The 288,358-nt window shown below is 33.2% G+C and overlaps 3 protein-coding genes across 6 annotated transcripts in view; 1 reads left to right on the top strand and 2 right to left on the bottom strand.

The window, feature by feature from the left end:
- Positions 1–4,973, top strand: part of LOC118186124 (uncharacterized) — a 111,662-nt gene extending 106,689 nt beyond the window's left edge. For both annotated transcript variants that reach the window (XM_085809351.1, XM_085809350.1), the window contains one exon: positions 4,276–4,973. In XM_085809351.1, coding sequence (XP_085665477.1) covers positions 4,276–4,560 — 285 coding nt within the window. In that variant the 3' untranslated portion in view covers positions 4,561–4,973. The remainder of the gene's footprint in view (positions 1–4,275) is intronic.
- Positions 4,974–13,028: 8,055 nt separating this feature from the next.
- On the bottom strand, positions 13,029–84,802 carry LOC118186125 (cyclin-Q-like). 2 transcript variants are annotated; one of them, XM_085809353.1, is made up of 7 exons: positions 84,522–84,802; positions 48,220–48,317; positions 43,209–43,294; positions 42,821–42,953; positions 37,109–37,219; positions 31,248–31,328; positions 13,029–13,214 (listed from the first exon to the last, which is right to left on the bottom strand). In XM_085809353.1, exons 1-6 carry the CDS (start codon positions 84,670–84,672, stop codon positions 31,251–31,253), a joined length of 657 nt encoding a protein of 218 aa, XP_085665479.1. In that variant the 5' UTR covers positions 84,673–84,802; the 3' UTR covers positions 13,029–13,214; positions 31,248–31,250. The 2 variants fall into 2 exon arrangements, with proteins under 2 accessions (XP_085665479.1, XP_085665478.1); XM_085809352.1 differs by having other exon boundaries at positions 37,007–37,219; positions 84,522–84,799.
- A 59,285-nt stretch (positions 84,803–144,087) lies between these two features.
- beta'COP (coatomer subunit beta') lies at positions 144,088–258,764 on the bottom strand. Of its 2 annotated transcripts, none has more exons than XM_085809085.1 (23): positions 258,607–258,764; positions 250,997–251,134; positions 247,662–247,748; positions 245,396–245,522; positions 241,977–242,125; positions 241,431–241,577; positions 221,720–221,819; positions 221,382–221,524; positions 221,076–221,275; positions 220,786–220,985; positions 205,429–205,535; positions 197,809–197,952; positions 193,452–193,582; positions 185,002–185,209; positions 184,676–184,786; positions 182,591–182,805; positions 176,556–176,648; positions 175,034–175,211; positions 171,584–171,694; positions 163,528–163,656; positions 159,475–159,594; positions 144,604–144,705; positions 144,088–144,530 (listed from the first exon to the last, which is right to left on the bottom strand). In XM_085809085.1, the coding sequence occupies exons 1-23, from the start codon at positions 258,607–258,609 to the stop codon at positions 144,492–144,494; spliced, it is 2,982 nt and encodes a 993-aa protein (XP_085665211.1). In that variant the 5' UTR covers positions 258,610–258,764; the 3' UTR covers positions 144,088–144,491. The 2 variants fall into 2 exon arrangements, with proteins under 2 accessions (XP_085665211.1, XP_035223725.1); XM_035367834.1 differs by lacking the exon at positions 258,607–258,764 and adding an exon at positions 258,446–258,481.
- Between the last annotated feature and the right edge of the window lie 29,594 nt (positions 258,765–288,358).

Below are 288,358 nucleotides of genomic sequence, written 5' to 3'. Positions count from 1 at the left end.
TTGAAAAGAAATTTCTGTGTTATTTTTTTGGCTGTATGCTAATCTCCTTATTCTATATTAGTTTTAAATTTTTACCTTGAAATCTTGCTTAAAATCAAACAGCGAACCCTAGGTGTGCCCAGACCGGGCTCACCGATAATCTAGGACAACTGAGAGTCTGTATTCTTTGTTTCTCCGCATCTCATCGGTCAGTTCATTGACAACAATGCTCGTTTCAGCACTCTTTTCGTAGCTCTATTCAATCAGTGTGCCCTCTTCGAGCACACCCACAGAAATAAACGATACGTGCTATCTTCACAAAATTTTACTTGTGTACTCCTCTAGGCCTAATTAGACTGCCCACTTTTTTTTTTTTTCTTTCTTTTCTTTTCTTTTTTTTTTTTTAATCAAAACTCCGACTTTAAAAGGTAGCGTGCCGGAAAGGGTTAAGGGTTGGAAGACGATGTGCATCTGAACCGGTCTCGAAGGCGAAACTGCTTCATATCCCCGTTTCTCCCTAATATAAACGGTGGCTGTGCCAAAGAGGGTTGCATGTGAACGGGGCTTTAGTCGTTGAATACTGATAGTTCGACCGGAGAACGAACGAGCAGGCTGCATGGGGAGGTTTCGTGATTTTCCCCGTCTGTAACGTTGAGACAAGCCAGAAAGTCCTCTATGATATTATCCCTCGCCTTGGGCAATTAACCTTCGCGTGCTTTGCTGTAATCAAACCAACACGCTTATAATTATATATGTCTCATGGGTCAATCGAATATCATCGTAACTCTCGAGATAACGTTACCTTTTTTTTTTCTTGCATATAAATTAATAACATAATTTATAATTTTAATTTTCTTCTTATCTACGTAAGTAATATAAAATATTGCATAATAACTCAAAGGAGATTTGATAATCATTTATTATTCCTCTCATATTATGCAATTACTTCATTCTTTAAGATTTTGTAACACCATTATTTAACAGTTATCCTTTACTGGTTAGACTATGGATGTCGTTTCACTTACTTCTTTCCAAATGATACGATTAACAAATGTTACGCACACGAGATCTGGCTCAAACTTTTAGATACTAGCCAGCTTTTATATCTTTTGACATGTTATTGCATTTTAGATGGGTTTTTTTCCCCTAACAAACTTAAACTCATAATTTTAACGAGAGAAGAGTTTGGTTTGGTTTGGTTTATTAGATTACGGCAAAGCACACGAGGGCTATCTGCCTTAAGGGACGATGCCTTCGTGGAGGAGTTTTTAAGGGAAACTGGCTCGTATACACGTTACACATGGGGAAAACCACGAAAACACCCATGCAGCCAGCCCGTTTGCGGGATTCGAACCTCGGACCGAACTACCAGTGTTCAGCGACGTTAGCACTCGGCCGCTGGTGGGCTAACGAGAGAAGAGAAACATACAAAAGTAAAGCATACATTTTAGGCAAAGCAACAATCCTGTGTTTGGTGTAGATCTTAACCAAAATCGGTTTCGGAGGCGAACGATTTTTTTTAAGCAAAAGAAAAGAAGTAAATTTCTATCTAAAATTTACTAAGCCACAGTTTAAAAGCTGCAATAATATAAAAAAAATAACTGCTAATTTGCAGACGAAGAGTAACAGAAACAGCTTAATTTAAATAGAAAAAAAATTAGATAGTTTATGGTGCATCAATATGGCTGTTCAAACAAACTATCAATATCCTTATTTCAGACTCACAGTTCATCGATTGCCGATAAACTCCTTGTTGTTGTTATTATTATTATTTTATTAATTTTAACTTGTTTCTTAAGAGTGTTTATCTAGCTTATTTGTTAAGGTATTTCTAATTTTACTAATTAAGTTTAAATAACTTGACTATGAGCAATGTAGGAGCAATTAACAAAAAATCTTAACTAATTTTTAACTATAATTTTTTAAATTGGTTTTGGTTTGGTTTATGTGATTATGGCAAAGTCTCGTGGACTATCTGCCTAAGAGGAGGGATGCCTTCGTGGAGGACTTTCTAAGGGAAATTAGCTCATATACACGTTACACATGGGGAAAACGCCCATGCAGCCAGCCCGTTCGCGGAATTCGAGCCTCGGACCGAACTACCAATGTTCAGCGACTTTACCGCTCGGCCGCTGGTGAGCCTTTTAAAATTGTAACTAACGAAAATAAATCATTTAACTTTGCAGCCAATCGTTATATAAAATACAGTAGCTGTTTCCTAATTCGGCTCCCGGCGAACTACTGACTGCACAAGATTTTCATGGTTTTCTTCATGTGTAACCAAAGTTTGCCACAGAAAGTCATCTGTGAACGCCTCCTCTTTAGATACCTAGCTCTTGCATGCTTGACTAATTTATATATTTATTTAAACAATCACTTATATATTTAAATAAAAACACAGCCTTAGAATTGGCTTAGATTTTATAAAACACTTTCATATCGAATTCTAGAGATAGCCAGACCTTAAATTGTACAGGAGCCCCAAATAAAGGGCTAGGGCACTTTTTGTATATAAATGAACTACAATTTCAATAGAAAATTTTTATTTTAATGATAAATAAGCCTTAAAAATCAAGTCCCTACTCACATATCAAAGGCTTATTTTGCAGAGTACAATGAATTTATGACAGCAGGTAAATTTTTTGTAAGCATCTTGCTTACTACCTAGTACTAAAGATGATCACCCTCCTCATGTCGACCCAACGCTCGTGACAGAACACTTTCAGAATTTTTAGAACAATATAACCAGATACATGAAATTGGCACTTGTATAGAGTCCTAAGTTTGTTCTCATGGTGTTATCAGATAGGACTAGGGAGAAATTTTTTTCCTGTCGCATTCCCTCGACAGCTAGAATTAGATAGACACGACACCGTGGTCAGAAAGTTTTAATTCTTTGTCTTCGAAGCTACACACTCCCTTAATTATTTCCTTCCATACTCTCATGCGGTTTCTAGCATTCTCTCTATTCTCATCAGTGACGCTTTAACTATGTTACTTTTTTTCACGGGTGTGTTGAAAAAAGGTTTTTGCGATTCCTCGGCATATCACTATAACGTATATTCAAGGCTTAAATTCAGCTAGAGGCCATCTGAGTTACTTCTTAGTTTTTTAGTAAAACTGTAATTCCTGCCAATGCTCCAAATATGAAGAGGTTCAGTATTTTAATTTATTATTTCATTATTTATCATTAATTTGAAAATTAATTAAATTCTAGTGTATCTCTCTTTTTCCTGACGGCCTTCCCTAAGGCTCGAGCATTTCTAATTTTAGAAATTTACTCTCGACATAGGGTCTTTCAAGGACAAAAAAAGGCTACAAATGGCAATCTTCGAAATCAAGCTTTATGGAAAAGCTATGCTGATCCAGTTTCTTTTCCCCTCTCCCCCTTCTTCCTAATTTTATACTTTGCATTGATGTGTCTCGGTTATAATCACTACTTACTCTTAACCTCAAGTCGATCAGTGGCCAGGTATTAAAAAAGCTATAGCTGAGAAACACGTCAAATGATGCAGAAATTGAGAAACACTAATATTTTCCCAATTTATGAAATTCATATCTATGTGAGTAGGGACTTTTCATAGTCTCATGGAACAAAGTGGTGTATTTAATTATGGCACTAGGGCTATCTGCCTAAGGGGAGGGATGCTTTCGTGGAGGACTTTCTAAGGGAAACTGGCTCGTATACACGTTACACACGGGGAAAACCACGAAAACGCCCATGCAGCCAGCCCATTCGCGGGATTCGAACCTCGGACCGAAGAACCTCGGCCACTCTAGTCTCATGGAAAAAGAAGGCGAACAGTCTAGTTGCCTGAGATTTCCGTAATTTTGTTTATGGATAGCGTATATGGGCTGATTTTTCTTAGAACCGTCCAAGAAGGTGGATAACTGTACCCTTCCCACCCTGTACTTTGCTATACCAATAATACAATCCATTTCTATAGCAGGGTAACTTATACAATAAAATAGCTTAGCTTATACAATAAAATGTGGAGCATAAGACAGATTGTATTGTATCGATACTCAAACTTGAGAAATAGCTAAATTTCGCCTAAGCAGTCTACAGTCTAAACAATCATTTCAGGCACCATCCCATTTTCACCTCTTTTACATTTAGTTTTGCCTTCGCATCATTCTTTGATTTGAGTGAATGTAAAGGTAAAATTGCAGTAAAACCATAAAAATAACCTCACCCATATTATTTATGTTAGATTGTATGTTCCTAAAACAGTTGAATCATGTTGTCTATTATAATGAAGAGACTGATTTTTTTTTTTTTTTTTTCATTTCCAGGAAGTTCTTTCTCAAATTTTTGCAACATTATACGATTACCCAGCGCTAAAGAACTGCGAAGGACTCAAGCATTATGTGAAAGACTGTGTTCGATTAGCATGGAGCTTGTCCAATCAGTACCCATCATTCATCATTGAGTATGATGCCAGAACTTTCCGTAGGGACCTTCATGTTCGTTTCCATTCATCCAATCAAGAATCTGATCATATCAAGACATACTTATGGCCCACTCTCTTAGAAGGAAGAAATGGGCCTTGTGTTCATAAAGGTGTTGTGATTACATGATCCTATACCTTCTGAAGGAAATGAAGATTCCGTTCGTTTACACACGCTATTTATTTTACACATATATATGTACATATATTTGGAATGATACATATTTCTCTCTAGTAAGATTTTGATATACAATGAATTTATATATTCATTATAGAAGCAGGTTAAGGAAAAGACATTTCTAGTATCTTTAAATATAAAAAATTTCCGGAATAAGCTGTTTGGAATGCTGCATATCATCTATAAGAAAGTAAAATGTTAGCCTTTTTGTACAACAATTCACAAATATGAAATCTGTGTTGACATTTTTATACATTATCACTTTACCTCTGAGCATCGTTGCAATGAATTTTTATACATCATTGAATGATTAGACAGAATAATAGCATTTTTTATACACGGGAAATAAAATAATTTTCTCAAAACTTCTCTTGTTCCTTCATTTTCTTGAAGTGAAACATCTAAATTAGTTTACTGAAATTCAAGCAGGATGTAAATATTAAACCACTCCTTAAATATCTATGATAGTCCACAAGTGTTCCCTTTAACGATGATCAATATGTATTTGAAAGCTGCATTTAAAAAATGGTCAAAGCGTATACATCTGTGAACCGGAATATATAATTTAAGATCTTTTAAACCAACTGCGCCGTTCTTTACATATTTAATATAGAACAATAAATAACTTTAAGAATAAATGGAAGTAAAGAAAATACATTTATTGCCGCAGAACAATACTGTTCTTTTACGTAATTAAAATTTTAGCAACATAACAGTAAATAACATTATTCAAAAATAAGTGACATTGGACATAAACAGCAGAATTGTGCACGCCCATATGCAAATTAGCAGTAATTTTATAACACTTCAGTTGTAGGGTTCAATAAAAAATATGAAGATTTTGAAAGCACTCATTTATTCCACCGTACCTGCATACGAAAAGTAACGATACACCTACAATTTTTAGTGGTTCTTTCAAAAGTTTTAACACACGATTCAGATATTATTTTAGGCTGCTTCCTATATCGATGAGGCTTGATTCCATTCATGAGGCTAATGTTCACACAGACAAATCATGTTTACATACTGGTCTACGAGCAACACACATGACGTACATAAAATCCCTTTATATGACTAGAAGATCGTGGTGTGGATTGCAAATATACAGAATGGGCTCAATAGTCTACGCAAAAAGAATAATTTTGGATCGTTACTGTGAAATCACGAAACATGAGAACTAACTGGGACCGAAATTAATTAATAAGCTTGCATTAAAAAAAATGGCAAGACCATCCTCTGTAAACAACACATATTAAAAGAAGCTATTGCTGAAAATGCAAGTCATTCAGTTCAGGAACTATCAGACAAAACGCAGTACATGATCATTTGAAGTAGACTGGATATGTAAGCCGCTACGATATAGGGTACTCTATACTTTTAACAGAGCAGAATATGCTCGTTTGTGTTCTGGCACGTGATTCCTTGCTAGAAAAATTAAAGCTTTTCTTTGAAATGGCGAATTACCGGAAATGAGAAGTGCATAAATAATAATGTTGCAAGAAAAATATCTAATAAATATTTTCCAGACCTTTCAATGAGGTGTGAATGAACATCCCACTACATCCCCAAAAGTAATGCTTTGTGTATAGTGGGATTGCAAAGGAGCAGTACACTATGAACTGTTGCCACCAAAATCAGACAGTAAATTATAAAAAATGCTGGTTCCAAATGGCAGATTAAAAAAGAAAAATCGAAAATAGTATGTTCCTAAAACAGTTGAATTATGTTGTCTATTATAATGAAGAGACTGATTTTTTTTTTTTTCATTTCCAGGAAGTTCTTTCTCAAATTTTTGCAACATTATACGATTACCCAGCGCTAAAGAACTGCGAAGGACTCAAGCATTATGTGAAAGACTGTGTTCGATTAGCATGGAGCTTGTCCAATCAGTACCCATCATTCATCATTGAGTATGATGCCAGAACTTTCCGTAGGGACCTTCATGTTCGTTTCCATTCATCCAATCAAGAATCTGATCATATCAAGACATACTTATGGCCCACTCTCTTAGAAGGAAGAAATGGGCCTTGTGTTCATAAAGGTGTTGTGATTACATGATCCTATACCTTCTTAAGGAAATGAAGATTCCGTTCGCTTACACACGCTATTTATTTTACACATATATATGTACATATATTTGGAATGATACATATTTCTCTCTAGTAAGATTTTGATATACAATGAATTTATATATTCATTATAGAAGCAGGTTAAGGAAAAGTGGCCAGAGCTGACTAATCTTGGACGCGTTGTTATCCATCGTAATCATATCATCCTCGGCTCCCCATTTCGAAGAATGTCAGACAAAAACTTATTAAGTACGGCTTAGATGTTTTGAGTCGTCCGGGTCCCCTTATTTTCCAGACCTTTCAATACACCTCAGATTTTCATATCTACGAGTCCTTTCAAAATTCTGTGAATGGCCTGGAGTTCATTTCCTTGGAGACTATCATCAATAACAAACAATAAACCAAATGAATTTTTTTTTTAAGTTTCCCAGCTGCCTGCGAAATGACAAAATGTCATAGCATAAAATGGTGCTTATGAGATTCAATGAAAGTTTTTTTTTTTTTTTTTTTTTTTTTGCATCTTAATTTATTAATCATCCAAAAAAAATAAAAACTGTAGAACTTTTTGGTTGACCTTATACTTGAAACTAAGACCTAATTTAAATTTTATTTTTAGTCTCCTAAGATTTTAATAAAACGATTTCCTTTCTCTAACAAAAAATATTAATTTTTAAGCTCAGATTAAGTATTAATTGAAATTAGTAAAATACTAGTTTTAATTTTATCAATTTAAATATTTTTACATTGTTTCTGGAAACTAAAAGTGTATGATAACGTTTGTAGGACATCATACACACAACAATTTCAGACTTTCATTTCTAAAATTTGCTGAGATTTCATGCATTAACTAAGAAGCATTTTTTTTTTTTTTTTTTTTGATTTAGAGAGGTCTGCAAAATTTTAATTTAGACAACAAACCACTTTTGCCTGCTGCTCAATTTCATTTTTAATTCTCAATGAACATATATTAACTATTTGATACAGTCTATTAAATTCAAGTTTATAGCATCTGACAAAAACTTTACTGTCAAAATAATTTTTTTTTATTGACAGGCATCTGGCTTATTCAAAAATGTGATATACACTACATAAATCATGTCAAAATTATTTAAATTCCTCAGTTGATGAATTAGATTTCCTACACTTTTCATTTATGTTAGTTACTGCCTTGAATTCTAATCATAGTGGGTGCTGTAGTCAGATACTTACCTGCAATTAAGGTGATCCCAGAGATGATTCTGACGAGAAACTCAATGGATTTGCTAAAAATAAAGTGGGGATAATCAGTGTCACACAGATACATTGGTTTATTTCCTGCCTGATGATGTTCTCATTCTTTAAATGATATATGGCATGGAGGCAACCACAACACATGCAAAACAAACTGGTACACGATCAAAAAAAAAAAAAAAAAAAAAAAAAGAAATCAATATTTTACACTCAATAAGTAAAGAAATAATGTTACCGTGTATATAGCATAAGGACAAATCTTAGACACATTCTTTTCTACCCTAAAATGGGAATCACACTTTCCTGCCATGCTTCCAACTACTGCTTCAAGACTGGTGGGTGGGCTGTAGCACGTTCAATATATTCAATTTCTTCTTATGTTTGTAACATTATCTTTCATAGAGTTACAGCTGAAGAAAACACTTCTACTAATAATATGTACACAAACTATCATTACTTTTCTTAGAACAAATTTATAATGTCTTTTATCCTTCCAAATATTGAGCTTCAAAATCTGGACCTTATTTATAAAAACATGCATTGATTTTAGTTTTAGTTTTAAAGCTTGATGTAATAGCATTTCTTAGTTGAAGTAAAATATCATTTCCAACCTTTCTACATTTTTCTACCTATAGTTGCCTTCAGAATGCATAAAGTGTTCAATAAAAAATTTAATAAATTCCTTTGTTCTTACATTAAGCAGTAGGTCTTCATCCCATTGCAACACTTCCATTTGACATTCTTTAATAATCAAATTTACTGTGCATGTTTCCTATAAAATATGGCTTAATACTTCTTGTAAGATGACACTTAACATGATTCAAGTCACTTTATTTGTGAATTTTAATATCACACTAGAATCTGAACCAAGGATCATGATTTACCAAATTACTTTCCAAGACACTGAAGCAGCTGCATTCCAGTTGGCAACTGAACTCAACTGCCCAACCAAACATTACTGGAATTTTTTATAGCCCAAAGTGCTCCACAATTCCATTCCATGACTAATCATCCTACAGTCCTACTCAAACCAAAAACTTCCATTTGAAACATTATTAAGAATCTAAAGGTGGCACAAGACTCTTTTTAATATATTTTACCATTTTGTCTAAGTTATGTTTCTATCAACCACAAGTGATAAACTATCTAACAGAAAGGCAAAAATTGAAAACATTTTCAAACACAAACTTAGAAAACCAAACAGAAATAAAATGAAAAAAATAAAAGAATAATCTCATAGCCTTACTTACACACACACATACCACATAACATACGTGTCCACAAAAATCCTCCTTTATTTTTGCAACTGTTAGTCCTAAACTATTGAAAAATGTTTTAAATGATGCAAATATTCATGTTTTGGTTTTTTTCAGGCTTAAAAAATTTCTATAAAATACAAAATCAAACTTTTTACCTATTCCTCTGGTCAGCATATTTATGTTTAGGAAAATTTTGTAATCCTTATAAAAATATAACACAAAACGTTTGACTCCCATACCACAAATATTGGCTGTGATATCTAATATTGAAATCAAAGATCACATTTAGGGGCCATTCACAAATTCAAAAGGGAAATGTTTGAATTTGTATGTATCTAAAAATAAAATATCACTTAAAAAAAGTTTTCTGATGTTAAGAAATTGTGCAACTAGCATTTTTAAGCAGAATATGAAAAATATTGATCAATATAATTTTTCCAAAATGAAATCTTATTCACAAATTCTCACAGAATCTGTATTCTACAGGCTTTGGTGCTGGCACATAGCCAACTCATATTATTTGCATTAACCGAAGATGAAAAATATTTGTACTTGTTTTTTTTATTGCCAAAATATGATTCTAGAATAATAAAACTTGAGACTATTAATAGCATATTTTTAGACTTTGAGAACTTGTAAATTACTTGCACTAAAATTACTTTAGGCATACTAAATATATCAAAATTCTATAGACATTAATCAGTAAATCACAAAATGGCATGTAAAGTGAAAAAAAATCAACCTTTAATTAATTTATTTATTAACCCATTCCTCAACTCAAATTCAAAAATTATGCCAAATATCCCAGATTTTGAAATTAAGTATGAGGGCAGTCCGATAAGTACTTAGCCTCATCGCTCGATGGCGCCACTATCGTAAGAGAAATTTATTATCGTGTAGTACATCTTTGTAGACGGCTCCTGTCAAAATTTCAGCCATATTGGATTTGTAGTGCGAAATCAAAGAGTGCTTGGATGCTGTGTACGGTGACTCTTCTCCTTCAATGGCGACCGTCAAAAATTGGTTTAACAAGTTTCAACGTGGTCGCACATCAGTTTTTGATGAGCCTTGCCCAGGTGCCTCAAAAACTGCTACCACGGAGGATAACGTGACAAAAGCCCACGATCTCGTATTGGCAGACCGCCAATTTAAGGTTCGCAAGATAGCTGAGACAGTAGGCATCTCAAAAGACCGCGTGGGTCATATTCTGCATGAAATATTGGGCATGAGAAAGCTGTCAGCTCGATGGGTGCTGCGTTTGCTTACTCCAGACAACAAGCGCATCCATGAGACCACTTCAGAGCAGTGTTTGACACTGTTTAAGCGCAATCCGAAGGAGTTTCTGCGTCGTTTCACGATCGTTGACGAAACATGGATTCACTGGTACACACCAGAGACCAAGGATCAGTCGAAACAGTGGACTTTACCCGGCGAATGTGCTCCGAAGAAGGCGAAGACTGTCCCATCGGCCGCAAAGGTGATGGCCACCGTTTTCTGGGTTCACAAGGTGTGATCTACATCGACTACCTGGAGAAAGGCAAAACGGTAACAGGGCTCTACTATGCCGAACTATTGGGCCGATTCGATCTCGAATTGCAGAAAAAACGGCCCCATTTGGCGAAGAAAAAAGTGCTCTTCCACCATGACAACCCACCGGCTGAAACCTTCGCCGTCGCCACAGCCAAATTGGTCGCATTAGGCTACGAACAGCTGCCCCATCCACCGTATTCTCCAGATTTGGCCCTGGGTGACTTCTTTTTGTTTCCAAACTTGGAAAAGTCACTCGTCGGGCAGGGATTTGAGTCGAATGAGGAGGTTATCGCCGCCACGGAGACCTACTTTGCAGACCTCTAGAAAACGTATTTTTCAGACGGGTTAAAGAAGTCGGAGCATCGCTGGGTCAAATGCATCGAATTGAAAGGAGACTATGTTGAGAAATAAATCGCAATTTTTCCAAAATTTTCGTTTTTCTTTTGTAGGCTAAGTACTTATCGGACTGCCCTCGTATATTGGCCAATTTTTGCTGTAGGAGAATCAAACCTTTTATTTTATTTTTAATAAAAAGTACAAAATTTTCCTAAACATAAATATAGGGACCAGAGTAAAGTGTAAAAAGTTAGATTTCATATTTTATACAAAATTAATTTTAATTTAAAAATACAAAAATGTGAAAATGCAACATTTAAAATATTTTTGTAATTGGAAGTATATATTCCCCTGGTTACAAAAAATAAACGTTAATTAAGGACATTTGTAAACATAACTGTACATATATAGTATATTCTTTATATACATATATTGGGTTGTTCAGAAAGTAATTTCGTTTTTTCCCGTCAGAGGACTTAATTACATTTTTTCGATACCAACTTCACACTTAAGCCGCATAACCATTATATGTCTTGAGAGCTGATATTACAAGGCTTGTGTGTGAAAACGTTCTATTAATTCTACGCAGTAGTTTTTGGTTGGTGCCCTTTTAAATATGGAGAGCAATAAGCAGCATTTTCGTCATATTTTACTTTTTTACTTCAGAAAAGGTAAAAATGCTGTCCAAGCGAGAAAAAAATTGATGGATGTGTATGGAGAAGGCATGTTAACAGTATGCCAGTGCCAGAACTGATTTGCAAAGTTTCGATCTGGCAATTTTGATGTCGAAGATGCACCACGGTCTGGAAGGCCGGTCGAAGCTGACAAAGATGCGATAAAGGCATTAGTTGATGCAAATCGGCGAACAACCACACGAGAGATCAGTGAGAGGTTAAATTTGTCGAATTCGACTGTTTATGGCTACTTGAAAGGCCTGGGCTTAACCTTGAAGCTCGATGTGTGGGTGCCCCATGTTCTTACGGAGCGAAATTTGTGTCGGCGCGTTTACGTGTGTGATTCGCTCCTCAAACGTCAGGAAAAGGATCCAATTTTGAAGCGGATTATTACTGGGGACGAAAAATGGGTCGTATACAACAATGTGAAATGCAAGAGGCCATGGAGCAGAAAAGATGAACCGGCTCAAAGCGTTTCAAAAGCCAACATTCACCAAAAAAAAAAAAAAGGTGCTGCTGTCCATTTGGTGGTATTTCAAAGGAATCTTTTTTTTTTTTTTTTTTTTTTTAGCTTTTACCGGACAATACAACTATTAATTTGGAAGTCTATTGTCATCAGCTGGACAAATTGAATGATGCACTTAAACAGAAGAGGCCAGAATTAACCAACAGGAAGGGTGTAGTGTTCCACCAGGATAATGCGAGACCTCATACAAGTTTGGTCACTCGCCAAAAGCTTTCACAGCTTGAATGGGACATACTGCAACACCCACCATATTCTCCAGATCTGGCGCCTTCCGATTATTATTTGTTCCGGTCTCTGCAAAATTTTTTGGATGGTAAAACCTTTACCTCAAATGAAGATGTCAAAAACCACCTGAATCAGTTTTTTGCCAGCAAGGACCAAAACTTTTATGAGCGGGGAATCATGCTACTGCCAGAAAGATGGCAAAAGGTATTGGACCAGAATGGCCAATATATAATTTAATAAAATATTTATTCATTATACGAAAATTGTCTTTCATGTTCCCCCCAAAAAAAGGAAATTACTTTCCGAACAACCCAATACTTACATATAAAGAAACTTATTTTTAAATGCTATAAGATTTTGGTTTAGAGATAAGATACAGTACATCATAAAGTTTTCACTAGAACTTAACTACTTCATGCAACAGCAGAAAAGAATGACTAAAAGTTTTTTTTTTTTTTTTTTTTTTTTAACTTTGTTGACTTTTATTTATTATTTATACTTTTTTATTTAACAGAAAACTTTGCTCAAAAACAAACAATAAACACATAAACTTTGAAAGAAGTGAAACTACTCACATTCAAAAACTTTATTACTTAAAACATAACAAATACAAAGCAGTCATTGCGAACACTAATCACATGATTTTAAAACAGTTATACATATATCAATTGAAATAGAAGGGAGAATCAGAGAAAACGCCATGGAATATGAAGATTAAGCTCAGTGTTCCACAATCTGTTCTGTACTTGACACCATTCTAACAAAGTAAAAGAAATATTAATTTTCAATTTCAAAAATATTCAACACAACAAGTAGTTTTTTTTTATATACCTAATTCTCAATGCTTCAGCTATAAATTTCTAAGCAGCCAATAAAAGGTATCAATACTAAGCCAATAAAATATATTCTTAGTCCAGACAGTTACACTAAGTAGAAATACTTCCCTGTCCACTGACAGTTAAACTTAGTGGCGAGAGTCCACCACAGAGAAGCTGAAATATTTTTAAGACTTCTTGGAAAAATATGTAAGGAAAAAGAGCAGATTTGCACTTTAAAAGCTATACTACATTGAACTGTGGTTCATAAATTTATTTTCTGAGCAGAGCAATCAAAAATTGTGATACTGGCCAAGTTGACCTCAAATTATATTTAGAAACCGAATAACAGTGCTGTTGCATTGCAATTTCAACATATGCATTATTTCAGAATTAAAATATGCCACAAGCACACAGTATGTAAACAACTTGCGCCACACAAGCATATAATGTCAATACTGCTGTGACTACAATGTTACTTTAAAATAGAAACTTCAAGGTTACTTTCTGCTGCATAATATGACTCATAACCATGGAAAACCAAGTTGTGGGGGGGAAGGCAACTTGCTTAATTTTTTCCCCACTTCATTTCCATTTAGAACGTTTCGCTTAATAAAAAGCACACAAATGAAGGCTGGCTTGGTCTCAAATGATGTGGCAAACATAAATGCTATGCAGAGATACACGGATTAGGGTCACAAATTTGGGGGGGGGGGAATGGCACAGAAGTGCCTGCTTTAAAGTAACATACTATAGTGTCAGATGATAATGCTTTTCCAATATAGTCAGTTGTTTGTTTCATTGCAACAAATGTGTACATAGCAAGAACAACAATATTACATTTTACTGCTTTATTCAACTACAGTTGACATTTATTTGAATAAGTATTGAGAAATAAGTCATTTTATTTGTATTTTAGAATACAAATATCTTTGACCCATGGATAAATTACTGAAATGGAGTTAAAAAAAAGTATTGATGCAGACAGCAATGCTCAAAGTTTCTTCAAATAGGATCTAGTAACTAGAAAGAGGCTTTCAAAAATACGAAAAGAAAATATGATTAGTCGTAGACATTTCCCAAATTTGGCTTTTAGTTGCAACAACTGTGATGGTAATGAATAAACTCTTTGTTTAATTTGCAAGTAATGCCTATGGAGTGTTAAAAATAAAATGATCATGTGATCAGACGACCGTTAAATCATGCTGAATGTTAAAAATAAAATAATCATGTGATCAGATGTCTTGATTAATGGTTATCTGAATTCTTTCCCGGCAGGCCTTACAGCAAATGTATGAAAATAAAACTTCAGAATTTTGGTGTAAAGTATTTCTTGGCTTACTACGTTTAGTTTATTCTTTCTCTAGGATTACCTGATTAATTATACTTGGTTTATAATTCAGTCTAATATGTTATGTACGAGATGCGTTATGAATTAAAATTACAAGAACTTGAACCACATGGTCTTTCAAGAATCTTGTTTAATTTTCTAGTGATGATGTCATAGTTGTTATTATTATTATTATTATTATTTATGTTGCCGAAACCAGGAAAGGCTGTTCAGATTATTTCTTTCAGATTGCACTAGGCTGAAATTTGAACACTTGGATTGCAGATACTGTAACTTTGTAATTTAATAGTTTACTTATCGCTTGAATTGTTATTTTCAATTTTGTTTTGTGTATAAAATGGAAACTCTTGACAAGCTGAAATCCAAGAGGAAAGTTATTAGTAGTGCTTGCATGAAATTGATTAATAGAATTGATTCTTCTTTTGATAGTCTGGATATTCATAAAGATGAAAGCGTTCAGGAGAATTTGTCGGAGTTTTTGTTAAGTTTTGAAAAAAAAAAAATGAACTTCTAACTTTAAACTTGAAAATCGAACAACTAATTCATGATAGTACAGTGTTGGAAACGGAAGTACTTTTTTTTCAATATTTAAAATTTACTTTTTTTTTAAAGATTAAAGATTTTCTTTGCAGATTTTAAAAAAAGAAATTGAAATTACTGTTTAAAATATTAATTTAAATTCTGATTAAATTTTTTTTTCGTTCAGGGTTTTAAATTGAATGTGTGATCCTTGGAGATAGTATATGGAAACGTTTCATATTATAAGTAATTATGAATTATTAATTACATTAATATATATATATTGATACAATCGACTGCATGGGTGTTTTCGTGATTTTCCGAATGTGCAACGCTTATTGAGGATCTTGTGGATGCAGCCCGCACAGACCAGGTAAAATCGCCGAACACAGGTAGTTGAGTCAAACTTTCAAATCCCGGGAAACGGGCTGGTTGTATGGGTGTTTCAGTGATTTTACACATGTGTATCGTGTATGGAGTACCTTCTGGATGAATACATGAATAAAGCGGCCGTAGCCCACGCAAAACCGCTAAAACCTGGTGGTTCGATCCAACTTTCAAATCCTGGGCGTGCGAGCCGGCTGTATGGGTGTTTTCGTGGTTTTCCGCATGTGTATTGTGTATGCAGTATCTTCTGGATGCATGCGTGAATAAAGCGGGTGCAGCCCACATATAACCGCTGAACACTGGTAGTTCGGTCTAACTTTCGAATCCCGGCGAGCGGGCTGGCTGCATGGGTGTTTTCGTGATTTTCCACATGTGTATCATGTTTGCAGTATCTTCTGGATGCATACGTGAATAAATGCAGCATCTTCTGCATGCATACGTTAATAAATTGGGCACACTGCAGGTAAAATCGCTGTACACTGGTCCAACTTTCGAATCCCACAAAGGCATCCCTTCCCTTACATAGCTGGCTTCAGCCCACTAGTGAATTTATAAGTAATGTTAAATTCAAAATAAAAATAAACTTAAAAAGGTATGAAACTGAACATTTTAAATTTTCTCAAAATGTTAACGTTTGTAATTTGAATATTCGCATTATATCATCTTCTATAAATTTCCCAAAATTACGTATTCCCACTTTTAATGACGATCTTAAATCGAGAATTCTTTAATAGTTTCTCAAGTGCAATTGACTCTAATTAATGTTAAATAATGTTGACAAGTTCATATATCTAAAATCTTTTCTTTCAGGTGAAGCTTACAAAATTGTTTCGGGATTCACGCTCACAGATGAAAATTATAAATCCTATTTGGATTTGCTAAAGGAGCAATACAGTATAAAAGAACACTTGATTAGTTGTTTCATGAATAAATTATTAGAAATTAAGCCAGTTAAGTTTTCTTCAAATCTCCTCGCACTTTGAAAATTGTATGAGGAAAGTGAAATTAGTATAAGAAATTTAAATTCTATGGGAGTTGCATCTGGAAATTACGCTCATCTGCTAATACCAATTTTATTAAAACAAATACCTCAGGATTTAGTAATAGAATTTTATCGCTAGAAAGATCCTAAAAATTCTATAGTGATATAAATCAGCTAATGAATTTTATCAAACTTGAAACTGAATATAGGGAAGCTGCAAGAACTGTTTCTGGGCTTTCTTTAAAGACATGAGAACCTTTAAAAGAAAAGGATCACTTTCAACCTCAGGCTAGATTTAAAACCAATATTCCAACATCAGCTGCATTAAATACGGTAGTGAAGATGTGCAACTTTTGTAATTCTAGTTTTCATTCCGGATTAAAGTGTCAAACATTCACCGATGAACAAAAGCAATACAAACTAAAAAAAGAGGGACGTTCCTATAGATGTTTGGTAAACAAACATTTAATTTTGCAATGTAAGGTAAAAATAGAACCTTGTGAAATTTGTCAGTGTTTACAGCATAATTTATTATTCCGCCCCACAACAAGGAATATACATCGGAAATTAAATCGTCAGTAAAGGCCGAACTTATTCAAAGTTCTGATAAATAAGCTGTGATGTCTTCTGTATTTAAGTCACAAAACTATGTACAAAATTACACTACTTTACTTCAGACTGCTTGCGTACAAGTCGAAAATAATTTTAAATGGTTAAGTGCATTGATGTTATTTGATTCGGGCTCACAGAAATCATTTATTCGAAAAGATTTAGTAAGGGCTTTAAATGTGCAACCTTTAAAGAAAGGCTTTTAGTTTATACTTTCGCAAAACGTAACCCTTATGAGAAGGATTTTGAAGTCGTTAATATAACTCTTAGAAGCAAATATCCTTCTTATTCTAGCATATATATTCAAGCTTTAGTAATTGATGAAATCAGCAGAGTTCATATGTATTCTAATATCAAACCTGAATTATTAAAAGATTTAACTCACACGGCTATGAAATTTCTGATGCATTATGAGATAACAGACCAGTCCAGGTACTCTTAAGCAACGATTTTATGTATTCGATGCTAGTCGGGGAAGTTAAAACTTACATTCAACAGACATTATTTGGTGATACTATCACATGGCAGATTCCGGAAAATCGTCTGCATAATTCTACTTCCTGTTTGAAGATTGGATGTACTTCGGTAGAAAATGATTTGAAACTTCTGAGGACTTCTGAATCCTATTTTCTTGAGAATGGAAAAGAGAAAATCTCAGATAATATTACAGAATTCAAAACGCAGTTACGGTATATAAATGGAAGGTACGAGTCACTACTTTTATGGAAGTCTGAGACTTTACGAGAAAATTTGTCTAGTAATTTAGAAATTGCGACAAAATGATTTGCTGCATTAGAAAGGAAGTTTAAGGCTGATGATTTATTATTTGAGATATAATGAGTTATGAAGGAACAACTAAATGACAGGGTTACTGAAATACGCAACAACAGTTGTTTCAATGGATATGTGCCTCACAGAGAAGTTTTCAGGGAAAATTCTTCTAGTACTAAAACTAGGGTAGTTTATGATACCAGTAGTAAATAAGGAAGTGGTAATAGCCCTAATGAACGTCTTCTTCCCAGAAAGAATTCAAATGCTAATCTTTTGGATATTATTTTGAAATTTAGAGAATATAAAATTGGATTTTGTGGAAATATTGCACGGGCATTCCTTCAAATTCAAGTCACAAGAGATGACCATAATTATTTATGTTTACTTTTTTATAAAAACTGCAACAAAACCCAACCCATAACCATGTATCATTTTAATACAGATTGTTCTTGCGTCACTTGTTCTCCTTACATTTTGGCTGCAACAATTACAACTCATATTAATACTTGCAAGCACACACCCTCTTGCATATGAAATGTTGAATAGTTCTATTTATGTGGATGATCTTTTCACGGAAGTTCCATTCTTTAAGAAGCTTACGAGTTATCTTGTGATGCTGTTTTGATTTTAAAAGTAGCAAACATGAATATGAGAAAATTTGATACTAACTCTAAAGAACTGAAAGATTTATGGAAGAATTTTAATACATTAATCAAAACAAATGAATATTCTGATTCACATTTAAAAGCATTACGACTCAGTTGAAATAATATTGAAGACACATCTAGACTTACGGTCATTGTTATCCACGTTGAATATTAATGAATGTACTAAACGAAACGTACTACACACAGCCACAAAAATATTTCATTCACTTTGACTTATCTCTCCATTGCTAGTTCAAGTGAAGTGTATGTTACAAGAGATGTGGCAGTTAGGTGTAGAATAGGATGAGATGTTTTCCGGAGAAATTAAAGAAAAATGGCAAGAATGGTGTAATGAAATTAAAGAACTTCAAAATTTGAAAATTCTTCGACCTTTTTTTCCTGCCACAAATCTGAAGGGGGGAGAAGATTTACAGATCTATATATTCTCTGATGCTTCATTAAAAGCTTTTGGAGCAGTTGCATACTTTAGGTACAAGACATCACATGGCATTTTTAAAACTAGCTTCACAGCTTCCAATTCATGAGTTGCGCCAATTAAAAAGGTGACGTTGCCCCAACTAAAATTAATGGGTGCAGTAACTGCAGCAAGATTAGCCAAATATTGTAAAAATCTTTTTAAAAATTTAGAAAAGATTATTCTATGGAGTGATTCAAAAATTGTGCTACACTGGATTGAAATTGAAGGTATGATTAATTCTCGGACAATTTCCTATGTTGGAAGAGACTTAGATGACCACATGCTTTAACTCCAGCGCATTTCCTTTTAGGAAAAAGAATACCATCGTTGCCTTCAGGTAGACTTCACCTTGATTCAAATTTTTCTTCCAGGAAGTCTTTGATAAAGGCCTATAATTATAGCGAAAAATTAATGAATTCTTTTTGGTCCAGGTGGAAAAAAGCACATTTGTTGAATTTAAGATCTGCCCATTCAAGTTTGATTAAGAATAATGTTCCCGAATTTAAAGTTAATGATATAGTTTTAGTTAAGGATGATCATTTACCCCAAAATTTCTGTAGATCAGGTAGAATCCTTGACAACTTTTGTACAATTTAAAACTTCAGAACTAAAGTGTTAATTTACAAATATGTATTGTGAGTATATCTTTTTATGGCTGTTTATTATTTTTTGAATTATTCAGTTACAATTTGTAATTCTAGTAACTTCCATGCACAAATTTGATAATTTCAAATGCACTTAAGTTAACACAATCATGGTATGCTCTCTTAGGGGGCCATTGAATTTTTTTTTTTTAATTTGGATAATGTTCTATTTAAATTGCTTAATGTTTCATTTTAATTTTCAGTTATTTAGATGATACATGTTTTTCTTGTGTCTGGAACTTGAGTGTTTTTGCAATATGAATGTATATTGTTTATAAACAAGTTGGATGAACCCCCTGAGGTTCATGGGGGGCAAGTTGTTAAAAATAAAATAATCATGTGATCAGACGGCTTGATTAATGGTCATCTGAATCCTTTCGCAGCAGGCCTTGCGGCAAATGTATGAAAACAAAACTTTAGAATTTTGGTGTAATATAGTTCTTGGCTTACTAGGTTTGGTTTATTCTTTCTCTAGGATTACCTGATTAATTATACTTGTTTTTAATTCAGTATAATGTTATGTATGACATGTGTTATGAATTGAAATTACAAAAACTAGAACAACACAGTCTTGCGAGAACTTCGTTTAATTTTCTAGTGATGATTTTTTTTTTTTTTTTTTTTTTTTTTTTTTTTTTTTTATGGAGAGCATGGAACCCTCAAAATTAAAATGGCATCTTGAATGGAGCATTTTTCGAAAGCCAATAAACTCAAAGAATATTTCAAATGACTGTTAAAATCTTCAAATAAAGGAAAACAATATCTTAAAAAAAATCTGACTGTCAGTAAAAATATTTACTCACATCGTACAAAGTCTCATATCAGATTGCTATAAATAAAAAGCCTTGTATCACGGGAGAAAATCTTCTATAACCTGCTGCTATGAAAAAATACTTCACAGGTATGGTAGAAATACTTCACAGAAGTAAATAAGGTGATGAAATTCGGAAAGTTCCTTTATTAAGTGACACTGACACTACTAGAATTTCTGAAGTTTTTATTACCAATTCGAACACTTTATTACTACACTTAAAGAAATCTCAAAATTTATAATTCCGTTGGATGGAAGACCTAATATTTCAAAAATCACTCACTTATATACATCAGATACATTTATAAAAAAACATAGATGAAGAATTGTTAATTTATTGTTCTTTGGAAGAACACACAAGACAGGAAGATGTTGATGCAATGCATTTTGTAAAACTGATTGTTTCAAATGAAAAAAAAAATTGCACAGATGATGACGGAGCAAAATACTGGTTTCAAATCACTGGTTTATTAATGGTAATAATTATATAACTTATACATCATTCTTGATCCGTCAATAGGCTACTGGAGCAAGAAATTAGTAACTGAATTAAACGAGGTGTTTCAGTATGCTGCCAAAATTATAAACTTTATTCAATACTCTACCCTTAATAACCATTTATTTTGAAATCTCAGGAAACACATAGACTACAAATACAAAAATTTATTATTACATGCAGAAGTAAGATGGATGTCAAGAGGGTTGGGTTAGTTTAAGATTATTATTTTATTAAATGACAAAACTATCAAATTTTTAATCATTAAACAAATCTCTGATCTTACTGCTCTTTTTCAAAATGACGTAAGCTAATCAAAGCTGTGTTATTCATTGGCTATTACAGTACAAAGTCTGAGATCTGGACATCCAATATCTGGAAAGATCTAAAATACAGACCTCAAAACCACCACCATTTTCTTCTTTGTATGCTTCACAGATGCGCATTTCATTTTTTTCCTACCTTAATAAAACATGTGGAGAGCACTGATTCTTAATTTGGCTCCGTAGCTGCATATCTGTTTCACCTAAATCTCAAACCAGAACATTCTACATAGAAACATCATTGGTTTTACACCTACTAAAATTTTACATCCCCAATGCCAAACTGCCGAATCTGTTTATTTTGCTTTCATCACCGCATGTTTATCAACACATGACCACTTGAGTAATGACTCCTACAATGATGACCAATTTTTTTTTTATATTGGTAATTTAATAAAAAAAATGTATGGTAACCTTTTATGTTGACATTACACTTGGCAATGATTACAGATTAAAGTTAAATGTTCTAAAAAATACTGATAAAGAAAAATTTTACAAATATTTCTTTCCATATGCTAAAAATAGGTTTTGTTAATGATACTCATTGGCCAAAAGATTAAATTTATTGCTATTTGAATTAAGAATAACCGATTTGTTTTTATATAAACCTATAGAACCGGCGCCAGAGTTCGCATGGACACACCGCAGAATTTAAAAAATTTATGTTTAAGTTCTTGAATAATGGCAAGCCTATTCAAGAATTTTTGAAATAATTTAGCATAAAATCTGCTTTGTAGAGCATCACAAGATTGTGGGAGGATTTGTCTCCAGTACTTTAAAAAATGCTTAGCTTAATTTATGGCCAGCTGCCATATTTCATTGTGAGAATGATGAAGGTGATAGTCACGAATGTGAAGGTTTTCGGATATCCAAACCACAAGTGAAATTTTCCAATTAATGGACCTTGTAAGGAAATGTAGAGAAGTAATAATAAATGAATATGATAGAACAGAAGTTTTTCATTGCGATAACAATGTCCCAATTATCAATAAATTAACAAACAGCGAAATCCGTAGTACATTTCTAAATCCAGAAAATCCCGCTACGGATAGTGAAGGAAAGTGACAGTCTGAATTCTCGACTCAACAGCTACAGGACTTAAACAATGGAGCTTTGTAACTGAATAAGAAATTCTGCCTCTTTACAGAATTAAAGAGAAAATATTAGTACAAAAAAATTTCTACATACCATCTCACTAGTTTTACTGGCTGATGATATAATATCTGGAAAAATCCCAAATCTGGAATCGCCGAAGTCCTGACGAGTCCAGATCTTGGTAGTTTACACTGTTTTTAGAAATTAAATGATCTGAACTTGTCTCTTCCCCCAAAAAAGCATCATTATATTTATTTCGAATGTTTAATTAAAAAGACAACCGACTATTGACAATTTTATAATTTTAAAAACGCAACTAAAATTTAAAATGCAAAATTTATTACAGATGATTTAAAAACTCAAGAAATACAGTTTTGCAAATACTTTGTATTCAGTTTCAATTTCAAAAAGTTATCTTGTATTAAAAATTTATTTTTCATTGACATTAATGAGATCAATAACTAGCCATATAAGACCAAGAGGATTTTATCTATTGAGTGATTCAAAATTTACATTTCCACAAAAATAATTGACGAAATTCTCCTTAAACTTCCAAAATGGCAGTAAATGTTTTTATGCCATTCAGCATCTTATACACAAATGAAACAAATTTTTCAGCTGTAATGCTTATTATATCCAAATGCTGTCTAATGCAGAAAAACTTTCAAAATACATTCAGCAGTGACTAACATTGTACCAAGATGTAATTTGTTATGTAGGGAAAAAACTAGCACAGAGCAGTAACGTTGCTTAACACTGGTAATTTGGTTTGAGGTTTGAATTCCACAAACAGGCTGGCTGCATGGGGATTTCCATGTTTCTCCCCATGTGCAACATGAATACGAGCCAGTTTCCTTCCGAAAGTCCTCCATGAAGGCATCTCTCCCCTTAGGCAGATAGCACTTGAGGCTTTGCTATGACTACATAAACCAAAACAAACCAACAATCTCATTAGAACATGATCTTCTTTCCTTAATTTGCAAATGTAAAATTTAGCAGAGATAAAATTAAATATTCATCCTTTTGCAGTACTCCTTGTTGAAGTAACTAGCCATGTTAAATAAAAAGATCTATGCACTGTCTTATAAATATTCCCTATTCTGCCAATTTATGTTTCCTGAAGAGACAAATGTAGCATTTCCATTTGCATACTACGTATCATCCATTCATCCATCCATCACTGCTTTGGAAGCAAATTTCATTTAAAGACTTTGTGATACCATTAGTGATGAATTGTTGCAAGAGATCTGCCTTCACAGCTTCTGCTCAAGTTCTTTATGAATGTAGGATGGCCCTTTATACTAAATCAGTGATGCTGTACACACTTAGTAATAATTTTTTCACCACATCTCGCAGCTTTCACGATTGGATTCCAAACTTCCAGAATTTGCCTTTAGGTACCACAATAGAAGACACAGAATAGTCACTTCATTGTATGCAGACACAACTACCACATTTTGTTTCAGGTGTTCAAAAGTTATGCCAGCAGTTAAGGACTTCAGTATATCACTATATATCTATATCATACCCATAAAAGTCCTTACTGGCCTTTGTTTTCCCAACTGTTGATTGTAGACTTGTATTTCCAATTATAAAAATGTTTTAGATGATGCAGATATTCATGTTTTGGTTTCTTAAATTTATAGAAATAAGTTTTATAAAAATTACTTTTACTTTTTATTTATACAGTTTATTACAATTACTTAACTATCTATATGCTTTTAAAGTCTAAAAATACATTTATTCTCATGAAGTTTTATTACTTTAGAATTAACCTAGTAATCATATAAAATATTCATTAAACTGCAAATACATTTTTTACTAATACAAACAATATAATGAGTTGGTCGTATGTCAGTACTAAAAGCCTGCCAATATTTGGTTGCCCACTGGGTATGCTGGATTAAATTTTAAAATGAAATGCAGTAAATTATTTAGTTGGACAACTTTTATTGATTTATGAAGTACATATGCTGAGATTAATTATGGAATATGATGTCAGCCAAATGGCTGCCACAGCTGTACTGATATACTCTGACACTTTTGACCAAATATTTTAAGTCATTTTCCAAGTCCATTACAGCAATAATGCATTACATTGCATTTTCAGTTCAAGTATTGTTTGTGTTTTGTTAGCATAGAACTTGACTTTACATAAGCTCATTGGGGGGGGGAATTGCATGGCATTAAGTTGCAAGATCTGAACAGCCAATTAACAACAGCCTTTCCAGAAATCACGACCAGGAAAATTGTCTTAGTAAATTGATGTTTGATCCTGCTGTATGACAATCTAAACTTGCATATATACTTGCTGTATGTAAAACATCCAACTCATCTCCCAAAAGGTTCGATATCATACTCTTTTAAAGTTTGGCCAGACTCGTCTCAATTAAGAATTATCCAATTGTGATTAATTTTATTCACTTCAATGACTTCAAATAACAAATGTCTGCCAACTTAAATATATATATTAAAAAAAAGTGGGAAATTTAAATCTGGCATACTCAATGTGCAACCCTTTATAAGATTCTGTCAATAGGACCTCAACTTTGAAAAACATTACACTGATCAATGCTTTTCCCAATAATCTGCAGACAAATGCTCGTTGCTTAAACTCCTTAACATGAGAAACTTTTTTCTAAACTGATTACTGTACACATGCATTATGTTCTCTTCAAGCATGTGCTCTATGCTCTTCAAGTTACATATGGCTCCTAAATAGGATTCCTGATGAATATCTTGGTGAATTTTTGTTGCACGAGAGCCAAACTTTTTGCTCTTTTACTTTTCATGAGTATAAAGTTTTCCTAAATGTAAGTATTGAGACTGAAGGAACATATAAAAAGTTAGATTTTGTAATTTTCACAAAACTGATTTTTTAAAAATGCTAAAACATGAATACTTTAATATTCAAAACATTTTTGTAACTGGAAGTACATGTCTATGACCAATGGTTCAAGATATAAAGACTGGGCAAAGATTTTTGTGAACACGGCGTTATGTACTGTCCGACCACGTATTCCAGATTTATGTAAACATCCGGTTTGGGGCAGAAGTGGGCATATCTATCAGTGATGTAAGGGTGAGTGCGGCAGCCATGTGGATTTAAAATGTTCTACCATTACATGCTCTTATCTTTTTAAAAGCTTAGACTTTGGGAGCATTTTGTTTCACTAAATCCAGCAGCTCCACTTTTCGCAAATTCAGACAAAAAAAAAATATTGTTTTTGGTCAGCCACTGCATTATATCTTCCCCCCTTTTTTTAAAGCACTGGGAGCTTTACTGAGCTGCACCGAATGATAAGATGCATTATCAATAATTATAATGAAATTTGGCAGTAGGTTTGAAATTAACTTTTCGTTTGCCCATTTTTCATATATTGAACAATTCATTTGTCCATGATAATCAGCAGCTGTAGATTTCACTTTATAAATAAAGGAATGAAACCCATCTCATCACTAGCACATAAAATTATTATACGGCGAGAGGCATTCCCCGTTTCTAAAATCCCACTGATTTCATTTGATTGCAGGCATTTTACAAATGTTCATTTGCTGTCCACCCATGTTTCATCTACGTACATTAGGGGACAGGATTGTTCTCTGTAACGTTTAATATTCCTCAAATACATTGTTCTTGGGAAAACCATGTCCGGTCTTTCTAGTAAAATGCTTCTTTTTTATTCTGGGACTTTTTTCAGATGAAACCAATTTATCGGAAAATCTTTCTTAGCGTTTCTCTTAGCCAAGGAAAATTGCCTCCTGCATTGGAGGCATTTTGACTATAGTTTCCTTGACATAAATGTCTTGAGCTGCTCGTCTTAAAATATCCAAATCAAAATTATCTAAGCCTGTACTTACAAGTCTCTCTCTCTCTCTCGTTTTTTTTAAAGGGAGAAGAGAATTCAAAATTTTCTTTACTTTTACATTGTTTACAAATTCTATTTATGCTGGCAATAAAACTGCAAGTCTATTTTACTTGCTCTACATGTTGGCTATGTAATTGGGGTGGTCAGCCTTCCTAATTCTGATTCTTCATCACAAACTTTAATCACATTGTACACCAATTGCTGCAGAAAGGCTTACTGCTAGAGCTTCCTGGAACACTACAATTGATAGTAAAAATGAAGATTTGAAAGTAAAAAAAAGGCCAGCATTGGCGATGCTCAACATTTGTAAAAAACACTTAAAGACCTCAGACCTCCAAGAGGAAAAAATACCTGCACTTTTCACCCACACCCTTCAATTAAATTAACCTATCTTGGTCCTCAGCCAAACTGCTCTCGCTAGTGTGGTTAGACAGTACATACTGTACATATATATATATATGTAAGAAAAATAAAGAATATGTTAAAGATTAAATTAGCAACATAAATTTCCCTTCTCTTTTCTAAAAATAGTAACCCCTCTCTGCACTGCGTCATTTCAAGAAAAATCTATGCCATATGACTCTTACATAATTATGATAATGTAAGCGGAACTAAAACTCTTAACAGCCAATAATAATTTTACAGCAATATTAACCATCCAATCAGAATGCTTGGAGAACAAAAACTAACTCAATCTGACTTAAGATTTCATCCTGAACATTATGCACTTTTTTCCCACGCTTTGGCCTAGTTACACTGCTGTCTGTCTGCTCTGCTTTCTTGCTACAAAATTATCAAAAATGTAAGCTTTTTGGAACAGGCATATTTAATGTGCCGACTTGTGTGTAGCCGCAACATTTTGCCGAAAATAAAACTGGAGATCTCCAAATTCTGCTCGTCATTACTTCTAAGTTTGTTCCTGCTTTTGAAAATATTACAACTGAGTCGACAAGATACATGTCCTGTGCATTGGAATTCCAGTGGAAATGTCATTGCAGTGTCTGCAATAACCAACCATCTGTTTAAACTTCCATGTGTAACGGAAATTAATAATGGATATCCATTAATATCTGCAAGTCCAAAAGTGCTAACGTCAGTGAAAATGAAGTGTAATGCCATCTCTTAAATGTTTAGGAAAAAAAAAAGTGTTTTAAATCATCAAAGTGTGCCTGTTTTCACAGAAGTGTTATCATTGAAATTGTGGCTACGATTGTGAAAGGGAATTAGTTAATTAATGCCTTCATGTTATATCTTCGGCTCCGTATCATCAAGTCATCTACATCTAATCATTCCAAAACAAGTGTATTTAAAGTCAAAATCAATTCTTTGAAATTTAATCTAGGATATAAGGTGATTTAAGAAGTGCAGCGTCGTAATTCAACAGCGATATGAAAATGTGGAAAAAAAATTCAAATCATAGATTTGCTGAGAGTGCTTAAAAATGAAATCTAGTGCCAGCCTTTCAAAATTAATCCAGCGTTTGTTTATAGTAAAATGACAAATGTTTCCGAGTCTTTACGTTTCAAATCATTCCAGTGCTTTAAAAGTCATCAAACTGCGTATCTTAATATGGCTCTTATGCGAATAAATTAGGTTGTTCTTTCACAGCTATAGAATTAAATTTACAATTGAAGTAGGTGGCAGAAAATTATTTTCACTTCTGCTTTTGCGTAATTAAATCTCCATTGGGAACTCATATTTTTTTCTTAATAAACTGGACATTAAAAATGTAACACAATGATATGAAAAAATATAATTTAATGATATTAGAAATTTGAATTCTAATAATTTAGTAAAGAATTCTTAGATTTTTAATTATTTTTAGAGAAGGCTGTTAAGTTTTTATATTTTTTAAATTTTGTTGAAATTTTTTAAATACGAATTTTATAATTATTCTAAAAATGAAGTATGACGAGGGAATACTGGGTTCCTAAATCAGAGACCTGTAATTACCTCTGTAAAGTTGTTCCTTTTACCCTATTCATGCAAGATAATGTTGGAGGCTCCTCTTTTATAAGCATGTGTAATATTTTCTAATATTATTATTTATTTTTATTGTGGAATGTGTAAGTGCAGTTCTCAAAGGCCAGTTACCTTATGCAAGGAATGGAGGCCTTTTCAAGTAACTGCCTAGGCACCCTGGAGCACCAGAGCACAGAACATACTGGTTAGCTCAAGAGGACAGCCTTATTTATGGATATGTTTGTTTAGAAGTATTGCGAGGCCTTCCAGTATGGTAAAATAAAGGAATTGTAAAAGAAAGATAATAACGGTGAAACCATAATTTCTGAAACTGTTACTCCTATTATACTTGTGGTGTTACAATATAAATTATCAGATGGCAATTAATATCATAAATATTTATGTGCGCTACATTTAATTATAAGTAATGATAATGTAAAAGTTTATCTTGAGATATTCTGTGATAACAAGAACCTTCCTTGAAAAATTATGATTATGTGAACTCTAAAAAAAATAAGACTTTTGGACTGAAATGCTGATAAATTCAATAGGACTCTAAAAACTATAATTTATTTTAAAAAATTGATATTTATAAATTGTACTTTGCAGGATCAAAATTTTATGATTTATATTTTTCTTTTTCATATGCTAGTACTTTAACGCTTTCTCTTTAAAAAGGCTTCTCTGTCGCTATGCCTTTTTCTTCTTGAGGGGGGGGGGATCTGCACTGCATCATTTCGAGAAACATCTATGTCATATGACTCTTACATAATTATGATGATTAAGCGGAACTAAAACTCTTAACAGCCAATAATAATTTTACAGCAATATTAACCATCCAATCAGAATGCTTGGAGAACAAAAACTAACTCAATCTGACTTAAGATTTCATCCTGAACATTATGCACTTTTTTCCCACGCTTTGGCCTAGTTACACTGCTGTCTGTCTGCTCTGCTTTCTTGCTACAAAATTATCAAAAATGTAAGCTTTTTGGAACAGGCACATTCAACGTGCTGACTTGTGCGTAGCCGCAACAAATTGCCGAAAATGAAACTGGAGATCTCCAAATTCTGCTCGTCATTACTTCTAAGTTTGTTCCTGCTTTTGAATATATTACATATACATTTATATATTCAAAAAGATATTTCACATATCTAATTTAGTTATATAGGTTTGATATGTTTCAGCACAATACAAAATCTCTGACTATCAAATGTTACCAAAAAATTTTAAATAAGAAAATGGAATGTATGAGCCAGAACTGCCTTATATTGTTAAGAAAATGATGACCGATAGTCCTTTAAAAATTTCCTTTCTTGAGTTAGAATATCTAGAAGCAAGACACGTCTTAGTGCATATTTTACTGCTCAATACATCACCCAAGTCTTTCAGTAAAATTCTATTAATGAAATTGCTTAACTGGCCTTCTTGTACCTACTAATTTATGCTGAAGTATGCATTACATTTACTGAAGGTTTTATATTACCTACATGTTTATAAGTTTCTTCAACGATGACATTCTACATACTGTACTGAAATTTCTCGTATTAGTGTACATTATAAAATTGCACAAAGTAATTTTGTGGGAGAAAAGTTACGCAGTATACTTGGTTTAATAGCAATATCCTACAATCACATATTAGTCACAAAACTACATAAAACTTTATGAGCACAATCCATTCTATACTATACAACATATATTGTATGTTGTATAACTGAAAGCAAAATATTTTGTATTCTGAATTATTAATTAATATTCAAATTAGAATTACACATCTTGAAAGATTTTTATGAAACAAGAGAAAAAATAGGAACTCTCATAGACATTTACTTGATATTTCTATATTACAGAAATCTTGGGGGGGGGGGAAACAGAAACTGGCGTGTTTTAGCCTTGATGAGAGAAAAAGATTATTACCAATACCATAACTTCTGATCTTCAAATATGAAAAACCACACATTTACTGGAGGTTATTGTGCTGCACACTGCTGCCATTTAAGGAACTTACTTTATAATGCATGATTCAGGATAATAAACAATTTACATGATTGATATAAAATATACTAATATTTATTTAAATATTTTAAATTTTATGTTTTATAGCTTATTTCATTTTGTAATTTTCTTACACTTTTATACCGAGAAAATCTTGAATGAAATATGAAAGATTTTGTCAAATTTATTTTAAATACCATGAAAATAAAATTTATAATGAATGTGCAAACTACTGTGTGGATAAACGTAATAATGTAACATACTGATATAAAACGGTACTTAATACAAATACTAACTGAATAAATATTACTTGAAGGTTTATAAAAAATCTATGAATATCTACAGAAAATTGAAACAATTCAGATGGTATAAATTGTAATAACAAAAATTATGCTGAAAATCATTAAAACTGGAGAAGAGAATTTGTACAATATAAGTTCTAACAATAAATTTCTTTTATTACTCAGAAATATTTTCCCAAGTGGTTCTCCTTACTCAGAACTAAAAATTAAATACACTGACAGCCTAGGTGACTCCCCTTTAAACTAGGAGAATTGGCAGCTATACAATATATAGAATTAACGTCTCTTCAGCAAGTGAAAATTTTCTCAATTTCTTACTGTTAAATATTTAATATGCTTTCTATTTTCAATCTTCCATCAATGGAAGAAGATACAATAGCTTATGTTTGGACATTATATCAACCATAGTAATGTATCTGATGCACCACAAGCAGCAATTACTGAAGACTGGCCAACAGTGTCTATTTAAAATGAATTTTTGACATGTTTTTATGTGTTTAATTTAAATAAGTGGCTTAAAAACTATATTAAATAGGAAATACATACTTGTATTAACCTGTTTCTGTATGTATAATATGATAGTTCTGTACTATAAACATTGAGTAAATTGTTCACGTAGAATAGTAAATGTTTCTCACAATCATGACAATTTCCATTTCTAGTCAGGGTCACTACAGCACAGAAATATACCTTATTTTTTTTTATTTTAAAACAATTATTAATAATACTTACAACTCATTTCTGAGAACAAATATCTATCATCACTCGTGCTAAGCGGTTTTTTATTTCCATTGTTAAATCAGGACTGAAAAGCTACAAGGAATAGAAAAAAAAAAAAAAATCAAGCTGTATTTTTCAATACTAAATTAATCTTTTTAACACTGCAGACAGCATTTACAAGATGTGGTATATTTAAACAGTGGCAAAATTTACGACCATTTTCTAAATCAAGTTCCTGTATATTATTCCTATATATACCTTGTATATTATTTTCCTGCACACTACAAAATAAAGCCTTGATCCCTAACATATATAAAATTAGTATGTCTATTGTGAAAATTTTAGTAATATAACTTTACTGTTGCTAGAGATCAATTATTTTATAACTAACTTTCAGACTTAAAATATGCACTTCATGCCTTCTCCAAGTATTGTGACTGCTCTGCTACACATATGAGAGTATACAATTTTAACAGTAAAAGTATAATTTAACATTTGTTTTTCCATTAAAGTGTAAAATTTTAAAACTCTGTGAAATTTTTTCATCCCTGGACAGAATATGGCTTTTTATTTACTAATACTGAATATACAGAGAGAACTCAATTTATATGTTTAGGTATAACAAAGTTCCTTCAATACCAAGCTCAGAACAAGACTGAAGAAATTTGAGACTAGTGTATTTAATTGATATGCATTAATACATCATCAATAATTTATTTTCACTTTTTGATAATGAAATATATTTTAAGTATCACCAACTGAGGGAATAGGTTGATTTTCAGTATATACTGTATGGCAATCACATCAACCTGTTACTCCCCGCAGCTGTCTCTGCCTACATATCAACTCCGTTGAATAAGAAAACCAGCGAGTTGTCTCAAACCACATCCCAGTTCTCATTCTAAAATTCTGTCAATTTGTTGGCTGTTGTTGACCTCACATTTTCAAACATCTTCCATGAGACCTGGAAGACATGAATTTTACGGCTTAATCCTGTAAATGCCGCAGAAAATGTACAAGATTCATTTCCCAGTGCCACGGTTTTTCACACAGGCACGCGTAGTTATGCGATGTATTAGGGGGAAAATAAGTGCAAGTTTTACTTTATAAAAACTGTTTACTTTCACAAAATAAAGAATAAAAGAAAAAAATGAATGCACAAATGTTTTGAGTACAAGCATAATAAAAATGATGTTTTTATAATAAAAAAGATCCCTAAAATGGAGTTTCGATGAATTCATTTTTAGACTAGTAAAGTGTAATACAGTCAAAAGTCATTAATTCGGACACCCATAATTCGGAATGATCTATAATCCGGACCTCAAAACTAAAAAACTTTCTGCGCATGCGCCGTGTTAACACATGCGCATGGGCGTTTACACGTGCGCGTAAGACCTTTTACGACTGCGCAGAGTGTGCGCAAGTGTAGAATACGTTTTCGCGTGCGCGTTTTATGTATAATGGACGTATAAGCTAAAATTATCTAATTATCTATTTCAGTTAATGTTGATGATTGCGTTGTTCCTTAATTTTCGAATTGGATCCGGCTTATTATTTTTTGCAGACTGTAAGAGCAATTTTATAAAAGTAAGTTTAAACTTTCGATTATATTAAATAGAATTTCCGATATATATTTGCTAATATGTAAAGGATCTAAAGCGAAAGTATGTTTTGAAATCCGAAATCTGTTTATCAATTTCACGCTGCTCGGCGGGGGGAACGCCGCGCGGGCGCATCATGAATTGGAAGTTGATCTGTCAGCACTATCCTTATCTTCAGCGCAGATGTTTTTATTTTATTTGGCTTATAATTCCTTACCAAATGTAGTATTTCATCTCGATATGCTCCGTCTTTGATATGATTTAAACAAGTTCCTCGTCATTATAATTCGCTTCCGATAGCGAAGAAAAGTGACAGAGGTTATTGAAAACGAAAAAATTTCGATTGACAAATTAGTCAGTGTTCTCGACACAGCAATTATAGGACTTAAACAGCGGAACTTTGTAACTGAACAAGAAATTACGTCTGTTTAATAGAATTAAAGAAGAAAGTATTATCACATGAAACGAAGCAAAACTTAAACAACTTACATTGAAAGAAATGTTTAATAAAGTAAACTAATAAATATTAAGCTTTTTCTTTTTGCAAATTTTGATACCCTTTAGATCATAATTGTTCTTTATTTCATAAATTACGGTTTCATATTTTTAATTTTAGAATTTCTGCATGCCATCTTACGAGATTTAAATTGATGATCTATAATCCGGAAAAATCGATAATCCGGAATCGCCGAAGTCCTGACGAGTCCGGATTAACGACTTTTGACTGTATCAAGTTTCAGTGTTATACCTTGTGAAACCAATATGCGTAAATAAACATATATTTCTTCTGAACTGGTTGAATGCCATGATTTTGTTCTTGATTTTTCGTTTGCATGGTGTTGGTTCATATACTCGTCTACATAACAGTTAGTTTCAGTAACAATATGAAGCATGAGCAGTTCATCAAAAAAATAATTCAAAAAAGATAAATGGGTTTGAAACATCCATTATATCTTTCTTATTCCTGGAACCTACTACAAAAAGTAAATAAGAATACAAAAAAAAAGAAAAATTACTCAAACACCAGCCAATACTGCGCAGTCGTTACTTTCATCGCTTTAAACACACCCCTCTCTCCAATTTCTCCCCACACTTCTTTGAAATAGTATCCTCCTTCGCATACTTTGTCAAGGTCATCGTGGTGCCGCATTCCAAAGCTTTGCAAATAATAGTACTTTGGAAGGGTGCATATATACAGCCGTGGCAGTTAACGCATCGGCTGAGCAAGGCGTATATATACGCCCGCAGCAGTTAAGGGGTTAAAAAAACTACAAGCCTGGAAATGCTTCACCTTTATTTCTTGATAATAAACTTAATATAATAATTTATAAAAAATAAAAAATATAATGAACACAATGAAAAATGCAGATGAACAAACATGGTCCAAAGAGTTTTCTGCAGGAAAGCAATTAACAAAAAACTTATGCAATGCAAATACATGCATGCTGTAAGAATAAAGCTGACATCAAAATAAAGAAAGTAGTAATTCCCTCACACCCTCTGCTCACTCTTTCTTTAAAAAAAAAATACTTCTAGAAGAATACAGAACCGCTTCTAGGATTACCAAACACTTGCACGAATAGGAAGTGATATTTTTGGTGATGGACTGCCAAATGCTAGATAATGCACATCTAACTGAATATAGTTACAGAACTCTGATCGTGCTTGAGTATAATAAATTTCGCCCTTTTAAAATCAGCCCAGAGAAAATGACAGAAGCAAGAAAAAAATTATTATGTAGCAATATTTTGAATGTTATTTCTTAAAAACTTAAAACGTACCTGCAAGATTATTTAACAATGACTTTTACTAACAATGACCTTGTACTGTCAATTCAAATATACAGAATGATTAAAAAGACAATACCAGGTTTATTTTTTCATCTTGATATATACTGAGCCTACACAAACCATTCAAATTATAAGATTTCTCATTTATATAATTCAGAATTTTATAAAGGCACTCTCAAAATTTGTAAACGTAGTTTTTAAAATAAAATCTTAATGTTCATGGTTCCTCCTCCCCAAAAAATTCATTCCTATCAATAATATATTTGTTATATTTAAGTTAAAAGGTTGGGTACTTTTATGCACATATTTCACATAGATACATATGAACAAATTATTAATGCTTATTACTAACTTACTTAAGAAATTCATAAAACAGTAACAAAACGGTAACTGTATTTTGGTTATTGATAGACTCATCTTGGGTGAAAAATCTGTTAAATTTATCCTTGGTCCCTTTATTTTAGCACATAAAAACATGTTTTAATTAAATTTTATCCAACAATTATCCAACAATTTTAGTAACTCAATTTTTTACTCTACGGCAATCATATCGAAAATTTATCCCCTTCAGAACATTCCCAAATATTGTCTGTAGAAAGTTTTCATAAGATTATATACACCCTTTTAAGAAATTTTGCAATCTGAAATTAACCAGTAGAGGGTTAATATTAAGGAACTAAGGTCTTTACTTACCTTTTTAGAACACAATGTAAGCAACACAGTGAGAGGATAATTTAGTTGATTACTTTTCTAATATTTTTATAATTCACTGAAAGTTTAGGTAGAAGTGCTTGTTTAGTTCTTCAATACTCGCCAAAATCAAAAAATTATTTTTAGTTTTATGTGCTCTGTTGGATGACCTAAAATATAAACTTGAAATTTCACCCTCAGCATCCCTTTCTAAAATTAATGTTCGTGAATAAATCACAAGAAAACTGATATAGAGTAAAATTTCAGCATTGAAATAAACAAAATGCTCAAACAATCAGGGTATTTTAAAATTTTAGAAATTTTTTAATGAATAATGAAGTAAAAGAGAGACTCATAATCATACTTTCATAGCACATATACAGCTAATACTCAGTACCCAAATATCATATAATATGTGAATACAATTACATGGCTCTCATTCAGAAAATGCGGATTACCTCCCTTTCCCACTGCTATGTTCATCATATTATTCCAAGCATTTGCCCTTTAAGCTGCATACTCCTCAAAGAAAAAGAACTGGAAACATATGAGAAACTGAGTTTACAAAAAAGTGTTCAGACTACATACTGCAAGAACTACTATCACCAGTATACTTAACATCAACCATTTTTTGATAAAGAAAAACTGTTGTGAAACAGAGTGATAAATAAGAGAAGTGTCAGATCACAACAAATCATAAGATCATGGTTTTATGTACACCTTTTTTATCTCAACAATATGGTTTAACTTATATAAAGTTAACTGCTATTTATCTACCTTTTCATTCCATTTAGAAAAAAATTAAAATTTGGAACTTGTCTTCAGCAGAATAGCATGCAGCAGAGGTATTTTCAAAATTACGAGATATTGGCATCAAGAAACGGTGAGTGTTAATGAGCACACAATATACAATTCTATTTAAAATGGATCAAAACTAGGGATGAAGAAATATGAAAAACTATGACAAGCAATTTAAATTTTTCATATGCTAGCCATAATTTGTATCCTTTGATTATGTAAGCAATCTATTCCTTTAAACTTCTGCTGGAATTACTTGCACAAGTTTTTTGGAATCTCCGTCAAACTATTAGGTTCAACAGGATTTTATTGTTGGAAAAGATGTTTCACTTGTATATGAATATGTTAGCTATGAAAATACAGTGGCTTTCAAGTGTAAAATATATTTTTCTGCGAAATCGCACATAATTTCTCATAATCACGCTTTCGATATTCAAACTGTTAACAAATAAGATGACTTTTTTAATTTTAGACCACAAATTTTGTCATCCATTCATTTCACTTTCTTATCGTGATTGCATTTTTTATATGTTCATTTATCCAAAATTTTCAAAACTTTCGCTGTATATGTCCAGTTATGTTCCATTCAAATGAAGTATTTCACTGCTAACACAAGTAGAAGGGAAATAGGGCATGGATGAAATAATGTATAAATGTGAAAAATACAACTTCACTGTACTTCATAAGGATTTCATTATATGTTTTATAAATTTATTTCAAATCCCCATTCAAAAGAAAATTGGATACACAAGGTCTCTTTCAGCATATTACTTTTGAAACATTTCTTTCGTCATTTGATTTTTATAATTAATGTGATTAGAGATGACATCATTTCTTATATAAATGGAGTGAGGATAAATGTGTCATATTATTACACTAAAAAAATTCTTACCTGATGCCAATCAGATGGCAAATAAGACTTCACTTTGCAAGTCATAAGAGCAACATGCATAGCAACAACAGCAATTTGAGAGGCTGTAAATTCAACACACACCTCTAACATATAGAAATCCGAAATGATTTTCCACACAGTGGTATTAAAAGTTTGCCAGCAGGATCCTACTTCAGTTACAGGAATCAGATTTCGAGTAAAGAATAGAACATACTGAAACAAAAAAAAGTACTTATTATTATAATTGAATAAATACAAAATTTTTGTCTTACTTTTTATATACAGTCAAAACCAATTAACTGCGCTTTATCTAAAATGCTTTGCACTCCAGACACTGGAATACATGAGAGAAATTCACATTTGAAACTGTTGTAAGCAACAGGCAATTTCCAACTGAGCCCTATCTAAAATATTTAAGTGGTTTATTGCAGAATGATGAATAAATTACTGAACGATCAGTGTAAAGCAAAACAGTCACCAAATGATCCAAATTAAAATATTTGAAAATGTATGCAAATTGCTAATATTTTCCTGTTAATTAAAATATGGGCTGATTCTTCTTTTCTGTGGCTTTTTAACTGCCTCTTTTCTGTGGAGTTTGACTGCCTCAATTATGATTTTGAGTTAATCATAGATATTGTGCCATATTAACATCTTATATCAAGAGCCAATTCTTAAGCAACATTTTTAAGCATGGCAAAGCTAAGTCACATTAGTCCCTTTGAATAAGTATAGAAGACACCGCTTGTTAGGATTGCAGTCAAAGTTATCATGCAGATGTTATTATTGAATTACCAAAATAACACCCATTTCTACAAGAAAACATGGAAAACACACCGCTTACAGTGATCAAGTCAGTTAATGTTATCAAAATAGTATAGTATGTATTAATATTTTAAACTGAAAGAAAGTCGCCAAATAAAAGATAAAATTACCAAATAAGATCAAAATAGAAATTTAGAAATGACAGAAATATTGGCAAGTAAGAGACTGGTGCGAGAGAACTCAGTTGCTTGTGCTGCAGCACCAGAGTTCTACGTGCCCTTGAAGATGGTAATTACCTTGGGTTTCAATCCTGGGTCCGTTTAATGGGAGTCAAATTCTCTACCACCAGCACAAGAGCTCCTGTGCGATAGGCTCAAGAATTTCAACTCTTTTGAATTTGCGAGAGGCGAGCTGTTCTCAAGATTGCTTCTCACTCCCCTCCCAGGCATTTTTGATGTGATATGAGGTTGTGAGCCCAGTGCATTGATGGGCGATTGCTGAGGGTCCAGTGTGTGTGCATACTCAGTTGGATCTGTTGATGCATGATGGAGCATGTTTGAGAAGGCCCACTCTGTTGGCCTTTCTGTCGCTGTTAGGTTGAGGTGGAGCATGTTGTGCAGTTAAGTCCTCAGTGGAGGGAAGTTTTTTATAGTTCTCCGGGTCGCCAACATAGCGATCACAGGGAGCAAGAGACCTCGGTGGCTTCCAGTACATAGTCACTTGCTAGTGTTGCCACCTACTAACATCAGTGAGAAGTGCTGCAAGTTTCACATGCCCTTGAAGATTGTAATAAGCTTGGGACTCGATCCTGGGTTTGTTTAATGCGATTTCAATTCTCTATCACTAGCGCTAAAGAGCTCCGGTGCAAAAGGTTCAAGAATTCCCTTTCAAATTTGGGAACATTGAGTTGCTCTTGAGATCACTAGAAGATCATCTTGCCAAGCTGAGTGATTTTAAATTATGGCAACTATATACAAAGAATCTGGACTGACCGACCAAACTGCTTAAAAGAGAACTCTAGATGACCTTGCTCTTTCATGAAAAAGTGTCTCTTTGCTTGTATTGAGGTTTACACTTTAAAAAACAGTTTGTTTAAAAAACACTAATTCCTTTATTCTGTTTAGTCATTATCAGGGAATCTTGTAAAAGACATACAATTTGTAATTCATATTTCACACTGACATTTCAAATAATTCTATATATTTAATTAATAATTAAATAACTTACTTCAAATTGAAAATAAATTATGAACACTTTTGAAGTTTTTGAGAAAATTTCTTAAGTGTGACAAAAACAACCTAGCCTCCCTTATTTATTACATTTTTTTATACATAAATTAAAATACTTATGTAAATACAAATTTTGTTTCATAATATCTGTGCACTGGAAACAATTACTAGAAATTATCTTCAACACAGATTGTAGATTATGACTGGTTAACGGGGTTCTTTCTTGCTAATTTTCAATTGAGAAGAAAAGCTGTTCACATAAAAGGTGCACCCATAAAGTAACTGGACAAATTAAAAGAGCAAACGGTAAAATAAAAAAGTGAAAGAATAAATGTATGCTCAGAAAGAGTGACATCTCAACTTTGTTAAAACCAATTTAAACTGGTTAGTTCGTCAATTGCATATTAAAATGCCATTTGATGTCAATGGAGTCATTTTCTTTTACGGAAAGACATAGCACAAAAAAAAATTTGCTTAGAAAGAGAATAACATTAGAACATTAAATTTTATTACAAATTAGGTAATTGGGCTAGTGAAATATTAGAGATAATTCAAACGGTATATAGTGATGCATCGTTATCAAGAATTATAGTCAGCTACCGCATTTCATGGTTGGGATGATGAAGATGATAGCTGCGAATCTGAAGGTTTTCGGATACTGGAAACCAAAGGTGAAATTTTCCACTTACTGCATTTTGTAAAGAAATGTGGAGAAGTGGTAGGTAATAAGTGAAGATGACAGATTTTCATTACGATGATGATGCCCAATCATCAATGCATTAATGGACAGCTAAATCTGTAGTATGATTATAGATCCAGAAAATACCGCTACCGATAGTGAAGAAAGTGACAGAGAGGTTACTGAAAACGAAAAACAAGTTAGTTTTGACAAGTTAGTCGAAATTGTTGACACAGCAATTATAGGATTTGAACAGTGGAACTTCTGTAAATGAACAAAAACTTATATCTATAGAATTAAAGAGAAAGTATCAGCACAAAAATGAAGTAACTTAACTCCTTCACATCCAGTCTGCCCGACACCCCCTACATTGAAATGACCAGAACCACCCGAAAACGGCCGAGATTGTAATCTTCTTTTCTTCCCTCCCCCTAAGGTATGTAGTAGCAGGTGCACTTTCCCCAAATGCATTGTATCAGTTTACTGCAGACAGTTTGTCCTTACATACCTTAGAGTTTTTTTTTTTATCTTTTGGTTGATCGTGACATTTTGTTGTTGATTCTTTTGTGGTACAGTGTGCTTTTAAGCTTTAAACAGCAATAAAAGAGCAGTTTAAAAATTTAAGGATTATATTTATTTTTAAACAATTTATTCCATCCTATAAAAATAACAGAAATAAACAAAATCTCAGTCGTGATCATAGCAAAGCCAGAAAGGCTTGATGATCTGACCTTTAGAATAGTTTTATAAAGAAAAGGGTCAAAGGCTAATGGAATCTTTGTTCAAAAGTTCAAAGGATGTCAATGGACATCTTCACACCTATTTTCTGCGTTAATGGATGGGGAGGGAATGAAATTGCTGTGAAACTGGAAAAGTATTTCGGGCGGTTCAGGTATTTTGAGGATACAGCTTAGCGAAGAGTTTGGATTTCAAAGAGTTAAAACAACTTACAATGAAAGAAATTTTTAATAAATATATATTAATCTCTTTTGTAAATTTTGATATCATTTAGATCATAAGGTACTGCATTATTTCATAAATCACAATTTCATATTTTTAATTTTATAATTTTTACATGCCATCTTACTAGATTTTAACTGATGATCTAACATCAAGAAAAATCCCAAATCTGGGATCGCCGAAGTCCCAATGAGTCTGTATATCAGCCTTTAACCCCTTTATGGAATATTAAGCCAATGGAAGGGAAGAGAAAACACTGCTTACAAAGCCATTCACGATGAATAAAATATGTTGACTAAGCTGCTGCATGAATATGGTTGTCAAGTGAATGGCCTAAATTGTCTATGAAGTTGTATATTGTCTAACTGTTCTGAAAACATTTCTAATGCCAGCAAAATGGATCTATAACTATTGCACACTGCCTATGTAAGATCAAGCCAATGGAAAGAAAGAGAAAACATTGCTTACAAAGGCATTCACGGTGAACAAAAGATGTTGGCTAAGCTGCTGTGAGAACTCGGTTGTCCTGAAAACATTTCTAATGCCAGCAAAATGGATCTGTACTATTGCACAATGCCTCCTCATATCTATTTATTTTAAATTAGAAGTTCAAAAGAATATAAAATAGCAAAAGATTGTGTAATTGTTTTATACTGCTTTAATATGTGTGGTAAAAAAGAAAACTATGAGTAACTGGAATTTAAAAAAATTCCTCGGTGGTTTAACCCTCTCAGCGTTATGGCTGGAAAATTCCATATCGAAGGCTGCCTTCTACATTCATTATGCATGAAAATTTCTGCTAGCCTTTAATGTATCCGATTTTGGTTTGGATGTATATTGGAAGAAAAGGAATCAAGGTACAAAATGAGAGAGTCAATTTCAATTGAAATCAAGAAAACTCCACTTATTCATGACATTTTGAGGAACTTTGAAATTTCAGGGCTAAGAGGATTAAAGGAGTAAAGAGTTTACCTGTGGCACTATAATTCAAATGCATGATTGATGTCAGTAATTTTTAAGGAATGGCTTTTGAAATGAGGTAACAAAATGAAGAATAATATCCTTCTTGTTACTGGTAAGTAACTGCACAGCACATAATGTAAATACTAATATTAAGCATACTGAAGTTGCACATCTGCCAGCAACTACCACAGCCATAATTCAGAAACGGTTGTTAGGACAGTTTAGCTATAAAATTACTGCATGTTTTCTCTTCATTTGCCTAAAAAGCTATCATCATGCATCTTTCAGTGCAAATGAAGAGAAAACATGAAGTAATTTCAGAGCTAATTTGGCCTAATAACAGAACAATGATCAAGGGATTATAAGAGCAATGAAAGAACATTATTGCCACAATATGAGTTAGTCCTTTATAACATACATGATACAGAAGGATATCAATGCAACTGAATTAGCACAGAAAACTACCCTTCTTGATGCTTTGCAGCATGTCTTGAAGCCACATCTCAGAAAAGACAAAAATAATTAACTCTCCCCTCCTCTATTTTTATCATGAAAATGGGAAAAAAAATAAATAAGAAATAGAAATAGTAAAAGGCTATTATGGCTTTCAACTCCTTAAATATTACTCCAGTTACATACTTAACCATTCTATTTCATTAATATCCATCATCACATTAAATTAACATGTTAAATCTATGACAGAACAAGTTACTTTCGGAAGCAAATCCATGCACATCTTGTGATAAACTTTCTGAAGAACATGATGACGAAATAGGTGATTTCCTACAAATGCTGAGAGGAGGTATGCCCTACAAGTATTACGATTAGTGGTGCAGCATCACTCAATTTTTAGAAACATAGCAATTGCAAACAGTCAGTTGTTAATGACATTTTCCTTAATTGAACATGTTGTAAAATGAAGCATTTATATGTTTCTAGTCATCATAATATTAACTTCCACTGATATTTTGAAAGCCATATTCACCATATGTTACCTAAATAGCCATGGACAAACTTGATCACATTAAGCGGCACCTACTGTACAATTTTTTAACTAAAATTGCAAAAATGTTTCAGATAACTACCATAAAATATTTACTGTTTAATTATTTACACAATAATTTTTTAGAGAAATAAAAGAAAATCATAATTTTAGGTATAAATTTCAATACATTTCATTCACTTAATTTTTATTTTTTTTTAATTTTAATTCTTTACCTCATGTGCTATTTTCTGAGAAGTGTTGCCACCCAGCACTCTGAACAACATATGTTCAGTTTTCTCCAGATACTTGTCAAGGTTGAATTTTTTTTCACTCAATAAGTTCAAGAGATATTCCTTTTTTATCATACTGAAAATATATATATATATATATATATATATTAAATGGTTCACACATGCTTTTGATACATACATTCAAGTAAGTAGTTTTAAGTCTAAAGTTTTCCAATAAAGTTATAATATTTGTACAAAAACTGCAATGCAAATAATTTTTTCTAAGAAATAAAAACAACCAATCTTATAATATTTGTAAAAAAATTGCAATGCAAATCATTTTTTATAAGAAATAAAAACAACCAATCTTTAGATATATAACATCACTTACTGATGAAACGTAAGTACCACCATAGTTTTGCTAAGAGTTTCATCATAGGATTTACAGCTCAAAGTGAGAGTAGCTGCAGCAAGCATCTATAATTCAGAAACATAAAGAACTAATAACTATATAAAGTAAAATTTCCTGTATTGCAATATAATACATAAATGAATATTATGGAACTTGATACGAGCAATTAGAGGATAAATACATAGAAGTGATTAAAATTGTAAAGTAATCAATCCATTTATTGAGTTCATAGAGGTTCAAAATCAATGCATATTATTACGGGGATATATAGTCATTGCTGGCAGCCGCACAGCAACATTCAATTGCCATGGACTCGTGTAAAAACTGAAAGCGATCCTGCCGAATTTCCTGGCAGATATTCTATAACCTTTACGCAAGTTCATGCATGCTATGTAATAAGAGTGACAGTCTAACATATTCTATAAACTTTTGACTGGAAAAAGATGTGAAGATCTGCCAGGCTAATGCAAGTTTTAATGACACGATTTCCTAAAGATGTTTATCATGTATAAATACATAACTTGCAGAATGATGGTTCTGGGCACACACACAATTGCACTGGCAATACAGCAGGTTGCATGATACTATCGATACCTTAATCTTCTGAGCGGCCTGGGTTTTTGGACTGTCATGAAGACCTGTATTTAAAGAGCCTTTATTTGCTAAATATGTATATTTACCTATTTTAGTCTCATTTTCATAAACTTACATTCATCAAGATGGCATTTATATTATTAATGAAAGTAAGAAAGCAAAATATCTTAAATCATAAGCTAATATATAACAAGTGACACAAAAATCACATGGCCGGATAAAGTCAGTAATGGCATTCAAAGTGTTAGAGTAGTGTAAAGGATCATTTAAAGTGACTGATTATCAAAAAGAAAATTAACTCCTAAATAAAAACACCAGGTGTTGTGAAAATATTTCACACAATAAAAATGAAAAGCGTTGTTTAGATCTCCTCCTTGTTACCTGCTTAGTTTTTTAAGTTAGTGAAAACAGTGACCCATAGCTGAAACTTGCTACTATTGCACCAGCAAGTAGGCATTAATATTGATGGTCAGAATTTAGTGGCAGACATTGCAGTAAAAAAAAGATAACAGAGTCTAGCCTCTGTTAATGTGGTTAAATAATCATGAATAACACATAATGAAGCTGTCCGTTTAGGGCTGCTCTCATTATTGCAGATCCTTCTCAGTTCTCATCCTAGACTTGCCTAATGATTTATTAGCATGACCAACCTACTTTCTTGAAAGTGATGACGCAGCACTGTTAAAATCAATTATGTTGGTTGTACTGTCATCAAATGGAGCTCGGAGTCATTATCATTTGCTGATGAGACACCATTTTTGCAAAACAAAGTAACATAACGACAAAGTAACATACTGTATGTATATTTCCAGCTGTGCGCTTCCAATGTGTTTTAGACCTATTTTGTGCATTTTCTTTGATCTGCATCTCTATCTAAAAGGTATTTATATTCTAAGGTTCGAAAACACATGATTTTTTTTTAATATACATGGAACTTTTTGGACATGGAGTATATTTTAATAAAGTGAAATAATTTGAAATTATTTCATTAACAAAAGTTACTTGCATATGACATTTTTAACCTACTTGGCTGTATCAATGATAACAGGTGACCTACCCAGTATTTTCCTTTGACTAAGAAAATGTTAATCGTGATTTGGCCTTGAGTGGTTCTTTCTTCGGTCTCGCTCACATCAAGGCAACTCACTGCATTTTCGTTAATATCCCCACCCCTCTGGCAAAGGAAATCACCAAAGTGAATTAATCAGTGCTTAAATAAAAACAAGTAATAACAGGCAACAAAGAATATAGGAGGCTGAAATGCAAAAATATGTTATACCAAACATATCAATCATTGCAGATCAGTTTTTCACATTTGTGGATCTCAATGGCAGATATAACAGATGTCTATTCATACAAGAAATTTCGGTTTATTAAAGGCCTCTCAACAAAGCCAGATTAGAATGACATGATACACAGGTAAGGACAGCTGCATGGTATGCAACTTGTTTACTTTATGTAAAAATATGTGCATTTCAATATTTCATCATCACCTTCAAGTAAGTGGTGTAGGAGAATGCATAGAGATTGATGGGGGCAATTTTTGTAAGAAATGTAAGACCAATCATGAATAGCTGCTTCAAGATGATAATACCAGCACAACTATTATTCTCCTCTGATTCAGATGCAGAGGACATACAAAACTCTAAAATCATGTACATTGCACAGAAGGGACTAGGGTTTATTCATGTTGCTAATGGTAATGATGCTGTAGAGAGATGACACTTTATATTTTATTTTAATGGCGAGATAGCCAGATGCTACTTTCAATCACACAAACATAAGTGCACAAAAAACAATTTGCAGTGATCAGTAGCAAGCTTACAGGACTCCAGAAAAGGGGTTTTCAGCCTTTTGTGCACTCTTTTCGTGCACTATTGCACTCTTTTCGACATTGCGAAAAGATCATTTCCCCTCCTTTTCAAAATTAAAAAAATATATCCATTTATCTAGATAGATGATTTTTTAATGTGTTTTATAAATTAAACAACAAAAAAGTGCAGAATATCTTGATAAATTAAATTTGAATAAAAGTAGTTTTTTACATTCATAAATAAAAAATAAATACTTAACAGCTAAAAGGTTGCACCACATTCCTCCCTGAATCTCAAAAAGAATATAGGTGTTAATATTTATTCCAACTAATAACGTGCAAAGTTAAAGTCTAAACTCAGATTATCACATGCAATATTACCAAATTCTTTGTTTAGTATGTTTACATTATCTTTAACCAAGACTGTTTTCAAAATTGACACTGCCAAGTATTAGCAGAGAAGAATAAATTATTTTATTTCACTTTATGTCCAGTTGTAAGAACGTCTACCACATTTTTAAAACAATTTTTCTTAAAACAGTAGTCTTGCAGGCAGCATGCTATTGCTTGTGTTATTGCTTGTATATCCCAGGTGAAAGGTTAAAAGAAATTTTCATGTCATGTCCATTAAAACACACCTAAGCATTATGAATTATACTTTTAACTCAGCAAAATAAGCAACTGCTTTTTCTTTACCATAATACATAACAAAGGCGTAAATTTCACATTTTGCCGTATGTATGCTGACTCTGGTGACTGAACCTCAGTTGAAATGATTTAATGATGGAACCATCAGTTCATCTCAACTGAAATTTCTTATTCTTGAGTATCAGATGGTACACATATTTTTTATAGAAAATTATCCAAATAAATTTCAATGTGTATGCAAAAAAAAAATAAATAAATAAAAAATAAAAACAACAATAATAACAAGTAAAAAATACAAAAAATATTTTAAATTAAAAATTTTAGTACTTATATATTAACGCCATTGCACTTACGTATTAACGCCACAGCAGCAGAAGTTGTACTGATGCACCAATAAAGAGCAATCCTATTGTTCGCGCGCAGTTAATTGTTTGGATTCCTTTTTGCCTTGTTGTTTGCTGATTTTTGATGCCATAGTGTTACGAAAATGAGTCTTTGGGATTTGCCAAACACAGAAGAAGATGCAATTTTATTCTTTCAGGAGCGAAATATTAAAAAAAAAAAAAAAATGTACCAATTCGTATGATATGAAACTTTATTTTGGTAAACGTACGTTTTGGAAATGTAATTTAATACAGTATGTATGATCCACAAGGGGGACTTGGAAAAGAGAACTGGTTTGAAGGAAGCAGAATCCCATTTCGTTCAGCTCTGATATTCATATACTGCTGGTGCGAGGAGTTGACGTTGATTAAATTTTGGAAAAGCAACTTGATTCATCAGATAAAACTGTTACAGATGGGAGCAATTACATGTGTGAGTTATGTGTCTTGGATATGGAGAATAAACCAAACAAGAAGGTAGGTGGACAGGATTGCATTGTGGAAATTGATGAAAGTTTGTTTACTCAGCGTAAAAATAATTGTGGTTGAGTATTACCCAAACAGTGGGTGTTTGGTGGTATATGTAGAGAAACAAAAGATTCGTTTGTTGTCACTGTTCCTAATAGAACTGGCTCTACTCTTCTTAATAAAATTATTGAAAATATTGCAGATGGTATCACAATTTATTCTGACGGTTGGAAAGGTTACCAGAATAGAAAAAGGATTCCTACATGCTAAAATTAACCATAAATACAATTCTATTGATCCTGATATAGGAGTTCATACACAAACAGTTGAGAGAATGTGGGGCAGTGCTAAATGGAGGAACAAGAGACATAGGGGGACAGCAATACATCATTTAAAATCTTATTTAGCAGAGTTCATATATAGCAACAGCATAAGGTTAAAAAAATAGAGACTGTTTTGAATCTATGTTAAACTCTATATCGGCCCATTTTCTACCGAAATCCGAATAACTACTTTGATTTTAAATAAAGTGTTTATGATTTGTCGCAAAAATTTTAGGTGTAGATTGACGGCACTTAAAAACCGCCAAATCTGCAGCTGCGGTGACGTTAATACGAAAGTACTAAAATTTTTAATATGTGAAAAAAACTGTATTAACATCCAAGTGTCATCCACTACAAGTTTATAAAAAATGTATTTGAACTTGCATGGATGAATAAAAAGTATTTCATTAACAACTAATTAATTAATTAAAATCTTAAATAAAAAAATTTAAATCAATTCCTACTTAGGTCAACAAAGAAAAATTTTTAAAATACAAAATAAAAATTTTAAATTTTAATATGTGAAAAAACTGTATTAACAAAGTGTCATCCACTAAAAGTTTAAAAAAATTTATTTGAACTTGAGTGGATGAATAAAAAGTATTTCATTAACAATTGAAAATTTGAACAAAATATAGGGAGAGTGTGAGCTAATAGTACAAATTTAATAATAATAATAATAATAAATAAAATAGTGAAATTCTTTTAAAGAAAGGAAATGCTATTAAAATATAAACAAACTCAAGCAATTTTCTACTCACAGCTGGATCATATTTTGCAACTTCCTTTGATCTCTGCGCCATATGTGCAAAAAGCATCGCCTTGCTAATTACCATTGAGATACATTTTAATTTCAGACCTGTGAAAAAATAATAACAATTAAATACACAGAAATAAATAAATGAATGTTATATGATTTACAATTTTGTGGTTGGAAATCAATTTCAATAAAAATGTGTCTAAAATATTATTTATTTAATAAAAAGCACTAACAAAACTAATATTAAACTTGTACATAATATTAATGTATACAATGCAGGGCTGTATACGGCCCACCAAATTATTTTTATGGCCCGTGAGTACATTTTACTATGAATAAATTTATGTTACTAAATTATTATTATTAATATTAAAATTATTTTACTATGTGAAAATTTAAATCTAATTTGAATTTAAAGTAGGTACTACAGTCAAAAGTCGTTAATCCAGACTAATATGTATTTTTTGGGGTGCGGGAGAAGCCCCTACCTAACCATAAAAATTATTAAATATCGTTTATTAAATTTCTTATAATAAAATATTTGAAATATGCAATAGTGTCCCCAATATTGAAGCTCGTAAAAATTGGTAGCACCTAGCTCACTTATCGGCAAAAGACACAGGGAAGAGCCAGTGCCGATAGGCGTATACAATACGCTACGAAAAGGCATGAAACGCTACAAATGAACACGAACAGGCAGCTAGGTTACGGAGAAAAGAAAAAAACTTTGTGGGAATACAAGCGGAGAACGTTATCCCAACTTGCGCCGAGTTCAACATGTGCTACTCCAATGGAATCTACGGATTCACAGATTTGTATCTGCATCTACTGCACCTGTGTGTTAACCTCTTGAGACTAATACATTCCTAATTGCCCGTTCAAGTCAAATAGGATTCAGTGATATTACAAACGTAACAGCATTATATATATTATATTACATTATTTCTAAATAATTAAATCGATTATAGTGAACCCCACTATGTAAAAAAAAAAAAAAAAAAAAAAACGACAATGGAACGATAAGTATGCCGGTTATGGATTTAACTGCACAACCGAAAAAGATGGTACACAACAACTGCAATGCATCTTGTGTTCCAAGATATTTTCAAAGAGCAATCTCAAACCATCAAAGTTAGAGCATTTCAACAATCTGCATGGTGCCGAAAAAGCGCATAGCATGAACAGCTTGAAGTCAAAGAAGGCTTGGTTTGATACCAGTGGAACTATCCTAAAATTGTGCAGACCAGCAATTCAAAAACCTGTATTAGAAGCGTCATATCAAGTGGCATATTTATGTGCAAAAAATAAGAAATTCTTCTGCTTTAATTATTGCTAAAACAGTTTTAGATTCGGAAGCACATAAAAAAATCCAACAGATTCCATTATTGAATGATATTATACGATCGCGAATACAAGATCTCAGTGAAGATATTTTAATGCAAGTAATTGAAGACATAAAAATCAGTCCACTAAAAATAAGCATGCAACTGGATGAGTCAGTCAACTGATGTTGATAATTGTAGCCAACTTTTGGTATTTGTCAGATATGTGAAGGAAAAAGAGGTGATAGAAGAATTTCTATTTTGTGAGCCACTGGAGGTGAATACGAGAGGAATTGATGTTTTCAATCTCATCAAAGATTTTTTTACTAAATATCAATTACCAATGAATGTGATTGGCTCAATATGCACTGATGGAGCCCCAACAATGTTAGTCAAAAATTCAGGATTTTTTTCATACATGAAAAGAGAATTACCGGAAGTTATAATAACGCATTGCATGTTGCATCGTCATGCATCGAAAGCATTGCCAGAAAGTTTAAAACAACATCTAACTACAGCAGTAAATGTAGTAAAATACATCCGAGGGCGAGCGCTTAATCATCGCATTTTCCGTGCATTTTGCGAAGAAATCGGTGCTGATCATACCGTGCTCTTATATCACACCGAAATATGATGCTTATCAGAGTTTTTTAATTGCGTGAGGAAATTATTCAATTACTGACTAGTCAAAACTGTTATTTAGTAAAAGATTTTGAGAGTGATGATGCAATGCTGAGGCTGGCCTACTTAGCAGACATATTTAGCCATTTAAATGAATTGAATCTATCAATGCAAGGATTTGGTATAAATATATCTAGTGAAAAATTATCTTCATTTATCGCAAAATTAGAAATTTGGATACGTCGAGTAGAAAAGGGGAATTTTGCAAACATTCCCTTGCTTGATTCTGTTATTGCGAAAAATGAAAAGAATACAATTATACCCGACATTGTAATACATTTGAGACAATTGAGCGAATCATCAAGGGATATTTTTCTACCCGAAATCTTAAAAAAACTCAGAGATGGATACTGGATCCATTTCTATTTGACTTAAATTTGATGGATGATAGCGATCTCAAAAAAAGATCAACTTATTGAAATGCGAGGAAGTGGACATGTTCATAAGGAATTTGAACAATTAGAATTGCAACAATTCTGGTGTTCACAGCTACAACGTTATCCAGAGTTGGCGAACGGAGCACTGCAGTTACTCTCACACTTTGTTACCACCTACTTGTGCGAAATGGGATTTTCATCGCTTTTGCATATAAAAACTAAAGCGAGAAATAGCTTAAATGTAAGTGAACACTTACACGTATGTCTTTCAAAAAAAGAACCTTGCTTCGCCAGTATAATAATGAACAAACAACAACAGACTAGTCATTAATAAAAATAATATTGTTTCGTATTTATATCTCTGCACAATGCACTACCTATGAGGGTTTACTTGATCTGGTAAAAGTTAAATAGTCCGAACCTCCCCCCCCCCCCGACAGACGTGAAACAAATTATCACTATGTCTGAAAGTAATTATAAATCAGATAATAAATTTCAATAAAGGTTTAAATAATCTTCTTATTCAAAAAGAAATTGGAACATATAGGCCTGTTCTTATGCTAACAAAATCAATTACAGTTTGTAGTGATATAATTAAACAAGTCAAAGTCAAACTAAAAATATGGATTAGTGGTTAAAGACTATACAATTTAATTTCAATTTAATCTGTTTCAGTAACTCTATTGTCATAATAAACTCAAATGTTAGCAGCAGTAATGGAAAGACTAATAATTACAAATTATCAGAGCTGGCAGAACTAATGCAGGGAGCAAGTGGAGATCAGAAACACACTTGTCTTCCACTACAAAAACCTCAGTTTAAAAACTGTCTGATTTGCATTCTGGTGAGGAAATAGAAATGGGAAATTATAGTAAAGGCTGAAACTGTAAATAACTAGGTAATTTACATAATAATAACTGTACATATCTTTGAAGAATAATTTTTTTTCTCTTTACATGTTTAGTTTTTTTTTTTTTTTTTTTTCCAACACGTTTCCTTTTCACTTTAAATTTTTGGGATTTAATTAAAGACTTCTGTTATTCTAAAAGACTAAATGAATTTAGAATGTATGGAAAAAGCTGCTAATTTTATTTCTTTAGTAATATGAACATTCAGAAGAAATATGAAATACATATGGTAAAGTCTGGTCACAGAGTTGGTGTGGCATAATTTTTAGAATTTAGAAGACACACTGAGCAACAAAATCTAGAAATGGCAAAACTTTTAGAATTTAGAGCAGGCACTGAGAGCAGAATTTAGAAAGGCACCAAGCAGCAGAATTTAGGATCCACAGAGACTGCATCAGGTGGCAAAATGCCTAGCGCCAGTTCTGTGTATGATGCATTAAGACATATTAGATGCATCTTTTGAATTGTCAGTTTTCAATTTCTTTATTAATAAAAAAATTCTTTTCTATAATACCTGTCCATATGATAAGATTAGAAGTACTTTTGATATTTTCCATGCTTGTGTCTAGTGAAACGTAGAGAAAATAAAGGAAAGATAAAAATGTTAATAAAGCGATTCTAGAATCAGAAGTAAAACATTCAACTACAGTCAAAAGTCTTTAATCCAGACTTGTCGGGACTTCGGCGATTCCAGATTATCGATTTTTCCGGATTATAGATCATCAGTTTAAATCTGGTAGGATGGCATGCAGAAATTATAAAATTAAAAATATGAAACCGTAATTTATAAAATAATGAGCAATTATGATCTAAAGGGTATCAAAATTTACAAAAAAAGAAGCTTAATATTTATTTGTTTACTTTATTAAACATTTCTTTCAACACGCGCTTACGTAAAGCATACCTTACGCATAGCCGAAATTAGAAAATTGCAACCAGAAAACTATTTGATTTGTATTCGTGATATTTATAATGACGAGGAATTTGATTTAAATCATATCAAAGACGGAGTACATCGAGATTAAATACTACATTTAGTAAGGAATTATAAACCGAATAAAATCAGATCAACTTCCAGTTCATTGCGCACCGCGACTTCCCCCCCCCCTCGCAGAGCAGCGTGAAATTGATAAACAGATTTCGGAACGGTTAGATAAACAAAGGATATGCATTTTTTGTAGCAATTCGTTTTTTGTTTAATGGATATAGAAACATACTTTCGTTTTCTAGATCCTTTGGGAGCTCCAGCATCGGAAATTCTATTTGACATAATCGAAAGTTCAAGCTTACTTTTATAAAATTGCTCTGACAGTCTGCAAAAAATAATAAGCCGGATCCAATTCGAAGATTAAGGAACAACGCAATCATCAACATTAACTGAAATAGATAATTAGAGCTTATACCGTCCGTTATACATTAAACATGCACGCGAAAACGTATTCTGCGCTTGCGCAGATGCATATGCGCAGTCGTAAATGTCTTGCGCGCACGCGTAAAACGCCTATGTGCATGCGTCAACGCGCCGCATGCGCAGAAAGATTTTAGCTTTGAGGTCTGGATTATGGGTATCCGAATTAACGAATTTGACTGTATTATATTTTCATTGTTCTTCCAGATGTTCTCCAAAATGTAAGAAACAGCGTGTTACTACCATGAAGATATTTTTCATTTTATCACATTTTTCTGGAATCTTTTAGAATCATGGATCTATAAATTTGCCTTAAAATCTTTCTAAACTTTCCAAGTTTCTATGTCTAAAATCCTAAGGAAAAATTACTCCTACCAATTCTGTAATAGCAAAAAGCCAGAAATGTTTTTTAAAAAAATTGGAGGAAAAATGTGTGAAATTAATTTTATACAGAAAACTGATGCATTTCTGAGAATTCTGATCATTCTGAGAAATGGAAAAAATTCTTACCATGAAAAAATTAAAATGACATTTTTAATTAATTACACAACTATTTTGCTTTTGCTAAAAATTGTTTTGTAAACTGTGCTTTATAGCATTATTCCTTGCTTTATTTTAATGTCTAATATTTTAATTAATATATTAATTAAGACACAATAACACGCCGAATAAATACTAATTCAGAAGTCAAACAACAAAAATCAGTGTTATATTTGCAAAATTTTTCACAGGACTAGTTTCGATGGTTTTACCGAACCACCATCCTCTGCTGCAAAACCGCAAATGAACAAGATAGGAAATAATGATTAGATAAGATAAGAAAGCCTGGACAAGAATAAGCAAGTGGCACCATCTGTTGGTGAAACCAGAACTAAAACATAATTTCTTTAAAGGCCGAAGGTTTGAACTTGAGACTTGCAATTCTCTTCTGTTTCTCGACATTCTGGTCACACGTAACACATCCAACTTCAGTACTACGGTTTACAGTAAACCTTCATCGGTTTGCCTTCCACCACACTTTAAATCATGTCATCCGACTAAACAAAAGTTAGCTTTATTTTATTCCTATGTTTTCCGTGCTCTTCAAGTTTGCTCCTCCAAACTAGCCCTTGATGAAGAACTAAATTATTTAAAAGCAATAGCTATTGACAGGGGCTTTTCACCCAACATTATTAATCAAGCAGTTAAAAAATTCTCATCTCAACACACTAAAAGCCACACTCTTATTTTAGGAGATTATAAAAATTCTGTTGTCATTCCCTTCTTTCCATCAGTTAGCTACAAAGTTGCACATATTTTGCAGAAATTTAACTTTCGGGTTGTTTATTCTCCCATCAATAAAATTCCGAGTTCCATACTCAAGGACCCCATTCCAGATATGAATTCCTGGGGTATTTATAGGATTCCTTGCCAGTGTGGTTTAATTTACATTGGCCAAATTAAGAGAGCCATAAAATTTTGCGTCAAGGAACATGAGGCATATGTTAGAAAAAAGGAAACCCAGAAGTCTTCTGTTGCTCAACATTGTTGGTCCGAAAATCACACTTTCAATTTTTCTGCTGCCAAAATTATTCAAAAAACATCTTCTATTAGAGAACTGGATTTTCTAGAGGCATTTCACATTCATAAAAATCTTTCTGTTCTAGTTAACGATCCTAATTCCAATCCAAATTTGCCTTCGACCTTTAAAGAAATTATGTTTTAGGTCTTGTTCACCAACAGATGGCGCCACTTGCTTATTCTTGTCCAGGCTTTCTTATCTTATCTAATCATTATTTCCTATCTTGTTCATTTGTGGTTTTGCAGCTGAGGATGGTGGTTCAGTAAAACCATCGAAACTAGTCCTGTGAAAAATTTTGTAAATATAACGCTGATTTTTGTTGTTTGACTTCTGAATTAGTAATATATTAATATTTTAATTCCTTGCTTTATTTTAATGTTATTTCTTAAATATAATCCCAATATATTACCATTACTTTAATGAAATTTATCAATGTTAGAATGTTCTAAAAAAATCGTCAAAAAATTCCCAGATCTCGGAATTAAAAATTTTCTATAGAAACCGATCTTAAAATCGCCAAAATGTTGATAATCACCAAATTTAGAATCGTTTAATAAAAGAATTCACATCCCCAAAAGTGGAAAGTTGTTTGAGAGCTCTTCATTACAAAAACTGAATTAATTTTGAAATGCTTAAGTTTCACTTCTTGCTTAGAAACTCGAGTATCCCACCATAATTTATATTACAAATAGGAACAAATTAGAACTCATGAACCCATTCAAAAAAAAAAAAGCCATATTTGTCAGTGAATCGCCAAAAATATTCCTGCAAAATGCTAATTCACACTCAAAATGGCAGTCGTAAAAACAGACAAAAATTTCTGATGATTAAAATTAAGGACCTTCTGCCTATTTTGACCAAAATTAAGGACTTTTAAGGACCAAAAAGCAATTCTAAAAAAACTTAAGGACTTTTAAGGACTCTTAGGGACTGTACGAACCCTGTGCAGGTAAGACCACTGAAAACAGGTAGTTAGAACTGGTATCCTGCATGCAAGTTTTTATGGTTTTCCTCAAGTGTACAGTAAATACCACTCAATTTTCCCTAAAACATCTCCTACAAAGGTATCCTTCCCTTTAGGCAAACAGTTGTCAAGTGCTTTGCCATAATTCTATCGATCTGAAGTTTAGAAATTTTGGAGATGTCTGTTAGTTCTTTTCCTACACATATAATGTAGCATCTAAGCCTGCCAGCAACCGAGAGGTAAAGTCGCTGAGCACTGACAGTTAGACACAGATTCAAATCCTGGCAAACATATTAGCTGCATGGAAGTGCAAGGGAAAAAACAGATAAATAACAATTAATTTATATCCTCAAAGTTAATTGTTATTTATCTTTTTCCTTGCACTTTGAAAAAAACCATTAGAATTTTGAACATAAACAGTACAGCATGCAGTGGAGTTTTACAAATTATCCAGAAAAGTGTATGTTAATGAGTACGATATGCAACTTTATTTGAAAAGATATAAATAATGGATAATTTGAAAAATTATGACAAGCGATTTAGACTTTTATATGCTATATCCCTAACCTTTATCTCTTGTTCATTGAAATAAATGGTAATTAGTTCTTTTAAATTTTTTCCTGAATGATTAGTGCAAATTTGGCTGGATTTCTGCTAACTTTAACGGTTGACAGGATTTTATAATCAGATATGATGTTTAATAACTTTAAAGCCTATGAAAATGTGTTGGCTTATATGTAAAAAACTTTTCTCCAAAATTTTACATAATTTGAAATGCAGACTTTTGATATTTAAGCTGATGACAAATAGGATGACGGTTTTTATAATTTTAGGCCAGAAATTTCTTCTTTGTTTCACTTCTCTACGATAAAGCTTATTCTTTGTATGCTCAACTATCAATAATTTTCTCATATCTGGCAATTCCTGAGCTTTCTGGATAGTTGAAGATTTAACACTTTTTTTTTTTTTTTTTTTTTTTCAGTCTGCTTTGATGATGATGAATTACTATTTTGATGTCAAAAGATATAAAAGTTATCCAATAATTTCCCTGTAGTACACTATGACTTTAATTCTTGACCTTAGTGACTACTCTAAAAACAATTTGTAGAACACTACTGTAATTTTATGTTTATAGCTTTGTTTACTGTCAACAGCTAAATTAAATGATTTCAATATTGTGAAAATGTCTACTTGCATTTATTATACTGTAAGAAGGAATAGTCATCACTAAATTATTCAACTGCATTCTGACATTTCCTTATGAAAAAGCAAGGATATCAAGTTCATAAATTTATATCATGAGTTTACACATTATAAAGTCTGAAATAGAGATATCCAGTTGTAGAAATGACCTATTAGCCAGAGCACCACTAAAACTTCTTTCAGACAAATTTTCTTTTTTCTCACAGAATGTACGAACGAAGTATATGAGACTAAGAAAAAGGGTACTTTCCAACTAACGTGATGACATTAACCAAATGTACGACGATGTACCAAATGTCGAAGTCTGTTTGCATCACATCATGAACAGTTTTGTACTGACGTCGCTGCAAATAAGTAGGAAGAATAAACACAAATCCAAGAATTTTCTCTCCTAGATTTTCAGTTTCATATGGGATACCATGTGCAAAAATGGAAAAATAAACATAAGCATGACACTAGCCATCACCACCTCATCAAATTCATGTCACAGTGATCACATGAAAGGGGGATACTCAGATAACAGGCATTTGGCGAGATTTCTGAAATCGCGTTCGCCAACTTGGGCGATAGGTGCCAAACAGTGGGAAGAGTGTTTAGGTTGCTAGCCCAGATGTTAACTAAGATAGGGAAATGGAAAGGGATATTTTCTATCTATATGGTTGATAGTTCGGCGTTGGGTATCGTGACTTTGCACATTAATCTTTGTGCTGATGATAACATGACTGTCAGTAGACATTTTGAATTGGCTGTTTAACCCTCTCAGCGTTATGGACGGATTTTTCCATATTGAAAGATGGCTTTCCAAATCGTCACACACGGATTATTTTGCCAGCTTTTGATGAATCCGAAAGCATTTCAAACGATTTTTTCTGCCTTACACTTTCTGCCTCGAAATCGTTGAGGACAGAATATTCCGTAGTGTCGTTCACTCCGACCTCCTGTCGCGCTTAATTGATAGTGGGGAAACAGCGATCGTTAGAGAAAGATGTTACAATGGAAGGGTCATAAATAAAAACATCAAATCCAGCCGTCCCATCTGCCGACCTGAGGGCGATTTTCGTGCCGAAACTGGAAAATACTGGAAAGCCTTCAACACAAACCTTTCTGTATGTGCGAAACAAAACTTCTTCTGCAAAAGTAAATGTAATTTGCACGGAACCCACGAGTAACTTTCAAAGAATTCAGCATCACCTAATTTACAAATAATTTCTTTTAGCATAGAATAAATACTTAAACAGGTATCTCACAATGACTGTAGAAACAGAGAAATTTGATAAAATTTCTGTTTTAGCTGTGCACATTGATTAAAAATATTGTATTTTTTTAAATTATTATAACCATTCACAAAAAGAGTTACTTCAATACATATTTTGAATAACTATTCTGAAATAAAAATGAGATTTTTGAAAGAGTTCAAATCTTGTAATTCCATTTCAAACTAATGTGTCATTTATATGTTTGTATCGAAATTCATTTAGTTGTGTGAATGTGAAGTACGTACATTTTGTTATTGAAATATGAGGACAAGGTGCGTTTTCTTAAAGAAAAATTCGTTTTACTTTTCTGATTTCTTATCTAAAACGAACTACTGAGAAATTTCCTTGCATGATATGAAAAATCATTCGCAAATAATATCGTATTTGGTTAAATCGCTTTTTGGCATTGATAATATAAAGTACTGAAAGTACATGAAATCGTATAATGCATTTTTTACCCTAAGCAAAATACTTCCATTTTACTGAAAGTGTTATCGAATAAAAAGGTATGAAAGACATTTGATTATGAATATTTTACTGTTATGAAGATGCGTTTATTTCCAAATTTCGAAACGGTTGAGACATAAAATTCTCAGCATGTAAGAGTAAATATTTATGAAAAATAGCTGTTACTAGAAAAAGAAATGTAAATAGCTTTTTATAATATCATCACGAGCATTATACAAAGGTGGAAAAAATATGATGGTGATCTGGGTGATGCAAAAAATTTCGAAAAAGGAAATAAGAATTTCCAATTTTTTGTATATATCAAGATTTGAAATGATACAATTAGATGCTCAGATAAAGATAGACAACTTTGACTTTCATGGAGGACTTTGGATGGGAAAACAATTTGTTATTTACGACTACAGTTAATTAAAACAAAGGAGGGCTGTCTCTGTATGGGAAGGGATGCCTTCTTGAAAGACTTTTTATAGAAAACTGGCTCGTATTCACGTTACAAGTGGGAAAACTCAATTACAGGTCAAACTACTAGTGTTCAGTGACGTTACTACTCAGCCGCTAGTGGACATTATTTATGACTAAGGACTAATGAGCTGTTAAGTTAGGTGCTGATTACCATTTATTTTTAAACTCATTAGTTAATACTTACGATTGGAGTTTTACTAAAAAGGCCAATATATATATGCATGTATTTCTTGAAATCAGTTTTCACATCTTATTAACATTTTATGTGCAGTTTTTATGCCATCCTTCCTTCATGTCCACTCAAATAATTTCACAGCCTAAGAACAAAATAGAACTATTTAAAATTTAATATCTATGTTTCGTTTGAAATATTTTTCTTTGGTTTGGTTTACTTGAAAAAGCACTCGAAGGCTATCTGCCAAAGGAGGGATGCCTTTATGAAGAACTGTCTTAAGAGAAAATGGCTTCTATACATGTTATACAATGGAAAAATCCCCAAAACGTCCATGCAGCCAGCTCGTTCGCTGGGATTCGAACCGAACTACCCATGTTCAGCAATTTTACTGCTTGGCTGTTGGTGGGCGCATCACCTTTTGAGATAATTATCATAACATTATATGTTTTAATAGGCATCAATAACAATCAATGCTTACTATTGTGATTTACATTTCCAGTGGTATTAATCTCATAATTAATATTCTTTGCTCTGTGCCTAAGAGCAGTAAAGCTTCAACTGAGTACTTTTTAAGCGGAATTGGCTCATATTTCCGTAATTAATACAAACATGCTATTGTTTTTCTTGTCGCTGTCAATGATACCAATCGTACGATTTGGTATTCACTTTCGGAGCAAAAATACATTGAGAAATAAATCAATTTGAGGACAAATAAAAAAGAATTGATGAAATAAATATTATAAAAAAGCAAAATTCTTTTATATCTGGGTCATTTGTTACCATTTACTTTGCGTTTTAATATCTTTTCAGAATTTATTTCAGTATTGCTTCAATAATTCTTAAATATTTTGTAAAATGCGAAAAATTTGTGAAATTCATATTTTCTTTCAATTCTAAATATAATTTTCTTTCGCAGTTCTAAAAATGTATTCTTGGTATTATAGAGTAACAAAAAGACATAGTATTCACTAAATTAATATGCAATTATCGTTAATTAAAGTGCATTTTGGTAGTAGATTCATGATAGTTGTAATGTGCATATGCTTCAAAAAGATTGCACGACTAAACAATTTTTTCACTTTTCTGGGCAGAACCATGGTTCCAATTTATAATAAATATATAAATAAATAAAAATAAAATAGGCTTTCGCACAACGACAGTTTTTGACTCATTTTATTACAAATGTATGAAGCAAATTTCTTTCCGTTCTGCAAAAGAAGTTAATATGTCAATGAATAATATGTTTCTCAATGTGCTATTAGAATAAGAAATCCATACTCGTCTGATGCAAATTAACTGATATATATTTTTAATCAAAAATTTGCAGGAGAGATTTCAAATATTACTTTCAAGCATTAACTACACAGAAGTTGCATTTTTAAGTTTTTAAACGCAGTTTTCAATCGTTTCAGCATCTTTTATAAGTGCTATGAACCGTCTTATTTCTCTAAATTTTCTTTAGCAAGGTAAGGAACAACATATTCAGTGGCACTTTTTTCACACAATCGCTTTGTAGACACTTAAATTTCAAACATGTTTCTCATGCATTCGTAGATGAAATAGTCCATAACTGAAAGCCTAATTTTATTCAGTTAATTTCTTATATTAAAATCATAACCATTTGTACTCTTTTTAAGATGTTCCCAGATAAATAGGCATTATTCTAAAATAGAAATGATAAAATCATTTGAGATATAATTTTTCGTTCTGAAAACAAACTATTTATTTTGCCAAAATATAATCAAAAATAATTTTAGAGCTATGAAATAAATTCAAGAAGATGAATAAATATTTAAAAATTCATTCAGTTGTATAAGAAAGTAAATAACAGTAGCACAACATATTATAATGTATCATCATAATATCAGCTGAGAGCTGTAAAAAAGTTTCATTCCTACTAAATGGTTTATATATAGAGAGAGAGCTTTTTAATATATATATATATATATCATGCGCATTTGGTGAGTTGATGTATTAAAGGCATTGTTGTATATAATATAAATATTTCCTTGTTATTTTATGAAATAGAGCGTCTGAAGCCCATTCAAATACCCTGTAGAATTTTAATAAATTATTTTATAGGATACAAATATGCACATGCTTTTTATGAAATATGCAAACCTCATGCAAATATAATTCTGTTTTATTAAAATTAAGGATTAAGAAATTTATTTTAATATAAATATATTACTCTACATAAAGAAATCTGAAGGCTTCTTTATTCCCATTATTTTTCTATTATCATCATCGCAAAAAAATAAGTCTTTATCGTATAATAAGCTAATTAGATTAGTTTAAAAATTACAGCCTGTGAAGCATTTTATCCTCCTTGCTTCAGTTTTTATTATGACAGTTACACACTAACTTGATATAAGATCCGTTTATTTTAAATACTTTTCTAAAACGTTTTATAAAAAATAAGAAAAAAAATGCTAGCGCAAAATATTTGGTTGAAAAGTTATGTAAAACTGGGTTCAGTACCCAAAAAATTTGTTTTAAAATTAAGACATATTTTATATTAGGTCCAAACGGGCAATTTGTTTCATTTACAGACACGTACATGTTTCGAGAGCATTTGGGTTAATGCCACTTTGGGCTGAAAATATTTTGAAACAGCATATCATTAGAATTTCCGATACACAGGCTCGCACACTGGAGATAAAAATGTTTTATTCCTTACAGTGTTGCCACTCCTCGCTTTGAAACTGTTGAGTTTTTTAATAAAAAATCCGTTAAAGTTTTACAGAATATGAAATAGACAATAAAAACAAATTCCAGATTTCAAATTTGGACTTCCAAGTGCCCTTGTTCGGGTGGAGGACTATGTGATTCAAAATAGATAACATTTCCACAATACAAAAAACATACATACGTTCATGTAGATTATCATTATTTAAGTTCTTTAAATAAATACAGGACGATAATATTCGGTGGCAACAGTTCAGAAAAATGATTCAGGCATTTAAAGTGATTTGATGCAAAATGGCATTTCGAAACTAAAAGCCATTTTGTGCTAACGCTCATTTGGGCTTTGAAAAGGAATTATAAAATTAAACACATTGAAATAAAATCCGAAAGCTTTCAGATTTTATATTACGCCCAAAAGGACATTTTTTGACGTTTTGTGTGTTATCTTTATTTATTAAATATTATGTTCTTCGCACATAAAGCGCATTAATTCCACAGCAATATCATAAAATATTTAAAAACAGTATATCTTTAGAATTTTCGTTATACAGTCTCAGACGCTGGAGATAAAAATGTTTTATTCCTTACAGTGTTGATACTTTTGCTTTGAAATTCTTGAATTTTCTAATCAAAAATCCCTTTAAGTTTTACAAAATATGAAAGAGATAATAAATTAAATTTGAAATTAAAAATCCGGGTTTCTAGGTTCCCATGCTCGGGTGGAGGATTACGTTATTCAAAATTTGATGGCTCTAGTACTGTCTTTTTTTCACAATGCGAGAAATATACATATAGTCATGCAGATTCTTCATTATTTAATTTCTTTAAATATAATACAGGGTGGCAACAATTTAAAAGTTGATTCACCGTTTATAGTGAAATTACCAATGTCCCATGGTACATTCGAAATCAGACTGCATACTGAACTGAAAATTGACCATATTAGGACCTTTTACTATCACCTTGCTAAGAAATTCCATAAAGACCTGGAGTCCATTAATAACCCTGCAATTAAAATCTATGATTATGACGTAAATGATCAATGTAACATCAAAAGACCTATGGCCATTCTTAGTGACACTCTGGATTAAGGTGAATTGCACCTTGGCTACCTTCTGTATGGCATGTTTTTGTATTGTATATTACTGTTAGTTTTAAATTGTACTATTTAATTATGTTATTCTATGATTGTAATCTCATTTTTTTTCATTTTGTAATCCCCCATGTTTCGAAACTTTCACCATTTACACCCTTTAACAATAGCTGCATATTATTATACTGAAAAATAAAATTTAAGAATGTAGTAAATTCTGGGAATTAATCTTGATTCAATGCATCGAAAACCAAATTATAAATATAAATATAAATATTTAAAAACTTACATTTCTGTATTAGATAGTTACCTTGAAAGTAATACTGATAGAAAATGTTTAGTAAAACTATGCATTACCTCTATTTAACTATAATATTTTGAAAAAAATATTTTCAATTTTCTGAATGCACATACAAAAACTCAGGTTGCATAGAATGCACTAAAAGCATTGGCCCATGAGGCAGACTAGCAATAAATTCTCTGAATACTGGTAATTCAGCCCAGGATTCGAGTCCCACAAACAAGTTCACTGCGTAGGCATTTTCTTTGTTTTCCCCACGTGCAACGTGTATACGAGCCAACTTCCCTTAGAAATTCCTCCACGAAGATATCCCTATCCTTAGGTAAATAACTTTTGAGTGCTTTACTTAAATAAAATTTAAAAAATAAGTAAGTAACGAGAGCATTAAGACTAGTGTCTCTGTTTGATTCTGTCTATACATAGAGAGAGAGAAAATAAAGGTATGGAGACTAATAAAAACCATAAGATTCAATCAAAATCCAATTTAATCATTCATCAAAATCCGATTTCTTATAATTTTTTAACACGCGGATTTCTAAGGGCAACTGTTTATTTGCTCTTAGCCCCCCCCCAAAATAATAAGTAGTGGAATAGTAAAATATAATGATATTTTTTTAGATTTTAAAGAAAACAATATCATTAGGTACAATTAATAAATTCACGGCTTTCCTTACTTATTGCTGTACACAAAAGCGGAAAATTGCATGACAGAAATTTAGATGTCTATGATTATGACTAGAATATAAACAAGTTTTTTACTTCATGTTCAGTTAATTAGTTCTGTCATTATATCAAGTAAGTTGTGAAATAGTATTTATATCCATAGTGTCAAATAAACTCTAGATGAAAAATACCCAAAGCTGCAAATAAAATAAGAAATTTTCTAAGTTACGAAGATATTTTACTTTTTACTTTATTAAAAAAATAAGGAAAACATATTGAATATCATATTGTTTCAGTGAGAAAATATTGCTTCTATCATAGGCAAGCAATCATATATAAGAGGTAAATTAAGTAATTAAAGTGAAGTTACTAAAAATACAAAAATATTTTGATATTATGCTCATGTACATATAGATTGCTCATAAAGAGTTAAATAAATAAATATATATATAAACACATGCACACACATATACATGCAGGTTTATGAACGAAAAAAAATTAAAAATTTATAATTCTTTTCTTTTAATGTCTTGATTTGCAGTTTTTCGCAAAATTTAGATTTGGTAACATAAACCTCAACTTACTGTTACAAGTCGGATCACAAACGCTAATGTATACAGTCTTGGAAACTACCAAAGGGCAAAGTTTTGACAGTGATTGATATTTTTACAGCCGACACTAATCTTGATCACTTGATGATTCTCCACAGGTGTGGGGGGATAAAAAAAACTAATTAACGCTTTTGGTGCATTCTGTGAAAGAAAGGTTCCGCGCTTTTCAAAAGTTTTTCTTGGCAAAGCTGGTAATTCTTTAGAAAACAATACCTTATCTTTCTCAAAACCTCCAGACGGTTAATTATTTTCTAAAGAAATTAATTACAGCTGTAATTAGAATAAGATAATTTTATTTTTATACAAGAAAATTACAAAATATGCTCCTTTTCTGTACTTATGGCTCACATTATCCCATGTGTATTTACATGTAATTAATTTCTAAATAAATTAAGTACACTTCTAATGAGAATAAAATATGCTCTTTTTCTAACTTTTTGCTCGTATTTGCAGATAATTTCTAATTAGAATGAATTTTTTAAAAAATTATATACTAAATATTTAAATATATGGGAGTCTGGCCATAACAAAAAGGAATTAATTTCCAAATAAATTAATTGTACTTCTAATACGAATATATATATTTTTTTAATTTATGGAAGTCATTTGTTTAATCTAACCAAAGGCCTTTTTTCTAATTATGTTCATGTATAAATACGATTAGGATTATTTAGAATGCCAAAAGCACTCCCGGGCTATTTGCAAGGAGAGGGAAGTCTGTTAGCTATGCTTGACTTAGAAGAGCTACCAGTGTGCAACAGTTTTGCCCTTCAGCCACTGAAAAACACCCTGTATCATAAAAGCAGTTTTTTAACCCCTCATAATTAAATTTATATTCAAATACAATTATTAAAAATGCAATAAAATTATGATCAGACTTTGAAATGCTAATAAGTTATATAAAATATTAAACAAACATTATTCTGCTGTTTTTCTACGTCAAGCATATTTCACCGATTTCTTTATATAGAGGATTCTGTGATTTAAAAGTTGGGTATATCAGTAAAAAATCTAAATCAATAAGCATTTCTTTATTTTTTCACAAAAAATGAACAAAAGTTAATGAAATTTGTATCTTCAAATCATTGACTAAGATTTATATTTATATTTTTCTGACGAGTTACTCATGCTCATGTTTAATAGTAATGAATGCAAAATAAACTGAAACTTTAAAAAAGTAAAACATAGAAATCTCTGCATCACTATATTTGCAACAAATGCATAACTGAAATACATTCACCGACCACATAAAACTGCTTCGGGTGCCACCAGTTTGAAACCACTGTTACAGACAACGTTTAGATTGCACAAAAATAATATTTTAGGATTTAACTTTTCATGGAATAAATACAGACAAATTCAAATAACCTTATCCTATTCTATTTGATTCGTCTCTTTCTGAAATTTAAACAACTGCATAACATCGTGAAAAGCCATAGAAGCGCTTATTACAAATCTTGTTTCCCTGCAGTTATGCAAAATTCAAGATTATATTTCTTTGGTTACCTACATGAAAACTATTTTCGTACTTAAACAAGAAAAAAAAAAAAAAAAAGAATAAAAATAACACTCTTAGCCTTATTAATCAAATTATGTGCATAAAAGAATCCAGGGCTAATCTTTGGAATATGGTAACAGGGAGTTTGGCCACATTTTGGTAAGGCGATAAAGGTTACTAGTTAGGACTTTAGCAGTGTACATGGATAAAGTCAAGAGTGTGCGCAATGCCATTTTTTGTGCAATTCTGGGATGTTTTTTTAGGTAAAAATAGGTCGATGTGTACGTGGATGATACCGTGTATGCGCAATTCTTAAAAACGTGGCAAGCAGTGGGCGATTCTGCACTTTCTCCCAATTTCGCACCTAATCTTCGTCATGATTAAGCACTTTTGTTCCATAGAAGTTCTACCATAAGAGTAATTCGGCTAGCAGATTGTTGGAAAAAAAATTTTGAATGTAAAAAAAAAAAAAAAAAAAAAAGCCTTTACTTCGTGAAAACAAAATGGCGTCCAAAAAAAAAAAAAAACTAGCAGGTTGCTGTAGCAGGGTTGGTCGCCAAATTTTCGCCAAGTTACCATAATCCGAAGATTAACTGAATCCATAATGTAAAATATAAACCTGAATGAATGACTGAATAGCCTGGAATATATTGCGAGGATGCAATATTATTGTGGAAATACATGCATATTTTTTTATTTTAATCTTTCATCATTTTCGTGATCATTACTGCATTTATATAAAGAGCATGTTTTCAGACATATACAGTCAAAAGTCGTTAATTCAAACACCCATAATCCGGAATGATCTATAATCCGGACCTCAAAGCTAAAATCTTTCTGCGCATGCGCCGCGTTGACGCATGCGCATAGGCGTTTTACGCGTGCGCGCAAGACATTTACGACTGCGCATATGCATCTGCGCAAGCGCAGAATACGTTTTCGCGTGCGCGTTTAATGTATAACGGATGGTGTAAGCTCTAATTATCTATTTCAGTTAATGTTGATGATTGCGTTGTTCCTTAATCTTCGAATTGGATCCGGCTTATTATTTTTTGCAGACTGTAAGAGCAATTTTATAAAAGTAAGCTTGAACTTTCGATTATGTCAAATAGAATTTCCGATGCTGGAGCTCCTATAGGATGTAGAAAACGAAATTATGTTTCGATGTCCATCAAACAAAAAACGAATTGCTACAAAAAATGGATAAAAGCCATATCCTTTGTTTATCTAACCGTTCCGAAACCTGTTTATCAATTTCACGCTGCTCTGCGCGGGGGGGGGGGGATGTCGCGGCGTACAATGAATTGGAAGTTGATCTGTCAGCACTATCGTTATCTACAGGGCAGATGTTTTTATTTTATTCGGCTTATAATTCCTTACTAAATGTAGTATTTAATCTCGATGTACTCTGTCTTTGATATGATTTAAATCAAATTCCTCATCATTATAAATATCACGAATACAAATCAAATAGTTTTCTGGTTGCAATTTTCTAATTTCGGCTATGCTTAAGGTATGCTTTACGCATGCGCGCGTTGAAAGAAATGTTTAATAAAGTAAACAAATAAATATTAAGCTTCTTTTTTTGTAAATTTTGATACCCTTTAGATCATAATTGCTCATTATTTTATAAATTACGGTTTTATATTTTTAATTTTATAATTTCTGCATGTTACCAGATTTAAACTGATGATCTATAATCCGGAAAAATCGATAATCCGGAATCACCAAAGTCTCGACGAGTCCGGATTAAAGACTTTTGACTGTATAACCATTACTACAGATAATTGTTCAAATTAATGGTAAGAATTAAAAAAGAGAAGTATAAAAGTTACTAATGCTGGAGTTAATATATAATTAATAATATAAAATACTAAGATGAAAAAAGTACATAGATTTACTTAATCACAACAATAACTAATCGTTTACAATTTGTTCTATGTAAATGGTTTATCATCTCAATGCAAACGCTACACTTAGCCTTACGCGATTTTCGCCCAGCAGAGCTTTTCCCCCGATATTGGGCTGAAGAGCGAATTTTCGGAAAGCACCTTTAGATGACATTTCCCTCTTGGCGTCAAAAAATTCCTCCCGAGGACCCGATTTTCACGATTCAAGATGGCGGAAAAAATTGCGCCAAGTGCCGCTTATCTGAGTTTTCCCCATGAAAGCATGTAAACATTTTTGGCAATTTTAATCAAGCTAGCAAAATATGGTTACAAAATAAGTTAAGCCTGAAGACTCATGTTTTACTTCATGAAAACCTTGGAAGCACTACTGCAAAAAAAACCTAGTAAATGTAAATACTGCCAAAAATGACGATAATGGTTCAAAGCAGTAACTCAACAGATTCATTTTTTCAGAGGTTAGCAACCATTCTTCTTAAGTTCTCTTCGGTTCCTTTCACTGCTGTTAAGAATTTTGTATGCTGTAGCATCACACTCATCAATTGTCTTTGCATGTGTAATTTATTCATCAATTATTTATTGTTAATTTGTCCGATTTCTACAATATCTTTTCTGATTTTTTTAATAATGAATAGATGGAATTATTTTCATTTAATTAAGGAAGTTGTGCAAGATGCTCATCTGCAGTGGGGTAGAGTATACCTTAAGGTACCCCTTGTATTATGGCGAAGTTGTTGTTTCATTTATGGTAGCCTGAGTAGTTGAATTTTACGGAAACCCTATTGTGATGTAATCGGGTGCATGATTCTGGGAGAATCATGGGATATTTTGTAAGCGTTTTTGTGGTGTGTGTTGGTTTGATTCTTTAGACGGTAGAATGACCTAATGTAGTAAGATTAATTTGAAGTTTCTGTACAATTTGGAGCGAAAGGAAAAAAAGAGCTTTAATTGACTGGTGTGTAAATGAAGGTTTACTTAGTAGCCAAACATAATCATAAGTGTCCTGTATGTAGGAAGGATATGCGTCTAGTCGAACATAAAAACCGTTTAGATGGATTTGAATGGGTTTGTAGAAAGAAAGGTTCAGATGGTCACTATGTGAAGCGTTCGATCAGAAAGAGTACCAGGTTTGAAAAAAGTCATTTGAATATTATTGATATTTTGAGTTTTACATGGCTCTGGCGAACTCGAAAATCATGGTAAGTGAATATTTGCTTTTGGTAGTGCTTAAATGTATAACATATTTTTCCTTTTTTATGTTATTTTATTGTTTGGTTTAAAATTTATTTTATTGAGATTATGTATTTTTTTGTTTGCCTATATTGTAGAATTTGGTGATCCTTTGACTTTTTAAGTGAAAATATAGCCATGTGTACATGGACAAAGTAAAGAGGATGTATACATGGATAAAGTTAAAAGAGGTAGCAATGCCATTTTTGTGCAATTCTGGGATTGTTTTTTAAGTGAATATAAGTCGACTTGTACACGGATAAAGTCAAAGCAGTACACAATGCCATTTTTGTGCAATTCAGGGATTTTTTTTTTTTAAGTGAAAATAAGTCGATGTGTACACGGATACCGAGTTTGTGCAATTGTTTGTCTTGTTATTTTGGCTTTGTGTAGCGGCGATTTTTGGGCAAAAATCACCGCAAAAATAACGAGTCAAAGAATTGCACAAAATTGGTATCCATGTACTGCCAAATTTCGCCAAGGGGTACTCTAAAGTATACTTTTACCTCTGCAGTGTTTGTCTCAGAAGAATTATTGCCTTCACTGAAAATATGTTCACAGCAAACAACAGACTGGCAGAGATTCCGATACTGCTGATAAAGAAACGTGGCAGAGGAAGCAACTATGATGAATGGCGGAAATACTCATCCTTGTGCAGGCATGGGTATTATATACATCAAACTGCTAATCATTCCACAAATTTCGCTAACCTGGCAAATGGCACACATGCTCAGTCTAACAGGTGGCCTCTGAAAGTAAAATTACAAAAAAGTGATCTTAAGAAGTGTGTGTGTGTGTGTGTGTGATTATGGCAAAGCAGACTAGGGCTATCTGCCTAAGGGAAGGGATGCCTTCATGGAGGACTTTCTAAGGGAAACTGGCTCGTATACACGTTACACATGGGGAAAACCACGAAAACGCCCATGCAGCCAGCCCGTTCACAGGATTCGAACCTCGGACCGAACAACCAGTGTTCAGCGACTTTACCGCTCGGCCGCTGGTGGGCTTGATCTTAAGAAGAAAATCTAGTTAATAATCCACTTGAATAACTATTTTGGCATGATGTTAAACATAATGATAAGATCAATTCATAGAAATTTTAAACAAAGCAAAAATTATATTCCCTTTACAGTAATATGTATCCAGCATTTCCCAAGGTTCGTACACATTTCTGCACATGGAAATTAAGTACTTTTAAGGACCATTAATGAAAAAATTAAGGACCTATGAGCAAATAGCAAATTAATAAGTTCAATTAAAAATACTATCTATGCCTGAACTTCACTTTTGTAATACCATCCAAAAAATAAAATAGATCCCTACGTAGGATGCATTATTATTAAACATAATTAACATAATTATTAGTAAGTTTGAGTATAAAATATACTTTATGAAACTTATCAAACAGCATTAAATATTTTACATTTATAATAGTCCAGCATATTTGAAAGAAGATAAGTGACATTTTATTTATGTTTTACTAATAGTTATGTTTAGTTATGTTTCATGTTGGATTTTTTTTTTTTTTTTTTTTAATGTCTTATTACTTGCTCAATCTAGAGGTTTAGTGAATAGCCAGGTAGATTTTATGTCAAGCGTCGTAGGTTAAAATGAGAAGTAAAATCATAATAAGAATGATTTATAACAAAAGACTGGCTGTTGTCACCGCTGTTCCTTGCCTAAAGACAGACCTGCAGACCAGAAAAAAACTGAAAGGCCTAATGTGGGCATGGTTAGCTAGTTTTTAAAGTTAGTTGGGCTCTGTCTGTTGGAGTTAGTATCGTAGCTATGTGTAGAGTTCCAAGGATTAAAACCCAGTTAATATACTTTAAGGTGTCGTAGCTCTGTGTAGAGTTCCAGGGGATGTAATCCAGTTAATATACTTTAAGGTTCCAATAAGCCACTAAAGCACCAGAGGTGACACTAAGCTGGTTTGTATTATTTTAGGTCTCACTAGATACGAAGAATAAGTTTTACATGAATTTTTACATTTTTGTGTTTTACCTTGTACCACGCTAAGAAATAATGAAAGGCAATAACTCACTTTAATATGCACAGATAATTTTTAAGGGTAAGCAGTTAGTTATAAATTAAATTACATAGTTAGATAACCTTAGTCATTATGGATTTACATGACCACTATTAAATTTTACCTATTTTTTAACAATACTGTTAAAAGTACCTATTAAAATTACAATATAATAAAATTTCACATTTTAAAATAAATGCAATTTATGTCATTGATTCTTCAACGATATTTGGATAATTATGCATTAAAAGCTACAAAACATTTATGTTTTATAGCAACAACACTCAACAAAATATTTATGCTTCTTTTTAATTTGAAGCCTGGCCAGACATTTTGGCTAATTTATATCGATTTCCTTCTCTTTAAAGCATCTTTAAAACGAATTAGAAATTTCTCTCAATATGCAAACCAATGTTCTCATTAGTTTCTGTGTGCTTTATCTGCTAAATTGTCAACCTCTCCATAATGCACCTATGAGGGTTTACTTGATCTGGTAAAAGTTAAATAATCCCAAAACTCCCGAAAGACGAGAAGCAAATTATCGCTATGTCTCAAAGTAACTACAAAGTCAGACAAAGGTTTAAATAAGCATCTCATTTAAAAAGAACTTAAAGGTATGTTCTTATGCTAGCCAAATCAATTAAAGTTTGGGGTGATGTAGATTAAACAAGAACAATCAAATTCAAACAAAAAAATGTGGACTAGTGGTCAAAGACTATACAAATTAATTTAATTTTAAGCTAGCTAAGTAACTCTACTGTCATAACAAATTCAAATGTCGGCAGCAGTAATGCAAAGAGGAATAATTACAAATTATCAGAGCCGGCTGGAACTAATGCAAGGAGCAAGTGGAGGTCAGACACACACTTGTCTTACACCCCAAACACCTTAGTTTAAAAAATGTCTACGTGATTCCCATTTTGGGAAAAAAATACATATGGGAAATTATAGTAAAAGCTGAAATTGCAAACAACTGGATAATTTACATAATAATAACTGTACATATCTTTGAAGAATAATTTTATATATTCAGTTTCTTTTGTCTACATTTTCTTTTCATTTTAGAATTTTTGGATTTAATTAAATATTTCTGTTATTCTAAAAAAAACTGAATACATTTCAAATGTATAGAAAAAGCTGCTAATTTTACTTCTTTAGTAATATTAGTTAGTTATTCACAAGATATATGAAATATATATGGTAAGGTCCGGTTACAGAGCTGGTGTGGCAGAATTTAATGACACACCCAGCAACAAAATGTAGAAATGGCAAAACTTTTAGAATTTAAAGCAGGCACTGGAAACAGAATTTAAAAAGGCACTAGTCAGCAAAATTTAGGATCTACACAGAGAGGTTTAATATTCCACGTGATTGCACTAGGTGGGAAAATGCCTAGAGTCAAACCAGTGTATGATGCATTAAGACATATTAGATGAATTTTTTTAATTGCCAGTTTTCAATTTCTTTATTAATCAAAAAATTCCTTTCTATGATAAGATTAGAAGCATTTTTAAAATTTTCTATACTTGTGTATAGTGAAAAGTAGAGAAAATAAAAGGAAGACAAGCATGTTATGAAAAAGATTCTACTATCAGAAGTAAAACATTCAAGCATTATGTTTTCGTTGTTCTTCCAGATGCTATCCAAAAAGTAAGAAATTCATTGCAAACGTTCTGTAAAATACATCCATTACGTGTTAATATAGTGACATTTTTCATTTTGTCACATTTTTCTAAAATCTTATGGAATCGTGGGTCTATAAATCTCGCCTTCAAATCTTTCTAAACTTTCCAAGATGCAATGTCTATCGTCCCGAAGAAAAAATACCCCTACCAGTTTTGTAACAGCAAACAGCCAGAAATATTTTGAAAAAAAAATCAGACGAAAAAAGTGTGAAATTAATTCATTCGCTCTACTCTTATATGCGCCCTAGTATGTTAACATTGGAGGAAGTTTTTATCGTTACTTTTAAAATTTGAATCTCAGAAAGACATGTGTTTATCGTGGCACTTTTGTTCAGAGACGTGTGACTGGCGAAATTTTATTCAGGAATGTATTATGGCAAGTGCATTTTATTTTACTGCTTTTATTTTGTAGAATGTTATGTTCATTGTTTTTTTACTATGAATTTCTGTTGTTATTGTTGTTTTTTGAACAACAGTTTAAATTTAGTTTAGTTTATTTGGTTGATTTGTGCGCAATGCCTAGATTGTGCAATTCGCAGACGATTTTTTTTTTTTTTAGTTTAAACAGAATGCTGCGTGCATGGTATTATTTGAAATTTAGGCAGATCTTTTGAATATGGTAACAGGTAGTTTGGCGACATTTTGGAGGCGATAAAGACTACCTAGGACTTTGGTAATAATGTGAGAAGCACTCAGTTTCGATTACGCAGTATTTTGTGTGAGGGAAATGAGAGATCACGAGATATGTCATGTGACATTAATGGACGAATTACAGTTCTTTAATCGGAAAAGGGGGTAAATTTGGAAAAATTATTTTGTATTAAGCTTCATTGTGTGTTGTGTGAAATAGTATTGATTAATTTTCGGATTGCATGGCACTATGTAAAGTGAATTCTAAATTTTTAATACATAATAATTAATAATAAGTTGACTACTGGATTTCGGATTTAGAAATTAACAGCAGTACTGCAGCCGATTGGAACTCTTTCTGTAGAGAAGTGTACGTGCCACGTAATGAAGATTCTGAAGAAGATTAGGTAAGTTAGTATTTTTAATCATTTGAGGATATTATTTTTATGCATTGTTCTAAATGTAAGGAGTAAATAAATTAAAATGGTATTATTGGAAAATTGTTATTAGCAATGATTTAGTTTAAAGTAATTAGGATTGAAATCTAATTTTTATTAATTTAATGTATGTGCTTATTTATATTTTAAGTAGTGTTTTTTAATTTAATTATATTTTAATTTAATGATCATGATTTTGTGACTTATATGTTTGTAGTATTTTGGAATACGTTTGAGTAGCATACGTTGAGTATTTTCATGCATTTTCGTGAAATTTTTCTAATTTATGAGAAAAAAGCAGTGTACATGGATATAGTGAAGAGTGTGCGCAATGCCATTTTTGTGCAATTCTGGGATGTTTTTTTAAGTAAAAATAAGTCGACGTGTACATGGTTTAGTGATATTTTAATTAAATGATAGTTATCTTGTGAATTTTATGTTTGTAGGAATTTCGTATACATTTCAGTTGAAGTAAACGTGTATGGAAATAATTTAAATATTTGACACTAAGTATTTGTAACTATTTTTAATGTTTGCGTATAAATTCGTTGCTGACGTTTACAATATAATAGAAAATTTAGAGGTAAAAGTTTTTGGATATTTTATTTATTTTTTACTTGGAAAGGGTATATACTTTTTTGCGATCAGGTAATTTCATATATGTTCTTTTTACCGGATTTAAAGATTCACAAAATTTTCATGCATTTTCGTGAAATTTTTCTAATTTATGACAAAAAAGCAGTGTACATGGATATAGTGAAGAGTGTGCGCAATGTCATTTTTGTGCAATTCTGGGATGATTTTTTTAAAGTAAAAATAAGTCGATGTGTACATAGTTTAGTGATATTTTAATTAAATGATAGTTATTTTGTGAATTTTATGTTTGTAGGAATTTGGTATACGTTTCAGTTGAAATAAACGTGTACATACTTGCCAACCTATGACACTCAAAAATCAGGAGATTTTTTTAAGAAATCAGGAGATTTTTCACAATGTTAAAAAGACTTTTTAAATGATAAAAATATAGTTTTTAATAATGAATTAACTTTAAATAGTTACTAAGTCTTAAATGCAAGCAAAACAAAAATACCTTAGACATAAAAAACATTTTTATTACTTTCATCGTTTTAAAAAAAAATAAATTAAAAAAAAAGGCACTTTAATCAGTTTTCATACAAATGTTATGGACAGTGGCAGATTTTGCTCTCGTTAAGAAAGAAACTTCATAATTTTGTTCATAGCAATTACCACGTAGGCCTGCTTTCGCTAATAAAAGTTTTTCTAATGTGTCATCACTAATATTAGATCTAAATTTAGTTCTCGTTTTCGCAACAACACTGAAAATCCTCTCACACTCCGCATTACTATGGGGAACTGTCAAGATGGCCAACATAATTCTAGAGAGTTCACTATATTTTAAAATTCCATCAGCACCTTTCAATTTTCCAATTAACCTCCACTGGGTGTCAATCCTAGCTGATTTTATAACTTCATCCAAGTTTTCTAATTGTAAACTGCAAAATTGTGACTGAAGTATATCAGTAGCAACATCAATATCATCATCTTTCATGACTAAACGAAGTAACACAGGAAATCTGTTCAAAAAGTACCTTATATCAGAAAAAGATGCATTTGCTAGAGCAGAAATATCAGCAACTTTAGCATGCAAAATCACTTCATCGTTGACTGGAAATTTATGTAGTGTGTAATCACGTACTCGACAGAAGTAACTTCTAACATGAAGATAAAACTTACTTTTATTTTCTTCTGAAAGTTCTTCCACTACTTTTGTAGTTGCAGCTCCTATTACCAAATCTTCATCTTTCTTCTAATTTTCTGTTTCACCATAAATCACATCATATATAGAATTACAAGACAAAACACAGACTGGTTTTACAAACTTTGATAAAATGTCTTTAAACAGATCATAAATCATTGATTGCAAAACATGAATTAATGGAATTCTGCTTTGTAGAATTGTGTTCAGAACATCGAATGCTGGCAAAATGAATTGTAAAAAAAAGCAAAAAGCTTTGTTAAGGTCCGGAAAAAAAAAAACATAAATATTCGTTCTTCACAAGATAAACTTACAGTAATCGGAAAATGTTTCGTGTGTTGAGCAATTTTTTTTTTTTTTTATTTTGAGAGAAATTTGTATCAGCTTTACGCTTATATTTTGCAGTATTATTTTGAGAACTGCCAGTTGAATTGCTGAATGATGCAGAAATTACTTTATTTTTCTCAAACCCATTTTTAACAATAGAAGTAGTAACTACATCTTCATTTACTTTAGGTACTTATAACTTTCAATAGAGCCTTTTATCTTAACTCTCGAAGCATTTACTTCTTCTTTAAAAAATGCAAGAAGTGGGTTCCATTGATCGAGGATTCTAGATAAGCATTTCTTTAAAGACAACCAGCGTGTACACACGTTTCAAAATTTTTCTCATTTCAGTATTATGCAGCTGTTGGAACTGTTTCAATTTTTCCTTTCTTTTAGAACTCCTTTCAAGATAATAATAAATATCAACAATGTGTTCATCCACATTTAATGGTAAAGAAGCTGCTAAATTTAAGAGATGACAGGTGCACCTCATAATCTGCAAATCTGAATTTGCCTTTCTTAAAATGCCTGCAACACCAGTCATCAAGCCTACCGGTGCATTATCGGCACCAAGTGCTAAGCAATTATTGAGAGGGACTGCAATTTCTTTTAAATTTTAATAATTAGCTGTGCTATATTAAAGCCTGTCAAATGTCCTTCTAAAGTGGGGACAGAAAGTAAACTGCACTCAATTTCTGAAGACTCTGGATTAAAAAAAGAAACAACAATTGGATACAGTTTTGAATTGGTATTATTGCTTCCATCCGTAGAGAGGCAGAACGGAGCTGTTTTAATGCAATCAATAACTGAAGATTTATTTTTCAAATCCATTTCTTTAACAATTGCACCTGTTTTGGTCCTTGCACTTGAGTATTTCTTAGCGATTTCACTATCGGGAAACATTTTTCTAAATAAAGCTGCAGCGTGATCCGATGCATTCAGTGGCAGGTTGTGCTCCAGTAAAAAGGCAGAGAACAGACATTCTGCATTAATCACTTTTTGGTCTTTTGTTTCCGAAGAAAAATTTAATTTTTCGTTTTTTCAAAACAACTCATGTTGTCCTTGTGTTTATGTGTACGCACATGTTTGAGAACATCTGCCCTTCCACCAAGCGAAATCGAAAAATCGCAACGACAGATGGTACACATCGCAAATTTATTACACTTCCTTGAAGAAATAATGGAAGGAAAGTCAACTGTGTACGATTTTTGAAACGTGCACGAGTATTTCACCTTTCTCGCAGACATATGAAAAGACGATAATTTCTAAAACTATTTCCTAAAAGCACGTGTACTCACACAACTCAGGACAAAATGAACGAAATAGCGAAAGAACGGCCAACTGCCTTGAGCTTGCTTTATGCTCATTGGCTAATATATGCCAGATGACACGCAGTGGAGCTCGATGCCCATTGGAGAACTGGAGAACGACGTTTCTGGATAAGTATGCTGTCAATCACAACGCAGAAATTCTCATCTGATTCGCAAGGTTTCATTTTAGATATAATCTAGAGAAAATTCAGCTTTCAGATGTCCAAAATCACATTTTTTTTTGTTCATATAACGAAGTATTAAGCCAAGTTCCATAAAAATCGTGAGAAATATTAAGAATAAGAAAAAGTCAGGAGAAATATATTGTAAATCGGGTTGGCGGGAGAGCGGTCGAAAATCGGGAGTCTCCCGCCTAAATCGGGAGAGTTGGCAACTCTGCGTGTATGGTATGGAAATAATTTAAATATTTGACACTAAGTATTTGTAACTATTTTTAATGTTTGCGCATAAATTCGTTGGTGACGTTTATAATATAATAGATAATTTAGAGGTAAAAGCTTTTGGATATTTTATTTATTTTATAAGTGGAAATGTTCATCCTTGGAAAGGGTATATACTTTTTCGCGATCAGGTAATTTCATATATGTGCTTTTTACCGAGTTTAAAGATTAAGAAAATTTTCCTGCATTTCCTGCATTTTTGTAATTTATGAGAAAATAGCGGTGTAGATGGATAAAGTTAAGAGTGTGTGCAATGCCATTTTTGTGCAGTTCTGGGATTTTTTTTAAGTAAAAATAAGTCGACGTGTAAATGGTTTATGTGTATGTGCTATTCTGAAAAATGCGCAAGGAGTTTGCGATTGTGCACCTTTCCCCAATTTTGCAGTTAATATTTGTCATGATTAAGCAGTTTTGTTACATAAAATTTCTAGCATAAGTGTAATTCGGCTAGTAGATTGTTGGAAGTGTTGAGTAAATAAAAAGGAAAGAAATATGTCTTTACTTCGTGAAGACAAAATGGCGGCGAAAAAAGAAAGTAGAGGGTTGCTGTAGCAGAGTTGGTCACCAAATTTTCGCAAAAAAATCGCCAAGTTACCATAATCCAAAGATCATCTGAAATTTATTGTTATGTTAATTTATTGAAGCGAGGTGTGCGTAGTTCATAGATTCCTTCGCTGCCTTTGAATGTGCAATTCATAGATGTTTTTTGATGTTAAAACGTATCGCTGTGTACAAGGATTCTTGTCAAATATTTTTGGTTGGAAACTTTACGTTTTTGCTATCTAAATTTTTTGTTTTTGTCTTGGATATTTAGCTTAAATTGTGTCTTCAAAACGTGGTTTCTGCATGTGCGAAAACCGCATTTTTGGATACATTTTAGGCTTAAAATTCGAAATGTAGACAAAACATTTAGGTAGTAATATGGCGCTGTAAAGATTCTCACCAAAAATGTTTGGCGAAAAATTTGGCGACCTGAAGGTGCATATAAGAGTAGTTCCAATTAATTTTATAGAGAAAACTGATGCATATTCTGAGAATTGGGAATACTCTGAGACAATTACATAAGAAAACTGTTATCATGAAAAAAATTGTTACTTTTTAAATATAATTTCAATATAATTATTTCAATTTATTGTTATGTTAATTTATTGAAGCGAGGTGTGCGTAGTTCATAGATTCCTTCGCTGCCTTGAATGTGCAATTCATAGATGTTTTTTTATGTTAAAACGTATCGCTGTGTACAAGGATTCTTGTCAAATATTTTTGGTTGGAAACTTTACGTTTTTGCTATCTAAATTTTTTGTTTTTGTCTTGGATATTTAGCTTAAATTGTGTCTTCAAAACGTGGTTTCTGCATGTGCGAAAACCGCATTTTTGGATACATTTTAGGCTTAAAATTCGAAATGTAGACAAAACATTTAGGTAGTAATATGGCGCTGTAAAGATTCTCACCAAAAATGTTTGGCGAAAAATTTGGCGACCTGAAGGCACATATAAGAGTAGTTCCAATTAATTTTATAGAGAAAACTGATGCATATTCTGAGAATTGGGAATACTCTGAGACAATTACATAAGAAAACTGTTATCATGAAAAAAAATGTTACTTTTTAAATATAATTTCAATATAATACCATTATTTTAATGAAATTTATCAATGTTAGAATGCTTAAAAAATAATCGTTGAAAAATTCCCAGCTCTAGGAATTTAAAATTTTCTATAGAAACTGATCTTAAAAATCGCCAAAATGATGATAAGTCGCCAAACTTAGATCCATTCAATGAAATGGTTGATCTTTGGATTATGGTAACTTGGCGATTTTTTGGCGAAAATTTGGCGACCAACTCTGCTACAGCAACCCTCTATTTTTTTTTTTTTTTCCGCCACCATTTTGTCTTCACGAAATAAAGACGTTTCTTTTCTTTTTATTTACTCAACACTTTTTCCAACAATCTACTAGCCGAATTACACTGATGCTAGAAATTTTATGTAACAAAACTGCTTAATCATGACAAATAACTGCAAAATTGGAAAAAAGTGCAGAATCGCAAACTCCTTGCGCGTTTTTCAGAATAGCACATAAACCATTTATACGTCGACTTATTTTTACTTAAAAAAAATCCCAGAACTGCACAAAAATGGCATTGCACACACTCTTAACTTTATGCATCTACACCGCTATTTTCTCATAAATTACAAAAATTTGCCTGAAAATGCAGGAAAATTTTCCTAATCTTTAAACTCGATAAAAAGCACATATATGAAATTACCTGATCGCGAAAAAGTACATACCCTTTCCAAGGATGAACATTTCCACATATAAAATAAATAAAATATCCAAAAGCTTTTACCTCTAAATTATCTATTATATTATAAACGTCACTAACAAATTTATATGCAAACATTAAAAATAGTTACAAATACTTAGTGTCAAATATTTAAATAACCGTAATTTCCGGAAGAAACGCCGCAGCGTTTATGTGTTTAAAACTTAAATTTTCAGCGGGTGCGGCGTTTCTACCCATGCGGCGTTTCGGTGCACTAAAAATAAAATATTTCCTATGATGGTCATTGTACATAGTTTGGATGGCCTTGTCATTGTGCATAGACTGGTGCTGTTCCCACACAAAAGACCACTCAGTTGATTTTTGCGAACGTTATTTTGTTTACATTCTTTCCCTTGAACGGACCTACATGCCTTATTCACCCTAAACGAGATCTTAGAAGAATAACATTCTCATCAGTTTGAATAGTCTCTCTCCTCTGCCATTCGATGAATCTTCCAGGACCCATCCTCTCCCCACCCCTGCCTTTTCTGCAATTTTTTTCAAAGGCGGACACGACTCCACCTGCCTCGCAATAACGAACTCTGACGTATTTCCCCTTCAGCATGAATGGATTTTTTCTTGGCATTCTGCCAAATACAGATCCCATCAGTTTGGGTACAAGTATTTGTTGAATAGTTTTTAAGTAAGAAGGGAGCGGGAAAATTTTTGAAAATGTCTCTAAACGGCAACGAAGCTATACATTTCTTACCTTTAATTTATTTTTGAGTTACGGTTTCATTTCATGCATTTTTCTTAACTGGTATGTTATATATCAGGACTTAGGTTGAGTTTTTGCATCTATACGGCCCACGACGATGTCAAGCACAATTTAATCTATTGCGGCGTTTACGCTGATGCAGCGTTTCTGTGTAATTTTAATTTTTTTTCTGCCATTTTTCTCGGCAGAAACGGCGTTTACTATCACTAAACACGTCGACTTATTTTTACTTAAAAAAAAATCCCACAATTGCACAAAAATAGCATTGCGCACACTCTTTACTATATCCATGTACACTGCTTTTTTGTCATAAATTAGGAAAATTTCATGAAAATGCATGAAAATTTTGTGAATCTTTAAATCCGGTAAAAAGAACATATATGAAATTACCTCATTGCGAAAAAGTATATACTCTTTCCAAGGATGAACATTTCCACGTATAAAATAAATAAAATATCCAAAAACTTTACCTCTGAATTATCTATTATATTATAAACGTCAGCAACGAATTTATACGCAAACATTAAAAATAGTTACAAATACTTAGTGTCAAATATTTAAATTATTTCCATACACGTTTTCTTCAACTGAAACGAATACCAAATTCCTACAAACATAAAATTCACAAAATAACTATCATTTAATTATAATATCACTAAACTATGTACATGTCGACTTATTTTTACTTAAAAAAACATCCCAGAATTGCACAAAAATGGCATTGCGCACACTCTTCACTATATCCATGTACACTGCTTTTTTCTCATAAATTAGAAAAATTTCACAAAAATGCATGAAAATACTCAACGTATACTACTCAAACGTATTCCAAAATACTACAAACATATAACTCACAAAATCACGATCATTAAATTAAAATATAATTAAATTAAAAAACACTACTTAAAATATAAATAAGCACATACATTAAATTAATAAAAATTAGATTACAATACTAATTACTTTAAACTAAATCATTGCTAATACAATTTTCCAATAATACCACATTAATTTATTTACTCCTTACATTTAGAACAATGCATAAAAATAATATCCTCAAATGATTCAAAATACTAACTTACCTAATCTTCAGAATCTTCATTACGTTGCTGCAGTACTACTGATAATTTCTAAATCCAGTAGTCAACTGGAAGTCTATTCACCAAGTAATAAGAAATTAATAAAATTTCACCTATACTCAAACTACTTTCAGCAAACCACGTACCCTTCCTTACACTCCTTTTCACAAAGGGTCCATTTTCACCATATTTCTTGCACCGCCACTTAAACTTGTAATATCCTTCCTTTCACACAATCTCAATTTATTATTGTTATCAGATAAACACGTTAAAAATTTAGAATTCACTTTACATAGCGCCATACAATCCGAAAATTAATCAACACTATTTCACACAACACACAATGAAGCTTTTCCAAATTAACCCCCTTTTCCGATTAAAGAACTGTAATTCGTCCATTAATGTCATGTTTCACACAACACAGAATAAAGCTAAATACGAAATTTCCAGATTTTTTTCCAGATTTTCCCCCTTTTCCAATTAAACAACTGTAATTCGTCCATTAATGTCACATGACATATCTCATGATCTCTCATTTCCCTCACGCAAAATAATGCGGAATCGGAACTGAGTGCTTCTCACATTATTACCAAAGTCCTAGGTAGTAACCTTTATCGCCTCCAAAATGTCGCCAAACTACCAGTTACCACATTTCAAAGATCAGCCAATAAAAGAATTCACATCCCCAAAAGCGAAAAATTGTTTAAGAGCTCTTCATTAGAAAAAGTGAAATAATTTCGAAATACTTGTTTCACTTCTTGCTCAGAAATATCAACCGTTTATATTAGAAATAGGAACAAATCATAACCCATTCAAATAACCATATTTATCAGTTAATCGCCAAAAATATACCTCCAAACTGCTAATTCACACTCAAAATGGCAGTCGTAAAAACAGACAGAAATTTCACATGATTAAAATTAAGGACCTTCTGCTGATTTTGGCCAAAATTAAGGACTTTTAAGGACCGTACGAACCCTGTTTCCTTAATGGCACATTTCTGGGGAAAGGGGGGTAGAGGACAGCCTTTTTCACGACCATTAAAATAAATAAAAGTATTACCAGATATAATTGTACAATTTTTTAAACTCTTCTATAACAAAAGAATTAATCAAATACATATTTCAATAACAATGCTAATATTAATCTTACTTTTTTTGCCATATTAATATATTTTCTATGTACTCAATATCGTACTTTTCGGCTAACCAGAATTTAATTGTGCTAAGTATTGAATTTAAACACCTAAATTTTACTTACATATGCTTTCATATCATGTTTTATTTAAAAACTTAACTGTGTACTCCTAAAATCATTGCCTTTGGTGAGCTTGGTAATAAAAAAATAACAGGTTCTCTACAGAAAAGCCAATGAATTGTTTTTTTCTTAGTAAACACGGAAGTTCTTTGATCATCTATTATGTGATTTTATTTGTTTTTTTTTCAATTTTGATATATGTTCTTCCTGTTAGACTGCTAACCATTGATTTTGATTTCATTACTGTATCCTTCTTAATTAGTTTTTCAGATACCTATAATTTTGAAATTTTTTAAGTCTTGCTTATATACAAATCAATATTTCTTTAGTAAATAAATTATTATTATCTTACTTTGCAGCTATTGCACAAGTATAAGAAAAACTTATTTTCAAACTAAGTAAATTTAAGATCATTCAACATATATATATATATATATATATATATTTAAAGAAAATAACAAAAGCTCCATATGAAGAAGTGAAAATTCAATTATACCTTCTCATGTGACAAGATCAGCTCAACAGAAATTACAGAAAAGTCTAAGCACCTGAACATAAAAGCACAATCAACAATAAAAAAAAAAAACTCTTCACTGGAAAATTGCATAGTTATAACACTGAATTACGGATATAAGAATTTTTATATTATTTTTTGTTCCCTAATTCCTTACTTTATTAAACGATTAAGTGACTTTGTACACACACTTGAAATTTTAATGAACATAAATTAGCTTTATGATCAAGATTTAGAATAAAAACACAACTAAACAAACGGCAAAAACTTCAATTTTTTAAAATTGAAATTAAATAAAAGTAAATTAAAAAGCAGCTTTCTTATCATGCATTATTATGAAATATATTATACTCATGTACATACACACACACACATATATATATATATATATTGAATTTAACAAATATTCTCTATTCATAAAAAGCAAATTTAAATTTAAATGAAATTTAATGCAAACAAATAAATTATTAATTATTTTTGCAAACTAATTTACAATATCATTTAAATTCTGAGAGCATATGTAACAAGTATCAAAATCCATAAATATAAAATTCCAAAAATTATCTAATCCTAAAAAATTTATTTATAAAAATGCATAAGTGAATGATTGTTGAGCAGGCAGGAGACAGACTTATCAAGAGGAAGTTGTCTCCAAACCTAACTCTTCAATCATTCAATTCGTGTTTCGTCATCCATGTAGGTAAGAGTCAAAACCAAAAGTAATACCAAATGTGTTAAATCACTAAAAAGAAATTTAAACAAGTGGAATTTTGAGAAATTAAAAGACTAGAATTAAAAAACAAATGTGTTAAATCACTAAAAAGAAATTTAAACAAGTGGAATTTTGAGAAATTAAAAGACTAGAATTAAAAATTAATAAATAAAGCAGAAAACCAAAGTAATTTATTTAACTTTATTCTTTTGAAGCAATATATACATATAATCATATATATCATATACCGCATATTATATACTCACCTCCTTCTAAAATCAAATTGATCAGATCTTCCGTATTGTGCTTTTCAGGCATGATGGTAGGCATTGTACAAAGAGGCCATGGAACATGCTCTTCCAAACTCACTTTTTTGAAAGCGGAAATAATATCGTCGTCTCCGTCACGCATAGCCATATTATCCTGTTGTCAGACGATTTCGTGAAAAAAATTTACAATGGGAATTTATAACGAAATTATAATGAGAGAAGAAGCAGTTCCGATCACACCTACAGCTAATAAACTCTTTGCTACTTTAATAACAAAGAACATGTATTGCTTTACAACCGCAAAGCAGTCCTTGTTTATACATCTGCGCATGCGCCCCGATGATCCCCCCCCCGAACCACACAGCATCTGACAGCTTCGAGAAGCGCAGTGGCTAATCGCACCCAAGGTCCGAATAGCCTCTAGGCCAGTGTTTCCCAACCTTTTTTGTGCTATGCCCCACCTAACCCTCTCTAAAATTTTTAAGCTTTCCCTAGCATATACATAATTTTTAATATTTAAAAATTGAAATTTTCACGAAAGAAACTTCAATGATAGCTTTTAGGAAGAAATGACTTCGAAATTTTGTGAGCAAACACAGTAAGTGAACTTTCAAAACATGGAGAACTGAAATTCAAGAAAAAAACTCATTTTAGTGAAAGTTTTTAATTTTAAGTATTAGTAATTTTTATTATTTAAATTTAGCGAGTTCCTTGCGCTTGATACTTGCTGCAAAGAAATTTTATGTCAGATTCTAATTTAGATAAGAGTCTCAAGTCTCCCGGTTTCATTATATCCAACATTTTTTTTTTTTTTTTTAGCAGCAAATTATTTATGGCACTAAATCCGCATTCAGCAAAATATGAGGGTGGAAACGGTAACAATAGTTCTCTTGGAAATTTTGTTGCATTTGAATATCTGATTCTGGTTTCCTCACAAAGCTCTGTCATCGTTCCTTTTATATTAAATAAAGTTTTAATAGACTCATCATTTTGCATTTCTGCGAGTTCTATTTACTGCATATTTGAAATATCAGCCAAATCCACTAGCATTGGCTGTATCATCCAAGTTGGAAAATCTTTTTAATCAGCCGATAAAATTTTCAGATGATCGACAATAACAAGTATAGCGGTAGTCACGTCACATTTTTGGAGCCAATGAGACGTTTCAAAATTTTTGTGGTAAATAGTATATGACTGACATAATTCAACAAAGATAATGAAACCATCCTTTTGCATCATAAGTTTTATTTGATCCTTGAAGTTGTTTATTTAATATATTTAATTTTTCGAAGATATCGGCTAAATAACTCACAATTGTCTTGTTATCATCCGTCAACGGATTTTTCATTTTAGGTTTGTCGCTTAAAAAATAACTAAGAGTATCAAATAGTTCCATAAATCTTTCCAAGCAGTTCCCTTTCGACAGCCTTCTTACTTCAGTGTGAAGTACAAGTCTCATATAGTCTTCATTTTGTTCTTCATAAAATAACTTGAAAAGATGTTCACATTTGGTATTGATACACTTTATAACTGAATTTAGTACTTCATTTAGAACAGGCGAATTGTTTTTACCTACCAGGTTTTCTCTATGAATAACACAATGCACAAGAAACATTTCTGGATTCTCATCTTTTATCAATTTTAAGCATCCCCTTTTCTTATTCCGTGCTTTATTTTATTTTTCAACCATCATATTAGGAGCACCATCTGCAGTACAAGATGTATGATATTTTTTCTGAAGTAACCCAGCCTTGTAGTAACACGTCGGCCAGCTCTAGTAACAAAATCATGGACTTTGGGTGAGGAATCATCATCTTCGCTGGAATCTGAATCATTAGCTGCAGGGCGTAGAGGCATATTCGTAGAGGCACTTTCTTCCCTTCGAGCATCTTGGGCAACGAATGGTAACTTTTCCGAACTGTTGATTTCTAACGGATAAAGTCTTTGGAATGGTCTCAACTTCTCTCCATCAGCTGTTCTCACTCTGGCAACTCTTGAGTGCCCATCTGCTCCAGAAAAGACTTCAGTGACGATTCCTAAAGCCCAGTTGATACGCTTGCCATCAGTTTCTAAAAGAACGACTTTGGTTCCCCAGGTGAGATTTATCAAGACGAGAAGAAATAATCACTCTCCGACATTGTAGAGTGGTATTTGGTGCTTCTCCTAGTCCATTTTTACTAGAAGCAACTATAGCTTACCATCTAGAGAACGCTTCGGATGAAAGGATGCACACAGCTTGTCAACTCAAAGAATCTTTTTATGTGGACAACTGTATTACGAGTTTAGAAACTAAAGAAGAGGCAGAAAAATTTATTTCAGAAGTAACCCAGCCTCGTAGTTCGAATTGTGCTGCAGACATCAACTCCTTAGCTTCAGACATAATTTTTCTGCCTCTTCTTTAGTTTCTAAACTCGTAATACAGTTGTCCACATAAAAAGATTCGAGTTGACAAGCTGTGTGCTTCCTTTCATCCGAAGCGTTCTCTAGATGGTAAGCTATAGTTGCTTCTAGTAAAAATGGACTAAGAGAAGCACCAAATACCACTCTACAATGTCGGAGAGTGATTATTTCTTCTCGTCTTGATAAATCCCTCCACCACAGAAATTTAAAATACTCCCTATCCTTTGGATTTAAACTGATTTGTAAAAATGCTTTTTTGATGTCTGACGTTATGCCAATTCCTTTTTTTCGAAACTGCATTATCAATTTGGGTACCAATTCTAATAAATTTGGCCCCTTTTCTAAACAATTATTCAAAGAATTTCCTTTGGAATCTTTCGTCGACGCATCAAAAACCGCACGAGTTTTTGTTGTTGTTACACCAGTTTTTATCACAGGATGATGTGGTAAATAGTGTCCCTTTTTCTCGTCTTTATCTACAATTTCAATAATTCCATCCCGAACCCACTCATTAACACATCATCGTATTCTCTTAAATGTCCAGATCGTATGAGATTTTTGGTAGTTGACATTAACCGTTTAGTGGCTAATTCCTTATTCGTTTCTAATTCTGGACGTCCACTTTTGCATAGCAAACATACTTCATATCTTTTGTCTTCGTTTCTTTTAATAGTTTTACGGAAAAAATCTACCGTTTCTTCATCGGTTACCTGCTTTGGTTGTACTTCTGCAGGACATCTTATACCGATGACATCTAGGCTCCATAATTCCGTCAAGCGTATTTCCAAACCCTACCCCACTTTTCGAGTTTTTGACGTCATGGACAAATCGACTAGTTTCGCCTGGATGGTAATTCTTGAGCATGCGCTGAAGGGCGAGATGTAACATAAACAGAACTTTGGCTTGCGCTTGTTAACGATATTAAGTATATTGTCTGAAAGTGTATTCGTTTATGTAATGGCATAATTTTACTGTTTCTGTAATAAGAAAACTTCATTCAGATAAAATTTATTTTAATATTATTATTATCTGGTTATAGGATTATACGAAATGATGAATACTCTAGGTACTATCGTAATCTTCGCATAACCTTTCACGTTGGATTTTGCCTTATCATTTTAAAATATATTGTATTATAAAGATTAAATCAAAGCAAATTACTTTGTTAGAGATGTGAATGTTCTGACTGAATTTTCTTCTTATTATTTATTTCCTCTTTGAAAACACATTCATATTTGACAAATAATTATCTCCGCTTTAAATTTTTTGAATGTTTAAAAACTATATTTGTAAATAATGTAATAAAAACTCACTAATCTAGTGCATCATAGATCAATATGACAACGAATTCAAAATGTTTTAAAAACAGTTCTTTAATCTTTATTTTGTAGTAGATGCAACTAATGTCACAGAGAAAATATATTTCAATAAAAAAGTTCTCCATGTTAATTCAATAGCAAAATTATTTCTATTTCAGTGAGAAATCCACTTTCAATGCTTATATAACAGAAAAAGGTAACATAAGCATTTTAGAAGTTTTAAATAGAAGCTAAAGGTTTACTGTACAATTTTATGTAAGAAATGTAATAATTTACTTTCATTCCTTTTAAATCGGCATATTAGTTTCCAATCAACTAAAATTTTTGGCAAGTTAGAGACTTAACACACAGTATTCCGTCACTTAAAATATCAATTAATTGTTCTTTTTCATTCAGAGATACATTGGAATTGAAAACACCAAAGGCAAAATGGGTCACAGATCCAACCTAATTCCTTATTTGGAAATTTTTCAAAAAACTTTCTGTCAATTTTATCATATGTGGTTTTAAACAAGAAATCTGTATTATTTTCTTTAGTAAATTGTGAAAAGCATGTTTCTGTTTTTTTTTTTTTTTTTTTTTTTTTTTTTTGTTGTTGTTGTTGTTGTTGTTCAATTCTCCTTGCCAAAGTATTGTCTTAGTTTTAAAAGCTTACATTAGTACAAACTGCGACACAGTGTGTCTAGGTAACATTGTTTCAAAATGTCTGTTAATAATTTCAAATATTTTCTCTCCAGTTGCTTTTCCTTCCCAAATATTACAACATAAAATATATTCTACTGCGTCGTTTTCAAAAACATATCTCACATAAACGATAAATTGAAACATTTTAGTAATGTCGGTATTTTCAAGTTTTATAGTAAAGACTGGATTTTGTATTCTATAGTGTCTGATATGACAAAAATTTGGTGAGAAATGGTATCTTTTTTAATGCTATCGTTTTTAAATTGTTACTATATTTTTCTGCATGCATAAATGATGTCATTTTAATTGCTGAAGGAAGAATGAGCGATTCACCGGAAGAATGAGCTTGGTTCCCCAGGTTTCGAGCTTGAAACCAAGTTTCGAGCTTTCAAATTATTTCAATAATCGAATAATTTCAGTAAGGTTATATGGTTCCATCTTACACAGTTTTATTTTGTTTCATTTTTAATACATTCATTATGTTGAATAAAAGTGCACTAAAAATAAAATATTTCCTATGATGGTCATTGTACATAGTTTGGATGGCCTTGTCATTGTGCATAGACTGGTGCTGTTCCCACACAAAAGACCACTCAGTTGATTTTTGCGAACGTTATTTTGTTTACATTCTTTCCCTTGAACGGACCTACATGCCTTATTCACCCTAAACGAGATCTTAGAAGAATAACATTCTTCCCCCTTTCAAATCAACATTCTCATCAGTTTGAATAGTCTCTCTCCTCTGCCATTCGATGAATCTTCCAGGACCCATCCTCTCCCCACCCCTGCCTTTTCTGCAATTTTTTTCAAAGGCGGACACGACTCCACCTGCCTCGCAATAACGAACTCTGACGTATTTCCCCTTCAGCATGAATGGATTTTTTCTTGGCATTCTGCCAAATACAGATTCCATCAGTTTGGGTACAAGTATTTGTTGAATAGTTTTTAAGTAAGAAGGGAGCGGAAAATTTTTGAAAATGTCTCTAAACGGCAACGAAGCTATACATTTCTTACCTTTAATTTATTTTTGAGTTACGGTTTCATTTCATGCATTTTTCTTAACTGGTATGTTATATATCAGGACTTAGGTTGAGTTTTTGCATCTATACGACCCACGACGATGTCAAGCACAATTTAATCTATTGCGGCGTTTACGCTGATGCAGCGTTTCTGTGTAATTTTAATTTTTTTTCTGCCATTTTTCTCGGCAGAAACGGCGTTTACGCTGATGCGGCCTTTCTTCCGGAAATTACGGTATTTCCATACACGTTTACTTCAACTGAAACGTATACCAAATTCCTACAAACATAAAATTCACAAAATAACTATCATTTAATTAAAATATCACTAAACACGTCGACTTATTTTTACTTAAAAAAAAATCCCACAATTGCACAAAAATAGCATTGCGCACACTCTTTACTATATCCATGTACACTGCTTTTTTGTCATAAATTAGGAAAATTTCATGAAAATGCATGAAAATTTTGTGAATCTTTAAATCCGGTAAAAAGAACACATATGAAATTACCTCATTGCGAAAAAGTATATACTCTTTCCAAGGATGAACATTTCCACGTATAAAATAAATAAAATATCCAAAAACTTTACCTCTGAATTATCTATTATATTATAAACGTCAGCAACGAATTTATACGCAAACATTAAAAATAGTTACAAATACTTAGTGTCAAATATTTAAATTATTTCCATACACGTTTTCTTCAACTGAAACGAATACCAAATTCCTACAAACATAAAATTCACAAAATAACTATCATTTAATTATAATATCACTAAACTATGTACATGTCGACTTATATTTACTTAAAAAAACATCCCAGAATTGCACAAAAATGGCATTGCGCACACTCTTCACTATATCCATGTACACTGCTTTTTTCTCATAAATTAGAAAAATTTCACAAAAATGCATGAAAATACTCAACGTATACTACTCAAACGTATTCCAAAATACTACAAACATATAACTCACAAAATCACGATCATTAAATTAAAATATAATTAAATTAAAAAACACTACTTAAAATATAAATAAGCACATACATTAAATTAATAAAAATTAGATTACAATACTAATTACTTTAAACTAAATCATTGCTAATACAATTTTCCAATAATACCACATTAATTTATTTACTCCTTACATTTAGAACAATGCATAAAAATAATATCCTCAAATGATTCAAAATACTAACTTACCTAATCTTCAGAATCTTCATTACGTCGCTGCAGTACTACTGATAATTTCTAAATCCAGTAGTCAACTGGAAGTCTATTCACCAAGTAATAAGAAATTAATAAAATTTCACCTATACTCAAACTACTTTCAGCAAACCACGTACCCTTCCTTACACTCCTTTTCACAAAATGTCCATTTTCACCATATTTCTTGCACCGCCATTTAAACTTGTAATATCCTTCCTTTCACACAATCTCAATTTATTATTGTTATCAGATAAACACGTTAAAAATTTAGAATTCACTTTACATAGCGCCATACAATCCGAAAATTAATCAACACTATTTCACACAACACACAATGAAGCTTTTCCAAATTAACCCCCTTTTCCGATTAAAGAACTGTAATTCGTCCATTAATGTCACGTTTCACACAACACAGAATAAAGCTAAATACGAAATTTCCAGATTTTTTCCAGATTTTCCCCCTTTTCCAATTAAACAACTGTAATTCGTCCATTAATGTCACATGACATATCTCATGATCTCTCATTTCCCTCACTCAAAATAATGCAGAATCGGAACTGAGTGCTTCTCACATTATTACCAAAGTCCTAGGTAGTAACCTTTATCGCCTCCAAAATGTCGCCAAACTACCAGTTACCATATTTCAAAGATCAGCCAATAAAAGAATTCACATCCCCAAAAGTGAAAAATTGTTTAAGAGCTCTTCATTAGAAAAAGTGAAATAATTTCGAAATACTTGTTTCACTTCTTGCTCAGAAATATCAACCGTTTATATTAGAAATAGGAACAAATCATAACCCATTCAAATAACCATATTTATCAGTTAATCGCCAAAAATATACCTCCAAACTGCTAATTCACACTCAAAATGGCAGTCGTAAAAACAGACAGAAATTTCACATGATTAAAATTAAGGACCTTCTGCTGATTTTGGCCAAAATTAAGGACTTTTAAGGACCGTACGAACCCTGTTTCCTTAATGGCACATTTCTGGGGAAAGGGGGGGAGAGGACAGCCTTTTTCACGACCATTAAAATAAATAAAAGTATTACCAGATATAATTGTACAATTTTTTTAAATACTTCTATAATAAAAGAATTAATCAAATACATATTTCAATAACAATGGTAACATTAATCTTACTTTTTTTGCCATATTAATATATTTTCTATGTACTCAATATCGTACTTTTCGGCTAACCAGAATTTAATTGTGCTAAGTATTGAATTTAAACACCTAAATTTTACTTACATATGCTTTCATATCATGTTTTATTTAAAAACTTAACTGTGTACTCCTAAAATCATTGCCTTTGGTGAGCTTGGTAATAAAAAAGTAACAGGTTCTCTACAGAAAAGCCAATGAATTGTTTTTTTATTAGTAAACACGGAAGTTCTTTGATCATCTATTATGTGATTTTATTTGTTTTTGTTTCAATTTTGATATATGTTCTTCCTGTTAGACTGCTAACCATTGATTTTGATTTCATTACTGTATCCTTCTTAATTAGTTTTTCAGATACCTATAATTTTGAAATTTTTTAAGTCTTGCTTATATACAAATCAATATTTCTTTAGTAAATAAATTATTATTATCTTACTTTGCAGCTATTGCACAAGTATAAGAAAAACTTATTTTCAAACTAAGTAAATTTAAGATCATTCAACATATATATATATATATATATATGCACACATATATATTTAAAGAAAATAACAAAAGCTCCATATGAAGAAGTGAAAATTTGGTTGATCTTTACATTACGGTAACTGGTAGTTTGGCGACATTTTGGAGGCGATAAACCTGGGACTTTGGTAATAATGTGAGCAGTACTGAGTTCCGATTACGCATTATTTTGTGTGGGGGAAATGAGAGATCATGGGATATGTCATGTGATATTAATGGACGAATTACGGTTCTTTAATCGGAAAAGGGGGGAAATCGGGAAAAAATCTGGAAATTTTGTATTTGGCTTTATTCTGTGTTGTGTGAAATAGTGTTTGTGAATTTTTGGTAAAAGGTGGTTTTTGGTGTAAGTAAAGTGAATTCGAAATGGGTATTTAGTGGTATTGAAAAGGATAGTAAGAAATGTTTTTTAAGGTTGTGTGAGAGAGAAATAAACATGTTTTATTATGTTATTTATTTTACCTGGTATCTTGCTTTGAAAGATAAGTATGATTTTAAAGATTCTGAAAGAGAATGAAGAAAAGTGTATCCGCCACGTAACGAAGATTCTGAAGGAGATTAGGTAAGTTAGTATTTTTAATTATTTTTATGCATTGTTGGAAATGTAAGGTGGAAAGGAATTTGGTATTATTGGGAAAATTGTTATTAGCAATGATTTAGTTTAAAGTAATTAGGATTGTAAGGTAATTTTTATTAATTGAATGTATGTGCTCATGTATATTTTAAGTGGTGTTTTTGAATTTAATTATATTTTAATGAAATGATAGTTATTTTGTGAATTTTATACTTGTAGGAATTTGGTGTATGTTTAAGTTGAAATAAATGTGCATGGAAATAATTTAAATATTTGATAATAAATATTTGTAATGCTTCATGTATGAATTCGTTGGTGACGTGTATAATGTAATAGATGATTTAGAGGTAAAAGTTTTTGGATATTTTATTTATTTTATATGTGGAAATGTTCATATTTGTAAAGGGTAAATACTTTTTCGCGATCAGGTAATTTCATATATGTTCTTTTTACCGGGTTTAAAGATTGAGAAAATTGTCATGTATTTTCGTGAAATTTTTCGAATTTATGAGAAAAAAGCAGTGTACATGGATATAGTGAAGAGTGTGCGCAATGCCATTTTTGTGCAATTCTGGGATGTTTTTTTAAGTAAAAATAAGTCGGCGTGTACATGGTTTATGTGTATGTGTTATTTTCAAAAACGCGTAAGGTGTATGGTATTGTGCACTTTTTCCGAATTTTGCAGTTAATATTCGTCATGATTAAGCAGTTTTGTTTGATAAAATTTCTAGCATAAGTGTAATTCGGCTAGTAGATTGTTGGAAGAAGTGTTCAGTAGATAAGAAGAAAAGAAACATGTCTTTACTTCGTGAAGAGAAAATGGCGGCGGGGAAAAAAATAGAGGGTTGCTGTAGGGGAGTTGGTCGCCAAATTTTCGCCAAAAAATCGCCAAGTTACCGTAATGTAAAGATCAACCGAAAATTTAATTATACCTTCACATGTGACAAGATCAGCTCAACAGAAATTACAGAAAAGTCTAAGCACCTGAACATAAAAGCACAATCAACAATAAAAAAAAAAACTCTTCACTGGAAAATTGCATAGTTATAACACTGAATTACGGATATAAGAATTTTTATATTATTTTTTGTTCCCTAATTCCTTACTTTATTAAACGATTAAGTGACTTTGTACACACACTTAAAATTTTAATGAACATAAATTAGCTTTATGATCAACATTTAGAATAAAAACACAACTAAACAAATGGCAAAAACTTCAATTTTTTAAAATTGAAATTAAATAAAAGTAAATTAAAAAGCAGCTTTCTTATCATGCATTATTATGAAATATATTATACTCATGTACATACACACACACACATATATATATATATATTGAATTTAACAAATATTCTCTATTCATAAAAAGCAAATTTAAATTTAAATGAAATTTAATGCAAACAAATAAATTATTAATTATTTTTGCAAACTAATCTACAATATCATTTAAATTCTGAGAGCATATGTAACAAGTATCAAAATCCATAAATATAAAATTCCAAAAATTATCTAATCCTAAAAAATTTATTTATAAAAATGCATAAGTGAATGATTGTTGAGCAGGCAGGAGACAGACTTATCAAGAGGAAGTTGTCTCCAAACCTAACTCTTCAATCATTCAATTCGTGTTTCGTCATCCATGTAGGTAAAAGTCAAAACCAAAAGTAATACCAAATGTGTTAAATCACTAAAAAGAAATTTAAACAAGTGGAATTTTGAGAAATTAAAAGACTAGAATTAAAAAACAAATGTGTTAAATCACTAAAAAGAAATTTAAACAAGTGGAATTTTGAGAAATTAAAAGACTAGAATTAAAAATTAATAAATAAAGCAGAAAACCAAAGTAATTTATTTAACTTTATTCTTTTGAAGCAATATATACATATAATCATATATATCATATACCGCATATTATATACTCACCTCCTTCTAAAATCAAATTGATCAGATCTTCCGTATTGTGCTTTTCAGGCATGATGGTAGGCATTGTACAAAGAGGCCATGGAACATGCTCTTCCAAACTCACTTTTTTGAAAGCGGAAATAATATCGTCGTCTCCGTCACGCATAGCCATATTATCCTGTTGTCAGACAATTTCGTGAAAAAAATTTACAATGGGAATTTATAACGAAATTATAATGAGAGAAGAAGCAGTTCCGATCACACCTACAGCTAATAAACTCTTTGCTACTTTAATAACAAAGAACATGTATTGCTTTACAACCGCAAAGCAGTCCTTGTTTATACATCTGCGCATGCGCCCCGATGATCCCCCCCCCGAACCACACAGCATCTGACAGCTTCGAGAAGCGCAGTGGCTAATCGCACCCAAGGTCCGAATAGCCTCTAGGCCAGTGTTTCCCAACCTTTTTTGTGCTATGCCCCACCTAACCCTCTCTAAAATTTTTAAGCTTTCCCTAGCATATACATAATTTTTAATATTTAAAAATTGAAATTTTCACGAAAGAAACTTCAATGATAGCTTTTAGGAAGAAATGACTTCGAAATTTTGTGAGCAAACACAGTAAGTGAACTTTCAAAACATGGAGAACTGAAATTCAAGAAAAAAACTCATTTTAGTGAAAGTTTTTAATTTTAAGTATTAGTAATTTTTATTATTTAAATTTAGCGAGTTCCTTGCGCTTGATACTTGCTGCAAAGAAATTTTATGTCAGATTCTAATTTAGATAAGAGTCTCAAGTCTCCCGGTTTCATTATATCCAACATTTTTTTTTTTTTTTAGCAGCAAATTATTTATGGCACTAAATCCGCATTCAGCAAAATATGAGGGTGGAAACGGTAACAATAGTTCTCTTGGAAATTTTGTTGCATTTGAATATCTGATTCTGGTTTCCTCACAAAGCTCTGTCATCGTTCCTTTTATATTAAATAAAGTTTTAATAGACTCATCATTTTGCATTTCTGCGAGTTCTATTTACTGCATATTTGAAATATCAGCCAAATCCACTAGCATTGGCTGTATCATCCAAGTTGGAAAATCTTTTTAATCAGCCGATAAAATTTTCAGATGATCGACAATAACAAGTATAGCGGTAGTCACGTCACATTTTTGGAGCCAATGAGACGTTTCAAAATTTTTGTGGTAAATAGTATATGACTGACATAATTCAACAAAGATAATGAAACCATCCTTTTGCATCATAAGTTTTATTTGATCCTTGAAGTTGTTTATTTAATATATTTAATTTTTCGAAGATATCGGCTAAATAACTCACAATTGTCTTGTTATCATCCGTCAACGGATTTTTCATTTTAGGTTTGTCGCTTAAAAAATAACTAAGAGTATCAAATAGTTCCATAAATCTTTCCAAGCAGTTCCCTTTCGACAGCCTTCTTACTTCAGTGTGAAGTACAAGTCTCATATAGTCTTCATTTTGTTCTTCATAAAATAACTTGAAAAGATGTTCACATTTGGTATTGATACACTTTATAACTGAATTTAGTACTTCATTTAGAACAGGCGAATTGTTTTTACCTACCAGGTTTTCTCTATGAATAACACAATGCACAAGAAACATTTCTGGATTCTCATCTTTTATCAATTTTAAGCATCCCCTTTTCTTATTCCGTGCTTTATTTTATTTTTCAACCATCATATTAGGAGCACCATCTGCAGTACAAGATGTATGATATTTTTTCTGAAGTAACCCAGCCGTTAGTAACAAAATCATGGACTTTGGGTGAGGAATCATCATCTTCGCTGGAATCTGAATCATTAGCTGCAGGGCGTAGAGGCATATTCGTAGAGGCACTTTCTTCCCTTCAAGCATCTTGGGCAACGAATGGTAACTTTTCCGAACTGTTGATTTCTAACGGATAAAGTCTTTGGAATGGTCTCAACTTCTCTCCATCAGCTGTTCTCACTCTGGCAACTCTTGAGTGCCCATCTGCTCCAGAAAAGACTTCAGTGACGATTCCTAAAGCCCAGTTGATACGCTTGCCATCAGTTTCTAAAAGAACGACTTTGGTTCCCCAGGTGAGATTTATCAAGACGAGAAGAAATAATCACTCTCCGACATTGTAGAGTGGTATTTGGTGCTTCTCCTAGTCCATTTTTACTAGAAGCAACTATAGCTTACCATCTAGAGAACGCTTCGGATGAAAGGATGCACACAGCTTGTCAACTCAAAGAATCTTTTTATGTGGACAACTGTATTACGAGTTTAGAAACTAAAGAAGAGGCAGAAAAATTTATTTCAGAAGTAACCCAGCCTCGTAGTTCGAATTGTGCTGCAGACATCAACTCCTTAGCTTCAGACATAATTTTTCTGCCTCTTCTTTAGTTTCTAAACTCGTAATACAGTTGTGCACATAAAAAGATTCGAGTTGACAAGCTGTGTGCTTCCTTTCATCCGAAGCGTTCTCTAGATGGTAAGCTATAGTTGCTTCTAGTAAAAATGGACTAAGAGAAGCACCAAATACCACTCTACAATGTCGGAGAGTGATTATTTCTTCTCGTCTTGATAAATCCCTCCACCACAGAAATTTAAAATACTCCCTATCCTCTGGATTTAAACTGATTTGTAAAAATGCTTTTTTGATGTCTGACGTTATGCCAATTCCTTTTTTCCGAAACTGCATTATCAATTTGGGTACCAATTCTAATAAATTTGGCCCCTTTTCTAAACAATTATTCAAAGAATTTCCTTTGGAATCTTTCGTCGACGCATCAAAAACCGCACGAGTTTTTGTTGTTGTTACACCAGTTTTTATCACAGGATGATGTGGTAAATAGTGTCCCTTTTTCTCGTCTTTATCTACAATTTCAATAATTCCATCCCGAACCCACTCATTAACACATCATCGTATTCTCTTAAATGTCCAGATCGTATGAGATTTTTGGTAGTTGACATTAACCGTTTAGTGGCTAATTCCTTATTCGTTTCTAATTCTGGACGTCCACTTTTGCATAGCAAACATACTTCATATCTTTTGTCTTCGTTTCTTTTAATAGTTTTACGGAAAAAATCTACCGTTTCTTCATCGGTTACCTGCTTTGGTTGTACTTCTGCAGGACATCTTATACCGATGACATCTAGGCTCCATAATTCCGTCAAGCGTATTTCCAAACCCTACCCCACTTTTCGAGTTTTTGACGTCATGGACAAATCGACTAGTTTCGCCTGGATGGTAATTCTTGAGCATGCGCTGAAGGGCGAGATGTAACATAAACAGAACTTTGGCTTGCGCTTGTTAACGATATTAAGTATATTGTCTGAAAGTGTATTCGTTTATGTAATGGCATAATTTTACTGTTTCTGTAATAAGAAAACTTCATTCAGATAAAATTTATTTTAATATTATTATTATCTGGTTATAGGATTATACGAAATGATGAATACTCTAGGTACTATCGTAATCTTCGCATAACCTTTCACGTTGGATTTTGCCTTATCATTTTAAAATATATTGTATTATAAAGATTAAATCAAAGCAAATTACTTTGTTAGAGATGTGAATGTTCTGACTGAATTTTCTTCTTATTATTTATTTCCTCTTTGAAAACACATTCATATTTGACAAATAATTATCTCCGCTTTAAATTTTTTGATTGTTTAAAAACTATATTTGTAAATAATGTAATAAAAACTCACTAATCTAGTGCATCATAGATCAATATGACAACGAATTCAAAATGTTTTAAAAACAGTTCTTTAATCTTTATTTTGTAGTAGATGCAACTAATGTCACAGAGAAAATATATTTCAATAAAAAAGTTCTCCATGTTAATTCAATAGCAAAATTATTTCTATTTCAGTGAGAAATCCACTTTCAATGCTTATATAACAGAAAAAGGTAACATAAGCATTTTAGAAGTTTTAAATAGAAGCTAAAGGTTTACTGTACAATTTTATGTAAGAAATGTAATAATTTACTTTCATTCCTTTTAAATCGGCATATTAGTTTCCAATCAACTAAAATTTTTGGCAAGTTAGAGACTGAACACACAGTATTCCGTCACTTAAAATATCAATTAATTGTTCTTTTTCATTCAGAGATACATTGGAATTGAAAACACCAAAGGCAAAATGGGTCACAGATCCAACCTAATTCCTTATTTGGAAATTTTTCAAAAAACTTTCTGTCAATTTTATCATATGTGGTTTTAAACAAGAAATCTGTATTATTTTCTTTAGTAAATTGTGAAAAGCATGTTTCTGTTTTTTTTTTTTTTTTTTTTTTTTTTTTTTTTTTTGTTGTTGTTGTTGTTGTTGTTCAATTCTCCTTGCCAAAGTATTGTCTTAGTTTTAAAAGCTTACATTAGTACAAACTGCGACACAGTGTGTCTAGGTAACATTGTTTCAAAATGTCTGTTAATAATTTCAAATATTTTCTCTCCAGTTGCTTTTCCTTCCCAAATATTACAACATAAAATATATTCTACTGCGTCGTTTTCAAAAACATATCTCACATAAACGATAAATTGAAACATTTTAGTAATGTCGGTAGTTTCAAGTTTTATAGTAAAGACTGGATTTTGTATTCTATAGTGTCTGATATGACAAAAATTTGGTGAGAAATGGTATCTTTTTTAATGCTATCGTTTTTAAATCGTTACTATATTTTTCTGCATGCATAAATGATGTCATTTTAATTGCTGAAGGAAGAATGAGCGATTCACCGGAAGAATGAGCTTGGTTCCCCAGGTTTCGAGCTTGAAACCAAGTTTCGAGCTTTCAAATTATTTCAATAATCGAATAATTTCAGTAAGGTTATATGGTTCCATCTTACACAGTTTTATTTTGTTTCATTTTTAATACATTCATTATGTTGAATAACAGTGGCTTTCTGAATCTTGCCAAAATCTTCTGCAGGTCATGATTTAAAATGTTTAATGGTTTTTTTTAAGTACAATTTAATATTCATGTAATACAGTTTGTTTTAAGAAAATTTATTTTTGCTTTATCTGTATAAAAAACCATGAATCTGTTTATCCGTAGTGCTATTGTTTATAAGATTTTAGTTTTTTGTAATTTTTTGTCAAGCCATTGGAAATGATAAATTTTTTTTAATGAAAACTGAAGTAAATGGATGTGTCTGAGATAATGAGAGCTAAAGTTTTAACTAGTCTGGTTTTAAATGGCATATTTAGTATATTTGTTTTTTAAAAATTTTAATTCTCTTGTAATTTTAAATTTAGGTAAATGATGTATTTTATCCAGTATTTCATATTCAAAATAATTAATATGTCCTGAACTTATTTCTTCGATCAGTATTTTGTATCATTTAAGTAAACACTTTAAAAAGAATTTAAGCAGCTTATTTTTTTTTCTGAAACTTTCATCGTAACCCATCTCGTGAAGTTAGTTTATCATAAGCCTTTAACAAACATTTTTACTTTGGCTAACTGCAAACTTTACTTTTGAAACCTAAATTATAGTAATTATGTAGAACTGAATGTAAAAATGTATAAGGCCCATATCACACGGCGTTTGTTTAACATGAACAACTGTTTCGGACAATTTTTCTGCCTGGTTTACTATTGAAAGAAAGACGCGCGACTTTTTCCTTCCTTTCCAAAAAAATTGCAGGTTGTTCGTTTTCAACCAATCAGCTATCAGCTTGTAGTGGGGAACCAGTTAACCCCAAAGCGATCTGTTTTGATTGGCTGTTGTGACAAAGCAGAAAAATTGTTCCAAACAGTTGTTCTTCCGAAACAAACCGAGGTGTGATAGCAGTCTTAGTTTTGGGGGACCATTATGGTAACGAGCTGACACAGTACCTCCTGGGTGGCATGGAAACTTGTGTATTTTTATGCTATGTTATTTCTAAACATTAAATTTTGTGAGATCCATCTCTACTTTTTCACATACACTGACTTAGATCCTACAATGAACCTGGCGAATTCTTGCACATGCGTGAAATAAATACCAGCACAGAAGAAGTGTGCAAAATAACCCTTTATTAACTCAAAGTAAAATAACAGACAGCACGGGCTTCGTGCGTTACAGAAACACCGTTCACTTGCGGCGATAACTTAAACATAAAGGAAAATACAAATAAAATCTGAAAAATAAATGAGTGCAAGAACGCACTTCAAATTTACTCCTAAGAGATGGACTCGCAGAAATCTAAACGGATAAGGCTTACTCGAGTGACCGCAAAACGCGTGCTAGGCTAGCGAAACACGCTCTGAATAAACTGATATAATCATACATTTAAATTGCACTTCACCTAACTTTAAATTTACATTCTGGCGAGAGAATGTGAGGGGGAAGTTGAGAACAGGAAAATAAATTTGTTATGCAAATTAAGAAAAACCCTAAAATTTTATATATTGAAATTTAATAATTAAATTGCTATGATGTAATCTTGTTTCGATTTCATATTTAGGCCTTGATGTCTGTCAGCATTGGGACTGTTTCTAATGTTAATGATTTTAAATAGTCTTGTAAAACTAGTTTGAATTTTTGTCTCAAGAGGGACGTTTTTTATAATCAATTTCTTTTTCTCTGTTAGCCATTAAAATCTCTGCTGAATTATTTTTTATTATTAATATTAAAATAAGAGCTTACGTGATGTTTTTGTCTGTTTAAAGGTATAAATGTAAATTAATTTACGTAGGTTTCAATATAGTTTTGACCATATTTCATGAAGTCCCAATGGCACTTGTTTTTATGATTGTCTATGTAGTAAATTTGGATAGCTTTCAAAAAATAAGTGCTTTTAGGATATTTTCAGATTCCCTTTTGTGAAAATTAGGACATCTTAGTTCTATGTCTGGTGTATACCCTCCTTAGGATAGCAAAATCACCTATGCTTAGTTTTTCTTGAGTGTTATTTTACCATCTGTTGATTATTTGAAATAAAAATACTTTTTTTAATATAATGATATTTGTCAAACATCAGTTACACATGTGCATTTATTAGTAACAGCTGTGTTTTATAAAGAAATTTTGGTACTGTTTTGTTACCGGGATTGGATTCAGAAATGTACATGTATACACACATACATTCATGTGTACATAGTATATATATGCATACATGAATACATACATCTATACATACATTTCTGAATCTGATCCTGATAACAGAACAGTACCGAAATTTTTGAAGGAATTGAGAATAACAGGTAGGATGATAGACAAATAAATATGTTATTTTTTGCATGGGGTGAAAACAGGAAATGGAAATGTGTAATCACTACTTTCAATTAAACTAGCACAAGGGAAACACTACATTTCAAGACATAAAAGAAATGGTAATTGAGATTCATTTTATAATTATAATATGTTTTGAAAATTACATAATGCATTATTTTTGACATTCTGCCAAGGAATTGCAGATATTCCATTTTAAGTGAAGACAGTTTTTTTAAGATTGCTTGGATGTGATTTTCTGTGTATCTTCCTTTGAAAACCCTTTGATAACAGCTGTTCTGACATGAGAGATTGGATTGATGTGATGGTGCTAAGACTCTTGGTGTAATAAAATGAATGGCTCAGGACATTATTATCTAAAGAATAATTTTTGCTGTACTAAACAATAGTCACAATGTCAGAGTCTAGTTATGCAGAAAAAGTGAATGCTGTTGCAACTGTCGAAAGTATTGGTGATCAATATGATATTAATAGCCAGTCATCTAATTCATGTAAAATGTACAATGATGGCATACTGGTATGTGGCTGAAAAGCTGCAACTAATCACATTTCCCTGCTTTCAAGTTGTAAATTGCTGTTCTGCAAGAAGGTAGTAAAATAGCATCTAATGAAAAATATTTGTAGCAATTAATAAATCTCAAAATGTCTGGAATACTTTCTGTATAATCTAGCAAATCACAATACATGCTTTTGATCAATTTGCATTAAAATGTGTCTTGTTCATTCACAAATGCTACATAATTTTTCCTTTTATTTCTTTCCTTTCTCTTTGAATAATTTCCCCCCTAAATTAATTAATTTTCTTGTTTTTAGAGCAGAAAATACCTTAACTAACTACTCATTTTCCTATGCTATTATTTTTTGAAAGAACTGTTAGTTTTCCATCATTTGTTGAAAATCGTGAATATATTTTTATTGGCTTCACAAAACTGCATTCTTCTGAGGCTTTATATATTGGGATGCACTGATACGCACCAGAGGAAAAGTTTCCCAAATTATTTTCATATTTGTAATATAGTATAGTTAGACAGCTGCTGATAATTTATTGAAATATTGGGGAAAACAGCCTTAATTCATCTGCAAAATCTGATACATTTTGGTGCTATGTTTTTGTTTTTTGTCTTTTATGACCAGGGTTTAGTTTCTAAAATGCCGGAGCCCTATGCAAGACCATCAGGAAAGAGGAACAAAAGTAAATAAATAAATAAAATGGCTATGAGAATCATTAATAATTTAAAAATTAAGTAGTTATAATAATAATATAAAATAACCCGGATAAGCTGGACCCAACCAGAATTTTTAGTTATAAATTTCGATAGAAAAACTATAAATAATTTTGTGGAATAATCCGCGCCTCTCACCTGCACATCCATGTCCATATTGTCATCAGGAAGCAGGCAGATGAATTAGACTACAGAGAGTAACTTACCAAATATGTAACACGACACAAACATTATAAATAAATAATAGAGTGTGGACTGCCAGAAAAACAAAACGATAGATTACTGTACTGGTTTGCAGGATAGCAGATAGTAGTGAATAAGGTAAATTATTAGTAGTAGTACTAGCAGAGCTACCCGTTCTGAGAATGGATTTTATAGTATTCATCTTTAAAAGTTTTTTTTTTTAAGTATATATATTTCATAAAAGTATTGCTTCCTTTAATCTGGTTACAATAACTCCTTGTAAACTACATTTGTAATATGTTCTTTTGAATCTATGGGCAATGCAATTTTTAAATTGTATCTATTTCTTACTCTACTTAATGTGACAAAAGGTTCAGCTAAGTATATACCTACACTTTTTTTAATGATTGTCCTTGTGCTTTATGTGTACAGCAAATGCTGGTATAATTATTTTATTTTTTATAAGAATACTGTTTATTTTTATATATATTTTTACAATAAAAATTAAATTTTTTTTTCATTTGTTATTGCTCTTCCTTGGATCTGCCAGTGCCAAGGGCCCCCCTAGATCCTCTGCCCCCAGCGCCGGAAATGAGCTTAAACCAGCACTGAAATGTATAAAGATGAATTAAAATTTAATAAGCAATTTTTAATATAACTTTATTGCTAAAAATAAAATTTTCGAGACCATATTTATACTGAAATTATTGTTCAGTGCCGGAGCGTTCTTATTTAGGACTCCGGTGCGCTCCGTCTAGAATTATGATTCATCTCAAAAACCAAGCTTATGCAATTTTAGGTCTGTTTATGACCATATACTGTTGGTTAGTTGGTGGATATTTTGGCACATGACTGTAATGGGCCAAAAGCATGATAATCTATTCTCTCCTTTAGAAATGGTATGAAATTATAAAAATCAGCTAACACATGTCGAAAATGCATTATATAATGAGAAAAATGAGAAACAACATAAAAGCAACAAAATAATGAAACGCCTCGTAGTAAAACCGTGATGCGAAGGGATGCATAAAATTCACAAGATCAAATAAAATATAAAGCCGAGTAAAATCTCTAATTATTAAAGTACATTAAAATGCTTTACAACCACTTCAGATTAAGGAATAAAACCCAGTCTCCCTTAAAAACTTAAATGGATTAATACGATCTCGTATAACTCGTATCTGGTTATACGAGTTACACGAGATCGGATAACTCGTATCTGGTTAATGTTTTCGTTAAAGTTAGGGAGGAAACATGAAACCAGTACTTTTAGTGCGGGCAGTAATCACCTCCCAAATCTATGATTTTCTGCCAAAGTTTTAGTAGTTTATCGGCATAGAAACTTGTTGGCCGAGAATCCAAAAAACATCACCCTCATTTCAGACGTCCTGTGCAGAATGGAAGATAGCACCAGCAAGATGTAAGTGCAGATGTGAAAAAAGGTAGAAATCTAAAACAGCAATGTCAGGGCTATATGGGGGTGTAACAAAAGATTCCATTCGAGTCCTTACATAGTCCAGTCAGTGAAAGCAAACACATGTGGTCTTGTATTATCTTGATGGAACATTACCTCTTTGCTCCGGAACTCAATTCGACGTTTGCCCTTAATAGCAGCGTCAACACAGACTAGCATCTCGCTCTTTATCTTTTTCCAGATACATATTGCAGATAATACCCCGGCAATCCCATCAGATGCAAAGCATTATCTTTTTGTTAGCCAAATTGCCCTTTGCGACGCTGCCGATGGGCTCGTCGGGTGCAGACCAACCCCTCTTTTTGGCCTGTGTTGTTGAAGTCCACTTTTCATGACAAGTGACGATCCGGTACAGAATTTTATCCTTGCGTTGATATTCGAGCAGATTAGTGCAGGCCCAAATACGTCCGTCCTTATCTGCTTGAATCATCTCATGCGGCACCCAGCGATTCAACTTTTACGTCAAGTGTATGAGATGCATACTGCGACCAATGGACATGGCACTAACCCCTTAACAAGCTCTCAATTGGTTGCATACTGAACTTCTTCCACATACTCTCGCAGGCGGACCTCATCAACATCAGTAGGCCGACTCGAATGCTCTACTCTTGAATGTCGTAATGCTTGTTTTTGAAATTTCGATACCAAACCTTCACCAGCACCAGATTTAGATTTGACGAGAGCCTAAGCTATTTGAGATATGGGGCCCTTTATGAGGGATATCAGTCAATTTTTTTATATGGGATATGCTACAATATTTCGGAGGGCCCTAAGCTATGTTCACCTTATACATAAATCCGGCACTGACCTTAACAATGTCAAACATTAGTAGTACCTAAAGCTATACGAGGTTCGAATCCCGCGAACGAGCTGGCTGCATAGGCGTTTTCGTGGTTTTCCCCATGTGTAATGAGTGTACGAGACAGTTTCCCTTAGAAAGTCCTCCACGGAGGCATTCCTCTCCTTAGGCAGATAACCCTCGAGGCTTTGCCATAGTCACACACACACACACACCTAAAGCTATACACACGATTTGGTGACATTCTGTAGCTGACGTTTTGCAATAAAACTGGAAGTAAATTATAGTTTGAATCTCGTAGCGTGATAGTTCCATTTCAGACACCTTGTCCTTAATAATAACGATATTTTTTTACAAATTTCACAATACAGTGTTCTAAAGCAAGTCTCTTCCTTTCAAATGCCAAAAATCGTTTGACAAAATATGATTCAACACGTCAACGCGAATTATTTGCTCAAACGATATTTGCGGTGGCAGGAAATTTTCGTGAGACCCGATTGGTTTTCCAATTAAAAGTCGAGAGAAGTACTTGAAAAAGTGAAATAGTATTTCCTGAAGTCTATCAAAACGTGAGCATTTCTAACTAAATCTGTCATATAGAACATTAACTACGATTCGGGCAACATTACCTGGCTGTTTCTAGAGCGCCTTAGCATGATACAGAGGCCTTCCTCAGTTGACTTCGCCGGCGGGGCGCCAACCCACCGAACAGCCCGCAGGGACTTCTCATGTTCATCGCCATTATCCATCACACTGAGGGCTGCGCGGGGAGCCGTCCCCTCAGGCACAGCGCTTAAAATCTACATGAGAGCGCCCCCACAGCAAAGGCAACGGATACGACAGTACCAGTACGGTCCCTGCCAAGCCCGCGCCTACCATAGGATGGACCTATGGTTCTAGTCCTGTGAAGTCTGATTATTTACCCAACAAATCGAAGCTGGCAGGACACAAGTCCAGCCAGTGGTCTGGGAGAACCCTGGGTCTCCTTCCATAAATGGTCGGTTCCGGAAATTCCCACCAGTCGATCCCCTGGGATTGGTTGCTTAGCGTCATTAGCCTATACGAGCCAAGGCTTGGACCAAGGCACCGTATAGTTTCCAGCGGGACCACGAGGAGGCTGACGCTGAGCTGTGGAAGACGGAAGCAGGCAAACCTGAAGCCATTCCCACAGTCCCTGCCCATCGATCAAACGCCGGGTCTACTGCCTTCCGCCACTGCCTACGACGATCTCAAGCGCACGGTTCACGCCGCCTACAGTAGTTTCCAGCCGGTTCTGGACATTTGTCCTCGGGAGGCCAATCGCCACCCGCCTGTCATATAGGACAGATTAATATTACAACTGGAATATACTGGTTCACTATCCGCTTTTAAGAGATAATTGTGCGTAATTTGGAAGTGACCGTTTGTCAGACGAGTTCAAATGACTTCCTCCTACTCTGATTCCCAATATTTGATTCTAGGCATTATGCTTCTAATTTTATTATTCACTTGCAGGTTCTTGCCATAGACTCAGGATTTTACCCTTGATAATCACTTTAATATTTCACAAAGTAACAATCTGATTTAGACAGTCCCACGGCAGATTTTGCTGTGATGTCTGCCAGTTCGTTACCCGTTATCTGTATGTGTCCAAGACACCAGCAGAAAAGGATCTCGTACTCACGGCTTATTAAGTTTTAAGGTAGTCAATAACACTTCTGTCACCATCGATTTCTGGGTCTAGAGAAACTTTGAAAAGCTTTTTGTGCACTAAACAAATCGGTGTAAGTTGTACAGACATTAGGTTATTTCGAAGCAAGAGACAAGAAAAATGAGCAATGCTCTAGCCGGGACTCGAACCAAGGAATGATAGAAAGGCAGGAGAAATAACTTTATAAACTTTTTTTGGCTTAGATGAATATTTAACAGCGTAATACACCGAATTATTTAAGTTCGTAATACCGATACGTAAGTATCAAAGTAAGTATACGAAGTAACTTGAATGTATTGTAATACCGATACATTCAAGTTACTTCAGCTTTAAATAGTCAGCAAGCACATTGCAGCCTTCTTTCCTCTACGTGACGTCGAAACGCAAATGATGCTTCCACATGACCTGCTGTTTTTGAGCCATTAATGTATATTGGAATGTAATTGCAGTGTTTGTTCCTTGTTCATAGAAAAGCTACTTGTAAGCTAACTCGTTCGTTTTTCTGTTATCATAATCGTAAAAGTTTCTATGAGCCGAATTTCTGGACCATCTCACGGTAGGATATCACGTCATTCTGCTCGGGGCACGGTTATTCACATCAAGCAGTGAATATTTTTCTATCAAAGGCTCAGCTCTTGCAGGGAACGTAGGAATGCAGAGAGGCCGTGCTGCAAATAATAAGCTATAGTAGTCATCAAGAGTGCTCAGACAAGGACGTTTAGGTTGCCACATTATACGAAACTAGTGATGAAGGGTCAGTTGTTCACGTTTTAATTTAAACGATGATTCTAAGCAATAAATGTACTGTTTTTATACAGGAGATGTTCTAAAAGCTCTAGGGCAAATCCGCAGAGCTCAATGATGAATCGGATCAAATTTCAATAATACAGAAGTCTGTACCGAATCATTAACTTCTGAGCCTATTGTCCAGTCTAGACATCGCTGGTTGCTCTTGAGGCATCAACCACTAGGAGTTTTGACCTCTAGTTGGCGTTGTGCTCTGAGTCCTTTGGCTGGAAATAGAAGAATAAACGCTTTTGCGCGACTTAGATTAGTATCTAAGTTAAACAAACATGAAAATGTTATTTGCTATATGGAAAATGCAAAATAAAGTTGAAACATAATAATCATAGATGAAGTAGTTTAAGACACTGTATTCTAGCGATGAGGATTGAAAATTATTTGCAAAGTATATAAATGCGCTAACACTAGAATAATAAAATGTGTTGAGAGTAATAATATGGGTTGAAGTAAGGTACAAACAAAGACCTAATCACGTTTTATCGGGAGTCCAGTCTAGAGCGGATGAATGCCCTATATATGCGAACAATGATCCCATCCTCTGCACCCCAAAAGGTGTTCGCCAGGACCTTTGAGAAGGTAAGAGTTCTGAAACATTTCTTCCTCAGGTACATCATTCGTGGAAGGAAAGTAAGTTTCCGATTGAACAATCACTCCTAGGAATTTCCCTTCGGGCGTAGTTGGAATTAATGACCCTTCAAGTTAAAGCTCAGGATGCAGATTTCTCTTTATGCAAAAGTACTTGTGACAGCCTTCCGTTTTGAAGACGCAAATCCATTTTTCTTTGACTATATCTGGATCTTATTAATAGTGATCCGTAATTGCCTCTCCACATATCTCATATCTGCCCCTTGGTAACTTGAAGATTGTCAATGTACAATTATCCTGGAAACAGTAAGAGGAATTTCCTTTAAGATACGGTTTATTTTTAGCGTGATTAAAGTAACACTCAAAACACACCCATGAGCAAACCTCGTCTTGTTCAAAGTTATACGAAAAAAAAAAAAAAAAAAAACAGAGCCAATTCTAACTTGAAATCTTCTAGCCTTAAAAAAAGTTTGAGTGAAAATTGGAATGTTTTCCACGTCAAAGAGCATTTATTTAATTACGGATAAAAGTTAACAGACTAAATAGAGATATAACAGTTGTTTAGCGGCTCCTCGCGCTAGATAAACACAAGGAAATTTTTCATTTTTTTATACAGTCACTTCTTGCCCTCACGGAATCAGAACAAAATCGGAAGTCGATAGCCTCCACCTTCGCGTAGTGTCTATCCTTGTCTGTCTCAGGTACGCAGGCAATGATCTGCCTGTCAGGTAGTGTCCTTTCTTGGCTGTAGAACTTAGCGTTCTTACACACACACACACACATTAAAAACGGTGTCACTTTCTGAAGATTTCCTGATGGATTACTAATTATCAGAAACTGCAGTTTATTTTTATTCTTGTCAGAATTTGCATTTGTCTTAACTTTTATAGAAATAGGACAATTTTCATTTTGTTCATTTGTTTGTGTATTAGAAGCCATATTTAGTGAAATAAAAGATTCAGCCCCGGCAGCAGCCCAGCCCACCACAGAGTCCAACATAGGGATGCAGATTCCTGCGACAGGGTGAACTGACTTTATACGCAATCTGAAGCCCCACAGTAAGCTTTCCAAAAAGCGGAAACACCCGAAACCACTGATACCAAGGACTAGTAACCAGCCGACTGACACTACAGGGGACAGCTAAAAGCGTCCTGTTTTAATCTGAAGCAGAGGGCAAAGTAGTGTGTTGGGGACAGTAACCAACCCCTCAACTACCAGGATACTCCTTTCCAGCTTTATGGGTGACAAGGCACGGCAAACGCGTAAGCGGTTTCCTGTTCATGAGAAACTGGAAAGAAAGTGATGTAACAGAATCACACATTCAGTCCCAACACCCGAAAAGGAAACCCACTAAGGTGCAAAAAAACGAAAATAGAACAGAAAAGCAGAGACGAAAAAGAAAAGAAGAAATATCACTAGGGCTCCAAGATCGCGACTCCCATTCCACCAAGAGGGTGATCTTCTGAAGGATTAGGATACTTTGGGATTGCCACACTCACAACAAGCCTTGAGGGTGCTGTTCACCTGTTATCATTGTTAAATTTATAAGGTATTTCTCCCGCTTTCCTAGCGTGCCTTCGTGGTGTAGTGGTTCTGCACGCTGGGCTGGTATTCCAGAGGTCCGTGGTTCGATTCCAGGCGGAAACGGTTGCTAATTTTTCATCTCTCTGGCCTCCAGAAAATACCCAATGTCTCTACAAATTGATTAAGACAAAGCACAAGAGGCTATTTCTACAAAAGATTTAACTTTGTAGAGGACTTTAAAAGGGATTCTGGTGAGACATGGGAAAACACGAAAATCATAAACATCCAAACCAGGTCAAACTACTGGTATTCGGTGGTCCTATCCATCCAGCCATTGGTGGGTGTCAACTGCTGTTCATAGCTCGTTCACTGTGAATTTCTTATTGTATCAAATTATTCCCAGCACAACACAGGATGACTTATATTGTTCAAGCTTCTATCTCCAAGATATAAAAGGTAAAACGTTTACTCATTGATGATTTTCTTGCCTAAAATAGGCATATCTCTGCTTTTCTTAAAGAAATGCCTTTAGAGAGTTCTACACGTCATATATGTAGAATCTCAAAATTAAGTTACACTATAAGGTATTTCTCCTGCCTTCCTAGCGTGCCTTCGTGGTGTAGTGTTTCTTTACGCTGGGCCGGTATTCCAGAGGTCCGCGGTTCGATTCCCGGCGAAGGCGGTTGCTAATTTTTCATTTCTCCAGCCTCAAAAAAAAAAAAATCCCAATGTCTCTACAGTGGCGCCCAAACTAAAAGGGTTGTGGATGATGACTCTCCATACCCAGGATTTGACGATTGTCCCCTAAAAACCCCAGTCGCCCTTTAAAAGGGGGGTGGAGTATATAAGGTATTTCTCCTGTCTTCGTGGTTCTGCACGCTGGGCCGGTATTCCAGAGGTCCGCGGTTCGATTCCCGGCGAAGGCGTTTGCTCATTTTTCATCTTGCCTGCTTCCAAACAAAATCCTAATGTCTTTACAACACCTGCGAAAAGTGTTATCAATCATATGCTCTTTTTTTTGGGGGGGGGGAACTACTGATCTAGAAATTTTCAGTTCTATCTATCATTGTACAGTCTTAATGTAGAGTCATTAGGATATTTTCAAGCAGGAGACGTGAGAAATAAGCACTGCTCTCACCGGGGACTCGAATCTGGACTTTTCAATGCACCGACTCTGCTAACTGTTACACCACAAAGGCATGCTGGAAGGAGGGAGAAAATACAAATAGTTCATTAGGTTGTAAGATTCTGTAAGTAATCAAGAATATGTGATCGATGACTCATACATTCTTGATATTCAAGTAATGAAAAAAAAGTCTTAAACTTCAAAATTTGTGCATGAGAACTTGCTTGTGATATGTAGCAAAAATATATGCTCTATTTTGAAAATGTGAAGTTACAGTAGAGAAAAGCTTTTGTTTTAGTAAAAGCAAAATGTTTATAAATTTTTACTATGCAACACATAGTCAAAGACAAGCATGATTGATATACACAAAGCATCCTATGATTCTAAGCCTGCAGAGTATCCTATGATGGTATTGACAGTTCAAGAACACTGGCTACTTACAAAAAGGCAAGAACCCCAGATGGCCAGTCATTTCCAATGAAACAGTGCAAAAATTTAGTTTCACATATAAATTAGTAACTGAGCTATAGGAAACTTGCATTAGCCCCTTATTAAATTTATATCTAAGCTATAGATACAACTTATTCTTTTTTTTTAGACTCAGAAAATGCTGCTGCTGAATCTACACATGCATGTATAATGAATGGTTAACATTCATACCTATTTTTTTTTAAAACTATTTGAGGAAAGATTTAATTGCAGTTTGTTCACATACAGCTGGTGTGATATTAAGAAGGAAAAAAAAGTAGCTGTAATCAAACTTTTAGATATTTTTCTTAATATTGTAATTTATCACTGTATACTGCTTAGCTTCTTATTTACAGTAGTATCACAAGATTCAGTAAGTAAAACCACTAAAGAAATCATTTTGAAATATTTCTTGATACATTATATGCATTTTATCACCAATCAATGAGATTAACCTGAGACTGGTAATGGTAAACGTATTGAAATATTTAAAAATTGATATTTTGTGATTTATTGGTAAAAGATATTAAGTTTTTCTCATTCATATACAATTATTAGTATTTTCTGTTTTTGTAAAAAATATAACAGTTCATTAGAATTGCATAAGTTGTTTATATAGAATAAAATGCAAACTCTTTGTCAAGTTTTTCATAGCTCACCACTGCATGTAATCCACAAACAGGATAGGTCTGCAAATTACATTAGTAGCAAATATGTATTCTATAACCAAACATACGGAAGATTTTGCAATGTCGATTACAACTAAAACCATATTATTTACAGACGCTGCAATATAAATTTTGCAATCATATGCATGGAAGACAATTCTTCCACTATCTAATGGTGAAGCATTTGTTGGATAGGTACGTTTGTGTACTGGACATGGAAAATTGTCATGCTGTTACTGAATAGAAATTATATTTACTTGAACATTTTACATGCCATTTCACTGATAAAGGTACATGGGTCCTTTTTTTCTACAGAAACACTGTAAAAGGTATGTCAGATTTTTAATACGTTATAGTTGTTGTTATTTCTCTAAATGAAATATGATTCAGAAAAATACACATTTCCTCTCTGAAAGACTGTTGTACATCCTTACCTAATAATAAATTTCTATCTTTTTTTGGATTGATCAATATCAGAAGATGACTCAATGTTGTTCAGATGACCATGAGATCATTGACCATACACTCCGTAATCTTTTGCTTTTGGAATGTGCTTTAGACTATATTTATATGCTCCTATTGCTAATAATATTAAAACTCCAAGACTGCATTATAGCTCCTTTGGTGACCATCAGCAGGGAAATTTTACTATGTTTATGGATAGAATTGTGATACCTGGTGGATATGTGTCCTGTACCAACAGGAACACACAATGACCTTTATGGTATTATGTCAAATTTGATGAAATTTTATTTCATTTCATGTAGTAATCATTTTTTATCTGTAATATGTTACAGAATAAAACATTTTAAAACTTACAAATCATGTAATATCTGTGTATTTATTAATTTCATTGTACTATAGTTCACTGTATGACTCTCTCTTGAATTTTTGTAGTAATTTAATTGATTTGATTAAAAAAACTGCACCAAATCACAAGGCAAAAATAAAATCAAAATATTGTAATCTGTTTTAGCAGAGTGAATGTACCAAGAAAACAGATAATTCACCCATTTAAAATTTTCATTCAACTCATTTAAGAAATGAAATACGCTCTTAAGTTTGTGTATGATAATTTTAATATTCAATCCTCATACCTTACCTGATTTCACAAAGCAGTTTCAATCTGAAGTATACATGACTAATCATAATTTATCAACAGTTCATATAAAAGAAAATAAAAATAGCAAATTATATATCATATTAAATACATTTAGTGCAACTTTTTGAGTGACATCTCGTGTAATTACTCATCCGTTTCCAATTCATCAGATCTGTTTTACGTTTCGTTTCGGAACCAGACAGCAAATTTCATTTTGTGAAACCACCAAGTCATTTATCTGAACATGATCAACCATTGACTACTTTTTGAAAATAAATAAATAAATAAACTGAAAGCTTTCAGATTTTATATTATGCCCTGAGTTTTTTTTTTTTTTTTACATTCTGTGTTATCTTTATTTATTAAATATCATGTTCTTCACACTTAAATCATAAAATTCAATTCAACAGCAATATCACAAATATTTAAAAGGGCATGTCTTTCGAATTTCCGGTACACAGTCTCGCACATTGGAGATAAAAATGTTCCCTCCCTCCATACAGAGTTGCTATTGCTCACTTTGAAATCATTGAGTTTCTTAATCAAAAACTTATAAATGCGTTACAAGATATGAAATAGATAATAAAACATATTCCAAATTCGGGCTTCCAGATGCCCGTATTCTGGTGGAGACATACATTATTCAAAATTTGATGGCCCTACAGTTGTTTCATCACAATGTGAGAAACATACATACATTTATGCAGATTCTTCATTATTTAACTTCTTTAAATATAATACTCTAATATTTGGTGGCAACAATTGAAAAAGTGATTCACCATTTATAATGAACCAACGCAAAATGCCAAAACAAAATTAATAGACCTTCTGGGCAAATCGCCCCTTTGAGCTAAAAAGATTATCTGCAAGAAAGCTGAAAATAAAAAAGCAGGAAAAAAAGATTGGTCCACTTTGAGAACAGCACATGACACTTTAGGAGACATTAATTTTTCCTCCAAAAGACCCATCCTTTAAGGAGTTGATAAAAAAAAAAAAAAAAAAAAAAAAAAAAAAGAGGAGGAAAAATATTTAAAATAGAAAGCAGATGTCAAATTAAGCATAGCAATGCATATCATAAAGATGAGGTAAATAAAGGTACAGTGAGGACCAGAGGCTTAGCTAGGGCTGTAATGTTGCGCGCTTCCAACCTGCACGCAACAATAGTGGTGACTGCTATGAACTGGAAAGTATACAAAGTCTTGAGAAGGGTTTAAATCCCTTTTTATTCAACTTTAGAAATTACAGATGTGTGCTCTTGACGCTCACAAACTACGCCGACCCGGCGATAAAATAAAAATAAGAAACTAAAAATGAATAATAATGACTAGCTACGAGGCTCTCTAAACGTAACTAACATAACCGCGTTCTAAGATACCGCTGATAATTTCAGCAAACTTCTGAATATTACGTTGAAAAATTTAACTATCTGCCGAGGCAAGCACACAGGCCGAAACGCGCGGTTCTTAACTTTCTACCTAGCAACCTCCACACTCGAGAAGCAAGAAAAGCACACCTTCGAACTCGTTTTCCTTCTATTTAACTCAGAATACTTCCGCTGACTATTTTGAATACTTTGCGCGTTCTACTAAAATTTACATACTCTGGCATTGGCAATTCCAGGGGAAAGTAAGGCTTGACAGGAAAGATAGTTTAAACTTAAAATAAATGTTAGTTAAAATAAATATAAACCCTACATTTCCCGCTGCCAGAATTTGGAAGCAGGTCCTAGAAACGACCTGTTGAAAAGTTTCCACAATTCTGAACTAAAATTTAAGACCCTCGTTTACATAAAAAAACTGTTTTCTCACAAAAGGTAGAATAAATTTCTGTAGATACTTATTTAACCCTCTCTTCTTACAGCAACCTTTCCTGGACTTCAGCACTCAATCTGTTCTCTTCCTTCCAGCATCTGGAAGGAATAAGTATCAGTATCTTTCTAAATACGAGTACATTATAATTTACACTTTCTTGACACTGAATAAGTTTCTGTTTTTGATCGATTTATTTTCCTTAGTTACTGCTTAATTCACATTCATTCAAGTATTCGAACATGAATTTAACTTTACCCTGGCTCTCCACCATGTGTGGTGTCAAACGGGAATATTCGTGTTTTAGTATTGCAACACTTTCCCTAACCACAATGATTTGTTAGAATTCAACGACCAAATAGACACACCTTACTCGACATTCTAAAACTCGATGAGCTATTTTAACATTCTTAAAATTCAAGTGTAGGTGGAGAACCCTACAAAACACATTCATTCTAAATTCCCCCTCATTCATCTTTAGACATGCAGGCTTTCGCTCTAAAGCATGATTTTATCTGCTGTTTAATACTTAAACTTTAATTCATAAACGAGCATTTACTTTTAGCATCTAAAATTTTATGCTTCTAGACTAAATTCTACTTTTACATAACTTTCAAGTATTTACGTATATTTACAAAATTCTAATACATATGATTTTTACAATTTACCATAAAATGAATAAGAGAAAAATAAATTTTTACTTTACGCATTCTTCGCCAAGCTGGCGGCACTGAAACTAAATTTCTTATTAATACAAGAATACGAAGTTATTTTTATCTTCAGACAAATTTTGGCTTTAACATAATAGAATTAGTCTTTCGACCAACAGAGACTGCTTGTTCTTAGATTTTATACTTAAAGAAAATAATACTTTTGCCTTAGCTAAATAAAGTAAAACAAAACTAACTCTCAACCGAGACGAATTGACTTCCGTCAAAACATAGAACTTTGTATTTACGCATAACATTTCGGAACAAAAGAAAAAAAAAATTATAGAAGATTTTAACTTATCTTTGAGTTTTCGATAATTAGAACTCCGATATCCTCTTCTGGCAGAACTGCTCCCACGATATGGAATTCATCGACGTCAGTCGTCTCCTTTGTGTCCTTCGACTGTCGTTCATGTTGATATTTCTTTTTCGCTCTCTGCATGCTGGCCTCTTGCAGTGGTAGTCGTTGGGTTGTTGTCTTTTCCGTTTTGCCCCTGGACGGCTGGTCTTGGCGTCTTCCGGTCTGGAATCGTGCCTGAATTTCTTCTGTTGGTGGTGGTCTTTTCGTTCCTCCTGCTGTCTTTTCGTTCTCGGGAACGGCGGCCTTGTTTGCTCCTGACTATCTGGCCCTGGAAGTGTTTTCCTCGATGCAGAATTTCTACTGCTATACGTTGTAACTGGTCTTTTCCTCTTTACCAAAGATTCTTTACACGGCGGCGTTGCTTTCTTGTATTTCTTAAATGCTGGATTCTGAACGTTTTCATTTCTTCTTTTCGGTACCGTCGCATGACTTGTAGCAGGGCTAGGTTTCTCTTCAGTTCTCTGCTTCTTGGGTGGTGGAGCGGGTGACGTTACTTCTGGACCTTCTACTTCTTTTACGCTTGAGTCCTACAAGAAACTTTTAAGGATTTCAAAATCATTTTGATTATAATATTTTTTCACCTGGTCGGGACTTGCTTTACAAATTTCCCCTCTCTCGTTCTTAAGGTACAATACGACTCCCTTTATTTCCTGAATTACATAGGGGCCTTCAAATTTTGGAGCTAACTTTGCAGTAAAATTGTCTGGGGCACTTGATAAAGAAAATTTCCTCTTCAACACTTTATCCTCAACTTTAAAATCTGCTTCACGGCGTTTTCTATCATAGTATAATTTTTGTCTATTTCTTGCCGTATCCGAGCTTTTAACCGCCTGGTCAATGAGTTTTTGCACATCTTTTTGTTTAAATTCTTGCTCTCTTTGTTGCACAAAGAATAATTTATCTAATGGCGTAATTAACTTCCGTCCTAAAAATAATTCTGCTGGAGTTTTTCCCGTAGTATCGTGATTTGCTGTTCTTAAAGCATAAGCTAATTCATTTATGTAGCCATCCCAGCGCTTGTGATATGTGCTAACATAACTTCGAATTACTTTTACAATATTTTTATTAACTCTTTCTGCGATGTTTGCCTGTGGTCTATACGGAACCATTTTGATATGGCATATGCCAAGTCCAGTGCAAATGTTTTCAAATATTTGGCTAAGCAATTGTTTATCGTTATCGCTAATGACTTTTATCGGTGCACCGTATTTTAAAATGTATCTGTGTAAGAATGCATCTGCGACTGTTTTGGCTGACGCGCGTTTAAGTGGAACAATTTCTGTCCATTTTGAAAAATGATTTACAATTACTAAAAGAAAACGATTTTTATTTGACTCACTCTGGGGAAAGGGACTAAGAAGATCTATGCCTAAAATTTCATTCGGAAATGTAGCGCGAATGCTATTTAAGTACCCGGCCGGGCTGTAATTAATATCATTTATTAACTGACATTGATTGCAGGACCTGACATACGCAGTTACTATTTTGTATAATTGCGGGAAATATACCGCCTCGCGTACCCTTTTTAAAGTCTTTCTGACCCCTAAATGACCCGCTGCTTTCGCGTCGTGTAATTCCTTCAAAATGCTTAATCGAAGCGAGGCTGGGATGACTGGTTTGTACTCGAGATTTTCGTTTGTTGTTTTCGTATAAAATAATAAATTATCTATTATTTCATAGTTTTCTGCTCTAGTTCTTATCGCATCGATATATGTGTGCTCAAAGCTTTCGGGGTCTTTCAAATATGCATAGATACTTCCAAATTCAGGATCAGCTGTCAATTCAGCAATAATGGTTTCTCTAGAATCTAAAATTTTTGAAGTCAACACAGCGCATTTGAGTTCATTTCCTTCATCGTCCAGTTTTATACGAGAAAGTGCGTCAGCTACATTGTTTTCCTTACCCGGTTTATATTTAATTATGAGATTATATTCTTGAAGTTTTAAAGCCCATCTTATTAACCTGGGCGTTAGGTCTTTCCCCGAATAAAGTCTACTAACAGCCGCATGATCCCAAAGACTGTTACTGGCGCTTTGCCGAAATAAACTCTAAATTTGTGTACAGCCATTAATACGGCTAATGTTTCTCTCTCTGTAGCTGTATAATTCCTTTGTGTAGGGTTCAACGTTTTACTAAAATATGCCAAAGGATGGCCATTTTGCATGAGAACAGCACCTACAGCATAGTCCGACGCATCTGCTGCAATTTCCAGGTTTTCGTCCCCCTCCGGGAATTTCAAAACAGGGGCATTGATGAGCACTTCTTTTAACCTTTCAAATGCGGTATTTGCTTCTGCTGTCCACGTGAATTTACTTTTCTTTCCTTTTACTAACAACGGTTGAACAATATTAGGAAAATCTTTTATGAATGACCGATAATAAGAACATAACCCAAGGAAAGAAGAAAGTTTCTTGGCGGTGTTGGGAATTCTTGATGGCTTTTATTTTTGAATCTTGAGTTTCTATACCCTTTTGCGAAATTTTATAACCTAGATATTTAAGATCTTTAGTTGCGAACTTGTATTTTGAGGCGTTAATTGTAAGACCGGCCTCTTTTATAAATTTAAGAACTTCTTCTAGGTCTTTAATATGTTGTTCCAACGTACTACTCGTTATAATTATATCATCTAGATAGATTAAAGTCGATTTTCCTAGGACAGGCTTTAGAACAATGTCCATAGCTCTCTGGAATGTTGACGGGGCCCCGCACAACCCAAAGGACATGCGTAAAAATGCATAAGTGCCCGATTTTGTTATAAACGCGGTTTTATGTATGTCTTCGGGTCTCATAGCTATTTGATAGTAGCTAGACGTTAAGTCCAACGTAGTCATGTATCTCGTAGACTTAATCTTTCTAATAATTTCCTCTATAACCGGCATAGGGTAAACTGGGAATTTAGTAACACTATTAAGTTTTCTGTAATCGATAGCAAACCTCCAAGCCCTTTTATCCGAAGGAGGAAACTCGTTCTTTTTCCTACATAGTACGACTGGACTCGCGTACTCACTATTTATGGGCGTTATTATCTGGTTCTTTAACATTTCCTGAATGTGTTCTTCGATAATTTGCTCTTTTGGTTGATCATATCGGTAAGGTTTAGTCCTACAGGGTTTGTCGGCAGTTAACTGTATCTCATGCGTAACAATTTGACAGTTACCAGGCCGTTCTGAAAACGAGTTTGAAAAAGTACTGACCACTTGCTGGATGGCTTGGCTTTCATGGTCATTCAAATGGCTAAGGTCGACTTGCCGTTGTTCCACTGGTTCCACCACCCTCCGATCCATCTCCAGCACAACAGAACTTTCCTGAAAATTCAGTTTGGCCTTCGCGGCTTTTAAAAATTCCATACCTAAAATAAGTGGACTTTGCAAGTTTTTTACTACAAAAATTAATACTTTAAGGCTTTCGTTTTGAACCTGTATTTTTAAACATAATTTTCCAATACAGTGACAAGTTTGTCCTTGCGCTGCTATGATTTCTGTGTTTTTATTTTTAAATAATCGTAACCTATTAAAATTCTTCTTAAAAAATATCACTCATAAAATTACCTTCTGCTCCTGTATCGATGTGGGCTTCTACTGGTACATCGCCAACCAGGACTTGTATAATTGATAATTGTGAGTTTTTTACGATGACCGTATTTAAGAATCTTCTTGAGGGTTTTTCAAAACTTCCGGGGTCTGGACCCTCGCTTTTATAGGCCCCTATACTCGTTTAAAGCTTTCCTTTCAACTTCTGCCTTCTGGGTACGCGGACGGTTGTTTTCAAATTTCCTTTTTGGGCCTTGACCTTCGAGCTTCGATGAGTTAGCTTGATAGCTCTTTTCCCCATAAGAGCGGTTTGCATTTCTGGTCTGCTCATTTAAAGATTGCCTTCGGATACTTTGAGAATACGATGCCCCTCTAGCTTTTTCCGCTATTCTGCGATTTTGGAACTTGACCGCCAATTCGAAGAGTTCCTGCAATGTGCTTCGGTTTCTAATTTCGAAGTAATCTTGAACAGCCGGTAGCAATCTTGGTAAGATTATTTCAATAATCTCCGCGTCGGATTTCTTCCCATACAGCATATCCGTCAGTTTAATTTTTTGCAGAATAAAGTCCGTCAACTCTTCTATATCCCGTTGATAAAAACTATACATTTCGGCTTCTAGCCTTTCTCGGTCTTTCACTATGGGGAAGGCCTTTAATAACGATTTTTTGAAAATTTCAAATGTATATGTCTGGCCTCCGAATTCCCCTAATAAAAATTTGCCTATATTCTTCCACCATAGCGAGGCCTGTCCTCTTAGTGCAGATGTGTCGATGGCAACTTTTTGTCTTTCAGGCACAGGGTAGAGCTGGAAATGATTTTCGAGGGCTTCTAGAAATATCGCCACCGAATTTTCTCCGTCGAAATTGACGTTTGGCTTGATTGACGCTCTCATCGTCTGGACCAGGTATCCAAATCCTTCCAATTGGCTTGCCATTTCTTGTTGTTGTCCAGCAGCTTCCATTCAGTTTTCGGCCATATCAGTTCGACAAGTGTTCGGGCGCCAATGTAATGTTGCGCGCTTCCAACCTGCACGCAACAATAGTGGTAACTGCTATGAACTGGAAAGTATACAAAGTCTTGAGAAGGGTTTAAATCCCTTTTTATTCAACTTTAGAAATTACAAATGCGTGCTCTTGACGCTCACAAACTACGCCGACCCGGCGATAAAATAAAAATAAGAAACTAAAAATGAATAATAATGACTAGCTACGAGGCTCTCTAAACGTAACTAACATAACCGCGTTCTAAGATACCGCTGATAATTTCAGCAAACTTCTGAATATTACGTTGAAAAATTTAACTATCTGCCGAGGCAAGCACACAGGCCGAAACGCGCGGTTCTTAACTTTCTACCTAGCAACCTCCACACTCGAGAAGCAAGAAAAGCACACCTTCGAACTCGTTTCCCTTCTATTTAACTCAGAATACTTCCGCTGACTATTTTGAATACTTTGCGCGTTCTACTAAAATTTACATACTCTGGCATTGGCAATTCCAGGGGAAAGTAAGGCTTGACAGGAAAGATAGTTTAAACTTAAAATAAATGTTAGTTAAAATAAATATAAACCCTACAGGGTTATCAGCGCCCGGGGACAAGTGAAGATTTCGCGCCTCGTCCCGTCTGCTAAAATGCAATGGGGAACGAAAAGAAATCTTTAAAAATAAAAACATTTTAATTGTTTAAAATAATAATAATTTTCTAAAATATAAAATATTTTTAATTTTAAATATTTTAATTTTTAAAGCACTTTTAAGCATATATTTTTAAGGGTTCGCTGAATTCACTAACTTAGAACGTAGTAAAATAATTAAGATAATAATGTTAATTCGAAAATGTGATTATTCTAAAATATTATTCAAATATAAATTCCGAAAACTTAAACATCATATTGGATATAATAATATAATAACTTGAAAATGTATAATGACAGTTTAATGTATAATGCTTCAAATGTAATCACTAATTTCAAAGAGAAATTTTCCTAGCTTTAGCTGCTGCAAATTTATCGATTAGTTCATCAAAATTTATACTCTGGGCAACCTGCTGTTCCACACTGAGCAAAGCTAAGACAGACAATCTTTCCTGTGCCATGGGTAATCTCAGGTAGGACAAGATAAGTTTTAGTTTACTGAAAGATCTTTCACAGCTGGCGATGGAGGTTCCAATAGTCAGTAAAATCTAACGACCAACTCTCAGATTGGAAAATACATCTTCTCCGTACTGTACAATAAAGCGAAGCAGGTCCTCTGGCGTCGAAAGCTTAACATTAGCTCTTGTGTTGAGTAGCATTCGGCAGTCCATTATTTCAGTATACATCTCCAAGCCATCCAAGTCTGCATCGTAAACGTTTTCCATAGAAATGCAGCACTGTTTCAATCTACTTTCGTTGCCTCTAGCCATTAGTCCGTTTATATATAAAAGAAAGCCAAATTTAGAGTCTACTTTCTTTAAGTTGATGAATCTATCTACCATTTCTATGTGTATTTTGTCCAGTATACTTTTCACCAATCGCAGCATTTCATTTTCTGCTGTGAGTCCTACATCTTCTGCAATTTCTCCAGGTATTTTCTTCTTCTTCTTCTGTCGTCTTTCAGCTTGGACATCACAAGCATTACACAGTTCCTTGGCGTCTCCGAGAGATTTCATGCATATCTCATCTCTGTTTTGTAGGAGATACTCTTGTAAAGCCTGAATATCTTGAGCAACATTGTGGAAATTCATAGTAGGGTCTTGAAGCCTTTTCTGAACCCTGTCAATCTAGGCAAGTACTGTATTCCAGAATCGAAGAAGAACAAAAAACTCAAAAGTTAAGATCCGATGCAACAACTGAATTGCATCACTTCTTGTATCTGCATTTTCATCATAATCCTCTGCAATATTTTCAAATAATTCTACTAAGGTTTCGAGTTGATCATGTACCGGTTTAACAGCTTCTACTCTGGCACTCCAACGAGTTTCTGACTCCGACTTCAACGATACACCTAGAGCAGTTTTCAGTCTATTCCATCGGAAAGTTGATCTTGAAAAATAAACATAGATAGCTTGTTTGATACTAAAAATCGTCACAGAAGTTACCTCATGACTAGCAGCATGAACCCCAACTAAATTAAGTGTATGTTTATCACAGTTAACAAATATAGCTTTTGGGTTAAGTGCTGTGAGTCTTTGTTGCACTCCTGACTTGTAGCCGGACATTACAGGCGCATTGTTACAACACTGTGATCGACAGTCTTTGAAAGCTAATTTGTCTTTTTCTAGTTGTTGTAATATTATACCTGCTATACTTGCTGCATCTATTTTATGAGTTTGAATGAATCCTAGGAAACTTTCTTTTACAACGACAGTTTTTTCCTCAAAGTCAGTATCTACATATCTAATAGTTTCCGACATTAGCTCTTGATTAACAGAGTCAGGAGTTGAATTAAACAGTATACAATAGTATTTGGCACATTGGATATCACACACAAGATTTTCTCTAACTGCAGCTGCTAGGAACTGGATAAATTCATTTTGCATTTCTTGCGAAAGGTATGTAGTTGATCCTGGATTTTCCTGCACATACGAAAGGTGGCCCTTCATAATTGGATCAAATTCTGCGATGAGCTTCAGAAGTTCTATTAAATTTCCAGCGTTTCTTTGACTCTGAGTGATCACCAATGAACGAAGATGCAGAGTGCTTCTCCAATGATATATTTTTATCATTTTTGTGTTAATTCGCATATTTTGTATTTGTGTTAAATTAATTGTGTGTTTTGTGCTAAATTTTTACAGGTAAAAAACACATAAGCGCTATTAGTCTCGTTTCGGGATTTTGCGTCGGAAACACTTAAATGTTTGAGTAACTTTTCAGATTGTTGCCACTAAATATGTTTTCGCTCTGCATTATTTTTAAAGAAATTAAATAATGAAGAATCTGCATGTATTGCCAAAAAAAAAAAAATAGATGGTACGTAGAGCCATCAAATTTTGAGTAATGTAATCCTTCACCTGAAAGCACGAACTTTGAATTCCGAATTTGTTTTATTATTTTCTCATATTTTGTAAAACTTTAATTTTTAATTAACGATTTGAAAGCGAGCAGTGGAAACACTGTTCGAAACAAAACATTTTTATCTCCAACTCGGCAGCTGCAATTCGAAAAAATGTAAGAAGAAACAGGTAAAACGACAACCTTGATTTGGGTTTAGATTTTGTAAATTCTCAATCGAAGGCAAACGGGTCGCTTTTCATCAATTGAGCTTAAAAAGTCCTCCACGAAGGCATCCCTCCCCTTAGGCAGATAGCCCTAGTGTGCTTTGCCATAATTAAATAAACCAAACCAATTATCGATTGAGAATTTACAAAATGTACAAATACAAGGTTGTCGCTTTACCTGTTTTATGTTCTACTTTGGCTTGATCTGCTTGTGCCTTGAAAAATGTAGGATATTTATATTTCAATATCAAATATTTTGTGATTTCGCTGTTGAATTGAATTTTATGTAACGAAAGTTTATATTTAATAAAATTAACATACACTAAGTTAGTAATGAAAAGACAGGAAACAAGTTTTTTACTAAGAAAATTGAGCATTGATAATATGAAATGAGAAAACACTGAATAAAATATAAAAATATATGGCAATATTTAACATTGCATCGGGAATTCTGAAAATATGAGTGATGCTTAATAATACAACTAAAAAGACAAATAAAAGTAGGTTAGCAGGAGGGATGGGAGTTACATGAGTTAGCAGGTGTTAGATGGGAGTGTAAGAGCAGCATAAAGACTCAGCGAGAGCGTTAAAAATCTTTAATAAAATGCCTATGCCTCAGTCATCTTGTTCCTGGAAATTTAACATGGATCGAGCTCCTAGTGTTCAGCGGTTTTATTTATGAGCATATAAGCATTTGTAATAGAAGACAGAATGCGTAAAGCTTTGAAACTCTGTTTTTATTATATAATGCAAAATAAAATGAGGTAAGTAATAGAAAACAGAGGTTACATGTTTTATATAACTAAATTACATAATGTGTTTGTAAAAGAAACATTTATTAATTTTTTCGATATTTCTTCTGCGTCTGTGCATTAATTATTGACGGAATACTCCCAACTTCTACACTGTTTGTCGCTTCGATTGCCTTTCTTTAAATATTTTATGACTTAGCAATTATTAAATAATAGACCATTTAGAAGCCTGTTCAATATGAAAATTTATGTGTTTTCGAAAGTTTCGAATTTTCTGTCATTTAGCTACCAGGTTTTCTGTACTATTTAATTTAAGAATTTCAGAAAGTAAATCTCTCTCGTGCACTTTTTAAAATACTTTACAAAACACATTTAAAGTCAGATTGCTTAAATTATTATCAGACATAATTCTTGAAATGATTGTAAATATTTTATTTATAAACCATGGTGCATAATGAAGCAATTGCATAATAGAGCAATATCTGCAATGTTTTTTGCACTTTTCAGTTATAAAGAACAAAAAATTATCTACGAAATAAAATGTCTTTCTTTGGAGAAAGACGCCATCTTATGAATTTAGTGTAATCAAAAATGCAAATTTGTTAGCCACTAAAATGTAAGACAGAATAATGTATAAATAGTCCTATATTTGGACCTAGCTCACTTTACTCAAAAGAAAACTTACTTAAAAGAAGGCCCATTTAATCTTTTTTTTTTTTTTTTTTTTTTTTTGCATTGAGGAACATGAGAAACGTCTGAAAACAGCATTTAAAACTTATCGTATAATAGTTTTAGTTCACACTTTTTACCTCAATATAAATAATGGTATTTCAAATAAAACTGGATTTGTAGGAAAGACTTTGTCTAAAAACCGAATAACTGTTAAGCTATCAAACGCGATTTTGCGTTTTTTTATGTTCCCCAGACGGTATAGTGATTAAGGGAGTCGACCGAAGGGCCCAGGTTCGAATACCGGAGAAGGAAGGGTGTATATGTCCGTCCCTTCTATCAGGTAATACCCTGAAGGATTTATAATTTTTCACTTAAACGATTTATAAGAATTTATTAATTTGAATGTACAATTTAAGTGTTTTATTTATATTATTTAAAAACGTAGATTTTGTCTTGATAAAGTTTTTAATACGTGGATATATAGCGGCAAACATTATACGACCTATTAAATTATACACATGGTTTGCTATAGTTTATTTAAACTTATTTTCTTGAATTATTCTAACTTAATTAACCAATTTCTCAATCAAGTTGAAAATGATATAAAAAATTTCAAGTTTTGAAATAAAATATCCTTGTCAATTTTTATCGTACGGAAGTCAAACTTCTATTTTTTTTTTTTTTTTTTTTTTTTTTAAACGAATATAAAATTTCATCAAATATGAGTATAGAAACTGGGAGGTCGCAATAAAAGTTTGATTTCAATACTCGACGAAAATTATTTTTTATTTCATTTTATTTACTAATTCAGAAGTGGTTCGGTAAAACCATCGAAACTAGTCCTGTGAAAATTTTGTAAATATAACGCTGATTTTTGTTGTTTGACTTCTGAATTAGTATTTATTCGGCGTGTTATTGTGTCTTCATTTTATTTATTTAATACTTTTTTGACAAGAGGTGAATATTTTCTTCATTTAATACACTACTATAATTAGAAAATATATGAAAAGACCAACAATTGAGAAAATAAAGACTGGGTAAAGGGGTGAGTGCATATATATATATATAATTAATAAAACAAAATAAACTCTATTAAAATCTATTATATATATATAAATAAGTATGAAAATAAGTATGTATGATCTTAAATTCGCTTAGTTCGAAAACAAGTTATTATAATACTTGCGCAACAGCTGCAAAGTAAGATAATAATAATTTATTTACCAAAGAAATATTGATTATATTATCTCCTAATATTAATTTTAGTAGAAGTATCTAAAAAGAGTGAATCCATAGGTAGGAAGTTTAATTCCGAAAATTGTTTTTTAAAGTAACTTGAATGTAAATTGTTGAAAATGTTTTACGGGGACTTGAAATAAATCATGGATAACAAAATTTCAAACTTTGAAAAAGAAATTAAAATAAAATAAAAATGTTTGACGGGAACTTGAAGTAAATCATGAATATCAAAATTTCAAACTTTGAAAAAGAAATTAAATTAAAAGCAAATAATTGTTGCTATTGATCGGAAATTAGTTTTCAAGGGGAACAAAACAACTCTCGTTCAATGAACAATAATTAATAAATAAATACGAATTTTTTTTTTTTTTTTTTTTTTTTATTTGAAGTTCAGATTTTGAGCGTAAAGTGCATTTGCCCCTCGCTCCCTATTTTAACTTCGCTAATATTTCTTTATGCTCGATCAGACAGCCTGGCTCAGTGAAAGTAGGCGGCCAGTGCAACTCTGATTAAAAATCTAGTTATAACCACGTGCAGTGCTGATAAGCACCACGTGTTTCTGTGACTCTTATTTTCTTCTTTCTATGTATTTCTTTCTCCTGATGAGGAGGGACCTTTAGCTGCCCTCGAAATCGATTGAGTGTTTCATTATACCTACGCTAAATATAAGGTTGTTTTTTACGATTTTGAAATACGAAGGTGTTATATACACAGTTACTGCTACAGCAGTTCCATATACAAAATTTCAACGATCTACGGCTAATCATTTTTGAGTTAATGTGAGTTACATACTTCGTAATGTGAGATATATACAAAATTTCATCGTTCTACAGCTAATCATTTTTGAGTTAATGTGAGATACATATGTACGAGGTACAGACGTCACGAAAAAAATCCCTTTTGAGTATATTTTAAATCCATTTTACAATCCGTTTTCGAAAAAAATAATTCTTTATTTTGTTCGTACGTACAGACGTCATACAAAAAAATTGTCCGAATTGATTCGCGAATGGTCGAAATGAATATTTGTTTTGAAATATGATACCCGAAATTCTTCGTGATTACAATATATCTTTTTTTTTTTTTCTTTTTTTTTTTCGTTCAAAGAAGTAAACATTTTTGCCTTTTGTTGTTTTTATTAAACATGAAAAACATTCAAAAATCATATAGTTTTATTAACTTACTTTTAAACCACTGAGATTATAATTTAAGTTAAAATTATTTCTAAACTTTTATTTTAATTCTGAGTTTACTAATTTATGAATTAGAATTTTGTGATAGATTCTATAATACTTTAAATATGCTCAATTACACTTTAACTCTTTCGTAAGTTATAAGTGAAATTACATATCGATTTAATCTTTTTAATTGGTAGAAGCAGCAAAGATTATAACTTGTTTACAGTTAATTCTTCACTGTTAAAGAATTAGAAAGGGGGCTTTATTCTTTTTCCCACATCACTAACTCAGTGGTTCTCACATTTCTTAGAATTTTTAATACAGCATAAGAGTTTCAAGCACTTCTATTCCTGTATATAGGAACAATGAAAATGTTTCGGCATATACTAGATAAGTATAAGATATTATCCTTCTACAGCTCTCTAAAATCAGTTGAGGTATTATTAGCAAATCTTAATTAAATCAATCATTTGTGTTCAGCTATTCTTGGAAGAAAAATTTTTACATAAGAATTAAAATAACTATCCTCTTATTAATATCATACATTAAAGGAATAATTTTGTTAAGACGATGATTTTGTCTGACTGCACAACGAGGAATCAGTAACTCTCTGTGTAATAACATCTCTGAATAGCATATTTAATAAAATTGAGATTATTTCAAAAGAAAAAGAAAGTACAATTCTTAATCAGATAATTAATAATTGAACAAATTACCATTAATAGAAATTTTCAGCTTAGGTAAATACATTTAAATACACAACTGCATGAATTTTTAATGACATAAAAGTTATTTTTCTTATTATAAATTGTATAATATCCATAACTTTCAAAAAAAAGGGGGAAATTGCTTACCTATTCCAAAACAGAAGTGCACCAAGTAGAATTCACTTAAAGTGAATTCAAGTAGAATTTCTTAGAGTACACTCATAAAACAGTTTTTTTGCTTTTTATTTATTTATTTTTTCTAATTGCTTTTATTCAGGATGTCCCATATTAAATTTTTTATAGTAACTCAATATAAATTAAAACATTAGTTTTGTAACACACAACTAAATTTTTATGAAAACTTTCAAAGTATCTTTCGAAGATGTTAGAGCCTTCATGTTCACTTTCTCATTCTTGGGTTACGTTGGCTGCACTCCTCCTGCTCCCCTTATCCCTAAGGCTGATTGCGCCTCCTATGGTCATTCTCGCAATTGTGTCCCTTATACATTGAACTGCGGTGCTTAACCACCAGGGTGCCTGGGAGCCATAGCCCTACCCCTCATCGAATAACATGATAAAAGTTTCGAATTATGAGAAATATAACTGAATGTGCTAAATAATTAAATGAGTAAGAGTTTAAATACATAATTGCTAATAGTTAGATACATATTTTTCCTTAAGTACCTAATTACTAATCCATACATAATTAACTATTTTTTAACAACTATTTCACAGAAGAATACATGTACACACAAGAGAAACAAAATACGAAGTGCGACGCCTTAGTGCCACTAGTAAAAACAAAATGCAATCAGGAGGAAAAAAGAACAATATACAATAAAGAATCTGAGCAACAATTTGCATAACACACATACAAAAGTACATACTACTAACATTTAGGATCGCCCTTGGGCGTTTACTGAAATTGGGGTCCCTAGTATCATAACAATAGTTAACAACCACAGGATTGTGCAGAAGTTCCTGTTTATCATAAAATGCCCTAGATAGGCGGCAATAAAAATCACAAAGATCCTCTATTCTTAACTCTTTACGAATTTGGCTATTCCGAATGTACCAGGGGGCATTACATATCATACGCAATACCCCGTTTGGGCAGCTTGTAACTGCCTTCTCAAACTTTTGCACGAGTATGCCCAGACGAGGCATGCATAACTAAGAATTGGACGCAACATGGTTTTGTAAATGAGCAACTTATTATCAATAGATAGAACACTGTTTCGAGAAATTAAGGGGAAGAGTGAAGCTATACTAGCTCGAAACTCCCTGAGAATATGTGTAACGTGTGGGTTCCATGTAAGAGATTTACTGAGGATCACCCCAAGATAAGGAACCTGCTTGACCCAGGGAATGTCCACACCATACATTTGCAGGTGAGTCGGGAAATTCTTCTTAGTAGTAAACAGTATGGCATGTGTCTTGTCGACATTCACTTTGACTTTCCATTTGGTCAGCCAAGTCTCTAGCGAGTGGATGTGGTGTTGTAGCTGTTGTATTGCTGAACTAACAAATGCACTTTGCGTAAGGATCGCTGTGTCGTCTGCATACATGGCTAGTGTTGTGTTGTGGGGATGTCGTTCACGTAAATATTCAATAGGGTAGGGCCCAGAAGGGATCCCTGTGGAACACCAGCCCGTATAGGCCGGTTTGTGGATAATGAACCAGAAACATGAACGACAAATTGTCTACCGGTTAGGTAGGATTTAATTATGTTTGTGATGTAGCCTGGGAGTGCCAGGTTGTGTAATTTGTATATGAGGGCATCCAGCCATACTCTATCGAAGGCCTTGGCGACATCTAAGAAAAGTCCACCAGTGACACGATGTTGTTGCATCCCACTACTTATTAACTCAACAACTCTGTAGAGTTGATGCGTTGTCGAGTGCTTACGCCTGAACCCAAACTGATAGGGTATGAGGATCTTCTGCTCATCCAGGAAGATGTTTAGTCTATGGAGAATAACTGCTTCCACGATTTTGCTAATTGAGCTTAGCAAACTGTTTGGTCGGTAACTCTCAGGAGCAGTCGCAGGCTTGTTGGGCTTTAGCAGAGGGACAATCTTGGCAGTTTTCTAACAGGTTGGGAAGTATTGCCATCGTAGTATGATATTCACTAACTTGGTGAAGTAGAGTATTATCTTAACAGGGAAGTGCTTGATCATCTCATTTTAGACCCCGTCTACTCCAGGGCTCTTCCTTTTAGCAATTCGCATGATATAGAGACAGACCTCCGATGGCATGGCTGAGATAATGTTGTCTGTGCATGGCTGTGTTGTAAAATTGGAGTGGAAGTCAGCAATAATAAGCTGTTCAGTGTCTGAGTCTGAAATGTTGTTAATGCAGAACTGAGATTCCAGATGCTGAGCTAAAAGTTCTGCTTTCTCAGTTCCGGTGTAATGGATCCGTTGAGGGCCGTGAAGGGGCGGAATGGCGTTGTAGCATTGTTTGTACCTCTTCACTGCTTTCCACAAGGAGTTATCCTCTGCAGAAAGAGATCTGAGGTAGTTAGTCCAGCGATCTTGTGAGAGTTTATTTGTAAGAAACTTGACCGCTTCGCACAGGCGATTGAAGTTCCTTTTATCATCACGGTGTCTGGCACGTTGATACGCTCGTCTTGCAGCATTTCTCTCTTTAATCAATAATCTGAGCTCTTGAGACTTGTGTTTCATACCAGGTTTAACTTCAACTTGTGCTTTCTCATAAGCATTTGATATATTTTCAGTGAGGTCCTTGACCAAACTATCAATGTCACTCCCCTTGTGTATCGTGGGTAAAGTGTACTGAGTGTTGGAGAGGGCTTTGGCAAAGACCTGCCAGTCTGTACGAAAGGCCCTGGTGTCTGATGTAGTATATCTGCTGAGGTCCAGAATAATCCTAACAGGATTGTGATCACTTGAAAGTTCGTCCAGTACGGAAATATCCAGTGGAGAACTGGTGTTCCGCAACAGGAAAAAATCAATAATTGCGGTGGACCCAGCAGCATACCTTGTTGGGGTACTTGGAACTGCCAATTTAAACCGTGCCGACGCGGCCAAGGAATAAATCAGTCTGCCTGTTGCATTAGAAGTGTAGCAGTTCCATGCGTGGTGTCTTAACATGTGTACCAAGTGTACATGTGTACATGTGTACTTAACATGTGTACCAATAATAACATGTGTACCAAGTGTGAGTAGAATTTCAAGGTCTGCCTGAACGACAGCCACAGGTCTCATGGGAGGAATTGTAGGTGGAGACAAAAGTGTATGGAGTGTTAGTGTCTGTTGTGATGCAGATAGCTGTGGCCTCTACGGCTGAGAGCTGTGGAATGTTCACGTGATAATGGGGAATGCAGCGTTTGACAAGAAGTGCAGTGCCACCACCACGTGGGCGAGGTGCAGTAGTACTTCTGTGCGACTTGTAGGTATAGTAATTTGCCACACACAATGATATTTTAGGGTCAAGTTTGTGTTCTTGTAGGAAAAATAAGTCGGGACTGTGCTCACTTGCAAAATCCCGCAATTCATTAACCTTACGAAACAAACCATTTGCGTTCCAAGTAATAATACTTAAGTACCTATTGTTTACACTATACATAATTATTCAACATTGGAAAAAACACTGTCAAAAACATTAAATAATATAAACAAATTATCGATTGAATGCTCCGCAGCCCGCAATTCAGGCATGGCTGCCGAGATTTTTTGAAAAACATTCATAACTGTGGTGCCTTTAAAAACATCACACACCTCTTTGATTATTTTGAGAAAGTCCATAAACATAACCGAACCAACAGTAGCACTAGCAGCACCACCACGTCTGTTTATGCATATCAACATTAAAATTATTAACAGTATTTACAGATCTTTGAACGTCACCCTTGGCTACACTAGCATAACTGCACCCGGAGGCAACAGCAGAATAACTCAAATTTGCATTAGAAGTACTAGGCATTTTAACACCATTATTTACATTACTATTTACATTTTCTGAGTTTGCACTCTTATTCACAGTTTTATTTCCGACTATGCGTCGGGGGAATTTCGGACATCCGCGATAATTGGCGGTGTGTCCTTCTTGCAGGCAATTACAACAAATAGGAGAGTCTAATTTTTTAACATTACATTTATCAGTACGATGTGCACCCGCACATTTCACACATCTCAGTTGTAGTTTGAAATTTTCATTACTGTGGTGGAAGTGTTGGCAGTTGTGATACTGCACAACATTTCCACGCACTTTTTAAGGATGTATTTCAACAAAGAAACATAGCAGTTTTTTAACATCATAAATAGATTGCACCCCTGGTACATTCTCTAAGTGAACCTGAAACAAAGGCATAGGAGCCTTAGATTTGGTTCTGTGCATTTGGGTAACTTTTCGAGGTTTATACTTTAAATTAACCAGCTCCTCAAAAATGTCATCTGAGGGGCAATCGATAGGTAAACCTCTTATAACTATTTTGATGGGCCTATCCATCTTTCTGGTAATTAAATAATGATCTACACTTTTTTCATCCAAATATTTTGTTATCTGACGGTGATCATTTTCCGTTTTCGGAAAAACTTTTAAAAACTCGCCAGTAACTTTAGCTGCAAAGTCTAAATTAGTTTCAACCCTCAATTTTTTAGAGAAATCCGAAAATTTAATTGGAGGCTTCACCATTATCGGTTTCACCTTCGGTCGTTGCATTTCAATAACCTCAATCTCTTCACTAATTTCCATATCATTATTAGTGGCAGTATTATCTGCATTAGCATTTTCACCTAGCTTATCAAATTTATTGCTAACATTAATTTCTGCATTAGCTTTGACTAATTTAGCAGGCCTAGCCGTATTACGCGGCTGTGTAAAGCCTTCTGAATCCTGAATTTCGCTCACACATCTTTTTCCTTTTTTCGAAGGCCGTTTAAGCAAAATTTTTGTTTTTTTTCTCCGCTAGGAGTTTGTGCAATTGCACCAGATTTATCACTAACATTTTTTACACTTGATACGGTATCATTACAGTTAACAGTAGATATAACCTGCATCTTAGGGACATGTTTAACAACATTCACATTCAACTTATCACATGATAAATTTACAATACTAGAATTTTGGGCACTAAAAACGTCGCACTTACCCTGAAATAACAAAGCCAGTCTTTTGGCTATTCCACTCATTTTTGGTGTATATCCAGACGTTTTTGCTTATCCTCCTCACTGGATAATGTATTGAGATCATCTTCTGTTAACTGCTCATCTACATGAACTGCCACATTCAGAAGCAGAACTTGCTGAAGCGCGAGTTGATAATCCTCCGCATCGTAACAATCCTTGTTTAATAGCTGACTCCAACCTTTTCCTAACACCTTGTCTGCATACGCACATATCTCCTCGGGTAAACCAGAGAGACTTTCTTTAATAACGTTCACAACCTCAGGCGGAGGAAACGGCGGGTAATCCTTCGGATCCATTGTTGACACTAGCACATGTTAGGCTTCACACCCACAACGCACACCATAGCACAAAACACGGTCAAAAACGTATTAATCCACAGTAATTAAAACCAGAATTACAGTAGAAACACACTCAATAACACAAAACACTAATCGGAGCCCGAATAATCCACTCTTCATAAGAAAAAAAACAAGCTGAACACGGGACCGCGTGAAAACACGACCAAGCCGGTGTAAAAAAAAGAATCTGGGAATTGCGTCCCTTCTATTCGTTCACACGCCTTTGTTCTTAAATAGAAAAAGCGTTTCTTGCTACATTTAGATGTTTACTTTCTGTGAAAAACGAAAAGAAGCTCTATAACTGGGAAAAAATATTTAAGAATAAATACGTCTAGAATCGAAAAATGAATAACTATCATTTTAAAATTTTAGAACATAAATCTAAACTATTATTATTTGATGAATCCAGAAAAAACAAAGAAAATGTTCGCATTCCCGCCCGATGACATCACTGATACCCTTTAATATTAATATTGCACTTTTTTGTGTTTCATTATGATTAAAAGTATAATGCATTTGTTTTTGTTAAACGTATTAGAATTATAGAGTAGAAGAGAGGTTTCCAGCGGGGTCGGTATTGACCCCCTAGTCGTCGATAAAATTTTAATGGAGGTAAAGAATGATCAAGGAATACAATGAGAGCCGATAGCCGAATTTGCATTTGCAGTTAATCGGCACAATAAAGATCCCATTGATTACGAAACTTTATTGATAAAAGTGATATTTAATTAGCTATTCATATAATGCTAAATCACAGGAAGACAACACTTATTCAAAACACATGCGTATAAGTTGAATTTTGGAGTATAATTATAATAACTTTAAGTCTTGGAATAAAAGTCATCCGAAAGAAGTATCACAAAATAAAAGCTGTTATCTAGCCCCAAACCATTGATTTTCCCCTCTTCTTACTTAACCGAAGAAAGCTTTAGTCAAGTCAATAACTTATTACGGGAAACAAGGAATAATACGGCATAAGCAATTTTATGCTAAATATTTAAAAATTTGCATCAGTATATGAAAGGCAGTGATTAAAATCGAACTTTTAGGCAATTAAAATCTGTAATATTTTTTTCCTGAAAACTTTTCATATTTGTAAAGTTAATAAAAATAATTATACAAAACATAATAAAACATAAATCTAGTAAACCATTTTTTCAAAGCTTTTGTGTATGTTCTTAGTTCTAATTATTATCTTTAAGTCACATATATGCAATTATTATTATTGTTATGTTGCAGACTGTATATTATAAAGAAAAAATGTAAGCGGGTAGATGAAGAAACCATTAACAGGGATCGATCTAAGAAAAGATTTGGGAACGCCTGGTGTAGAACATCGATTTTTGCAAAATCAAGCCCATACCAAAAATTTATGAGGGGAAGTTATTATTCCCTTCTGCATTTACGAGGGAAATTCTTATTTTCTGCATAAAACTGATTTCGTTAATATGTAGTTTTGGTTTGCTGTTGATGATGTATATAAGCTTACAAATATACACTTTATGTCGCTATAATTAGCAGTTTATTAGCATTTTATATATGCTTGCTATTATTGAACCGAGTACGGCAAAGCAAGTGGAGGTTATCTATCTATGGGAAAGGATGGCTTTATGGAAGACTTTCTAAGTGAAACTGGTTTGTATTTGCATTTCATGTAAGGGAAAATTATAAAAGTATTTATGCAGTCAGCCCGTTCGCAGAGATTATAAACAATATCGAACTAGCACCGTTGACCAGACTTATACATTCTACCCACTAATGAACTAAGTAAACCATCTGTATATTTAACATCTGCTCCCTTAAGTAATTTTAAACAAAGGATTTAAATTACTAGATGACTAATAGCGTAAAATTCATTGTACTTAACGCATCGAAGTTGGTTTTTTCTCCGTATTATAAAATAATAATAAAATAAATTAATATTTTGTATACGTTTAATTGACTTAGCTTCTTCCCCTCTCTTTTGCAATATTTGTGTAATAATTAATAAATGTTAAAATTAAATATCCCAATTTACTTTTTTTTTCTTTTTTGGAATACTTAATTCTCTTAATCATTGTGATTTTAAATATTTGGTTCAAAATGAAAGGGCTTGTGCTATTTTAGTGTCTCCACTTTCAAAGAATCGCGACGCTAAACTTGATAGCTACAGGAAAAATGGAACCGGATACGGAGGGTTATTCAAAGCTGTAAAAGGACAAAAGCTTTACGACTTAAAAGTATCACATAACCTTCGAAGTATTTTCTCGCCGTTTGCTTTGTGGGGAAGGATGACTTTGATTGACCTTACTTTTAAATGTGTGTGTGTGTATTTAATTATGGCAAAGCACACTAGGGCTATCTGCCTAAGGGGAGGGATGCCTTCGTGGAGGACTTTCTAAGGGAAACTGGCTCGTATACACGTTACACATGGGGAAAACCACGAAAACATACATGCAGCCAGCCCGTTCGCGGGATTCGAACCTCGGACCGAACTACCAGTGTTCAGCGACTTTACCGCTCGGCCGCTGGTGGGCCGACCTTACTTTTAAATCGAAAACCAAAGACTTAAAAGACTAACCCTGTGGAAAACCTAGCTTTTCTATTCAATCTTTGCTAATCACACGACAAAAAAAATGTAGGAAAAAGATATCCTTATTATGATGGGGCGATGGACTAAGTATGCGAATTTTTTAAATTTATTTTATATTGCATTTAAAAATGAAAATAATTTATACAAAAATTTCATAACATCCATTTGGCGCCCAGGAACAGATGTCCCTCTAGCTATGCCACTGGTGAGGACTATACATGCTCTTAATAGAAAAGAAAATAATTATTGATAAAATATTGTAAGCAGAAGCTACAATATCATTTCATCAGAAGTACAGGCAATTATATAAAGCATCGGCTAGAGTAGACTGAAGGGTACCCCTTGTATTATTGCGAAGATGTTTTATTTATTGCCAAGTTGTTGTTTCATTTATGTTGATTGTTGAGTAGTTGAATGTTCTGTACATCCGTAAATATACTGTCAGTAAATAAAGTCAAGGGAGTGAACAATGCCAAGTTTCTGCAATTCTCTGGTGATTTTTAAGTGAAAATAGGTCAACGTGTACATGGATAAAGTCAAGGGAGTGCACAATGCCTAGTTTGTGCAATTCTGTGATGTTTTTTTCCATTAACAAATGTATTTGTTATACCAATGTTTTATTATAACTCTCTTGTTCTGATCATAATTTGCATTTATGTAGGTCAATGTGCACAAACTCGGTATCCATGTGCTGCCAAAAATCACCAATGAGTACTCGTAAATATACTTTTACCAAAACATCACTGTGCAAGTAGTAATACTTTATTGATTATGCCAAAGCATTCAACTAGTTGATTTATACATGTATAATGGAGAGAAAATTTAAGTGAAGAGGTCCTTTGCAAACGATTAGCATACTTGATATAAAATAAAATAATGGCTGATAATAGAACATCACTAATAGCATATTTTCTTAGATAACCACTCCCATAAGACAAATCTATTTAGGTAAGAGGTTATTCTCTTTGGGAAGTTCGACTGCATTTTCTACAGAAAAAGCACACACTGTTTTGCATATCATTACATTCGTCCATATCTGTGTTAATAGCAAAAACTGAATCATAATATTAAATGATGAGAAATATGCCCAAGGAAATTGCAATACAGTTTAACTAAGTAAATGGATGTATAATAGAAATATAAAATTGCATGTTTCCACAGGACTTTCATTAAGAAATAAGAGCTAAAAATTCAATAATAGTGGACAGCATGCAGTTGTCATGAAAAATTTCATTCATACACAGTTTATGAGCACTGGGTGAGACAGTTTTGAGGAATAATAAGTAAGAAAGTTTTCTCATCATCATATTCAAAGACATTTTTTTCATATTTTGTACTTGGATCTGTTTGGGTGAGTGACTGATTTTGCCATCAGTAAAAGTTATCCCGCTTAAAACAGTTTATTATTGTGTTTTCTGAAACACTGTTTCAAAATATGTATTTAGAAGATGCAGAAAATGCACCAAGGAGGTTAGTCCTTATTAATTCATTTGCACTTTCATCCAAATTTTCCACATTATGAAGAATACAGCTCACCTCACGAAGATCATATTCTTTCATCGCTCCATAAAAATTCCTTAATCACAAACTGGAATAACAGATATAATGTTTTCTGCAAGGAATAAAACTCCAAATTTTCTTCATTATGAAGAATACAGCTCACCTCACGAAGATCATATTCTTTCATCGCTCTATAATAATTCTCTGATCACAAAATGGAATAATAGATATGTTTTCTGCAAGGAATAAAACTTCGGCATACTTTATGGAGTATGTTTTGTGACATGCAGTTGTGAATTAGATCAAAGGTAAAATTCTTTTCATCTTAAAGTTTCTAAATTCATTCATTAAAAATTTCTGTCATCATCTACACCATACGTTATTTTTTCCCAATTTCAAATTCATCAAGGAAGAAATCAAATACATTGCAACATTTTGCTCACATTAAATGACAAAATGACATAATAATTACAACAAACGATGAGTCAATTTCCCATGTTTCTGCACAAGTGCCGATGGAACACTGACATTTTGATACACTTAAAAACTCGCAAAACATTAGAATAAATTTTTATTTCAGAGGCAGAAACAATTTAAAAAATTATCACATCTGAAATTTAGTGTCATTCACTTCACAAATGATGTTAAATTATGCGAAAGCACAGTCATTTTACGGTTTGGTTTATTAGATTACGGCAAAGTACTCGAGGGCTGTCTGCCTTAAGGAAGGGATGCCTTCGTGGAGGACTTTTTAAGGGAAACTGGCTCGTATACACGTTACACATGGGGAAAACCACGAAAACACCCGTGCAGCCAGCCCATTCGCGGGATTCAAACCTCGGACCGAACTACCAGTGTTCAGCAACGTTACCGCTCGGCCGCTGGTGGGCCCCAGTCATTTTACGATTAAATAAATTATCAACAGAAAAAAATGCGTTCAAAATTCAGTATTAAAATAGTACTTTTATAATTAAACAGTTTCAGTGCTTTCGTAAGGGAAAAAAAAAAAAAAAAAAAAAACTCAGTTTTGTATCTGATTTTAATAGTTTTAAATCAATATGCACAAAATTTTTTCATACCACTAAAAAAATTATATGAAGTGCTAACAGAGATATTAAAAAGTGAGATTGTTTTGTTCTTTTATTTATAATATGTTTAGCAGGAAATAAATGTTAATTCAAAGAACACTGCAATGGAAGTTCTCACATGTTCTATCAAACTTTTGTCAGTGATTTTAACTGAATTCTCCCCAGAAGAAATTTATTAATAAGCGAACACTACAACCAACGAACCTCTAAGATATTCTTTGACTACAACAACGTTTGCACTCTAACACGATATCTTCGATGTTTGTTTACATAGCACGATAAATTGTTAATCTTTGCCATAATTCACCACGAAATATGATAAAAAGCCAAATATTGTAACCCATCCAGAAGCCCAAGACGTCACGGCACACTTTTCCGTACACATTTGGCGTTTGTCTGTACATAATTGTGACGGACTAGTGTTGCCATTCAAGGAAATAATAATGTACCGGTTGCCATTCCTACAGTAAAAAATAAAATAAATTCATTGGCTGAAATGTGCGAGACACGTCTGGAAAGCATAATGTGTCAGTTATTTAAACGCCTTTAAAAGCATTTACATCACTTAGATTTTTCTATATTTTGAGGAATAAAAAATGAAATTTCAAAAAATGTTGACTTCATGAAACATATTTAGAACATCCGTTGTCCACTTAAACTCTGGACGAGTCCATTTTTGCATTGCCCCCCTTAACAGTCACATTGCCCCCTTTTGTGGGGCGTGGGCCCCACGGCTCTAGGCTAATCGCACCACCTATGTCAGCACATGCGCACAATCAGCCCAGGTACAGCCATTTTATGCCGTAAGGCAGATGGAGTGTTTTTACCCTAACTCTGTGTTAGCTAGGTTTGGTAACAGTTTCTGCTTATCTCCCTTGAATGACATTTCTTTGTTAATTAATTTTTAGTTAGTGTAACAGAAATTTACGTGTCATTTGTTTGACATAACTTGACGACGATGGATGTGACAAAAATTTCTTGAAATTTGAGTATGGACACAAGTTTCCCATATACTTTGAATTTGAAGGAGCAAAAGAACTGTATGAAAAATCAAAATTTTGCTGCTTGGATTAAAATGAGAACGGAAAAAATTTACGAGGGTCATAAACATCGTGAAACGTTACTGTACAAATATGTTACATTTTAATGTAAAAAAGGACATATTCATAAACAGTCATCATAACCAGTTTTATTTATATTCACAAAGATTTAAATTCTTTTATTTAACACAGACATTTTTATGCAAACTTAGACCCTAGAAAGCATAGAACTGCCAGAATTTATTATTGAATATGAAAACGTATTGAAAATTCTTATTATGTCCATTACGTTTTCATTGTCCACACATGCTTATATGTTCAAATGACATATTTCGAAATCAAAGTTAGTTATGAAATAAAATCTTATAAAATTTGATAATTCATTTGCGTGTGCAAATTTATCATTCTAAATCTCTTACATTAAATTATTTTTGTCTTTTAAATTACATCCCATTATTTAGTTTAATTAATTAATGTGTTTGTACTAATATTTAAAAGTTTTTTGAAATACTTTTTGTGTTCTGAAAATGAAGAGTAATAGAAAAATTAAACAAGCATACAAAATTGTTAATTTAATAGTTCATTTTATTGCTTTTAACTTATGTCCTGTCTAAATTTTCTACGCAGACATACTCGGTCTAATTTTTAATGTCCATTTTCTCATACGAAAAATTACAAACAGGAATGAACAAAAATCTTGATTGTGAAAAACACACATTTGAATCTAAATGTATTCTAAGAAGTACAAAAAAATGTAAACGAGGTTTTAGTCCTCCCCCCCAATCAGTCATTTAAACTATTCCAACCGTTCAAGAGAACAAACGGTTAGAATAGATTATGTGAACATAAAAATCTGCCCTTTTTTATATATACATAAATAAAAGAAATGTATTCTTTCTTTTTACATATATAAGAAAGGGAACACATTTCCCTTTCTAATCTTTTGAAAGTCGCTAACGCTTAAAAAATGATAAACTACGTGAACGTAGCAACCGGCCTTTTAGAGTGACTCACTACAACAGACTTTGGCAACTCACGTACTTAAGATTCCTTCTTTTCGATACGGTTCAAATGACGGATCCGACAACTCAAAGCGCATGCGTGGTTAATGTTGGTGCAAATAGCTGAAGCAGCTAATCGTACCGCTGGTGCGAATTGCATCGGCCTTCCAGAAGCGCCATTTTGAATTGCTTTTTCAGCCTGCAAAGTTTACAGATTCCGGTTTATGTGATTATGGCAAAGCCTCGAGGGCTATCTGCTTGAGTGGAGAGTGCCTTCGTTAAGGACTTTTTAAGGAAAACTTGCTTGTATACACGTTACACATGGGAAAAACAACGAAAAACGGCCATGCAGCCAGCCCGTTCACGGGATTCGAACCTTGAAACGAACTACCAGTGTTCAGCAACTTTAACGCTAGGCCGCTGGTGGACCTTATAAAGTTTACCAGTTTCAGATCCAGGAAAGGGGCAAGCCGGAGTCTGTGTCCCGGGTGGCAAATTCAAGCGTAGTGCTGGATCGTATTTGGAATGTTGTCAAATTTTGATACAACATTAATAGTTTTAAAGCCCGGTTTAGAAACCTCTTTTAAGAGTATTTATAATAAATTGGCAAGAAACCTTTTAATTGAACAAACAGTTAAAAGAAAGCTAAGTACATCCGAATACAACTTAAAAGATAAGATCAAAGAGATGACAATAGAGGGACTCTAGGCATCACCAACAAGGTCAGACGACCCTGTCCCCGAGGCTCGTGCCTCTGACACTGATCAATACTACCACTGGTGTACAATTACGCTGAATTCTAATCAGTTCATTCTCATATGCTTAGATGGCCGTTCACGGTAGTTTAAAATTTAAGGTGCATTAGTACCCACCCGAAGGTCAAAATACACAACTTGAATTAGTCAGGCATTCAATACTGGGTGGAGAGTCAAGGTAGGCGTGGTCACAAACATAGTTCAAGAATCTTTCGATTATCTTAAAAAGTCTAATTTCTGCATGAGCATAAATTCACAAGAAGTTCAAAGTTCACTAAGCTCGTAGTTAAATAAGTTTGGTAATGTTGCGATATGTACAATTCGATTACTGAGAGAATTGAATGTGGGAGGTCACCTGATAGCACGAGGCGAATGGACTATTTAGCCACAGTGGTAGTCATGGTAAATTATCAAATTATATACTTTCAAGCAGCTTGTAAGGTTCGTGGAATTTTGCTGTGATGCTTTACACCACAGACAAAATGTTGCCATCCTCATGCTGGATGTGGTGAAAGCTTTCAGCCGCATCTGGCATGAGGGGCTGATTTACAAGCTAATTTTTACTTGAAATTTTCTCAAAAATTTACCAGCAAAGCCTTTAAACACATAGGAATAAATGTTCATGGTTCTTAAAAAACTTGATGAATCTACATGAGCTAAATGAAAATACCGCATTCAACTTGAAACGAGATCAGTTAGAAATTTACCAGCACAATAAAAAGACATGGAGGGAAAAAAAGAAAAAACAAGAATTAATTTTTACGCTAAAGTGCAGAATCACCCACTTATTTGTTTGGCGCTTTTTACAAAAGTAAGAAGAATTGGATTTCTGTCAATTTTCTCTGACTTTTTAAGTGAAAATAGGTTGATGTGTACATGGATAAAATCAAGGGAGTACATAATGCCATTTTTGAGTAATTCTTGGCGCCATTTAATAACATTTTAGATGGCATCTTTTGGCTCATTCTATAAGTGATCAAGGAAAAATCACCACCTGCATTCAGAACAGCCATTACTAATGACTGTTCCTTTCAGAAACACTGGATATTTTAAAAAGAATTTTCTATCACAGAAGCAATGTCCTGTTTACCTTATTTAACTAGCAGACAGAATGTTTTGCATTTGCAATTCAAAATTTAAATGCTTCTCTACTCTAAGCTAAACCATTTTATTCTATACTTTTTTACAGTCAGTGCAACATATATTACTATGAAGTACAACATTCAGAAGAATTATAAACTCACTGTCTAATTAATAATACGAAAATGGAAAGAAAAACAACCCACAACATACAAAACTATATTATTAGAAATAATGCATCTTTATTGAATAACACTTTTTATAAAATATTACAGGCCCATTGCAGTCAAATATGGCTTCACAGAAATAACATAAAAGGTTGCATCAAGTATATTTACAAAACTCTAGAAAACAATTACAAACAAAAAACTTATGTCTGTCACTTATAAATAATCTAATCACTGGAGTTTCAAGTCAAGTTTTCATATGACGAGTAACACATCCAAACACATCCAAAGTGTCTGAGTACTAAATAAGAAGCAAAATATTTTAACAATTTAAGTTGAAGTATAATAAATTAATTTCATCAATTCATGTATCTGCTTTAAATGCAATGGATATGCTGTTCCCCAATCTCTGGAAGTCAAAAGTTCTAATACAAAGTCTAAAGTACATGCTAGTATAAATCAGTCTTCACTTAATAGGTCTTCATCAAGGTTGACTTCCTGAAATAACAAAAACATAAATTTAGTAAAGTTAACACAACTTCACAAAGCAAAACTAGGAAATGTTACTCACATTTTCGATGTTTTCATCCAGAATAAGATTTTTTATATCAAATTCCAAGTCCAGATCACCATCTTCTATATTAAAACTGTCAACATTATTTTCTTCTGCAACCTATTTTCCGGCGAAAGAGATGAATGTAAATAATATGTAAAACAAATTTTGCATTTATGATCAGAATAAAACTTTATACATTGTTTAGAAATAAAACAATGTATATACTTACACCTTCTATGAAGAATAACAAAACTTAAGGGAAAATATAAGAAATTAAATAGCAAATATTTTGTTTTAGCAACATATACATTAATAACAGAATAAAATTATTGAACTACACTTTTCATATATATCTTTAAGTTATTTCTGACTGCAAGTTCATGTCACAGTTATTAAGTATTCAATTTTTTTTATTAACAGTAATAACTTAACAGAGGAAACAGAAAATCAAAATACATATAAGAAAGTAAAGAGAAAACTTGTAATATATGAACATTCAGCAATGATACTAAAAAAAAACAAACTCAGAAAGCTTGAGTCATTGTATTTCAGACTGTATCTGAAGAATTTGAACAGGCTGAACAAAATTATCAAGTCATTTCTCAAACATATGCTAACATTATGCACAAAGATGTTCATTAGACTTGTAGCAAAGCATGCTACGAGCTATTTGTCTAAGGGAAGGGAGGACTTTCTACAGAAAACTGGCTCTTATCCACATTTCACATGAGGAAAACTATGAAAATGTCCATGCGGCCAGCCCGTCCCTCTCAAATCAAGAACAAAGGTTGAACTACCAGTGTTTAGTGACTCGCCTGGCCGCTAATAAAAAATCTGCCACTTATTCAAATCTGACCATAGTTCTATAATTTTCGGATTAATGTGAAAGCAGATAAAATTTAAATTCACACAGGAAATATGTACACAAGAAACAAAGCCAAAATTACCATACTACCATGTGTATAAGATACACCCTTAATTTTTATCCCTCTAATTAAAAAAAAACTTTAAGCTGGGGATAGCCTGTCTTTCATCTACAGTATTTTTCTGTTTTGGGGGCATGAAAGCAACTAAAATAAAAACAATACATGCCAGACATTGAGAAAAACTCCTTATTATCCATCAAAAGGAATATGCTTCTGTGATTAGCACCTTTTATTCACTGTCGGTGCACTACAAGTACCATTATCACTGGTTCTAGTATCCTACAGCATCTCATTTTCAGAGCTGTTTAGAAGCACTGGACATTTAACAGGCTTTCCACTTTCCCAGGCTGCCATAATCTTTTCACACACATGCTGGACACTTAGAGATTTGATTTTTCTTTTTGGTGTTTAAGGTCATGTTTTCCTGTACTTGTCCAATCTCAATTAGTATAATCCAGTGTATAATTCATTCAACAACAATGGATTTTTCACTTCTTAAATACAGACTACTGCCTTGCTGTATGTTTATGTATACCTACTTTTTATCATTCACATATAAAAGCTGCACTCCCAATTTTTTTATGTAAAATGTACACCGAGAAAATGTAGTAATTATTTTAGTCTAATTCGTTAATGGATAAACTTAAAAAGGCATCGAGTACTGGTCCAGAGATCATGTCAGTCAAGTAGCTTACCTCTTTGCATGCAACATATTCACCTTTTAAGTTAAAAATTTAAATCCAGCATCAGACTGCATGAGCAAAAAATCTCTATTGTTTGGATCTAGTAAAGTCAGCAATGTGCTGAAGCATGCAACCCAGCCGACATTACTAACAGCCACCTCTACAACTGCCTTATAACAAGAATGAGATCTTTACTTAATGACACTCTGGACAAAAGTACATTTACAGATGCTATTTTTCAAGACTTTATTGCACTGCTAGATGAAGACTAAGGCAGAAAAACGAAAGTCAAGGGTAGAATAATAATAAAAAAAAAGGTTTTAGGAAATTATACTTCTTCAATTTAAATATGCTCTCTCAGTTGTTTTCTATTGAACAGCATTTATAGAGGCAGCCTCAAGGAAGCCAATAATGCTAAGGAAGTGACTCAGTAACTTTACTAGCATCTTAAGAGTTTGAAAAAATAATAAAAAAAGGGAAAGAAAATCAGGGAGGATTTCTGATAACCTGATCAAACGTTTTGGTTAAACTGATTAAGGCAAAGCAATTCAAGGGCTATTTTCTTATTGGGAAGGATGGCTTCATGGTGGACTTTTTAAGAGAAATTGGTTCGTATACACATTACATATTTGGGAAAACCAGAAAAATCAACATGCAGCCAGCCAGTTTGCTGAGATTGGATCCCAGGTTCAGTGTTCAGCAATTAGTTATGATACGTTATTTTAATATCATGAAACAGAATGGGCTGGCTTCATGATTTTCTCCATGTGTAACATTGATATGAACCACTTTTCATTAGAAAGCCCTCCCTCCCTTTAGGCAGACAGCTCTTGCATGCTTTGTAATAGTCAAATAAACCAATCCAAACTCACTCAGCAGTAAAAAGCATAATATACACAAAACTCTAGTCAGATACACTAATGTATTCAAACACCCATTCAACAACAGTTTTCAGTTACCAATGTTTGCTGAACAGATTGATAATGCCTGCAACAGCTACCTGCCTAAGGGAAAGGACGCTTTTGCAGAGGACACTGTAAGAGATAGTAGCATATATATTCCTTCACATTATTCATGGCACACATTCAAGTTCATACCTGGAAAAGGAATGAAAATATCCATACAACTCAGCTTACTAACCACGATCCAAATCTGAAACAAACTACCAGTGCTTAGCAAATTTTCGCACTTATGGACAGAGTGGGTGGTAATTAGTGGGAATCTAATTACAAATTTCTTTAAAACTTACAAAATTCTTTAAATTTATCAGATATACAAAATATTAATCTTGGGAAAAATTGTTCTTAACATCCTGAACAACAAGAAACATGAACTACTGACTATAGAGAGATTCATTTCAGACTGGTAGACTAACAAAAAGCTCATGAAACAGACCTGCAATGTCCTAGTTGAAATCATATAAATCAAAAGAGCTGAAAAAGTATATTACATGAATCATGTAAGCACAGTGAAACAAAAATATCTCACTGTTGATAATTTAATAACACCAATAACACTTTACACACTGAGAAATGTAGCAAAACCTCAATTGTGCAACCTCTGCAAAGCAAAAATTTAAAATTTCCCAAAGTTAGTCCAAAGTATTTTTGATACTTTATACCACAGCTAAACTTTCATTTGGGGTTTCAGGTCAAAACAGAAGTATTAAAAATAGAATACATGCCTTTGTGGAACATATACATACATGGATGTATAAACATAAATTCACATACTCACTCATACATTTAAAAATGCTTAACTCTTTGATGCACGCGATATTATTTTCATAATTTTTTTACTAAAAACTCTAGAAATTTAATATTATGATCCTAGAGACAAATAATATATGAATTTAAAAAAATTACTCTTGCCCACTGATCTGTGGGTGGTGGCCGCACTGTGAAACCAGTGCGCATCTAGGACTTTGAAACTTACTGATGTAGTAGGGGGGAAAACTTACATTTTTCTGTGCACATTTTCAATAGACGACGAAATTTCAGAATTTAAAAAGAAATGTTTGTAAGAATTGTATTATATGTAATTTTTTTACATTATTTTACAAAGTAAATCACCAGAAAAAAATTAAAAAATAGAAATTAATGTAATTTTTCTATAGCAGTGAAAACATAAGAATGTACTTAATAAAGACGTTCGGATAAATGGATAAAAAACTCAGTACTGCAAGAATTTAAAAAAAAAAATCTTTTTTTTTAAATATCAAAGAAAAAAATTTTTGTGGCACTGTTCAATCTTTTTGGTACAGGCATAGACCTACACTGCACGTTTCGCACACGTACCTTGTTCTATTAGGTTTCTCCCTTGTGCTACAAAATGTACACTGCCTGGCTCTACATTTTACTGGTATATGTTCAGTCCAGTGTTATTTAGTCTCTTTTCATCAGGCACATGAAACATGAAATTTGTGATTTTTTATATTAAGGGGCTTTGTCTTTATGGCTTTAGTATGAATCTTTTGTTTCCCAATCATATTTATTTTATTCGTATTTCGTCCCAAAATAATAGGGGGATCAGAAAGTAATGTCGTTTCTGTGCATGTCGACAACAACATGCTAAAGGCAGAAGTGGAAGCAAATCCATGTCAAACACTCTTAACCAACCTTGTTCGACCATCCAAGAACATTTAAAGCAGAATGGAAAAATAAGCAAAGTCCCCCATAATCCGTCTGAAAAGAACAAAGCCAACCTATCCATCATATGCAACGTATTGCTTCAACGGCATCATACAGAATCGTTTTCTGATCGTCTGATTAGTGGAGACAAAAAAATAAGTCCTATATGATAATCCGAAACTCAAAAAGGCAGTTTTAATAGGGGTTAAAAGGGTTTACATCACGAAAAGGCGCTTCTGAGTGTTTGGTGGAGTATTCACAGAATCGTTCATTTTGAATTGCTGAAACCTGGAAAAACTGTTAATGTAGACCTTCATTGTGAACAATTGGATCTAGTGAACCAATCTTTAATCGAAATCCGGCGATTGTCAACGGAAAAGGCGTCATTCTGCAACACGACAATGCAAGACCGCACTGTGCAAAACAAACACTGGAAAAATATAATGAATTGGAGTAGGAGGTACTGCCTCACCCACCATATTTGCCCAATATCGCACCCTCGGATTTCCATTTATTCTAATCCCTACATCATTTTCTTAGTAACAAAAAATTTGAAAATTAGGATGATGTCCAAAATGCCATCTTGAGATATTTTACTCAAAAACCAATTGATTTTTATTGTTCTGGGATTGAAATCTGCATACTATACGGCAAAAGGTTGCTGATAACGAGGGTGATTATATTATTGATTAAAAATAAAAACTTGTTACAAATTTATTCATTTGAATTTAATGTAAAAAAGCGACATTTCTTTCCAGTCCCTATTATTTAGAAAAATATTTTAAATTTAAAAAAAACTTTTAGGCAATTTCTATTTTTAATTATAGCAAAGTATATTTAAAACACACAAATAATTTATAAAATCACAATACTAGCATAGGAAGGAAGAGTGTTGAGGTCAGAGAAAAATCTCTAGAAAAGAAAGACCTTTTCACTAGGCAAGTGCATGTATTGTTTAGTAATAAAATAATTTTGTGGTTTCAAAGCCCCTTATCTATATCTGGGTAAAAATAAATATTCCTATTTGAAAAGCAGCAAACGCCATTGTGAAAAGCAGTGGTTTCAAGGCAGGACCACTGAGCCTCTAGAGAACTGTGAGCATTGTGACACAATGCTCTACTGGTGCAGTGGTCGCGCCCTGAAATCACAAAGTAAATGCCATAAATATACATAGGTGTTTTATATATGCAGTTTTATTAATGCTATTTTTTATTGTTTATGATAGAAATCATGATGTGCAATGAATAACTTTTGAAATTTAAATTAAACATTCCCTATTCGTAAAAAGCAAATTTAAAGTTAATAAATTTAAATGAAATTTAATGCAAACAAATAAATGATTCATTATTGTTGCACACTAATCTACAATATCATTTAAATTCTGAGAGCATATGTAAATCAAGTGCAAGTATCAAAATCCATGAAAAAATATAAAATTCCAAAAATTATTTAATCCTAAAAAATTTATTTATAAAAATGCATAAGTGAATGATTGTTGAGCAGGCAGGAGGGACACTTATCAAGGGGAAGTTGCCTCCAAACCCAACTCAACAATTTTGAAATTTTGAAAAGTTGTTTATATTAATAAAAGGAAGTTATTTTGTCTCATTGAAAACGAATTTTAAAAGGCATCCGATTTGAAGTACTAAGACTTAAAAAATGTATGATTCTGCAGTCATTTTGTGTTATTTAGAGGTAAAAGATCAGTAATCAACTGCTTTTCACTCAAAAATTTCAGAAACAGGAGGGGGGAAATATTTGAAAATTGGCGGTTTCAAGGTGCGACCACCGCACGTCAAAGGGTTAAGCAAAATTTTGAAACAGCCCCAGCAACTCAAGTAACCTACACAGGACAGAATTCACTTCATCTAACATATTTCTCCAAAAGACTTCATGAAAACGATTTGTGCCAAACTTTTGCAACCTTAATATATTTCATAAAATTAATTAGCTGTTCTTTCAAAATTTTTGCATACAATGCCTGTAATATTAATAATTTGTCAATGGCAATATTTACTTTTCGCGACGGCGCACCTTTGTTTAAGACGCTCGTGCGGCACAGAAAAGAATCGAAGGCAGTCACCGTACAGGACGGAAGTTTTGCATCGCTAATCCTAATTTTATAACAAAAATCAGAAAAACAAAAGTTTCGCTTTTAGCATCATAATTTTGGGCATCATTTTAGATTATTACTTGAGCTCCTATATATGTTAAAATTAGCACTTAAAACATTTTTTCCTTTATTTTACATGAAAATATACTTAAAAAATTGCTTATCTTGTAAAATAATTTTTGGAAGTGCTATTCAAATTATTCCAAAGTTTTAATTGATAAAATCCATCAATAAAGTTTAAAATTAATAAAAGGAACACAACACTATTTACAGTAAGAAGTAACAAAATTTAAAATGAAAACGAGTGTGGTAAATCGTGAAGAATGGAGAAGTATCACTTTAACTCTTAGAAAAAGTATCACATTTGAACTCTTTAGAAAATGAATCAGTACTCTCATTTGCGTTAGTAAATGGTTCACTAACCATATGAGGATATTCTTCCTCTGATAAATAGCACCTTTCCCACCATAATAGACTGGAGGTGAGGCTTTTCTAAATAAGAAAAGAAGGAACGGTATAGCTGAAGGCAATGCAAAACGTAAAAAAACTCCGCACAGTAACCCTAAAAGACCGTACATAGTGTAGGGAAAAAATAGAATAATAATAATAAAAAAAGAATTGGATATAAATCAGATACAAGAATATTTTCATTAGCACGCAGCGATTTAAAGAGCCCACCTCTGTTTACGCTTTCCCTCCGCCCCCACCCTCGAACAGCTGATGAGTAAAATACCACAGTCAAGCAGAATATATCAAACTCAAGGTCAGGAACCTAAAACTGTGCTCATTTCAAAAGTAATGGACATAGGATGCCATCTAGTGGCCTTCAGAAAAACGTTCCACTTTAAAATGCGTAAATGCATCACCCGTCCTCTGAATGCAATCTCTACTAATGCGTGGATGGGATGCTCGGCTGTAAGAGACGTTCTTAAGGAATGCGTATATGGGACGCCCGTCCTGAAAGGGTTAACATTTAGTAACTTGTAATTGGCAACACTTCGGATACAGATATGAAAATAGAACTATGCTGGTATTGCAGTTATCTGTAATATAATACATTCTATGATTATAAATAGTTTATAAAAACTAAAACATATAATGTCTTGAAACATATAATACATTTCCTATAGAAGGTAAAGAAATTAAATTAAGTGAAATTAAAACAAAATTTGCAGAATATTGTATTCCTAAGAAAAACATTACATATGAAAGACATTTATTCTTTACTAGAAATCAAACCACATCAGAAACCATAGATGAATATGTAGCTGATGTTCTATATTAGGATTAAAATCATGCTTGCAACTAGGTTTGATTCAAAAAGTAATATCTGTTTACACTGAAGACTTACTGGAGGAATACAAAGATGTATTTGAAGGCTTAGGTTGTTTGAATGGAAAACATAAAATCCAGTTAAAACAAGATGCAACACCATCCTCCAAGAAAAATACCCATAGCTATACGAGATAAGTGAAAAAAGAATTACAAAGAATGGACAATTTAAATGTTATCGAGAAAGTGAGAGAACCAATTGAATGGGTAAATTCAATGGTCACAGTTGTCACACCGAACAAAATAAGAATATGTTTAGATCCTAGAGATTTAAATAAAGCTATAAAACAAGAATATTATCCTATGTTAACTATTGACAAAGTTGTCACTAGAATGCCAAACACAAAAATATTTTCTATATATATATAATATAATATATAGAAGATGCTAATAGTGCTTTTTGGCAAATCCAGCTTGATGAAGAAAGTAGTAATTTGTGTACATTTAATACACCTTTTGGCAGATACAAATGTTAAAGATTACCTTTTGGCATATGTTCAGCTCCAGAAATTTGCCAAAGAAAATTAAGCCAAATAATAGAAGGTCTAGAAGGCGTTGAATGTATTATAGATGATATCTTAATATGGGAATCTAATGAAAAGGAACATGAGCTACGACTAAAAAATGTCTACAGAGAGCACGAGCAAATAATTTGAAGTTCAAAAAGGCTAAATGTAAAATAAAAGTTAATCGTGTGAATTATATAGGGCATGAGTTAAGTGGAAATGGACTAAAACCTGATTTGTCTAAAATGGAAGCAATTGTTAAAATGCCAGAACCTACAGATCTGGCATTTTTGGGACAGATTTTTGGGAATCATTAATTGTTTAGCCAAATTTATTCCTAACTACTATTATTGCACCATTAAGACAGTTACTTGAGAAAAATGTTCTCTGGCACTAGACTGAAAAACATCAAAATGCTTCCAAAACACTTAAAGAATTGGTTGCAAAAGCACCCATATTAAAATTCTATGATGTTAATACGGATGTAACTCTTTCAATAGATGCAAGTTCTGAAGGATTAGGTGCTGTTTTACTACAAGAAAATCAACCAATTGCTTACGCTCCCAGAACTCTAACAAAAAATCAGAAAAATTATGCTCAGATAGAAAAAGAGCTTTTAGCTATTACTTTTGGATGTTCTGAATTTCATGATATATGGCAAGCGTATTACAGTTGAAACTGATCATCGACCATTTGAAAGCATAACTAAGAAACCTCTTTTTAAAGCACCACAGCGATTGGAAAGAATGCTGTTAAATTTACAAAAATTCGATCTAGATGTACGATACAAAAAGGGTACAGACTTATTAATAACAGACACTTTGAGCACAGCATATTTGAATACAACAGAAGAAGATAATGATGAAGATACAGAAATTTGTACGCTGATTCGAGTATCTGATGACAAAATTTATCAACTGAAAAAAGAAAGTGAATGTGATGCTACACTACAGTGCTTAAAGAAATATATTCTGAGAGGTTGGCCAGAAAGGAAACATCAGGTGGAACCTCAAGTCAAAGTATTTTGGGACTATAGAGATGAGTTGACAATGCAAAATGACTTATTTTTCAAAAGAGGAAGGGTAATTATTCCTTTATCTATGCAAAAAGAGATGTTAAATTTAATTCATCAGAGTCATTTTGGTATAGAAAAATGTAAAAAAAGAGCTAGAGATGTTTTGTTTTGGCCACTTATGAACAAGCAGATAGAAAATTTCAAAATGTCCTATATATAATGAATACCATAATAAAAACATAACAGAGCCTATGATACAGCACGAAGTTCCCAATTTACCTTGGTATAAAGTTGCAACAGATTTATATGAGATTAACAAAGATGTACACTTATTAATTGTAGATTATTCAAACTTTTTTTTGAAATCTTCAAACTACTGGATACTTCAGACAGACAATGATCAGTTACATGAAATCTCATTTTGCAAGATACGGTATACCATTGATAGTGATATCTGATAATGGACCTCAGTTTGCAAGTAAAGAATTTGCAGAATTTGCTAAGAAATACCAATTTAAACATATAACAAGTAGTCCACACCATCCACAGTCAAACAGATTAGCAGCACGTTCAGTACAAACGGTGAAGAAATTGCTAAAGAAAGCTCAAGCTGATCATGCTGATCCTTATTTCGCATTGTTAGCTCATAGGAACACTCCAACTAATGAGATGCTAGGATCACCAGCTCAACGACTTATAAGTAGAAAAACAAGAAAGATTCTTCCTACAACCGAAGAATTACCAAAACCTCAAGTTGTGAAAAACATAAAAGAAAAAAATCAACCAAGAAATAACTAAGCAGAAGTCATATTATAATCGTCATACAAAAAACACTACCGTCGCTAAACAAAGGAAATTGTGTTAGGGTATAACAAGATAATCGCTGGGAACCAGTAGTTGTAGAAGAAATATTTAAAACGCCTAGATCACATATGCTGAGATCAGGTGGATCAGTATTGAGAAGAAATAGAAAAGACATTAGAGAAAGCAGTTCAGCTGTTGAAGATAATATCAGAGGAACAGAACAAGGAGTTAATGCACAGAAAACAGATGTAAAAGGATATGATTCCAGATATTCTCAAGGGCAAAAATTAGAAAAGCAACTACCAAATTCTGCTAACTCAGAAACAAGGGACGATGAGCAAAGAACTAGAAGTGGGAGAGTGATTAAAAAGCCGGCCAGGTATTTGGACTGATTTTAGACTGTTAAAAAAAAACTTTTGAACTCTTTAAAAAAACGGAAGATGTAATATTTAATAATTTGTAAATGGCAACATTTAACACCTAATATTTAATAACTTGTAATTGGCAACACTTGAGATACAGATATGAAAATAGAACTAAGCTGGTATTGCAGTTCTCTGTAATATAATACATTTTATGATTATAAATAAATAGTTTATAAAAACTAAAAGTGCACCCTCATTATTCTATAATGTCTAAATACAAATTCTCTATTGGAGACAAAATAAATATTTCTAAAAATATCGTGATATTTACTGAAAGCCATCAGATGCTGACAAAGATGGTGGCATATGACTGAAATGAAATAAATGAAACTGGATTGTCTAATGGTAGCAAGTGTTATGCTTACTAGAGGCATGAGAGTATCATCAGTTGTTTAACTTAGAACTTAACTGCTAATTATAAACTACCAATTAACGTAAAGCAATTTTTGCCACAATAAGCATTTAAAGTTGCTTTCTGAAAACCTTAATTATTCAAATCACCCTAGTTTTAATTAGTTCATTATAAGTACTCTATGTAGATAATACACATTCAATGAATTTTAAATTTATAGCTACCTTTACAGTATATAATAAAGCATCTACAATCTCACATATGTATTACTAGGAACATGCTATTTGAATACAAAAAGATTAGAATATATCCCGACACTGCGAAATCGAGCAAAAAGTTTCAGAACCATGGGATTAGACAGAACTCGCCAGTTTCGAGTCAAATATCAAACATTCTTATTAATACGCACTGATCAGAGTCATATTCGTGCTATCAATTCCTTAGAAAACTTTTAGTGATCGTTCTTAGTACACAAAAGCGAGTTAAATTACCTACACAATTGTCATACAGCCTTCTGGATATGAATACTTAGTAGAACTGCAGTCATGTTGAAAATGGATACCAGTTGCATCATTTGATTTCTACCTAATAGAGTGTTGACATGAGGAGCGCTAGCAGTTTAATCTCCACCACGGGTGAAAACATTCTGCAATCTCAACAAATGATTCTGTTGAATAGGTGAGTTAACATCAGTAAGATAGCATTTTTGAACATCACTCATGATGCTGCCAATCCAATCATTTATAGCAAGCTTGGATTCTGGAAATTCGGTGCACAATGGGTATCAAGAAAGCACATTGCACAGCACAAGCACAAATGCACTGACATTTGCCAGTGCCTACTTAATCACTTCAAGAAATGTGATGCATTAAACATATGAAATCTGACAGAAAAAAAAAAAAAAAATTAAAACTGTCACAACACGCTGGCAAACCTTCGTAGCCAACCGCGTTTCAGAAATTCAAGCAGTCTTACCATCATTGCATTGGAATCACATAAAAGGAAAGGAGAATCCAGCTGATTGCACATCAAGAGGTCTTTTGCCTTCAGAGCTTTCTACTCATGACTTGTGGTGGACAGGTCCTCAGTGGCTTAATTCAAATAATATTCCGTTCTCTATCAACTTACCATTTTCAGAAGAGTCTTTAAAGGAACAACGGAAAAATATTTCTTGTTCAGTTGGAACAGTCGCTTCGCAAATTCTAGTCCTTAATGAAGTTTCATCATTCTTGAAACTTAAAAGAATCATCGCATGGTGTTTTCGGTTTGCGAATAATTCAGCTAAATCTACCGCAACAAGGATTAAGGGTTACCTTAAAACCGAAGAATTGCAATACGCTAGAAATGCAATTGTTAGAGTAGTTCAAATGGATGAGTTTTTTAATGAATATAATCTTCTGAAAAAGAATCAACCATTAAACTCAAATAGTAAGATCCTTTCTTTGAAACCCTTTATCGATAAGAATGGAATTATACGCATCGGAGGAAGATTAAGGCAATCCAACATTGTGCAGGACAGAAAATATCCTATTTTGCTGCCCATGAAACATCACATAACACAGATTATAGTTAATCATTTTCATGAATCCCATCTTCATGCTGGCCCCCTGCTATTGCTATCAGTAATTAGAAGAGAATATTGGATAATCCACGCTAGGTCAGTTGTAAGACAATAGATTTGGAAATGTGTGAAATGTCATCGTGTACGAGCTAAAACATCTACCCAGATAATGTCTGATTTACCATCGTCTAGAGTCGTTCTGTCAAAGGTTTTCTCCAAAGTTGGAATTGAGTACACCGGGCCATTTCAAGTGAAGCCCAGGCAAGGTCGAGGAGTAAAACCAATGAAATGCTACATTTGTGTATTCATGTGTTTCACTACAAGACCTATACAGATTGAATTAGTAGGTAATCTAACATCAGAATAATTTATTGCCGCTTTGAAGCGCTTTGTATCTCGAAGAGGAAAACCAACAGAAGTGCATTGCGATTGTGGCACAAATTTTATTGCTGCAGATAAGAAATTGAAAAGAGTAATAAACTCCTTGAATGAAAACGAATTGGTTAATAAATATTGCTCTACTGAAGGTATTAAGTGGATATTTAATCCTCCCGCAGCACCACATTTGGAGGATTATGGGAAACTGCAGTCAAATTTACAATGTTACATCTCAAGCGAACCATAAGTGAACAACTTCTAACGCAAGAAGAATTTACAACATTGCTAGCTCAAATTGAAGCTTGTTTAAATTCGCGACCTTTGTGTCCAATGTCTGAAGATCCATCAGAATTTTCTGCACTTACGCCAGGCCATTTTATAACTGGTACCCCACTAACTACCTTACCTGAAGAAAGTTTACACGATCAAAAAAATTCCTATATTGCAATGTTGGAAGCTTGTTGAGAAAACGTTTCAAAGCTTTTGGAAAAGACGGTCCAATGAATACATTTCTAATTTACAACGATGTTCCAAAATGGTTGAAAGTGCAACCTAATTTAAAGGTTAATGATTTAGTTATCATAAAGGAAGACAATTTACCCCCGCTACGATGGAAATTAGGAAGAGTGCTGGAAGTTTTTCCTCGCTCAGATAATATTGTGCGTATCGTGAAAATCAAAACTGCTAATTTCAAAAGGCCAATTCACAAACTTAGTGTTTTGCCTATCAATGATTAAGTTTTTTTTCCCTGAAGCATTATAACATTATACCTTGCTTTAACTATAATTAAGTTCCTGAATTGTATCAAGGCTTCTGTGCATCTGTTTTGAGAATAATTTAGTTTAATTTCATAATTTCATATTATGTTTTCTTGTGAATATTTCAATGATACATTTTTGCATAATTTAATATTTTTGTGATAATTTCATTTTGTAAAAGCTATTTAGTTTGAAACGATGTTTCAACGCCGGGCGGAATGTTTCGGCCACCAGAGCTCTCTGCCTGTCTGTGAGATATTATTTTGCAATCCACAGATTGTATGCACAGCTCGCATTTTGTTCTTGCAAATGCTAATTGTAATTCTGTCGCTTGCTTTGTGCTGTGTTGTGTTCAAAAGTTCAAACTGCCAAATAAAGGTTAATCTACAGTCCACTCACATTGATGTATTCTTATGTTTATTAATTTAAAGTTAAGATACCGCAACGCTACACAGATGATTATTTAGAAAAATGATGCATATGTTGAACCCCCTACTTTTGTGTAAATGAACAGTAAAGTGAAAAGTATAAAACATTTTTTGCCTGCCCTCACATTTACATCAATATTTAATTTTTTTTTATGTACGTTCACTCGTATTTAGAAATTTTATTTTGATTACCGAAATATTAAAACTTCCATTGACTTGATTGTCAGCCTTTCAAACTGCACAGAAGCAGTACCTTTAACTAATTTTGGTTTTTTTTACACAGTAAGAAGTAATTATTTTAACATTATTTATATAAATAAAATTCAGTAAGTTAGTTCTTCAAAAGTTATGATAAATAAGAATACAGAGATATTACAACACATTCTTAATCAAAGACAGAACTGATCTTTATGGGGATCAATAATGCACGAACATTTGGGTATTAAATGACATACTATTCTTATGAATATAAAAAATATAAATTTCTACCAACCAATTCCAGCCATTAAATATAATTGCCTAAACAAAAGTTAATAATCTGTTTACTGTGAAAGCAGCAAATTTTAAAGTTTTCCCACGTCTAATAACAGTTTTGAAAATTTCCATTAATAATAAAGCTTTATTTACTGGCTTTTGGAGCTTGTTTTGGCTGGTCTTCTGATATAAATTTACATCACATTTTGTTCTGAATTTAAGCTAAGCATGATGTAGAACTTTTATCTTTCAAATGAGATGACTTCCAACTTTATTTAACAAAATAATTTCATTTTCAGCACTTGAAAACTTCTCTTGGAAAACACATAACGAATCTTAAAAAATAATATAAAAGCATGGGGGAAAAACCCTCATTTTTAATAAAGCATCCTAAAACTTTTCAGAGCGCTTGAAACAGGTCCTTGATTAAAAAAGAGAGAGAGAGAGAATAGAAAAACTAAAAGTTAAAAACCACTGGCTTAGTTACTGTAAATTACTTACAGATGTTTCTGTAACAGTTTTGGTAGATTCAGAAGCAGTCTTTGTCTTCATCTGAACAAACTCTTCATTTGAATTGGATTTTAATGATACCTTGTGGAAATTACTTTGTTCTTCAGCCCCCTATAAAATAAGACAAATATCTGCATGTTTAAATTAAAAAACAGTAATTTCTTTCCCTATTATTCTTATTAGTGCTAAAGCCTACAACTAACGTTTCATCAAAATGGCATACTAACCTAATATATATTGAAGAACTAAGCCCACATGGTTAGATGCATGAGAAAGTAATGGTGAAAATCTAAAATTAGATTTTTATAGTTGAAGGACATGACATTGCTTTTAAAATGAAACTAAAGAAATCCAATTTTGTTAACCTTGGGGAGAGTATAAAATTTCAACAATCTATCCATTCTTTTTAATTTAAGATGTAATAATGTTTACATTAGACCCTAATTTTATAAGAGACCTCTTCTTTTTGGTTCAGATTTGAAATGAACAATTCACTATTACCTCCTCCTGGATGAATGTGTCATATATGCCACGGTAGGATTCGATTTGTCTTCGGCAGGCATGATATCTGCATCTCAGAAGATTAGTGCTTACTAGAAAGCTGTAACGTACAGGTGACCATCACATGGAATGAAAAATAAATATGTTTAATTCTAACAGCACATGGTGCCCTATGCCCATGGTAACAAAATATGTAGGAATGATGATACCTGAACTTAGGTCTTGGATTGTTTCGTTTGATTACGACGGGTAGATAGCAGGATTCAGTAATGTAAAACCAGCCTGCTGGTTCTTTCTGCATGTGCATTTTTGTTTCTTTTGAGTGTATTCTCATTAGTGCAGTTTTTAGTTAGTTTCATCTCTTTGTATATACAGCAGGATATTTCTTCATTTGTGTGAATGTTGAATTTTTTGGTTTTTTCCTGTTAAGATGTCAAAACAGAAAGCAATATTTATCAGAAGCTGAGTATACAGCTTTATTACTAGAGGGTCGGAGAAGCAATGATGTCAATGTCTTTAGCAGTGAATTATCCGATTATGATAAGAGTATTTTATCAGATTCAGAACTGCTTTGTTTTGCCTTAATATCTGCTCTATCCTATGTGACATCTGGCCTCAAAGACTTAAAGATTTACAACCACACACTTTCATTGCTAGATCTGATATTAATTACAATGCATAAGATGGTGACTGTGACACAGAAGTTATTTTCACATATTTTTTGGACAAAGACTTAAGAAATTTAATTACGGAACAAACAAATAACTTTGCAGATTTTGATCTATGAAGAGATCCAAACCTAAGTGGATTGCCTAAAGGGTCTTCAGGTCCTCATTTCAGTCCTGTATCACCTGATGAAATGAACTTTTTTCAGCATTAGATATGCTAAAAAAAGGATCTAAAAATGTACTTTACTACAAATCACAGAAATGGTATTCCTAATGCCAAGAGATAGATTTTTGAAGATATTGTAATATTTTTACACCAAACAGTAGCACTAAAAATTTGGATAAACTCAAACCTATTGACCCATTTCTAAAGAAATTTTAAAATGTGTAAAAAAGTGTCTACAAAGGTGAATCTTTGTTTATGTGAAAAAACAGGATGGGTGTTTAACAATATTTTCCATCATAACGATCCTGATGTGGTACAAAAATATATTAACTAAGTGAATCTAATATGGGTTTTTATGTTGAACTTTGTAATATATACAGGCAAAGAATTCAATCTTACAATGAGAGGTGGCCTATATGACAAAAATGAGAAAAACATCCTAACTGATGTTTTGAGAAAATTATTCAGCTTATATCTGAATAGGTTTTTCTTTTCACCATCACTTGCATTAGATTTGTATACAGCAAAAATGAATGTTCGTGGAATGAATAATCATGGGAATGAGGAAAGGTCTTCAAAAAATTTCCCATCAAAATCAACAAAACAATCGAGATCATGTACAGTAAAAATACAAATCTAGTTGCATTTAAAGATAAAAAGAAAGAAGTATTATTGCTTTTCACTACAATTCATGGACATCAAGTACAAGATTCTAAAATTAAACTCAGTGGCGCAACAGCCCTAGTGGGCCAAGGCCAGCAGTGTCCCAAAATCTGCTTTCTTGACCGTGGGCCCTGGGGTGTGTAATCATATGCCCTGAACAAGTGGTCAGCTTGTTGCAGGACCCACAGTGTTTAGCCCTCAAGCGAACTTGGTACTCACTTTATCGACCCAAGGGATGGAAATCAAGGGATGAAAGTCTGAGTTGACCTTGCCCAGCCTCAGGATCGAACCCTGGACTGTGGTGCTGCTGCGCGATGCGCTACCTACTGCACTACCGGGCCTCCAAGTACAAGATTCAAGTAAGTAAAATTACAAAATGGAAGAAAGTATGAAGAAACAAAACTGTACATTGGAGTACAAGAAAATTATGGGAGGAGTAGATATTAGTCACCACTCATAATCCATCTCAAAATTTTGCAAATGGCACAAGAAATTATTTTTTGGATTCCTCAATTTTGTCGTGTAAAATAATCATGTTTTATATGATGTAAAAAATTGTACAAAAACAGCATTACTTCAGTTTCGATTAAAAACATAATCGAGTAAATGACGGAAAGAGTCATGTCAAGAACAGTGTGAATTTTGGGCATTAGTTGCATTGATGACATTTTACCTTTTACAGAGGCATTTTCCATCTCTAATTCTTAATGAGTAGAAAAAAGAGAAAATGAGAAGACGTATTGTTTGCTCTCAAACCACAAAAGAAGAGAGCTTCAGGAAAAATATCTTACTCTGAGCACAAAGATTACAATCTAAGACACTGCACGCATGCATCAGAATATATCACCCAGAAAGCAAATTTTAAATTTCATTGTAAATGGATACATGAATGTGTGGATGTGCCTGAGTAGGTTTGCTACTTTGTATTAAATATTTTAATTTAGTTTAATAAATGGTCAATAATTGATTTAAAATTCCTCTTTCATCATCATCATATATATATATAATTACAGTCGCAAAAGTTACATCTATTTAATTCTATAATTTACTAAGCATAAAGGAAAATGCATTTTCTACAACATTTGAAAAAAACTCAGTTAACTGGAATAAAAATATACTTTTGCCAAATTTTTTTAGCAAAATTAAGCTTACCAAGCTTCCTGGAGAGACAACATGAAAGCTCAACACTCTGTCTCACAGCAACAGGGCAGGAGATTGGGGTGCCATCCCAAAAAGAGTTAAAATTAATGTTGCGAGTAATCAAGTGTCAGACTACCTTTCTCTCTTCTGAAAGCTTGCTGAATCCAACTGGATTAGGTTCCTCACACATCGCGCGCCCGCAGCCGAAGTTTTAGTCAAGTTCAACGTGACAACGCTGCCGCAGACACCCTACAGCTCCGACTTGGCTCCAAGTGACTTTTCCTCTTCCCCTGAATCAAGACAGGCTTAAAAGGGAAGCGATTCGACGCCATCCAGCAGGCTTCGATAAGAGCCCTTCACAGCATGACGCCCGAGACCTTCCAGCAGGGCTACGAACAGTGGAAGACAAACTGGCAGTGCTGTGTCGATGCTGCAGGATCATATTTTGAAGAATTTTAGTCCGCTGTACTTAAATGTCCATTAAATTTCTAGTTCTGAGGTAAGTCTTGAAACTTTTGAATCACACCCTGTATGTATATATGTAATATTACAAACTATATAACATGTCCTTTTTTCTCACCCTCCCTCATCGAGTAAGATGGTTACGTATGAAAACACATCAAAAGCACACCCACTTTTCTAAATTTTTCAGAAAATTACAAATTTTTTTAAAATAAAATACAGTTCATTTTAAAAATCATAAAAACAGAAATTTTTTTTAAAACATAGCAACATTTTATTCAGTATGCAAAACTTACACATTGCTGTTATTACTATTAAGGTAATTACTATTAGATATTAAAGCAATCTTTGAAAGCATTACTTTAGGATTAATCAGCTATTTTCAGCACTGCAGTTCCACATAGATTTCTGAAATAAACACTACTTTACACTTCAGTTACTTACATATGCTTTAGATGATCCAGTTGCAATAGTATTAGACTTTAATCCAGAAAACTGCTCACTTGCAGAACTTTCAGATGCCTTATATGTTGATATGAAAGGTTCTGAGAAACAGTTTGCGTCTCCTCCTCCCTTAAATAAAATAAACAACATAACTATTCATCATGAAAATTAAAAGGGAGGAAGGGGTAAAGCAGTGCTCAATGGGTGCAGTTGATTAATTTTATTATTATTTTACAATTATACAAATATTTGTTGCAATATATGTTCCCAGAGCGCCCTTTGCGAGATGTCTCGCACTGAAATTTTCAATATCAATCTAGATAGTTCAAAGCGTATGCTGAAATAGCTTCTCTAAGCTAATATGAAACTAAAGTGAGAAACTTTGATTGAAATTATGAAGATTCTTTAAAAAAAAAAAATAAGTAACGACGAACAAAATGCTTAAAGAACAGAAAAGCTCATTCAGATAAATAATTATACAAAGTTAATTTAGAATTCAACACTTTTTAAAATATAGATAGCGACATTAAAATGGATAAATGAAATTAATATTAATTTTTACATTAAACTCAAGTTTTCTGTATTTTTAATAAGCAGAAATACATAAAAAAATGTTGAAGATAACTTGAGCTATAAAACAGACACAGTTGCTGATACAACTGCACACATTTTCTAGACAATTCTCTAAAACAGGAACACCCACCCCACAAAAGAGGGCATAGACTATGGCCCTCTTTTGGGGAAAAGGTAAGTTTATATGCCACACCTTTTACCCAACAATATAAGGTGTGTATACATGTCACACCATACACACACCTATTGCTAAAAAATATATCACCCTACAAATGGCATGTTCATATGTCTAAATTTGCACTAGTATTTCTCATCAAATTTTGGAAAGCACACATAATGTCCCTACCCAAACAAGCCTGTTTCTGGAACACTCTACATACCTTTTCAATCTCAACACTATTTTTAGCAATATAATTTCCTGGTGATTCACAGTCACTACAGCAACATACAGTAATTTAACACACCATTCATTTATTTTCCAAGATCTCGTACTCAACAAAATGAATTCTAAATGACATTTTGTTGCAGCTAACTTTTGACAGCATAATGTCTACTAGCATAGCATGCATCATATTTCATCTTAAATTAAATTTTCACTCCAAACTTCTAACAGTCTTTCCACTTTCACTTACCACACCTTAAATCTTACAAGTATTAAAAATTTTAATTATATAAATCTAACTCAAATTCTTAAATGGACATCATGCTTTCCAACATAACTCTCAGTTTATGGCTGCAGCCATCTGGCCTACAGTGATAGTAGAGGATGCCTAGTAACTAAGTACTTTTATCCTGTTCTGTGTATCTAGAGAGTTAATCAGAGGACATATTTCTAAAACATTACAAAAAATTTCTTTACTTAAATTTCTCGGGACTCACAACTAATAGGCCTTGACTTGTCTGATAATTTTATTACATTTTTAGTTTAAAAAGTTAGTTTTGTTTTCTATGCACAGCCAGATTAGCTACTAATGATGACAGTTCTCTTCTGTTTACTTACCTTTCTCTCTCTCCCTCTTTTGTCACCTATATTTTTGGGTACTAAGTAGTTTAGTGTATGTTTTGTTTGAGAGGGAGCGGCTAAGGGACAAACTCATAATTTAATAAACATCAAAAGTCTGATTATCACTTCGATCTTGCTATGTCAACTATGCTTATTTGCAAACATGCCCCCCCAAAAAAACATGTTGACTTTTTGTCTATAAGCAAGGCACAAAGTAAAAATACCCTTCCACTAAGAACTTCATTATATAGGTTTTTGCATGCAATATTTTAAACGGGCTTTAAAACACACTATCATGCAATATTTTTCATTTAGTTTGGTATCACTTCTTGGTGCTTCTAAATACACTTTATTAATATATAATTAAATACAGGGTAAGCCAAAAGTTCATTAAAATTTTAAAAATTCATAAAATAGAAAAGGTTAGAAGTGCTGTTTGCAAGAAAGGACACAAAGAAGTCGGATTTTGTTTAGCAGCAAAAAAAAATTTAGTTAAAAATGTCACCAGTAGAAGGCACTGACAATCCAAAACACAATGAACAGGTCAACATAGTGCTACATTCATTTATTCTTGCAATAACAGCTGTTCAACATGACCTTCAGAACACTGTACGACACAACTAAGGTAACTCCCAATGTCCAGTACCACTGGATGCAACATGTTGGAATGAAATGCAGAAACCGCACAACAGATAGAATCTTTGAGTTTGGCCAGTGTTGAAGGGGATAAATGGTACACAAGTGACTTCAAATAGCCTCACAACCACAATGTCCATTACCAGTGGATGCAACATGTTGGAATGAAATGCAGAAACCGCACAACAGATAGAATCTTCGAGTTTGGCTAGTGTTGAAGGGGATGGATGGTACACAAGTGATTTCAAATAGCCCCACAACCAAAGTAGACCAGAGTGAGGTCGGGTGATTTTGAAGGCCGTGAAATCTTGCAACCTCAACTGATCACTCTGTCTTCACTAAAGGCACTTAAGGGGATTCATTTAACTGGATTGGCAGTATGCCATCCTGCATAAAGCTTATTACAGATAATACATCTCTTTGATTTAAAGTGGGCATGACTTTGTCACATATAAGAACGAGAACACTCAGGGTTTACTATGCACATTTTCCAGCCAGGTACAGGACACAGTTCTTCAAAGAATGGTCCAACAATGAAAGATGAGGTGAAGCCATACCAGGCTGCCAACTTGGCTGGATGCAGACTTTGTTGTGTATTCATGAAGATCCGATGTCGCCCATATGCGAGTGTTTTGCACGTTGATATCCCTGTGTAGTGTGAAGTGTGTCTCATCCATCCAGAAAACATTGAACAACCACCGGCAGTCGCTTTCAATTCTTGCCATAGCCTACTTGGCAGGGGTAGAGATGCAATATCTCGTGAAGGATGCATCAAACTGATGAGTGAGGCACATCCAATATCATTTCAGCTTTGTGAGCACTGTTACTCCCTGTGGACCATTCCGCCGCTATATTATTCATAGTTGTTTTCACCATAGTAATCTGGCTCTTCACCAATGACGATCTTAAAACTTTGTGGCCGATCTTCCAAAGAGCCAGCTTCTTATATCTGTTTGAAAAGCTTCAGTATTCCAGAACACCATATGGGCCATTCTTCATCTTCAGTCCCTTCAACATGAGAAATTTTTGCAACAAACTCAAATTTAAATAGAACAATTTCACCAGCAACACTCACTCAGGTAACGATAACATTCTGAAAGCGAATGAGAAATCCTTGTATATCACAATCTTTTATTCCACGATTAATTAGCATAATTCTGCCGAATCTCTTGCATGTCAGTGCCCTCTACCAATGACATTTTTAACTAAATATTTTTCTTCTGTTAAAAAAAAAAAAAAAAAAAAAAAAAAAAAAAAAAACAGACTTCCTTGTGAGCCCTTTCTTCAAAACTGCACTACTTTATCAGAATTTCTTCCATTTTTTAATGAATTTTTAATGTTTTAACGAACTTTCGGCTTACTCTGTATAACTATATACAAAAATGTTGAATTCTGGGCATAAATACCTTCTTTAGTTCTTAAGTTGACATATCCACCCAATTCTCATGTGGGGTGCTTGCTATAGCACAAGCTGTATCTGCCAAGTAACAGTGAAACAGTTTTCTGATGCATACCTCCTTCTTAAAAATTATGTCTAAAAATTGCAGTTCTTTTATTACTATTCACAAAACACGAAAACTATCTACTTAAATATTTTAGAAATTTCCTTACCATACTGCCATACAACTAAACATATACACATGGTGAAAATATATTTTAAGTCTACAAGTGCATTTCTAAATATTGTTGAAAAAATATCAATAAATTAATAATTCAGGGGAATCACACTTCTACATCTTTTCATTCTTTTACATCAATCACTTCCCCCAATCCAGATAGATGTAGAAAAAAAAAGATTTTGAAAGCTAACTTTTGCACATGTATCAACCCCCAGATTCCTTCTTTCCATACTCTGGAAACATGCATGTTTAAAACCTGTTCAAAAGAAACTGCTGCTCCTCTGTTCCAGTAACTGAACTGCTTATATGTTATGAACAGCCTACTTCACAGAAGTGGTTACTTTTCTCTAAGGACATCTGTCCTATGCTATAAATTTTCAATTTTATGCCTCTGGCAGCTTTGCTGCAGTACAGGTCTCAATGGCTTTCTAAATCTGTACTTAACTTTTAAACTATTTAGGCAGCATATGTATCTAAAATTACCAGTTTCAAAGATACAGCAGAATAAATCTTAAGAAAAAATAAGCAGTTTCTTTTAAATGGTTTAATACGGACATTTTAGGAGTATTTAGAAAACAAGATTTTTCATAATCTAGATGATATTCTTTTTGTTGCATAAAACAAACTCTGATGCTGAAAAACAATACAAAAAAGGGGGGAAGACCAGCTAAACAATATTGCCACTCAGGCAGTTACAAAAAAATGACAGCTCAATGAACTAACTCAATGCTTTTCTGCCGAGATATTTGGCTCAATGAAATAATTCCCCCAAACAGTGAAATACACAATAATGTGATAGCAAAATATTGCACACAAAAACCTACTTGGGTGCTACAGCTAGCCAATGTCTGCTTGCACAGATGTTTACAGCATTTTCCACAATGAAAGACTCAACATTTTCTTTGTGAATAAATGCAGAATGAAAATGGTTACTACCTATTCAAAACACCTTTATCATATGCAAGTGCTCGAAAAGCATACACGCTCCTTTCATTTCTATTACAAAAATAATTAATACCTTTAATCAACAGCATAATAATAGAGTTGTTACATCCAAGTCTAGTTACAGATCAATTTCTGGTAAATTACAATTTTCATATTTTGTTTAGTTAGATGAATTTTTAGCATAATTCACATAAAATACACAGAAACTGGTAAAAATACCATGATCAGCAGTCTCTAGACTCATAAAATGAAAATCTATGGAAGTAATCACTTTACTCTAGATCAAGCATGTCAAACTTAAGTACCTTAAAGTGGATCAAAAAGTCTTCAGTGACCCATAGAATGGGTCATAATAAAAGACACCATTTTCTTATTTAATGGTACATTTAAAAAAATGAGTAAACAAAAGAAATCTTACACTATAGTTCCTTAACAAATAGATTTTATTATGCTTATATATTAATTTATACTTGAGTTCAGGTAAAATAGTAATTATGTTACCTTAAGAACCGCTTCCTAATTTATCATGACAGGGCCAATTTTCAATGTCTCTGAGATTTAACAGAAACAGAAATAAATGTGATAATGCTGTTATCAGAAACGCTCCTTTTTTTTTTTTTAACCCACATATATATTTTTACTTTTATTTATATCTAATTGAGTTTTATTTAAAACATCTCAATGTTATGTATTTATAAAAACCACTTTCATAATTACTCTCACTTAAGGGGGAAAAATGATGAAATCTTAAATAACCGTAACTTAGAATTTAAGTTATTTAAAAAATATAGTTTACTGAAAATAATTAAAGCTATTATTAATTATGCATATTTAGTCTTAAGAGAAAAAATTGTATTATCTTCTGGTTTTAAGGAAATGATAAAATATTTAAACTTTAGAAAAATACAATACAAAAATTTAAAAAAGAAAAATATATTAATTATTAAGCTTTTCTTTTCTGCATAAACCAATATGTAACACAAGGACATAACGACATTTTCACAACTGTTGCAAAAACGTGTAATTTTGCGAACATTTATGCGTCTTTAAGATGTCGTGATACAATGCATTCACAACCAAAATATCACCTGCGAAAGACGCAATAACGACGTCTATGCGACAAAAACCTCATCTGCAAAGACGTAATAAAGACGTCTTTGCAATGGATGCAAAACAGTGGATGCTTGTGGACATCTGGGTGCCTTAAAGATGACATATTGCAATGTTTTTGCAAGCACATCCGCGACGAGTTTGCAATGTCGTTACAACGTTGCTGTGCTACTTGGGGAAGAGCTTTATTATTGGCTCTCCAGTACTTCCAACTTGGTCTGACCAGCCGAAAACAGAATTTCACTGCCATATTTAAGAATTGGTTTTATACAGGTGTTGTAAGTGAGATTTAGTGTTACTTGGGTGCAGCCCCATTTTGCATGACCAGTCTCTTCAAGACAGGCAGTGTTTTTAGATTCTAATCACAGTGTGTCTGATATGCTCCAAAAAATTTTACTGTCCATTATAACCCAGAGGTGTTTTGTCCTGCCATATACATTCAGTTTGGTGTTATATCCAAATAAAGTTAAAAGTCGGGTACAGCATGTCTCAAAGTGAAAAAATTGAGCACTGTGATTAGAGTGGCTATGGGTATGAAAATGTATAAAGAGATTGTCTCAAAGGTCCTTTTATCACATGAGATTTTAGAAAGGCCTCGATATTGTGTGGATTTCCAATTTTTATTAATATATTATACTTATATACATATTGTTACTTTCTTGAGGTGAACCAAGGGCGGTAGAAAAATGGCATGAGGCCCACTAGCTACGAGTCTGACATGCATGCTGTAGATTACAAATGCTCTGAAGATGATTGTCATCACACTGGAATAACACAATTTATTCAGGGTTGCCACTGAAACAGAATGAAATTCCCCAGGTTTTCCAAGAAAATTCTAGGCTATCCACATAGTGTGCATTAAATGTGCTTAGGGTAAACTAATTATGGTACCACTTGAAAACACAAAAATTTGCCTCCCCAAAGCATTACTTTTATAATATAATAGGAGTTGTTTTGTCCACTGATGATTGAGATTAAAATGTGCCCAATCGGGATTTAAATATGTTTTTCCGCAGAAATTTTGCAGCTAAGGAAATCAATTTGATGGTATTTTAAACTAAATTCAAGTTTTTATATTTAATTAGCAGCATACATAAGTAAAAAATCTGTGCAATAAATTTCATGATGCTATGCCATTTTACTGCTAGAATTAGTTTCATGATTATGCCAGAGAAAATTGCCTGAAATTTGAAAGTATTATTAACTAGTATTAATTAAATTTAGAAGGAAGAAGGCACATTAAATGATAATAATAACATTAAAATAAAGTCGATTACTTAAAAATTAAAAACTGAATTACAAAAATTGACTATATTTTAAAGAATGTAATAAAATGGTTAACCTATATGACTGATTATTTTTTTACAGCAAAATGACAAATAAGGCATTTAAGAAAGAAGAAAAGGCTTGTTTTATATGAGAACCCGGGGGGGGGATTTACTTTCGTTCAACATGCACTGCACATGAATCTCTGTATTCTCAAGGTTACTAGAAACGTGCTTTGCCTTTCTAAAAGATTATTTGATTGCCGCTGCGAAACTTGGCCCTATGCCACCTGTTTGAATGACCCTCACCTGATACAAGATTTGCCAAGAAAGTGTTCACTTCTGATGTTAGTGCAAAAATCACTCTTTTGGGGGATCACAGTATGAATTTTCACAACATTTCCAGATTTTTGACTAAAATATTTTAATTTCCTGACTTCCCCCCCTGGACTTTTTGGTCAATTTTTTAATTCTCTGACATTTCCCAGTTTTCCAGATTGTATGGCAACCCTGTTTATTAGCCACATGATAAAATATACATATAGGTTGAACTACACTATTTTGGAGGGTTTATTTAATGTAAAAATTTCATACTGCCATTCTTAGTTATGAGAACATTTAATTATTCATACAGCAAACTTAAAATTAACTCAAGTCTTTAAATATTATACTTCTCGTTATACATAAGAAAATGAGAAATTCCAACCTGAAAAATCAGACATTAATGAATCTCGCAGTAGTGGATACATAAATAGTTATAAGTACATTTTATCAACAGAAAATTGCAGGATTTGAACTTAATATGTTTGCAATTAGAAACAAATTTTCTTCAAAGTTAATTCATTAATTTTGCTTACGTTAAACTAATCTGAACATAATGTAACACGTTTAACTTTTTTAATTACCTCAGATAAAGAATGTAAACTTCCAGTAGCATCATCATCAGCAATATACACAAACTTGCCTGCTGCTTCAGCTTCTTTCATTTCTTCAACGGGACATCTTTCATAAGTTGGCTAGAAAGTAAATAAACATACATTTTCAACAGCTCTTGCTTCAACAATGTTTTCTGCACCTGAATTATTACACGGTGTGATGTTAAAGTTATTATAAAACCATACTTAAGAACTCAATATTTTTTATGTGAGTATTTAATTTTTTTTGATGTTCAATACTTCATTTTCAGACTACAAATGTTGTGCATGTTGAAATAATCTTAAAAAAGAACTGCAGCACAATAGAAAAGTCTTACATAACATGTCATGTAAACATTTATTTTGCACATCTGAATTCATTTAAATTTACCTTTTTTTTACAAAGATAACATACAATTTTTTTTACAAAGAACATATTTAAAACAATTTCAAAAGTAATACAAAACAGAATATCATACTACTCAAAAACTTATGACTAAATGAATGACTTCTTATGAAACCAGTTTCCATTAGAGGGAGGGGAGAAATCTGCCTTCTACACATCTGACAGAGATCTGATTCCTGCAGGCATAATTAGAATCCATCAAATGTAGTCCATTTTGCAGTTGGGACATGTACACATAGGTTGAACTACAGTTCTTATTTTGGTGTTTATTTTAGTGTTAAAAACTTCATCAGCTTAATAGTAAAGAAATGTAATCACCTGACAGTTAGCAAGTGTATAAGTTACTTTGGAATGACTAATTATTTGGAAGATAAGCAGAGTAATGAAAGAGCAAAACAATGCACTCTTACAAAAACAGAATAAATTCTTCATATATAATACCTAATATGAATGGTATTTGGCATAACATACGCCCTTTGAAACTGCTCAGTGACTATCTGAATACCTTATTACATGATGTTAACCCCCCCCCCCAAGACCAGCACGCCGGACCGAACCCCCGGAAAGGGAACTTTGCCACCAGTGCACGCATTTTGAAAAGTTTACTTTAAAAAAAAAAAAAAAAAAAAAAAAAAAACACCATAAAATTAGCATTTTTAATGATCTCAATTTTACAAGTTACGTACTAAATATACTAATTAGAATATGTATTAATATAAAGAATATCACATGAATAGAAAAAATAAAACATGTGAAATACTAAAATTATAACTACAAGCATGAATGCAAGTACTATACAAATAAAAAATGTAAAAGATAATTAAGCAATAATTATCTGTAGGCAATTAAATTCCAATATAATAATTCATTCTGCTGTGTGTGGAATAATTCAAAATGAAAATCGACACACAGGACAATGACTGCTTTTTTCGCCAAGTAAGTAAGATGCATCACGAATCAGGAAAGCTAATATCTTTCCTCTTCTGTAATAATGTTGTAAAATTACTTTTTAATTAACCAAGAAAGTCTATGTTAAGTTTTAAAATAAATATAAAAAAGGACAACTGGTCTGAGTTTTTCCATCATGGAAGTTCATCAACGTTACACCCGTTATAGTCAGCTAGATGTGTTTTCCCACATTCTCCTAACAAAAACAAAAAAAAAAAAAAAAAAAAAAAAAAAGAATGAGAACATTGCGCTGGATAAATTTCCCCACATTCTAATAACGAAAAATGCAAGAATAAAAACGAACCAAAAAAAAAAAAAAAAAAAAAAAAAATCCTAACGAAATAAACAACGCTGATGTCCCTTTAAGCTTAATGAGCTGCGATTCCTAGTTTGTTTACAGCAATAAATCTATCAAAACCAGAAGCATAGAACAGAAACTGATGCTCATACACGAAGATCAAAAGACATACGACTTAACCAATGTGAAAATTGTTACAATTTAGCACCATCTAGTGGCACTTAAAATTTTTTTAAATCGTTCCATTTTCAAGTTACGTTCACAGATGCTGGGCTGAAGAGAATGATTGGAGCTCTTCGCTTATATATGACGCTGGTCCTGAATGGGTTAAGGATGCCAAGATAAAAATTAACTGCAAAGGTGACAAAATATTTATTCATTAAGATGTCAGATACATCAGAAGCTGCATGGATAATTAATACTAAAATGAAAAGTTTTTGTTTTTCTACTGCAAAGGCACATTTCCAGAGACTTTCAAGCTTATCAAATTCATCAGTTGATATTAGATGAAACAAGCACAAAATAAACTTTGCACTTTGTTTCTTGAAGTCTTCACTCTCACTTCAGATAACACTTTTTGACTTACGTTTCAGCAATTGTGGAGGCTACAAAAGTTAAACTATGATTTTAAAAGAAATCATTAGTTTACTACTTGTGACTAATGCCTTAACTCATTTTCACCCTTGAAGATGAAACTGCTGTTTTCAGACAGGTCAGAAGTATTAGTTAACCTAATGATGTGCATATATCAAAAAATTAATTTCATCTTGAACAATGTGTAGTCTACTCATTCCATGAGTTGAAATGCAATTCCAGAACATAACAGAAGCAGGATGATTTATGCCTTGAACATTAGGGATAGAACCAACAATTTTATTACATTCGTACAAATTTAAATCATTTGCTTCATGTCAAAAGATGTTTTGCCAGATGATTTTATAACACTGATTCAACATTATTCTTTCCAAGCATGTATTTATTGTATATTCACAACCTTCTTACTAATAGAAATCTGTGCAAGACAGTTGATTCTAAAATCATTTTCTTTCAATATACATCTACAACCCACATGGAACAGCAACTAAACTGTACAGCAACTCTTCTTGATTTCCCATAGCTTTCAAAGCAATATCTTAAATTAACTCAAAAAGTTGAATTTCTTCGGATGGTATTTTACTTCGAGTCTGTTGTTATTCGTAATGAAAAGATTAATGTATCTAAAAATATAGAGTTTAGTGACTACATTTAACTGTAATGCAACAATACATTTCTTCATTATGCTGGGGGATAATCTTAAGGAATGCATAAATTTTGACCTGCAAATATGTACTGCAGCCTATATACACGCAATTATGAAATAACCATCATCCTTGATTTCAGTCCATTAATATCTGCAAAAAACCATCACAATGCATTGCAGCAGATCCGATTAAGATACAACTATTCCTCAGTCATCAAAGTTTCTCAAAAGTCATTCTCTTAATACTAATATTTTTAATCTTTATTATAAAATTTAATACTAATAAAATTGCTTTCAAACTGATGAAATATATTTTATATCTGGAACCAGCATTACCTTTTAGAAAGGATTTAAATGCTTAAAAGTATCTTTATATAAGATACATCAAAGTGCCTGAAGCAAGAACAGCTTCACATCATTTTAAAACACTTATTCCCCACAGTACAGCAAAACTGAATAATCAGTGAAACTAAAGTTCTAAAGTGGAACAACTTAAAAAGCAAATCAAAAATTCATCAAAAAGTTATATGCAAACAATCAAGCACTTACAACTGTTGTTGAGTAGCTAGCAGCTGGCTGGCGAACTTGATTCTGTTTCATGAATTGTTCTGCCTTAATAGCATCATTCAAACCAGGGAACAAATTCTCATATTCCTCAGGATCAGCTAAAGCAAGGGATGCTTTTTCATTTACTTTATTTAAATTTTCCTTCCATAATTTGACAACTCTGGAATTTCAAAGAAAAGGAATTTTAAAAATTATGCATTAAATATTATGCACAAAAGATGACTTCATTTAAATAATTTTTATCATGTGTTCCAAGAGCTGGTAATAATGAAAAATAATGCATTAAAAACATAAAAGATGCATATAAATATTTTCATATTTCATTACAAATAAAGAACTATTCAATTCTAATAGCAGATGGGCAATATTAAAACAATAGCAAAAATATATAATTAATGCTGAAGAATTTAAATTATGTAGTTTTAATTTATACTTTTTTTTAAATCTAGAACCTAACTTTAAATCATAGTATGCTAAAAACTGAAAAGGTGGATAAGTTCACAAATTGTAAGTTTTAAATATTTATACGTATTTATATCAATTATATATTAAAAAGGTTGCACATAAATTTATTGCTGATAAAAAAAGGTACTTTTTTGTTAATAGTACACCACTTAATGCTAAACATAAATGCTAGCACAAAATCAAACTAGATAGTAGCGCACCTAACAGTACATAGTGCAGAGCAAAGACTGCGTGCAATGCCAAATTCGTGCAAGTCCCTGATTTTTTTAAGCTAAAACATTTTGCTGCATATATGGGTAGAACAAAACTGTTCTAGTGCATTGTGATCTGCTTTCCCTTAAATAAGCTGAGAATAGAAGCTGAATATAAAAGCTGAGAATTTTACAAATTCAATATCATGCACAGTTATTCATTCATATAAATAGACTACCACATTTGGCATTTCTGGAACATTTCGAGAACTGATGACACACTAACACAGAAGTACCTAAAAAAAAATTGCTTTCTATCATGTAACGATTTTACAAATAGTTAACTTTCCTTTTTCCTTTTAAGTGCACTATTATAGTTTACGGAAAAACAGAGTTCTTAATGCATATTCTTAACTATTATTTCAATATACACATGGTTATCCTTATGTATTATTTACCTCATTTAATCAATAAAATTATTCTCCCTCATTTTCAACTCTAATATTTTCCCTCATGAACCATCTAAATTTACCACCAATGAAAATGTAATGGGTAGACAATAAATAGCAAACCTTTCAGCTGCAAAATTCCAAATTAAAATATTTCCTCTTCCTTTTAACATTGTACTCTACAATTTCTTTCTTCAGTCATTAGACATACACGGGCTTTAACATTTTAAGTAGCATCCAACCTTATGTCCTTAATTAAGTAGTAATGGGGGAAAGAAATTTCAAACGTCTATAATTGACTTTAAAGAAACAATCTTTGTGCATCAACTTCAGCATACAACTTTGTTACATCTGAATTTATATTGTATGTACATAAAATATGAAGAAGAAACTACCCACCTGGATACTTGACTAGGTAAATAGGTGCGAGCAAAAAATGCAGCTTCTGGTAAACGACCAGTCTGCACTAACATATTAAGTGCTTTTTCCTTCCTGAAAACAGAAATGAATTCAAAGGCGAAGAATAAATAGAAAATAAAAGGCAAAGAATTTTCTGCCTTTTATGCATTCATTCATTTTAACAAATAAACGGCATGGTTATTAAACATTCATAAGAGGTCTTTAAAACGGCAAAAGTAAAGCTAAAATATATACAAGATCTATACAAGTTTACAAATATATACAAGCTAAAATTGTCTTCACATGTATAGGAAAAAAAATTTCCATTGCTAGGAATTAATATGCAAAAATTTCAATACAATTCAATAATACGCATGCTTTATTCAATAATAATATGCATGCTTTATTCAAAGAATACAGAAATATATCAACAAAATTTACTATTCTCAGTAAATTAATTTTATTATTTTTATAAGTAAAATATTTCCAATTTACACTTTTGTAACTATTGCAAAAATAATTTTAAAAATGTGAAAAAATTCACAAATGGGCTTAATAATAAGTATTTATCTCTAACAAGTTTATAATACTCCAGTTGGAATCTTTATCACAATGCAGAATTTTAAGGAAAAAAATTCCTACAATGCACAACAAAAAGAAATAATTTCTATTTAAAATCATTGCAATTCAGGTCTGGTTTTGGTTGGTTGGTCATTTGAACATAGTATACTTGCCAACCTATGACACTCAAAAATTAAGATTTTTTTTAAGAAATCAGATTTTTCACAATGTTAAAAAGACTTTTTAAATGATAAAAATATAGTTTTTAATAATAAATTAACTTTAAATAGTTACTAATTCTTAAATGCAAGCAACACAAAAATGCCTTACACATAAACATTTTTATTACTTGCATCGTTTAAAAAACAAAACAACAACAAAAGACACTTGAATCAGTTTTCGTACAAACGTTATGAACAGTGACAGATTTTGCTTTCATTAAGAAAGAAACTTCATAATTTTGTTCATAGCAATTGCCACGTAGGCCTGCTTTCGCTAATAAAAGTTTTTCTAATGTGTCAACACCAATATTGCATCTAAATTTAGTCCTTGTTTTCGCAACAACACTGAAAATCCTCTCGCACTCTGCATTACTATGGGAAACTGTCAAGATGGCCAACATAATTCTAGACAGTTCACTATAAAATTCCATCAGCATCTTTCAGTTTTCCAATCAAACTCCACTGAGTGTCAATCCTAGCTGATTTTAAAACTTCATCCAAGTTTTCTAATCGTAAACTGTAAAACTGTGACTACAATATATCAGTGGCAACATCAATACCATCATCTTTCATGACTAAATGAAGTAACACAGGAAATCTGTTCAAAAAGTACCTTATATCAGAAAAAAAAAATGCATTTGCTAGAGCAGAAACATCATCAAATTTAGCATGCAAAATCACTTCATGGTTGACTGGGAATTTATGTAGTATGTAATCACATACTCGACAGAAGTAACTTCTAACATGAAGATAAAACTTTATTTTGTCTTCTTCTGAAAGTTCTTCCACTACTTTTGTAGTTGCAGCTCCTATAACCAAATCTTACCTATCTTTCTTCAGATTTTCTATTTCACCATAAATCGCATCATATATAGAATATAAGACAAAACACAGACTGGTTTTACAAACTTTGATAAAATGTCTTTAAACAGATCATAAATCATTGATTGCAAAACATGAATTAATGGAATTCTGCTTTGTAGAACTGTGTTAAGAACATCGAATGATGGCAAAATGGGTTATCAAAAAAGGAAAAAGCTTTGTTAAGGTCCGAAGAAAAAACAAATATTCGTTCTCCACAAGATAAACTTACAGCAATTGGAAAATGTTTCACATGTTGAGCAATTTTTTTTTTTTGAGTGAAATTTGCATCGGCTTTACACTTATATTTTGCAGTATTATTTTGAGAACTGCCAGTTGAATTGCTGAATGGTGAAGAAATTACTTTCTCAAACCTATTTTTAACAATGGAAGTAGTAACTACATCTCCATTTACTTTAGGTATTTTATAACTTTCAATAGAGCCTTTTATCCTAACTCTCGAAGCATTTACTTCTTTTAAAATTGCAAGAAGTGGGTTCCATTGATCGAGGATTCTAGATAAGCCTTTCCTTAAAGACAGCCAGTATGTACACATGTTTCAAAATTTTTCTCATTTCAGTATCATGCAGCTGTTGGAACTGTTTCAATTTTTCCTTCCTTTTAGAACTCCTTTCAAGATAACAATAAATATCAACAATGTATTCATCCACATATACTGGTAAAGAAGCTGCCCCTTTTTCATTCAGCTGCTAAATTTAAGAGGTGACATGTGCACCTCATAATCTGCAAATCTGAATTTTCCTTTCTTAAGATGCCTGCAACACCAGTCTTCAAGACTACCATTACTGGTGCATTATCGGCACCAAGTGCTAAGCAATTATCCAGAGGGATTGCATTTTCTTTTAAAGTTTTAATAATTAGCTGTGCTATATTAAAGCATGTTGAATGTCCTTCTAAAGTGGGGACAGAAAATAAACTGCCCTCAATTTCTGAAGACTCTGGATTAATAAAAGAAACAATTGGCTACAGTTTTGAATCTGTAGAGAGGCAGAATGGAGCTGTTTTAATGCAATCAATAACAGAAGATTTATTTTTCAAACCCATTTCTTTAACAATTGCACCTGTTTTGGTCCTTGCACTGGAGTATTTCTTAGCGATTTCACTATTGGGGAAACATTTTTCTAAATAAAACTGCAGCGTGATCCGATGCATTCAGTGGCAGGTTGTGCTGAAGTAAAAAGGCAGAGAACAGACATTCTGCATTTATAACTTTTTGGTCCTTCAAAGAAAAATTTAATTTTTCGTTTTTCTCAAAACAGATCATGTATAATCTAGAGAAAATTCAATTGCTTTCAGATGTCCAAAATCACTTTTTTTTTAAAATTCATATGACGAAGTATTAAGCCAAGCTCCATAAAAATCACGAGAAATTTGAAGAATAAGAAAAAATCCGGGAGAAATGTATTGTAAATCGGGTTGGAGGGAGAGCGGTTGAAAATCAGGAGTCTCCAGCCTAAATCGGGAAAGTTGGCAACTCTGACACAGCAAAGCACATGAACGTTATTAACCCTTTAACTGTCAAATTATTTTGATGATTTGGATACACAAATTGTCAAATTTTTTTTATTGCAAAAATCAAACGTTTAGTACAAAATAAAATATACTTAGTAGTTAAAAATTGATATTTTGAAGTACATGGGTAAAATTTTTAAAGTTTTGTAGCCATTGCATATTTATAATATGCTTGAGGCGGCTGCCACTCAACATGGCAGTTGTAAAGTTCGCTTCTAATGAAGCCTTATTTTCTAAAAATGAAAAAAAAAAAAAAAAAAAAAAAAAAAAAAAAAAAATTAAAAATAAATAAATGAAAAAAAAAAAAAAGTGAATACCTATTAGTAGCTCAGTAATTCAGTCTTGTGTGTTACAAATGGAAACACTTTTCCAAGCACAAACCAACTCCACAATCACTACACCAACATCGTGTTTCCTTCCTTATCTTTTCCCCATTTTTATCCTTTTTCGAACTACACACTTTGCATTGTCTTGTACGCTCACGTTTCGCAGGAATATGGGATATAAAATGTCGTTCAGTAAGATGGGCAGGGTTATCTATTGTAGGTGGTCTGCCAACATTCTTTTGCCCAGAAGCTGCATCCTCATATTCATGTACAAGTTCTTCTACAACTTGGATTCAAAATTCTAAAAATGTAATACGTTTCTCAACTACATTTTTATAGAGCAAATATAAGTTCCAGAGTACCTTGTCTAGTAAATGTAAAAATATCTTTTTATAATATTTTTTTCTGACGTTTTCGGATTGTTGGATGAAAGGATATTTCTTGATCACAGCGATCTACACCACCCATAGTTAGATTGTAGTCAGAAACAATCTTCGGCTTGAGTATATCTTTAATTTTTTTTTTTTATTTTTGAGGCTGACCATGGAAGTATCATGAATACTGCTCATCAAACACACATCCTTCTTATCTTTCCACCTTATAGCCAAAAATCTTACCCCTTTGAAAACTATGATTTGACCTTTTTGTAATTTTCTTTTAGCGAATTATGTAGGTAAATCTAGTCTATTTATCCTTACTGTGCCATAAATATCCGTTTTTTGGACTATAAGTAAGTCTGCAAGCTCGGGTGACATGTAACAGTTATCTACAGTCACACAATAACCATTTCCAAGAAAATGATTCAATAGGTGCATAACGACTTTTGTAGAAAGTCCATAATTTGTATAGAACTGATTGAAGACGGTACTATTTCCTGTATAGATAATGAAGTCACAAATAAACCCTGTTTCCGCCTCATAAAGCATAAAAAATTTGATTTCAAATCACGCGCGTTTGATAGGAATATATTGTTTTCAAGATAACCTTCCTTTATAAGGCATCAAGCTTTCATCAACCAATACATTGCTTTCCGGTATGTAAAAATTACAAAATTTTTCCTGTAAATTTTCAATTACATTATACAGCTTCCAAGTTTTGGATTTGGAAAACCATCTTTTTTTTTTTCAGCTTCATTATTGCAAAAATTTAAATATCAGAAAAGCAAAATAAAACGATTTATGGGCATTACTTTTGAGTAAACTGGAGTATGCAAAATCCTTCAATGAGACCAGTACATAGCCTGATTTGGTTTTCGGACAATACCTTGAAGTATTAGCCCAAAGAATAGCTTCATTTCTCTGTCAATTTTTTAGTGCGGGAGCACTTTGATATCTTTGCCGGATTTGCTTTTTTTTCTTGTTCTGCATAGTTGTTCGTTTCTTTAACAATTATATCCATTAGATTTGAATCCAGAAACATTTCAAAAATATCTAAAGGAGTAGTTTATGTTTACAGGAAAAGTTACAGTGTGGAGTACCTATAAAAGGGAACCGCGGGGACCCTGATCGGCCAAAAGCAGTTATTTCACACCAGTCTCTCGCATTTCCTATATCATCATCATCACCGCTATCCATTGATTCACTGCTACTTTAAATGTCACTCTCCTCAGTTTCACCTCGTCACTAGTATCGATGCCTTCAAAATCTTCATCTTCGGTTTAAGAATCTAAATCATCTATATAATGTTTCAAAGAACTGGATGCCATTTTACAACAAAAAGATCCCGCGGCACTTTGAACCAAAGAACTTCTAACCTCTAACCTTTGAAATCTTCAGTAAAGTGCTGCCATCTATTGAACTGAGTGCACATTAACTTTTCAAGATATACAGTCGAGTTTGACAAAGAGATGAAGCTGAAATAAACGTCTCCCGATATATATTCGGGTATAACAATACAATGCACTAAAAAAAAAATTACCCCGAGTAATATTCGGGCGTGACATTTTCGAACACCAGTGCTGTGCCCGAGATTATTTCGGGCATGACAGATAAAAGGTTAAGGCTAAGGAAGAACACCATCGTTAAGCAGTTTCAAAGAGAAACTTATTTATGTTTCCATTGAAAGTGGGAAAAACCAACCATGCAGCCAGTTCATTCACTTGGATTTGAATCTGGCATGAAGTAACAGCATTCAGCAGTACCACTGCTTAGCTGTTAATGAACCGATTGCAAGTCAGAACGCTGAATTATGCAGGGTTCAAAATAAATACAATGCAGGTACTTGATATTGCTTTAAACAAAAAAATAATACAACAGTTTAAAAGCTACAATGCAGAACTCACAATTAGGTTACAAATTTCAGACCAGAGATACAATGCAGGTACTTGATATTGCTTTAAACAGAAAAATAATACAACAGTTTAAAAGCTACATTGCAGAACTCACAATTAGGTTACAAATTTCAGACCAGAGACTAAATCACAAATTAAAATACCATCTAATATACACACAAACTTCATTCTACAGATAACTAGAAAAAAGTATCATTCACTTGAAGTATAAATTAATACTTAGAAATACTTAATAAAACTTACTTTCCAAGTAAGAAATATGATATGAAAGCAACATTGTTGATTCCACTCAATTCTGCACTCTGTCCTAATTTTTCAACCATGCTTGCATTTCCTGATGATGTGGCAAGCAATAACAGTCCGCCATAATCTTTAGCATAATGCAAACATTCCTCAGCTAGTTGAAATTCACATTTGGACATTGCCAGCTCTGCCAGCTGCTTCCATTTCTGCTCAGACTGCAAGGAGAGAAAATACAAAATGACACATGTATAGATAAAATTTTTTAGTTCTATTGCGAATCATATGCACCCAGACATACAACATATCAACCAGAGTAGCAAATACTTCTTACTATGGCATGTTCCAGAGTAAGGGCAAATGAGGTACTCACCTCAGTTAAGTTACTGTGGCAATCTAATGTTCGACTGTGTGCGCAGCCAATCCACGTCATGTGGTTTATGTAAAAACTGCTAGCGCGGCAGTGAACTCGCTCACTTCGCCCTTAGCTGCAGCATAGGATGTTTGAATTTTAGTTTAGTAGATTTTGTTATTCGTTCTGTTATTTCAGTTGTGTTTAAAGTTATGGTGTGTGTGAATAAAGGTTATGTTTAAGGAAACAGAGTCATGTCAATTCAAGGATATATACCATGCCACCATATTACAAAGGAGAGGTGCCAAATTATCTATGAAAAATTAGAAATTCATTGCAAAAAAGAAATTATATTTGTTAACTTTCAACTTTGAAATGTATCGTGAAACACTATTTTTGAATAGAACTTTAACATTATTTACATTAATTCAAAGTCCTTACTGTGTTTTTTCCCTCACTTCAAAACCAACCACATACATTATTAAAATATACACATAATGATATGTGTATGTGCCTATAAAGTTATTAATCATCATTCTTGAATAAAAATCACCAAATTGTACCAAAGTAGTGATAAATTTTATACAGTTTAAAGTCTTTAATGTGTACTTCCGTAATCCAGAATGATCTATAATCAGGACCTAGCAATTTCACTTTTTGTTTGATGGACATCGAAACATGCTTTCGCTTTGTAGATCCTATGGCAGCTCCAGAATCGGAAATTCTTTGACATAATCGAAAGTTCAGGCTTACTTTTATAAAATTGCTCTAACAGTCTGCAAAAAATAATAAGCCGGATCTAATTAGCAGATTAAGGAACAACGCAATCTGCAACATTAACTGAAATAGATAATTAGATAATTTTAGCCTAGCTTATACCGTCCGATATACATAACGTATTATGCACATGCGTAAATGCATTATGCATTTATGCATGCACAGAAAGTTTGTAGCTTTGAGGTCCTGATTACAGATTATTCCGGATTATGGACATCCGGATTAAAGACTTTTTACTGTAGATTTTTCCACAGTAATTTGAACTATAAGAACAAAAATTCAAGCAAGACTCTTACCAATGTTTAATTACTTATGCAATTTTTTTTAATTAAAAATTTTTTAAAGTCTGATTAAAACAAACTCTCATGGAATTGAGAGAATGAGTTTCACATGTATAAATTAGTGCACAGCCCTCATTATATTACATTAGATAATATTAAAAATATCTTACTGCATGTTATTCTCCGATTAAATTACATTTATGCAACTTCATGCATTACTATTACAGCCTTCTCTTATCTTTAAGTCTTCAGTCTTAAAAAAAAGAACAAAAAACAAAAAACCTCATCCTCATTCACTTCCTAAACTTTGTGATTAAAAAACAAAGTAGACTTGTGAGAATATGTTAATAAATTGGAAACATTTTACACTGTAGGATTTTTGTGCATAAATATTTTGCACTGTACCTTGTTCAGGAAGAAAGAAAATTCTATTTCCAGAATTCCTATTATTTTTAACAATGCAGGATTCTCAAGCAATATGCAGTGAGTGCTTGTAGAAATTTTGGAAGTTAAAACACATACATCATCTGGTACAAGAAAACCTGCCATATTAATTAGAACAAAATTATGTAACTTCTTCATATGACGATAAATATTTTCAACAGGAGAGCACGGTAATACTTATTAAATAAAAATGTAGCAACAAAATGTGATAATATTATGGCTGAACCTACTTACCATAGCATCTTTTGCAAGCATGTATGCTACTTTCAGATTTCCAAGTTGGAGAGCTAGTTCAAACTTATGATCCGGATCAGTTGACACAACTAATGCTTGAGATTTGAAACCCTTAAAAACAAATATAATATGAAATATTCTACAGATATCAGATTCAATTTTAAAAACAATATTGCCGATCATTTCAAACTCAATTCTACAGACATTAAGTGCATAACAATGCAACATTTCATATACACATCTACAAGTATTTTTCATTAATATGCTTAATATTTTTAAATTATTGGAATTTTCATTAATTAATAAACAAATTTGGTTATTTTTACCTGCTTTTCTAAAAAGTGAGCAACCCGAGTTCGCTGTTCATATGGAACTGAAGGTAGAACACTATGAGCAGTTTCAAAATCCCCTCTCATAACTGCAGTCTGATATTCCAAAACAGGAAGGAGAAGAGAGTAAGATACAACATTTAATTCTTTATCACCAAGATATAATCTGCTGTCTTTTGGTATGTAACCAAGTAAATACATAACTCTAAAGGGGGAAAAAATGCAGACTAAGTTATGAATAAATGCAATCAAAAATCACAATAGGGGGAAATTTATTATTTTTTTTTTCAAAGACTATATTTGCCTTAATTCTTATAGGCTACCACGATTAACAAATGAAGGTTCAATCTTATAAAGACAGACTTAATATTTTTTTTAATTCGACATACATATTTAAAACAAACAATTTTAAATTTTCTGAGTAACCAGCAAGAAAAGGGTCAATTTATATTACTTACAAATACTTTCAAAATTAAAAAGCAAACTAAATTAGTGATAGAGATCTGAAAGCTACGAGAATCGAACAAGACACCATTAAATTAGATGATTAACTATTCTGTTTGCAATATTAAATCAAAATATTAATGAATTCCTAGTTTTCTTAACATACTCCCATCCCAATTTCAGCATATTACCAGATTAAATTAGGATTAAAACAATGTGTATTCCAGGAAATTTATCCCCTTAAAACTCTTTTATAAGTTATTACCTTTGAAATTTTCATGTTCCCATGAACCATTCACACATTTTCAAATTTAGTCCTTATAAGCTATAGGAATCAAGTTCTGCTTTCCTCCTGTTATCAACCCTGCGCAAAATATTTGAATGTCACTGAAGAGATTTACTTAACATCCCTGGTGAGACAGCTAGCCTGCCAAAGTAGACTGCAGCTTTATCCCAGTGGAGGAATAACTAAAGGCTGCATTGAAGCATATTAGAGCAAAGTAATATAACACAAAGATTCCACTAAATGTTATTGAGAACCAAACAGAGTATTGGTTATAATATTCAAAAATAAAAGTGAGCTACATTGGTGAACTATGGAAACTAACATACACAAAAGAGAACTTTATAACAAAATATACTCAATCAAACAATTAACCAATTAGTATCATAAATTGCTAGAAATGATAGTTTGGTTATAAGCATATTAGAACTCGCAAAAAAATACAGATACTAAATATGCAGCAAGCAGCTCCTTTAAGCATACTACTGTGGTAAGCTATATGAAAGACCCCATACATATTAAAAGAAACCTGATTATTATAATGGACATCAGTCCACTCAACCAAGCAGATATTTAACTTCTATGATTTATATATAATGCTAGCTAATAAGATAAATATTGAGTACACTGTTGTTCTCTCATACACAAAGCAATCTCTTTTCACTTAAAAAACATCAGAGAATTGCACCAATTCGGCATTACCTATTCTAAGACTTTACTTGCAATTTTACGCATTGCATTTCCACAAAATGTGATCATTAAAGAAGTACTCTTCATGGAATTTGAAATTTTTCATACTCTACTGCTGGACAAAGAGAAATTTCGGAAGAATTTCAGCCCCTTTTTCATTAACCAGCAAACTCCCCAGTCCTATTATGATTTGTTTCACAAAGAAAAAAATGTTCTCGGTGCAAAAACAATAAATGGGAAAAATGACTCAATTTTGGAAGATGGAACTCCACATGTACTGTAACACATATGCTGTGCATACATGCATACTTCGGTTGCCAGATAATACATTTGGCCATGTTGTAGGTCGCTAGATAATTACATTTGGCCCATGTTGTAGGTCACTGTGTTTTTAATGTAAGCTATGTTTATGGGAAGTGGTTGGGTTTGAAATGTAAATTTAAAGTATGCCTGCATACATTATAGCTACTTAAGCAAATTGATGGCAGAAGATATTGCTTTATGCATATCTTAATCCAATGAAGCATAATCATTCCTTTGAAATGAGAGAATAAAGTACTAAAATTAAATCTAAGAATATTTGATGCACCTCCACTGATCGCTAGTATAAATGATTGGCTATTTATATATATACAGATTGTGGAATAGTTTGTCAGGGACCAGCCTAACTGCAATTTTAATAGTACACAATTCAATATGAACCACTAAAATAACTTGCCCGAGTTTGATGAATTTCCCAAAAATAATTCAGTCTTCTGTTATGCAGAAGGGGCTAGCTGTTACATTGTTTGCCTTAAGAGTAAATCTGTAAGGATGCTGACCTCAACGACTTAACTCGTGGAAGAATACGCAAAGTTCACATAATTGTACAGTACTGGATGAATATGGGGAAAACAGAATTAGTTTTTCAGCATTTCTGCTTATAATTCTATTATAGCACATTTCTGCATCGTTGTGGATGTGCAGGGCATTAGCTACTGTTATGTTAGCAATTTATGTGCAGGGCATTAGCTACTATGACCAGGTACGTGGTTTTAAACCAGTTAGATTTAGTAATGGCTTTTATGGATGTTATTTGGTATGCTCAAGTAAATAACAGGATAGTCCTCCTCATTTCTGTATTTGAAGAGATTGAATGGAGGTGCCCCAGGTGTGGATACTCTGCAACAGAGCTGTGTTGTAAAAAACCTTTAAATGTTCTGACAAAGTTCCACAAGTTTGAGAGTTACTAGGTAGTAACTAGATATTTATCTAATTCCTATATACTTTGATATTTTTATTGACTGCTAATTCTGAAGCAGGAACTGCATACAGACACTCAGATTTACAAAGCATAATAGCTACCAGTTTTCATGTTGTAGCTGTTACTTTCGCTGGTGACAATTCACAAGATGAGCTACTGTTGTATCTAAATTATTTTCCAGTACGTCTCTGGTGGTTGCAACAGGCCACTAGGAAGTCCTCAGCATACTTGAACGTCCAAGGCAAAATTCCTTATTTTTCCAGTGTTGAGTTTATTACAGTCAAAAGTCGTTAATCCGGACTCGTCAGGATTTCATCGATTTTTCCGGATCATAGATCATCAGTTTAAATCTCGTAAGATGGCATGCAGAAATTCTAAAATTAAAAATATGAAACCGTAATTTATGAAATAAAGAACAATTATGATCTAAAGGGTATCAAAATTTACAAAAAAAAAAGCTTAATATTTATTTGTTTACTTTATTAAACATTTCTTTCAATGTAAGTTGCTTTGTTTGATGTGATAATACTTTCTCTTTAATTCTATAAACAGACAAAATTTCTTGTTCAGTTACAAAGTTCCGCTGTTCAAGTCCCGTTATTTGCTGTGCTGAGAATACCGACTAACTTGTCAATCGAAATTTTTTCGTTTTCACTAACCTCTCTGTCACATCCTTCATGTCTTTATCCATTTTTTGCAGCAATTCCACTTTTTGTTTGATGAACATCGAAACATACTTTCGTTTTGTACGATCCTTTGGGAGCTCCAGAATCGGAAATTCTATTTGACATAATCGAAAGTTCAAGTTTACTTTTATAGTACTGCTCTTACAGTCTGCAAAAAATAATAAGCCGAATCCAATTCGAAAATTAAGGAACAACGCAATCATCAACATTAACTGAAATTGATAATTAGATAATTTTAGCTTATACCGTCCGTTATACATAAAACGCGCACGCGAAAACATATTCTGCGCTTGCGCACACTCATATGCGCAGTCGTAAGAGGTCTTATGCGCACGTGTAAACGCCTATGCGCATGTGTCAACACGGTGTATGCGCAGAAAGTTTTTAGCTTTGAGGTCCGGATTATAGATCATTTCGAATTATGGGTGTCCGAATTAACGACTTTTGACTGTACTACATTTTATAGGCTTGGGCTTGCACATGATTACTGCAAGCAAACTCTGTCAGTATCATGGTTAAAAATTTCACTATTTATGGTGATGATTAGTGTCTTTTTTGTAAAAGTAGTTGTAGATTAACTTAATCACGTAGGAGCTCAATCCAAGTAATTGCAAGATACTATGATGTCAGACCACCATTCATTGTCAAATGTACCTTTTATTGCTATAATAGCTTTGTACACTTGCTGCTTCCAGTTGCCTCATACAAATGTCTTTGATGTTACTTAGGTCCTACTCACGAATACCCTCTCTGAATCCATAATTGTGTATATTGAAGGAGCTATCCTCAGTACAGAGAATGATACAGCCTACCCAGAGCTATTTTTTCTAGGATTTTTCACAGTAAGGAAAGAAGACATACCAGTTAGTATGGAATAGGTACCACTGTGATAAGTACTCCTCTGAAGAAAAAGAACATCAAGTTCTTGCAGGAACCCTGGAATACAACCCTGCTCCCAATAATTATTGAGAAAAATGCAAGAAACTTGCAGGAAGGTTCTAAGCAGTTCAATTATGTCCAGACCATCTGAACTTAACAAAGTTGTTTGTATTGAGTAGTTTTATAACTTTGGCTGTCATAGGAGATTTCCTGCTGAAGGCAGACAGAACATTAGCAATAGCCACAGCTTCTTTTCCTAATTTTAGAAAGTAGTGCATAGTCTGTTGAGACACTATCTTTGGAGAACAGATGCTCATAATTTGTTCCATTATTTGCACTCTTAAGATAGACACAGAAAGCTGCTATGTTTAGAGTGTAGTTTTGAATGGAGAATTTTATGATCAGAAATGCTATTCTAAAATTCTACATACTTTAAAGTGCCTCCTCATTGCCTACTTCTTTGTCATTCCACCATAAAGGTGCAATTATTGCTACCTTTCTATTTTTATAAGCTGCATTGCAGCCTGCTGTTAAGGTGGCCAGTAACTCCTCTGTTACTGAATTTGAATTGCATGACAAAATGCAGTTCTGAAATGAGATTCAGGCTGTAACATGTAACTGTGCAATTTTCTGACATCCCTTTTTGTGTGTGTGTGTGTGTTTTGTATAGGAGATCATGAACTACTTCTGCCTATTAAAATCATCTAAATGTGATGCATTTCTGTTCACTTGTTTCGGTGCTGATTACTTTGCAATCATTTGTTCATATAGCTATGTCAAGAAATCACAGTGAAAACTGGATGGCCTCCTGTAACTGTAGTGAAAAACGTTGGGGAGAATTCTGGCATTCAAGAAGATAAGCCATTTTGCAACTATAAACTGCAGAAATTGCACCACTCTGTTATCTCTTGTTCCAGAATTCCCTACTGCCCTAAACTGGATTTTAAGGATTAGCATCTCCTTCAATAATCAGATTGTCGCCATCTAAAATCTTGAGATACTGCAGTTTCTGTAGAGCTTTTTGCGTATCACTGCATGAAGAGTAATAGCATGAAGTGAATGAATGCTTGTGTGCAGAATTCAACATTTATTGTCACCAAAAACTATGTGGTATGCAGTAAGTGAGCTATTAGTGCTTCTGCTTCCAAAAACCGAAGACCTCTCTCAGGGAGCTAGCAATTCAATACAATTTTTACATTATATTCAGCTATGCACTGCATGGCTGCTTGAGCTGCTACCTAGAAAACAGAATTTTGTTCAGGGATCTATGGAATATAAATCATTCTCATGTATGCTGTGAAGATTATTGGTTATGCTGTGCCTAATTGTGATGCAGACTTCACATACTTTCCCTTAGCCCTGAGGTGAAAGTACTCTCTGTAAAAGCAATTGCAACTATAGATGAAATAACAGCATTTGTGCTTACAGTTGCTACTAAGGATGTAGAAACATTAGGTATTTTTGGAAGCAGGCAAGAGAGATTGAAAAATTTACAATGCCTTCGCCGGGAATCGGACCTCTGGAATACGCGCCCAGCGTGCAGACCCCCACAACACGAAGGCGGGAGAAGTACCTTATATACACCCCCTTTTAAAGGGTGATGGGTTTTTAGGGGACCCAGTCACCAAATCATGGATGTGGAGAATCATCATCCAACACCCTTTTAGTTCGTGTACCAATGTAGACATTACGTATTTTTGGAAGCAGGCAAGAGATTGAAAAATTTGCAACACCTTTGCCGGGAATTGAACCACAGACCTCTAGAATACACGCCCAGCGTGAAAACCACCACACCACAAAGGCGGCGAGATATACCTTATAAGGATACTAACACATTAAGAGATGCAAAATATTTAGCACAATTGCATGTATTTATCTGTCTATGATAGTCATCTTTCCAGAGTATTTCAGTCATTTCATTTAGTCTTGAACCTTTAATGTAAAAATACTCGAATACTTTGTTTTCTCAAAAATATGTCATAAAAAAAGCAAAACATACACAGGACATCTGAAAAATGAAATTACTTTTTCTAAAATGCATATTTATTACTACTACTGGGTTGGTGCAAATGAAAATGCATGCATTGTAAATGCCACATGCCAGAGGTCTTCAACCTTTGACTAATGCATATCATCTAAACAAAAATTGAAAATCTTTAGTACCACCACTACAAAGTATTACTACCACCACCACTCTTGTACAAAGCACAAATTATACACGTTAGAGAAAAAACTCAATCAGGAGGTTGAGGTTTTAATTTTTTAGAGTAATAGTTAAAAATACTTTGCTTCTTTGTGTACCACCTATTTTTCTTTTGCGTACCACCGGTTGAAAACCCCTGCCATATCCAAATCTACAAGAACAAGGAGTGAAGTCCTACAGATTAGGTAAATGAAAATCTGTTCAGAATAATATACTTTTCAAACAATATACTTAGAGTGCATATTATTAGCCAATAATCACAATAAGACAATACTTAATTCAGCAGGAAAGGTAAAAATGGATTGATAAACAGACTGGCTGTCTACATGCTAACCCAGAAAATAATTCCAGATGCCTAAAAAGATAACCTATGAGGGAACAAAGCATGATGGACAAACACTGCCTAATGCACTTTAAAGTCAAAACTGGTTGGTTTACTTGATGAGCTACATAAAGAAAGCTTTTAATGACTACAGCATTCAGCTTCAAGAAAAAAAAAATTACTAAATTTTCCTCTACCTCTGTTAAAGACAGTACTTTTAGAATTCGAGTAATTCCAGATATTTCTCCTCAAAATAAAACTCAGGTCAAAATTCGTAAAACAATTTTATGTGAAAACAGAATTCACAGATAATATTAATGAAATATTTCATTTTATTTGCACCTTCCCTTCATAGTTTTTTAAATCAATGCATTGGTGTTCCACCTTAGCTGAGGCATACAAATTCTATACCAAAGAAACTAACACTGATAATTACCCCCAAAAATCCCTATTAAGCAACAGACTAATTTTGTACTTATTTGTAAACTTTTTGTCCTTTAGAAATATTCTGAGCTGAATTATATTTTGCATTTTTCTAATCCACAAATGAGAGAAAAAAAAGTACGACAATAAAACTCCTGAACTTACGACCATGAAATAAGTTAGCAACTACTGCTGATATAAACCAACCAGTACTCAGCAATAAATTCTTTACAATTCCTTTTCTCACCGTGAAATTTTTCCTCCTACATTCTATTTTTACCGAAAAAGAGCTAAAAACTCTCTTCACCTCTGCTGTGTAAAAGATAATCGAAGATATCCAACAGATTGCAAGAAAGAACCCAACCTGCCAGATTTTCCGATAAAAATAATAAAATCAACAGCTAAGATTGAGGGTGCAGGTTTCATAATGGTGAAGCTCCAGTCCACAGAAAAAACACAGATAAATTTATTGAGACAAGGTTCTACATTTACTATACAATTAAAGTATCCACACACTTTGTAATGATCCTGCTGATACGTAAGAAATCCATCTGGTGCTGTGATGGTAGCTGCCATTCTACAAAGCCTAGCAACTAACTTTTATTGTTGTTGCTGGAATTCAATGTCATTATTAAGGAATTCTAGTGGTCGGTTCTGTCACAAAAGTGAAGCAGCATGGCCTAGGCTCATAGCCACTATTCAGTTCACACAACCAATACTCTGGACCGCTGAGGTCATGGTCCTTAGCAAGCCAAACCAGTTTTCTAGTCAACAACCCTGCTCTGAATGGCACATTCCTTACAGATACAAAGTATAAACAAATACAAATAAAAATGTGCCCACATGAAATTGTTCCACACGTGGGCAATACAGAATTGCGTAAACTATTAAGACTTCCTGCAATATCAAATCATAACAAACACCTTTAAAAATCACACTTTTACTGTCAAATTTCATTCTGGGCACAATATATGAAAGTAAACTCTAAACAACTAGTTTTTTTCCCCAATATTTTCACCTGCTTTCACTTTCACTACTTCAAAATATTAAAAAACTGAATTGAAGAAATGCATAACATATAGTGCATTATTACTAATAAATCAATTTCATATATCAGCATGAATGTATGTGTGTGTGTATATATATATATAATTAAAAATATGAGAGAGACTGCAGGGCATTTATCTGAAAAATAGTTTAAAAGTTTATATATTTTATTAGCATTAAGAAATATAAGACAATTATTTGGACATGTTATTTCAAAATATACAAACCTATCTAAATGAGCTATTGTAACTATTTCACCTCCTACATAATAATTCAACCGGTTTACCGAATTCGTATATATAAAACAGTCACCAATCCAAAGGCCTGTTTTCACACTTTCTAAGTGCATACCAAGGACCTACGAGAAAGGAGTTAAGATATAAATGAGACCATAAATTATGCATAACATCTTCACACAAAACAAAAATATTTTATATTATATATATATATATATTTATATGTTGTATGATCTTAAATCCATTTAGTGCGAAAACAAGTTATTACTACTTGCGAAATTGCTGCAACGTTAGTTAATAATAATTTATTTTCTAAACAGTATTGATTAATTGATTATATTATCTCCTAAGTTTAATTAAAGTAGAATTATTTTAAAAGTGTGAATCCATACTGGTAAGTTATATTTTGAAAGATGTTTTGAAGTAATTTGAATGCAAAATGTTAATAATGTTTTAACGGGCACTGGAGTTAAATCATCATGAAGAATAAAATTTCAATTGTAAAAGGAAAAATTAAAAACATGCAATCATTGTCATTGATCAGAAATTAGTTGACTTTTCAAGGGGAACAAACCAACTCCCGTTCAATGAACAATGATTGATAAAAATATGTAAATACGAAAGTGTTTCGTCTTTACTCGAGTTATAAGTTAAAGCCAAACCGGCAATTCTAGTCAGGTCAAATATTTCCGCGAATAGAAGGGATTATGAACCAATGCTGATACTCAAAGAACTTATTCTTATGAAGCATTTTAGTCAATTCAATTTGGAGTAAAAAGCAATTACTGTAGAGAAATCCTAACTAACCCGAGTAACTGTCCCCGACACTTTCATGTTTATGCATTTGAGTACTATATTATTTGTAAAAATTAAACATTGGAAATTGTCATTATGAAATCGAATTCAAAGTAAAATTGAAATAAACATAGAAGATTACAAAATAAGATAAATAATGCAAACTTTGTAAAAACAAATCAAAGACAATATAAAAATAATATATAATAAGAACAGTGAATGTACATGAAGATATAAAGGCCAGAAAAAGTATTAAGTAACTTACATTCTTTCTAGTGGGGGAGTTGGCAAAGTGTTCTCTTCGTGTCTGACTTATAAGTGTAGGGTGTCCGAAAATTCTTAGCTGCAGTGGGCAGTTTTTTGATTGATAATTTAATCCATAAATTTCCATTGGCTACATAAAATTTAGCTTCCAATTTGCTGGTACGAATACATGTTGCTTATAACTACACAGTGCTGTGGTACAAATGCAAGATTCACAATACTTCCTAAAGTCTCAAGAACAGAGCACATCCAAAATCCACTGCACAACGAATGCCATGATGAAGACAATTTAATGAATGAAAGCTATGCAACTAAATGTGCATGACGAAAGTCAAAAATGATAATTTGTTATAACTGTCATATAAGTTGAGAAAATGATTTGCAAAAGTTGCCACTTCAAAGTATGAGAGCTGTCTTTATACGCTGAAAGCAGGTGAACAATATTATAAGATAATGATTGTGAAGCTGGATTATCACGTTTTAAGCAAAGTCAATAACAAATTTTCACACAGGAACACAAAAATGCAGAAAACAGGATCAACATTGCAGTATCAGCAGTGATAGCATGTAGATGACGATTTTCAATTTTTTTTCCCCCAAAATATAATAGGAGGAGAAACATGGGTTCACTTTCTTGAGAAAGTGCAGAATCAAAGAAAATTCAAATCAGCAAATGTACACAAACTTGAACATATCAAAGAAGCTTAAACCACATCAGTTACTTGTATAAGAGGCTAGTCCTTTTGGGACCATAACAAGGTGTTACTAGCAAATAGTATAGTAAAAGGTATAACCATTAATGAGAAAGTGCACAGCAAAATCCTTACTTTGAAGGCAACTCAGAACAATAGACAAAGATGATTCCAGGCAACATTTTCAGCCCAGACAATGCCATTCACACACACTTTGCTCATACAGTTTTGATGAGATTGTTTAATTATTCTCCCTACTGCTCAGAACTCACACCAAGCAAATTTTGCATAGATAACAGGCTGGCTCATCAACTGTTGAGCCCAGCTGTTGTATTCAACTCCACCCCAATTCTGACAGAGAAACACTGATCCAAGTGTCTTCTTACCCCATCTGTTCTTACCACCAACCTAGTTTTTGTACAGAGGGTTCATAGCCACATTTTAGTTAAAAAAATAAGCACCTATAAGCACTTTTCAAGCACATTTTAAGAAAAAAAATAAGCACCTGTCTAATTACATTATACACAACTGCATAACCTTAAAAGAAAAATTAGACTTGTAATTTAAAATATGAGCAATGCAATATTTATTAAGAGAATGAGCATTACCTCAACAATGGAAAACAATTAACTTTTTTTTAAATTTTAAATGACAGTTCAATTTACAGAATTAGTTTACAATGAGAGGGGAAAAAATATGCAGAACTAAACTTTATTACAATATTTAATGATGATATTTCAGTTGAAAATATTGAAAATAAATAATAGTAAGCTATATTAATTGTATTCGTTCGGCACCTAATAATAAATACAATTTATTTTTCCACTCATATTAACATTTAAATAATTTAATTTACATCAAAATTCTGAACATTTTCAAAATTTTCATTGCATAACAGTTTTCCCTTAACATATATCCCAAGCAAAGTAATTTAAGTAAAAATGAGGCACATTTCTGAAATCAGAAGACGGGAAATTGCTTCATTCAGTCATCCTTTAACAGTAAAAGCTTAACTAGCCAGCATACTCGGAAATTCCCGAATTTTCCGGATAGTAACTGGAAAAAGAAGAGTGGGGGAGATTGTAGCCGTTCTTTAGATTTAAATTTAGGCTAAATAAATGATTTTGACATTTTGATATGTGCATCATACAAAAACCAACGGAACTGAGAAATATTCTGCTTAGAAAGCACAGTAAAACTCTTTTAAGTGTTCATAAACAAATCTCAGGCTGAACATCAAAATTAATTAACAATGCAAAATACCGCAAACGTTATTGCACAATACGTGTGGCGTAATTCTTCCATGTGATATTACGCAATCGGAATCAACACCTGCCGGTATTCGCAGGGATAAATAGTCCTGGGTATTCGGAGAAAGAATTAAACAAAAGAAAAGAAAGAGACCTACTAATCTGGGGTGTTTCTGATTCTAATTTTCAACAGACTGGAATAGAATCAATCTTCGCTTGGGTTGGGTAGACCGCAAAAACTTTTGCTCCTATTCAATCCAGATTGGACAGTGACAGAAAAAAAGTCCGCTGCTTCAATATTAGAATTTTGAGGAGAAACTCCCAACCTCCGTACTGTATAATGTATTGGCAAAGAAAATGAAATTATTTTGACTATTCGATTACTTTCCTTTTATTTAAGGCATTCCGAATATTATTCCTGAGAAAGCTAATCTGTGTAAAAACACACCCATTTTTGGAAGTTTATCTATACTTCAGCAGTTACTGCAATTATATTATTATAAATATTCACACATATGCTCATAATATAAGTATAACGATCATAATAAACACGAATATGAACTGACCACGCGGAACGAGAATGCAAATTTAATAAAATCTGGATAGAAATTCAAACGTCTGTAGTATTTGGGTGGGAGGAAAAGAATACCGAATGTACCGGAATTTTCTACGTTTTCGCAATTCTTTGGCCAATAGAACGACGTGCACCTGTCTGTACTCTCGCGCGCACCATAGGTTACGTTAAGGCAGAGGAAGGGGGGAAAGCAATTTTCGAGAATATGATTCACCATCTGACGTTGCATATAAGGAAGAAAAGTTGTTTATTTAGTTTCGGCTTTGGTACGGGGAAAAAAATGCGCATTCATTAAAAACAAAGGATTAAAAAAAAGCACTAAAAGCAAAAAATAAGCACTAAAAACAAAAAAAAATAACGGCTTTAAAGAAAAAGTAAGCACCTATAAGGGCCTTTATATTTTATTTTCAAATATAAGGACTTATAAGCACTTGTAAGGACCGCTACGAACCCTGGTACACCAGTATATGTCCCAAAGACATTATACAATTAAAAACCCATGCATTCTCCGAGATTCTATCATTTCATTATCTGCTAGGATTTAGTTATGATGCTAAAATATTTCCTCAATATATTTCCAAGAATTAGGTCACATCTTAACCAATCTGCAGGTTAACATTAAAGTCTTTTCAACTCTTTTCACTTTAATAAAAACTTAATATTTTAATATTAGCTCATGTCAAATAATTCATGAATGTGAAAAGCATCAGAAGGAAGACAAGAAATTCATGGTTAGAATATTAAAACAATTTATTCTATGAAAACCTACTCACATCAAAGGCTTCCTCTATGCCATCTTCAGAAATCGTTGTTTTAAAATGTTTTGCTTTACTTACAGCTTCAGCATTATATTTAAGAATGTAGAATGAGTCTTCAGTAGCAATGCACACAAGCTCTCCATTTTCTGACCAATATACCTATATAAAATTATATTTACTTCTTTTTCAACAATAAGTTCCCATCAAGAGGGAAAAAAAAATTAATTACTTAAATATTACTTTATATGCTGACATCTACCTCAATTAAAACCACCACAATTCATCATTTTATACACAAAAAATTTGCCCTCAAACATGAAATTTAGAGTCATACATATACTTGTAAATTTAACATACATGATTTAACAAAATTTGCAGTCTGAAATTTTTAAGCTTAACCCCTCGGGTACATTTGACGTCTGAGACACGTCGTTCACTCCCCCTCCCTAAGAGCGGAAGATGTGTCTAAGACGTCAAACCAAAAATTAAACTCTTGGGTACATTTGACGTCTGAGAGATATCATTCACTTGTTTTTCCTAGAAGCGGATGACGTGTCTAAAACGTTATTTGAGGTTAGGCACAGTTCTGTTCATTTCATTGTAGCTTGTATCAGTCATAATAGTAGAGGCAATTACAGTATTTCGTGAACATTATTTGCAATAAACTGCCCCATTATGTCAAAAACAAGGAATATATTTTATGATAGTGATAGCAAAAGTGACTTTGAGAAATCTAAAGAAGAATTGTTTAGTGATCCTGAAATTGACAATTGCAATGAAATACAAAGCGAAGGTGATGAAGATGATATTGAACTAGAAAATGATGACAATTGTAATATCAAGGTTTCGAAGACGCACAAGACGTCCATCGAGCAGTGATAGTGAATCTTCTTGTGAACCGGTATCAGATGAATGGATTTGGGAAGAAGAAGAAAATGTTGCAGATACAAAAAATTTTCTGAAATATCTGGAATTAATCCTTTGAGCCTGCGTAGACTAGGTGGTAATCCTACGCCTTTAGATGTTTTGAAAGAAATCTTGAATGAAGATTTTGGGGACATTATAGTAGAAGAGACGAATAGATATGCTAGACAAGTGATAGAAAAAAGAAGGTTATGTAAAAAAAAAAAAAAAAAAAAAAAAGGTGGGTTTCCTGCAAGTTCTGATGAAATGAAAGCTTATATTGCATTATGCATCTTGATGTCTCAAATAAAGAAGCCAAAAATGCATATGTATTGGTCAAAAAGATATGCAATAAGTACTCCAATTTTTGCCAGCACTATGCCACGCGATAGGTTTTTTGATATTTCAAGCTTTCTACATTTTACGGATAATGAAAAGGAAAATAAAGATGACAGAATAAGAAAGATTAGAAATATAGTGAATTACCTAATATCCGTTCCACAAGAAAATATTTTCTCAAATAAATCCGTACCCAAGGGGTTAATAACTGGTACAAAATGATAAAACATCAGGATTTAATCTAAACCTGTGCCATATGAATACCATGAATAATTATGATTTCTAGCTGAAAAGCAACATTTCACTCAATTTTTAAAAAGCAAATTCATTACAAAAATACTCTATGTAAAGGGCTGTAACACTATTTTAATAAAAAGATACAGGTAACAGACAACTAGAAATCACTGCCAATTTGTAAAAAAACTTAATATTAAAAAATATGAATGTATTTACTGAATAGTTATAAACATCAGATTGCTTGACAGCAAGGAAATTACTTTTATATAAAACATGACTCAATTATTTTGTAACTAATATGGTAAAGTTTGGTGATTTTTTTTTTTTTTTAACTGAAGAAAAAGAAATGCCTTATACTTTCAAAACATGCTAATTTTACTTGTGTATTTATTCTGAAAATTGAGCAATAAACCAACTTATAAGTGGTTTTATGGCAAATACTTTAATAATAAGTTCAAAGTAATTGAAAGTTTTCAACAGTTTTGTGCATAATACTATTACTGCACAACAGTTTTGTGCAGTAATAGTGCATATTTTACAAATAGGAGACATGGCATGTGTCCTTATAGTTTAAATGCGAGGATCAAAAGAGTAATTTAAATCATATCCCCTCCAATGAACGAGTAGTCTCAAGACCTTCCCCACACAAATAGTTGTGTGTGATGAAAACAAAATTTAGAGAAATACTGGTGTAGGAACGCTGAGATGTAGAAGCACAGAAATACTGATGGTGAAGCAAATAAATAGCATATTGAAAAGGAAGAATACTGATTGCATACAGTATGCCAAAATGTCAAATCTGTAATAAATGGCAAATTTGGCAGGTTAAATCTTCATTTCTAGGTGAATTGACATTTGTGGCCATAATTCACTTGGCACTCTAATCATGCTTATTTCCAGAACATTTGCATTTTTGATACTGTTGTGATAGGAAGAGAGCACAGCAAAACTGCGTCCAAGCAGCACAGAAACAGAAACTAAAGGTGAGCACTTAACCAGTATGGAAGGTCACCAAGAGAAAGTTTTGGTTTAGGTTTGAAAGCTTCAATTCTCAAAATTGTGCCTTCAAATTCCAAATTAGCTACATCATGAGCATTACACAAGCTCTGTAGCATAAATTAATCTAGAAATGGTACACTCCAGAAAAGTTTTGAATTGTTTTGGGATATAGAGAGAAGAAATACCAAATTAAAAGCCTATTTCGAAATTGAATTACAGAGCTGATTTACATATTTTTTATCTTACACACATATATCTATAATTGCATAATTTAATTAATTTTAAAAGGACATTTATTTACAGCAAGGAGATAAATCAGTTCAAATATTTTCATTACTTTTGTGCTATTAAACAAGAAAGGGGCATGCTTTTATATGAGCTATTATTCAAAGGAAGAAACTGTATTTTCCAGTCAACATTTTTAGACAAAAACTGTCACCATACAGTGCGATTTAGTGCCAATAATGCACAAGTCTGATGTCAACACACTGACATCTTCACCTCAATTTTATGTAACCCAAATCTTTATATATATATATATATATATATATATATATATAATATACCACATATAAAACTTGGGTACTTTCTGATTATACATATATAACCATCAAAAAGTCATGGAAAAGTATTCATGAAGCAAAGCAATACATTGGCAAACATATTTATTTGGCAACCCCCAATGTTGCCAAAAAGAGTTAGTTATAAGGTATTTTCCCCCTCCTTTCCGCATGCCTTCATGGTGTAATTGGAAGCATTATCTATGCATATTTGAGAGGCCAAGGTTCGCATCCCAGTGTGGGCACGCCAAACTTTTCATATCTGCTTCAAAATAACCTAATGACTCTACATGGTTTACGTAGCCATTCAGGTACATACAAAAGTTGTAGAGATGCTGAATTTGAAGGTAGAGATGCTGAATTTGCACAAGTCTCTGATGTTTTTCTCAAGTGGAAACTGATCACAGTGTACAAGGGACGGACAGCACAAAAAAGGGACTTCTTGAAAAAGATACATTTTATCACCAAAATTTCTTACTTTTGAAATTTTATTAAATCTTTGCTCTGGTATGGAATTCTTAGTGTACTGCCATTTGCAAAATGGGTGTTGCTTTTCAAACATTGCCTTGGTAAAAAATTAGACAGTAATGAATTCACGAATGCTCTACAAAATAATCATGAATTCATGACTTGTTGATGCAGAAAGTACCAAAACTTGTTTTTCATTATCTAACAAAATAAAAAGTGGTCTGCATCTTCTACATGTCCATCAGAAAGACTGGAACAAGTTTGAGCTTATATTGACTTTGTTTATATGCTATATCTGTAATTTGTAGCTGTTAATTATCTAATTAAATAAAGAGCAATCTTCCTACAAACTTCTGCCTGAATGATCAGTGCAAGTTTGGCATGGTATCTCCCAACCTTCATCATGGATTGCAGAATGAATAAGTGCCAAAGAAACGTATCAAAGCAAATACTATGCTTACACTATCATAGGATATAATTTCTTAAAGTAAAAAGGATTTAGGTTTTACATATTCATTTTATGTTATTACATTATCTATTCTTCCACTTTACTATTCATCTGGATTTGTCACATATTTTCATAACACTTTTGCTTGACAAAAATAGCAAATTTCATAGTCTATATCCGATATACAATATTATTTGGCTGCACTTTTATATTGGCGATACTCATAATTAAACAACAATGAAAGCAAAGCACAGATGATATTCACGTAGTATGCAATCTATCACTTTTAGTTATTTATTTATTCATTTTTTACGTGGTGCCACTAAAATCAGCTATTGCTTTAATCATTCTTTTTCTCACCATTTTTTCACGTTTGATTTTGAAAGTTAATGAATTTTTTATTTTATGAATTTACTACTGAATTATGAAGCTACTAAAATTTATATGTACTATTGTTTCCACCCATGTATGCAAGAGTCCCTTTTCACTTGAAATATAGGGAGAAAATTGCACAAACTCGGTATTCCATACATTCTCAGCATTATGCACATAAAACATTGCATATATTACATGCATTATAATTTTTCTCCTCATGTACGCAAAGATCCATTTCTGTTTTTAAAAAAATCAAAGAACTGCATACATGTACATTAAGCTTTATATATACTATGATACATTACTGTTGTTCTTCTCATGTATGCAGTGATCTGTTTTCATTTAAAAAATACCAGAGAACAACATAAATTCAGTATGGTGCACAGCCTCCACATTTCTTACATTAAACATTACACACATTATTGTTCTTTTCTCTATACATATAATGATGTTAAAAAAATCAGGGAACTGCACAAACTCGGCATCAAAGTCTCAGCATTATGCATATTAAATATTAAATATATTAATTTTACAGTACATTACCCCTAGCTTTAAAAAACATAAGGTTTTAACATTAACACATTAAGGTTGCCAAAATAAAATCATTACACAACAACAAAGAATAGTTACTAGGATAAAGTCATTATCTAAGATGAAAATTATCAAATTAGGCATGTCCCTTATTGTTCACATTAGCCAATTTAAATTTTAGAAGTTTCATAATTCAATAATAGCTTAACAAGAAAAAATTTACTAGCTTTCATATTTCAGCAAGAAATAAAATCATACATAGAAATAATTAAAACAGCCAATTGTACTGGGGCCACATAAAAATTAACAGCAGTAGATCACATACTACATGACTATGCAACAGATAATATACAGATGGAGGACAAAATTATGCGAAAACCTGTGAAACAGTATGACGTATTTCAGACCTGCAGTACAGCCGTGCCACCAGCAACAGAAATCTGCCACCTAGTAAGCATGAAGAGGAAGGTATCAGTCTCTGTCTCTCAACAGCAGTCACCTGCGTTGCATGCTTCGATCAAACTGTCTGTGAGAAGTTGATATGTCAGACCTGTCAGAGTTCCAAAGAGGAATGATAGTTGGAGCGCGTTCAAGTGGAGCATCGATTACGGAAACGGCAAACCTTGTGGGGTCTGCAAGGAGTAGGGTATCAGCCCTTATGACAGCATACACGAAAGAGGCTAAGTCGACTTCTTCAAAGCACAATAATGGCCGAAAGTCAAAGCTGGACAATAGGGACAGATGGGTCTTTGAAGAGCATAATAGCCTGAAAGCACAAGCAATCGTCATCCAAGATAACATCGGAAATGAACAGTCATCTCCAGGACCCTGTTTCAACAAAAACTGTCAAAAGGGAACTTCATGCTGTTAACATTTATGACAGAGTGGCAATTCGTAAACCCTCGGTGACAGCAACTAATGCTTTCAAGCGACGTCAATGGTGCAGAGATCGATCTCTGCAGTGGCAACAAGTAATATGGTAACCCCCACAGCAGTGGCAACAAGTAATATGGTCAGATGAATCGTCATTCACCCTATTTCAGACAACTGGACGTGTTATTCAAGAATGGTTCAAAGAGCATGAAGATGCAATTGAAAATCTCGCGTGGCCCCCTCAGTCTCCGGACTTGAATATTATTGAACACTTAAGGGCATATTTGGAGTCCAAACTTCATTCCCGATTTCCACCTCCATCCGGACTTTCAGAATTAGAGACCGCTCTGTAGGAGGAATGGCTTATTATCCATTTAAATATTGTCCATGACCTTTTTGCATCTATCCCACGTCGCATTCAATCTGTACTTCAGTCAAAGGGTGTCAAAGGGTCCCTATTAATAAAGATTTTCCATTATTTCACAGGTGTTCATATTATTTTGTCCTCCATATGTGGATAAGCTACAGAAATTTAAATCCCAAGGAAGACCAACCGAAAATTCAAATGAAAAGTGATACACCATTTGGATTCATGTTGACAAAGCAGATAACACTGTCCACAAAAGCTCGAATTTTACAGAAATCTTAACATAGATGTAGAACATGAATGTGTTTTCACCTAATTGATCAAATACATCTCCTCTGTGCACCCAAGTAATTGTAACTATTTAATGTGATAGTAAGTAAAAATGATATTGGAGTTTTTACGAACATGCATCAAACCAGGCATATTATACGGCAATTAGCAGCCATGTTTATTGGACGCTACAAGGCATTTAGTGAGATCTGTATAATGTTTCTTATACACTCAGTGGGGATTCACGGTCAGGAAGCCAGTTCTATGTCACTCATGCATAATGGAGTTGCATTATTATGTTTTATACAGTCCATCATCACAGGAAACATATCAACAGATACAAATTGTCTGTAATGACATTTGCACAAGTTATTCAGTATTAAAAATTCCAATGAAATAGTAATCTAACAGAACACACTACATAATACAACAAAGAGACCACTAGCCTGCACCCCTTACTGTCAGGATGGATATAGCTTTATAAAACCTCCTGCACACACAAATGCATCAACCTGTTCAAAACATGTAAGAACATACTCATTTCATTAGGCCATGTGTATCAAGTGAGTTGCATAATTTCACGATACTATGACAATAGTTATACCCATTTTGGTTGGTTACTTCTAAACTTGATGAAATGCAGTATAACACTATAATCCATCATACCAATACTGAATGGTAATATTATTCAACTGTCATTTGAATACTGCATCAAATCACATTATCATTCAATGCAAACATCTGAATGACACTAACATCAAATGGTAATGTTTATTTGATGCAATGCTGTCTTTAGATGATAACCAGTCATCTCAGATGCAGACAATCACTTTTGCTCTACATATCAATTCTCATTTTCTCACTGAGGGTCTGTCCTAAATTGACATACTCTTAATGAACAATATTAGTATTGCTCTTAAAAGCCAAACATATGCATTTCAGACAGAACATCACATCCCACTGCCCCCCCCACAATCTACCATAAGTCAAATAGTAATAAATCATACACATATATTATCAAATCTATTGACGAAAACAATTATAAAGAGTACTCAAGTATCACATTACACATATTAGTCATTGAACTTCAAACATTTCCTTCATTAAAACCAACTGAATTTAAAAGTATTAATTTGAACAGGCACAGATTAGCCCCCCCTAAATCCAAACATATATAGGTAACTGAAAAAAACTGAAAATACATTATATACACATGAATTCTATGAAAAAATACAAATTTTAATTTCTATATCAAATTAACATACATGCTTTGGTTGTATCTCTATCCGACGTATCAAATCCAGACTTTCCCAATCATAAAAGGCCAGTCCACTTATAGATTTTACCCCAAGCATATGGCCACCGAATATCACTGAAAATATAGCAAATGAAAAGTTTATAGAAAATATAACATAAAAAGAAAAAACACAGGAAATACAGTACAAAGTCCAAAATCTGGACTCGTCGGGACTTCGGCGATACCAGATTTGGGATTATTCTCGATATTAGATCAGAAGTTTAAATTTAGTAAGATGCCATGTAAAATTATAAAATTAAAAATATGAAATAATGAAGTATTTAAGATCTAGGGGGTATCAAAATTTACAAAAAAAAAAAAAAAAAAAAAAAAGCTTCATATTTGTTTACCTTATTAAGCATTTCTTTCAATGTAAATTGTTTAAGTTGCTTCATTTTTTGTGCTAATACTTTCTCTTTAATTATGTAAACAGATATAATCTTTAAGTCCTGTAAATGCTGTTTTGAAAATTCCGACTAACTTGTCAATCGAAATTTTCTCGTTTTCAGTAACTTCTCTGTCACTTTCTTCACTATCGGTAGTGGTATTTTTTGAATCTAGAACCAATACTGCAGATTTCGCCATTCATTAATGATTTATCATTGAAAAGCATTGCCATCACAATGAAAAACTTCCTTTTATATTATCTTCATTTATTACTGCTTCTCCACAATTCTTTACAAAATCGGTACAATCCTAGGAGAGCCCACCCTTGGCAATGAACCGGGAAAGTGCAGAATCACCCACTGTTTCGTGCGTTTCTCAAAATCGCAAACTTGTAAATAACAAGTCAAAGAATTGCTCAAACTCGGTATCCATGTATACATCGACCTACTTTCACTTAAAAAAAATCAGAGAATTGCACAAACTTAGTATTGCACACTCCCTTGACTTTGTCCATGTACACATCGATATGTGCTACATAAGTGAGCATGCCAAAGATGTGGGCTCTGCTAGGATCCAACCACAAGTTCTATTAATTGGAAAATTTCACCTTTGTTTTGCGATATTCGAAAACCTTTAAAATTAGCAGCTGTCATCATCAAATTTAGCTATCCTTCACTATACATATTTGGCTATGCATCATGAGCTTGGCGCCTAGCGACGGGTTGTTCCATTAAATTTTTTTATCTTGCTTCAATCGCGCACTGAGACAATTAAGCCCGTTGTATTAGTTTAGTTATTTATTATCCTGATGCCTATTTCTTGCACATGCTTAAAGCTTATCAGAGTTTTGAATAAATAAATTCCCACATATACTAAATGTAATCTTTGGGTCTATGGGTATCATCAACAGAATCTATTTTTAGCATATGGAAAGAAATTTTTGGTAAACGTTTCCTTGGCAACATTTTTTAGCGCATTTAACTTAAATCTGTAACCATCGCCAAGCGTAATGTCAACATAAAAAGTTACCATACTCATTTATTAAATCACTAACATAAACTTATTTTTTAGACATCACTACATGAGTCATTACTCAAGTTGTCATGTTTTGATAAACATGTGGTTATGAAAGGAAAGTATAATAAATAATGATTCGCCACATTGGCGTCAGATCAATGATGTATCTATGTGGAATGTTTCGGTTTGAGATGTGTGCCAAAAGCAGATACACAGCAACGGAGCCAAATTACTGATCGTACAAATTTATGCCAAAATGATTATTTCTTCAATAACAAGGTACTTTATTTAGTATCGAAGTGAAATTAAGAATCGGGACTCTTCAGATATTTTATTATGCGCGGAGGGGAGGAATCAAATGCGCACGCGTTAGCCTACGAAAAAACCCATTGTTGGTGGTTTTAAGGTGCGGGTTTTAGATCATTCTGGATAATGGACGGCCGGATTTCGGACTTTGTACTGAATGAATTTCAATATAGAAAATACTGACACAATGAAAAGATTGAATAGCATTGTTTTAGATTATTTGGAATATGACAAAGCACATAAAGGCTATTTGCATCAGGAAACAGACACCTTCATGAAGGATTTAAATTGGATCATATTCATTGTACACATAGGCAAATCCATGAAAACTTCCATGAAGCTAGTCCATTTGCTGGGCTTTAAACTTGAAATGAAGTACTACTGTTCAGGGCTCTTAGTATTTGAACATTGATGGAACTCAGTTCATACATAAACAACATATTCTTAATATACTGTTAATAACAATTATGTACCCAATGCTTTTCTCAGGTTATTAACAGAACATTAAATAATTTTTTAAGCATTACAAAGTGCAATCCAAAAATTTCCAGAATTTATTAAAAATCGCACACACATATATTTAAATTTCATAGACTAAATCTTTGAAGCAGTTTCAAACTACATTGATGAATTGGTCCCACTGCAATTTTAATACTTGGAGTATTCATGAAAGTTATTTTTTGTCAGTTCCTTCATATTCATCCTGCATTATCTTCTTAAACATGTCTATTACCTCACATATTCCCATCCCTTTCTCAAGCTTCCTTTTCTGTACAAAAAACCTGCATAGAGCTACACTGGTTGCGTACGGTTATGAAGAACAATAGTCATATTTGAAGAAGGAAAACAAATTAGATAAAATGAGCAATGAACAATCAAATACACTGTCACAGAACACTCAAATTGTTTTAAGACATCTCGGATGCTTCCCCCTTTTTTTTTTGAGAAAATTCAAAACATGGTATAAAAGCCTATTCAGTTTGCAATTGCTGGACTAATTCTTATGTACAATTTCAGAGCCATAGCTATATATATATATATATGTGTGTGTGTGTGTGTGTGTGTGTGTGTGTGTGCGTGTTTAATCTCCAATAATAATCTCAGAAATGTAATTTGGGTTACTTTCATACAGTTGCTTAAACTGCTTTTACACTTGAACTTTATGTTCCTTTTGTTCAGTCATCAGATAAGGCACACATTTTGACACGATGTGAAACATACCCAGTTCACTGATTAAAGTTTACCAACAAGATTTGAATGAGAAACCAAGGGCTTTATAAAAGTTAATTGCTAAATGGCAATTTTATGGACTTTTTTTTTTCACATCCCTGCCACATCCACATAGGTGATTCTGCTTAAAGAAAATTAAAACAAACTCATCATAGTCAAAAGATATTCTTCTATATTTAAACCATTGAAAACAACTTGTAGGCTTAAGTATACCTCCATTGCTTTATCCACAAATGCTTGTTTACACATTTGATCGGCCTCTGCTATTGCCATTTTCACTTAGAAAAATAATTTTATGCAAACATTATCCCCTCAAGTCAATCATTATGCCAATCACAAAACAGTTTCAATAAAATTTCACAAGAATCCATATTATCAAAGAAACATGGCTTTTCATGGAAATGAAGTTTCATATTTCATCACCATATAATGTGATATTAAGCAATATTAAGTGATATTTAACAGCATACCAGTGCACCATGCTCCACTGCGACAAAATAATATTTTTTTGAACATATGGCTCACACCTTTAACATATCACAATCTTGAAATATAATAGAATTTTGATTATCCCAGAGACCAGATATCTTCTCCAATTATCTGGATTCCTTATTTTTTCTAGGACAAGTAAAATTAAAATTGGTTACTAATTTATGATTTCAGTTTTTGCTGATTATTCTACACAGGAAATGCAGTACATTGAATTCGAAGCATGGTTACAGAAGGCAATAAAACAAATTTTTTCAGTTTCCTGTCAACACTATTATATGACAAGCAAGATAAATCGGGGGGGGGGGGGACTATCTGTAATCTAGCATTTCAAATTGCCCTAAGAGTAAGCAAATACCTTTTCTGTATCACAATAAAAATATGATCATGAAAATGCCTTCTAGATACCCAAAGAACTTCCAGTTAGCCTTCTTGTACTGCAACTGAACCTTAACATGATATCACTGTTCACCGAATTCGAACCTGATGGTTAGATTATGCAAATCATTCGACTGAGAGTGGAGTATGAAGACTAACAACATAATGACACATGCAACATCATAAAGTACTAATTCAGAAGTCAAACAACAAAAATCAGCGTTATATTTACAAAGTTTTCACAGGACTAGTTTCGATGGTTTTACCGAACCACCATCTTCAGCTGCAAAACCGCAAATGAACAAGATAGGAAATAATGATTAGATAAGATAAGAAAGCCAGGACAAGAATAAGCAAGTGGCGCCATCTGTTGGTAAAACCAGAACTAAAACATTTCTTTAAAGGCCGAAGGCAAATTTGGATTGGAATTAGGATCGTTAACTAGAACAGAAAGATTTTTATGAATGTGAAATGCCTCTAGAAAATCCAGTTCTCCAATGGAAGATGTTTTTTGAATAATTTTGGCAGCAGAAAAACTGAAAGTGTGGTTTTCGGACCAACAATGTTGAGCAACAGAAGACTTCTGTGTTTCCTTTTTTCTAACATATGCCTCATGTTCCTTGACGCGAAATTTTAAGGCTCTCTTAGTTTGGCCAATGTAAATTAAACCACACTGGCAGGGAATCCTATAAATACCCCAGGAATTCATATCCGGAATGGGGTCCTTGAGTATGGAACTCGGAATTTTATTGATGGGAGAATAAACAACCCGAAAGTTAAATTTCTGCAAAATATGTGCAACTTTATAGCTAATTGATGGAAAGAAGGGAATGACAACAGAATTTTTATAATCTCCTAAAACAAGATTGTGCCTTTTAGTGTGTTGAGATGAGAATTTTTTAACTGCTTCATTAATAATGTTGGGTGGAAAGCCCCTGTCAATAGCTATTGCTTTTAAATACTTTAGTTCTTCATCAAGGGCTAGTTTGGAGGAGCAAACTTGAAGAGCACGGAAAACATAGGAATAAAATGAAGCTAACTTTTGTTTAGTCGGATGACATGATTTAAAGTGTGGTGGAAGGCAAACCGATGAAGGTTTACGGTAAACCGTAGTACTGAAGTTGGATGTGTTACGTGTGACCAGAATGTCGAGAAACGGAAGAGAATTGCAAGTCTCAAGTTCAAAAGTGAACTGAATAGCAGGATCAATAGAATTCATTGTTGAAAGAACTTTATTTAAATCATCTTTATTACCTTCAAACAGAGTAAAAGTATCGTCTACGTAGCGGAACCATGCCGGGAAGTTTAAAGTTTCAAACAATTTTGATTCATAATAATGCATGTAGATATCAGCCAGGATGGGACTGAGGGGGCTTCCCATGGCTAATCCCTCAGTTTGCTTGTAATATTTATTTTGGAAAACAAAATGTGTTTGTTTCAAACAGAGTTGAGTGAGAGAAATTAGCTCATCAATTTCGATGCAAGAGAAATGAAATTCGCGAAGTCTGGTTTCTAGACACCTTAATGCACCCTCCACTGGGACATTGGTGAATAATGATTTTACATCAAAAGAAACCATGAGTAAATTACTAGGAGAAATGTTTTTAACTTTTTTTACAAACTGTATTGAATTTTTTATGGTGTAAATGTTATTGTCGAATAGAGTTGAAAATCTAGAAACTAAATATTTAGCTAATGGATACGAGGCAGTACCTAAATTTGATACAATAGGGCGGAAAGGAATACCACTTTTATGAATTTTGGGAAGAGCATATAATCTGGCACAATTCGCAACTGATGGGATAAGTGAATGTTTTAAGTTGGCTGAAATGATTTGCGAAGATTTGATCGCAGTTTTTATTTTTGACAAATCCGAAGGTGAAGGATCTTTAGGGATCGGATTATATGGTCCTTCGTTTAAGAGTTTAGTGACACCATCGATGTAAGTGTTCCTATCCATGACGACTATCTGGCCACCTTTGTCGGCCTTTGAAATAATAATATCCGGGTTAGAATGAATTTCACGCAATGTAGCTCTTTCTCTCGCAGTTAGATTTGGTTTCAAAGGTTTATTATTGAATTTCACATTTTGAGCAATAAGATGCCTAATCATTTCTTTCTGTGAATCTGAAACTTTACTGAACTTGAAAGCTTTTTCGATAGGAGCTAAAATCTTTGGAATCGAGGGTTTACAGGTTTGTGAGAAGTTAAAATTATATTTTAGAATTCTCTCTTGTTCTTCTGAAAGACTAACATTAGAAATATTAACTATTGGCTTGATGTTTACAATGGGAAGATTTTTTGAACTACTTGAACTGGAAGATTGTAAAAGAAGTTTTTCGAATTTAACTGCAAGGGTGTTTTTATGACGGTTAACTGCATTCTCCGTTCTAGACCAAGACTTTTGTTCAAGGGCAGTGAATTTTGGATATGATTTAGCGAGTTCCAGATGAAGCTTATAGAGTTCACGTTCAATTTTGGACAGACAGACCGAAGTAAGGCAAGCTTGCAATTTAACAGAATTCTTGAAACGCGACTCGAAGGTTTTTGATTAGATTTGATTTGAATAAAATTGAGGATCAATTTTCTACATTTACATTTAAGTAAAAAGTCAATATGATTCAGGAATTTTTGCCGTTTCAGGCGTAATTTAGTGATACGATTAACGGATGAAGGCATGATAAACAATACAGAAAATCAAACTAAATTAACTAAACAATAATAAAGCACACACAAAACAGCAAGAAAAATCCCTCACTGAAATTAATAGAAAACAAAACGTTTCTAAGCAAAATGCATGAAATCAGACAAGCAAAGCACAATATCCAAATGTACAAAATATAAACATAACTTGAAAATTGCAAAAAAGTACTTACCGAAACTCATGCAATCACAAAATGGTGGCCACACCACGTGCAAAAAAGAAAGCAAAAAGTAAGCCTGTTTGGGGCTTCTATAAGCTTCATCTGGAACTCGCTAAATCATATCCAAAATTCACTGCCCTTGAACAAAAGTCTTGGTCTAGAACGGAGAATGCAGTTAACCGTCATAAAAACACCCTTGCAGTTAAATTCGAAAAACTTCTTTTACAATCTTCCAGTTCAAGTAGTTCAAAAAATCTTCCCATTGTAAACATCAAGCCAATAGTTAATATTTCTAATGTTAGTCTTTCAGAAGAACAAGAGAGAATTCTAAAATATAATTTTAACTTCTCACAAACCTGTAAACCCTCGATTCCAAAGATTTTAGCTCCTATCGAAAAAGCTTTCAAGTTCAGTAGTTTCAGATTCACAGAAAGAAATGATTAGGCATCTTATTGCTCAAAATGTGAAATTCAATAATAAACCTTTGAAACCAAATCTAACTGCGAGAGAAAGAGCTACATTGCGTGAAATTCATTCTAACCCGGATATTATTATTTCAAAGGCCGACAAAGGTGGCCAGATAGTCGTCATGGATAGGAACACTTACATCGATGGTGTCACTAAACTCTTAAACGAAGGACCATATAATCCGATCCCTAAAGATCCTTCACCTTCGGATTTGTCAAAAATAAAAACTGCGATCAAATCTTCGCAAATCATTTCAGCCAACTTAAAACATTCACTTATCCCATCAGTTGCGAATTGTGCCAGATTATATGCTCTTCCCAAAATTCATAAAAGTGGTATTCCTTTCCGCCCTATTGTATCAAATTTAGGTACTGCCTCGTATCCATTAGCTAAATATTTAGTTTCTAGATTTTCAACTCTATTAGACAATAACATTCACACCATAAAAAATTCAATACAGTTTGTAAAAAAAGTTAAAAACATTTCTCCTAGTAATTTACTCATGGTTTCTTTTGATGTAAAATCATTATTCACCAATGTCCCAGTGGAGGGTGCATTAAGGTGTCTAGAAACCAGACTTCGCGAATTTCATTTCTCTTGCATCGAAATTGATGAGCTAATTTCTCTCACTCAACTCTGTTTGAAACAAACACATTTTGTTTTCCAAAATAAATATTACAAGCAAACTGAGGGATTAGCCATGGGAAGCCCCCTCAGTCCCATCCTGGCTGATATCTACATGCATTATTATGAATCAAAATTGTTTGAAACTTTAAACTTCCCGGCATGGTTCCGCTACGTAGACGATACTTTTACTCTGTTTGAAGGTAATAAAGATGATTTAAATAAAGTTCTTTCAACAATGAATTCTATTGATCCTGCTATTCAGTTCACTTTTGAACTTGAGACTTGCAATTCTCTTCCGTTTCTCGACATTCTGGTCACACGTAACACATCCAACTTCAGTACTACGGTTTACCGTAAACCTTCATCGGTTTGCCTTCCACCACACTTTAAATCATGTCATCCGACTAAACAAAAGTTAGCTTCATTTTATTCCTATGTTTTCCGTGCTCTTCAAGTTTGCTCCTCCAAACTAGCCCTTGATGAAGAACTAAAGTATTTAAAAGCAATAGCTATTGACAGGGGCTTTCCACCCAACATTATTAATGAAGCAGTTAAAAAATTCTCATCTCAACACACTAAAAGGCACAATCTTGTTTTAGGAGATTATAAAAATTCTGTTGTCATTCCCTTCTTTCCATCAATTAGCTATAAAGTTGCACATATTTTGCAGAAATTTAACTTTCGGGTTGTTTATTCTCCCATCAATAAAATTCCGAGTTCCATACTCAAGGACCCCATTCCGGATATGAATTCCTGGGGTATTTATAGGATTCCCTGCCAGTGTGGTTTAATTTACATTGGCCAAACTAAGAGAGCCTTAAAATTTCGCGTCAAGGAACATGAGGCATATGTTAGAAAAAAGGAAACACAGAAGTCTTCTGTTGCTCAACATTGTTGGTCTGAAAACCACACTTTCAGTTTTTCTGCTGCCAAAATTATTCAAAAAACATCTTCCATTGGAGAACTGGATTTTCTAGAGGCATTTCACATTCATAAAAATCTTTCTGTTCTAGTTAACGATCCTAATTCCAATCCAAATTTGCCTTCGGCCTTTAAAGAAATTATGTTTTAGTTCTGGTTTTACCAACAGATGGCGCCACTTGCTTATTCTTGTCCTGGCTTTCTTATCTTATCTAATCATTATTTCCTATCTTGTTCATTTGCGGTTTTGCAGCTGAAGATGGTGGTTCGGTAAAACCATCGAAACTAGTCCTGTGAAAACTTTGTAAATATAACGCTGATTTTTGTTGTTTGACTTCTGAATCATAAAGTATTTTTGCGATGTATGGAGAAATACGAATGGTTCAAGAAAACAAGCAATTATTTCTAAAATTGACCAAGTTATATTTGTAGATGAAGTCATCATTTACAGACTGCCACTAATATTGAATCACAGTATTATATGCTTGCAGTGGTATTGTACAAGAGCTATGTTCAGAGTTCATCACAGTCTTGTCTCAGTAATGATAATGCTGAGATGACTCGGACACCGGACACACCTACTCCACCTTTCCCATGGTCTCCACCAAGAGGCTCAAAACAGACTTCTATTTACAAGCTTTCACAAATCATGGAAGATTTCCCGTGTACCTTAGCAGGTTCTGCCATCAAAACGTCAAATGTGCCTGCGGTGCTTCAGCTTCTTCAGCAGACGTCTCGCACTACATCCACAACTGTCTACTCACTTCTCCCACCAGAGCCTCCCTCTCTCAGCTCCAGGGATCACATAGCCTCAAAGACCTTCTTCGGAATTACTACAGACAGTGGGGAATCAGTACCATCATAGAGTATGTCTATTCTAAGAGAAACATAACCAGGTCTAGGCACCTAACGAAATGTAAAGGCAGGAAGCCGCCATTCATGTATATATGTAAATATCTCTATACTAACTAACCTTATTTGCTAATTTTATGCTAAAATAAACAAAACATTGTAAGTTGGAGCATCCAACAAAAGTAATACACCAATGTTAAATCTGTTTATCAATAAGGTTGAAAAGATAAACCAAAAAAGGTTGCTGGTGCAACAATCAAGATGACTGACCTGTAATGCCCATTGAGAGGTGCAGCAAGTAGAATAATAATAAATAATGATAGTGCTCTGAATCAGTAATGCTGAGCTGATATCATGTTGATCTGTTTGTTATTACTGTGCAATATAAAGCTCTTCAACACGAAGCCATACTTGAAAGCCCATCAAAACTAATCACTAATAGGTATAAAGATGGCACAATTATATTTTAATGAGATGTAACTATTCAAGAATCTCAATTGTAACTGACCATCGAATGAAAGACCCTTTCAATAGGATGAACTTGAGAACTTTGTTCAACAGCACACAGTCAAATGAACCCTTATGCAGGAGATGAACACTGATTGAATCAATGACAAGCTGATTTAATAATTTCATCCCTAAAAATAATGGTCATATTGACCAACTTGTATATTCAGAGTACTTGATATATATAATTGTTTGAAATTAAAACAATTTTTTCTGAATACATTTCTCTATCCATATACCAAGTTTTATCTCATTTGAGACATTTATTCATGGTATTGCATTTTTTCTAAGCAGCAGTGTTAAAACAAAATATAGCCCATACATAAAGAAGCCTACTATATGTAGATGATAAATTGGCCTACAATGTTCAGCATGCGTCAGCTTATAAATGGGAGTAAGTACATGCCATATATATGCCCTTGAACCTTATGCATTCATTTCGTCTAGCTGTTAAAGTATGGCCACATCCCAAATTGTACCAGTATTTGCATTACTTTAAGAACATCTTTTAAGATGCTACAAAAAAATATGAAGCCTATAAATCCTAACGGATAAGCAACTAAAAACTATAGCTAGGCTTAGAGTTGTTTGCTATTTTATCGGACACTGCTCAACTTTTACAAGCTCTCCATCTATAAAAGCAGAATAAATGAATGTGATAATGCTATGTCAGTTACCTCCACAACATTTGTTTTACAGTTGCAGTCTTATGATGCTGACAAGCAAATAGCAAAGCCCTTCCCTGGAATTTCAGGCTCATATCTGTCTTACTTAAGAATGAGCATCAGTCCTACAATCCTGCAAATCTAAATGACAGTTTGATTTTTATGGAAAGATGCTGTGAATATATGCTTTAGCATGGGACAATCACATACTGTACTGTTTTGAAACAATTAGTAAAAAAAATACAGCATTTAACAATTTATAATGCTACTCTGCAACAAGTATACAGAATATTATAGCTCCTTTGCATTGCATAATATGTTTCTTTTCCTATATCTCAAGTACTGCCGAATTTCCTAGCTATCTTTTTTTGACACCTGAATTTTTACAGCAGCACATCACCAAAATTTCATACTTAGATTAGACTTTTAAACTTAAATAAGTTTCAAAAGATCAAAGACATCTAACAAGCTCTTTGAGTCATATTTGTATGTTCAAGAAAGAAATTTGTTTTTAATATTTATTAAATTATAAAAAGGTTAAATACAATCAGGGGTGTTTGTGGGACCCCAAAAAATCCCCTGAAACTTTTACGGACTTACTACCGACATTTTGGAGTTTCGAGAAGGGGGGGAGAGAAATGAAAAATTAAAATTATGAAGTATTGAATGACCTAATTATAAAAGTTCAATGAATTACTTTTTTTGCAAAATTAATAACCATAAATTTTCAAACATATAAACTACTACATTTTATGTAAATATTTTAAATTACCTGAATTAATTCTTTTTAAAAAAATTATCTAATTTCTGCTGCTTTTTTTTATTTTCTGATGTTTGTGGGCTTGTCTTTCTTTTGTGGTGAACTTCATAATTGCAGGAAGGTTGACTTTTATTTTCCTCATTTACAGTTGAAGAAATTTCCTCGAGAACTGCACATGCAGAGGTAGAAGCAGTTTGCTTTTCTGCTAATGTAGAAGGTTTTTCAGAGACTTTTTCAGAGGCTTTTATAGGTGACTAATCTGAAATACATGTTTTTAAGTCCTCTTGATATGTTTTCTAACTTCTGTTCATATTCAGTAAGAGATCTTTGTGAATTGGATCAGTCATTGGATTTTTTGAGCCATATTTTTCACGAGGTATCTTTAGAAGCCATTAAATCATATTTAATAGACTGCACTGCATCTAGGGAATCAATCTTAAGAGAGGTTCTATAGTCAGTGACAAGTGTATCCATTAAGTTGAATGCACTTTCCACTAATGGGCCATGGAAGCAGCTAAGGCAGGCTTTGAGCAATTTAGCCAATGTAGGATACTTATAATCATTTGTGAAATCATCTTTTAAATTAAAAACTTTAGACCAATATTTATCAATTGTACACTTGACTTGATTTCCACTTTTATCAGATGTGTAGAGCATTCTTTGGTGATATCAATATCACTTTGGTATAACCTTATTTCAGCTCCTATTTTTGACTTTTCATTATCACTAAAAATATGGGACATAAAAGATGATAATTTTTCAAAAGCTAATATTGTACTGGTTTTACCTCTTAGCTCTGGATCTAATGCTGTAAAACTAATTAGATATGAATTTTTAAGGGGTAATTTCTGTTTCATATGCTGTACTGTATTAGTATAAGCTTTCATCAGAGAAATTTGGAATTCTTTTGCTATTGGATGATTTTTTGATAATTTCTTCAGGAGAGTGGAAGCTTGTGCACCAGTAAATATTACTTTGCTAGGTAGATGGAATTCTGGATTTGTGACATCAACCTTTAATAAATCATTATAAGATGTGCACTCTATATTTTCTGGCTTCATAAAAAAAGAGAAAAATTTTGCCATCAATTTATAAATACTGGAATGTATTAAATGAAGCATTGGTTTTTTTGTTTCAAATAATTTAATATATGTGTTGAACTCTGGTAATACTGCTGAATATAATGCCATATGCAATAAAGTTTTGTTTTACATAACAAATAACCCATTTAGTATTCTTTTTTTCCGAGCTAAAGCATCCTTTGTGTGTTGTTGGGAATGCAAGCAAGAATACGCCCCTTCAACAATTTTTTTCTGAGCTGCAGAAATATTTCATTTATTGTATACAGTTTCAACATAAGAAAAATAATCCCCTTTATCAGTTTTATCCAAGTAGGGAAAATAAAATGCAATAAGAGCATCCCACAGATCTTTGATTCTTTCTAAAACACATAAAATGTACACCCACCTATGGTCTGGTCTCTTCAAGGGCTTAAGTTTTTTTAATGGCAAGGGATTCACAGATTTTGAAAAAATTTTCTCTTTTACTGCAGCTTTTCATATCAAAATAGATGTCATCAAACAAATCTTCTAAGTATCTATCAAAACATGAAGCAAATTTTTTCGCACAGTTATTAGCTGTGTGACATGTGTCACCATCAATATCTAATAAGTGGGTGCTTTGTTTGATCGTAGTCTGGTTTCAACACCCTTTTTTTTTTCCACGCATGGTGTTACATGAGTCCATTAATACACTAAGTTTGCCCATGGAATATTATTATCTTCAATAGTATTAACAACTGCTTTAAAAACACCTTCTGAATTGCAAGATTCCATCTTTAGAGATGCAAAATGATGAACTACAACTTCATTTTGATTGTTGTCATAAAACTGCACCAATATTGCCAGTATACTTTCTTGAGCATTGCTAGTACTTTCATCCGAATTTAGAGAAAATGGAATCTCCTTTTAAAGTTTTAATGATATTTTCCTTAATAGTTTTTGCGAACCCATATTTCATCTTATAACATGCAGTAGTCCTGGACATTTCCAACGCGTTTAGCGCCGTCTGATCACGGCTCAACTGTTTGCAGAGTTCAATTAAATTGGGAGCTACATTGAAAGAAAGAGAATTCTCGGCGATAAACGAAGTAATTAATACCTCTTGGCGTGCTTTTCTTGTCACTATATCCAATGGCCGAGCATCAGTCTCCATCAGTATTTTTTTGAATTAGCATAATTACTTAAAGTCATTGAATGTCTAATGCACTTTGAATATTTTATGTGCGTCACAGTTTTAGAATGATTTGTGAAAGCCTCGAATCCTTCCCCACCATACTTCAGCAGTGAGTTACAAAAAACACAATATGCTTGTCCAGCAACATTTATTTTCTTGCACCATGTGCCGATGATATCCCCATTACCATCTCTCCGTTCAATCCAATTCCACCTAAATGCATTCGGGACACCTTCTTCTAATTGTATAATATCACTATTTATATCGAGAAATTTCATAGTGAAATTCTCTAGCATACATAAATAAAAAACATTTCAATAAACGAAACAAAAATTTTACACAGCGGAGAAAAAAAAGTTGAGAAGCGATCAATGACACATAGCTAATACAGCGAAAAATCCCCCTTCTCTACTTATTGGCGCCACGTCAGGAGAGATAAGACCTTTGAACCCAGAGTCACGTGATCGCACATCTGGTCGAACGAAGTCTCTCCCTTTTTTTTCTGCCGCGCCTACTTACCAAAAAGAATCCAGAAGAGAATGTCCGAGAACCGAGGGAATGAGTCATAACTCGCAATAAGGAAAGAACAAAAAAGAAGTTTTTCCCCCTTTTCACGCATTAATCACTGCCTTTGGAGAAAGAAAGGAAAAGTTTTCACCACACACACTGACCTTGCGTTTTCTGCTTTCAAAGCAAACAAAATTACCCGGATTAAAATAAATAATTCATTATTATTCCTACTTCCTTTTGAACGACGATCCCCGGAATTTCCGGGTATCGAAGTTCAAAATCCCTGGAATTCTGGGGTTTCCCCGGAGCACAAACACCCCTGATACAATTTTTTAAAATTGAAAATTGGTATTTATCAGTAAATTAAAAAAAGAGATTATGAAAATGCTCTCATAAATCCTGTCTGTGGGATCTGTGAACAGCAGTTCACCATTTATCCTGAATACACAGAAGGAATGCTCTTATTCCATCAGCACTTAAATGTTGTGGCACATTAACATGGCAACAGCTATGTTAACAACAACAAACACCCCTGATACAATTTTAAAAATTGAAAATTGGTATTTATCAGTAAATTAAATAAAGAGATTATGAAAATGCTCTCATAAATCCTGTCTGTGGGATCTGTGAACAGCAGTTCACCATTTATCCTGAATACACAGAAGGAATGCTCTTATCCCATCAGCACTTAAATGTTGTGGCACATTAACATGGCAACAGCTATTTCTTCATCAATTTATGATAAAATTCTCTGTTTTTATGAGTTTTGTACCCGTGGTCAGAAAGTTAAATTCATGTACAAAAATCAGCAGATACAATATACAGTAAAGCTGAAAGGGAAAATCAAAAAGCAACCCATTCCTGCTGTAAATATCAATTAGTTTTTACAGCTATTAAAATACACAAAAATTCATAACACTACAATATCTTTATGATTTTATAAGTGCTATTAGCATATGGAATGAAAAATATAAAAAAATATTTCTACACAACAATATAACATCAGTTACACACATCCACAAGAGCAAACATTTGCATTTAACTGATTAATCCAATTTTCCCCATGCTAAATAAATTTTTTTTAACCACAAAAGAAATCTGAAAACCACCTTCTGCTCCATATTCTGGTTTGAAAACTTTTTTTTCCTTAAAGTTCTTGAATATTTTAATAGAAGTTGCATTTTCCTTAACTGCATATTCAGATGAATCCAATGCCCATACAAATTCTTGGGCAGTGCCAAAGCTCTTATTTCTCAATGCCATGGCAGTATAAATGATATATTCCCCATCTCCACAAACAACAACAAACCTGGAAAAAAATTCAAAATTCTTATTAATAAAAGGCATTCAAAACGTGTTAATATTTGTAAAAGAATAAACAGCTAGCTTTAATAATTACCTCCCATTTGGATTATGAGATATAGTTTGAGGGTATATCTCACAGCTTCCCATGTCTTTAACAACCAGAGGTAATCTTTCTCCATCTTTAATGTCAGCATCTGTCATAGCTTTAAGATTTGCTTGTTGTAATTCGGAATGTTTAGCCCAAATAATTTTTCCAGAACTATCCATTGACATAGCAGGCTCTTCACGACCAAGCTATCATGTTGATTATGATAATTATTATATACATGTAACTGAATATAGCAGTAATAAAGTATAAAAATCAATATGACGTAAAAAAGAAGGAAACACTTGTACAGACCTTGATTATAATACTTCCTTCATCATAACCAAAAGCTACACTGTTTGATCCTTTCAAGCATGCAATAGTCCAAACTCTTTCCAAACTGTAATTTAGTGTACTTTCAAGGCGATATGTGTTGGCATGCCAAATTCGAACAGTCCCTATATAAATTGAACTTCATCAAATTTTTCTTCATGCTAGTCAACTAATTTATGCACATAAAAAAATGTCTAAATAACATTAATATATATGAAGGTAAAATTTATTTAAAAATTTTTTGGATATAATTATTGCAAATATCATCATTGAATACATTTTAACAAGCAAAATATTATTAACACAAAAACTCGACTCACCATCTTCTGAGCCAGTCATTATAATGGGTAATTCAGGATGAAATGTCACAGCTGATATATTCAAAGCATGACCCTCTAGAGTTTGAATGCAGGTTTTATTCTACATAAAATTACACCAAAATTATGAGAAATAATAAAAAGAAAATTTATGAATATCAACTTACATTAAGAATGAGAAATACAGTCAAAAGTCGTTAATCCGGACTCGTCAGGACTTCGGCGATTCCGGATTATCGATTTTTCCGGATTATAGATCATCAGTTTAAATCTCGTAAGATGGCATGCAGAAATTCTAAAATTAAAAATATGAAACCGTAATTTATGAAATAAAGAACAATTATGATCTAAAGGGTATCAAAATTTTAAAAAAAAAGCTTAATATTTATTTGTTTACTTTATTAAACATTTCTTTCAATGTTTGTTTAAGTTGCTTCGTTTTATGTGATAATACTTTCTCTTTAATTCTATAAACAGACATAATTTCTTGTTCAGTTACAAAGTTCCGCTGTTCAAGTCCCGTAATTGCTGTGCCGAGAATACCGACTAACTTGTCAATCGAAATTTTTTCGTTTTCACTAACCTCTCTGTCACCTTCTTCATATCTTTATCCATTTTTTGCAGCAATTCCACTTTTTGTTTGATGGACATGGAAACATACTTTTGTTTTGTAGATCCTTTGAGAGCTCCAGCATCGGAAATTCTATTTGACATAATCGAAAGTTCAAGTTTACCTTTATAACATTGCTCTTACAGTCTGCAAAAAATAAGCCGCATCCAATTTGAAGATTAAGGAACAATGCAATCATCAACATTAACTGAACTAGATAATTTTAGCTTATACCGTCCATTATACATTAAACGTGCACGCAAAAATGTATTCTGCGCTTGCGCACACGCAAATGCGCAGTGGTAAAGGTCTTACGCGCACGCATAAATGCCTATGCGCATGTGTCAACGAGGCGCATGCACAGAAAATTTTTAGCTTTGAGGTCTGGATTATAGATCATTCCGGATTATGGGTGTCCGAATTAACGACTTTTGACTGTATTAACATAAAAGTAAGCTTATAACTTTTCACTAACCTCACATAATTTAATATTGACTGATTCGTAATATTTTTTCAGCTCAAACAACTGATATTTAAGATTTAGCGCTTAAATAAAAGCTTTAGAAGACTCTTCTACCATAATCTTTGACTTCACTTGTAAAGTTTTCAATAATCTCTTAGATCTATATATTTCTGGACAATGTAAAAAAGAGTAATCCAATCAAGGATGAGTATGTATTTTTCTACAAAAGATGTTAAAATAAATAGAATTTCTCAATCATTTGTAGTTTATCACAATGGGCACATAAGTTGCTTTAGAGTATGCCTTACAGGAATTTTGAATTGCTTGGTGTAACTTTCTCAGATTGTGTTAATGAAAATCTGCATGATTATGTTATTCCACTGCATGAATGAAACAGAAAAAATAAGATGTTTGTTTTAAACTATTGTCACACAATTAATTAAGAAAAGAGAAGAGTAATTACAAAATGAAAATCCAAATATATAACTGTTGCAGGTATCACTAGCAGTGTTAATTGAGATAGAAGCTAATTTATTAAAATATCACAGTTATTAATGCACAAAGCACTGTGCAAGAATTAGAATTGAAAGCAGGACATTCCTTAGAAATGAGTGAAGGTATCATTAGATGTAAATCGAAAGATACTAAATACACTGCACATAGTTAAAACTGAAACTACGATGCAAGTTTCCAAAATCGAAACTAACTACAACACGAACGTTATATTACTTTAGAAAACTTTAAGAGTGATTTATACAAATTTAGCAAATTTTGGACTCTATATAAAGCTGTCATTCATGAAAACACCAACCTTCAGTATTTAAGATTGCTACTCACTAGCTATAACTGGATTATCATTAACAGGAGAAAACTATACAAAAAGCCCTCCAAATTTTAACCGACTGATTTAGAAAGAGAGAAAATAAGGGCACATATTAATGGTCTCTTATCCTTGGAGCCTATATGTCATTTGAGTGATATATTCAGTTTAATAAAATTATATTATGAAATAATGGTTCTGACTAGAAGCTGAGAAATATTATATATTAATTTCTATTCTTATAGTAGTCTTCTACTGTTCACTTTATATCAGTGTATACCACAAGATTAGTATTACAGTTTAGTAAAGAACAAAATTCTGGCAAAGAGTCAACATTATCATATTTATTGTCTAAAGAAAGAATCAAGTGAAAAGTCCTTAACTTTTGGTTTTAACCAAGAAACAGCAAAAGAAATACTGTCAATTATAAAAATTTCATTTCCATTAAAAAGAAAATGGCTTCAGTAGCGACACTTAATATATCAGTTGAAAGGCATATTGTTGTGTACAGAATTTGTCTGATAGCGTTAAAAAAACTAGGTGAATGATTTTCTGATTTATGGAAATCTTAATTTGATTTGATTCTGAATTATTTATTTTAATGCTTTAATTTTGGGGAAAAACAGATGCTTCTGGGAATATTATTTAGTTTAAAAGAATATTATTTATTTTTTCTTTTATTTGCAATTTTTGTACAAGCTTTGATTCATTGTGAAAAGAAGCAGGGAAAGGGAGGTAATTTTGCTATGTCATGATTTCGTGCGCTTTGTCCTTTAGAATGTTCTAGAAGGAATTTCATTGTGCAGTTGACCTTAGGACAGGAAGTACGTGACAGAAGGGTCAGAGGTTGCCACTCGACTTTCGATGTAAGTCATTCAAGTTTTTGGCGATTGAGGGTCCGGTTGTTGGCTAAGTGAAGAAGGGCGCGCATGCACGATCACTCTTATTTCCACATTCAGGGGTTGAAAACGCAAATTTTGCCAAAATTAAGGGGGCGATAATTGAATTCATAGTGGGAGCCCGCGTTTGTGAAGGAGAGGAAGAAAATTCGAGTTTGAATCACTTTTTCGTGTGACACTTTTCGTGCGAGACTTGGCAAGACTTGCTTGCGGAACTTACTTTGGACATTACTCTTGAAACTTGCTCTGGGATTGAGTGTTCTAAACGATGTAATTTACGAAGAGAGATGCTCCCCTGCCGCGTTCTCGAGTTTGAATCACTTCTCGTGCGAGACTTGCCAACACTTGCTTGCGGAACTTACTTTGGACGTTACTCTTGAAGCTTGCTCTTGGGATGAGCAAGAACAGGCGAGCCGTAATTGCCTAGAGAGACGTTTCTGGCCGGGAGCTGCAAACATGCTCTCCCTGCCGCGTTCTGGTTAAAGGGCGAAATTGAACCGGGCGAGTGACTTAAGACTTTCAAGACCAGGCGGACAGCCATGCGGGGCAGCAGTGCTCCTGTTTCTGTTTTCCAGAGTAAAATAGCTTCGTCGTTATGAAAACCAGTTACCTGCGTGTGTGTTTCGCCAATAGTGCCAGGACAGGACGATGTCTTCTGAAATTTCCATTTGTGACCGTAAAAATGAGCCCCGCTGATGTCAATGCTTATTAGGATACGAGTCCTCCACTTCAAGACGTCCTTACAAGATAAGTCTATTTTTTTTGTGTTTGAACTTTAAGTAAGGTTTCAACGACTTCCTTGGAATGTAAAATAACAATGTCGAATCTTAAATTAATTCTCAGGCTTTCAATTGTTTCCCTTTCCCCTTCTAAATTACCAAAACAAACCTTAAAGTTTTTTTTTATGAATTAGGATGTAATAATTTAAGTTGTTTGTGTAATCTTCCTTAGAACAGATGTGAATTGCAAATAATATGTATTCCTTAACCTCTTAGAAATTACAGATCGGGTACCCGTTAAATTAAAAGAGTCATGTAATAGATTTGCAAATCATGAATTTAAATGTAACAAAAAGTAAATGAAAAATTGAAGAATTCCCCTGTGTCTAAAATAAGTAAATTAAAAGGTAACACAAATAAGAAATTAGACTCTCTGATGAGGAGATTTAATTTTTTTTGTGAGGAATTTGAATAAACTGATATTTAATCTGGAAACCTATTACTTATGTGTTCTTTGAATCTGTTATGTGTTTTTCTTATATATATATTGATTTTACATGTTGTTTATTCGATCCTCGCACGGCGCGTCCCGGATGCATTTTCACAACGCAATGCATCAAAAATTCATTTATACGATCACTATAAGTTTGGTAATTAGCCAACTCTTAAGAGTTTAGTTTCGCAGTTGATATTTAGCTAGTTACGGTTTCACCTGTCTGTTTCTGCATTAATTTCCTCCCTAAGAGGAAGTAGTAACACTGCATTGGTGCCCATGATTTTTACGGCATATAGAAACAGAACATTGGTGCAGTAGGTATTTAACATTGGTGCCGTGACCTCTGCTTAGTGAAGGATCGACTCAGTAACTGATTTTTGAATTTATTTTGTATAACTTACTGTTTTAAGGTGTTAAATTTTATGTGTGAGGACTAATTAAGGTTTTGATTTGAATTATGTTTGCTTACTGGTTACTGCAGGATATTAATTCTCTAATTTAATTTAAGAATTAAATTTAAGGTTAGGTAAACTGTTTTGGTATAATATTAACTAAAAAGATAGTGTTTTAGTACGTGTGATTCGATGATTTCATACTGTGCATGTTAGGTTGTTTACTAGTACAAAAGTATTAGGTTTTAAGAAGGTTTGTGAATTTCAAATTTTGAGGCTTTCGAAATACTCAGTATGTTTTTTAGATGTAATGATCGATACTTATGTTTTCTGTAAAAGTACCGGAGTTGTCAATGAGAGGAGGGTTTTTTTTTTTTTTTTTTTTTTTTAAGTTTTACTTAAACTGGCAGCTGATTAAATTAGCTTGACAATTTGGAAACTTTTTTGAATGATTCAAAACTATTAGAGGGTGATATGTCGAAGAAAACGCGCCGTTCTGCTAGACAGCCTGACCCATCAGTAGAGATGTTGGAAGAGACAGCCCCGGGCGTAAAGGGTACTTCAGTTTTTGGCTTGGACCCACTAGAGTCAGTTCCTATTTTTACGGGAAGAGAAAATAGCATTAGCCTAGCTGATTTTTTAGATAGACTCGAACTGATAGCATCACATGTAGGATGGACGGAGTCAGATAAAGTTACGGTAATTCGGGTTAAACTTGGGGGGGAAGCCGCGGAATTTGTTAGGAATAATCCGCGTTTGAGAAGCGAAGCTGGCTTTTCCTACCTGGTAGGTGCCTTGAAGGACAGGTTTACAACAGTTCAAAGTCTACATTCCCATATTCGCTCCCTTATACAGGCATTTCAAAAGCCGCGGGAGTCAGTCAGACAATTCGCTGCGCATATCGAGGCTTTATCTTATAAAATAGTGCCAGTAGAAAGGATGGGTGATCCGGCAGCAGAGACTCAGAGACAGGAATTGCTATTATCTGTTTTTCTAGAAGGATTGCACTTGCACCTTAGACGTCTGCTCTTGCCCCATAATCATAAATCATTTGTAGCAGCGAAAAACCACGCAGTTTTGGAGGAAGAGATGTGGATAAGAAACCATGCTGAGGCAGATTTTCAGTCAGCTGAAGTTAAGGCGGTCCGTACTACGAGTACGGTAAATTCCAAGGACACTCTTTGCGTTTCAGGTGAAAATGTAGAGCTTGTAGAGGCTATTAGATTGCAACAACAGAACTTAACCCAGTTGACACAGATGATGAATACTTTGCAGAGCCAAATGCAATCTTTGATGGTGCATAATCCTCAGTCGAGATCCTTACAGCCTAGATGTTTCCGTTGTAACCGGGTAGGACACATAAGCAGAAATTGTTATGTAAATTGCAGGTCTAATAACGAGCAGGGCAGATCAGATCACAGATTTCGACAAAGAGAGGCAGGAACGGCGAATAGACTTAATTCTCATATGGCACCCGAACATTTGGCGGTAGCATCTCAGGATCGAGGTGCAACTGGTAGCAAATTGAATCACCAAGCTCAGACATTTAATTTTAAACTAGAAAAGGGTGGGGAGAAACACACTTCCATTTCATCCTCGAATGCCCTTTTGGAGGTGCCATCCGTCTTTGTAGTCACTACAGGAGAATCTTCATTACCAATAGTAGAGGGTTCTATATTACAGACAGAAATTAAATTTTTGATAGATTCGGGGGCAACGGTTAATATTATAGAGGAAAAAATTATTGCAGGGTTAGGGGATAAAGTTTCATTTTCTCCTTGTAAACTTTATTTAAAAGGAATTTCTAATCAGAATGTTCTAATCACACGAAAAGTTTCACTTCCCGTAGTATTGCAAGGCAGGATTTTTCCTGTTGAATTTTTCATTAAGGACAAGGATTTTTCTTTGTACTATGGTGCCATTTTAGGAACACAGTTTTTACTTGATAATGCACTCATTCTGGATTTTAACACTAAACAATTACTTGGGCAAAATTTTGCTTTACGTTGGTGTGACAGTTCAAATTGTCTCTTTCCGAGACCGATAGATTCCTTGGATTATTGCTATGCAGTTCGTAAACATAAACTTTTGCCGTTTTCTGAGAATATAGTAAAGGTAATAGCTCCTACGTTTAATGATTCGCATGACACAGTCCTATTAGAGCCGATTGATAAAAACTCTCATAGTAAATTCTCTGTGGCAAGATCAGTTAATTTAAATAATGATTCTAAGACTTTTAACGTTAAGATAGCAAATTTTACTCCACAGACTATTCATATTAACAAAAGAACTAAGTTAGCATCTATTCTTCCTGTTACTGTGTCTTCAATAGAAACTGCTTGCGTGAATAACACAACAACCATGGAGAAAGGAGAGGATTTTGAGTCGTGGGGGGGGGAGAATTTGACCTTTCTCACTTGTCACCGGATCAGCAGCAGCACCTGACTAAGCTTTTAGGCCATTACAATGACATTTTCGCTTCTTCTGTAACTCAGCTAACGGGGTGCGATACAATTCTACACAATATTAACCTTAAGGATAGTATTCCGGTTCGACAAAAGCCATACAAAGTGCCTTTTCATCTTTGCGAGGAATTAGATAGACAAATAACAGAATTATTGGATTCCAATATTATTCAAGAAAGCGATAGTCCATATAGTGCACCGGTTCTTTTTGTAAAGAAAGCTGATAATACTTATAGACTAGTGACGGATTTTCGGAAACTTAATGAAAAAACTGTTGAAGATTCATTTCTTCTTCCTAATATGCTCGAGCTTGTGGAACAATTGGGTGATGCGAATTTGTTTTCTACGTTGGACTTAACTTCAGGATTTTTCCAAATGAAGATCCACCCGGATGACACATTTAAAAGTGGTTTTTCGACCCCTTACGGGCATTACGAATGGCTTCGGACACCTTTCAGTATGCGCAATGCACCCAGTTCCTTCCAAAGGCTCATGTCGGTTGTCTTAGCCAATCTGTCCCCGTTAAAAATAGGCATATACATAGATGACATTGTGATAGCTTCGAGTACTTTTGACGAACACCTTGAAAAGCTTTAAATAGTTTTGACAGACTCAGAAATCATAATCTTAAGTTGAAACCGTCCAAGTGTCATTTTCTCAAAAGCCAAATAACTTATCTAGGATTTAAAGTATCAAAAGGTATCTTACAACCTGATGACAGAAATTTAAAAGTTGTACAAGCATTTGTTCCTCCTCGGAATAGAAAAGAAGTTAGAAGGTTTCTCGGACTTGTAGGTTTTTATAGAAGATTTATACCTAATTTCGCACAGAAGGCTCTTCCTCTTACACAGCTAACAAAAGAAAAAATTGTATTTAAATGGACCAATGAAGCTCAAAATTCCTTTGACACTCTTACAAATGAACTTTTAAAGGAACCTATTTTAACTCTACCCAATTTTTTCAAACCGTTTTCGCTTTGTACGGACGCTCCCAATTTAGCCTTAGGAGCTGTTCTTTGTCAGGAGGATGATACTGGGTTCTTGCATCCAATTTGTTACGCAAGCCGGAAGTTAAAAGATCCGGAGACCAGATACAGTACAGTTGAAAGGGAAGTTTTAGCAGTAGTTTGGGCAACTGCCTTTTTTCGCCAGTACCTTTTAGGGAAACGGTTCACAATTTATTCAGATCAAGCGTCGCTGTCCCACATACTAAAATTGAAGGATCCCACTTCCCGAATAGCTAGGTGGATTATGGGCCTGTCCCAATTTGACTATATAATAATACATAAACCAGGGAAATTGAACGTAACAGCCGATTTCTTGTCTAGAGCAGTAAATGTAACGCATCTTGTTCAAAATTCTGTCAGTCCAGACTTATTACAGACATTCAAAGAAGAGCAGGGTTCAGATATGCAGTGTAAGCAGATTATTTCAGATATAAAAAAAATTTGACTCCTTGTCCTCGTTTTTTGAAATTTTTTATGCGTAATGGCATTTTATATTGTGAATATGCTAAGCAACGTACCCGTTGGCAAAAACTGCACAGGTTGGTTGTTCCACGATCTTTAGTTTCACGTATTCTGCAAGAGCACCACGATTCGCCAGTGGTGGCGCATTCCGGGTTGCATCGCACACTGCAACGTATTCAAAAATCCTTTTATTGGAAAGGCATGCATAGGAACATTCATAATTATGTAAAATCTTGTCATTCCTGTATCGGAAGGAGGGGTCACCGGCCTTCTCAAAAGGCTCCTCTTCTGAGACTGCCTGTGGCTTCTTGTCCGATAGAAAGAATAGCCATGGACATTGTTGGTCCCTTACCCATTACTTTACAGGGAAATAAAAAATAAATACATCTTAGTTATCGCTGATTATTTTACGAGGTGGCCCGAGGCTTATCCTTTGAAAGACTTTACTTCTGAATCTATCATAGAAAAACTGGAACTTTTTATTTCGGCTTATGGTGTGCCTTTACACGTAGTTCCTGACAGGGGCTCGAATTTTATTTCACATGCAATAAAAGAAGTATATCAGAAATTAGGCATCACTAAGCACACCACCACCAGTTACCACCCGCAGTCCGACGGAGTCGTTGAACGCTTAAATGCTACTCTAATAAATTCTCTCAGCCACCTTGTGAGTGAGACGCAGGAAGATTGGGACAGACATTTGCCTTTCGCACTTTTAGCGCACAGAACTGGACGGCTTAGCGCATTACTGGACTGCCCAGCATTTTTTCTTTATGGAAGAGATTTAAATTTACCTATTGATTTGTTGACACAAACAGACTTTAAGACTTATCATGACACAGACACTTATTCAAGGGATTTAATTTTAAGACTCCGCAGGGTTTTCTCTTTAGTAAATAAAAACTTAACGGAGGCGGCTGAAAGACAGGAAAAGATTAGAGACAAGGTTGTTTTTTCAAAAAATATTAAAATAGGGGATATGGTGTATCTTTATACTCCTGTGTTGCGGCCTGGATTGACTAAGAAATTTGCGAAGTTTAATAAGGGTCCATTTAGAGTGGTCGAACAGGTCACCAAAGTGAATTTTAAAATTGAGTCAGTTACGAGCCCACAGCAGTCGCAGGTAGTACATGTGGATAGATTGACAAAGGTACCTGAACGTATAAACTTTCTTTCATTGCAGGTGTGCAACTCTGATGCTCCAGAGAGAATTCATAATCATTGTGCCGATATTCCTTATAACCTGAGACGTAGGGATTCGCAGGGTTTTGTTGCTTACTAATGTAGGGCTTTGCAAACATTTTTTTTGGGGGGGGGGCTCAGTAAATCAGAATTTAGCAAAATATACATATCAGCATTGGTTCATAATTCCTACTATTCGCATAAATATTTGGCCTGACTAGAATTGCCGGTTTGGCTTTCACTTATAACTCGAGTAAAGACGAAACACTTTCGTATTTACGTATTTTTATCAATTATGTTCATTGAACGTAATTGAGTTGGTTTGTTCCCCTTGAAAAGTCAACTAATTTCCGATCAATGACAATGATTACATGTTTTAATTTTTCCTTTTACAATTGAAATATTATTCTTCATGATGATTTAACTCCAGTCCCCGTTAAAACATTATTAACATTTTGCTTTCAAATGACTTCAAAACATCTTTCAAAATATAACTTACCAGTATGGATGCACACTTTAAAAATAATTCTACTTTAATTAAACTTAGGAGATAATATAATCAATTAATCAATACTGTTTAGGAAATAAATTATTATATATATATACATATATATATATATATATATATATATATATATTGTATATAGTTTGATTTCTTCAGTTTGGCCAAACGTTATTTTGTATATGCATTAGGTTGTATTAGCATTATTTTTGTGTGTCGTGGATAAAATTCTAATTGGTATTTGCACAGTGTATTCGTCATGCTATTTTCGGAATTGATTTTGGTTGGATTGAATTTTTGGACAATCACGCTTTCCTTCTTTCTGATTTTTTGTGTGGGGTGTTTTTGGCTGGTTCCGAGGTTCCTTGTGTTGTAACGTTCTTTTCTTTTCTAATGCTTGGCCCTGATCAGGCCGCTTCTGTTCTTAGACGTGACAGTTTGGGATTCATTCCTGGAAATTATGCAATTTCGTAGTACTTAGGGGGGTCTTTACTCTTTGTTTGAATACGTTCATGTGACATATTTTATTTAGATTTGTTTGAATTCTTAGTGTGTCTATTTTCTCAGGAATTTATTTTATGTATCTGTGGCGCGTTGATTATCTTATTTTTATTTATTTCATTTTTTGGTGTGAACAATTGGATTATATTATTTCTTTCTTCGGGTGTGAGTATCCGAACACATTCAGTGGCTATCGTAAGGGAAAAATTGACAGATAAAGTCTTCTTCAACTTTGAAACAGTGATTGTTCTTCCTTGGTCAAAGGTGAGACGTAGGGGGGTGAAATCTGGTTTCTTTTTAGGTCAAGTTTCTTGGCTTGTATTCTACTAAACGGTCAGTCAGCTGTTTGTTTTTCGAGCATTGTGATCCTCTACTAAGGGGTATTGTGGTGCTGAGTTCTTACATTACGGGGTTCTTGCTTTCACTTTCTCGGGTTGAAGGCTGCAGGGGGGAGTTGTTAACACAATGATTTCTAACTACAGGGTTTTTCCTCGCTTGCATTGACAACTCCGTACTCATTTAATGTACTCCATGATTGTGCTCAGCAGAAATTCTCACAATAGTAATATGTTCGACCTCAGGTGAAATTGTTTACATTAGTGGACTGAAAAAGAATGAATAGATAAATAAACGTTCAGAAATGTGGCCACACAGAGACTGCAACACTAGTGTGATGTAATGAACTAAAAAAAAAAAAAAAAGAGAGAGAAATTCTTTTTGTCATATAATTCTTGAATACTTGATTTTAGACATATTTTGTTTGTGATTAACGCCTTATTTTTTTTATTTTAATTTTTGTTCTGAATATTTCTAGGTTTAATTAATTAAGTGATTTAATTGATGTTTTTGATTAATTGTTTTTGATGATCTTCCTTGAGTATTTTAATTAGTAATTGCTTTGATTAATCTTGTTGTTTTCCTTGCACATTTTGGACTTGAAATTTAATGTGTCAGTAACGTCACTGTTACCGAGGAGTCGCGTGAAATATTCGTACATTATGTTATCTTTTAGCCTTATTGCACAGTATGAGTCATGGTATTTCAAGAAGTGTCTGTCTTGTAAATTTTGGTACACAAAAATTTAATTCCTTAGGGGAAAGGAATGTTGTGTAGAGAATTTGTCTGATAGCGTTATAAAAACTAGGTGAATGATTTTCTGATTTATGGAAATCTTAATTTGATTTGATTCTGAATTATTTATTTTAATGCTTTAATTTTGGGGAAAAACAGATGCTTCTGGGAATATTATTTAGTTTAAAAGAATATTATTTATTTTTTCTTTTATTTGCAATTTTTGTACAAGCTTTGATTCATTGTGAAAAGAAGCAGGGAAAGGGAGGCAATTTTGCTAAGTCATGATTTCGCACGCTTTGTCCTTTAGAATGTTCTAGAAGGAATTTCATTGTGCAGTTGACCTTAGGACAGGAAGTACGTGACAGAAGGGTCAGAGGTTGCCACTTGACTTTCGATGTAAGTCATTCAAGTTTTTGGCGATTGAGGGTCCGGTTGTTGGCTAAGTGAAGAAGGGGGCGCATGCGCGATCACCCTTATTTCCGCATTCAGGGGTTGAAAACGCAAATTTTGCCAAAATTAAGGGGGTGATAATTGAAGACATAGTGGGAGCCCGCGTTTGTGAAAGAGAGGAAGAAAATTCGAGTTTGAATCACTTTTTCGTGTGACACTTTTCGTGCGAGACTTGGCAAGACTTGCTTGCGGAACTTTGGACGTTACTCTTGAAACTTGTTCTGGGATTGAGTGTTCTAAACGATGTAATTTACGAAGAGAGATGCTCCCCTGCCGCGTTCTCGAGTTTGAATCACTTCTCGTGCGAGACTTGCCAACACTTGCTTGCGGAACTTACTTTGGACGTTACTCTTGAAGCTTGCTCTTGGGATGAGCAAGAACAGGCGAGCCGTAATTGCCTAGAGAGACGTTTCTGGCCGGGAGCTGCAAACATGCTCCCCTGCCGCGTTCTGGTTAAAGGGCGAAATTGAACCGGGCGAGTGACTTAAGACTCTCAAGACCAGGCGGACAGCCGTGCGGGGCAGCAGTGCCCCTGTTTCTGTTTTCCAGAGTAAAATAGCTTCGTCGTTATGAAAACCAGTTACCTGCGTGTGTGTTTCGCCAATAGTGCCAGGACAGGACGATGTCTTCTGAAATTTCCATTTGTGACCGTAAAAATGAGCCCCGCTGACGTCAATGCTTATTAGGATACGAGTCCTCCACTTCAAGACGTCCTTACAAGATAAGTCTATTTTTTTTGTGTTTGAACTTTAAGTAAGGTTTCAACGACTTCCTTGGAATGTAAAATAACAATGTCGAATCTTAAATTAATTCTCAGGCTTTCAATTGTTTCCCTTTCCCCTTCTAAATTACCAAAACAAACCTTAAAGTTTTTTTTTATGAATTAGGATGTAATAATTTAAGTTGTTTGTGTAATCTTCCTTAGAACAGATGTGAATTGCAAATAATATGTATTCCTTAACCTCTTAGAAATTACAGATCGGGTACCCGTTAAATTAAAAGAGTCATGTAATAGATTTGCAAATCATGAATTTAAATGTAACAAAAAGTAAATGAAAAATTGAAGAATTCCCCTGTGTCTAAAATAAGTAAATTAAAAGGTAACACAAATAAGAAATTAGACTCTCTGATGAGGAGATTTAATTTTTTTTGTGAGGAATTTGAATAAACTGATATTTAATCTGGAAACCTATTACTTATGTGTTCTTTGAATCTGTTATGTGTTTTTCTTATATATATATTGATTTTACATGTTGTTTATTCGATCCTCTCACGGCGCGGTCCCGGGTGCATTTTCACAACGCAATGCATCAAAAATTCACTTATACGATCCCTAAAAGTTTGGTAATTTGCCAACTCTTAAGAGTTTAGTTTCGCAGTTGATATTTAGCTAGTTACGGTTTCACCTGTCTGTTTCTGCATTAGTTTCCTCCCTAAGAAGAAGTAGTAACACTGCATTGGTGCCCATGAGTTTTACGGCAAAGTATAGAAACAGAACATTGATGCAGTAGGTATTTAACAATATGTGTGATTTTTGTTCTAAATCTCAACCCTCCAAACACTTATTTAAGTATTAAAGAGAAGCACACCGTATTATATGACCAATTCAAGTGCAAGCACTTTTTAAAAAGGTCATAAAAAATCATTTTGTAAGGCAAAATTAATTAAATGCAACATTTGGAAATCTTAATTGCATTTAAAGAGCTTCTGCAATGCACAAGAAAATAAAAGCAATAAAAATGCACAGAACATAAATGGAGTAAACGAAATGTTAGCTCTCTGCTCCTGAAAAGGCTGAGTACACAAATTCCTAATGATTTGATTTATGAACGAAAGTTTTACGTGTGTCAATCTATTTCTAGAAAGGCAGAATTGCCACCTATTGGCAGGGAAAGAAAGATAATTCACACTTTTGCATCTTTGAATCCACCAGTGACAGAGTTTAAAAGGAAAAGACTTGCACTAAAAAATAAAAGTGGGTCTATTCAAGTACTTGAAATTAAAACTATATGTTTCAATACAATAGAGAGGTCAACCAGAAAGATCATACGAAGGAAGGATTTGATTTATCTGACAGTAGCAATAGTGACGTAGCAGAAGTGCAAATTTTAATTGGGAACGATTATTTGAATTACACTTTAGCAAGAAGAATGTATAGTTTCACTGAATATTTATTACTGTATGAAAGCATATTCAGTTGGGCATTGAGTGGGAGCACAGAATAAGAAATTCATCTGAGAAAAACTTGATGGGTTCATTTGGAAGAGGAAGAAAAATTATCGTATCAGAATCATCAACTGTGGGAAATCAAAAATTTAGGATTACTACTTGTGCGTCAGAAAAACGTGCGATAAACAAAATATTAAACAGTTTGAAGAAGATCTGCAATCTGAAGATTGCGTCAGAAAAAAGTGCGATAAGAAAATATTGTGTCAGAAAAAAGTGCGATAAACAAAATATTAAACAGTTTGAAGAAGATCCGCAATCTGAAGATAATATAAAGTGCATTTGTTGTGGAAAAAGAGTCCAGAAAACTTGGAAAATAATTGATTCAGCAAAAAGGCAGTTTGAAAGAGTGAGGTGAGAGTTAAAAAATGACAGCTTTGTGAGAGGTACAGAGATAATTAAATATCAAATGCAAAACAACATTATTAAAGAATGTAAAAATGGCAGTGAAGAGGAGTGGGGAGAGAGAGTTCAGTAAGGCACTAATACAAATCCCAACAATTCTGTAAATATATTGAAAATAAACTTTGAGTCGTAAAGCATTAAAAGGAAATAAAGTATAGTATTTATTCGAGTTCAACGTGACAAGAATCACTGATGACGAGTGATGACAAAATTATTCTCATTTTTCCATGTCCATACATGCCTTAAAATATACTAGTATAATATAAGAGTTATCTTGCTATAATATATCCACTTGAAAGTTTTAGATTTGAGGAGTTACAGTAGAGTAGGCAGGCCTACTTTTTCAAAGTCTATCCCAATTACAGCGGTATCGGTGTTCGTACACATCGAAATTAAAATACTTTCAAAGACCATCATTGAAAATAATTAATAACCTATCATCAAATTGGAAATGAATAAATTAAATCCATTACCTCCCCTTTTGTAACTCAAACTCCCCTTTTGTAACAGGTCAGTAGGATGCATTATTATCAAACATAACCTAACATTTACCATAATTATTAAACAAATTCAAAAATAAAATTAACTTCAGCATTAAATTATAAAATTTCTTGCAACATATTATATTTTACACTTATAACAGTCACATATATTTGAAAAAGATTAGTGACATTTCAGTTTTACTATCAGTAAACTTTATGTTGATTCTTTTATGCCTTTCATAAAGTGCCCACTCAATCCAGAGGTTTATTGAGATTTTATGACAAAAGGCATATGTTAAAATGAGAAGTAAAATCAATCAAGGATGATTCATAATAGAAGTTTGGCTGCTGCCACCACTGCTGTTTGCCTAGACAGAGCTGTTGATCAGAGCAGATGTAAATGCCACATGTTCAAACAATTAATATGGTTGAAAGTTTGGTGCATCTTATTTGTCAGACCCAGTTAGTGTTGTAGCTTTGCACATAGTTGACAGAGTTTTAACCCAGTTAATATATTGTAAAGTTCTAGTAAGCTGCTGAAGCATCAGAGATGACAAGTTGTTTTATATTACTGTAAGACAACTGTAAGAAATAGTTTTCTATCAATTTTTATATTTTTGAGCTGTATCTTGCATCTAAAGTAAGGGTTAAGGAAAGACAATAACTTTCCTTAATACACAGACATAACTTCTAAGTTAAGTAGTTAAGCTATCCTTACTCTATAAATTTACATGGTCATTATTAAAACTATCTTAAAAAATATTCATTAAAATAATTTTTAAAATCACAATCCAAGTACATTTTACAGTTTAAAATAACAGATAATTACACACACAATCTATGAAACTCAATCTAAAATATTATCATAATTTATACACTACAAGCTACAGTGTGCGCTTGTTTTGCACCAACAACACAGAACAAAATATTATGTGCCTTTTTTAATTTGAAAATTTTCCAGACATTTTAGCTAATTTATATGAATTTCACTTTAGCAGTTTTTCTAAATGCGTTTGTTTCAATAAACAAATCAATGTTCCTACTAGTTTCTGCTTCATCTCCTAACTTAATAATGTCCAACATTTGAAGAATAATTTTTTATTTCTCTTTATGTAATCAATCTCTTTATGTAATCTCTTTATGTAATCAATTTATGTATTTATTTATTTCTTAATAAGTTTCCTCTTCATTTAGAATTTTCATATTTAATTCAAGATTTCTGTTATTTTTAAAAAGTGCATGTATTTAGAATGTATACAATAAACTAATTTTATTTCTATTCTAATGAGAACTGATATTAAATACAAAGTCACACAGTCAGAGCTGGCATCAGAGCCAGTGTGGCAGAAATTGTTAGAATTTTGTGAAGCATTGAGCAAGTGAATTTAGAAATGACAAACATTTTAGAATTTAGCACAGGCACTTGGCATAAGAATTTTAGAATTTAGAGAGGCAGCAGGTAACAGAATTTGGGATCCACAAAGACTGTACCAGATGCAAAAAGTCCTCAGCTCGTGTACGGTATACTGATGCATGTGTGTGATTATTATGGCAAAGCCTCGAGAGCTATCTGCCTAAGAGGAGGGATGCCTTCGTGGAGGACTTTCTAAGGGAAACTGGCTCGTATACACGTTACACATGGGAAAAACTATGAAAACGCCCATGCAGCCAGCCCACTCGTGGGATTCAAACCTCAGACCGAACTACCAGTGTTTAGCGACTTTACTGCTCGGCTGCTGGTGGGCACTGTGTACCGATGCATATAAGATAAATCTTTTAACCTTTGAGTGACAAAGATTTTTTGATCTATTCATGAAAACCAAATATTTTAAGTTTTATAGGTATTTAAATAGTTTCTATAAGCTAAATTTTTATAATTAGTTCTTTTAGTCTGTGTTTGTAAACTTGCATTCATTTACATATTTAAATTATTAAGAAAGAAAGCAAGCAAAATATTTCAATTTATAAATCTAAGGTACACCAAGTGACAAAAAATCTCATGACCAGATAAAGGCAGTCTGACTGGCCCTTGAGATTGCTACAGTTTCAATCAAAGTGGAACCTCATGCCCAGAAATTCAAGTACCACACCAATTATATTAAAAGTAGAACTGAATTCAAATGATAACCCAGGAAATACATATTTGTCAACAAGTCACCTAGAAGTATTCCTTCAAAATGCTAATTCACACTCAAAATGACAGTCATAAACAGACAGGTATGTTAGATGAGTAAAATTAGAAACCCTTTACTGATTTTGGCCAAAATTAAGGAATTTTAAGACTAAAAATAATTTTTTAAAAAAAAACCTAAGCACTTTTTAAAGACAGCACAAACCTTAGGTATATATATAAAGGTATAGCTTTTTGTGTTAATATTTCCCACTTTAATGTTTAAAAGCGTTACTGTAGTTGAGGTCGCTCAAGAGAATGCTTCATTTCTAGCATGATACAACATTTAACTCCTTTGATCTGATCCAAAAAATTAGTTGTTAGAAATTTTAGCAATTTTGAAAAAATGTGAGTAAAGTCCATGCACTTCCTTTTGCACTGCCTAAATATCTATTCCCCAATCCCACATTATTATACACAACTCTTTTAGTGATATTTTGATTGCTGAAACAACAAAAAAACTTGTGAAAATTCCACAGCAGTTTATAAAAGACAAGGTGTTGATTTCTTCCAACTGTATTATGCATTTCACTAATCAAATTCATCATTGTGAAGGAGAAATAATCAGTAAATTTCTTGCCACGAACATTTTCGTTTGGTTTCCCTTCAACATACCATTTTCAATACTTTGTTTAGATATTTCACTTTCTGAATAGAATGAAATAATCTAAAAATAGTTTTGTAAAGAATGAACATTCTCGCTGTTTCCCACAGAAATGGACGAATTTTCAATTTTGGTACACATTTTAAAGATCTTAATTGTGAACACAAACAAGAGACAGTTGAAATTATAATTATCAGGCTAGTAAATTGATCTGATTAACCAAGAAACATAGCCACAAAAATACATAGGAAAATCACACACACAATCAAGGTCTAACCTTCTGCATAACTTCAGGATTAAAAAATAAAATGCATATACAGTCAAAAGTCGTTAATCCGGACATATCGGGACTTTGGCGATTCCGGATTATCGATTTTTCCGGATTATAGATCATCAGTTTAAATCTGGTAAGATGGCATGCAGAAATTATAAAATTAAAAATATGAAACCGTAATTTATGAAATAAAGAACAATTATGATCTAAAGGGTATCAAAATTTCAAAAAAAAAAAAAAAAAAAAAAAAAGCTTAATATTTATTTGTTTACTTTATTAAACATTTTTTTCAATGTTTGTTTAAGTTGCTTCGTTTTATGTGATAATACTTTCTCTTTAATTCTATAAACAGACATAATTTCTTGTTCAGTTACAAAGTTCCGCTGTTCAAGTCCCGTAATTGCTGTGCCGAGAATACCGACTAACTTGTCAATCAAAATTTTTTTCGTTTTCAATAACCTCTGTTACTTTCTTCGCTATCGGAAGCGAATTATAATGACGAGGAATTTGATTTAAATCATATGAAAGACGGAGTACATCGAGATGAAATACTACATTTAGTAAGGAATTATAAGCCAAATAAAATAAAAAACATGTGCCCTGAAGATAAGGATAGTGCTGACAGATCAACTTCCAATTCATTGCGCGCCGCGGTGTTAAAGATAAACAAAGGATATGCCTTTATGCATTTTTTGCAGCAATTCCACTTTTTGTTTAATGGATTTCAAAACATACTTTCACTTTGTAGATCTTTTACATATTAGTAAATATATATCAGAAATTCTATTTGACATAATCGAAAGTTCCAGCTTACTTTTATAAAATTGCTCTAACAGTCTGCAAAAAATAATAAGCCAAATCCAATTCGAAGATTAAGAAACAACGCAATCTGCAACATTAACTGAATTAGATAATTTTAGCTTAGCTTATACCATCCGTTATAACATTAAACGCGCATTCGTAAACGTATTTTGCGCACGCTCACACGCGTATTCGCAGCCGTACAGGTTTTATGCGCATGCGTCAACATGACGCATGCACATAAAGCTTGTAGCTTTGAGGTCCGGATTATAGATCATTCCGGATTATGGGTGTCCGAATTAACGACTTTTGACTGTAATAAGCATGATATATTATACCAGAATGATAGTTTTTCTCAGGTAAGAACACAACTGGAGCTAAATATATTACATATTTTAACTCCCCTTGTATTTCTTTAACACAACAACTAATGAACACTTATTTCTACCAAGTAAAAGCAGCATTCATTTTCATATGTTGGCAGATCTACAGTTAAAAATAAAAACCTACTTTACATGTGTATTTTAAACACCAATATAAACTGATGCCAAAATAGCTTATTATGTTAAAAATATGCAAAGTATTAATTTGAGAAAATTTAAATATTTCATTTCTTCAAATCTGAATTTCACTTAAATGTAGCAAAATACCAAGTCTTCAAATTGTTAAGTACCCTGGGACATAATTTCAAATTGAAATTCTAATAATTACCTGATAATCCCATATTTTTACTAATCTGTCATCTGCACCAGATATCAAATAAGGCTTATCACCTCCATGGTAGTAATCAACACAGTTCACACCTTTTTCATGTCCTTCTAATGTGAAATTTGGTGCACTGGAACCTAGCTGCCAAACCTAAAATGATAATTATCAAATGTTACACGGTGTGGAGACAAATCTGTACATAACTAGTAGCATTAGCCCAGATAAAATTACATGTTATGCATTTTCAAATTTGTATTAAATTATTCACAGAAATGACAAACAATTTCACTTAAGATATGCTCAACATACAATGAAAATGATTAAGGTACCAGAGTACAATATCTCCCAAGTAAATAAATCATTACTAAAAACATAGTGTTATGATTCACTGGGACTCTTGCCATACTGGTTAAATGTGCTACAATCAGTTCACACCAACATGTAATTAATTAAACATACAGAATTTTAAATGATTATCACTTATATTTAAAATATTCACACACACTCGGCTTCAAATCAAATCCATGTATTAAATAAGTAAAACTATACCTTTACAGTGCGATCTAGAGAAGCACTAGCAAATGTATTATTATCCTTCGGGTTGATAACAATTTGCATGATATAATGAGTATGTCCTTCAAAAACTTGTGTGCATGTAAATTGTTTATCCCAATTCCACAGCTTTATCAACATATCATCTGCAACACAATTCATAAATTTATCTTACAAATTTTAAATCATACACTCCTTATATCATTCACAAATATATTAGTTAAATATTTATTACTATTGAAGTATCCGATTATATTTTTATGGCACATCATGGAAAAAATTATCCTAGCAACCAAATAAAATACTAAGTTATTAAAAAGCACAAATAGAAAACCTAAAATATCACGTTAATGATCACTGACCAAAGGATAATGTAGAGATTACTGCAATGTATAGCTATAAAAATGTAATCAATGTTATCTAGTAACAGATATTTTTGACACATTATTAACAGAACAAGTGAAAGTGCTACATAATAGTTAACGCTAGCAAGTTTATCAATAACCTTAATAAAGTCAAAAGTCTTTAATCCGGACGTCCATAATCCGGAATGACCTACAATCCGGACCTCAAAGCTACAAACTTTCTACGCATGTGCATAATACGTTTATGCATGAGCGCTGAATGTATAATGGAAGGTATAAGCTAAGCTAAAATTATCTAATTATCTCTTTCAGTTAATGTTGCAGATTGCGTTGTTCCTTAATCTTCTAATTGGATAATAATTATTATTTTTTCCAGACTGTTAAAGCCATTTTATAAAAGTAAGCTTAAACTTTCGATTATGTCAAAAAGAATTTTCGATTCTGGGGCTGCCAAAGGATCTACAATGCGAAAGCATGTTTCGATTTCTATCAAACAAAAAGTGGAATTGCTGCAAAAAATTCATAAAGGCATATCCTTTGATTCTCTAATCATTCTGAAATATGTTTATCAATTTCAAAATTTTGCGGGGGGGGGGGGGACGACGTGGCATGCAATGAACTGGAAGTTGATCTGTCAGCACTATCCTTATCTTCACAGCAGATGTTTTTATTTTATTCAGCTTATAATTCCTTACTAAATGAAGTATTTCATCTCGATGTACTCCGTCTTTGATATGATTTAAATCAAATTCCTCATCATTATAAATATCATGAATACACATCAAATAGTTTTCTGGTTGCAATTTTCTAATTTCGACTATGTGTAATGTATGCTTTACGCATGCGCGTGGTGAAAGAAATGTTTAATAAAGTAAACAAATAAATATAAAGCTTTTTTTTTTTTGTTAATTTTGATACCCTTTAGATCATAATTGCTCTTTATTTCATAAATTACATTTTCATATTTTTATTTTATGATTTCTGCATGCCATCTTACCAGATTTAAACCGATGCTCTATAATCCGGAAAAACCGATAATCCGGATTAAAGACTTTTGACTGTATACTAGTTTCCAAAAATTGAGGAAAAATTGCAAAAACAGCAATAACTCATCCAAAAATAAGTCAATCGTATAAAATTTGAATATGTTGTCAAATAACAGTTGAGTAAAACTGCAAAATGTAAATTAGTGGGGCTGCGATCGGAATACATCACCTGCTAGGAGCATTAAATTGCATGTTTGAGAGCAAGGCCTGTAAATTTCATTGTGATGCTGAGATAAGAAATCTGGGATAGCCAATTCATACCAATGACCTCTAAACATCATTTGTCTAACGAACTGCGATTGAGAGCTGTTGGGAGACTAGAGACAGGACAAAGATAGAAGTAATCAGATGGCTAAATACGAGTCCTTCTGAGGTTCACAGACTCTGGCAACAATTTCTAACCAAAGACTCGGCATCCAAGAAGTTCAGCCAAGGACGGCCAACCACTATTGGATAATAATTATTTTTTGCAGACTGTTAAAGCCATTTTATAAAAGTAAGCTTAAACTTTCGATTATGTCAAAAAGAATTTTCGATTCTGGAGCTGACAAAGGATCTGCAATGCGAAAGCATGTTTCGATTTCCATCAAACAAAAAGTGGAATGGCTGCAAAAAATGCATAAAGCCATATCCTTTGATTCTCTAATCATTCCGAAATATGTTTATCAATTTCATGCTGCTCTGCAGGGGGGGGGGGCCACGTGGCGCGCAATGAACTGGAAGTTGATCTGTCAGCACTATCCTTATCTTCAGGGCAGATGTTTTTATTTTATTCGGCTTCCTTACTAAATGAAGTATTTCATCTCGATGTACTCCGTCTTTGATATGATTTAAATCAAATTCCTCATCATTATAAATATCACAAATACACATCAAATAGTTTTCTGGTTGCAATTTTCTAATTTCGACTATGCGTAATGTATGCTATACGCATGCGCGTGGTAAAAGAAATGTTTAATAAAGTAAACAAATAAATATAAAGCTTTTTTTTTTGTAAATTTTGATACCCTTTATATCATAATTGCTCTTTATTTCATAAATTACATTTTCATATTTTTATTTTATGATTTCTGCATGCTATCTTACCAGATTTAAACCGATGCTCTATAATCCGGAAAAACTGATAATCTGGATTAAAGACTTTTGACTGTATACTGGTTTCCAAAAATTGAGGTAAAATTGCAAAAACAGCAATAACTCATCCAAAAATAAGTCAATCGTATAAAATTTGAATATGTTGTCAAATAACAGTTGAGTAAAACTGCAAAATGTAAATTAGTGGGGCTGCGATCGGAATACATCACCTGCTAGGAGCATTAAATTGCATGTTTGAGAGCAAGGCCTGTAAATTTCATTGTGATGCTGAGATAAGAAATCTGGGATAGCCAATTCATACCAATGACCTCTAAACATCATTTGTCTAACGAACTGCGATTGAGAGCTGTTGGGAGACTAGAGACAGGACAAAGTCAGATAGAAGTAATCAGATGGCTAAATACGAGTCCTTCTGAGGTTCACAGACTCTGGCAACAATTTCTAACCAAAGACTCGGCATCCAAGAAGTTCAGCCAAGGACGACCAACCACTACAAGTGCCGATGACTATGGAAGTGATAGACCATATTACTTCTAGCAAAGACCATACTCTATATTGAAGAAAATTTTCCTATACCAAATTGACACATCCGATTTGTTCATTTTATACATACGCTAATTTCCCCAACACCATTATCGTCTGGTAATTTATTTTCATGTAATTTTATACCTTACTGTGTGTTATATACTATGGTTCAGCTTCATTTTATTCTTTACATAACTTTTTGAGTAATCATCATTTTTGTGATTTTGCTTAATTAATGATAACCAGTGTACATTACAAAGCACAAAATGAGAGCCGACTTCTGTGCATTCTCTAGGGAAGCATTTAACTAGCATTCAGTTGACTATAACAAACTTCCCCTCTTCTTTACCTTCAGATATCATCCATTAAAATTCATAGTACTCACCGCTTGATGTTAATATGAAAGGTTGAGTAGGATGTATCACTATAGAACGGATGTAATCTGAATGTGCTTCAAATATGTGCACTCTCTCCAGTGTGTTATAGTTGAATATTCTTATCTGCATGTCATCCTAAATAACAACACAATTTTCAAAGCCAAAAAGATTATGCAACAATCAAAAACTAAAAAATTTTTATCTCATATAAATTTTAACTAAGCACTTTAAAATACAATAAAATTCATAATTTACTTCTACATTTTAGCAAACACTTAAAATTCAGCTAGTTAAGTTTTTACTGCTCTTAATATTAGAACATTACTACAAAATAAAAAGCCAATCTAAAAAATTATTTAGTTCACAGAACATAACTAGTCTGCATTTCTGTTTAAAATGTATCACATTATAATAAAACTATGTCTTAAGAACGTTACTACAAAATAAAAAGCCAATCTAAAAAATTATTTAGTTCACAGAACACAACTAGTCTGCATTTCTGTTTAAAATATATCACACAATAACAAAACTATGTCTTAAGAATGTGCATATATACACACATATATTTGTAAAGATCTATACACACAGGGGCGTAGCTAGAGGGGGGGCAAGGGGGGCATCTGTCCCCGGGCACAGAATCCAAGGGGCACCAAACTGATGTTACAACATTTTAGAATTAAATGTTTTGCATCCTTGGCAAGCAGTAGGGGGAGCGAAATCTTCAGTTGTCCCTGGGCGCTGAAAACCCTAGCTACAACTCTGTATACACAGACAACTTGAAAATACAACAAAAAACAAAAAATGAATTATTAAAGCCGATGTTAAAAAACAATCATGTATTCTTTAATGGGGGAACAATAAAACGATACATTATTTTTCAACAAAATAACTGACTTCATCGTTTCTTCAAATTTTTAATACCTTATGTGAACAGTCATACAGAATTTTTAAGCAAACTCTTATTCTTTGGCATGGTGTGGATTTTAATTCAAAGGCACGAAGTATGAGAAAATAATCTTCTCTAAGATGACTATGCATGGACAATGGTAGTGGTGGTTATTTTAGAGATGTCAAATTCAGTACTGGTGTTTATGTTCTCAGAAATACTAGCCACTTTCAGAAGATCACTTTCATGATCCCGACAGGTTTTACTGTATTCTGAATATGAATACTAAATGATAAAATTTCGAGACTAATGAATACATTAACGGTTAACATGCTCCAATAAATTTATGAAAACCTGAATAATATGAAAAATGATCAAGTTATTTTTTTTAATCTAATGGCGCGGACTTGTGTATTCGACAATGACCAATCCTAAAGCTAGAAGTGGTGGCTACTTTATTGTGGAGGCACCTAAAAGGTGGCCACCACTGCCTCCTATGAAGGGACAGACAATTATAACCATGCCTTCTCCAGGATTTGAACCTGTGCACTTTGGTATCACAGTCGCCTCCCTTAACTACTATACTATAGGGGTGGCTTAATTAAAAGTATTTCAGCTCAAAAACAGCCCAATGCTAACAAAATATATTACTTCTTAACTTGTGAATCATTAATCACTTTGAAATTATATATTTCACTTTGACGTGTTGGGTACAATGCTTCACATGTTTGTACAAGTGAGAAACATGAAGAGTAGAGTTCCAATTTTTCACTATTTCTGCATCTTTTGAAAATGTATTATCGCAAAAAATATGATAGGCAAGTGATTGAGAACATAGGGTTGTCAGACTGACAGCAGATGAGCCCATTATCATAAAAAGGCAACAGAGATTGCTTCACATGCTTCTTAATGATCTGTTGTGCAAGGACTAGCTGTTCATTTTTTTCGTACTGGTTCTTTCTCCACAGTATATACTTGGAATTATGCATAAATACACATTACTTTGAATTCCTTTAAGTATCATAAAAACACTTTCATGGATGAATACAGCCCTAGAGCTTAATTTTACACTTAAGAATCACTAAAAAAATTTTAATTCTTATGACCTACCACTAATAGTTAACAACATGTCAATAGCAGCTATGGGAACAAGTAAAAATGAGCTAGTTCCCCCTTATGTAGAGTTGATGCAACTTTAGCTCCACCCATTCATCCAAACACCTGACTACACTAAAATGGCATGCAGTTTCAAACAAGGTAAAATGATGTTCCTTTTAAACCCTATTTATTTTCAAAGCCAAAAATATTCAAATTCAAAATAAAATGCTGCAATTTAAGGAACTTTAAAGTAAAAAGCTGAAAATATAATTTGACAGAAATATACTTACAGATCCTGTAATAATCCAATTTTTCCTGGGTACAAATTTAGCAGCTCGAACAGGTAAATCACAAACTTCAAAAGACTTGACTAGTTGCTATAAAACAAAATAAGAAGTTTAAAAGAGCAGAATTGAGAAAATTCAGTTGGCATTAACATTTTTGCAATGTATTGATGATTAACACATTCAGTGCCACATATGAAGATACTTCCTATTGGCAAAATTAGTTCACTTACCACGTACGAGAACTCATTATCGATCACACGTAAACACCGAGTATGAGCACTGCCATAGCAAATGCATGCAATGTTTAGATGGTTGGTGCACAGGAAAAAGAACAAATAACACACTTGGCAACTGAATCACTAATTTCTCAAAATATGCACTGACTGAAAAAAAAATTCCCAACACAAAGGTAAAATTATTGTAGAGTAATGAAAGTTGAATAATGCATTTGTCTAGTTAACATTTTTAATTGATTAAATTTTCAAAATCACAAGTTAACTTAAGAAAATGCATTTCAAATGTGAAATGCTGTTACATTAACAGACAGTGTAACCTCCAAAATTTTGAATGCAAGCCTGCAAACACGCATGCACTGTGTCATACAGGTATCGAATGTCACTTCGTGATATGGAGTTCCATACTTGTTGTACTTGTTCTGCCAATACTGGGATGGTCAGTACTGGCTGTGGATGATGCCGGAATTGTCGTTGAATGATATCCCATATGTGCTCAATTGGAGACAGATCTGGTGATCTCGCAGGCCAAGGCATCGACACTCTGTAGAGCATGCTGCTTTACAACAGCAGTATGAGGACGAGTGTTATCCTGTTGGGGAAAACTCCCCCTTGAATACGGTTTATGAATGGCAGCAGTGCAGGTTGAATTACCAGACTGACATACATTTTCAGTCGGTGTGTTTGGGATAACCATGAGAGTACTCCTTCTGTCATAGAAAATTTCTCCCCAGACCATGACTCTAGGTGTAGGTCCAGTGTGTCTAGGCCGCAGATAGTTTGGTTGCAAGAGTTTCTCTGGCCTTCTTCTGACCAACACATGGCTATTTCCGGCACCAAGGCAAAACCTGCTTTCATCAGAAAACACAAGTTTCATCAGAACAGATCTCCACTCCATCCTCCAATGACCTCTGGTTTGACACCACTGTAGTTACAAACAGCAATGACTTGGAGTCACTGGAATGTGAAATGCACGCTACAGGGCGCCTGGCTTGAAGCTGTTCTCGAAGTAACCGATTTGTAACAGTTCATTGTGTCATCGTGGTACCAACTGCAGCTTGAATTTCTGCCACTGATGCAGTACGATGCGCCACAGTCGTACACCGAATACGATGGTCTTCCCTCTCAGTAATTCCATGTGGCCACCCCAGAACCCGATCTTCTTGAAGCAGTACCTTCATTTGACCACTGCTCCCAACAATCATGTACAGTGGATACATTCTGGCCAAGTCTTTCTGCAACATCGTAGAAAGCAAATCCACCTTCTTGTAGCCCTATTACATGACCTTGTTCAAACCCAGTGAGCTGTTGATAATGGCTTAGTCTTCTTAAAGGCATTCTTGGCTAACATCAACTCAACACGTCAAACTTCAAAGATAACTAATAGTCAAGAACTTTACAGCATGCATTTAAAGCAAACCTGATTTGCAAAATTTGGTAGGTCCCCAACACCAAGAAAAATTTAATCTTTCTTGATGTTGGGATTTTTTTTTTTTTTTTCCTGTCACTGTAGATACAATAATTAAATGCTCAGAACAAAAACATTTTTTTAAAAAACAATTCACTTGGAAAATGCTATAAAATGGACTGCTCAAATTCTTGTTTAGTAACTCGTGCAAGACTAATGGAAAATAACATATGTGCAGGAATTTTGCATGAATGCACAATACAGGTGAATATTGCTTATCTAGTTCCAAGTTATCTTGTAGTTGGCACAGTGAGCAAAAATATTATTTCATACACCAACAGCAAGTATACTTGTGTGAATTTATTTACTGCTAAAATTAATGTTAGATCTATATTTAAATAATAAAACTTTTTTTAAAGCTTTTAACTCAAGTTAGGATTGTACAAAATGGAAGTTTCAACAGATAAGTTAAAACGTATGTATTAAGATAATTCATATTAATAGTCACCCTTAAAAAATGTCAAAACTTAATTCTGTACACAGCAAAAGACATGGGGAATTAGGTTTTAATTTTCAGAACATCATAAGCAAAAGATACTTAATAATTATTTCCCGTTCATCTTCACGAATACATTGTTTAAACTTATGCTCTATCAATTTTTTAAAAAATAAACATTACTACATATTAATAAGCATGAAAAATATGAAGTTTCTGGGAGGTTTTTGAACTGTACGATTAACACCAAAAGAACTTCAAACCAGACACTAACTTTTATAATATGTATTATGTAACTATTTATAGTGTGATTTAATGTAAAATATATTAATTTTTAATTAGATATTCTAAGTTTTACATTCTTCAGCCTTTTGAGGAGTTATATTAATATTTATACTGAAAAAAATCCTGAATAAATCTTTTATTTTTCAAAGTTCTTTTAAATACTATGAAAATAAAACCAATAATGAATGCACCTATTATTGGATGGATAAACTTAGCAATGTACCATTTATTGATGTAAAACAAATTAAATATAATTTTTAGTTGCTTAAATTTTAGTTTGAATCTTTCTACAAATGTCTACAGTAGACTAAAACTATTTAGGTGAAATAAAATTGAGTGAAAAAAAATGATGTAGAAAATCACTATGTGAGGAAAATGGAACAATTTAAGTTTTATTACTTCAATAAATTCAACTTTTTGTTCAGAAACACTTTCCTTAGTAGAGACTAAAAATTAAAAACCAGGAAATTCGGTGATATATTGGGTGACCAAGAGATGTCATAAATAGGGAAAGTTAGCTCCTATGGTTTAATTCCGTTCTCGCATTATCCGATACCTAGATAATACTACGGTTAGATATTTCTGGACTTTATTTTTTTAATAAATAGTGTTAAAATTCAGGTCATGAGTCATGATTACAAATGAAAATGGTCAAATGACTGGATCAGTGGAAGGTGGAAATGCCAATACATGGCGAAATTTCGTATGACAAATAATATATCATAACACATTTATTGTTCTTGAAATATATGATATTTAAAGATATTATAATTGACATTTAAATTTATATGACAAGACATCCCAGCAATGTAAAACTGAGATTTTACATAAGATTTTACTGTCATCTGGAGCAGTAATTCCTAACGTGTGGGCTGCAACCCACTCCTCAAACACGATTTTAAATAAACATACATACTTGTGATTCATGATTCCAAACATGCACATTTCCATTATACAAACTAGCAAGCATCCATGGTTCAGAAGGATGCAGATCTACACATTTTACCCTGTCTGAACGGGCTAGCAGCTTTCTTTTCACATCAAGTTTCAACGGCTATAAAAATAAAGACGATTAGATTAAAAACAAGAGATATTTTAAAGAAATATTCAAAAATTTATTTACTGTGTATGATTACATCAAAACACACTTTTTGAAAAGTTTTAATATTTGCCAATACCTACGATTTTCAGAGGAAGTAAATTGGCAATATTGATTTGCATGTATTTTCATAGGCAATAAGTAAATATCTGACAAGTTCCTCAGCAATATATAATAAAAGTTGCCTTCTCAACTGCATACTTAGTATACAATAGACAATGGTAAGGCGTAACTAACAAAGTTCTACAATGAATATAAATGCCATATTAAAATTTCTATATGTGTGGTTCAGTGGTATTCCTATCTAAATCAATGGTACTGTTCTGTTATCAGGACCAGATTCCGAAATGTATGAATGTAGACATGTATGTGTATACACATAAATACATATGTGCTTACATATACACATGCATCCATATATACATGTATACATACATACATTTCTAAATCCGGTCCTGATAACAGAACAGTACCAAATCAACATTCATTCTACTATAAAAGGAAATACCAAAACAAATTATCTAACCTAGAATATATTTAACATCTCATCAACAGCATTTAAGCTGCATGAAACAAATCAAAAGACAGTTCCAAAGTTCAGACTGTTGCCACTTAGTATTCTCTAAATCAATGTGCTTCTACTGATTTTCATGTTGCCATTCAGAGGCACTACCTTTTTCTTTAGATAGGCTACAGCTGAATAGAAGTGTGCAGTTTTCAAATGATGAAATTATGTTCCATTCAAAACAGACCATAAAAATATATTAATAAGTGTAGATAAGAAGATTAAGAATGGAAATAATTGTGAAGCAGCAGATAATAAGCTAAATTAGGTTACCGTATTCTCAGGTGTATAAGCTGCACCCTTAATTTTTGGCTATAATTTAACATAAAAAATTTTCCAAGATAAGCTGTGGAGAGTCTGTCTATCATCTACAATATTTTTTCATTTTGGAAGTGTGAAAGCAGCTAAAATGAAAAGCCATTTTCTTCCTTCAACGAGGAACATTTTAGCAAATGTCCATCATACCATACTGTCATCCACACTGGTGAAATAAATTAAGAGAATTTGTATATTTTATCGAATTGCATGAAAAGAACTGAACTGAAGGAAAAACCACTGCCTCTAGATAAAAATGCAAATCTTGTACAGCAAATACGTAAGCGTACACATATGTGTAGGCAGAGCCAGCAGAAAAACAGGTTTTATAAGTGCGTGGAGGGTAAGACGAATTGTGTTCGCTAGCACACCTCGGCAAATTTCTTGGTGTTATTTTGGAGCAAACGGTTAAATTCCCATCGGAACATTAAAAATGAGTAACCACCAACATTTAGATGATGGAATGAGGTGGCGAATTATGGGAAGGCCAGAGGCAGGCCAATCACAAGTCCAGATATGCAGAGAGTTTAAGGCCCAGCGTCGTGTATAATGTACGGAAACAGTTCCAGGATACTGGATCCATCGAAAGATAGCCTGGGCAAAGTCGTTCAAGAGCCACGATGGCCAGAGAAGATCGCTATTTGTCCACTTTAACGAGGCATAACAAAGGGGCTACAGCTTCTCAGCTTTCTCGGGACCTGTATGCAGCCACAGGAACCCATGTAACAAGGGTGACCATCTCCAAAAGACTGAATGAGAGAGGGTTGTTTGCCAGAAGACAGGCTGTTTGCGTCCCGCTCACGTCCACGGACAGGAGAGTCTGATTAGCATGGTGCAGGCAGCATAGTGATTGGAGTACGGAGCAATGGGCGACCATTCTGTTCACTGACGGGTCCCGTTTTAGCCTAAACACCGATTTTTGCCATACTTTCATATGGAGAGAGCCAGGGACCAGCTACCTACCCTCCAATGTCCGCGAAATCAACAATTATGGCGGTGGCGATGTAATGGTCTGGGCAGGCATCACGTCGGATGGCCGCACACCTCTCCACATCTTTGACAGAGGCTCTGTGACTGGTGCGAGGTATAGGGATAAGGTCTTGGAGCCCTATGTTTGCCTTTTCCAGGGTGCAGCGGGCCCCGAGTTCATCTTACAGGTCGATAACGCAAGGCCACATAAAGCTCTTCTGGTCGACAAATTTCTCAAAAGTGAGGATATTCGCCAGATGGATTGGCCAGCCAGGTCTCCAGACCTCAACCCTATAGAGCACGTCTGAGACGCTCTGGGGAGGGCAACTCGCAAACCCCCTCTGAGAACCATCCAGAAACTTAAAACAGCGTTGCTGAATGAATGGGACCAATTACCACAGGCACTCATACACTGCCTTATTTCCAGTATGACAATCAGGCTGCCAGACCTGTATGGCTGTAAGACAGGACCATACCCCCTATTAACCCATTTCTTTTGTGTCTTCAGCTACTGCTGTTTCAGACCTTCAGACTCCCATGAGTGTTACAAAGAACATGTGTGTCTATTATAACTGTTGAGTGTTTATTTTATTTGTATTATATCAACCTATGTTCACACCAAATTTTATTAAAATCTGTCCAGTAGTTCTGGAGATCATAGATCAAATCTGAAAAGTCTCTTAATTTATTTCACCAGTATATATCAATGCGATGCAGATGTTTAGAGAGACAGTCGCATTCGGTCTCCAAATGAAATGCTGCAACTGTGATGGATCCGGGAGAGTCCAAGATATTACAAATCGAATCCCTCCACATCTTATTCTTAATTTTTTACATAATTTAACATCAGAATTTTTCCTCGGAGCATTTTTTACTATTCTTTTCACTTATGCAAATTGTACCCTACTATTATTTGATTACAAAATTTTAGTTTCTTTTTCAGTTAGTTTTATCAGCCTGTTTCATTACCAGTAATTCCAACATGAGCTGGGATCTACTGTAGGGAATGTTAAAAGGGTACTTTTCCGTTTCGTCAAATCTCACCAAGCAGATTTTATTGGCAACAACATACAGTACACACATAAAAAATGTTAACAAATGTTAGGTCTAAAAATTTATTTTGAAGGCATAAACATTTTAATATGGTTTAAAATTTTTACAAAAGCCAAAAAAAAAAAAAAAAAAAGACTATAAATTTGTAAAAAGACATTAAGAATTTACTATGCTTTCATGGTTCAACATCCAGATTCGCCGGTTCGTTTCACGTGACCCCAAGTGATCTCATCTCACGTAAACTATGCTACAAAAATCTAATTCTCTCAGTAATTATCTACATTAATTTCAAGTTAAATCTTTCAATTCGTACGAATAGCTTACTCAGAAATTATGTAAAACTGCAATGCTTTACTTCGCTAGTGTGTATTCTCATTAGAATTGATGAATTTAACCCTTGATTTTGCCTTTTCTATATTTTCGCCTTCGGGTGAGCAGTTTGATTGCATCCTGACTTAATTACCACAAATGGTCTTAGAGCATAAAATTTAGCTATCTTGTAAAAATTCTATGTAATTGTATGCCAGTATTGAAAAACAATCAATCTGATAAGAAATGGCTGCGACTTGTTTTGAAAATGAGGCATAAAAGGTTACCAGCGAAGATATTCCGTTTAGCATCAGTTGTACCATTATTGGTGACTATCGTTTGCACCTTCAAAACAGAAAAGTACGGTTAAAAGTTTTTTTTTTTTTTTTTTTTTTCAAATCCTTTAACTACCTTGTAACAATTTAAATAAAATGAGTTGCCACTTTACAAAAGATAAATGTATTGTAGTACCGCCAGTATTGTTTCTAAAAAGGACAAATTTATTGTAGCACCTCCTGTATCGTTTCTAAAAATAAAATTAAAAAAAAAAAAAAGGAAATGCTACGATACATTTGTCCTTTTTAGAAATGATACAGTAGGTGCTATAAAACATTTGTACCACTTGACAAAAGATAAATGTATTGCAACATTTCCAATATCATTTCCAAAAAGGACAAATGTATTCTAGCACCTTCTACAGCATTTTTAAAAAGAACAAATACATTGTAGCACCTCCTACACTGTTTCTAAACACTGACGAAATCATATAGGAGGTGCTACAATACTTTTGTCCTTTTTAGAAACGACATGGGAGGTGCTACAATATATTGTACCACTTTAAATGTACTCTAGCACCTCCTATATCATTTCTAAAAAGGACAAATGTATTGCAACACCTCTTATATTGTTCCTAAAAAGGACAAATGCATTGTACCTCCTATATAGTTTCTAAAAATTAACGAAACGATATAGAAAATGCTACAATACATTTGTAACACTTTACAAAAGATAAATGCTTTACTGTATGGTACTCCTTGTTTCTGTCTGAAAAATCGCCAAGTGGTGTTGATTGTTCATGAAATCTGGAAGCCCGCTGCATGAAATAGGTTTTTCGATAATCCTAATGTTGATAATTTTGGGGAAAATTGTGGTCCTTTTTAGTTTTTGTCATTAAAAAAAGGTCTGCGAGTATCACCAAACATGTGCTAAATTTAGATTTTGGATATTTTTTGTAATAGTAACCCTTTCGTAAGGACCCGGGTTTGGTTTTCAGTTTCTGTGTTTGCTTGGACGTGCGTGGTAGGTCTTGGTTTGCTATTAATTTGCTGTGGGTACCATCATTTGAGTATGTCCGAGGTGGGTAAGAGGATGACTGTTGATTAACAGTAGATGAGGTGAAGCGACCTGAATTGCTATGTGGAGGATGGAGAAGATGATGGTGGGAAGCACGTGAAAAAAAGATATGTTAAAAAATTGATGTTTCATTTATTTATTCATCTCTGTGTTAATTTTTTTAAAATATTTGTTGTTTAATGTTTAGAAAATGTGTAGTTTTGGTTATTTATTACTCTGTTTGTATATTTTTGGTTATTTGTTCGGCTGTGTGTGTTAAGACAGCAGTGAATTTTTTCTGGTTAACAAATTAGTTTTAACTTTGTTTTAGCTTCCTGATTTTGTTTAAGTGAAAATAGATTGATGGGTACTATTTCGTTTTGAGGACCATAAAAAAAATTGCAGCGAAAATGCATGTGCAAAAGTGCGAAACCTAGCAAACGCGCCCATTTAACAGTATGTCAAATCTAGCGTACGCGCCGAGTTCAGATTGCGCAAGTTTATATAGTTCTATATTTCTTAAGATGCCATTGAAATACTAGTTTAATTTTTAAATCTTTTTTTGATATCCTATGGATTTAACAATTTGGGAATATCCCATGATGAAAAGTGTGCAATAGAATTTTGGGTAAAGTGCAGAATCACCCACTGCTTGGAACGTTTTTAAGAATTGGACATACTCGGTATCCATGTACACATCAACAACCTATTTTCACTTCAAAAAAAAAAAATCCCAGAATTGCAAAAAAATGGCAATGCGCACACCCTTGACTTTATTTATGTACACATCTACCCATTTTCACTTAAAAAGTAAAAGAAAATTGACAAAAATCCAATTGTTTTTACCCTTGTAAAAAGCTGCAAACAAATAAGTGGGTGATTCTGCACTTTACCGATAATTTTTTCAAAGAAAAGGCATCATTCATTATAGAAAATTATGTTTGAACAACCAACGAGATGAAAGTATGCTTTAGCGATAACTTGGTAGCGAAATAGCAATGCAGGCATCCATTCAGTTATGTTTAGCAATTTTTATATAAATTATAATAATGATCTGAAATAGTTATTTACTCTTATGCTTCTATTCAGTCATGTTTAGCCATTTTTATATAAATTATAATAATATGTATTATATGAAATTAACCTTTCATCTAAATTAAAACATCAATCTTAAATAGTTATTTACTATTATATTTCCTTTCTTGCATTAGGGTTGACGCAATTATTTTTTGCAGCACTTTTGCAACCCTCAAAACCGAATAGTATAGATTGATGTGTACATGGACAAAGTTAAGGCAGTGCACAATGCCTAATTTGTGCACTTCTTTGATTTTTTTTTTTTTTTTTTTTTTGAAGTCAAAATAGGTCGATGTGTACATGGGCACCGAGTTTGGGTTGAAATTCAATCTACGGTTCCGCTTGGATTCTGTCTGAAAAAATAGCTAAGTGGTATTAATTGTTCGTGAAATCTGGAAGCCCACTGCATGAAGTAGGATTTGGTAACCCTAATGTTGGAGGAAAATTGCGATTATTGCTAATTGTAATAAGTTGAGATTTTGTTATTTTTCGTAATGGTAACCCGTTTCTTACGGACCGGAGATTTTGAAGTGCTATGTTTGGTTGCATGTGTGTAATGTTTTATGAAAGTGGTGCCTGAAAGATTGCTTAGTGTTTGTTATAAATGAGTATATTATTCCAGGTACGACTATAATTTCTGGAAGGAGTATATAAAATAGAAGGAATGTATTTATGGCTTTCTTGGATGCTGTTGTGTGTGTGATTATGGCAAAGCCTCGAGGGCTATCTGCCTAAGGTGAGGAATGCCTTCGTGGAGGACTTTCTAAGGGAAACTGGCTCGTATACACGTTACACATGGGGAAAACCACGAAAACGCCCATGCAGCCAGCCCGTTCGTGGGATTCGAACCTCGGACCGAACTACCAGTGTTCAGCGACTTTACCGCTCGGCCGCTGGTGGGCCTTTCTTGGATGCTATTATACGTATTTATCCGCTACAACCAGATATTTAATTGAACTGCTTACATGGACGAGATGCTGGTAGGAGGCATTAACATATACACATGAAGAAAATGTATGTTAAATGTTATTGATGTCTGTGTGTTAATTTTTGTCGAAATATTCGTTAATGCTTTTATTATTAGGAAATATGTATTTTTGGTTATTTATTACTCTGGGCTTGTGTATTTTCGGTTATTTGTTCATGTCTGTGTGCTAAGGCAGTAGTGAATTTTTTTTTTTTTTTTTTTTTTTGTTAATATGATGGTTTTAATTTCGTTTCAGCTTTTTGATTTTGTTTAAGTTAAAATATGTCCATGTGTACATGGATAAAGTTAAATTAGTTCGCAATGCCTACTTTGTGCTATTCTCCGATTTTTTTTTTTAATTAAAATAGGCCGATGTGTACATGGACACCGAGTTTGTGAGATTTCGCGTTTTGATTTTCTGTAGGGGGTGGAAGAAATTGCAAATAACATTACAACATAAAACTTAGTTAGAAATACACCTTTTTAGATTGTATTTTAAATAGCTTTAGTTAATTAACCTTTATACACTTCCAGCTTTTTAACACAATATAAAGTATTATGTTAATTATACACACAATATAAAAAATACTTTTTCCAAAGAAACAAAAGCTATTATGCAAGAAATGTATGTTTATACGCGGATAATACGATGAAGCTTAATGGAGTAAACATACAGAACCTGTAAAAGAGATATCTTCATAGCATAAAAACCTGTAAAAGACCTCGGAACATGAATAACTGTAAAAGACCTCAGAATGTAAAAGACCTCAGAACATAAAAACGTGTAAAAGACCACAGAACCTATAACTTCAGGATATAAAAACCGGTAAAAGGACTTACCATTTTACACTGAAAATGCACACACACTTATTATACAGAAGATAATTCTAGACTTCTGTAATATATAATACTTAACTACACTGACGTGGATCAATATACACGTCCCAACGAAAGTTTTGTTCGTAGAAGATCTTTACAAGGGGAAAGGCGTAACAAATAGGAGGAGTTACGAGATTTACGAGGGTTGTAGGGATGTAAAGTTCGACGAACAGCCTTGGTGGCGACAATTTGGCTCCTTTGAGGACGTGGGCGATATTTCATTATGCCAAGGGAAGTAAATACTAAATAGTAAATATCGTGTAAGGAGCGGTAGCTAGGTAGGGAGAAGGGGAAAATATGTGGGGAAAAGAAGAATTAAGAAGTGTTTATTTTTTTGTTCGTCAAGTAACATTTATGAATAAAACGTAGGACTGTTACTTTTGGATCCGATTTCATGTATTAATCAACCACATTTCCGATCATATGATCTATATATGTATTAAAGAACTAGCTACTCTTCACATTTATTTCTAGATGTGTACTATTTTACAACGTTTTCTGCTTTGAAAATATGAATACTTCAACTTTATGTTTGTATGTGAAAATATAATTTCAGATTAAAATTCTAAGGTTTTCTTCCGCAAAGGATACGTTGGCGCCGGTGCCGATAGTCGCCAAGCTCAGCAACGGCTAATCGGCCATGATTTTAGCGGTGTATAGTTAAGTAGCAAGATGTTTATCATATGGAAGCAATGATTTTAGCTGTGTACAGTCAAGTTATAAGATATAGAAGTAAAATAAATAGGTTGATAAATGACATTTAGCGGTGTATAGTTAACCCGGGAGGACGCGCGCTGTATTATGCAACACGAGAACGAGCGTCACAATTAAATGACATAAAAATGAAAATAATGATGTTAATTTTAAAATTAATAACAAATAAATCAAAAGTACTTACGTTTTCTTCAGATGACTAGGAATCATTGATTTCTATACGAAATTTGTGTTTTTTTTTATTTTTGAATGCAATTATAATTCAAATTATGCAGAATTATTACATGGACAATGAGTTATATAATTAATTTTCAAATCAATTGGGCTCAAGAAGAATTAGATATTTTGTAGTGTATACATGAAGCTTCTATTTCACAGTGTTCTTGACATATATTTTTTTTATACTTCACACATAAAGTTTTTGATTTTCTGTCTTTTTTTTCTTGAATACATGTAACATCTCTGGTAACATAATTTTCTTTTCTTTGTTTGCGAATCTTCAAGAGAATCTTCGTTGCGTTCCTGCTGTTTCTGTTGTGATTTCAAATGAGGATCTAAAGGTGCAAAGGCCAAATCAGAAGAGTTTCCTATTCCTGCACTTCTCTGGTGGAGTTTTAATAGATAAAAGCAAGATCCTTGAATTTATGCCGGCAACATTTAATAGTGAAAAAAATATGCCCATAGGCCATCGGTTTGATATTCTGGCCACAGAATAAATGCCACCCATTTCGTCGACTATATCAACTGCTCCTTTTATCATGTTATAAAACGTAATTACTTCAGATTTCTTCAAATGTCCTGTGCTTTCATTAATATGGTCATCATTGTGCATAGTTGACAAAAGGTTAACACATTTGTTCTTTTCAGCCATATAAGAAAGTAGCATTACATCCTTTTGAAACCCCAAGAGAGTTGAATGCTGTTCTCTATTCTTATTCGACACAAAATCAGGTGGGATAATCTTCTTATCCTTGCATATTGTTGCAACAATAGAAATTTTATTTTTCTGTAAGAAATTGGCCAATTCATGACTGGTATACCAACTGTCTGTGGTAACGTTTTTTCCAGAATTGTATAATAGACCTAGGATGCACTTTCCTTTTTCATAAGAACTGTTGATTTTCTCGTATATACCATCTGGCTGCTGACCTGAGTAAATTTCCATGTTGAAAGTATAAAAGGCTCTAAAATCAACCACAGTAAATATTTTTATACCATATCTTGCAGGTTTCTTTGGCATATACTGCCAAAAGGGGCATCGTCCTTGAAAAGGTTCTAGCTTTTCATCCAAAGTCACGTATTCCCCTACATGATATAATTTCTGACAATTCTGGACAAAATTTTCAAACAAATCTCTTATTGGAGCTAATTTATCACTCTTTCTTCTGTCATCCCGTGTTCCGACATCAGCAAATCGTAAGGCACGAAGAATGAAAAGAAAATGCTTATAGTTCATTTGTTTTACGAAAAATAGCCTTCCACACAGCAGCCATTCTAGAATTGGTTCTGTAATGTTCATTAAATTGTTTTATGCAAAATTTTTATAAAAAAAATATATAATCAGTATAGAGAATGTGAGTTCAGTATTTATTAAGCTAGAAATAATAAACCAGAATAAGAGAGAGACTACACATGCAACTGTATAAAAGTGATGTTTTGTTTTATTTGTTTTGTTTTATACGGGCGCAGCCCTTCTGCCTGGTTTGTTGAACCTTATGAAGAAAAGCGGGCGTAACCCTCCCAACAACAAACGACACAAGCTGGCTGTGTCCAAATAAAAACAAAATCAATTTAGCAGCTTAACAAAAAAAAAGAAACGAAAAGAAAATTGGTTAGTAAACTAAAACGAATAACACGGCACATAAAAACACAAAAACATTTAAGCTGTCCCTGCACCTTTGCACACAAAGTCTTTCTCTCCCTTTAAGGGTAGTTTCGTAAATTGAACGCTTTCAGTATGTTAGTTTGATCAATCAGAGATACCGATCACAAGTTTATGAGAATTGATGACTTTCATAATGTCTTGTGCAAATTTTACTCCTCTTTTATAATTTTGAATCATTTCTCTTACATTTCCGATTCCATGTAAGGCTCTTACCCCCCCCCCAGTGAGTATACAACTTTCATTTTCACCGAGGGGGTAAGTATACAACGTTCTCTTCCCGGTGAGTGATATAATTTCTGACAATTCTGGACAAAAAGTCATGTATTTGAAAAAAAGTTAATAAACTCAAATTGGTGTGAATGCATAGCCCATGCCACAAAATTCAGTAAAGTGTTGTTAAGCGGTAAAGCAAAGATATATTTGAGTGCATTTTTTGTATATAAAAGATAATAATTATTAGTTGCTGATGAAAAATCAAGAAATTTCTTTTCAAGGATAGAAATTCATGTAACTCAATATTGAACGTTTAATACTTAACGGACACTGAAATACTAATTTATGTACTTTATAAGTCAAAAACAGTACTGCTGTTAAATACAAGATGTGAAAACTTCAAAAACCTTAATAATTTTCAGAATGCCTTCTTATAATAAATTTAAGAATTGCAGCGATTCATAAGAATATACTGTTTCTTAGAAGCTAATTGGTTTTTTTATAATTATATGCCTTATGTATAGCCCAGGCATGGCCAAATTGAGGCAAAGGAGTAGTTTTACTTTTGAAACAGAATTTGTGTTAGGTCTTTTTGGTAATCACTAATGTAATTTTCTGAAATCGCATTGTGTGTATAATAATTTCAGACTGTGCCTTATATGCTAATCTGTTATAAATAAAAACAAAAGGCAAATAATTCCATATCTGTTACTACCATGGTGATGTTACTCTTGAAATGTATAGTGGCTATTAAGGCATATGTAATGTATAGTGGCTATTAAGGCATATGTAATGTATAGTGGCTATTAAGGCATATGTAATGTATAGTGGCTATTAAGGCAGCAGAAAAGATAAATGTATTGTACCTTGGTACCACCTTCATTCATGATGTACCTCAGATCTTTCGGAATGCCCTATAAAATATGTGTAGTTTTAATTTGCATTAGAGAAAACAAAACATATCTAATGATCCAAATTGTCAATGAATTAGTTATGTGATATAGTAGTGAGGTTTAATCTGTATATTGGTGCTAAACTTAATATTATGGGCTGAATGCCCACATAATAGAAAAAAATAACTGTGGTTTTTCTTAACTCTTGTAGGTTGCCAGCTTACTGTCCCACTTCTCTTTTTTTCCCCTTTCCCATGTTTGTTACCATTACCATGAGGAGTGTAGCTTAAGAGTCAAGAAAAATCTTAAGTTCTATGTTTTCATATTACTGCATTATTTTTACATTATCATAAATAGCAATATATCTCTTCTTTTATTTTCAGTTTACTACTATCAAAATCTGTTTTTAATTCTAATTGAGAAAAAATTGAAAACTTAAGAAAAAGCTTATTTATTATCTGAAAAAGTAAAGTGTAGAAAAGTTTACAATTTGTACAGCCAAGGAATATACTTCCTCAAATACAGAGCCAAAGCAATAACAGTTATTTGTTTGTAAATAAACATAATTGTTGAAATACAAAATTCTTGTTAATTTACTTAAAATCATCCTTTTTATTCAAAAACTTTGCTAATTTTGAAACATGATAAACACCTAATTGTTGTTCTTGAATATTCCTGAATTCTAACATGCAGTTCTTACTGACATGAAGTCTGTCAACTTTTGAAACAGACATTAGCTCTAAGGTACCATTTGTATTGACTAAGACAGGAATCTTTAATTGCTTGAGCAAATATTCTTCAATCTTTGTGAAGCGTGGCCAGTCTTTATGAACCAGCATGAGTAATAGACCACTTAACAGGTGGTTTCTGGTAGTGTTGCATCTCATGATTTTTATCATTTTCAGTTCTTAATTTTTAGTATTTACGCAACATTTTGTGAACTTGTGATTATAAATAAGTTCCATGCAGTAAAACATTTGTGAATTTATTTTTCTTCTTGCCCAAACTAAAGTTGTAACCTGAAAAATGAAATGCACAGGTTTTGAGAACAAAAGTGTTACAGTCGCATGACTAATCTAACAATATGAAGGAAGTACTTTTATGAATGTTCTTTATTTCCCCCCCTTCTTTAGAAGAAACACAAAAAATACTTCCTATGCAGGAATAAGCTCCTAAGTTTTGATATCTGTATCTCTAATAGCTTTGGACGATGATCTATAGATGAATAAATCAGGAATTCTTCCTTTATATATAGATTTATAATATATCATCTGAACGAAAAGGTGAAAAGTAAAAATATTGTAGAAAAACTAATAAAAGAAATTGATTCCTAAGATAAACACGCTGCGCATGAATCTGTGCAAATGATCAGGAGGAAACTAATATCTGAGGGGCTAGACGTTTGTATGAATGTAGACTTCAGGCAGGCATTATAAATTGCCGCGAAGTGTGTACTGTTTTTTTTTTATCCATATACAAAAAATAAATGTTTAATAGTATTCATATTCCAAAAGATAAATATTCAGTACTGTTTGCATTAAGAATCACTGATTTGTTATTCAGCTAAACACAGAAATGTGGAATTTATTTACTCGGGACTTAAAAGCTTATGCAGAAGCCTACGTTGTTCTTTCTTCAAAATAGACGTTGTTCTTTGTTGACGTGTTGATTTTTTTTAATTGCTTTAAATTAATACTGTAGGTTTCTGTAACACTTCACTTAACGTTATTTCATATTTATTTCCGAATGTACTTTTGTTTGATATTCCATCTTATAATTACTGTTATAAAATTTCTTTTGAAATTTATTTGAATTCATATTTTTTACAAAGACATCTCTCATCTAAATAATTGTTGAGTGCTTGGCTATAATCAATTAATTGGAACTCGTTTTTCAATTTTTTTCTAATGCAGTTTTTATTTTTCTTCATCGATCCTGTAATGGCTAGGCTTGCCATAATATTCTTTGCTCAAACCAGAAGAATTTTGAGAAAATACTCGCACAGAAAATAAAACCTGAAAAAGCAACTACTAAGAAAAAAGGAAAATAAAGAAGGAACAAAAAATAACAATAAGTTAAAATAAATTTTTAGTAACTCAATATATTATTCATTAGTATTTATTGTTAGTGTCTAGCATTTTTATCACTAGTTTGTAATTTTTAACAGTATCGAAAAAATTCACTGCAGTTTAGATGGCTATTAATTTTGCAGATTAGTAAAGCTTTTACTGTTGATTCAGCCAGTTTACCTCTTTCTTCAAATAATTTTTTTTATGATCCTCCATAATTGACAATATTCTTTTAATTGCTGCCAGTGTGTATCGCATGCTTGAAAATGTATTCTATCATTTAAATGGCACTGTGCAATGAAATGTGTTGTGACTGAAATTTTGTATCTTATTTTTCTTCACAATTGTTTCCAATTTCATTGACAATATCAGTTGCTTTTGTACTTTCCATAATCAACATAGCTTTGTTAAATAATGCGAGTTGCCCTTGTACAAACCATAAATAGTTCATTTCAGTACAATTTTTTATCATCTCTTCAAAATGCTCTTGTGGAATAAAATTTCAAGTATTCTGTCAAGAGCTGGGTGTAGCAAAAGAAAATGGGTGTTGTTTATGTTGAAGAACTTTTTAGTCTACATATACAAATTTAATTGCACCCTACCGGTGGTAAAATTTAACGGAACAACATAAATCGCCAATCTTATGATACATTGCCAATAGTGTATAACAAATGCCAGCCTATTACGCAAGCGGAGCATATCACTGCGCATGCGTGAAGCCTTAGCCCTGTTAGAACGGAGACACTACTTTTTCATTAGTAATTCCCATAGCGGCAGCTAATCCTCACATGATATTTACTTCCCTCGGCATTATAAAACATCGCTCACATCCTTAAAGGAGCCAAATTGTCGCCACCGAGGCTGTTCTCCAAGGAATATTCCCAAACATAAAGCACAAATTCTAGTAAACCGGAGGGAATAAAAAATCTTCATTTGAACGTCATACGCGACTGACATTCATTACTACCAATGAGAGGGAGCTATTTAATGGGAGGAGCGAGGAGATAGTCTACGAATAACACGACCGTACCCTCAACAACCTCGAACAGTACGATAAACGAACGAAAGCAACCGCGCAATCAAACGTGTCAATGTGAGTTGAGAATAATCTTCGCTGTATGGCCAACCAGAAAACATGCTGTAAAAGGCCATGGTAAGAGGAAAATAGTTTGTTTTGTGTATCTTAGTATTGGAATAATTGAAATGAAAATTACGCAATATTTAATATAATAGCTTGTCCAGAGTTCGTATCAAATCTTTGAACGAGGATTGTTTTTTCTTTTTTTTTTTTCTTTTTTTTAGTCCAAAGGGATTTGAATCCCGAAGGACTATTAGTTTCGTTTTGGCATTTTGCGTCGGACTCATAAATGTCGGTTCACTTTTCAAACTGTTGCCACAAAATGTTAGAGTCCTGCATTATATTTGAAGAAATTAAATAATGAAAAATCTGCATAAATGTATGTATATTTCTCGTATTGTGATAAAACAACGGTACATAGAGTCATCGAATTTTGAATAACGTAATCCTCCAACGAATATGAGCATGTGGAAGACCAAATTTGAAATTTGTTTTATGATCGATTTCCTATTTTTTAAAACTTTGACGAATTTTTGATTAACAAACTCAAGGATTTCAAAGCGAGCATTGGCAACGTTGTGCAGAAAAAACATTTTTATCTCCAGCGCGTGAGTCTCTGTATCGGAAATTCTAAAGATATGCTCGTTTTAAAACTTTTGTGATATTGCTGTTGCACTGGATCTTATGGTTTAAGTGCGAGGAACATGATATTTAATAAAGAAAGGTAACACACAAAATGTTAAAAAACGACCCTTTGGACGTAATTTAAAATCTGAAACATTTCAGTTTTTTTTTTTTTTTTTTTTTTTTTGTGTGTGTGTGTGTGTGTGTGTGTGTGTTTTTAAAGATATCATCATATTTTAAAGATACACCTCAGCGGGGTGTTTGAGCCTTCATGTGACGTCACCCTTTATCGTTTCTTACTTGATTTTTTGACGGTTTTTAATTTTTGAGTATGTATTTATTATATTTAGAAAGATTTACATTGGATACAATTTACAGAATAGAGGTTTTGGCTAAATCGCTGAATAGGCTGCATCAGTCGATGCTGTGTTTACTTCTTTTATGCTTGGACACGCCTTTTTATGACGTAATATTGGTTACACCTCTTCTTAAAAACAAGTTATAAGTATGCTATAGCTTCGTATTTAAAGAAAAATTATATTTTAACTGAGTTGAAATGTTAGGTTTATAATGTTCTGCGCGAGATTTTTTTTTACTTTTGTGTGTTTTGTGTGTTGTGTGGTAGTGTTAGCATATAACGCAACGAATTATCTCTCACAAATGTATTAGTAAGATACCAAACGATTGAAAGGGACAGATAAATGCGTTTTTAGAGTTGTTGAAAACAGAGGTGCCAAAACATTGCTAGAAATCATTAAAGAGAATCTCCTACCAGGTTCGATTGTTATAGCGGATTGCTGGAAAGAGTACGACTGTCTCGAGTTCGAAGGATATGCGCACCTGAAAGTCAATCATAGCTTGCGTTTTAAAGATCCAGAAACAGGTGCGCATACTTATAGTATTGTGGAAACTTCGGCAGCAATCAAAAGAAGTTTCCGTGGTTCTAGTAAGGCAAAAGGACAGTTTGATTCCTATCTTGCAGAAAACATTTGGAGAAGGAAACACGAGAAATCCGACGCCAGCCAATTGATGCATATATTTCTCAGTGAGATCACTGCCGCGTATTTCCAAACCCTACCCCACTTATCGAATTTTTGACGTCACGGAAATATCGACTAGTTTCACCTGGCAAAACGCCTACCCCACTTTTGACTACTAAGGCGCGCTTTCGAAAGAATTGTGCTGATGAATAGTGTGTTTAGGTGCTAATTGTAATATTTTCGCAATTTAAATTATTATGAGTGGGAATTTACGCAAAATTTTTAGTGAATGGTTATTGTTTATCGCCGTAGTGTATTTGAGGAAAGAGGAGAAGGGTTTTCATCCGCAGAGAACCCGTTGGCGCTTCGGGAAAGAACCCGTTGGCGCCGTTGCATTTTTACTCGCCAAGATCGCCGTTCATCGACGATGAGCCGAGCCGTAAACGTGATTTTTAGTGCATGTAAATTCAAATTAGCAGACAAAACAATATATTAAGCATATGGTAGTAAAAATTCACAGATAATAAGCATGTAGGTGTAAAACTAGCCTGTTAAACGTGATATACAAAAATAAATTTGTATTAAATTCAAGTTAGCACAGAAAAGAATATATTAAGCATAAGACAATATATAAGGATTTATAACGGAAATAAAAATTCATTTAAAAATATAAATTAGTAGTAATATACTGAAATTAACCGGTTAAGCGTGATATACGAAAAAAATTGTCTTAAATTCCAGTTAACACAGAAAACAATATATTCCTTAGACCAGCAGTGGTTTGCAAATTTTGATGACCATGGTGATGCACCGAACTATTCTGTCATCTTAGATAATCAATAATATTTTTGATTTCAATTTAATCATCTATTTATGTCACACCTGCCATCCTCTGAAAGGTTATTGTTAGAAAATATCTAACATATATCTACGAAAATATTTCTATCTATTCGTTGTTAAAAAATTCAGAAAAAATAATAATAAATAAGAGAAGAATAATATAAATCTGCAAATGCGAACAACGACAGTGATAATTCAACAAAATGAACGCATGAGGAATGGTTGCAAACTTCGAACAAGCGAATAGGTTAAATCCGATGGGTTACCAGGTTTGAACTATTATCGCCAAAGTTGGCGATGTTTACATTTACCGGGTTCTCTGCGGAAGTGCTTCCGAGGAGAATAATTCACTGCTGATGTATGCATAACACTATGAAAAATCTGGAAGGTGATACTCGGCAATAAATGTGCTGCATTTCATCGCAAAATTCAGCGCCGCCAGTAAAACAAACGAAAGTGTTCGAAAAACTTATCCACTTCTGAAGCCACTATACAAAAATTGTATGTGTGCCAATACAGCAATTTAAATTTTAAAAAAAAAAATTGCAGAAAACTTCAGATCAAGGAATAAGAATTGCAGTGCCTCTATGTGCTTAAAAACTACGAAGCATTCTGCAGACTTTCGTGCCAAAATCACGGTTGACAAATAGATTAATACATTTTATTGTTTAGTGTATATATTTCAAAATTATTAAAATAACTTGAACAGTTGTTTAATTGCTTAAAACGTCAATAAAGTTCATTTATAAAGATATACAAGGAACTTCATAATTCATTGCTTTGGTGAACAACTGAAATTTACCAAATTACCTAACTTTATAACATTGAATATCTTCGTAATGCTCTGTTTTATAAAAGCTTAACTACTTCTAAAAGCTAACTACTAACTAAAAGCTTAGCTACTTACTATTCATTTGTTATACATTAAAATACTTTCTGACTTATTTACTAAATTCGTAATCAATCATCAGGATTATTAAATGTATTAAGAATTACATACCTGCTTGTGCAGTGTGAATGCATGTTTGTGTAATGAACTTTGATTTTCATGAACGAAAAAGAAATACGATCTCCGAATAAATACTTTTTTGTTTTCCAGTTCCTGTGTTTAGCTGTAAAAGTAAATTCACTCCAAGTATGTGTCTGTGTAATTTTGACGATGTAAATGCTGAAACGTATGTATAGTAAAAACTCAACAAAAAAATATCCAGAAAGCTCTTGAAATTTTGGATACCTGAGCATATAAAAAATGAAATATTGTAATAAGTGAATAGAAGTATAAACTACTAGTCTAAAATCATAAAAACAGTTCATCTTATTTGTATCAACTTGATTATCAAAGGCCAATATTTAATATTATGCACGATTTTGAAAAAAATGTATGTTGCTGATCTTTGGAATATGATAACGAGTGATTTTTACAATGGTTGTTATGTGGATTAAGATTGCAAGTTGAGACTTTAAATATGAACAATAGTAATCTGAAAATTTGAAGTAGTAATTTTATATCCAACAATCTCTGCCAAATAACTTCCATGTTTTAAGTAATTACAAAATATATTTTTAACCACTTATTATTAATTTTTTAAAGTACATTTTATAATTTAAATTTTATTTTCTTTCATCTATTTTTTAATGTTTGCCATTATAAATTTCATACTATGTACTTTTTTAAGATTTCATAGTTATTTTATGTAAGAAAGGGATTTATGTGCAACAGATATACAGTGAAAATCATTTAACACAAAACTGAGGGGACTGAAATATTTTTTCGTGTTAAAAAATATTGAAAAGAAAAGAAAAAATATATATATAGATATATATGTAGTATCTGTAAGTGCGACACAACCACCAGAGGGCCTCACCGATGCGCCAGCAGCGAGGTGAAAGAGGAGTATGACAGAGACTCTTCTGATATCCCACGCGAAGGTGGTGAGATATCTGTCTGCACGTGAAGGTGTAGAATAAGGAACTGTAGTTTTCCTCGCGAAGGTGGTAAATTGACTTTATAACATAAGCAAGTGCGAGTAAGCACTAATCGGTTATGTGATAAGACTGGTAAAACTATACAGAATCCTGTTTGTATCAAATGGCACTTGTATTTAATCTAATTTGTACCTTTTCTGATTATCTTTATTAAATGTTCTGTGGTGTGGAAAACAACGTTGGAATTGTTATTTAACATCTTCAACTCCCCCACTACAGAAAATCTGGGGGCCTGTCCGAGATATTTGGATACTTCATACTTGAATACTTCAGAGAAGGTACTGTGAAAACTTTGCTTTATTTCTTTCTTGAAGATAGTGATACTTTTGTTTCGTTTTTAAAATGAGTTTCCTAAATAATTTAAAGAAAAGTGATTTAATAGTAATTGCGGAACAAATTGGACAGACTGTTCCAGAAAATGCTGAAAAAGCTGACATTAGAAAAATTATCGAAAATTCTGATGTTTTCAAAACGAACGTTGAATTTGTTCGTCGCGTCGTCAAGTCGATCGCAGAGGATCGGACGCCTAAAACAAGTAATGAACACTATCTGTTAGAGATCGAACGTCTTAAATTAGCTCAAATTGAGAAGCAGATTGAATTAGAAAATTTAAAATCACAATCATTATCGAGTGATAGAAGAAACGCGCAGACTAGTGTTGAAGATATTATTAAAAGCGTCAAAATACTAACTATAGCTGTACCTCAGAAACCGGAAGCTATGCATTTGTTTTTTCAGTCGCTTGAGAAAGCTTTTACTACTAAAAGAGTACCAGTGGAGTTAAAATCAGAAGTGTTGATTAATTTATTAGGTGATAAATGTAATAATGTTTTAACGTATGTTTCTGAACAAGAAATCGCGGATTATGATAAATTAAAAACTCTAATCTTGAAAGAATTTCAGCCAACACCGCGTGAGTGTTTGAACAATTTTAAAAATGCACAGAGACATTCATCTGAATCGCATGTTCAGTTCGCGTCTCGACTCAGTGCAACTTTCAATTATTATTGCAAGTTAAGAGAGGTAGATGACTTTAAGAAATTGTGTGATCTTATTGTATCTGATAAGTTGTATGAAACTCTGGATTCTAAAACAAAGGAACATATTAGTGTTCGGGAGGGTCAAAGTTGGTACCCACCTAATCAATTGGGAAGAGAATGTGATTTATTTTATTCATCCAGGGGTAAATCTTTAGTTGATACCAGTAAAACACGAATCGAAACTCCAGAAAATAAAAAGCTTAATTTTTCCAAAAACAATCTTAGAAAAGCTCAGAGCAATTTCAAGGATTCAGGGAAGTTTGTAAATCAGGGTAGTAGTAAACCAGAACGTATTTGCTATGTATGTGGGAGTAAAGGGGAATTATTTCACTTTGCGAGAAATTGTCCCAAACGGTTAGGAAAGGAGGAAAGTTTGTCTCCAAAAAAGGTATCTGGGTTAGAGATTGAATCGGATAATGCAGCTAGAAATAAGTTAGAATTTATTGAACTGTTGATTGATGGTAAGAAAGTTAAATGTTTAATAGATTCTGGAAGTGAATTGATAGTTGTAAAGAAATCCCTTTTTCCAAATAAATTATCAAGTGGATGTATAGAACTCAAAAGTTCGTTTGGTCACGTGGTTAATGCGGAAACGGCTAAGTTTATTTTCTCTTTATGCGAAAGCAAAAAACAAAAAGAGATTGAAGCAGCGATAGTTGATGGATTGATAACAGACTGTATTTCCCCCCCTTCCTGTCTAAAATCTGTTGTGACCAGGTGATGATTACGCAATATGAAAATGATTCCGTCTCTTCGGAAAGGAATTTTTTGTCTTTTATATCTGCAGCCATTGAGGCAGACAGCGAAACAGATTTATGGCATATTAAAGATTAAGGATTACGCAATACTGTTTGCACTCTTATTAATGAGTATAAACCGGTAGAAAAGCCGCGCAGTACAGACTTAAAAATGAAAGTAATATTAAAAGATGATATTCCAGTTTCTCAGCGTTCGAGGAGAATTCCTTTTGCTGATCAAAAAATTATTGATAATCAAATAGATGAATGGTTAAAGGATGGGATTATAAAGCCGTCGTGTTCAGAATATGCTTCGCCAATTGTTTTGTGTAGAAAAAAATTGGGGAAGACACGGATTTGTGTTGACTTCAGGCAGTTAAATAAAAAAATAGTTAAGGATTCTTTTCCTATGGCACAAGTAGAAGAGGTTTTAGATCGTTTGGGTGAAGCAAAGGTTTTTTCGACATTAGACTTAAAAAATGGTTTTTTTCATGTTCCAGTTGAGGAAAACTGCACTAAATATTTGGCATTTATTACTCACGCAGGCTTGTACGAATTTCTAAAAGCACCTTTTGGTTTGTGCACGTCCCCTAGTGTGTTTCAAAGATTTATTTATAATGTGTTTAGAGATTTAATTCGGGATGACACTGTTGTTACTTACATGGACGATTTTATTATTCCAACACGAAACGAGAAAGAAGGTTTGGAAAAGTTGAAACGCGTTTTAGAAGTAGCCAAAGAATATGGTTTGGAGATTAATTTTAAGAAATGCCAATTTTTGAAAAGAAAAATAGAATTTCTCGGGTATGTTATTGAGGATGGTACAATTCGCCCCTCTACTGAAAAAACCAGGCCTGTTCAAAATTTCCCGGAACCCAAAAACCTTAAGCAGATTCAAAGTTTCCTGGGCCTTACTGGGTATTTTAGGAAATTTATTGCCAATTATTCAAAAATAGCGAAACCACTAAGTGATCTTCTTCGTAACGGAGCAGAATTCAAATTTGGGCCTGAGCAAAAAGATGCATTTAATAAATTGAAAGAACTTTTATCCACAAGTCCGGTTCTTTACATTTTTAAACAAGGAGCACCATTAGAATTGCATACAGACGCAAGCAGTCATGGTTTCGGCGCTGTATTGCTACAAAAATCAGATGATGGACAGTTACACTCCATTTACTTCATGAGTAAAAAAACTAGTCTCCAACAAGAGAAGCTATCTAGTTATGAGCTTGAAGTTTTAGCTATAGTAGAAGCTCTAAAGAAATTCAGGAATTACCTTTTAGGATCTAAGGTCAGGATAGTTACGGATTGCGATGCTTTCCAAATGACCATGTTTAAGAAAGATCTAACTCCTAAAGTGGCGAGATGGGCGTTACTTCTAGAAGAATTTGACTATGAAATTGTTCACAGATCTGGGCAACAAATGAAGCATGTGGATTCATTAAGTAGAAACGCTGTTATGATGGTTACTTGTTCTCAGGGAGAAGTTACAGCCAAAATTGCAGCTGCGCAAAGAAGTGATGAGCGTCTCCAGTTGCTAAAATCCTTAGTCGAGCAAGGACTAAAGAAAGATTTTCTAGTGAAAAATGGAGTATTATACAAGTTCGACAGTGGTCGTGAGTTACTTGTGGTACCCGAAGCATTAGAGTTAGAAATCATACGTAGTATCCACAACAAGGGACATTTCGCAGTGTCTAAAACAGAAGATCTGCTAAAAAACGACTTTTATATTCCTAACCTTAGAAAACGAATTGAGCAAGTTATTTCAAATTGTGTAGCATGTATTTTGTGCGACAGAAAACGAGGTAAGAGCGAAGGATTGCTGAATCCCATACTAAAAGATAGTATCCCTTTGAGCACTTTTCATATCGATTTCATAGGACCATTACCGTCGACAAATAAGAACTACAATCACATCTTAACCGTGGTTGACGCATTCACAAAGTTCGTATGGCTCTATCCAGTAAAGTCTACATCAGCTCAAGAGGCATTGCAGAAGCTGAAACTGCAACAATCAACTTTCGGTAGTCCTTTGAGAATTATAAGTGATAAAGGTACGGCGTTTACCTCTAAAGACTTTGAAAATTACTGTAGTCAAGAGAATATCCAGCACATATTCACAACTACCGGCGTTCCTAGAGGAAATGGACAAGTAGAAAGGATTCATCTCACTCTGATTCCAGTCCTATCTAAATTATCCATAGATGATCCAACCAAGTGGTACAAATATGTTGGAGATGTACAACGGATCTTGAACAGCACTAAGAGCAGAAGCACAAAGAGTTCTCCATTTGAGCTTCTCACTGGTGTTAAAATGAGAAATCGAGAGGACTTAAAGATTATGGAAATTTTTGAAGAAGAAGAAAAAAATATTATGATGAAAGATCGAGAAGATATGAGAGAGGAAGCAAGAAAAAACATTCTAAAAATTCAGGAAGAGAATAGAAAAACATACAACAAGAAGAGAAAAGAGGCATAAGTATACAATGTGAACGACTTAGTTGCCATACAAAGAACGCAATATGGAGGTGGACTAAAGTTAAGGCCAAAGTTCTTCGGCCCATATCGTGTAACAGTGAGGAAAGGCAAAGATCGTTACCAGGTGGAAAAAGTGGAACACCATGAAGGTCCAGGATGTACCACTACAGCAGCTGATCTCATGAAGCCGTGGAAATCTACTATTTAGGACTGTGTTTGGTTCTTCCGCACTTCTTTCTTTTTGTTTTGTTTTTTTTTCTTTTGTTTTTTTAAAATTTATTTTCAGGTGCTGTCTTGATGTTCCAGTGTTGCTGATCCGTGTTTTCGAGGACGAAAAAGTGTCAGACGGCCGAGTTGTAGTATCTCTAAGTGCGACACAACCACCAGAGGGCCTCACCGATGCGCCAGCAGCAAGGTGAAAGAGGAGTATGACAGAGACTCTTCTGCTATCCCACGCGAAGGTGGTGAGATGTCTGTCTGCACGTGAAGGTGTAGAATAAGGAACTGTAGTTTTCCACGCGAAGGTGGTAAATTGACTTTATAACATAAGCAAATGCGAGTAAGCACTAATCGGTTATGTGATAAGACTGGTAAAACTATACAGAATCCTGTTTCTATCAAACGGCACTTGTATTTAATCTAATTTGTAACTTTTCTGATTATCTTTATTAAATGTTCTGTGGTGTGGAAAACAACGTTGGAATTGTTATTTAACATCTTCAACTCCCCGACTACATATATATATTTATTTATTTAACAAAATTAAGCTTATTAGAGTACATTTTATTTACATAGATATGTATATATGCATGTATTTAATAAAAACCAATGAAACAGAAACTTCCACAAGAACTTAATGGAATTCAATACAAAATTTTCAAGTTTTTAAAAAACAAAACATTTTTTGAGTTTTGGGAAAATAATTTGATATTTTTCTTTGCATTGTCATTTTTAGCATTTTCGCCTAGCACGGTCTTCTCCCCTATATCGGGCTTAAGAGGGAAATTTTGTAAAGCCTCTTTTCACGTCATTTCCCACTTGGCGTCAAAAAAATCCTTCCGAGGATTTGGCGATTTTCGCCGATTCAAAATGGCGGAAAAAATTGCGCCAAGTGCCGGTTATCTGAGTCTTTCCAACTACTGCAACGAATTCTTCCGATAGTACAGCAAGACAGTTCATCAATACAGAAACTTTCTCAAACATTTCATTAAGTGTCAGCTGAGTTTCAACATCCTACTTCTCCATTTCTTTCGGCGCCGAAGAATGTGATACTTTTGAGAATCGTGTGTAATGAAAATAATTTTCATTCATCCTTGGAGTCGCTGAATTCTATGCAGTGCAACATATGAGCCAAACTCACTAATTTTTACTGACACTGCCATGTACTCATCACTGAATTCCAAAGCTAACTGATGAGAGATGAGATGTTTGTAGACGTGGAAGGCGAAAGTACCGTAGATAAACAACTGAAGCCAGACTTAATATACTAGAATTACGCCTTTTGTATAAAAATATTGCACTGAAAGAAAAATATGTTTGAGAAGAAAGATTATATGAGAGTCTAGATTCATTGTATCCTTTTCATACCTGTCAAATGATATGCACTTGATATGTGTCTATTTATATATGTATATAATGCCCAGATTTTGAGTTATTAACAAAATTTAACTTCAAGTTACTTGCAAAAACTTCAAAATCATAACCTTCTTCAATTATGACACTTATGTGTATACAAAATAGTCACATCATTATACCTAAACAAGTAAAGTTTTCAAATGCTTATATGTACTAAAATGAAAACAATGTATTCATTATCATGCTTAAAAACTAAAAAGATGAATATGACAATAACAGTCATCATTTCATTTAACATTTTCAAGTAATGTTTTTGTATTATAAGACTGGATATAAAATTGCAAGTAAAGTGGTGAGTTACGTGTTCCTTATTTCTTGATCAATATTTGTAAGTTTACATAAATATCAGAACTATGGGAATTCTGAAATCTTATAGTTGTATGAATTTTTGTACAATATATAAAGAAATGTAAAGCTCCATGAAAAATACTGTATATCCTCTTATGAAGTTTTGTTATAATGAAAACAGGTGAAGATGAAAATAAATCTGACACACATTAAGATAATAAAATATGTGTATTTATCTAAAAGAAAGACCATAAGATGGACTTGAACATTAGATTTATTAATTTTCGTACAACACATAAAGTACATACTTGAAGAGAAAATTGTAAATGGATAAGTTGAAATTCAAGACTTAATTAATAATTAAAAATCTCATCTGAATAATACATTTCCCATCACTTTGGCTTTATAAGGCAAAAAACTACATAAATAACATCATAAATTCTTTTAACTTTTATGGATAAATTAATATATTGTACTAATAATGTAACATAAACCATTGATCTGGAAGAAAATAGTACTGTTGTTCATTTAACAATTGAAGTTAAAGGAAGTTAATATCTGGCTAATTTAGTAAATAAGTTTCAAGAAAGCCAAATGTGGAAACAGTACTTCATATGTCATCTGAAATATAAAACTAACTGCAAAAAAATCTGAGTAATTTCATGGTTTGATTTTTACTCAAGTAAACGTGAAATTTCAGGTAACTTCAGCAACTACATCCATTTATTTACTGATATATTTATTAAGACAGTTTCGTATCGCTGCACGTTTTGACAGGCGTGTAGAAGAGAATCAGAAATAATGAAAACAAGTCTGTAAACACTTACATGTATTCGGTATTTCAAATGCTTTCTTGATCAAAATTAGGTTAAGCATATGTAAATAAAAGAGCATTTTAAAACTCACCAGCGTATGCTCATATCCTAGAGCATTAGCATCATTATCTCTTCTATTCTCGGCCATTGTAATCCTTTATGCTTCGTTTAATGAGTTGATCAGTTAAATTCCACTAAAATGCACGGCTCAACCATTCGGCAACTGAAAATGAAAGCACACAACACCGCTGCCGCGGAAGCTACGAGCCAAGGAAATGACAGTACCTTCAGTTAACCGCATGGCTTCTTACCGAATGCGTGCGCATCCTGAGCAGACGCGAAAATGTGTTACTGTTGCCGAATATTTTATACAAATATATTAAACTCAGAACCAAATTAGTGGCTTGAACATCTTGCAAATAAATTGATTTATTGCCTGCTTCCTGTATTTTACTGAAATTAATGCACTTCGTTCACAGAAATATTAAAAACTCTGTGTAATCTATCTCCTTCGAATAATTTCATCAAAAGTGCACGTACACATGGAAAAAAACTCAATTTGAAAAAAAAATTAGAAAAACTATACTGATAAACAGAATGCTGAAAAATGTATTAAATAAAAATACTCGGATAAGGTCCGGAGGCGTATTTCCTAACCCTACCCCACTTTTCGAATTTTTGACGTCACGGAAATATCGACTAGTTTCACCTGGCAAAACGCCTACCCCACTTTTGACTACTACGGCGCGCTTTCGAAAGAATTGTGCTGCTAAATAGTGTGTTTAGGTGCTAATTGTGAGATTTTCGCAATTTAAATTATTATGAGTGGGAATTTACGCAAAATCTTTAGTGAATGGTTATTGTTTATCGCCGTAGTGTATTTGAGGAAAGAGGAGAATAATTCACTGCTGATGTATACATAACACTATGAAAAATCTGGAAGGTGATACTCGGCAATAAATGTGCTGCATTTCATCGCAAAATTCAGCGTTGCCAGTAAAACAAACGAAAGTGTTCGAAAAACTTATCCACTTCTGAAGCCACTATACAAAAATTGTATGTGTGCCAATACAGCAATTTAAATTTAAAAAAAAAATTGCAGAAAACTTCAGATCAAGGAATAAGAATTGCAGTGCCTCTATGTGCTTAAAAACTACGAAGCATTCTGCAGACTTTCGTGCCAAAATCAAGTTTGACAAATAGATTAATACATTTTATTGTTTATAGTATATATTTTAAAATTATTAAAATAACTTGAACAGTTGTTTAATTGCTTAAAACAGCAATAAAGTTCATTTATAAAGATATACAAGGAACTTCATAATTCATTGCTTTGGTGAACAACTGAAATTTATCAAATTACCTAACTTTATAACATTGAATATCTTCGTAATCCTCTGTTTTATAAAAGCTTAACTACTTCTAAAAGCTAACTACTAACTAAAAGCTTAGCTACTTACTATTCATTTGTTATACATTAAAATACTTTCTGACTTATTTACTAAATTCGTAATCAATCATCAGGATTATTAAATGTATTAAGAATTTCATACCTGCTTGTGCAGTGTGAATGCATGTTTGTGTAATGAACTTTGATTTTCATGAACGAAAAAGAAATACAATCTCCGAATAAATACTTTTTTGTTTTCCAGTTCCTGTGTTTAGCTGTAAAAGTAAATTCACTCCAAGTATGTGTCTGTGTAATTTTGACGATGTAAATGCTGAAACGTATGTATAGTAAAAACTCAACAAAAAATATCCAGAAAGCTCTTGAAATTTTGGATACCTGAGCATATAAAAAATGAAATATTGTAATAAGTGAATGGAAGAATAAACTACTAGTCTAAAATCATAAAAACAGTTCATCTTATTTGTATCAACTTGATTATCAAAAGCCAATATTTAATATTATGCACGATTTTGAAAAAAATGTATGCTGCTGATCTTTGGAATATGATAACGAGTGATTTTTACAATGGTTGTTATGTGGATTAAGATTGCAAGTTGAGACTTTAAATATGAACAATAGTAATCTGAAAATTTGAAGTAGTCTCTTCTACTCAAACAATCTCTGCCAAATAACTTCGATGTTTTAAGTAATTACAAAATATATTTTAACCACTTATTATTAATTTTTTAAAGTACATTCTATAATTTAAATTTCATTTACTTTCATCTATAACGTTGCGCGCCTCCAACTTGCACACAACCAAGAGGTGACTGTGAAAACTGTATAAAACACAGTCTTGTGAAGGGTTTAAGTCCCTTTTTATTCAACGTAAAAATTACAATTGCGTGCTCTTGACGCTCACAGACTGTGCCAAATCGGCAGTCAAATAAAAATAATAACCTGAAAAGAAACTAAAGACAAGACTCTAACTACGAGGCTCTCTAAAATAACTAACTCACCGCGTTTTACAATACCGCTGCTAATTCAGCAAACGTGAAGCTCACTTGAACGATTAACACTACTTCCCGGCAAGCGCATAGGCCGAAATGCGGGGTTCTTCAATTTCTCGCTAACTACCTCCGCGCTCGTGAAGTAAGAACATCACACACCGAACTTGTTTCCTTTCTATTTAAATCAGAATACTTCCGCTGATAATTTGAATCCTTGCGCGTTCTACTAAAATTTACATATTCTGGCATTGGCAGTTCCAGGGGAAAGTAAGGCTTGACAGGAAAGATAGTTTAAACTTAAAATAAATGTTAGTTAAAATAAATATAAACCCTACATTTGCCGCTGCCAGAATTTGGAAAACTTGGAAGCAGGTCCTACAAACGACCTGTTGTAAGTTTCTCTAATTCTGAACTAACTGGCGAGAACCTCGTTTACACAAAAAAATCTTATGTAACAATTTGTATACTAAAATTCTGTTGAACGTTACAAAGCTTTCTTCTTACAGCAACTTTTCCTGGACTTCATCAATCAATCTTGGTCTTTCCTTCCAGCATCTGGAAGGAATAAGTATCAGTATCTTTCTACATACATTATAATTTACACTTTCTTGACACAATAAATTTTTGTTTTTAAACGATTCGTTTTTCTTAGTTATTGCTTACTTCACATTCATTCAATTTTTCAAGCATTAATTTAACTTTACCCTGGCTCTCCACCGTGTGTGGTGTCAAACGGGAATATTCGTGTTTTATTCTTACAACACTTCCCCTAACCACCATGATTTGTTAGAATTCAACGACCAAATAGACACACCTTACTCGACATTCTACAACTCAATGAGCTACTTTAATATTCTTAAAAATTCAAATGTAGGTGGAGAACCCTACAAAACACATTCATTCTAACTTCCCCCTCATTCATCTTTAAACATGCAGGCTTTCGCTCTAAAGCATGACTTTATCTACAATTTAATACTTAAATTTTGACTTCATTGCTTTTAAGCGTTCACTTTTAGCATCTACAATTTTATGCTTTTAGACTAAATTCTACTTTTACATAACATTCAAGTATTTACGTACATTTACAAAATTTTACTACATATGATTTTTACAATTTACCATAAAATGAATAAGAGAAAATAAATTTTTACTTTACTCATTCTTCGCCAAGCTGGCGGCACTGAAAGTAAAATTCTTATTACTACAAGAATACGAAGTTATTTTTATCTTCGGCCAAATTTTGGCTTTAACATAACAGAATTAGTCTTTCGACCAACAGAAAATGCTTGTTTTTAGCTTTTACACTTAAAGAAAATAATACTTTTGCCTTAGCTAAATAAAGTAAAACAAAACTAAGTCTCAACCGAGACATATTGACTTTCGTCAAAACATAGAACTTCGTACTTATGCATAACATTTCGGAACAAAAGAGAGAAAAAAATTTATAGAAGGTTTTAACTTATCTTTGAGTTTTCGATGCTTGAAACACCGTCATCCGTTTTTGGCAAAATTGATCCCAAGTTAGAGGTTTCATGGATGTCAATCTTCTCCTTATTGATCTCCGAGTGTCGTCCACGTTGCTTTTTCTTTTGCGTCCTCTACATGCTGGCCTCTTGACGGAGTAATCGTCTGGTTGTTGGCCTTTCCGTTTCTGCCTGGGACGGCTGGTCTTGACGTACTCCGGTCTGGAGTCCTTCTTGAATTTCTTCTGTTCCTCGTATTTTTGTGCCTCCTGCTGGCGTTTCAGTTTCCGGAACGGCAGCCTTGCTGGCACCTGACTCTGTGGCCGTGTGCGCGTTCTCCTTGATGTGTAATTTCTCCTGCTATCCTTTATAGGTGGTGTTTTTCTCTTTACCACGGTTTCTTTACCCGGTTCATCTGTATTTTTGTTTTTCTTAAACGCCGGAGTTTGAAAATCATTTTTTCTTTTTGATACCGACGTCCGGGTTGTAGAAGTGCTAGGTCTCTCTTCAGTTCTGTGTTTCTTGGGTGGTGGAATAGTTGTTGTAGTCTCTGGCCCTTCTATTTCGTTTAGACTTGAGTCCTGCAAGAAACTTTTAAGGATTTCAAAATCATTTGGATTATAGTATTTTTTCACCTGGTCGGGACTTGCTTTACAGATTTCCCCTCTGTCGTTCTTAAGATATAATACTACCCCTTTGATTTCCTGAATTACATAGGGGCCTTCAAACTTTGGAGCTAGCTTTGCCATAAAATTGTCTGGGGCACTTGATAAAGAAAATTTCCGCTTCAATACTTTATCCCCAACTTTAAAATCTGCTTCACGGCGTTTTCTATCATAATATAACTTTTGTCTATTTCTTGCCGTATCCGAGGTTTTAAGCGCCTGATCAATCAACTTTTGCACATCTTGTTGTTTAAACTCCTGCTCTGTTTGTTGCACAAAGAATAATTTATCTAAAGGCGTAATTAACTTTCTGCCTAAAAATAATTCTGCTGGAGTTTTTCCCGTAGTATCATGATGTGCCGTTCTTAAAGCATAAGCTAATTCATTTATGTAGCCATCCCAGCGCTTGTGATGTGTGCTAACGTAACTGCGAATTATTTTTACAATGTTTTTATTAACTCTTTCTGCTATGTTAGCCTGTGGTCTATACGGAACCATTTTGATATGGCGTATGCCAAGTCCATTGCATATGTTTTCAAATATTTGACTAATGAATTGTTTTCCGTTATCGCTAATGACTTTTATCGGTGCACCGTATTTTAAAATGTATCTGTGTAAGAATGCATCTGCGACTGTTTTGGCTGACGCGCGTTTAAGTGGAACAATTTCTATCCATTTTGAAAAATGATCTACTATTACTAAAAGAAAACGATTTTTATTTAACTCGCTCTGGGGGAAGGGACCAAGGAGATCTATGCCTAAAATTTCATTCGGAAATGTAGCGCGAATGCTATTTAAGTACCCGGCCGGGCTGTAATTAATATCATTTATTAACTGACATTGATTGCAGGACCTGACATACACCGTTACTATTTTGTATAATTGCGGGAAATATACCGCCTCGCGTACCCTTTTTATAGTCTTTCTGACCCCGAGGTGGCCCGCTATTTTTTCTTCGTGCAACTCCCTCAAAATGCTTAATCGAAGCGAGGCTGAGATGACTGGCTTATACTCAAGATATTCGTTTGTTGTTTTCGTATAGAATAATAAATTATCTATTATTTCATAGTTTTTGCTCTATTTCTTATCGCATCGATATCTGTATGCTCGAAGCTTTCGGGGTCTTTCAAATAAGCATAGATATTTCCAAATTCAGGATCAGCTTTCAGTTCAGTAATAACCGTATCTCTAGAATCTAAAATTTTTGAAGTCAACCTAGCGCATTTAAGTTCATTTCCTTCGTCGTCCAGTTTTATACGAGAAAGTGCGTCAGCTACATTGTTTTCCTTACCCGGTTTATATTTTATTGTGATATTATATTCTTGGAGTTTTAAAGCCCATCTTATTAACCTGGGCGTTAGGTTTTTCCCCGAGTAAAGTCTACCAACAGCCGCATGATCCGAAAAGACTGTTACTGGCGATTTGCCGAAATAAACTCGAAATTTGTGTACAGCCATTAATACGGCTAATGTTTCTCTTTCTGTAGCTGTAAAATTCCTTTGTGTCTGATTCAATGTTTTACTAAAAAATGCCAGCGGATGGTTATTTTGCATAAGAACCGCACCCACCGCATAGTCTGACGCATCTGCCGCAATTTCCAGGTTTTCGTCCCCCTCAGGGAATTTTAAAACAGGGGCATTAATAAGCGCTTCTTTTAATCTTTCAAAAGCTGTGTTAGCTTCCGCTGTCCACGTAAATTTACTCTTTTTTCTTTTGATTACTAAGAGTGGTTCAACAATATTAGCGAAATCTTTTATGAAAGATCGATAGTAAGAACATAATCCAAGGAACGAAGAAAGTTTCTTGGCGGTGTTGGGCGGTGGGAAATTCTTAATAGCTTTTATTTTTGAATCTTGCGTTTCTATACCCTTTTGCGAAATTTTATAACCGAGATATTTAAGTTCTTTAGTTGCGAACTTGCATTTTGAGGCGTTAATTGTAAGACCGGACTCTTTTAATAATTTAAAAACTTGTCCTAGATCATTAATGTGTTGTTCCAACGTACTACTCGTTATAATTATATCATCTAGATAAATTAAAGTTGATTTTCCTAGGGCAGGCTTTAGAACAATGTCCATAGCTCTCTGGAATGTTGATGGGCCCCACACAACCCAAAGGGCATGCGTAAAAATGCATAAGTGCCCGATTTTGTTATAAACGCGGTTTTGTGTATATCTTCGGGTCTCATAGCTATTTGATAGTAGCCAGACGTTAAGTCCAAAGTAGACATATATCTTGTCGATTTGATCTGTCTAATGATCTCGTCTATAACCGGCAAAAGGTAAACTGGAAATTTAGTAATGCTATTTAGTTTTCTATAATCGATAGCAAACCTCCAAGCCCTTTTATCCGAAGGAGGAAACTCGTTCTTTTTCCTACATAGTACGACTGGACTCGCGTACTCACTATTTATGGGCGTTATTATTTTATTCTTTAACATCTCCTGAATATGTTCTTCGATGATTAGGTCTTTTTGTTTATCATAACGATACGGTTTAGTCCTACAAGGTTTTTCGGCATTTAATTGAATCTTGTGAGTCACGATTTGGCAGTTTCCTGGTTTTTCTGAAAACAAATGAGAAAAATTACTCACCACTTGCTGTATTGCTTTACTTTCCTGGTCATTCAGATGGCTAAGGTCCAATTCAGGTGTCTCCACAGGTTCCACCACCCTCTGATCCATCTCCGAAACCACGGAACTATCTTGAAAATTTAATTTGGCCCTCGCGGCCCTTAAAAAGTCCATACCTAAAATAAGAGAGTGTTGCAGGTGTTTCACCACAAAAATTAATACTTTGAGATTTTCCTCTTTTACCTGTAAGTTTAATGATAATTTCCCGATGCAGTGACATGTTTTTCCTTGCGCCGCTATAATTTTCGTATTTTTGGTTTTAAATAGTCGTATCCTATAAAAATTCTTTTTGAAGAACTTTTCACTCATGAAATTTCCTTCTGCTCCTGTATCGATGAGGGCTTCTACTGGTACATCGCCAACCAGGACTTGTATAATTGGTAGCTGTGAGTTTTTTACGATGACTGTATTTAAATGTCTATTTGAGGGTTTTTTTAAAACTTCCGGGGTCTGGACCCTCCCTTTCACAGGCCCCTCTAGTCGTTTAAAGCTTTCCTTTCAATCTGTGTCTTCTGGGTACGCGGATGCTTATTTTCAAATTTTCTTTTTGGGCCTTGACCTTCGAGTTTCGATGCGTTAGCTTGATAGTTCTTTCCCCCATATAAGCGATTTCCATTTCTGGTTTCCTCCTTCCTTCGGGTATGTTGAGAATATGTTTCCCCTCTCGCTTTTCCCGCTATTCTGCGATTTTGAAACTTCACCGCCAATTCGAAAAGTTCCTGCAATGTGCTTGGGTTTCTAATTTCAAAGTAGTCTTGGACAGCGGGTAACAATCTTGGTAATATTATTTCAATTATCTCCGCATCGGGTTTTTTTCCATACAGCATATCCGTTAGCTTGATTTTTCGTAAAATAAAGTCCGTCAATTCTGCTGTATCCCGTTGGTAAAAACTATATAGTTCGGCTTCCAGCCGTGCGCGATCTTTCACTATGGGGAAGGCCTTTACTAACGATTTTTTGAAATTTTCAAATGTATACGTCGGGCTTCCAAATTCACCTAGAAGAAATTTGCCTATATTTTCCACCATAGCGCGGCCTGTCCTCTTAGTGCTGATGTGGCGATGGCAACTTTTTGTCTTTCAGGCACAGGGTAGAGCTGAAAGTGGTTTTCTAGACCTTCGAGAAATACCGCCACCGAATTTTTTCCGTCGAAATAGACGTTTGGCTTGATTGATGCTCTCAAAGTCTGGACCCGGTATCCAAATCCTTCTAACTGAGTTGTCATTTCTTGGTGTTGTCCAGCGGCTTCCATCCAGTTTTCGGCCATTTCAGTTCGATAAGTGTTCGGGCGCCAATATAACGTTGCGCGCCTCCAACTTGCACGCAACCAAGAGGTGACTGTGAAAGCTTGTATAAACCACAGAGTCTTGTAAAGGGTTTAAGTCCCTTTTTATTCAACGTAATAAATTACAATTGCGTCCTCTTGACGCTTACAGACGGTGCCAACTTGGCAGTCAAATAAAAATAATAACCTGAAAAGAAAGTAAAGACAAGATTCTAACTACGAGGCTCTCTAAAATAACTAACTCACCGCGTTTTACAATACCGCTGCTAATTCAGCAGACTTGAAGCTCACTGGAACAATTACCACTACTTCCCGCCAAGCACATAGGCCGCAACGCGGGGTTCTTCAATTCTCGCTAACTACCTCCGCGCTCGCTAAGTAAGAATATCACACCGAACTCGTTTCCTTCTATTTAAATCATAGTACTTCCGCTGATAATTTGAATGCTTGCGCGTTCTACTCAAAATTTACATATTCTGGCATTGGCAGTTCCATGGGAAAGTAAGGCTTGACAGGAAAGATAGTTTAAACTTAAAATAAATGTTAGTTAAAATAAATATAAACCCTACACATCTATTTTTTAATGTTTGCCATTATAAATTTCATACTATGTACTTTTTTAAGATTTCATAGTTATTTTATGCAAGAAAGGGATTTATGTGCAACAGATATACAGTGAAAATCATTTAACACAAAACTGAGGGGACTGAAATATTTTGTGTTAAAGAATGTGAAATATCGTGTTAAAGAATATTAATATATATATATATATATATATATTCAACAAAATTAAGCTTATTAGAGTACATTTTATTTACATAGATATGTATATATGCATGTATTTAATAAAAACCAATGAAACAAAAACTTCCACAAGAACTTAATGGAATTCAATACAAAATTTTCAAGTTTTTGAAAAACAAAACATTTTTTGAGTTTTGGGAAAATAATCTGATATTTTTCTTTGCATTGTCATTTTTAGCATTTTCGCCTAGCACGGGCTTCTCCCCTATATCGGGCTTAAGAGGGAAATTTTATAAAGCCTCTTTTCACGTCATTTCCCTCTTGGCGTCAAAAAAATCCTTCCGAGGATTTGGCGATTTTCGCCGATTCAAAATGGCGGAAAAAATTGCGCCAAGTGCCGGTTATCTGAGTCTTTCCAACTACTGCAACGAATTCTTCCGATAGTACAGCAAGACAGTTCATCAATACAGAAACTTTCTCAAACATTTTATTAAGTGTCAGCTGAGTTTCAACATCCTACTTCTCCATTTCTTTCGGCGCCGAAGAATGTGATACTTTTGAGAATCGTGTGTAATGAAAATAATTTTCATTCATCCTTGGAGTCGCTGAATTCTATGCAGTGCAACATATGAGCCAAACTCACTAATTTTTACTGACAGTGCCATCACTGAATTCCAAAGCTAACTGATGAGAGATGAGATGTTTGTGTGGCGTTTGTAGACGTGGAAGGCGAAAGTACCGTAGATAAACAAAATTGGCTCGTGTCACAGGGTATTTCAAAGCCAAATTAGCCTCTTTTCTACGAAACATGTGAAACCACCTCTCTTTCATTTCACACCCCGTTTAAATCTCGCCAGCGATACCAGTGTTTTCTGTATTTTGTTTATTTCCAGAAAGGATATCTTTTCGTGTTAAGAGAAACAAAATGCATGAAAATACATAGTAGTTTATCGGGACCGTTGCATTATTTCGTGTTCACCGATATTTCGCGTTAAACGTATTCCACTGTATACAGATGTGGACTATATATATACAAATAATGTTTTAAAAGGAAAATTTATAATCCTTCCAAAAATTTTTGTGCATTATGCTGCTAAAAATTGATCAGTAAATATATAAAGAAAGAAATTTAGAACCAATTTTTCAGAAAGAATAAAAATTGAAATTAAAATTAACTTGATAAAATCCTGTTTAGATTAACTAGTAAAATCTTTTTAAATTGGAAGATATTTTTAACTTTTGATTTTACTTCCCCCCCCTCCCCCCATTTTCCTTTGCTACTGCTGTTTGATAAGAGGTTCTAGTAAAGTTTTGTGTTAAAATTATTTTGAACTTTCAAAGATTTTCCACTGCAGGATTTTAATTTTTTTTTCTACATTTTTAAGGGCATGTTTTCTTTTCTTTTCTTTTTTTCTTTTGGTAAACTATTGAGATAAAAAAATATATTGAAATGGTTCATCAGCTGATTCTGGATACAGAGAAGCAAGGATTTTGTTTTAGAAGGGGAAATGTAATTAAATTCGACATACCTCCTCTTGATGATATTATGTTAAAGTTGGTTGGATTCCTCACCTTTCTTGTTCTTTTTATACTACTTTTTTGGTTTTTCTTGTGATGGTTTATTTTAACATGTTGACTGCCGTGGGGGTCACCGGTGACCTGCACTCGACTTGGCTACAGCGCCGTGGGTGCCACTGGCAACGCGACCAATAGTAAAATACATAACTAGAATAAATATTGATACTGATAAATTTTTAAATAGTACCATTGTTACTATAATGGTTTGAAGAATAATAAATCGTAAAAATTTAAATTTTAAATCACAAAAATGGTCTACAGATGTTTGGAGGTCGCTGGTGACCCCCAGCATGAAGCACAATTATACAACATTAGTTTCTGTAGATAATATTTCGACATAATATATATCGCATAATAAAAATTTCAAGTTGCCGTCATGGGCAAATCACGTAAAATGCGCACTGCAGTCAACGTGTTAATTTTTACAATTTAAAGTATTCTTGTTCTACATTTATAAGATTTTATGAAGATCATTTGAACTTCAATTTTTAAGTCTTTGTGAAAAGTTGGTTCCAAATTTCTTTATATACTATATATAAGAACTCCTACACTCCTAGAAAAAACTAATTTATAAATTTATTTATCCCACATTTTCATTTTGAAACATTTTAGTACATGCTTTTCCTCAATATTTTAAAAGTTGATTTTTTGTTGAACTAAAATATGTAATA

This window comes from Stegodyphus dumicola, chromosome X2, assembly GCF_044657685.1.
Source record: "Stegodyphus dumicola isolate Sdum_Otavi_A_Nest chromosome X2, ASM4465768v1".
In the NCBI taxonomy this organism is placed as follows: domain Eukaryota; kingdom Metazoa; phylum Arthropoda; class Arachnida; order Araneae; family Eresidae; genus Stegodyphus; species Stegodyphus dumicola.
This window is presented reverse-complemented; position numbering and strand designations above follow the sequence as displayed.

What these genes read in the sequence shown, in the direction of transcription:
- beta'COP (XM_035367834.1), bottom strand. Translation starts at nt 258,466, where the DNA reads ATGAAGATATCTCTTTTACAG. An exon ending in ATTGGATTATTACAGGATCT is followed by an intron (nt 245,523 to 247,661) that starts GTAAGTATATTT and finishes GTTGTTATTTAG; the next exon opens with GATGACATGCAGATAAGAAT. An exon ending in TAAAAATATGGGATTATCAG is followed by an intron (nt 221,820 to 241,430) that starts GTAATTATTAGA and finishes AATTTTATGTAG; the next exon opens with AATAAAACCTGCATTCAAAC.
- LOC118186125 (XM_085809352.1), bottom strand. Translation starts at nt 84,672, where the DNA reads ATGGCTATGCGTGACGGAGACGACGATATTATTTCCGCTTTCAAAAAA. An exon ending in CAATTTGATTTTAGAAGGAG is followed by an intron (nt 48,318 to 84,521) that starts GTGAGTATATAA and finishes ATTTTTTCACAG; the next exon opens with GTCTGAAATTAAAATGTATC. An exon ending in TTGCAAAATATGATCCAGCT is followed by an intron (nt 43,295 to 48,219) that starts GTGAGTAGAAAA and finishes TCTGAATTATAG; the next exon opens with ATGCTTGCTGCAGCTACTCT.